The sequence below is a fragment of the Pipistrellus hanaki genome (assembly GCF_964339955.1).
Source record: "Pipistrellus hanaki genome assembly, chromosome: X".
In the NCBI taxonomy this organism is placed as follows: Eukaryota; Metazoa; Chordata; class Mammalia; order Chiroptera; family Vespertilionidae; genus Pipistrellus; species Pipistrellus hanaki.
Genome location: NC_140524.1, coordinates 12,824,416 through 13,050,189, shown reverse-complemented (window position 1 = coordinate 13,050,189; position 225,774 = coordinate 12,824,416). Strand labels below are relative to the sequence as shown.

General features: G+C 43.1%; 3 protein-coding genes across 13 annotated transcripts; 2 read left to right on the top strand and 1 right to left on the bottom strand.

The window, feature by feature from the left end:
• The first annotated feature begins 11,322 nt into the window (after positions 1 to 11,322).
• Positions 11,323 to 74,140, top strand: MTMR1 (myotubularin related protein 1). 7 transcript variants are annotated; one of them, XM_084871196.1, is made up of 18 exons: positions 11,355 to 11,629; positions 19,193 to 19,298; positions 32,771 to 32,794; positions 33,337 to 33,363; positions 34,900 to 34,950; positions 38,303 to 38,378; positions 41,175 to 41,269; positions 41,644 to 41,751; positions 43,710 to 43,811; positions 44,124 to 44,207; positions 45,635 to 45,784; positions 46,818 to 47,006; positions 57,865 to 58,050; positions 58,491 to 58,697; positions 61,247 to 61,339; positions 69,136 to 69,249; positions 70,638 to 70,814; positions 71,782 to 74,140. In XM_084871196.1, exons 1-18 carry the CDS (start codon positions 11,487 to 11,489, stop codon positions 71,941 to 71,943), a joined length of 2,094 nt encoding a protein of 697 aa, XP_084727322.1. In that variant the 5' UTR covers positions 11,355 to 11,486; the 3' UTR covers positions 71,944 to 74,140. The 7 variants fall into 7 exon arrangements, with proteins under 7 accessions (XP_084727328.1, XP_084727324.1, XP_084727322.1 ...); XM_084871198.1 differs by lacking the exon at positions 34,900 to 34,950 and having other exon boundaries at positions 11,333 to 11,629; XM_084871197.1 differs by lacking the exon at positions 33,337 to 33,363.
• A 1,181-nt stretch (positions 74,141 to 75,321) lies between these two features.
• Positions 75,322 to 154,435, bottom strand: CD99L2 (CD99 molecule like 2). 2 transcript variants are annotated; one of them, XM_084871214.1, is made up of 11 exons: positions 154,155 to 154,426; positions 110,025 to 110,084; positions 104,884 to 104,952; positions 103,212 to 103,290; positions 96,826 to 96,890; positions 96,629 to 96,712; positions 93,828 to 93,893; positions 85,989 to 86,027; positions 85,364 to 85,483; positions 79,415 to 79,480; positions 75,322 to 78,135 (listed from the first exon to the last, which is right to left on the bottom strand). In XM_084871214.1, exons 1-11 carry the CDS (start codon positions 154,219 to 154,221, stop codon positions 78,071 to 78,073), a joined length of 780 nt encoding a protein of 259 aa, XP_084727340.1. In that variant the 5' UTR covers positions 154,222 to 154,426; the 3' UTR covers positions 75,322 to 78,070. The 2 variants fall into 2 exon arrangements, with proteins under 2 accessions (XP_084727340.1, XP_084727341.1); XM_084871215.1 differs by lacking the exons at positions 75,322 to 78,135; positions 79,415 to 79,480 and adding an exon at positions 81,100 to 81,149 and having other exon boundaries at positions 154,155 to 154,435.
• A 56,135-nt stretch (positions 154,436 to 210,570) lies between these two features.
• HMGB3 (high mobility group box 3) lies at positions 210,571 to 217,643 on the top strand. 4 transcript variants are annotated; one of them, XM_084870813.1, is made up of 5 exons: positions 210,571 to 210,690; positions 212,946 to 213,100; positions 213,449 to 213,588; positions 214,043 to 214,217; positions 214,670 to 217,643. In XM_084870813.1, exons 2-5 carry the CDS (start codon positions 212,951 to 212,953, stop codon positions 214,817 to 214,819), a joined length of 615 nt encoding a protein of 204 aa, XP_084726939.1. In that variant the 5' UTR covers positions 210,571 to 210,690; positions 212,946 to 212,950; the 3' UTR covers positions 214,820 to 217,643. The 4 variants fall into 4 exon arrangements, with proteins under 4 accessions (XP_084726939.1, XP_084726938.1, XP_084726940.1 ...); XM_084870812.1 differs by having other exon boundaries at positions 210,677 to 210,935; XM_084870814.1 differs by lacking the exon at positions 210,571 to 210,690 and adding an exon at positions 211,181 to 211,321.
• Positions 217,644 to 225,774: the final 8,131 nt, after the last annotated feature.

Here is a 225,774-nt window from a genome sequence, read left to right as displayed (position 1 = left end):
AGAATAACTTTATGTTGTTCAAGCCACTGAGTTTGTGGTAATTTGTTATATCAGCAATAGGAAACTAATGCACTGGGGACAGATAATTTGAGGGAGTCCATGCCTGATTAACCCAATTTTCTTATACGCACACACCCAATATCAGAGGGCTGTAAGATATTTCAAATTAGCCTGAAGCAGAGAAAAGGGAAGAAATAAAAACAACCCTGAGAAATGGTAATTAATAGCGAGCTTTCTGGCGTATAGTTCAAATTCATTTCACCTCAGCAGGTCAAAAAGTCCTCAGGCACCAGTCTTGTGGCGCCCCCAGGTGCTTGCTTTCATTCTAGAGTTCTACGGTTTCTCACAAATAATTTTGCTCAGGGTAACAAACAGCAAAGACAGAAAGCCCTCAGTGAAAACGAATAGAAACAACAGACAGCAGGAAAAGACTTGTAAGACTTCAAATTATTGAGATTATCAGATACATGCAGTGGTGTGCTGAGTTGACTCATACAGACTCAAGAAAGCCAAGCATCTCTCTCCAACTTCGTATTTATCAGTGATTTCAAGATAGTAGTTTGAAATTGGCCAAGGTGGGAGTTTTTATACCACAGAAATCAGAACATTTTATAAACCAGGGCTTTTTTTCTTCAGAGAGCTGATGATTAAAACTTTACCAGCATACCACTGAATGTAGGTTGTAAAATTATCATTCATATTATCTTTAAAGAAATAAAATTTAGCCAAAACCGGTTTGGCTCAGTGGATAGAGCGTCGGCCTGCGGACTAAAAGGCCCCAGGTTCAATTCCGGTCAAGGGCATGTACCTCAGTTGCGGGCACATCCCCAGTGGGAGGTGTGCAGGAGACAACTGGTCGATGTTTCTCTCTCATCGACATTTCTAACTCTCTATCCCTCTCAATTCCTCTCTGTATAAAATATATTAAAATAATAAAATAAAATAAAAATAAAAATAAAAGCTTTAAAAATATGCTGAAAAGAATTTTTTTAAAAAGAAAAGAAATAAAATTTAGGAGGCCTTGGGTTTAGCAATGAAGTTTTATATACAACATTGAAAACATTACCCATGAAAGAAAGAAATGGACAAAAAGGACCACATAAAAGTTAAAAACTTCTGCTCTGTGAAACACACTGCTAGCAGAAGGAAAAAACAAGCCACACACAGGGAGAAAATATTTGGAAAACACATAGCTGATGAAGGACTGTTGTCCAAAATATACAAAGAACTCAAAACTCAACAATAACAAAGCAAAGCACCAATTAAAAAGTGGACAAAAGATGTGATTTTAAGGAACATATACGGATGACATTTAAGGTCCCTCCATGTATTTTCATGTAAGCATATGAAAAGATGTTCAACATTATATGTGGTTGGGGAATTGCAAATTAAAATGAGACAACACTACACACCTATTAGTGTGGCTAAAATCCAGACAACACAAAACAGTAATGAGGATGTGGAGAAATAGGAATTCTCATTCATTGCTGGTGGAAATACAGAATGATATAGCATTTTGAAAGACAGTTTGGCACTCCCCAAAACTAAACATACCATCCAGTGAAAGTGCTCCTTGGTATTTTCCCAAAGGGATTAAAAAGTTATGTCCACACTAAAACCTGCACATGGATGTTTATAGCAGCTTTATTGATAATTTCCACAGCTTGGGAGCAACCATGATGTCCTTCAGTAAGTAAATGAATAAATATACTGTGACCTATCCAGAGAATGGAATATTCTTCAGTGATAAAAAGAAATGAGCTATCAAGCCATTAAAATACATGGAGGGACCTTAATTGCACATTGCCAACGTGATATGCTATATACTGTATGATTTTAATTATTTGTCATAAGACAGAAAAAAGATCTGTAGTTGCCAGGGGTTGTGGGGAGGGAGGGATGAATAGGCAGAGCACAGAGGAATTTTAGGGCAGTGAAAATACTCTATGATATAACAATGATAAATACATGTCATTACACATGTGTTAAAACCCATAGAATGTACAAACCAAAGAATGAACACTAATATACCAGTAAATGACATATTTCACTTAATAATGTGTCACTATAGGCTTATCTATTGTAACTGGTTTACTGCACTAATACAAGGCGTTGATGATAAGGGAGACTGAAGGACCGTGAGAGGGTATATAGGAACTCTATATTTTCCACTTGATTTTTCTAAAACCCTAAAACTGCTCCAAAACAACAATAACAAAGAAAGTATATTATTTTTTAAAGGCACCCCAGGTAATGTTGTTCAGCTAGTCCAGCACCAAGTATTTAGAAACTACTGTTTTAAGCAATATGTACATTTTGGTCAAAATATGTCCTTAAATGGATGCAATTAAAACAATTCATCACTGACTATAAAGTCTGCTTCCCTTGAAAGGTGTTTTTGTTGTATTGAGAATTTGGACAACTGCATGCTTAAAATATAGGGCTTTCTTTCTTTGCCTCTACACCTGTAGGAGCAGAGCCTGATGGGATCTTGTGGGAGGAATTCGATCATGAAATGGGATGTAGATTGAAAATAGGATAAACTTGAGTACCTTAGTGTCCTCCAACATAGCAAGCCCATGAGTCTCTGCATTGGTTTTCCATTGATTGCTTTTCAGTTCCAAATCCACCCGTCTTTAACTGTTCAGTGATGATGGAGGTGGGCTTTGTAAATATTTCCCCCTTACAAACTATTAATCCTTGTCAGCAGAGAGTGCTAGAGAGATACTGGAAGAGAAAGGGGTTTCCTTCCTGGTCTGGTATGTCTTGCTTGCTAGCCTGCAAAGCACAGCTTTCTCCGGTGCTTGGCTCAGGAGCTGGAGGAGTCTTCTGTGCTAGGCTTCTAACTGCATTCACTATGTCTTTTACTTTCTGTATTCTGATGCTTTGATATCTGGTGCCTTGCTGACTCTGGAGGACAGCCCCTCTCAGGGTAAACCAGTTCCTAGCAATAGTAAATAACTTACCAGTGAGCACTCTTTACAAATGCAAACCAAACAATCCAGGGCCCTTAGCCCCAGCCACCTCTCTTATTGGCTTTCACACTCCAGGCCACTCTTCACCTATCCTAATCACCTTAGGGCGAGGCAGCTAGGGACAGCTCATATGTACCCCCCTCCCCCAGACACAAACACACACACCCTGCTGAAATTACTCAAACTAGCTAATCCTAAACTTGCTAGCCCAACTTCGCCCATCCTTTTCCTCAGAAACCGCATTACTGGTTTAGGGCAGTGAAAATACTCTATGATATAACAATGGTAAAAACATGTCATTGTATATTTGTTAAAACCCATACAACAGGGGTGTGAGGGCATGCGTGGGGGGGAGGATGGGGAGGGTAATGGGGGAATAAGGACACATATGTAACACCTTTATCAATAAAGAAATTTTAAAAAACAAAGAATGAACACTAATATACCAGTTCCACTAATATACCAAGAGCCCACAGTTCCCTCCCCTCACCCTGGTACTTTTAATATATTTTATTGATTTTTTACAGAGAGGAAGAGAGAGGGATGAAGAGTTAGAAACATCGATGAGAGAGAATCATTGATCAGCTGCCTCTTGCACACCCTTTACTGGGGATGTGCCCGCAACCAAGGTACATGCCCTTGACCAGAATTGAACCTGGGACCTTTCAGTCCGCAGGCCAATGCTCTATCCACTGAGCCAAACCAATTTCAGCAACCCTGGTACTTTTAAATGTGGCCCCCAATGATATGGCATGTCCCCTCTTGGGAATCTGTGAGTTTAACAAACAACCTTTTCAGTAGTAATTGCCTCTTTACTTACTAGTAAAACTCTTGTTATTCCAATCCCATTAGTGTTCCTCTTATTACTATTCCCCTATCCAAATGACCTGGTGGTTTCTGTCTTTTGATTGGACTCTGACTGATATATCTACTAAGTCCCATAATCATTTTATCAATATATCAACTTTTCTTCAGGGAGTGTTTGAGAGGGGGAAGTTGTGGTTTTCATCAATGCTTTACAATATAGACCAAGGGTCTATTTCCGGAATGTCACACAAAGCAAAAAGGAGCTGAACAAAAGTATAGAACTTAAATTAGAAACCTTCCCAAACTGATTACACACCATGATAAGATGATTCATATCTCTATCCTAGAAGTGAGTTTGAGCAGTATAGAGAATTATTACCTTTATAAGAAAAAACAAGTCTGTAGCTTTAAGTTTTACTCTTATATATATAACTGGAGGCCCGATGCACAAAATTTGTGCAAGGGGCTTGGCCCTGGCGACTGTGGCAGCTTGCCTCAGCCCTCGCAGCCCTGGAAGGTCATCCAGAAGGACATCTGGAAAGTTGTTCCGCTGTCTGGTTAATTAGCATATTATCCTTTTATTATTATAGATATCCAAAATCATTTTTTTAAAAAGAATTTCAAGCAAATTACAAAAATTAAAACAAGATAAAAATAAACTAGTTAATCAGGGAAACTGGAAGACAAAAGTAGGGACAATAGATGAGCTTATTAGAATTTATGCTTCAAACCGAAACCAGTTTGGCTCAGTGGATAGAGCGTCGGCCTGCGGACTGAAGGGTCCCGGGTTCAATTCCGGTCAAGGGCATGTACCTTGGTTGCAGGCACATGCCCAGTAGGGGGTGTGCAAGAGGTAGCTGATCGATGATTCTTCTCTCATCGATGTTTATAACTCTCTATCCCTCTCCCTTCCTCTCTGTAAAATAATCAATAAAATATATTTTTTTTAAAAAGAATTTATGCTTCAAGATTCTATATACTCACAAGAAGTTTGACTCATATTTGTCTCTGAAGTATTCAGTAAAGCACAGATGACATGATTGGTTTCTAATTCATTGTAGCTTTAAGATAAAGATTAAGCCCTAATATTTGACAAAGGAGGCAAGAGCATATGGTGGAGTCAAGACAGTCTCTCAATAAATGAAGCTGAGAAAATTGGTCAGATACATGCAAAAAAAAAAAAAAAGAAACTAGGTCACCAACTTATAACATACACAAAAATAAACTTAAAATGGTTAAACTACTTAACTGTAAGATGGGAAACCATAAAAATCTTAGAAAACTCCATAGACAGCAAAATATCAGACATGTCTTGTAGCAATAGCTTAACTGATACAGCTCCTAGGGCAATAGAAACTAAGGAGAAAATAAACAAATGGGAGTACATCAAAATAAAAGGCTTCTGCACAGCAAAAGAAACCATCAACAAAACAAGAAAGCCCAATTCATGGGTGAACATATCTGTCAATGTTATCTCCGATAAGGGTTTAATCTCCAATAGTTACAGGGAACTCATACAACTTAACAAAAGGAAGATAAACAATACCATCAAAAAATGGGCAAAGGACCTAAATAGACACTTTTTTTTTAAATTAAAGTATTACATGTGTACATATCTTCCTATTTCCCCCCACCCCACAGTATCTTGCATCCATTGGTTATGCTTATATGCATGCATACAAGTCCTTAAGTTGATCTCTTAAACACCCCCTTCTCCAACCTTCTCGCTGTAATTTGACAGTCAACTCGATGCTTTACTGCCTCAGTATCTATCTTTTTGTTCATCAGGTTATAATGTTCTTTATTATCCATAAATGAGTGAGGTCATGTGGTATTTTTCTTTCATTGACTGGCTTATTTCACTTAGCATAATGCTCTCTAGTTCCATCCATACTGCTGCAAATGGTGAGAATTCCTTCTTTTTTATGGCAGCATAGTATTCCATTGTGTAGATGTACCATAGTTTTCTTATCCAGTCATCTTACCATTTGCAACAACATGGATGGAGATGGAGAACATTATGTTAAATGAAATAAGCCAAGCAGAGAAAGATAAATATCACATGATCTCACTTATTTGTGGAAAATAATGAACAACATAAACTGATGGGAAAAAATAGATCCAGAGACAGAAAACATCAATCAGAACATCAAACTTCAGGAAAGATAGGGGACAATGGGGGTAAGGGAGAGAGCTCAACCAAAGGACTTATATGCATGCATATGAGCCTAATCAATGGACACAGACAACAGGGGGGTGGGGCATGAGTGAGGGTTGGGGGGTAATGGGGAAATAAGGACACATATGTAAAATAATAATAATAATAATTTTAAAAATTAAAAATTAAAAAAAAATTGTGAGGTAACCAGAAACCCAAGAATGCCTGAGAATGCCATGCTAGCAGTCATCAGCTGTATGGTAATATTACCTGGGACAAATGGGGAAGTGTTTTGAACTTATGTTCCCGACCCTTCATGGTAAGAGCCAGTACTTGGGCTTATCCCCCACCTAATGTAATCACCAATAATACCAAACACCTTGGTCATTCAGGAGGATCATGGGTGGGGCAAGGAAGTATAATTACAGAGGGGTCTTCACCCAGCTTCCCTTTTGTATGACACAAAATCAAGCCACTGCTCCTTTGTGTATAAAATTAAAGAGATGTTTCTGGCTTGTGTGGACACCAAAGGAAGGGACTATCACTTGCTCCTGGGAGAGGTGCAGAAAATGTAACTAAGATCTTATCTATACAAAAAGAAATCGACAGCCAGTTTGAAATGGAATTGCCATGGCCTAGAGCAAAGAATATCCTTTCATGATATTATTCTACAATGTCATTATAATTTTTCCCAGATTTGTGTTACCCCCATTACCTATAATAGTACCTCACATCCTTGGGAACCAATACAAAATCATTTTTTTTTTTTTTGGTGCTTGGAGACAAAGGTAACACATCTCTTATATTTTAGAATTACAACAGCATAATATACAATTATCCCAAACAAACTTACAAACTAACTCTTTGAATGTCTGGCAGCTATTTAAAAAGGACAGGAAAGGATCTAATCCCCTCCATTACTAATAGCCTACATTTGCATCATGCTTACACATACTAAGCATTGTACTAAGTAATTTATATATATTAAAATTAATCTACGTAATTGCCATAACAAGCCTATGATTAGGTGTATATCATCATCATCACCACCATCATCATCTCCTTTGCAAAGGAGGAAACTAAGCACAGAGAATTTACTTGCCCAAAGTTGTCTAGGTGCTGGTAGAGGATCCAGTTTCAACCCAAATTACTGTGGCTGAAAGTATGTGTTCAGGTGTACTTTACTCTGGTGCCTCATCAAAGGTCTTGGAATCCTGTTAAAGTAAAGCATTTTATAACATCTTTCTTGTATTTAAATAAACATATCTCCTCAGTGTTTACTGTCTATAAATTTTTCCACTCCTCAGTGTTTACTGTCTATAAATTTCAGCCCCTGATTACACCAAGCTATTTCAGATTTGGGAAGAGAAATGGGTAATACTTATATAACAGTTGGTATTTTAACTTATATTTGAATATGGACACCTTTAGCATTCGAAAAATTCATAACACTCAAAACAGATTGCTAAAACCCTCCACTGAAGGTCAAAAGTAGTTCACCTTTGGCACCCTTAGGTCTGGAAACCATCTCCGCCTAGCACCTAACTGTGCTAGCATCTGGCTGCCATAGGTGGTAAAGAAATTGCATGCTTTTCTCCCCACTTGGTTGAGCCCCATGGTATAATGTTTAGAATGAAAAAAATTCCCCCAAATTCTGCACAATAAACAGGTCAATGGAATGCTTAAACATTTGCCCAGGAAGCTGGAAGTATATGTATAAAGTCGTTGCTTGGCAACTATGTTACTCCCCTGGTGAGGCTGATGGTGGGGGCAGAATCTTGTGCGATTTTTTTGTTGTTGTTGTTGGTGGTTTTTTGTTTTGTTTTGTTTTGTCTCTTAATCCTTACCGGAGGGTATTTTTCATTGATTTTTTTTTTAGAGAGAGTGGAAGGGAGAGACAGAGAAACATCAATGTGAGAGAGACACATCAGTTGGTTGTCTGCGGCGTGTACCCTGACCAGGACCAGGGATTGAGCCTGCAACCAAGGTATATGCCCTTGACCAGAATCAAACCCAGACCCTTCAGTCTATAGGCCGACACTTTATGCACTGAACCAAACTGACTAGAGCTGTTTTGGTTTTGTTTTCATTTTATTGGTCCATGCAATTCAAAAGTCTGGGAATAACTGGTTTGAACTTTGTGTCTCCTTTCTTCCCCTGTGTAATGGCTAATTATATGTATCAACTTGACTGGGCCATGGGATGTCCAGATGTCTTGTTATATTATTTCTGGGTGTGTCGGTGAGGACATTTGCAAGAGATTAGCATTCGAATCAGTTAATCTGTAGACTGAGTAAAGTCAATGTCCCTCCCCAGAATGAGGGGCCTCATCCAATCCACTGAAGTCCTGAATAAAACAAAAAAGTAGAGGAAGGTGGAATTTTCTTTCTGCCTGACTGTTGAGTCAAGACATCCATCTTCTGCCCTTAGTACTCCTTGTTCTCAGACCTTCAGACCCAGACTAGGGTCTACCTTCAAAATACAGCGCTGGCTTTGCTGAATCTGGCCTCCATATCAAGTGAGCCAATTTTGTATAATAAATCTCATTGCAGTCATGCTTTGCATAATGACGTTTCAGTAAATAATGGACTGCCTATACAAAGGTGGATACATAACATTAAAATGGAGCTGAAAAATTCCTATCACTTAGTGACATCATAGCCACTGTAACACCACAGTGCAATGCATTCTTCATGTGTTTGTGGTGATATTGGTGTAAACACACCTACTGAGCTGCCACTCACATAAAAGTATAGCACGTACAATTATACGCAGTACAGAATACTTCATCATAAAAATAAATGACTGTGGTGCTGGTTTATGTATTTACCGTGCTATACTTTTTATCATCATTTTAGAGTGTGCTCTTTCTACTTATAAGTTTGTTGTGAAACACTATGTAATGTTACACCAGCAGCAGCCTCATACATCTTGGGCTTACTTCCTCACTTGATTGCATCGTTTTTTCTTGTGTTTGATTTGATCTCATGTTGTTTTGTACACATAACATGCTGTACAGGTTTGTACCTAACAGCAAGACCATATAGCCTAGGTGTGTAGAGGCTATATCATCTGGGTTTGTGTAGTGTACTCTATGATGTTTTTCACAACAAAGAAATCGCCTAGCTATGCAATTCTCAGAATCTACACCCATCCTTGAGTGGCTCATGACTATAGAGACAGATATAGAAACAGAGATGACAGAGATAGAGTGATAGATTCTGTTTCTCTGGAGAAGTTAATAACCCTCCCAGACATTTCTTAACCCTTACCTCCAGCTCCAATTGTCCCCTGAAAGTGTTCTTATCAATGTCCACACCACCTCCACGTTGCTGATTCTAGGACTCACTTCTCTGCCCTATTTTACCATATGTCTCAGCACCACCTGAAACTGAGCCATTCCTTTTTAAAACTATCTACTTTTTTGACCCTCAGGTCCCCTTTACCCTGGCTCTTGTACTTGTCTCCGGCATTGTTTCAGACTCTTCCAAAGCACCTCTCCTCTCACCTGCCTCTTAAGTGCTAGTGTCCTAGTATCTCACCAGTGCAGGCCTGACAATTCATTCCTCACCTTGCCTCCTACCACACAGGGGGATATATGTCCCCTTAAGTGATTCCTGGAAAGGCAGTGTGGTCAACCCAACAATCCTGATATGGGTTGAGACACTTGTGTGTTGAAAGGCAATTCTCCACGACTATCTCAGGTTTCTTCATGTTCCTGGACTTCTTAGTGAATGAATTTATAACCAAGTTAAGATGTTGGTATAAGGAGACATTCACCGATAGAAGGTCCAAGGTCAAGGTTCTGGCAAGGTTTTACGAGAGCCCTGGTGAGAGCCTTCTTCCTGCCTTGCAGACAGCTTCCTTCTCACTGTGTCCTCACATGGTCTTTCCTCCATGCCTGCACATGGAGAGAGTGAAACCAATCTCTCCGGTGTCTCTTTTTATGAAGGCACTTATCCCATCAGACCAAGGGACCCCTCCTAATGAGCTAATCATCAGCTAAAGGCCTCATCTCCAATTATCATTAATCGAGGGTTAGAGCTTCAACATTTGAGGAGAGATACAAACATTCAGTCTACAATAGTGGGGTAAACATTTGACTTACAATTTTGGAAAAACAGAACCTTGCAGAAGGCAGGTCTACAGTGTGCCTAGAGATCTCTCCTTCCTTCCTTGCATGCTTCCTCCTCCTGTTGCCCTTTCTCCCGGCTTTCCTCCTCTTGTGTGCAATATGGCTGCTGGGGCTCCAGCAATCACATGTTAAGATTCAGTTTGAAGTTATTAAGCTGGTAAGGCAAGATGGGTCAGTGGGAAGCGGGAACTTCATGGTCTGCCTTTCACCTGGATCGTAAAGTCTGCTTTCCATACCAAGGGCAATCATAGGCAAAGGGGCCTAGCCATGATTTCCAAGAAAACCAGAGGTGAACCCAGATTGGTTTGGCTCGGTGGATGGAGCATTGGCCTGCGGACTGAAGGGTCCCAGGTTCGATTCCAGTCAAGGGCATGTGCCTTGGTTGCGGGCACATCCACAGTGGGGCGGGGGGTGGGGGGGGTGGGGGGTGGGGGGGGGTGGGGGCGCGGGTACGGGAGGCAGCTGATCAATGTTTCTCTCTCATGGATGTTTCTAGCACTCTATACCTATCCCTTCATCTCTGTGGAAAATCAATAAAAATATATTTAAAAAAAAAAAAAAAAAAGAGAGGTGAGTTGATGAGGGCTGAGAAGTTGAATATGTGAACCCTAGCGAAACGGGCAGGAACTTAAGTCTAGTCCAGGATCAGATACTGGCTTGATTTTCATAGCACTAATTTAACCAACATTATTTCAATGTCATTCTTAATATAAACCAAGGGAGGAAATTCCGAGGGCGGCGTTAGAACACTTGGTTGCCCTCCAGATGGCGGGGGAGGGGGGGGCGCGGTTGTGGGAGGGAGGGAGAAAAGGGGGTGGCATAGAATTGCTAAAACGTATGGAATTCCTCCCGCTTGGAGATGTCATGACTAGGGACTCTCAGGGGCCTGAGCTTCCGCGCCCCCAAACTTTCCTCGTAACAAAGTGCTTGGCTAAAAGTGGGAAGAAAAAGTAAAAGAAAAGAAATGACTTTCAATCCTTTAATTCCTCTGAACTTTAAAAAAACAAAAACAAAAACGCTGCATCTCAATAATCAATCTGGTAGTTCCCTGAGCAAAGCACGTTCTGTACCATCCCTTGGTAGACTGCTCCCCCAAATGGCTTGGGTCGTGTCGCAGTCTCTCCAGCCTCTGCCCCCAGTTCCGGTTTCCCGGGCGAGAGCCTAGGTGGGCGTGGGCGGGTGCGAGGGGCGACCGGACGCCTGGCCGCCGGCGCCTCGCCCCCTGGGAATCCCCCACCCCCACTCCCCCGCGCGCGCACGGGCTTGTGGGTAACGCGGGGCCGCCAGGTGACAGCTAATGGCGGCGACCGCCTAAGCCGGCCGGCGGCAGTTAGGGCCTCGGGAGCGCGGCAGAACCTTCAGATCCCAATCGCGGCTTCCCTGATCGCGGTGGCGGCGGTCCGGGCGCACCATGGAGAGGCAGGCGGCGGCGGCGGCGGGCAGCGAGGGCGCCGGGGGGCCGGGCCCGGGGTCGGCTGTGGGCTGGAGACCCCCTCGGGTCGCGGGGGCCCCGCCCGCCGGCTCCCGGCAGCCCAGCGTGGAGACCCTGGACAGGTAAGTGGGGCCTGGCCCGCCGAGGCCTCCGTACCCCGATTCTCTAGGGCCCCTCATAAGCCGGAGGTCCTCATGGGTCGGAGGTCGGAGTGCAGCGTCCCCCTCCTTGGCTCCCTACTCGGCCCATCTCAACATCCCGGACCCCTCACCTGGCTCACTTCCGCCTTGCTAGCAGAAGTTCCCCTGAGGGGCTTGGCAGCTGTCAAACCATTGCCAGTGCCACCTCTTCCTGTGCCCCAACCACAAATCACTGGTAGGATATTTCCCCGGGCTCTCCTCTCCTAGAGTGACCTTGCCTCCTGTGGTTTGAAGACCACCACATATCAGCCGCCCCATGCTTGGGGTCTTTGATGTTGGGATTTAGAGTGGGTGGAACCCAGCAGGTGTGAAGCTGGTTCACATGGGGGCAAAGACACCCTGATTTGAAAAATTGGGATGGAACACGTCCAGACTGCTCCTGATGCAGAACACGCAATCGTTTACTTTCAGTTCTCTACCCTCTGAATCTACTGCTTATTACCCAGTCTCAGAACTAAGATCCATCAGTTACAAGCATAAACTGACCATGTCCAACTGGGAGGGCCATCCTGATGCCCCCGAGGCAACGGGTGGGTATGCCACCTCCAGAATATCCAGTATGCCCACATCTTGGCCATTTCACTTGACACCAGAGTGCAGTTAGGCAAGAGAGACAGCTCCATCAGGTTCAAATGTTTATTCTTGCCTGGCTTAGTCACACTACTGAGCTGTGCTTTGGGAAATTTCCAAAAACATGGGAAAAACAAGGAACACTCCCTTTGTCTCTACCCCAGTGTAATTACAGTGTATTTTAGTAAGTTAATCGCCCAAGTGGTCAGCTTCACTGAAAACTAAACACAGCTAAGACAGTACTTGGAATGGTCAGAATTTTCCCCTCATTGCGGATGCTCTGTAATGTCTGAGGGCTTGGAGAGTCAGAGAATAATTGCTCTCTTACCGTGGAGAAGACAAACCAGCAGTTTAAGTTGAATGTAAGTGCTAAGGTAGGGTGAAACATGCAAACATTCTAGATGGTGATCATTTGAGAAGCTTTTAAAGAACTCCATGGGGCCGAAACCAGTTTGCTCAGTGGATAGCGCATCAGCCTGCAGACTGAAAGGTCCCAGGTTCGATTCCAGTCAAGGGCATGTACCTTGGTTGTGGGCACATCCGCAGTGGGAGGTGTGCAGGAGGCAGCTGATGGATGTTTCTCTCTCATCGATGTTTCTAACTATCTCTCTCCCTTTCTCTCTGTAAAAAATTAAAAAAATAATAATAAAATAATAAAAACTCCATGGCAAGGCCCCCCTCCTGAGGCTTCTGATTCAGGATGTTTGGGGGAGGCCCAGAAGTTAGTAGTTTCTAAAAGGTCATAGCCTAAACTGCCATCTACCACATTGTGGGTACACAGAAGTGGTTACTTGGTTTATTTGTTAGTGGTGGGGGGATTGGCAATTATGGGCAGTAAGTAAGCAAGGGCCTTCTGAGGAAGCTGAGATTTGAACTTAGAGGTAAAGAATGGGAAGTTAGCCAGGGGAAAGGGTGGGAATGGCTTCGAGCCATTGGAGTGGAATGTGTAGAGCCATTGGAGTGGAATGTGCAGTCTTGTAGGTGGTACTGGATGTGGGGAACTGGTAAGGGAAAAGACTGGCGGGATGGCAGGAGCCAGATCTTGAAGGGACCTGTGTGCCTTCCCAGGGCATTTGCCTTTATCCTCTGGGCCAGTGCTTCTCAGGGCATGGTTCTGTATAACCTGTCACAGAATCACCTCCAGTGCTTGATTTAAATGCATATTCTTGGGTCTCACCCTAAATCTAGTCTGGAATTCTGCATTTTATTTTATTTTATTTTATTTTATATATATTTTATTGATTTTTTACGGAGAGGAAGGGAGATGGATAGAGAGAAACACCAATGAGAGAGAAACATCGACCAGCTGCCTTCTGTACACCCTCCACTGGGGGTGTGCCCGCAACCAATGTACATGCCCTTGCCCGGAATCGAACCTGGGACCCTGCAGACCACAGACCGACGCTCTATCCATTGAGCCAAACCGGTTTCGGCTGGAATTCTGCATTTTTAACAGCCACTTGGTACTACGTGTAGGGTGGACCACATGACCTCTTTTGCCCAGGATGGTACTGGCTTACTAGTTGGGCCAGTGTAATTATTAATAGTGTTCTCCTTCAACTCAGAGTAGTGATTTGGTTTGGAAAGGGGAAATATATGGTCACTCTATTGCAGGGACCACAAAAGGGTTTTCATCAAGTGAACTACAGGATGGGACTGGCATTTGAGAATGGACTGGAAGCAGGTAGTCTTATTGATCAGATTATGGAAATGCTAATCACTCATTCATTTCTTCTGCAAATGCACGTGCCTTCTCTCTGTGAGGCATTATGTTGGGCTGAGGGTATAGCAGGAAACAGACACAAATACTTGCCCTCAAGGAGTGTATGTTTGGTGGGAGAAAGACAAAAATCCCAGTGAAATGTGTTCTCTGCAGATGATGATGATTAGTGCTCGAGGAGAAAAGTAAGTTGGGAAAGGGATGGAAATTATTGGGGATATGCACTTGGGAAGTGGCTGGAATTTTATTTAGGGTGGTCACAGAAAGCCTACCTGAGAAAGTGACATTTGAATAATGTTCCTAAAGAAGAGAGGGATCCAGTCATACAGATATCTGGGACGACTGCATTCTAGGCAGAAGCCTGTGCACCCTTGGGTGGGACTGTGATAAAAGTGTTCAAGGGTTGGCAAGGAGACCAGTGTCACTAGCCGGCAGGGAGCTAGGGAGAGAGCAATAGGGGACAACGGGCAGAGAGGTCACAGGGGCAGATGGTGGAGAGTCATGGGGAGCCATTGCAGGTCTTGGAGCAGAGGAATGATATAATCTATTTAGATTTCGGTAAGATCTCCATGACTGCAGTGTGGACAACAGATCAAAAGGGGTAAGGGTTGAAGCAGAGAGACTAGCAAGTAGGAGGCTACTGCAGTCATCCAGGTGAGAGAGGATGATGGCTTAGACTGGAACAGTGAGGGGTGGAGGATGGAGAAGTGGTTAGATTTTGGATATAATTTGAAGAAAATTTCCAGGGAAGAGCCAATAGGGTTTGCTGATTATTGGTTGTTGGGTAAGATAGAAGAAGAATCCAGGACAATCCTGAGGTTTCTGGCTTGTAGGAAGTGGTGTTGCTGAGATGGAGAAGTAAGCCTCTAAGTGAAACAGTTTTAGGAGACTGGCAGGCTCTAGCTCTGTACTATCAGTTATGAGATGCCAGTTGTCCTGGAGGCAGTTGGTTTATATGATCCTGTAGATCAGAGGTGGTGTCTGGGCTGCGGACCTCAATTTGGGAGTTTAAGCATAGAGACTGGGCTTACATTCACGAGGCAGGAGGAGACCACAGAAGAAGGATGGGTGTCTGAGAAGGGAAACTGGAATAGCAATCAAGCAAGGTGCATTCTTGTGATATCAGGTGTGAGAGTGAAGTGAGGGGTGGACTCCATTGTAAATCCCAGCTTTTAGGCCAGGGGTCCTCAAACTTTTTAAAGTGGGGGCCAGATCACAGTCCCTCAGAGAGCTGGAGGGCCGGACTATATGAACTACTAATTCCTACTGTAACACCTCGGCTGCGCTCACTGCCCAAAAAACCTGGCGTGCCGGATCAGACTCCTATGCGGTCTGCATGTGGCCCGCGGGCCGTAGTTTGAAGACCCCTGTTTTAGGCCTTAGGGGCCTGGGTAACTGGCTGTGCTTTCCTCTAATTTAGAAAACATGGAGCTGATGATGGTTCAGAAAGTTTGAGTTGGCAGGGTCTCTGGGATTGATTAGTGATGTCTCCTAGGATTATGGGCATCCACACCCAGGTTGGAGAAACGAGGCTGGGAGGTGCCAAGTGATTGTTGATGCCAGGCATGTGGAGGGAAACTTCACAGACTAAAGAGAAGGAGTTGGGGAGGGGAGATATGGCTTCCTTTCTCAGGTTTGTCATTCACAGTTCTGATTCACACTCTTCAGAGGGACCATGAGAGTGAAACCTGGCTCTCCAGCCGTGGTTCAGCCCCACTCGGTGAACTGTGGGACCCTCTTCTGTCTTCTGAATACTGTACTTCTCTTCATGATGTCAACTTTGTGGTCCTGCAAGAGGATGTGGCTTGCTCAAGGTCACGGAGCTAGCAGATGACAAAAACAGCACTTGGATCCAGACCTCCTCTCTACCCTCCCACTAAACCACACTGTTTGTAACTTTGTTGGCCAGGACGCTTTTGGATGCAGGTGATGAAAAATACAAACCATTCTAGCTTAAGCCAAAGAACAAACTGTCTTGGTGCACATCACTGCTGCAGATAAACGGCCACAGCATGTTTGGCACCAGAGTTTCAAATAGTGTTATCAGCACACCCCCACCCCCTCCATCTGTTGAATTTTTCTTGTCTTAGTCTTTATCTCTGGGTTCCTCTAAGTGGTGAGGGTGGGGAGTGGCCTTCAGTGGACTGGGGTAGATACAACCCAGGGTCTAAGAGAAAAGCTTCAATTGGCCCAGCCTGGGTCACTTCCCTACAAGTGGGGGCAGGAGGAACAAGAGGTCACTCTTCTTCTCCCTCCCCCACAGAAGCCTATGAAGTTGAGGGGTTGTTCCCCACAGTAGAGAGAAGTGCCCTTATCAGAAGAATGGGGAAAGAATGCTGGGTAGATGGTAACAACAGATCACCCATGGTGGGTACACAGGCAGGTTTCCGTTAGATTTGCAATCAGGGGTAGATGCTGACAGGAAAAGGGGCTACATAATAAGAAAAGTATGCTATAACTGGGCAATAAAGGTGACTTAGCCTTTCAAAAGGAAACTAAAATCCCTCCCCTTTCCTTCCTTCTTCCTCTTAGACATTGTGGTAAATGAATTCTTAACATATAGGAATGTCCGCCCATTTAGCGCATGTTTTTACTTATATTTTCAGTCCCACAGATAACCACTGAGCATCTTCGTCAGATTACAATTTAGATCACTAGTAGAGAACACCAAATATCTTTGTTTTACTACTTATTTTAAATACTGCCTAGGTAATCCAGGTTTTTCTATTCTTCCATATATGAATGTATATTTAGTTAGAGATGAGATTTTTAAAGGTCTTGAACATTGTTTACAATGAAAGCTACCTGCAAGGTAAATGTTTTGCCCCTTTTCTTGATTTCTTCAGTGCTTTGACCAGTTGAGAGAAAAATCTGTCCCCTAGGGGCAGTTTTTAATTCCCCCTTTGCTTAGTTTGTTTATGAGGTCCTTGAGGTCAGGAGTACACAGCCCTAAACACTTACCAGCCATGTGACCTTGGTCAAACACTGGAACCTCAGTTTTCTCATCTGTAAGATGGGTCACTTTTAGGCTAGGGTGAGGCTGTGGTTAGAAATGTGTTGAATATTTTAGAGCACCATACAATCACCATTTTCATTGCAATGTGGTGTTCTCATGTAGGCAGTGGCTGGCATCTGTGGTACTGGCCTCTGTTTTGCCCTCCAGCTCAGTGAGTTGGCCACTACTGGTTTTGCCATATTCTGCCAGAACAGCCCTAATGGAGCTGAAGGCAGGCCTGCCACTTTCTTACCAGGCCTGTCCCCTCTGCGCCTCAATTATCTCATCTCAGAAACAAGTTGGCTATTTTCTGTTCTGTCGTCTTATTCCATGGTTGTGAGGCTCTGATATAATAAGGACTGTAAGAGCCTTTTGTAAGTCATCAAAGCCCTTGCAGAAGTCTAAGAAAGCATTATTACTAGACACAGACATCATTTTTCTATTTTGTTCTTTTAAAAATCATAATCAACGTTGCTACAGTAAGAGTTACTTTGATTTATTCAAAATTACATTTTCTAGATTTGACACTACCAATATAAAATCGATTGAATGTTTTAAAAGCATATGCTTTAAGATAAATATTTCACTTTAGAATTAATTTCCTGTATACATCACATTAAGAATATCCATCCTATATACAGGGGTTGGCAAAATAATACAATAATTAACCAGTAATAATACAAGAATAAACTTTTGCATACTTACAACTATAAACTTATGTTTGCCCACCCCTGTAATTGTAAGAGTAAAATTCCATTAAATGACAGGGAATAACTTGCTTAGAATCTTAAAAATAAATTTTCAATTCATTTAAAATCAGCCTGAAAACTAACTTACTTCCTAGTTATTAGTCAGTATTTCAGTTCTTAAAGTAAATGTAAACGTAACCAAATAGTGTAATAAAAGTTCATCTGAAATAAATAAATAAATAAATATATATATATATATATATATATATATATATATATATATATATATGCACACACACACACACACACACACACACTGAGTGGCCAGATTATTATGATCTCTGAATGCATAGTAACATAGTAATCTGGCCACTAGGTGTACATCCCATATAATAAAAGGCTAATATGCAAATTGTCCCCTTGACCAGGAATTCAACCAGCAGGCAGGCCCGCCAACCACCCCATGTTCCCTCCCCCTGGCCAGGCTGGCTGGACCCCACCCATGCATGAATTTATGCACCGGGCCTCTAGTGTGTGTGTGTATATATATATATATATATATATATATATATACACACACTTAGTGACCAGATTATTATGCATTCAGAGATCATATATACTAGAGGCCTGGTGCACAAAATTTGTGCACAGGGGTCCCTCAGCTCAACCTGCACCCTCTCAATCCAGGAGCTCTCAGGGGATGTCCTACTGATTGCTCAGGCCCACTCCCATGGTTCTCTGCTCTCTGCCGGGCCTGGGGGTTTCACTACAGCCATGGAGATGAAGCCCCCATGCCCTGCTGTCTGCTCTCTACCTGCCGCCGCCATGGGAAGGAAGCCCCAATGCCTGCAGTGTGCTCTGTCTGCCAGGCCTGGGGGCTTCCCCGACACTGACACACTAAGGAAGTCCCCATGCCCTGTTGTCCTGGCTCTATCTGCAGGGCCTGGGCGTGTTCCCACTGCCACCTTGCTAAGGAAGCCCCCAAGCCCTGCTGTCTGGGTTCTGTCTGTCAGGCCTGGGGCTTCACAGTCATCACCCTGTGAAAGAAGCCCACAAGTCCTGCTGTCTGGGCTCTGTCTGCTGTGTCTGGGGGCAGATCCAGCTTTGCCGCTTGGTCCGCATGAATCCCCATGGGGCTGACGGGCCCAGATGCTGCAGCACCAGTGGAGCAGGAAAGCTGGATCCACCCCCTCGGGTGGACAGGCCCAGACACTCCAGCAGCAGGGCTGAGGGGACTGGGTGCCACCATCTTGTGGCTATGGGGGCCACCATTTTGTCACGGAGTGATGGTTAATTTGCATATTACTCTTTTATTAGATAGAATATATATATGCGTGCGTGCGTGCATGCGTGTGCGCGCACACACACACACACACACACTGAGTGGCCAGATTATCAGGCGTTAAGAGATCATAATAATCTGGCCACTCAGTGTATATCCCCAGTCAGTGCTCATTTTTCTCACCAAGAACTTATGTTTTAAAATATTTTAATTACACTATTTCTTTTAGTCCCACAGGATCACATGTTGAATGGTGTAAACAGCTTATTGCTGCTACAATTTCTAGTCAGATTTCAGGTTCAGTGACAACAGAAAATGTATCCAGAGATTATAAGGTAAGCAGCATTGAGTTCTTAATTCATTTTCAGTATGCTAAGTAGCCAAGAAGCTTTGCAATTTTAAATCAAGTGAGACTTTGGTCCCTTGTTGCTGGATGGCCATTTGCTTGTTGCAAGGCCGAAAGGTTCTCTGTTGTTAGATGTGAACTTTAGAAGAGAAACTTTACCAGGATCTAGTATATGTGGTAATAATTTTGTAATTGAGAGGAAAAGATATCTTTATAGTATAATCATTATTTTAAAACTCCAGTTATTTTTATGATTCAATATACATTATATTATATGTTACTTTTTACCTTATTATAATAAATACCTATATCTTTTGTTAATATTCTAAATTTCAGAAAATGTCTGATGTACAGTACTTTTTTACAGTTTGTTTCAGCATTAACATGTGATAATATAATGTAAAAAAATTTCTAAAATCTCAAGAATATTTTTATGGGCAGCCTGATGTTTTAGTCCTTATTAAATTAAGAAATATCTTGTTTATTTTTAAAGTTGGATTTCCTACTTATTCTAAAGTTAACAGTGATAAGTTTCTTGTCAGTAGAGAGAGGCTGGGGTTCTTTTACTTAACACTGCTTCTTAGCAGATGCTCAATAAATATTTGTTGAATCAATTAATAAATAAAACACTTGAGTATTCCATCTTTTAGGTTGAAGATTAACTTGGTTTTAATGTAAAAACCTATTAACAGGTACATTAAACGAAACTGTGTTTACATTTCAGGTTGTAATGTTTGCTTGATTTGAGATTTCTGTTTATTATAGTAATTTTGCCTGGTAGTAAGAGATAATTGATTTTCATAAGTATTTGCAAATTACATTTAGTATTCCAGAATATCCACAATCAATAGTCTCACAAAGTCATGGTCCTTGCCAGGCATCAAATCTTACAAACAATTCAAGAACTACAATAAAGACTCTTAATTCATTCCTAATAGCCGCTCCTTGTTTAAGGACACTGGACTCAGTTCCTCTTCAGCTCATAACTTAAGTGCAAAGACTGGCTCAAGAAGCCATGTCATTGAAATTTGGCTGTCATGCTGTACTTGCTTCATACAAGCTGTCAAATGCTTTTGATGACACCTACTGAAGGAAAGCATTGGTTGTGGATTGGTAGAAATTGGATAATCTGGATGACAGTGTACTCCTTAATAAGTTTCCCTGCTATTTTATTTTTGTGTTTACTCACGTAGTAGCAGCTGGGACTCCTGGTCCTCAAAACCTGGCTGGGCTCTCTAGCTGGTTTGGCTCATTGGATAGAGCATCGGCCTGTGGACTGAAAGGTCTCGAGTTCAATTCCGGTCAAGCGCGCATGCCTGTGTTGCGGGCTTGATCCCCAGTGTGGGGTATGCAGGAGGCAGTGGATCAATGATTCTCTCTCATCATTGATGTTTCTATTTCTATCTCTCTCTTCCTCTCTCTTCCTCTCTGAAATCAATAAAAAAAATACATATATTAAAAGAAACCCCAGCTGGGCAAATATGCCATCTCCAGGTGGGAAAAACATCTGCTGTATAGCTGGTGCTTGAGTGGCTGGTCACTGAGCAGTTACTGGTAGCCCTATTGCCTCCACTTTAGCTGAGTAAGTGCCATGCTGAGTGGAGAGGCTCAAGGACCCATGTTAGTAGAGAATAGCTCTTAGTCCTTGGAGTGATTCAGTACTGACAATTAATGAATTAACTGTAATGTTTTCATTTGGTTGAATATTTGTTAGTGCTGTGTGGGTTCTATAAAAGATTGAATGTTGATTGTGTACATAGCTTTCTAACCTCTTTATTAATAGATCAGACTGAGTCTGTACTTTAACCTAAAGCAACTGTTTTGTTTTTTTTAAATTTTAGTCTATTAACAAATTTTGTGTAGCATAATTGGCTCATATCGGAATGGTTTAACAGATGGCATTCAGAAAAAAAACTAAGGCTTTTCTATATTTTGTAAATTTAATTTTAAGTATCTACATCAGATCATGGCTAAAGTCTTTGATGAATTATTGTAAAAAAGTATGACTAATCATTGTCTTTGTTATATTTGCCCTGTAGTCAAATATACAAAGTTGCTGTTAAAGTTATTATTTGGGAGTTATATTTTTTTCAAGGAGCAAGTTATTTTTTAATAATACATATTTTTATTCTAAACCACAAGGATAATTTTACATGCTACTTATAAAGTAGTTCTTAAAATCAGAGTAACCAAGATAGGCTACCTTTGAGACACCTCTGGCCTGGGAGCCATTGTTTGGGGTTTTCCCTAAAGGTCCTGATAGAACTCCTTTTAAAAAAAATCCTCACATGAGCATATTTTTTTCATTGATTTTTTTAGAGAGAGTGGAAGGGGGAGAGAGAGAGAGAGTGAGAAACATCGATATGAGAGAGGCACATGGATTACCTCCCGCAAGTGCCTCTGGGATGCTGGACCAGATCCTGCAACAAAGGTACATACCCTTGACTGGAATGGAACCCAAGACCCTTCAGTCTGAGGGCCAACACTCTATCCACTGAGCCAAACCAGATAGGGCCAGATACAATTCTTTGAGAATTCAATTTGTAGTCATCAATCAGTAATATTTTAAATTGTCTATTTTACAAGTATCTTATTTAAAATACTCAAACTTTGGGTGGTGGGCACATGGTGCAATATACAGATCTTGTAAAGTAGAAATCCACACATGAAAACTATATGTTCATGTTGACCAACGTCACCCCAATCAATTTTAATAAAAAAATAAAATACACACTCAATTTTGAGATTAATTTATTATAGGCAAAATTCAAGGTTTGTAATTAAATGGGAGCAAGTGTTTGTATGGAACAGAGCACTTGTATCTTTATTTGAAGCTAGAGGCCCAGCACATGAAATTTGTGCACTTGTGGGGGGGGGCATCCCTCAGCCTGACCTGTACCCTCTTGAAGTCTGGGAGTGGGCCTAAGCCATCAGTCGGACATCCTTAGCACTGCTGCGGAGGCGGGAGAGGCTCCCACCACAGTCGCTATGCTCCTTAACTGTGAGCCTGGCTTCTGGCTGAGTGGAGCTCCCCCTGTGGGAGTGCACTGGCTCACTGACCACCAGGGGGCAGCTCCTGCATTGAGCATCTGTCCCCTGTCCAGTCGATTTGCATATTAGTCTTTTATTATATAGGATGCTGATTGTCTTCTGAGTGGTAGGCTGCTGGAGTGGTTCCATATCCTCATCAACCTCCTAGCATGTACAGGGTTCTGTGGTTTTGACATATGACCCATTTAAGCCTTAAAATAACCCAGTAAGTTCACTTTTATTTTCATCGTCATTTAACAGATGAGGAAACCAAGCATCGCAGAAGTCACGTGACTTGCTTAGTATCACACAGTCGGAACTGGGATTTGAACTCAAGATGGTATTAAGCTCTATCTAATGTTTTGCTAGTACAACTTGATAAAAAAAAAAAAAAAGAAAGAAAGAAAGAAAAAAGAACTAAGATTTGAACCCAAGTCATCCTATTGAAGAGCTAGAATGAGTTTTAAAATCTGTCCTACCCCTCTGCCCACTGTTTTTCAAAATGTGGCCCTTGGGTCTTCTCACATCAGTACTCAGTGGGGTGCTTGCAAAAATGCACCTTCCTGCCAAAACCGGTTCGGCTCAATGGATAGAGCATCGGCCTGTGGACTGAAAGGTCCTGGGTTCGATTCCGGTCAAGGGCATGTACCTTGGTTGAAGGCACATCCCCAGTAGTGGGTGTGCAATAGGCAGCTGATCGATGATTCTCTTTCATCGATGTTTCTAACCTTCTATCCCTCTCTCTTCCTCTCTGTAAAAAAATCAATAAAATATGTATTTTTTAAAATGCACCTTCCTTGGACCCCATCCTACTCTGTGAGTCAGAATATCTGAAGGCAGGGCAGGTAACCCAGTGTGGTTAATATCTATTGAAATTAGTGATGGGACCATACATTTTTGGTACGTGTCCACAAATCTGAATAATTAGCAACCCATGATAGATTTCGGAGATGATTGCTTTATTATTAACTCGTATCATAAATTGACATCTCAGGATCAGATCACCCAAAATGTGGCAAGAAACTCACTGGTTTCACATGAGATGAGTTTAGATGGTATGTCCGTGGACATTTTTAACAGTTACACAATTATTTTAATGAGTTTAGTAAAACCAGCACATCACACTTGCAGTTTAATGGATGTTATTTCTTAGAGCTAGGCAAAATATGAAAAAGGAGTGGATTTAAAGGCCATATAAAGGTAAATACTAATATTAGTACAGGCACTATACCAATACAGCAAACCAACTTGTGCAGGCAATATATGAAATGACAGAAGTTTGAGATACATTGTCGCAGATGAAAGAGTAGATAACCTTTATGGTGAATTTGTAAATCAACTAAATTAATAAATGTTTGCTTTAATACCAAGTCATCTGAATATCTGACTAATAATTAACACTCCTAGAATAAATATAATAAAATGTTTTGTTTTGTTTTCCCTTCCCCTCTACTACTCAATTGCTTTCATTTTTACTGGGCTAAAAGAGTAAAATTCTCTCTTGAATTTGTTAATAAATTTAAGAACAAGATCAGAATATAATGTTCCATAGATTAGATGAAATAATATAGTTAAGAATTGTTTAGGAACTATTAAAAGTGACACAGTTGATCAGTTTCCATTGCTGGGAAAGTAGAACTAGGCCAAGAAGGAACATGATGGAATAGGACAAACAGTACTGATTGGCTTTGTGAACTTGTATAACCATGACTATTAGTTTCCTTATCTGTAAGGATAGAAGAGTTTGGATTAGATTGTAAGTCTCTAAACTCCTTTCTTTGTAGAATATTCTTCAATTCTATTTTGTCCGAAAAAGATTTGATTCTGGCTGGCCTTCAGGAAATTAGGACATTATAATTTTAATGTTATCATTCTCCTTCCTCTGGTTCCATCATCGTCATTATCATAATCAAATCTATATACTTCTCCTGTTTTCCTCCCCCGATCCATACACACACAGTAGCTAGATCTTTAAACATTCTGAAGAAGATAATGGAGAGGTACTAAGTTTAATCATTTAACAAATTAGTACAGTGATTAAATTCTGGATGCTCAACACAAATTTCCTGAAGGGCTTTGGAGAGAAGTGTATGGGGAAGGCTTAATTATGCTTGAACTAAGTTAATATTTTTTTAATATATATTTTATTGATTTTGTACAGAGAGGAAGGGAGAGAGAGAGAGCTAGAAACATCAATGAGAGAGAGTCATCGATCAGCTGCCTCTTGCACACCCCCTACTGGGGATATGCCCGCAGCCAAGGTACATGCCCTTGACCGGAATCGAACCCGGGACCCTTCAGTCCCCAAGCTGACGCTCTATCCACTGAGCCAAACCGGTGTCGGCTTAAGTTAATATTTCTTAAATGGAGTACTATTTATGAAAAGGGAGGCTTAAGCTTGATCTTCCAGAATCCATGGCTGTAATCCGTTGTTGATAGCTTGACCTCAGGATCTATTTATTAAATCTGAGTTTGGAAACACAAATGTCTACATGAGATAGTTAAGCTGTACAGATATAGGAGGGGGCTGTGGAGAACTGGAGAGTACAGCAACTCCCCCTAGAATAATTAAATTAGAAAAAACTCTGCTGCCTATCTGAGCAGCAGGCATCTAATTTGTAACCACTCTAATAAAAAAGTGCTATCCTGTCTCCCAGGGTTACACCGTAGGGAATAATTATTGCTTAGAAATATCAGGATTTGGGCTTTTGCTTCTAGAAAGATGGAGCAGATATACTTTTTCTTATTTTTTATTAACTTGTTCTAATTCTTCATGCTAAGGACAACTAGAAACCCTGGACATAATCTGTAAAATAAACATAAGAATTCTATGAAAGGGAGAGAGAAGAGGCAGGTACTTCAGAACCCAAGGAATGACAGGGTGGTAAAATAAATTCCTGGGTTTTGTTTTTGTCACATACTGTTATGTCCCAGACTTATTGCTGAAGAAGCCAGCAACCCCAAAATGCCAACAGGCACAGACAACAAAAGCCTACTCTGTTACCAAAGGACCATGAAAGGGGCAGCCTAACAAAAAGGAAACTCTTAGACACTAACCACTGTACTCCAGCCAAACCACAGAAAAAGTTTCGGCCCCACACCCACCCTCCCCTTCTGCTGGAGCGGTGTCAGAGAAAGCCAGCTCAAACAGCAGGTTTAAATGCTCAAAATGTCTAGATTTTTATTTAAAAAATCACTCATTAGCCCTGGCCAGTTTTCCTTAGTGGTTAGAGTGTTGGTCCTCAGACCAAAGGGTCACAGGCTCTTTTTTAAATATATTTTTATTGATTTCAGAGAGGGAGAGAGAGAAACATTAATGATGAGAATCATTGACCAGCTGCCTCCTGCACGCCCCCTGCTGGGGATCAAACCCTTGTCTGCAATTGAACCCAGGACCCTTCAGTCTGCAGGCCGATGCTCTATCCACTGAGCCAAACCAGCTAGGGGAGGTTGCAGGTTCTATTACAGGTTTGATCCCTGGCCTCTGTCAGGGCACATGTGGGAGGCAACCAGTTGATAAGTCTCTCTCACATAGATGTTCCTCCCTCCCTCCCTCCCTCCCTCCCTCCCTTTCTTTTTTCCTTCCTCCCTCTTCTGCTTCCTCCTCCGTTGTTTTCACTCTAAAAATCAATGGAAAAATATCCTTGGGTGAGGATTAAAAAAGAATCTTATGCCAAGAATCAGAAAGATCTTAAACTGAATTTTAAAAAAAGAGAATAGATGCTAAAACCGAGATGACAGATATTAGAATGATGTAAAAAAGGTTTGAAAGAAGCCATCATAAAATTGTTTCAATAAGCAATTACAAATATACTTGAAATCATGAAAATAGAATGTCACAGATAAGAAATGGAAAAGTTTAAACAAATATATATGAGATAAAGGACAACCAAATGGAAATTTTAAAACTGAAAAAATATGATAACTGAATTAAAAAAAAAAAACTCAATGGATGAGTTCAATAGCAGAATAGAGAAGACAGAGAGAATAGAATTACACTGAATAAACAAACAAACAAACAAACAAACATCACTTCTGCCCTAGCTGGAGTATCAGCCGGCAGACTGAAGGGTCTAGGATTTGGTTCTGGTCAAGGGCATGTACCTTGGTCGCAGGCTCCCGACCTTGGTTGGGCGCATACAAGAGGCAACCAATCCACGTATCTCTCACATCAGTGTTTCTGTCTGTCCCTCTCCCTTCCTCTCTCTAAAAATCAATGGAAAAATATCCTCAAGTGAGAATTAAAAAACAAACACAATAAAAAAGCCAAATCTCACACACACACACACACACACACACACACACAAAACAAAACAAAACAAAACAAAACAAAATGAAACAAAACAAAATGAAACAAAACAAAATGAAACAAAACAAAAACAGCACTCCCAAAAGGTCACGGACTGTATGTTTTCATTTATATACTTTATGTTTTCATTTATATAGCAGTCCTGAAATGACAAAATTATAGAAATGGAGAGTAGATTAGTGGTTAACAGGGGCTAGGGAAGGGCAGGGAAAAAGTGGATGTGGCTATAAAAAACAACTTTGGGGTCTTGTAGTGATTAAATTGTTCTGTGTCTTGACTGTGTTAGTGTCAGTATTCTGCTTCTCATATGGCAATATAGTTTTGTTATATACTCCCATTGGGGAAATCAGATGACATAGTACATGGAATCTCTCTGTATTGCATGTAAAATATATTTTGATTAATATTTCTGAAAACTCATGATATATCAAAAGTATGATTTAAATGAAACATATAGTTATGCTATGATATGTAAAAACAAATACAAGAGAAGTGTATTGTAATTGCGGAGCTCAAATCACTTCTATAAATGTGATGTAAGGCACCTGTTATTTTCAAGGGCTGGGCTGCATGGAATTCATAGTAGGGGAAAGGGACACCAAAAAACATAGTACAAATTGGACCGTAGTGAGCATTTAAAGGACAAATAAACAAGGTGTGGTGGGAGGAGAAGAGGGGGCAGAGCATGGCATTCTGGGCATTAAGCCTGAGGGCCTTTATCAGCCTCCTCCGGAAGGTTTAGGTGGGGCTTTTTCTAGGTTAAGAGCATGGATGCTCAAACCAGCCAACTTGGGTTTGAATTCCCCACTCTGCTTTGCTGACTCTGTCACCTTGGGTAAGTTACTTCACCTCTTGCTGCCTTGGTTTCCTCATTTGTCATATAGGGATAATAGTAAAATCTTCTTTCCCAGTGGCTGGGAGGGTTGAGATAACACCTAAAACATTTACCACAGCACCTGGAATTGAGTGGATCTTGTTAATATTTGTACAAAATCCACTCAATTTATACCCTTGGCTGGGTTTGAAAATGTTCTGAACTGACTTTCACGCTGTTGAGAATTTAAGGGTGTCAACTACCGGTACCTAAAGAAGAATTCAAACAGAAGCTGAATTGATATAGACCATAATAATTGCTCAAAACTGACTTGAAGGGCTTGGCTCAGGTGTGAGGCCACAGTGGGCCCTGGATAATATACACTCTCCCAAAGGCAGCCCTGAACAACTTTGACCTTTCCTTTGGGGCAGAGTCCATGTGGGCAAATTCTTCATGGGACCAGGAGACCAGGCTGCACCCTATAGGCAGGCTGGCACACAAAGCCCAGAGCGGCAAAGGGAAGCACAGTAGCTCTTTTTCCCAAATCCACTCAGAGCAAGTGATCATCCCGAGCCCTTACAAATCTTGCCTCACTGTCTGGCAGTGAGGCAAGATTTGACTTCAGAGTTCATTCTTTGAGGAGTGCCCCAAAGAAAGACTTGAATGGAACCTGAGGGCAGAGGAAGAGAGTTTTATGCCCAAAACAAACTTTCAATACAAATTTAAATTTAGGGGATTCTCTGGGAAATAATTCACTGTTTCTCTCCCAGCTACTCACATTGCATACCTAGAATACTTCTGACACCAGATGTGCGTGTTTCCCCCTCACCAACCAATTCTCCAACACCAGCTGGGAGTCCTCCAATTCAATTAAATTCTGACTCTAATGGGAGTTAATGCAGAACCCAGAGGTTAATGGCTCAGTCTCATGAGACTGTCCCCCATTTCAGATGCCAAAGCAAATAGTGGGTGTCCAGTTTCCCCAAAACTTCTGCCAGACTTGGCTACAAGTTAGGGGCTCCCACGACCCCCTGTTGGATTTGATAATTTGCTAGACCAGCTCACAGAATTCAGGGAAACACTGAACATTTACCAGTTTCTTTAAGAACACAGATAAACAGCCAGATGAAGAGATATAATGACGAGGTCTGGGAAGGTCTCAAGTTCAGGAGCTTCTGCCCCTCTGGAGTTAGGGGCAATTGAACCACCCTCCAAGCATGTGTTCAATCCAGAAGCACTCTGAATTCCACACTTAAATTCCAGGTAGTCTGCTTTGTTAAATAGACTAAGATCATTAACTTTTTTGTACCTTCTTGTAAGTGCTTGGCATGTGTAGGAGGTGAGAGAGGGGATGTGAGGCAGGTCAAAATAGTTGTGGTGCAAGTTGGGTAGGTTGAGACCCATCTATATATATAAAAGCCTAAGCAACCAATACGATCGGATGACTGGATAACCGGCCAACCAGCCGGTAGCTATGATGTGTACTGACCATCAGGGGGCAGATGCTCAATGCAGGAGCCGCCCCTTGGTGGTCAATGGGCTCCCACAGCCAACCTCCCTTGGCTGGCCAACCTCCCATGGTCCCTCCCCCGGACAGCCAGCCTGATTGGGACTTGGCTTGATGGCCTCAATCAACCCTGATCACTGGCCAGGCCAAAGGACCCCACCCATGCAGGAATTCGTGCACTAGGCCTCTAATCAACTATAAAAGGTTGCCTAAATACGGTAGTACTTATGCTAACAACTGCTTCCTGAGTACTTATCCACCCACGTATAATTGTGTTACCCAATTTAACCCTCCCAACAACCTGCAAGGGAAGTGTGCCCAGCATCACTGATTTAGAGAAGAAGAGACTAAAACTCCCAGGGCTTGTGTTGCTCATCAGGGGTCTGTCTGGCAGTGACGCAAGATTTGACTTCAGAGTTCATTCTTCTAACCACTATGCTGGTTTGCATCCAGAAGATTTGGTTGGGAAGATGTTTTCTGAAGTATTTCCATGAGGATTAGACACGTAACTCCTGTGGTTTTAGAGCTCGTCAGGTCCTTGCAGTCATTCTGGAGACTCCTCTTCTTTTGTATGTGTAGAGACTGGGACCAAGTACAGACATTAAGAGGCTATAAGTAGGACCCAGGCCTCCTAACTTAAAACCACTGCTCTCTTCTCCAGCTTCAGTCAGAATCCAGTTCAAGGGAAAAAAAAAAAAAAAAGAATTAATCTCTCTGTGTACCTGAAATGGATTATTTCAGAGGAAATGTAAACTAAACCAGAGAGAAACACTTGGGTATTAATTTATAGACTTTCGGGAGACTTTCTTGGTCTTCTACCAAGAATACCAAGGATTTCATTACAGTCAGTAAAGAATTATATGAGTGTAGGCCCGCCAGGTGTGGCTCAGTGGTTGAGTATGGCTCTGTGAACCAGGAGGTCATGGTTTGATTCCCAGTCGGGGCACATGCCAGGATTGGGGCCTCGATCCCCAGTGTGGGATGTGCATTAGGCAGCCAATCAATGATTCTCTCTCATAATTGATCTATCTATCTCCTCCTCTCCCTTTCTCTCTGAGATCAATAAAAAATATATATTTAAAAGAAAAGAATTATGTGAGTGTAAAAGCACGTATCATCCTACCCTTTTCCAGGCTTTTGAGTTAGTCTCTCCTTCCAATACAAAAGGCTTATTGATAATGGTATATGTCCTATATATAAGGAAGGAAGGCTCAGTTACACTACTTGTGAATACTGCTTTGTTATTTTCAGTTGTTGGTATCACATTATAGAGAAAGTGTCAGAAATATTGTATTTACAGAACAAATGTGAAAATAATGGCTTGCTAGAGCAGAGGTTTGGAGGTAGAAAGGGGAAGCGAGGGAAGTGATAGTGGTGTTGATTTTTACATGAACCCTAAAAGGTTGATTGTATGCTTGAAGACTATAGTTTAAATGTGTTAATTATAGTGACGCCATCCTAAGGCAGTGTAGCAGACCACCTGGGTTTAAGTACTTGCTCTGCCACCTTGAACTTGGCCGATTATTTAACCTTGACTTGGTTTTCTCACCAAAACTGGAGCCAATAGTTTTTATCTCACAAGGTTGTTCTGAGAATAAAATAAGTTATACATACAAAGTGCTTAGAAGAGTGTCTGGCACCTAAAAATCATATCGTGAGTATTTTAACTTTTTATTGAATGTTGGTGTGGTATTGGTTAGTAAAAGTATATAGGTTTAAAGTGTACCATCGTATAATACATCATCTGTGTACTGTATTGTGTTTTCACCACTCTAAGTCAAGTCTCCTTCCCTCACCATTATTTATCCTCCTATTACCCCATGAGTCTCTTCAAACTCTCCCCGTGAGTTTTTTTATGATGCAACTTTGCTTAAGGAAGACAATAAAAGAACTAAAAATCAATTTTTCAGTAATCAGAGATTAGGAAGACGGAGATAGTAGTTTGAGAAAGCTTATTTCCTCATCTTTTAAAATGGGATGAAACTAGCTACTGTTTAAGGTAAAGAAATCTAGAAGTTGAGGTGTGACCATATTTATAGTTATGGAGGCGATCCTCAGAATTAAAAATAGGTCCAGTTAAACATGGTTATCACTGAGGAATGAAGCTCAGGGAGTGGAGACTTTCTATTTTGAGTTTTATTGCCATATATGTCCCATTTTGATTTTTTATTAACACAAGTATGCATATTTATACTAACTATTACATTGTCATTAACAAATGATAAACTTTTCATATTTAGCACATACAATTTATTAAGTTTAGATAGGTATACACTTATGAAATGGTTACCACAATTAAGAAGATAAACATATATATAACCTCCTCTCCCCTTAAAAAAAAAAAAGCCAGGTTTAAGCTTCTTAGTCTAAATAGTCTAAGTTTATGAACTTATGGGCCTAAATAAATCTCTTTGTGCTACAACATCACATAATTCAGAAAACTTTTTTTTACTTCAAGTGTATTTTCATTTAATGATGATACAGAGATGAAATATTCATGTGCTTATCTATCCTGAGGAAAATCTATACAGCTAATAAGAACCTCTGGTGATTTTTTAAAAGTATCTGTTTTCCATAGAACATCCAGTGGTTAGATGATCAGAAATCAGACTTTGGAATGGGGAATACATGATTCAGGTCTTCCTCAGACAATTACCACTATTCACTTTTCTCTTCTTTTTAAATATATCTTACTGATTTTTTTTACAGAGAGGAAGAGAGAGGGATAGAGAGTTAGAAACATCGATGAGAGAGAAACATCGATCAGCTGCCTCCCGCACACTCACTACTGGAGATGTACCTGCAACTAGGTACATGCCCTTGACCAGAATCGAACCTGGTATCCTTCAGTCTGCAGGCCGCCACTCTATTCACTGAGCCAAATCGGTTTCGGCACCACTATTCACCTTTCAAAAGTTTCTTTTCATTCTCTGTATTGTTTTCTCTGTCCTAGGCTTCCCGAATGCATATGCTGCATGTTCAAGTAGTATTCATAGGCTACTGGTACAGGAAGAACATTGCTGAAATTAGTGTCCTTAATCAATAAAGCTTGGCTTCCCCTTGCAGGGGCAGCAGCCGGGGCCTCCCCTCCCGTTCTCTGGCCCTCCCAGACCAGCCAGCTACCTCTACCTCTTCCCCCCTGGAGCTGTCCTTATCCAGGCAGTGGGGCCTGGGGTTTAAGAGAGGCATTTTTCTCTTGGTGGGGCAGCCACATCCAGGAGTCAAATTCTGAAGTCCCAAGTGCAAGTTGGAAATATAATTTCTACAGAAACCAGGTTATGATTTGTGGTTATCTAAGTGTCATGATACCATTAACACTGTAGCTGAGCTATGCGCTGGGTCAAATGTGGGAACTTTTGTGGGTTTGGGGTTTGGTTTTATTTCTGTGGGCTGGTTTGGGATGAGAACTGCCCTTTTACATAATTGTTTGTATGGGGTGAATGTATTCAGTATTCCAAACAGACCCACAAATGAACTTTACAAACACTGCCTGTTCACAATGGCTTGTAATAGCACTTGACAGAAGGGGTTTGTGTTTAAAATAATGTTGTTTGTCTTAGCCTAAGGGCAATAAGTTTCTTCAAACCATAGACTCGCCTGAAAATTATAGGACAAATGTGTTAAGATTGATTTGATGTTGAATGAAACTTTTAAAGGGCAAATGTGTTAGGATCGATCTGCTTGGTTTTATGTACAGAATTATGATATTTATTAGGGAATGGGCTGGCGAACTTAATGACATTTTGTACAGGTCAATAGTAATGTGTTTATGATGATGATGTTCTGTATTTTAACTAACAGGTTTTCAGGAGGCCTGATATAAGGGTAAGGATGTTTGGCAGATGGGCCTCCTACTTGTGTGTCTCTATGCTTTATTGAACAGTCTATTTAGTGTTCTTTGCCTTCTCACTGGTTTTTATGAGTCACTCCAATCAATTTGCTCTGCTGTGTCATAGCTTTCAGTGTTCACTGGAAACGCTTTATTTGTTAAAATGGTTTTATGTGTAATAATAACCAATGTGTATGAGGGCCGGATGCTAAAATTGTTGCCAGTGTGAAATACTGACTTTTGTTGTGTTACATGAATTCTGACCAAATGGATCTTTGTGGCAGGGGCTTAGAAGGCGGAGTCCTCTTTTAACCTTGTTTAGCATGTAATTCATGCTAAAGAATTTAGCAACAACAACAAAATTGTTAGTTGTCCGCCCTATCTAAGTAAGATTTTAAGTCACTTTCATGTCTGCATGCTGAATCCCAAAAGCAGAAGTGCTAATCCTAAGGATAAGTTTAGCAAACACAGATATAACTATTACATCTAGTGGGTTATAGCTTATATTTCTTCATGATTTTCCTTCCCTTTATTTCAGAGTATTCATAAAGCAAGACAAAGATTGGTAATGTGCATGCATGTAAGCCTGGGTATTAGACGTTGAAAACTAACCTATTTCCATTAAACGAAAACAATGTGGATTTTGATAGAATAATTTTGGGACTTCAGTTTAAAATTCTTAATTTTGTTGAAGCCAATAAGTATTATAGTACAAAAGTAAGCAGATTACATCAAATTCTTATGATTCTAGTTGGTTTATCTTTGTTGAATTTTGTTTTCACCATGTTTTCTTTCATTGTGAGAATCATTGTCTTTCAGTGATTCACATTGTTAAATATTAGTGCGTGCTTTACACTTGCATGGACTTTGAAATGCTGTGTGGTTTTTGTTGTTGTCTAGCCATTCATTGTTCCGTTTTTAAATTTTTTGTCAAAGAATGATTCAATTCTCTTTGTATTTAAAAATGGAAAGTTAAAAAAAAAAACTGGCTGCATTTAAAAAAATCACTTTTCTTTGAAGGGTAGCAGTACCAATTGTGTACTAAATTCCGTTTGATATGAAGTATAGAATTGTATTAAGTGACAATTCTACTTTATTGACAAAAATGAAAGATGAGAAATAGTAAATTCTTTTTAAATCTCTGTTACTTCTTCACTGATTGCATTTCAAAGAAATATAGTCATTGGAACCAGTTTCATGAAGGAAAAATATATATCTATGCTAAGTTTTAATATTTTCAGCCTTAGAGACTTGATACAAAAAAAGGTATTATAATTTTGTCATTTTAAGTATTCTGATTTTTATACCATCTGCTGAACTAAATGTCCAATTTTTAAAGTTTCAAAAACTGATTCTATGAAACATTAAATTAAGAATAGTATACCTTAAAGGGATTGGAAAAAATTTAAGTAAAAATATGTGATCTCTCAGCTGTTTCTTTGAAGCATGTTGATACTGTAATTAGAAATTTTTAATATAGCATTGATTCATAATTCACAATATTTAGTAATAAGCAATAAGTACCAGATTATATGTATATTTCTAGCATGTGATACGTGCATGAGCATGTTTGTGGAAGTTTTGGTAATACAAGTGGAGTTGATTGCTGGACAATATAATAATTCTTGAGAATATATGAATACTTACTGTGTTTAAAATACATGTCTATGAATTGCCTTTGTATTTTGGCTGGAATTTGCCCTTTACTTGGTTTCTGTGGTGTTCTTTATTTTCCTTGAGCATATCACCTCTCTGCTGTTTTGTTCTTTGACTGTACGCTATAGTGCATATTGCTTGATTTTAAAAAGACAGTACATTCCTTGAAATCCATGATGTTTGTTTGCTTTTCATTTTTCTACCCCAACACAAATATAGAATAGATACTCCATTTAGGCTGAAGATGCTATAGATGGCGTACACATTATTTCCTTACCTCCAAGGGGTGAAATGTTGTGATTTACAAAGCCATGAAAGGTGTGTCGACTTGTACATGCTTACTGTCTCTTTAAAAAAAGAAGTTCTGTGCTTTCACCTGTCTGTTTGCACGTGTTTCTCTTTCTCCTCTTTGCTTTTTCTTGTCCATGCACCTGGTGCTGTGCAGGAGATTCAGGAAGAACACAATGGCTACCCTTCTGAAGCTGAAGCTGATCAGGTGGCAAGTTATACATGTTCATCTGTTTGTAGCTACAGAGTGTGTATTTAGAAGCCATTTCATACTAGATTTCTAGACGATAAGCAGATGTTTTTACCACTACAGTAGTGCCCTCCTGCCCAAGTTTGGTAGATTCCATGCTGACATCATTTGCAAAAATTGGTTTATCCAACATCTTGTCAACGAGAAACTTGTTCATCCATAGTTCTTGGTTTTCCCACATAGGGTTATTGATGTGCTCATGAGCCTCAGTCATAACAGGATTCTGATGGGCCTTTACAGAGACTTAGAGGGGACAGATGCATATGCTAAGCATGCTCCTTGAGGGTGCAGACTTTGCTCTCTTCAAATGTGCATGGTCCGTGCCCAGCATGGTATCTTGTACCAGGGAGCTGGTGGGCCTTCAGCTGGACCTTCAGGGTCTCCGGAACAGGATTTGGGTGAGATCATCAGAGGAAATTCCTCAACTGGGCAACACTGGCAGTAAAGGCACCAAGAGGAACGGGTGTGTTCATGAAATCAAATTTTGTTCCCAAGAATCTGTTCTTTGATTATGCTGTACATGGGTTGGATAAATCAAGGGTCAAATTATGTCTTGTGCAACTTAGTAGTTGCAACAAAAGCTTAATGTAGCCCAAGTATGAGTCCCATTTCCTAACATCAGCTTGGTAAACTGTACTCACCAAACAATGAGCCTTTAAAAACTATTCTCCTTGAATTCCTATCCTGAAGTGAAATGTGCTTCCTGTACAAAATAAACATTTTATGGGGAAGTCTGCAGCAGCAGGATCATTTATTTTATTCTGACAGTTGCTTTCTCATTACTTAAAGAGCATGTCCCAGATTTAATTATTAGTGAGAGGTTTGTCTCACCAACACAGTTATGCTTCATATAAATGCACAGGTGTTTTAAGCCAAATTCAACATGGCTTTCAGAAGAAAAGGGAAATGTTTGATCTTTAACCTCTATCTTGAGAGCCTTGTATATTCTCAAAATGGTCCCAATCACTGCTGTCTCCCATCCACAACATTTTGCTAGGTAGTCCAGGGTTGAGGATTTGAAAGTGTTTGATGTGGCTCCACATAAGGCTCCAGTAAGCCACATTTCCCCCATCCTTTCCAGATATGGTTAGATATAGTTAATTAGAACAGCTTGCTTTAGTAAATATTGTATATTTCAAAATAACCTATCCTCATTTATTTTAAAATATAAGTTAAGGAATTAAAGTCTATATAATATATATAAGATAATATTTAGCCGTTAATATAAGCTTTAACAGTTTAATATTTGAAGTAATACAAAACTCGAATATTGATTAAAATGGCTTTCTTACATTGTAACTATATTATAAAATTATCCTCTAGTTCAAGCAATAAATTAAAGAAGGTGACTTTCAAATAAGGCTTCTGTTAAGGATTTGTGATTTCTTATTGTTTATAAAATTAGACATTTAAAAATATAAGTATTGGTTTATGTATTAGTGTGTAAAAGATATATTCTAAATCAGGTGTGGATATTAAAATGAATCCAAAAACACTTTCTCATGTCCTCTTTAGTAATTCTTTAAGTCCCTAAAATTTTGGGCTAAATAGTGTCTTAAAAACCAATCTGGACTAAAAATTCAAATGAAATTAAGTTGTTTGGAGGTAATCTATATTGTTTTAATCATGTACTTGATAAGGAGGAGGATGGACTTTGTTATTTTGTGCCCTCCCCATAGAACGGACATATCCAGACCAACATTTAGCATTGAATTTGCTCTTTATGTCTTCACCTATTCCTTTTCTTTAATTTCAAAATTTTGATGAAACTACTATGTATAGAGTTTTTAAATTGAGTCCCTTTAATAAATCATAATGAAATACTCATAGCTATGAAACATAGTTACTTTTAACTTTCAATAATTTTTACTAGAATTAAAAAGTTATCAAGTTTTAATGTTTTACTTCACAAAATTATGCTGAAAGCTTGGTATTGTCCAGTCCGTTTTCCTCTGAACACTAGTGGCCTCCTAAGATTAATATATTTTTGAAGAAAGCAGCTCAGGACCAAATAGGTATGGGAAATGCAGCATACTCTAGCGCCCTCTTGCGGATTTGACATACATTAACATGCTAAAGACATTTCACACACACAGTTTGTTTTCTTTAATCCTGCATTTCCTAAACTTTTCATACAAAAAAAACCCAAAAAACCTATTCACAACTCTTGGGAATTTAATGCTCTGTGAAACACAGCTTGGGGGTTTCTAGGGTTTTGAACATCTTATTCTTATTCGTGAGATGTCAAGGAGAAAGTTACCAGTTTCCTTGGCAGCATTGCAGGGGGTGGCAGTACCTTGGAATAGGCCCAGAGTTCGGGTTCTGGTCCCCAGCTTTATAGTTCGAGAGCACCATTTTCTCAAGTTCCCTGAGTTCCCTGGCACTATCCAACCAAACTCACAAGAGACTGACTACTGGACTTCCGTGCCAATCTGGAGAACTGTGGACATGTACCCACATTTATACCCAGGCATCTTGTAATAGTCATCTATCCAATAAATCCTTTTCTTAGTATTGTAACCAGGAAACACAGTACCTCACTAGCAATTTGCTTGGTGAGCACAAGGGTGAATTGACTTTGACGAAGCCTGATTAGTCTGTTCCACAGTTTTGATTTACATACTCTTATCTGCCATATGAGGGCATACTTTCTCGTGGTCTGGATGGTACATACACTAACAAGCTGCTGAACTTTGTACACTAAGTGGCCAGATTATTACACATTCACACACACATATACACTGAGTGGCCAGATTATTATGCGTCCAGAGATTATAATAATCTGGCCACTCAGTGTGCATACACATGGGTAGCTGGCTGCAGTACAAAAGCCGAGAGTTTTCCTTAGTAATATCACTGCCCTGAGACACCTCCCTGACTACTTTAGACTTCAGGGTTTTCCACATTATCTCATAAGCTGGGCCATTTCTACAACTAGCTAAGCACCTACATTTAATTTTGATTTTATTTGAATTCGTTTCATGCTCAGAAGATAACTTTTTTTTAAACTTTATTCCAATTTTTGGAGGCACCTTATAATAGCTGTCTGTATTGATTACCGTATGTATCTGTTATGTCAAGCCATTTCTGTGTTAATGCTTTCTGTGAACTTTAAATATGTGTAATAATTTGCTAGACTATGCAGCATGGTGTCCTGTGATGCTAAGCTTTGAAGCTGTCTTGTAAGGGGAGGGAGCATACATTCTGCACGCCTCTGTAGCTTTGTAGCGAGAGCACAGAACACCACTCTTAGTCCCACATATACAGATGGGAAGTGAGATTTACTCCTGTTTGCTTTTTTCCCCCCTAGGCTCTAAGAGATGGGAATAAGCTGGCACAGATGGAAGAAGCACCGCTTTTTCCAGGAGAATCCATCAAGGCCATTGGTAAGTTTAATGTGTACACTTCGCTTATAGGGATCCATAAAGTGACATGGCACTTTCCTTGGGAGCACAGGTGATGTAAATGCTCAAGATCGCTGAAACCGGTTTGGCTCAGTGGTAGAGCGTCGGTCTGCGGACTGAAAGGTCCCGGGTTCGATTCCGGTCAAGGGCATGTACGTTGGTAGCGGGCACATCCCCGGTGGGGGGTGTGCAGGAGGCGACTGGTTGATATTTCTCTCTCATCAACGTTTCTGGCTCTCTATCTCTCTCCCTTCCTCTCTGTAAAAAATCAATAAAATATATATATTTTTTAAAATGCTCAAGATCAGTCAGACCACTTTCTTTAGAGGACAGATGGACTAGATCTTTTCAATCTCATTAATGTCCTTATGACCTTACGAGATATTATAGAAGACTATAGAGAATCACTTTAAACTCTGATTCAGTATTCGTTGGCATTACTAACAGAAGAGCACCCCACCCTTTCCTGATGAACTGAAGGCTGATTAGACTTGCTATGTCAGTTCATTGCTTTGTTGGAATCCTTCACTATAAGGAAAATTTATCAAGAAAATACAATTTTGTCGGGACCGGTTTGGCTCAGTGGATAGAGCGTCGGCCTGCGGACTGAAAGGTCCGGGTTCAATTCCAGTCAAGGGCATGTACCTTGGTTGCGGGCACATCCCCAGTAGGGGGTGTGCAAGAGGCAGCTGGTCGATTTTCTCTCTCATCGATGTTTCTAATTCTCTGTCCCTCTCAATTCCTCTCTGTGTAAAATCAATAAAAAAGAAAAAAGAAAAAAAAGAAATGAGACTAATCATTAAAGAAAATACAATTTTAGTGCAAGAAAAAGGCATATGTTGCCATTCTGGATTGTAAGGGCAATGGCCTAAGGCTATCACATCCCCCCCCCCCCCCCCCACTGTGGACTAGCAGGCATTTCAGCAGATAGTCCACTGTGCCAGGGGTGGATGAGAGGACAGCTGGGTGTGACCTTTTCACCTCATAAGAGCTGGATTTGGATAGGACAGTCTGCTTTGCTAGGCTGAGTATTGCCTTCTTCCCTCATGGCTCCCTTCCAAAGATGTGTTGTGTGCTCAGTCTCGGAGTATGGTCATCTTGTATCAACAAGTTCTGAGTAAATGGACTCTCCTACCACGACCTGCAAACAGCCACCCCACTAAATATCCTCTTCTGTGGTTCTGCACGCTGCCAATCCTGTCCTTGGTTTTGGCATTCTTTCTCTCTTTGGCTTCTGGTACTTCATTCACTCATGATAGTCCTCTGGCCTCTCTGGCTGCTATTTCCCTGAGAATTCTTCTAGCCCCGCCTCCAAGCTGCTTTGGGAATGATCTGTTTAAAATGCAGAGCTAATTATGTCATGCCTCTGCTTCTTTTCCTGACAGCAGACTACACAGATTTAAAGTGAACATGAAGAGTTTTGACACATTATACACCTGGGAAACCATCGTCACATTCAAGATAATGAACATATCCTTCATCTCTCAGCAGTTTCCGTAGGCTTCCTTATATAAATCCTCGCTCCCATGGCTTCTCCCCATTCCCAAGCACTATGGTCTACATTATATTTTCTAAAGTTTTTTGGAAATATAATTATTAAGTATATTCTCCTTCTTATTTAGCTTCTACTCAGCATCATTTATTCATACTGTGATAGGAGCTAACAGTTATTCCTTTTTATTGCTAAATAGTATTCCATTGGATGGATGCACCACAGTTTGCTTATCCCTTTATCTATTGATGGACATTTGGGTTGTTTCTACATGGTTGGCTATTACCAATAAAGCTGCTGTGAACATTTACAAACAAGTCTTCTCTTACCTCATGTCCTATCAGCCTCATGTACTCTTTGATCCAGCAACTGACTGCTCTTTCTTTTCTCCTTCCCTCTTCTCTCCCCACCCACCCCCCGCTTCCTTGCCAACTTAAGTTTATCCTTTTCTGAGCTCTCATCACATAGTGTCCACATGATTGTGATAGCATTTATCAGGCCATAGTATTGTATAATGGTCATTTTATGTGTAGTGTTGCTCAGATGCCACTGGCTGCTTGCGGGCAGGAACTAGAACCCCAACAATAGAAGCCACTCGGTACATAATAAGTTATAGAAAACTTTAATGGAAGTGTTTGTCTGGATGACAACTTTTGTACCTTTAATTGATCCAGTTGGACTCATCTGTAGCTATGTACATTCCTGTCATTCCAATGGAATGATGCTTTGGGAAAATCGTGTAGTGTGGTATCTTTGTGATAGGCATGAGGTTCTTAACACACATAGGAATCAATACGCTGTTGATACCATGTTAAACATGCTGATGTTGATATTTTAAATATGAAAATAAAAGTCTATATGAAAGCTATAAGGAATTTGAAGCAAAGAGTTATTTTTTCCAGTCCATTGATCTGGTTTGGTTTTTGTCATCTGTAAAGCAGTTGCTTTTAGGAAGTGGCATTAGTGGCTAGTTTTTAGCTTTAGTTTTCATTAGCAGTAATTTATTAACTGGCAGCCCACTGTCTTCAGAGTTTAATTAATATGTTTTGATGTGATTAATTTATCACTTAGAGAAAGAAGTTAACCACCTGGAAAAAAATGACAAAATGTAGCTTATTATGAAGCTCTTCACTTAAAACCTCATTATGTACCAAAATAGAATTTTGTTCAACAGAAAGGAATTTTATTAGAAGACTATCCATGTTCATTTAAAGTAATAAAAAATTCATAAATTATTGAAGCACAAGTCTATGGCAGTAGTTGCTACTTTGAGTTTTTCCTTTCAGTGAAAGATGTCATGTATATCTGCCCATTTATGGGAGCTGTGAGTGGAACGCTGACTGTGACGGACTTTAAGATGTACTTCAAAAATGTAGAGAGGGTGAGTTTTTAAAAGTGTGTTTTATTTAAAAAAAAAAAAACACTTCAGAAGCGAGTAAACAATAAAGAAGAAAGGAAGAAGTGCCCTGATATCCCATCACTCTGAGAGAACCAGGTGAGTTTTAAGATGTGCGCATTGACAACCAGATTTTGTATCTTGAGAAAAAGGCGTTAAAGTAGTAGCACTTATACCCGGAGGGGAAGTTTGTCATCTCAACATCTTTAGAAAACATGTTATAAATCTGACTTCAGTTTTTAACTGGGACAAAGAGGAAATGTGCAGTAAACAAATAAGTTTTAAGCCAGGGAAGACTTAAAATATGAAAACTCTGTTGGCTGACACTAATAGGCATCCATTTTAATTTGTAAACTCAGGACCCACATTTTATCCTGGACGTTCCCCTGGGAGTGATCAGCAGAGTTGAGAAGATTGGAGCACAGAGCCATGGGGACAATTCTTGTGGTATAGAGATAGTGTGCAAGGTATGGTACCAACACTAGTATGACTGCAAGAGGCAGTCAGCTGGGAACTTTTTCTGACACAATTTTTCTGTTCTTTGGACAGTCACAGTAGTTTGTACTGTTAGTAACTCAAATGTTTTAGGACAGAAACCTCTTTAAATCTTGTATCAACCAATTCATACCTTTATGTAAGCCATTGAAGTAAACCTCTTCTTTTCTATTAAAGTATTCTAATTAGCATGGACCTGTTATCTACATGCTGATATTATTTGTTACATTTCAGAGAAATCAAGCGGAAAGCAGAGATCCATATTTTCCCAGTTTGTTGTTTTAAGACTTATCTTCAGAACAATGGATGGTCAAAGACTTCTTAAAGGGGCAATAGTACAGTGAACACCAAGCAATGTGGGACTTAAGGGCACCAACTGCCTGCACAGTCGAAAATCCTCATATAACTTTTAAAAATATATATGTTTTTATTGATTTTTAGAGAGAGAAGAAGGGAGAGGGAGAGGGAGAGGGAGGGAGAGAGGGAGAGAGGGAGAGAGGGAGAGAGGGAGAGAGGGAGAGAGGGAGAGAGGGAGAGAGAGAGAGAGAGAGAGAGAGAGAGAGAGAGAGAGAGAAACATTAATGATGAGAATCATCTATTGGCTGCTTCCTGCACGCCCTCTACTGGGAATGGAGCCTGCAACCCAGGCATGTGCCCTGACTGGGATTCGAACAGTGACCTCCTGGTTCATAGGTTGATACTCAACCACTGAGCCAGGCTTGCCAGACAGTAAGTCTCTCTTCACCCAGCATTGCAGGCACCCACTCTTAGCAGTTTCCACAGATACCCTCTGCACGTAAGATGTATGTATAATCTTTGAAAACATTCTGCCCTTCCCATTCCCCCTTAACAACATATCTCAGAGCTCCTCGACATCAATACATAGCGAGCTGTGTCTTGTTTTTAACAGCTCTCTAGTATTCCATTACATTGTAGTCAGCCTCTATTGACAGACATTTAGGTTATTTCCATATCACAACAATAACTTCCTCATTTCCAAATTTACCTCATATTTGTTTGTGGCCATAATTATTTTTGAATTTCAAATAATGTTAAAAAATAGTGATATTTTTGTGTTTACCAGCAGTGGTTTTAGAAGATTAAGGGTGGGGGCGCTGCTCAAACCAGTCCTGGGAAGAAATTGCCTCAGCTGGGCCACCTCACAGGAATTGTTCCTCCCCACCTTCACTTGAGCTTTTGGGCAGCACTTTGCACGGTGGGGCATTTTAAGAAACTGATCTTAAGAAAGAGCACTATCATTTTTGTAAGGAAGTCACTGAGGGCAATAGTCTCTCTATGACAGAGTCCTTGCTCTGAGTCCTGGGAAGGAACCTCTGTCAAATTTCTATTTTATGGAGGGTGCAAGATCTATAATTGATTCTTTCAATAGTTTAAAGCTTACTATTGATTGTGTGTCTCATATCTTTAGGAAGTAAATGCACAGGTCTTGATGTACTAACTTTGTTCTTGATTCCATCTGAAGAATTTTTTTTCACCATCACATGTCCTCTGTTCCAGTTTTCTCACTTAATTTTTACACTGGGCCTGACCTGTGTGGCTCAGTGGTTGAGTGTTGCCCCATGAACCAGGCGATCACAGTTTGATTCCCACTCAGGGCATATGCCCAGGTTTTGGGCTCGATCCTCAGTAGGAGGCATGCAGGAGGCAGCCAATGGATGGTTCTTTCTCATCATTGATGTTTCTATCTCTTTCTCTCCCTTCCTCTCTCTGAAGTTAATAAAAACATATTTTTAAAAAAGGAAAAAAATCTTGTTGGAGGTGTTTTTGTTAATTGCCTTTTGTTAGTTGGATCAAGATAAAGTATAACATGAGAAATGAACAGAAATATTTTATTTATCTCATAGCATGGTTCTGACTAATCGGTACTCAATACACATTGAATAAATGAGCTTTGCTAATTGTTTAACAGGATATGAGAAACTTGCGACTTGCTTATAAACAAGAAGAACAGAGTAAACTAGGAATATTTGAAAACCTCAGTAAACATGCATTTCCTCTTTCCAATGGGCAGGTAAGTACACTAAAATAAACCTTTTTGCACACCTCTGTGGGGGTCCAAAATTTCATGCTTAATTATTCCCTTTTTCAGAGGTTGCCTTTATCTGTTTTCTCTCTGTTGAAACTAATATTGGAATATTTAAAATTCAGTAGTTCTGTGACATGATAAGAAAGCTGTATATTTGGAGCTTCAACATTTGCAAATTAAAAGAGGAATCTTAATACATTCAGCTTATAACTGAATGAAAAGCTTTAATAATGGATATATGACATAGCAAAGAAATGCTGACATGTATTTTGTGTGTGTGTTTTTTTTAATATCCAGACACTCTTTGCATTTAACTATAAAGAAAAATTTCCAGTTAATGGATGGAAAGTTTATGATCCAGTGGCTGAATATAAAAGACAGGTAAAGTATGTTGCTTATCAAAACTAAAAATAGGTTAAACATCTTTTTCTCTTCTAAAAGGTTAGAAATGCTGTGGAAAAGAAACCTTTTGAAACAAACTGTATATAGACATAATTTACCTAGCTTGTAGGTTCTTCATCTTTGTGATGTCCTGTTCCCCCTGTGGCATACCTTTGACTATGCCACATCCCTTTTCCAGAGACAAGTGGAGTACAAGAACTGGGGTTTAAAAAGAAAATTGACCAGATGGTTTTTATTAGATACTAGAGGCCTAGTACATGAAATAGGTGCACAAAATTCATGCATAGGGTGGGGAGGATCCTCTCATCCTAGCCTGCACTCTTTCACAATCCGGGACCCCTTGGGGGATGTCTGACTTCACTGTGGGATCAGGCCTAAACAGGCAGTCGGACATCCTTCTCACAATCCGGGACTACTGGCTCCTAACTGCTCACCTGCCTGCCTGCCTGATCACCCCTAACCATTCACCTGTCTGCCTGACTACTCCTAACCACTCCTGCCTGTTTGCCTGATTGCCCCTAACTGCTTTACCTGCCTTGTTGCCCCTAACTGATCGCCTGCCTACCTGCCTGATCACTTCTAACCACTCTGCCTGCCTGATCATTCCTAACCACTTGCCTGCCTGCCTGATCGCCCCTAACCACTTGCATGCCCACCTGATCATTCCTAACCTCTTGCCTGCCTTCCTGATCACCCCTAACCACTCACCTGCCTGCCTGATCACCCCTAACCGCCTCTGCCTCAGCCCCCGCTGCCACGGTTTCATCTGGAAGGACATCCAGAATGATGTCCGGAAAATCGTTCAGCTGTCTGATCTAATTAGCATTTTATACTTTCATTATTATAGATTCTCATAATGAATTGATGAGTAAGGATTAAAACCAATGGTTTAAATTATATTTTAAATGTATGACATGACTATATCACTCTGTTATGGTATTTCTCTACCAGTAACTAGTGCATTGTCAGTTTCAAGATGTTCCAAGAAGATTATTTCATGATATTTAATCTTTGTCTCCACTTTGTATTTGGTATGGTGATATGTATTACTTACTTTAGACATTGGTAAGAAATTTCTGTCTCCAAAGGACTTTCACAAGTATTTTTTAAGACAACACTATGCTCATTCTTTATAAAAACACTACAAGAAATGTATAGGACTGGGATTCTAGTATATAATTTTCATTTTTTTAGCATGCTTGGAAATTCTTATGCTTCATTACATTTTAAATGGGTAAGCAGTGGGTCATATTAGATAAATATATATTTAAACTTTTAATTAGCACTGAACAAATTATGAACAGATTTTAGCACAAAATAAGAAATGGATATGGTTCATGCTTAGTACTTTTCAAAAGTGTAAAAGTATGCTTTCCCCTTCTTCTTTCTTCTTTAACACCCTACAGGGCTTGCCAAATGAGAGTTGGAAAATAGCCAAAGTAAACAGTAATTATGAGCTCTGTGACACTTACCCTGCCATCATTGTTGTGCCAACTAATGTAAAAGATGATGACCTTGCAAAAGTAGCAGCCTTTCGAGCAAAAGGCAGAGTCCCTGTAAGTAATAAACATTGTCATTTAGGTATAAACATATTGTATTAGATCTAATATGGGAAGAGAATAGAAAAAAATCTAGTGAACCAAATGCAAAGTAGAAAAATAAGTCTAAAAACCTGAACACATCTTTGATTCTCAGGAACTACCTAATTATGTTTGCTGACTGCCTCATATGACTTCACATTACTAAGTACAAGGGTAATTTCAGTTTAGCTCACAAAATGTAGAACATATAACAAAAGATAGTAAGAAAGAGTTAGCATGCTACTGCTTTAATGGTTTGTGTCTCTGGTTTCATCATTTCATTTCAGAGAAATACACTCTTTCTTGGATGCTGAGTGTAAGGCTGCAGCTGCATGGGAGGGACACCATTATGAAAAGAAACAGGAGTCAGCAGGGGATGAGTTTTTTAAATAGCTTTATTGAGGATTAATTGATATACAAACACATGGCACATGTTTAATGTATAAAATGTGATGAGTTTAGACATATGCATACCCCCATGATACTGTCACCACAACCCAGGAGGGAGTGAACATTTTTGAGCCTAGACTTTGCAGTCTGATACAATCCTGATTCTCTTGGCCACAGGAGGAAAACAAGAGGTTTGGGGATATAGCTTTAGATTTTATGAGAGACTGTATATTCACTTTGTCCTTATCTTGCCACATATATCATTGTTGAGATTCAAAGCTGTTTTTCAATTAGGAGATAAAATAAAACTGGTCAATCAAATAGGAATGGGGCTTGATGTTAGTAACCTTTTCACTTAGTTTCTGCTTTTCTTAGAATCATAGAAGTTTAGATGGGGAAGGGGATTTTTTATAGCTCATCTAGTCAGACTTCTCTTATCCTGACCCAAACATTGCATCTCATAGCCACTATTGTTGCTGTGATTTGCCTGACCTCTCCACTTTGAGGAAAATATACAGAAGAAGCTGTGCTTGAGAAGAGAACTTGTTTTTACTACGTGGTATTTAGATAACATACTGTTTTAGGAACTGTACTCATATTTGTTACTTACACACGCTAGGTGTTGTCGTGGATTCATCCAGAAAGTCAGGCAACAATCACTCGGTGCAGCCAGCCACTTGTGGGTCCCAGTGATAAACGCTGCAAAGAAGATGAAAAATACTTGCAGACAATAATGGATGCTAATGCACAATCTCACAAACTTATCATCTTTGATGCCCGACAAATCAGTGTCGCCGATACCAACAAGGTACATTCTTGATGACATTGCAGAACCAGTAGGTCTTGTCTCATGTACTGTCTGTAAATTGTTATGCAGTTCAAATAGCCATTGACTTCCTCCCCACCTGAAGGTGTAATCTTTCCAAATAGCCCATAGCTTTCCCTCCCTGTGGATGTCTCATGTGAGTTGGGATCTTGTCTCTCTTATTGTTCTCCCACAATCCTGTCTGCTGAGTTAATTAAGCAAAGACCCAGAAAGAGAATTACCACCAAAAGAAATAAGTATCTTAATGAAATGATTGTAAGGCCCTTGGAAGTCCCTTTAATCTTGGAAATATGGTAATTGCTTGACTAATTCATGTCTGGTCTGAAGGCCTATTAGAATGGAGTCAAATATGGGAAACTAGGGAAATACACTGAGTGGCCAGATTATGATCTCTGAACCCATAATAATCTGGCCACTCAGTGTATATCCTATATAATAAAAGGCTAATATACAAATTGTCCCCTCAACCAGGAGTTTGACCAGCAGGCAGGCCAGCCAACCACCCATGTCCCCTCACCCTGGCCAGGCTGGCCGGACCCCACCCATGCACGAATTCATGCACCAGGCCTCTAATATAAACACACACATACACACACACACACACACACACACACACACACTGAGTGGCCAGATTATTATGTGTTCAGAAATGATAATAAACTGGCCACTCAGTATATAAAAGTTTCCATATATCACATGGAGCAGTATCATCTGCAGACCACTCCATTTAATTCCCAATAGCTGAAGGGGACAGGATCCTTCAATAGCTATGACATCAAGCCTCCAGTACCCATTATCCAAATAGAAAAGGCTCTGACCTGAGTCATTTCTACTTCCCATGGTTGACTTTCCGGCAATGTGTTACTACAGATAGGTATTTGGCAGTCAGAGGGCTTGGCCCCTTCCACAAATAATTTCAGGTATCAGGAAGGTGGTGATAGCCCTTACCATCTCATGTCATTTTGGCAACAAACATGTAATAAGCACTTACTAGGAGGAAATACCACAACAGACCAGGCGAGGCGCTGTTTACCGGTATCAATTCATTATGCTGGGGGAACCAGGAGAGGGAATGGCCAGGCCTGATTGTGAAGCTGGGCAAGGCATCATGAAGGAGGCACCATTTGAGCTGACTTTGGATGGTTAACGGGAGGAGACAAGCAGGGCATTCTAGAGAACACATGTACCTACTCAACCATATGCCAGAGCATGCCATTCACAAGAGTGGCAAGAAGGAAGATGTCTGAGAGCACGGTAATGACCCCTCATGTTCTCCTCAGCAGTGCTTAGGGAGGTCTTTGTTTCTTTGGGCAACTTGAACCTCTTCTTTCCTCCGTGATTATTTTGTTGACTACAACCTCCAAAAAACCACCCTCCTATCTCCCCCCATCTCACTCTGGAGAGAAGCCATTACCTTCTACTTCAAGGAGCAAATGAGCCATCAGATACTCCATTTTCCTTAAGCACTGGAGTGCCTTCTATGGGCTAGGCATTTGCTAGGTATCGGGAGAGACACGCTGAACAAGTAGTTGCAGCAACTGCCACGTGGTTATCCTTGGAGGTATGGAGGAACATGAAATATGCTCCGAGAGAGCATAGAAGGAAACTGGTTATTTGCTATATGACTTCATCTTTCTGCACCATGATCGCCTAGTCTCTAAAGAGGCAGTGACAGTAAACCTGCTTCTTGGAGTGGATGTAAGACAACTGTAAAGAGCCTAGGATATTATCCATCCCTGTGAGAAAGCATTCGGTTCAATTTAGCTGTCATTGTTACTGACCTCAGGGTGTAACTGCTCCATTCTCTTAACTTTTATGACATTCACACCCTGGATTTCTGTCTCCAGCCTGCCTGGGTTGGTCTTCTTCACTGGTTCCTCTTCCTCTTCCCGACCTGCAAATGGCAATGCTCCTCGAACTCACCCTGGGATCCTCTTTTCAACTTTGTGCAGTCTCCTCCTATGCCAGTGGTTCTCAACCTTTCTAATGCCGCTACCCTTTAATACAATTCCTCATTTTGTGGTGACCGCCCACCATAAAATTATTTTCGTTGCTACTTCATAACTGTAAGTGTGCTACTGTTATGAATCATAATGTAAATATCTGTGTTTTCCAATGGTCTCAGATGGTTGAGAACCGCTGCTGTAGAGCCTAAGACCATCGGAAAACACAGATATTTACATTACGATTCATAACAGCAGCAAAATTTAAAACTCTATATGCTGAGTTTCATACCTAAGACAGAGCACTAAGTTAAGTATACAATTTTACCTATATGTTCCCCAAAATTCTAGTTTAGCACTTCTTAGTTGGGATTCAGGAATCTGTATTTTAACAACTCCACCAGGTGACTCTCATCATGAGAGAAGTTTGGGAAACACTGATGTAGAGCCCTGAGCCATTTACCTCACCTCTTCATAAGCCTCAGATTCCTCTTCTATGAAATGGGAGATAACAGTACCTCGTGTAGAGGGCTGTGTAAGGATTAAAATTAAGTGAGAAGAATGCATGTAAAGGACTCAGCACCATGCAGGGTACATCCTCAGAACTCGGTACATGATGTTGATAAGCTCACTGCCTCAGGTGTCTGGCCTGGGGAGTGATGAGTGGTGTCGGCTACTGAGATGGGAAAGACTGCAAGAGGAACAGGGTGGGCATGGAGATGAGCAGTACCTGAGTTTCCTGAGGCAGCTGTACAAATTACCACACACTTGGCACCTTAACACAAATTTATTCCCTCATGGTTTTGGAGGCCAGAAGTCTGAAATCTGTTAGGGTTGTGCTCCCTTAAAAGGGCTTCAGGGGATCATCTTTCCTTGCTACTTTCAGATCCTGCTGGCTGTTCTGTGCATGTAGCCACAGCACACCAGTCTCTGCCTCTGTGTTTTCACATGGCCTTCTGCCCTGTGTCTGTGTCCTCTCCTCCTTTCTTCTAAGGATACTTAACTTGTGATGACATTTACGGCCCACCCAAGATAATCCAGGATTTCTCCTCATCCCAAGATCCTTAACCTAATCACATCTGCAAATACCCCCTTTTCACAAAAAGGTCATGCTCACAGTTGCCAGGGATTTAATGTGCATACCTTAGTCAGTTCCTCTTGCTACCCACATCTGGTGGATCATTAACCCTTGTCAGTCTTCCTGTGTCTCTGACTTCCTGTCACCACTGGAATACTCTCTCAAATACATAAAACACAAGATGAAAGCTGTATTCACAGAGGCGATCCTCTAAACATCCAACAGAGCAAGGGTAGTTCATTGTGTTTCATCCAGTATGGAAAAGATAGAATCAGGACACCATGGAAGAGGTTGTTTCAGCTCTGGCTGATATAACATATCAGCATATATATATATATATATATATATATATATATATATGCCCAAGCGACTGAACAACTGGTTGACCAGTCACTATGAAGCTCACTGTCCACCAGGAGACAGATGCTCCACGCACAGGATCGGGCTCCCTCCTATCTGGATCAGGCTTTCGGGGATTGGGTTCCTTCCTGTCTGGATTGGGCCTGCAGGGATTGGGCTGAAACGAGCTATCTGACATCCCCCAAGGGGTCCCAGACTTTGAGAAGGCCCAGGCCCCGCTGAAGGACCCCACTGGTGCACAAATTCATGCACTAGGCCTCTAGTAAACAATAAATATTTACTTCTCACAATTTTGGAGGCTGGAATTCCAGAATCAGGGTGCCAGCAGATCCTGTGTATGGTGAAGACCTATTTCCTGGCTTCTAGATAGCCGCCTTCTTGCTGTGTCCTCACACATCTGAGAGCAGAAAGAGGCCAGCTCTCTGGTGTCTTCTATAAGTAAGGTGACCAGACGTCCCGCTTTTGGCGGGACAGTCCCGATTTCTAAATTTGTCCCGTGTCCTGCGGCGTTTTTAAAAAGACAAGCCAGTCAATGAAAGAGAGACACCACATGATCTCACTTATTTATGGATGATAAAGAACATTATAAACTGAAGAACCAAAAGATAGATATAGAGACAGTAAAGCAACAAGCAGACTGTCAAATTACAGCGGGGAGGTTGGGGAGATCAGGGGGAGATAAGATCAACCGAAGGACTTGTATACATGCATACAAGTACAACCAATGGACACAAAACTCTAGGGAGGGAGGGTATGTACGGGAGGGGGGGGGCATTGGTATATGTACAAAAATAATAATTTAATAAAAAAATATATTTGAAAAAAAGTCCCGATTTTTGGAAAAAAATAGCCACATGGCCGCCGAAAACTGTATATTCCCTTCCCTTTCTCCCGCTGTTCCCTAGGTTGTCGTGCATTCTTTTAAAAAATCGGGACTTTTTAAAAATGCCATGGGACACGGGACAAATTGTTAGAAATCGGGACTGTCTCGCCAAAAACAGGACGTCTGGTCGCCTTACCTATAAGGGTTCTAATCTACCCTCAACACCTAATCCCCTCCCAAAGGCCCCACCTCCTAATACCATCACTTTGTGGGGTGGGATTTCAACATAAGAATTTTTCAGGGACAGAATCATGCAGTCCATCATGAATAGTGTGGATTTCTGAGTCTGGGCACATAGGAATCCTGCCCTGGCAGTTTATCCCTTTGACCCTTAGGAGTTGACTGCCCTCACCTGGGAGCCCTCCCTGCTACTGAGGATTGGCATGCTAATGGGTGGAGAGTGTGGCACCCCTTCAACAGCACTGAATAGCTGTTTGAAATCGAGGAAATCTGAGTACAACCTTCAGCTGGCTGCCGGTATTCAGGTTTCCTATTCCCAAAAGTGTTGGTATGGCCCTATCTCGGCTGCTATCAGCTTATTCTTGCAGACTTGGGGGCTGGTCTGTAACAGTGCCCCAGTGTCACTAGCTCCTATTCAGAGCCCTGCTTGCCCCCATAGAAAGAGGTCTGGCCAGCAAGTTATTGTCTTCCAGAACTCTCTTCTGACACTCTCTCCCTGTTCCAGCTGGGAGTATAGGTAGAGGCGCTTCTCACCCTCTTTCCTCTTCTTCTGTCTCAAGACCTCCAGCTGTCTGTCTTCTGTGTCCTGGCTTGGAATGGGTAATCACACTCTTTTTCTTTTATAATCCCATGTCTTATTTTTAATTTTAAATATATGTTTATTGATTTCAGAGAGGAAGGGAGGGGAGAGAGCTAGAAACATCAATGATGAGAGAGAATCATGGATCAGCTGCCTCGTGCATACCCCCAACTGGGGATGGAGGCCACAACCCCCGAATGTGCCCTTGACGGGAATTGAATCTGGGACCCTTCAGTCTGCAGGCCAACGCTCTTTCCACTGATCCAAACCCGCTAGGTTTTGGCTATAACCCCATTTTCTGATTGTCATTTGCCTCATTTGGATCTTTAGTAATTAGCTTCCAGGCAACAAACTGCCTTGCTATACATCATCTTGTTTAAAACCAGCTTTTGGCAAGAGCTCCATGATGATGTGCTTGATAAGCATGAGGCCCCACCCAACCCTTCCTAGAGCCTCTTCCTCAGTGCTCCCTCAGGGAAGGGCTCTGCCTGGCCCATGGCTGGTGAGGTGCTGGTGAGGCAATACTATATTAGTGCTTGAGTAACTTTGGGGGATGTTGGACAGGCACCAAGCTTTGTATGGATTAGCTTTAAGATATTTTATTTTATTTTATTTTATTAACTAGATGCCCATGCACTGGAGGGCAGGGTCCCTCAGCCCAGCCTGCCCCTCTCACAGTCCGGGAGCCCTCGGGTGGGAGACAACTGGGAGATTAGGGGAAGGTGACACCCACATCACACCTCTGCTGCTGCCACTGCCAGCAGTACAGGCCTTAGCCAGCCCTGGTTACCTGAGCCTTGGGCGGCTTTGGGCGCCTGGGCAGCTGCCATCTGAGGCTTGCCTGTACCTCAGGTTGGCCCTGGGCAGCTGGGGGGCTGAGGGCGTGGCAGTCAATTAGCATATTCCTTCTTTATTAGATAGGATATACTTAGCAGTTAATCCCCACAGTGACCCTTTGAGATTTTTACAGGTAAGAAATCTGAGGTGGCATTTGGGTGGCAGAACTGGGATTACAAGCCCACAGAGGTACCCAGGGACCATCTGTTGGCATAATGGGGCTCTGGGGGCCTCTGTTCTGGAAAGGTGTGACTGATGTCTAGAGTTCTGTAGTTGTTGGGTGGGGCAGACTCAGCTTTTGCTGCTATACCTGTGGTGGATAAGCACGCACTCCCAGGGGCTGCTAAAGGGGCACCCGCAGTGCGTTTGCCAGCAAGGCACATTGAAGCACTCTGAAGGGCCCTGGCACTGAAGCCACGTTATTGAGGCATCTGTGGGGAGGTATCCAGGATGAGTGAATTCAGAACATCTAATGCTGAGGGGGTGGCGGTGGAGAGGAGTGCGTCCCTGTTTGTCCAATATCGCACCTAGCAAGAGCTCCCAGCGGCTCCCAGGAGTGCCCTGTGGATAGATGGGCTCAGGGCACTTGCCCGTTGGAAATGCACCACTGTGGAGGTGTGTTTGCCTGTGCAGAGCTCTGACACACTCTGCAGGCCCTGGCACTGAAGTTTTACAGCTGAGTTGTCCCTGTAGGCAGTTATTCAGGAAGAAGTTCAGAATTTCTACTCTAGGACAGCGCGCCCTTGTCTGTACAAAATCACATCCAGTGGGGCTCCCAGCACTACTTATGGAATGGTGTGACCTGGATGCGGATGCGGATGCGGATGCGGATGAGGATGCTCCCGCTGGAAATGCAAGAATGCGGCATCAGGAGTTCTGCTGCTGGGGAGGGGGAAGTCACATTTACTGCTGCTGAGCGTTGCACCTTTGGAGGTGGAAGTTCCAGGATCCTTGGGTCTGTGGGTGGGGCAGCAGGATTTGGGCTGGAGTGGCTGCTGGGTTGCAGGCAGTTCCAAGGCCTGTCTGGTTGGTGGTGCTAATGAGTTCCTAACAAAGGCCATTCTCCCCTTCAAGATGGTGTGGGCTCCATGCCCGAGTCCTGCGGTCCGGGGGGTACCCGCAGCCGTGGTAGTCTCTCCCTGTCCAAGAGAGCCTGGTCTTACAGGTTTATATTTTTTATGAAAAGCATAATTATGCCACAGAAGCAGGTCTGGGCTCTAACCTGCTTTGTCCATATTGGTGTTCAAACAGTGTTCTAATGAAGTTTAAGTGTCCCATATAAATCTGTAGAATAACTTGAAGTATAAGCTTGCATCCAAATATACAAAAATTATTTTCTTTTTCTGTCAATCATGTTTGTCACTTACGGACTTAACAGATCCTCAGCAACTGTTCCTACATCCAGAAGACCAGGCTTTCAGCCTCATACATAGCCTCTGGTCTTCCCCAGAACAGCTTTCTGAATTCTCAGATGCAAACTCCCCTCTCAGTCCTTAGCCTCTTGTGCCAGTGTACACAGGCCACTCCACAGCTTGTCCTCAATGCATGGACCCCCAGACCCCTCATTTCCTCCTGTTTCTCTCGGCTCTTGGAATATCTACGTGATCCTGCCCAGCCTGGGCTCCTTAGGCTATCTAGTCCAATGTCTTCTGACCCGCGCATCTTGGCTCATTAGCCCACCAGCACTCTTGCCTGACCCAGTTCACTTCTCCTGCCTGCCTTTCTCTTGCCCACAACCGGGTCTGCTGCGTGTTCTAGGAGGATAAGAGGCTCACCATGTGCAGGTTGGCACCACTCCAGATTTTTACTCTCCAGATTGGGCCCTCATTGCTGCTGGGAAGGTTTCCCCCCTCAACCACCCTGTAGACTCCCTAGGAGCAGTTTCAGCCTCTTAATGACTCTTGTCTAATGTAGGACCCAGCTCTATCCCCTTCATCCTCAACAGCTGACCTTCCTTCTCCAAAGAGGGCAAACCAATCCTCAGACAGGAACTCCAACTGCTCCTGCCACCACACCTGGGAACTAGCTTGTTTTGCTGTCTTTGGCAGCCTCTTGCCTCCTGATATTGTGGAAAGGGTGGCCCCCTCCTTGTATCCTGCCATTAGCCGCCAGCCTCTCCACCTGCTCAACCATTCCTTTTCTTGCTCTGGGATCTTTGACCTTTCCCCTCCACTGACTCCTTTCCCTGAAGTCATTTTCATTTACATAGATAAGCCCTCCCTGGAATCATCATCACTGTCTCTTTCCAGCTAACTCCTCCTGCCCTTTTACAACACTTGATACCCCTCAGTGCTCACTGCCACTCTCTCACCCCTTAAGCTATGTGAACCTAGCCCCCATCCCCATCTCTATCCAAGCTGTTCTTGGTAAAGTACCCAAGTGTTTTCTTGTCACAAAATCCAATGTGCAATTTTTTTTTTTAGTTCTTTTCCTTGTTTTCGTGAGCTTTTTAAAAAATATATATATATTTTATTGATTTTTTACAGAGAGTTAGAAACATCAATGAGAGAGAATCATCGATCAACTGCCTGCTGCACATCCCTTACTGGGGATGAGCCCGCAACCAAGGTACATGCCCTTGACCGGAATCGAGCAGTCCGCAGGCTGACGCTCTATCCACTGAGCCAAACCGGTTTTGGCTTTGTGAGCTTTTGACATGATTAAGTACTTTCTCCTTTTCAAAATACTTTTCCTTTTTTTCTCTTTTCCTTCAACCTCTGGCTGATCTTCTCTTGCTTTATATTCCTTAAATGTTGGCCTTACTCAGGTTCCTGGTCTTTACTTCTCTCTTCACATTACATGCGGTCCTTGAGCACCATGTGCCAGACCTTTATCCTCCACTATAATCCACATGTCCTCGGCTTCATATTGATATGCACAGCTCAGACCTCTCTTCTCAGCTTCAGACCCGTGTATCCCGAATCCTGTAGGCCTCTCCAATTGAATTCCTCACAGGCATTTTGTATTCACTATACTCAAAGCCAAACACTGTTTTCTTCTAATAGTGTATGGGATGCCACATGCCGCTCTTTGGCCCCTTGAGTATGGCTCTTCCACAAAATACCACGGCCTGGGTATTTTGAAGAAGTGGTGTTACAAGAAGTTTAAAAAATTTGGCTCCCAAAAGAAATTTCAATCCACTTATGGGCATTTGGGTTGTACTGTTGATATTTGGCTCTGTTGACTGATGAGTTTGCCGACCGCTGTATCCCAGTAAATAATACCACCATCTCTCAGGCTACCCAGTTCAAAATTATAGGCATCAGTGTCACCTCTTGTGCTGCCCAGTTCCATTGCCCCAATCAGCACCTTGTCCTGCTTCTTAAATATATCAACTCAGGTGCATGTCTCTGTCCTGGTGCCTCTACCATGATTCCTTCAGCCGGGTGATCACCAGTCTCTGAGCTGGTCCACCTGCACAAGGCCCCCCGCCCCCCCGTGCAGTCCCTTCTGTCCCTATGTAGCCAGTGATGATTCTACAGTGCAAGTCTGATCCAGAACCTGACCACTCTGGCCTCCTCTCTTCCTGCTCTCATCACTGCCTGGCATCTTTAACATAGAATATAATGTTTTCAAGATTCATTCATGTTGTAGCATGGGACAGTACTTAATTCCTTTGTATAGCTGAAAAGTGTTCCATTACATAGTTAGACCACAATTTGTTTATCCCTTCATCCATTGATGGGCATTTGGGTTGTTTTCACCTTTGGCTATTATGAATAGTGCTGATGTGATCATTCATGTACAAGTTTTTGTTTAAATACCTGTTTTCAATCCTGTGGGACTGGGATTGCTGTGTCATATGGTGATTCTATATTTAACCTTTTGAGGAGCCACCAAAAATTTCCCCCAAAAAACTGTGTAATTTTAATTCCCAACAGCAATGTATTAGGATTTCAACTTCTCTACATTCTCATCACAGATGTGCTTTAAAAAGTTAGATCATATTTTGTTATGAGATTACCAAGGGGTGAACCATATTCCCCTTTTTTGTTACAATTTTAGTTTACTAAAATTACTTAAATAAATATCATTGTTAGAGATTTACAAACAATTTTATTTTTATTAATTTTGTGGTTCTATAACTTTTTATGTTCAGATAGATGGCATTAACAGAACTTTTTACACCTAATTTCCCTTGAGTAAGATCCATTTCTTAATGGGTTAAAAACTTACAATGGGTGATAAGATTATTTTGGGTGAATTGTATCTCTATTAAAAAAAAAAAAAAAAAAGTTGCCCTAACCAGTTTGGCTCAGTGGATAGAGTGTCAGCCTGCAGACTGAAGGATCCTAGGTTCGATTCCGGTCAAGGGCATGTACCTTGGTTGCAGGCACATCCCCAATTGAAGGTGTGTATGAGGCAGTTGATCGGTGTTTCTCTCTCATCAATGTTTCTAACTATCCTTTTCCCTTCCTCTATGTAAAAAATCAATAAAATATATATTTTTTAAAAAGTCAAAATCCTAACCCCTGGTGCCTGTGAATGTGGCCTTATTTCAAAAAAGGGTCTTTGCAAATGTAATCAAGTTATGATGAGGTCATTTTGGATTAGGGTGATCCCTGTTCCAATCTGACTGATGTCCATAAGAGAAAGGACACAAACACAGGAAAAGGACTTGTGATGAAGGGCAAAAATTGGAGTAATGTGTCATAAGAATACCTGGGACCACCAGAAGCTGGAGGAGGCAAAGAAGGATCCCCCCCCCAAGAGGGTTCTGGGGGAGCATGGACCTGCCAATATCTTGATTTTGGACTTCCCTACTTCCAGCACTGTGAGAGAAGACATTGCTGTTGTTTTAAGCCACTCAGTTTGTGGTGCTTTGTTGCAGTGGCCACAGAAAAGTCATACGAAAGATGTAGCAAGTTTATACTAAACAGATGAGTTTGTTGCTTCTTTAAATGGTCTCTATTTGGTAATACTAGAGAGGACGAAAGTTAACTCAGATGAAGTGATGTCTTTCTTTTGTCTTTTCACAGGCAAAGGGTGGAGGATATGAAAGTGAAAGTGCTTACCCAAATGCGGAACTTGTCTTCTTGGAGATCCACAACATTCATGTGATGAGAGAGTCACTACGTAAATTAAAAGAGATTGTGTACCCTTCCATTGATGAGACTCGGTGGCTATCCAACGTGGATGGGACACATTGGCTGGAGTATATCAGGGTAAAGAGGGCCAGTCCCTTACATGCTTTCTGGATAGGATTTCTCTGTGTTGGTGCCATAAATCTGTATCCAAGTGGTTTCTCAACGTTGCAAATTAGCACATCTTTGCTGTGTGCTTGGGCTTCCTTAGTTTCTATGAGAAGCATTCAGACTTTGGTCTTCTTTGGGGGGCTTCTGTGATATAATAAAAAGAGATAGTGCTTACCTTACATCAGGTCTTTTAAGTACATTTTGGCTGTTATAGGAAAGGACCCTAGTTACTGCTATAGTTTTTCTTAAATTTCCCCCTCCCGTAATACTATTAATATTTTCTAGTGATTTTCAATTCCTTGCATTCTTGTTTGGCTTATTGATCTGAACTTACAATGTTCTCCCCAGAATTATTTTTGTTATAATACAAATTATATGTTGCTTGTTCTAATGTGCTTTCTTTTCTGAAGATGCTTCTTGCCGGGGCAGTGAGAATTGCTGATAAAATAGAATCTGGGAAAACCTCTGTGGTGGTGCGTTGCAGTGATGGTTGGGACAGAACAGCCCAGCTAACATCTCTGGCTATGCTGATGCTGGACAGTTATTACCGTACCATTAAAGGATTTGAGATTCTCATAGAAAAGGAGTGGATAAGTTTTGGACATAAATTTGCACTGGTAAGTTGAGATAGGTTCATGCTTCAACTGTTTTGCTCCATTATTTGCATGTGTGTATCACAGAACATATACGTACACACATGTACATGTGCATAGGCTTTCTGCTCTGTATCATACCTGAATTGCCATAATATAATACTGTGGACCCTCAGCATTGTACATTCCTGTAGGGCATTCTTTTTTTTTTTTTTAAACATAGATATAACCTTTCTTTTTTGTCAGTCCTCAACCAAGGATATTTTCCCTTTGATTTTTAGAGAGTGAAAGAGAGCGGGAAAGACAGAGAGAGAAACATCCATGTGAGAGAGACACATTGATTGGTTTCCTCCTGTACACACCCTGACCAGGGCCAGGGATCAAGCCTGCAACTGAGGTATGTGCCCTTGACTGGGAATTAAACCTGTAACCCTTCAATCTGTGAGCTGACGCTCTATCCACTGAGCCAAACTGGCTAGGGAAGTATGGCTTTTTAAAATAAAAGTTGAGCCTGGCTGGTATGGTTCAGTGGTTGAACATCAAGCTATGAACTAGGAGGTAACTGTTTGATTCCCAGTCAGGGCACATGCCCGGGTTGTGGGCTTATGCCCAGTGTGGGACATGCAAGGAGGCAGCCGATCAATGATTCTCTCTCATCACTGATGTTTCTCTCTCTCCCTCTCTCTCTCTCTCTCTCTCTCTCTCTCTCTCTCTCTCTCTCTCTCTCTCTCTCTCTCTCTCTCTCTCTCTCTCCCCTCTCTTCCTCTCTGAAATCAATAAAAATATATTTAATAAATAAATAAATAAATGTTGAGTTAAACTCATATAACATAGAATTAACCATTTACTATATAGAGTTTAGGCCCTGGCCACTCCCCAGTGTGAATACCTCAGAGTCTTTCTATAGCCTATGTAGGGGTGTCGAACTCAATCAGAGAAGGGGCCAAAATCTAAAATCCAGCCTAAATCGCGGGCCGAATGGTTTACTGAACAGTCATAAACTGACAATGTCATAAACTGACAGCGGAGTGCAGTGATGACAGCGCGGTGCGGGCCACATGGCAAGGCCTGGCGGGCTGGATTTGGCCCGCGGGCCTTGTGTTTGACACATGTGGCTTATAGGATTGTGGGCAAACTCCTCAGCGCAGCATTCAAGGCACTTGGTGATCTGGCCTTAGTCCACCTTGCCAGCCTCATTTTGCCTCCCTTCCTGTGCTTCATCCTCTGAACCTCAGTTGTGCCCAGCTAATAATGGCACCCTGATGCCCCCATTGCTTCTGATATATTGTCCCCCTGGCAAGCCAGGTAGCAGGCATCTTCCTGTCCTCCAAGGTTTATCTCAAATGAGACCTTCTCCATGACTGACTTAGATGGTTTTCCCTCCTCGTTCCCTCATCTACTCCATATTAAGATGGCCACTTGCTCCTTTTGGCCTTGGAACACTTTATTGCCCTTATTATTTATAGGTCTTTCTCCCATGACTAGACCATAAATGAATTAATCATCAAGCATGGTGCTCTGTCTCATTTGTCTTTGTACCCCAGATGCCTAACCAAGGTCCCGGACTCTACCAGATACCATGAAAATGCCTGAAATCCCGAGGGCCAGGCAAGATGTGTTACAGACATCATAGGAGTTCAGTGAATGTCTGTCAGAAGAAAGAATCTCACTTTTGATCTGGCTTATTTTCAATGGTTTTTATCAGTCCTATTTATGTGATTGAAATTACCTTTTACTTTTTGTATGAATCTATTAATATCTTCTAAAATATCAAACACTCTGAAAGACAATTATAGCTATCAATTATATCTCAACTGAAAAAAATTAATACAACATTGGACTCCTAGAACAAGGACCTTAGCCATTACTATTTCAAGAGTGAGATTTTTGGGGTTCTCTGAGTCATAGAGAATTTCTTAAAAATTGTATATTGTTAATGATTATTTTCATTCTCAGACTTTCCTGACATTTCTGAACAATAGAAAAAATGTGTTTCTTCTCACTTGTGGAGAAAATGGCAATCATAATGTGCTTTATGAGCTGCTAATTGGTAGTCTCAGGGTGACACTGTGCACTTGGTGTGGTGGCTGGGAGTGACCCCATCATTTGGACTGAAAAATGCTGGCTCTTTGCTTATAACTCTTGATCCCAACTGTATGAAAGAAACATTATAAAACAATCAACATGTAAAATTATAGTACACTGAATTTTTTTTTTCCTAAGACTAATGAAAGCGAGTTCAATTCAGTGAACATTTTTGAGTACCTATTATGTACCAGTAATTCTGTTAGGTCTTGAGACATACGAGTGAGACATGATTCTTTTTTTTCTTTTAATCTTTATTGTTGAAAGTATTATATACTCCCCCCCCCCCCCCAATTAATCTCCTCTAGCCTGCTCCACCCCATTGTTTGTTTCCACGGGTTATGCATATATGCCTACAAGTTCATTGATTGATCTCTTCCCATCCACCCTCCCTAGCCTTCCCTCTGAAGAGACATTATTCTTGTCACCAGGCAATTTTGAGAGAACCATGCGTACATTAAAACACTTAACCTCTTGCTTCTTTACAGAGAGTGGGCCATGGCAATGACAACCATGCAGATGCTGACCGGTCTCCAATATTTCTTCAGTTTATTGATTGTGTTTGGCAAATGACAAGACAGGTGAGAGATTTAAAAAACATTTTTAACCTACACAGTCTGTTTCAAACATTTCTTAGAGTTGAAGAGGAAACTTTCATGTTCATTCAAAATGAAGATGTGTGTACAATATTAATTCATTTTGATTCTAATTTATTTAGTTTTTTTTAGAAATATAAGCAGAAAATTAGAAACAACTTCTCAACAAAAGTTACTTTTCTTGTGCAAGTGTTTTTTGTCAGCATCCCGTCACCCAGCCTTGCAAACCAAGGCCCTACTCCTCAGCCATTCTACTACTCTTGCTCCCTTTCTTTCTGTCAGTGCAAGGAAACACAGTCCTCTGCTGGGTCGGAAATGTAATGTGTTAGAAATGGGGATCGGACCAAAGGCCAGCAAAGGGGATTGACCAGGGAATCCAGGAGTCTCCATACCCTTCCCCCAGGCCACAGCCCCTCTAACCCCAAGGTCACTGAGGGAAATGACTATTCAAGAACCAATGGCAGATAGAAAGCTGCAGAATATTTTGTCATCTCCTGGTGCTCAGTTCCAAAATCCCAATACACAGGGCCCTGGTAAGCAAGAAGCCCATACACGATACACAGGGCCCTGGTAAGCAAGAAGCCCATACATGGACCACCTTTCCCTAAGCCAGTTGAGCCTGTGGGGGCTTTAATTCAAAGCAGACCATGAGGTATGTACTATTTTTCCCCCCTCATCTCCAACATTCAAACCCGAGTTTGAGGATTTACCATCATGATAGGAGACTGTGCCGTGGAAATGGACCTAGAATCAGAAAGAGACAGAGCCAGAGCTAGTCAGAGAGATAAAGACAGAAACATAGTGAGAGACAGAGAGAGGATGGCAGAGGGGCAGAGAGAGACAGGGACAGAGAAAGAGAGGGGCAGGGAAAAAGAAGAGCCAGAGAGACAGTGTGGTAGAGAGAAGCAGAGAATGGGGCAAGGAGAGAGAGCCAGAAAGAGGTGGAGTAAGAGAGGTATGGGGGAGGTGTAGAGACTGACGGTGGGGGCCAGAAAGAGGCAGAAAGAGGTAGAGAGGGGTGACAGAGGGGCAGAAAGGCAGATATGGGGGGTGGAGATGTACAGAAAGAGGTAGTGGGGGAGACAGAGAAGGGGGTAGGAGAGGGGAAAGGGCAGGTAGGAGAGAGGAGTGGTAGAGTGAGGAGTATAGGAAAGAGAGGAAAGGTCAGGAAAGAGAGGGGGACATAACAGGAGCAGGGACAGGGACAGAAAGGCAGAGCGGGACAAGGACAGAGAGAGGGAAGCAGAGAAAGGGGAAAGAGAGGGGTGTTAGAGTGAGGAGTATAGGAAAGAGAGGGGCAAAGAGGAAAGGTCAGGAGAGAGAGGGGGACATAACAAGAGCAGGGACAGATACAGAGAAAGGCAGAGTGGGGCAAGGACAGAGAAAGGGAAGCAGAGAGAAATTGGAAAGAGAGGTAGAGAGTGGTAGAAAGAGCCAGAGGGGAAGGGAGAGACAGGCAGAAATAGGCAGAGAGTGGCAGAAAGTGCCAGAGAGGTTAGGGAAGGGTAGAGAAAGAGAGACAGAGAGGGGTGCAAGGATACAAGGAGGGGGCAAAAAGAGCAGGAAAAGGAGTAGGAGGCAGAGTGGAGTAGGAGAGGCCACAGAGAGGAGTGTAGGAAAGAGAGGGGATGAGAAAGAAAGGGAAGAGAGAAGGGGCAGGGGAGAGAAGGGACACAAGAGATGGCAAAGAGAGTAGGTAGGGGAAAAAAGGCAAAGAAGGAAGCAGAGAGTGGGGTGGGGGCCTGGGAAGGGAGTAGAGAGAGAGGGAAGCAGAAAGGGACAGGGAGATAGAAAGGCTTAGAGCTAGAGAGGAAATGTAAAGAGAGAGGGAGGGGGCAGGGTTAGAGAAAGAGAATCAGAGATAGGGAGAAGAGGTGGGGAGAGGGGGAGAGGCAAGGAGAGAGGTTGGGAACAGGCAGAGGATTCTTCCCTAGACCAGTGCAGCTCAGACTTAATGGAAACACAGAAATCCCCTCTGCTTTATAGTAAAACTAGAGGCTTGGTGCATGAATTCATGCATGGTGGGGTCCCTCTGGGTAGCCTGCTGGGATTGGGCCAAAACTTGCAGTCCAGTGCTACCTGGAGCTCCTACCTGCTGCTCCAGCTCATCCTGGCCCCACCGTGCCCAGCGTGGGCTCATGCCCAATCACTCCCCATCACCATGAGCCCTGTGTCTGGTGCCCTCTCAAGGGGAGTGGCCTGCTGGATATGGCTGAAACCCGGCTCTCGGACATCCCCCAAGGGGTCCCGGATTTTGAGAGGGCACAGGCCAGACTGAGGGATCCTACTGGAGCATGATGGGCTGGGGAGGAACTGTGGGAGGGCTCCAGGGTGTGCCCAGCCAATCTCACTCAGTCCCAATGGGCAGGACCCCATCAGCAAGCTAACCTAACAGTTGGAGCATCTGCCCCCTGGTGGTCAGTGAACATTATAGCGACTGGTTGACCAGTGACTGTCTGCCCCCTGGTGGTTAGTGCATGTCATAGCAAGTGGTTGAGCAACCTTAGCATATCATTAGCATATTATGCTTTGATTATTCAGTTGTTCTGCTGTTTGGTCTATTTGCATATTACCCTTTTATTATAAAGGATATAGATTCTGATTTGTGAGTCTGGGGATGAGCCTGAGAATCTGCATTTCTAACAAGCACCTAACAAGTCATGCTGCTGGTCCACAGATCACACTTGGTGTAGCAAGGATCTAGAGAGCATAGACATACCTTCAGAAATAAAGTAAAAAAGGGGCAGCAGATCAGAGCAACCAAAGTAAATTCTCAGAATCCTTGGGCCTCTCTTGGAACTTAGTTTTACTTTTAGACCAGGGAGCTGATTGGGCTCAACAGTCATCTGAGTGCCAGGTCACCGCTGACTGAAAGCAGTCAATTAGAAAATTGTGGTGGTAAAAGGAGTGTTCTCACAGGCAGGCACCCTGCTATGAGTGACAGACAGGTAATAGCAAACTCGTACTCAGAAGGCTGGCCAAAAGTCTCACTGTTTTGTGTGCCATGCACTTCTTGCTGTTCATGTTGATACCAAGCCAGTACAAAAATTAAATGTTGATTACATTCAGGTTAAGAAAAGGAAGTATGAAATCCATCTTAGAAAAAAATGTATAAAAAGGTTGAACACAGCCCAGCTGGCATGGCTCAGTGGTTGAGCATTGACCTATGAACCAAGAGGTCATGGTTTGATCCTGGTCAAGGCACATGCCTGAGTTCTGGGCTTCATCCCCAGTGGGGAGTGTGCAGGATGTAGCTTATCAATGATTTTCTCTCATTATTGATGTTTCTATCTCCCTCCTTCTCCTTTCCTCTCTAAAATCAATAAAAATATATTTTAAAAAATTGAACACAAAAAATAATTCTGATGCTTCTGACGGGATAAGCACCACTTCATGGATATGAAGTAGCTTATTCCTCCCAAATATCTAGGTAAATGTGTGTCTGTTATTAACATCCTCAATCTGACTATCACTTGTCATGTTGATTAGTGCCTATTTTATGTCTAATCTGCATCATTTTTGTACTGCTTGTTTTTAAGAAAGAAAATAAGGCGTTTGGATTAGAAAATTTCAGATGCCTTTCACAGCTCTAAGACTTGGTCCATGAAATGTGCATAATTATTTTTAAATGATATTGTTAGTGCATTAGATGTAGAAACATAAATGATTAGTCTTTATCAATTAAGGCACAAGTGAATGGATGTAGATTGTTAGAAAAGATGTGTTAATAAGATTAACTTATTTTTAGGTTGTCTATTGCTAAATCAAGTAAGTTAATGCAGTGTAAAGCTGTCAGAAAACTCAGAATAAAATTAACTAACCTCCTTGCACAAATTGATATAAAATGAGATAAAGGGAAAAGTAATTGAGGGATTCTTTAGAAAAGAGTCTCAAAGACATCCTACAATATCCAGACTTTAACAGACTCTACCTTTTTTGATAAGTTTAAGTTGTTATTTTTGTCCCTCAGGGAGTGCAAAATTTTATTATGGATTTCAGTGGAGTGTTTAAGACCACACTTTTTAGGTAAATGGCATAGTTTCCAGGAAAAGAGGCCAAAACAAATTATTGCTACTTACCCTAATGAAATGTTTTCTGAGTTGAATTTAATGCCACAATGCCCTTTGAATGAGAATAGCAGTTGAGGTGAGTAGATGGAGCCTTTGCATTCCAGTGTCTTGAGTGCTGATGGACTTGGGCTGAGTGCCACCCCATTGTCACCTTTCATAACTGGTGCCCACTAGGTCAGAATAAGGCTCAGAATCAGTGGTTGTAGAATGCACCTAACTGAGCTCCCAGATCTAATAAAGATTCATAAGATTAAAAAATCCTATATAATAAAAGCATAATATGCAAATCAACCAAATGGCAGAATGGTCGGTCGCTATGATGGGCACTGATACCAGGGTGCAGATGCTCAATGCAGGAGCTGCCCCCGTGGAGGTCAGTGTGCTCCCACAGAGGGAGTACTGCTCAGCCAGAAGTCGGGCTAACGGCTGGTAAGCTCAGAGTCGGTGGAGGGAGCCTCTCCCGCCTCCACTGCAGGCAGGTGGTAAGGAGTGAGGGGTCATGGACTGCCAGAGGGTGCTGGTTGGGCTGAGGGGACCCCCCCCCCCCGTGCACGAATTTCATGCACTGAGCCTCTAGTATGTCAATAAAAGTCTCGCTGTCCTGTTAGTAAACATATTTTTAAATGTTTGAAAAGAAAATAGATTTTTCCATTCCTATCCTTGATTTAATAAAGCTTCAATATGCACAAATGTTATATATTTGCTTAAAATTAAGCTTCATCGTTCTAATAATTTGTGAATAGGGCATAACTAAGATGCATAGCAAAAGACTGGGAAAGTGGACATATAATACACTTGGCCTTTTAAAAGCCATTTGAAATGTAAGGCCATTGTCAGAGTTTAAGGGGCAATCTTAAAGACTCTAGGAAAAGATTAACCAATAGCTATTTTTTAACATGTCAGCCAGATTTAGTTGATCATTATTTTAGTTAATCTTAGAACAAGAATGTTAACAGGAAAAACCACCACAGCTCCCAGAAGTTTCTGAATAAGTGGTATTCTCATGGGGCTTTTTAGAACAGAATTGTGTGTTTAAGAGCAATCCTTAAGATGGAGAGAAGCTGACCTTAATCCAAGGTAGCTGAGCAGAACTAGTTAAATTGGAGATTGGAATATCCTGGTGAGGAAAATAATTTCAGTTGGAGTTTGGACAGTCCTGACTAAACTAAAAAATAAACTTATCTATCAGTGACCCTGGTTGTCACTCTAGAGATGACAAGATTAGTCATGATAATGTGCTAACATCACTCTGAGTGGGGAATAGTCTTTACACTGACAAAACATGCTGGGTAGTTGTATTTGGTTCTGCTCTAATTGGCTTGTTTCATTGAGTAGATGATTAATATTTTACTATGTTTTTTTGTGTGTGTTTTTGTTGTTCTTTTTTAAATTTTTATTGGGATTACATTAGCTAACATAAACATATAGGTTACATGTGTGGATTACTAATTTACAAATCCTGTATACACTGAGTGGCCAGATTATTATGATCTCTGAACCCATAATAATCTGGCCACTCAGTGTATATTCTATATAATAAAGGGCTAATATGCAAATTGTCCCCTCCACCAGGAGTTCGACCAGCAGGCAGGCCAGCCAACCGCCATGTCCCCTCCCCCTGGCCATGCTGGCTAGACCCCACCCATGCACGAATTCATGCACTGGGCCTCTCTCTATATATACATATACTGAGTGGCCAGATTATTATGCATTTAGAGATCATAATAATCTGGCCACTCAGTGTATAGAACCATGAGCCCACCCTCCAAAGTCAAATCTTCTGTCCCCTCATATTAGGACCCACTTTTCCCCCTCAACTCCCTCCCTCTGGCAACCACCACACTGCTATTTGTGTTCATAAGTTTCAGTTTTATATTCCACATACGTGTGAGGTCATATAGTTCTTAGCTTTTTCTGTATGACTTACTTCACTTTGCATAATGTTCTCAAGGTCCATCCATGTTTTGTAAGTGATGCTATTTCATCCTTTCTTTTGGCCGTGTAGTACTCCATTGTGTATATATACGACATATTTTTTATCCAGTCCTCTATCATAGGGCACTTTTTAAAAAAATATTTTTATTGATTTTTTTACAGAGAGGAAGAGACAGGGATAGAGAGTTAGAAACATCAATGAGAGAGAACCATCGACCAGCTGCCTCCTGCACACCCCCAACTGGGGATGTGCCCGAAACCAAGGTACATGCCCTTGACTGGAATCGAACCTAGAACTTTTCAGTCCGCAGGCCAACGCTCTATCCACTGAGCCAAACTGGTTTTGGCGGGCACTTTGTTTTAAAATTAGAATTCTGGCACAGGGTAGGACCCGGGCCCTTCAGTACATGCCTGTTACTAGAATCATTATTATCATTTCCAGATTTCCTTCTCATGGCTACTAAATGCCAGCTACTGGCTAGAACCTCCTAGCAAAGGAAAAGTCTTTGTTAGAATTCTCCAAATCCCATTAAGAATTAGCTAAAACAGCCCTAGCTGGCTTGGGTCAGTGAGCGTCAGCCTGGGTCCAGGTTCAATTCTGGTTGAGGGCACATGCCCAAGTTGGGTTGAGGGCTTGATCCCCAGTTGGGGGCGTGCAGGAGGCAGCCAATCAATGATTCTCTCTCATCCTTGATCTTTCTCTGTTTCCCTCTCCCTTTCTCTCTGAAATCAATAAAAAATATATTGAAAAAGGAAAAAAATTAGCTAAAGTAACCGTTGAGGTAATTTTCTTCCTCATTCTGTTAATATGGTGAATTTCACTAACTAATTGTTTTGTAACATTATTGATTTTCGAGTGTTAAACCAACCTTTCCTCCCTGAGATCAACTCCACATGTATTGCTACCCTTTTTATGTATTGCCAGGTTCAATTTGCTTATATATTGGTAAGTATTTTTTTGGGGGGGGAGGGAGTTGTTCAATGAGTTTTCTCTATGGGAAGGTTTTAAATTATGAGTTGTTTCTTTAATACAAATAGACTTTCTATTTTTCCTGAGTCACTTCTGATATATGCTGTGCCTGTAATCCCCACCCCCCACTCTTCTCCATGGCCCAGAATGTACCTCCATGTAGAAACCTGGGACAATAGTAGGGCTCACCTCCCTGTTTCCTTTCTGTTGGGGGACACAGCCCCATGGTATCTATTGCTAATTTCTGAAAACAGATGTTTCATATATCTTGTCCAACTTTCTAGTTGTTTCTGGCAGAAGGATGAATATGAACTTCTACCATCATGGAGATATGGGAGAGCCATGAGCTTTTTTTTTTTTTTTTTTTTTTTTTTAGAATTTTAATTAAATTTTAGAGAGAGGGGAAGGGAGGGGGAAGAGAATCATGTATGTGAGAATGCACTATTGATCAGCTACCTCCTGCATACCCCCTCCCCACCCCCCGCTCCCCGGGGATTGAGCCCACAACTCAGGCATGTGCTCTGAACCAGGAATTGAACCAGCAACCCATTGGTGCATGGAAGGATGCCCAACCAACTGAGCCACACCGGCCAGGGCTCCATAAGCTTTTTAGGCATTGGTACAATTTTTGTTGCTTCCAGTTCAGCCAGATCTATAAGCTTGGAACTATAGATGGTTATGTGGGCTCCATCTTCCTTTGAAGCTTTACCTATATTCCAAGTTGTGTCAGCTGTCTTTTCACAAAAATATTGGTACCACTCTGTCTTAGACATTGAACTTTAACCTTATTTCTCTCTCCATTTAAGTTTCCTTCAGCGTTTGAATTTAATGAGCTATTCTTGATTACAATCTTGGATCACCTTTATAGCTGTCTCTTTGGGACTTTCTTGTGCAATAGTGAACAGCAGCGGCTCAAAGAGGTAAGTGCACTATATCCTGTCCATCGCTTTCCAAGTTGCGCAAATGCCTTTCCCATTACGTACCACTATAAAAGGGGGACTGAATGCAGAGGGACCTAGGTCTAGCCTTTTTTTTTTTTTTTTTTTTTATCAAAATGTACTCTAAAAAAACAGCTCTCTTGAGATATAAATTCACCTTTTAAGTGTACAGTTCAGTGGTTTTTAATATAAGGAGTGTGCAATCATCACCATTTTTCATAAAATTTTTGTCACCTAAAAGAAAGTCTATACCCATTAGTAATCACTTCCCATCAGTGTATAGTAAGGGTCCAATTTCATTTTTTTACATGTGGTTATCTAGTTATCCCATCACCATTTGTTGAGAAGACCATCATTTTCTTGGCACTCTTATTGAAAATCAGTTGACTGCAAATGTGAGGGTTTGTTTCTGTATTCTTTTCTATTCTACTGATCCACATTTATATCCATCCTATGCACCACCACCTGTATTGATTACTATAGTTTTGTAATAAGTTTTGTAATTGACAAATGTGAGACCTCCCAATTTGTTCTTTTTCAAAATTGTTTTGGCTATTTGGAGTCCCTTCAATTATGCTGGTGTTTCTCTTATAAATATAAAATATGAAAAGGTCCTAATTAAATTTTCTGAGTCTGGACAGCTTGTGAGAAAGTCAGCTGTCTTGGGAAGAGCAGAATGGTAGAAAATACTCTTGGCCTCACCATTTTCTTTTGATTTTGTCACTGTGCTTGATCCATGTTTAATGTTTACCTGCTCCACTAGGATATTCTCATTCAGATGAGCAATGTAAATGATGATAGCATTTCTAAACATGAGCAGTGTAAATGGTTATAACATTTCTAAACCATGTACCGCAAAATCAGGTGGAAGGGAGATATAATTTAATGATATATTGACTTCTCTATATAAGGCTTCTCCATCCTGCAACCCTGGTGTGTTTTGTACAAGATAGTCATGGTTTTCCAATGAAAAGAACCTTATCTGTAAATTCTACCCAGTCATTAATATTAGGAGTCAAAAAACAAACTGCAAACCAGAATTAAAAATGTATTTGCTATGGATGAGCCCCATCATTCCGTGGTTGTTAGAAAGTTCTCATTCTGACTTCATACAGATGCAATTGCCAGATGTTAACTAACTCAGCATTCCATTTTTCCAGGACAGTAATCAGTGTGTGTTTTCATGTCATCCTTAGCATGATGTGATGCATGACAGAGGGATGGGTGTGGGGCTTAGTAAATTGAATTCAAATAAGAATTTGAATTCAATTCATTTGTTATGCAAGTCCTTTTCTTTATGTAATACAAATTCTTGAGGATCTAAAGAAAAGCTGAATTTATCTCAATATATTCCTGTTTTTGTTTTTCAGGATATACATACAAAGACTATATCCTTATGGTCTTATATCAATAGTCAGCTCGATGAATTTTCTAACCCCTTCTTTGTGAATTATGAAAACCACGTCTTATATCCTGTTGCCAGTATGAGTCATTTGGAATTATGGGTAAACTATTACGTGCGATGGAATCCACGAATGAGGCCTCAGGTATCTTTTTGTTTTTCTTCTTTTCAAAAGAGCACGTCTTTCTGCCACCCTAAGGGTAACAGCCTGGCCTTGTCCTCAAGGCCCTGTGTGGTCTGACCCCAGCCTGCCTCTCCTGCTCACCTCTCACCAGGTCCTGCTGCCCCTCCCCTCCAGCATTCCAGAACCTTCCAAGTATTAGAAGCATGTGCTGTCCCTTCTACCTGGAGCACTTTTCCCTCACCCTTTTCACATACATGCTTGCTTCATCCCACAGGGAGCAGTGTGAAGAGCACATGCTCTGGGGGTGGGGGGTGCTTTTGGACACTCCACTCCTACCAGGCCTGTTTATTTCATCATTTATCTCCACCAAAGAGTGAACTGTCCAATCATGGAGCCAATGATGATGAGCCATTAGAGGGCGTTAAGTGGTTGTGCCTAGCTGTATGGAAGGAAGGAGGGAGGGAAGAGCCAATGTCCCCAGGGGACTCGCCTCTGCTGGCAATGCCCTCTCCAGGGGCTTCTGCTAGCTCCCGTTCCAATAGATGAAAATGAATAAAACTTCAAGTTGTAGAAAGTGCTGGTTTAACAGAAGCATTTTTAGTCAGTAGAGCTATTTATAAAATTGTAAAAATTCAGAGGTAATGGAGGTATGTGTGCGTGCGAGGGGCACAAGCCAGTAGCATTTTACGACCAGTGAGTGTCCTTCTCCCAGTCGGTACCTGTGGCCTTGCCTGATGCCCAGGTTGAGGTTTCACTCGAGCCTGCTCGTGTTCTCTGGGAATTTGGCCAAGCTGGCAGGAGAGCACAGGGTGACAAAAGCATCCCTACAGGGTTAGTTGGAGCCTCCGGCTCCTGTGTCGGGAGTCCCTGTAACTTGGCATGAGAACACATGGGCATCTTGGTTGTGAACTCATCCTGCAGTGAGAAGCATCTGCATGCTGAAAGTGCCCTTGAGTGGCTAACGCAGCAATGTTCTGCTTTCCCCCAGATGCCAATTCACCAAAATCTCAAGGAGCTGCTGGCTGTGAGGGCGGAGCTGCAGAAGAGGGTGGAGGACCTGCAGCGGGAGGTGGCCACTCGAGCCTCATCCCCATCTGAGCGGGGTTCCTCGCCTTCCCACTCAGTCACACCCGTGCACACCTCAGTCTGATGCTGCAGAGACGATGGTTCCGGTGAGTCCAGCCACCGAGGCCATCCTGCAGCTCCACTGCTCTCCCCGGTGACTCAGGCAAGGGTCCTGCCACCTGTTCCAGCTACAGATTGTGATCTTGTCTTTTAGTATTAGGTCCACCGCCTTCCACATCTGGACGGCACTTCCAACCAGCAACCTGTGTGTGGCTAAGTGCCAGCTCCCAGTGTCATCTATAATTTTTTGTTTTCTGAACATCCCATTTCCCTCCTGTTGGGTTTCTCGGGGTGGCTGTCTGTCCCATTGACCCTGTGACCAGCCCAGGCGCTTGGGAGAAGCCATAGTGAATGGAACACAGTGCTTCGGTTCAAGAAAGTCTCATATCCTTTCTTTCCTTCATTAAAACAAACACCATTTACTTAGAGACCATGTTGCCAGCCCCGGGCTTCTTTCAGCTCCTCACTACAACTTGACTGTTTTAAAGTTAACTATTTTGGGGGGGGAAATAGACCATTGCCCTCTGTTCTAGAGTTCTTGCAAGGGGGCCCCTGTACCAATTACTGTTGTGTACATGTAAGGTATTTTTTAAAAAGATAAATATGCATTTATTTTCCTATGTCCTTTTTTATGTTTTTTACCAGTCACTCCAGGAGGTATCTGCTAACTGGACTGTGTGAGAAATTCTTTTCAAAAACAGCTCATGATAACTTTTATGTGGTACATTTGACACGTGACTTGAATACAATCGTTTAAAAGGCCCCGTGTCTAGCCTCACCCAACTTTGGTACTTGCCCCCTGAGGTAGCCTAGGCCACCGATGGCAATAGCAGCAGTTTCCCTTGGGAGAGGACTCCGGCAGCTCTGCGCTGGCCTCCCTGTGGGCTCCTTCACAGAGCTATCCACAGCTCCTGGCCTGTCTGACCTTGCAGCCTCCTGCTTTTGAGTCCACTCTCACCTGTTCCCTGCCTGTCTGAAGATCACTTTCATTCAGTCTATTCCTATGACTTCATGTCAGTATTTTAAAGCAACCACCGAGCTGTGGCTTCAGTTGCCAAAAGCAGAACATGCACTTCCCTGGGTTTTCTCATCACAAAGCCAACCTTGTCCGGCCAGGCCTCTCCTCCCAGTTTTGAGCCTTCCCTCCTGACTTTGGCACTCTGTCAGCGTGGGTAGGAACTAATTTACCATCAGCTGGTCCATCCACTAGAGCTAGAGCTGAGTCCCTCTGTGCGGTGTCACAGAATCTTGCACCCGCCCCAGCAGGTCACACCCTCCCCCTGCCCTGCCCATTTTTTGCCAGTCACTGGAACCCCCATCACTGCGGGAATTAAGCTTGCCTTTGGAGACAGGGCGCCTCAGAAGCCCATAGGGTTAGTGCTGAGTACAACTGCATTGGAATATCTAGTTTGTTTAATTGATGCACAGTCTTACATATTGACCTTATTTTTGAAAATATATTCTTAAACAAAGATTTTTTTTACAAATAGTTAAGAGAGATGTTTTTTCAACTTGGAGCTTTCTGATTCTTAAAGAAAATTATCTGGTACTCATAAAGGTATCAGAAGTACTTCTTCAAAGTGATTTGATTACCTAAAATGAATTCTCCATTTTTATCAGCTGGGGATTTGTTTCTAAATCACAGTTCAATTTATATTAGCTTTTGATTTATGCTCCCAACATATCTGAAAGCTTATTTACAAATGGATAAACTGGATTATTCATTGATACTCTGATTTTTTTTCTAAATGGAGACATTCCCTTTTTTTGTTCCCTAGAAATATCCTTAACTCCCCAGCTGCACTAAGACTATTAAACTTGGTGGGGACTGGATGAGGCTTCTGACAGAACCAGAGTAGCAGAGTGGGCTTAGTCTTGCCCAGGTCAGCTAGCGTGGTGCTGGGTATTGTGTGGGCCTAGCCTGGGCTGCCACACCTTCCTCTGCATGCGGGACCCTAGGAGGAGCCCTAGAAACTCCCCTTGGATTTGAAAGCAGCAATCGAGATCATTCTCCTTGATATGTTCCTAGCACAAAACTATTTCTAAAATAATTTGAAGTATAGTTTTGTTACCTAAGCAGTTCTTTTTTTTTTTTCGGTTTTATTTAAGTGTACTAGAATGTAAAACCTTTACGGTGCAGATTTTTAAAAACTGGTACAGTATCGTATTTGCCTCACCTGATGCACTATATTACAATCTGTAATTAAAATGATAATATCTTTGCTCTGTGGTTTCTTTTTTTCAAGTGTTTTGGTAGATTTTTCCCCTTGGGGAAAATTAGCAATGGTAAACAGTCAATCCATGTTATTTTATGATGTGCCTTTCAATAATTGAATTCATTTACTAAGTCATAAATGCAATTTATCTGAAGTCCTCATGATTTGGCTGAAATGGGTAAGTACTGTGATTTAGAAATCTGAAATGCCCCTTGACCTTAACCTTGAAAAAGATGTTATTGACACAGGAAAGGACTGGAGACACCTGAGAACCAGGTGCAGCTCTGAGGAGGCAGGGCTGTCTTTCCAGGCCATGAGTCCTTCACCCTAAAACTGGGTGCACTTCTAAGAAGCGCACATAAGGAATGCTGGCCTTCTGCGGGGTGGGGGGGGGAGTTGTAAGGGCTTGGATGAAACCATGGTACCCCTGAGGCCTACCCTTCTTAAAAAGTCCTGGGTTCCTGTCCCTTTCCACAGAGCAGTCACTGGAGCTGTAGTTCTCAGCAGTGACAGCTGAGTAGCAAGGCTAGGAGGGCCACTGTGTGAGACCCCAGTTGGCCATGCAGAACCCCTGCACTGAAAAGTCACTCGGTGGGTTTGGGTTTGAAGACTTAGTGCTGTTTTACTACCAGAACAAAAATGTCACCCACCTCAATGTGGAAGTCCTCCCAGTGCCCACCGCATCTTGCTCACGCTGAAATGTCAAGTTGTCTTTTCCGTTTGTAAGCCAAGCTGTGGGGTCGTGACAAGAGCACACTTTATCCCAAGCAGGCCATTCCACACGCAGCAGCAATGAGTGATGGGGTGCAGGGCCCCCCTACCTGCTCAGTTTGTCTGGCTGAAACCACTGCACAGACCTCACAGCCACCCTCCATGCTGCCTTTTGTTGAAGAAGGCAAAGCAGTGGGCTTGGGAGTCAAGAGTCTGGGGCCTGCCTCTGCCCTCCCGCCCACCCCTTACCCCCCACGCACCCTGGAACATCAGGCAAGTCACTGGATAGCTCCAGGCCTTAGCTCCTTATACCCTGAGGGGGGCCAGCCCCTGGAAGCCCCAACCTACCCCTCTCCTTCCAGAGAAATACCTTTGGCTGGGGAGGGTGTGGGGGAGGTCGGCTCCATATCATAATGAAGGAAAAAACAGCATCATCTGACAAAGGAAGGGCCTTAAACACCATCACAATGCAATAATCTCTTAGGTTCCATTTTATTTCATGCAAAGACGAGACAGTTTACAATTCACACTTAAATACAAGCACATAAAAAGTACTGGGGCCTCGATCAGTCTCTATTTCTTCTTCCTCCGAGAACTGGTACTAATGCCCAAGCCAAGTAGCCAAGGCAGTGGACTGGCACTGTTCTGTGGGTCTGACCTGAGAGGGTATTCCACCCCACGAAGCTGCCATGTCTCCTTCCTCCACGGGCTCAGTTATTGACACTGAGCCAGCTCTCCTCCCCCGCTCCCCCCAACCTGCCCACCACGTTAAGCTGATAAGGACTGGCTCCTTTCAACTGGCCCTTCTAATTCACTCACTGTGTCTCGCTTATCACCTCAGAGAGGCCTACACCAGCCAATGCAACTTGCAGATAATCACAAAGTTACAAAAGCCCTGTAGGCTTCTGCAGGTATCAGTACTCCCCCTGGGATGACAGCTCGACAAATGGGTGGCTGAGTGACTTTCCAGGCTTGGCCAGCCACTAGCAGAGAGTCTGAGCACGCCTTCTACAGAAGGCACCCAGAGAGCTAGGAAGGAACAAAATGGGTTTGGCAACTGAAGTCAGTGCTGCTCAGAATGTGGCTTTACTGAGTGTGTTTACTTCTCAGCCCAGATGGAGTAGTGCAGGCTCTTTGCCATCGCAAGCCTCAGGTTAAAGCTAAGGGGAGAAACCCAACAGTGCTAATTCCGGTACCAATCCTCACCATGCCAGGGGCCACACAGGCTACATCGCTCCTCATCCTACTTGCTGCTGTGGCTGACTTCTCTATACATGTGCACAGTTCCCGGTGGCAGGTAGAGAAGTATTTAATCGCACGCAAACGCGGGCCCTATGTTTCCCCTTTAAAGGCCTCAGGAGGGCCTTGGTGCCCAGCCATCCTAACGCAATCCCTCTCTGACTCCTGTCCTTAGGACACTGGCTGTCCCTGGGTCCTGAGGTCAACCTATCTATGTAGCAACAAGCCACAGGTGCAAAATTCTTCATAGCTGCCTCCAGCCCAGCACTGGCCAGGGTTCAGGCCATTAGCTCTTGTCATCATTGGGATGGAGAAGCCAAGCAAAGTTGACAACAATCTGGCTAGTAAGGGCTGGGAGGTGTTAGAAACGGGCATACCTTGCAAGGAATGCCTCCCCTGCTCAATCTCTTGGAACCTGGAGAGGCCACATTTTCCTTCTTCCAATGTCCTATGCTCCATACCCCATCAAAGACACACACTCCTGGCTGAATGGGAGGTACCCCGACACAGAAGGCATTTTAGGACCCACAGGCCTACGTTGGGAATGGATCTGAAGGGCAGCACTGAGCCACACAATCCAACCGAACTGATTACCATTACACAACGGAGTATGTTTTTAAAACAAGTGCATAAATGAACACATAGGGCATCCATTAGATAACCTATGGGGTCCGTTCAGGTTTCAACTGTTTCTTTAAGTTGGAGTTGGCTCTCAGCTCAGCAGACAAGGAGCTAACGTAGAGCCTGGGAGACTGGTGGGGCCTCCCGTGCAGGGCAGAGGCACATGAACTTGTGTACATAGGAGCCCACCTTCCTGCTGACCTTCATTATGCTTTCAGGGAGTGACTTTTGACACTCCCAACTCATAATCAGTAGACGGTGACTCCACATTCTAGCTCAGCTTCTAACAGCAGAGTTCCCAGAAACAGGCCAAAAAGAACATTCCAGGAAGTCAGCTCTGCTCCAGCCCAAACAAGATAGTGCCAGGTCAAGTGAGGAGCCAGTCCCCAGGTTCTGGTGTTTCCCACAGTGAGCAGGCCCCCAGTGCTCATCATCAGCAGGCCAGGCAGTATATCTATAAACTTGCCAAGGCAGGCATATGTCGTTAAACCAAGCAAACATCCTTTCTCTCCCCTTCCCTCCCCTTTCCCTCAAATATATTTCTAAGCAAACAACAAGCATGCTTCTGGCTTTGATACTCATTCTTGATGTCTAGCTTTTGCTACCAAAAAAGGACACAAGAGGGAGGGGGATAAATGCATTTCTAGTATATAAATGATTCCTAAAAACTAATCATGTCAGCCTGGAGACCACGTCCAATCCCCTGTGGAATCAGAAGGGAATTAGACCTTAGAGTCACAGCTTCTACTTGTCTAGAAAATTCCTAAACTCTGAGGGCAGGGCTAGCATGCCATGCATTTTTGCAATTAAATAAATGTAAAACATAAAGCTCTCTGGAAGCCCAGCAGCAGGTGTCAAATTGGAATTGGAAAGGACAGAAATGACCCCCCCGTACCTGGTGTTCACTGGTTTGTTCCTTGCAGGGTCTCTAAGCACCGTGTGTGTTAGCTGTGTTAGTTCTCTGAGGTCACACCAGGGCTGCCTTTTGGCAGAAACCCGCCAGTGAGTCAGTGTAATAACTCAGGAATCACACTACCCTGTGGTCTATCTTGTCTGCTTGGCCTCTCTCAGCTTGGTCCCCCTCCCCAGCTCAGTGAGGCCTGGGACTGTCTAGTTTTGGGGAGGAGGTGACCCAGCAGCTCCCAAGGCTGGATTTCAGGGTACCTTTGGCAGGGAGGGCACCCCACCCTGTCTGCAGGGCAGAGAAACCAATCTCACAAACACCAAGAGCTCATCCAAAAAAAACTTAGAACAACGAGAAGCCAATGATATCAAAGGAACAGGACAGCAGCTGAGGGTCCTAATGAAAGAAGGATCTTGGTCCTCAGTGGCAGGACCACTGTGAGCGGCTGCTGCAAGGGATCCTCAGATCCGAGGCGGCTGGGGCTGCGGTGGCTCTGCGGACTGTGGTGGCCGTTCTGAGTATTTCACTGGGAAGAGAAGATGCCCATTAGAAGGGATGCATGTCCATGCTGCACAGAAGGCACAAATACACAAGCGAGCTCCTGCTGGGGACAGTGAGCTGGTTCCCTGTCTGTCCTGTCCAGGGGCTGGGGCAGCACAGCCCCGCCTGGCCAAACTCCCCTCTAGTGTAAGGTGACCAGATGTCCCGCTTTTGACGGGACAGTCCCGATTTTTAACAATTTGTCCTGTGTCCCACAGCGATTTAAAAAAATCGGGACTTTTTTAAAGACGCCTCAGGACAAATTTCATCCTAAGCAAGTACTCATCCTAAGCAAGGGCGTGGGGCACCCTGTGCACCCCCACTGCTGCTGCCCGCTAATATAGCCACAAGATGCCTACTCAGCCCCTACTGAGGAAAACAGCCTTTCCTGACCACCCCACTCGAATTCTGGAGCCATAGGTGGTATCTACCCTGAGAAGTTGACCCCTCCAGGCCAGTAGACCTTAAGCAGCCTCCATTGCTGGTGGCTCCTGCACCCAGAACGGGCTTCATGACCATCAAAGAGCCAGGGAGGGAGGGAGGGAAGGAGGGACGGAGGGAGGAAAGGAGAGAGGGAAGGAGGGAAAGAGGGGGGGGAAGGAAGGGTGGAGGGAGAAAGGGATGAAAAGAGGGAGAAAGGGGGAGGGGGAAAGGAAGGGTGGAGGGAGAAAGAGAGGAAAAGAGGGAGAAAGGGAGAGGAGTGAAGGACGGGTGGAGGGAGAGAGGAAAAGAGGGAGAAAGGGAGAGGGGGGAGGAAGGGTGGAGGGAGAGAGGAAAAGAGGGAGAAAGGGAGGAAGGGAGGGAGGGAGGGAGGAAGGGAGGGAGGGAGGGAGGAAGGTTCCCATAATAGGGTCCTTGTTTTAACAAAGTTCCCTCTTGCCTTTGGCAATTTTCAAATTAAAAGTTTATGTGTCTAGGGTAAAATATCCCCCAGGACTCTATCAGAATTTGTCCGGAGTCATCTATTTTCATTGCAGCGAGTACATGGGCCAAGGGCTCATGCTCAGATAACTCAGGAGCACAGACCAAGCCCCAATAGTGCACTGAAGTTCTTAACACAGCACCAGCTGTCCCTCGCTGTGGTCCCACTCTCCCTGGTGGCCATCTGATCAGGGGCTGAGTGCAGGGACCTCTGGGGCACTGCAGCCCTTGTTCCACCCGGATATTCTAGAAACAGACACCTCTGCACTTCCTGCTTCCCTAGCACAGTGCTGGGTTCACCAACTAGGGGACCTTTGGCAAGGGACACTGACCAAAGTCTTTACCTTGAGGTTCTTCACACACAACAGCTTCCAGGTTCTCTCCCTTCACGTAGTCTGCATTGAGACCCTCTGCAAAGGGCAAAGGGCAGAGTTAATGACTGAACCAAAGGGTCTCCCACCATGATCAAGCACTCCCAACCAAGTCCTCCAACTCCCTTCAGACTCAGACCCCGCACCCTGAGCCACCTGAATGTCATTTGGGCAGAGTGGCTGGCTGGGAGTGTGCTGCCTGCCCAATTCTCATCATCATCCTCAGAAATAATATAACGTGGCAAAGGCCCCTAACAAACCCCATCCGCATAGGGCAGGTGGCACCGCATGTAGATTGTGGGCCAGACAGCAGCTCCGCTCAGCAGAGGGGGCACCAAATAGCAGGGCTCAGTGTCACCCGTGGGTCCATATGCTGGGCCAGGGGCCAGGGAGGCAGAGAGGGAGCCAAGCATTGCATGAGTAACTGATGGATGCTGAGCAGAGAGGGGCAGATAGCTGAGTGGAGCTCACTTTGGAGATGCCTGCAAAGCCTCCGGCTGGTGAATAGCCTTCCCGGCAACACCAGCATGGAGAGGCCAACCAGCTCCTCTACCCTGCCTTAGCGCGTACAGGTGCTAGGACCCAGTAACAGCTGCTCTGGTCTAGTTACTTGGGCTTTCTCCCGCCCACTTCCAAGAGGGACAAAGCATCCTCTGCATGCCAGTGCTCTGGCCACCGAGCAGTACCATGCTGGACACTCAGGACTCGGAGTGGACCCCACCTCTGCTGCTGCTTGGGGAGAGTCAAGAGCCCCTGTCTTATTCTTAGATGGGCAAGAGACTGGAAATCTCATCAGAGCTCTGGGCCTGTGGGAACACTGGGTCATGGTTACAACCAACCAACCAAATGAGTAGGCGCCAGTGTACGTCATTCCACCTACGGGGCTGCATTCAGGCTCTTTGCCTAGAAAAGTATGTCTGGCCGAAACCGGTTTGGCTCAGTGGATAGAGTGAAGGGTCCCGGGTTCGATTCCGGTCGAGGGCATGTACCTTGGTTACAGGCACATCTCCAGTAGGGGGTGTGCAGGAGGCGGCTGATCGATGTCTCTCTCCCATCGATGTTTCTAGCTCTCTATCCCTCTCCCTTCCTCTCTGTAAAAAATCAATATATTAAAAAAAAATAGAAAAAAGAAAGAAAAGTATGTCTGTATGCCCTGATGCTTGCTGGGCTCAAGGCGACACCAGATGGGTCTAGTAAAAATGTGGGTGTCTGTCAGCAGGTGTGGCTGGCCCCCATATGGGACAGAGGTTAGGTGATGGAGCTGGGGGAAGCTATCCCAAGCTAATGGGGGGGGATGGGAGAGGCCTTGACTTCTGATCACTGTCCAGCTGCTTTCCTGGCATATGCACTGGACTGGCTTTTACCTGTGTGCAGTCATCTGGTTGCTCCTCAGGAATGACCACCAGGGGGCATCTGAATCCCACACACGACCTTCACCACCACCCACACATCCCTGAACCCAGCCTAGGGACAGAAAGTCTGGCAGGTGGCACCCTCCCACGTGTATCAGGGAAAGCTAAAGATGGTGTGGTTGCAGCCAAGTTGGAGAGTGCCAAGGAAGAGGATGGGGTGGAGAGCGGTGAGGAGGAGCAAGAGCAGCGGGATGAGGGGAGGACGGAGGGGGCGGTGACAATGAGGCATTGAGGCCAAAGCTGAAGAGAAAAATGAGTACGTCAAAGTACATTGTTACCTTGACCTTCTGCTGCATCTGAAGGCAAGACACAAAACTTAGGACCTGCAGCAAGAACTCAGCCCCCGGTAACAAAGCACACGGGCTTCCGGTGAAACACGCTGGCCCTTGGCACTGAAGGCAGAGACGGGAAGCAAAGGGTTCCCACAACCTGAGCCCTTGTGATGGCAGAAAAGGCTGGAAGCCCCTAAGGGCCACAGCGGGGAGAGACCCTTCTAGTAGCCACGCACCACCCCTAGGGGGGTTTCCTGGTGCACCCAGTGCAGAGCAGCTTCTGCTCTGCCTTTTCTGACCTCTGCACAGTGGGAGTTGAGGCCACCCTGGGCAGGAATTCCCAGCCCCCAGCTTCACAGTGGGATTAGCCACTCCCACATCCATGGGATTCTTCCTGATTCCCCCACAATGTAGGTACCAGGTATCACAAGACGCACATACAGTCTTCCCACAGGCTGACAGTTCGGAGTGAATGGGGCAGCAGTCACAGATGCAGAAACAAACCACCAAGCCCAATCCTGCCCCATGATCTCCATACCAGTCAGCAGGGGGCACTGTGGGCACATTCAGGAGATGCATCTGGTCAGGGCCCTCAGGCTGAGAGAGTAAGAAGGCTTCCTGGGAAGGGAGCCCAGGCCCAAAGAATGAGAGAAGCTAAGTGAGGAGAGGGGACAGCAAGAGAGGGTGCTGGAGGCCCCAGGGCACACTCAAGGAAGTGAATATGGCTGAGGTGAAAATCTTATGGGGCCAGGGCTGCGAGGGTGGGGAGGGGAACGAAAGGGCAGGGTTGTAGTTTGAGGGAAACAAACTACAGAATGACAAGCAGTGAGGAACATGGGAGGTCCTGGCAGAGCTGGTCCTGTGCATTTTTAAGCATGTCCCTCTGGCTGCTCCACACAGTGTGAAGTGCGGGGAACATGGGGACAGGCAGGAGGCTGATGGAACCATCCAGATAGAGGACTAGGAGACCTGGCCCTAGAAAGGCATGGGCCATGGTGGTGGTGTGACCCCAGAGCAGGGGGCACAAGCCCCAAGATTGGTAAACCACAGATGTGGCATGAGGAGACAGGAGGATCCAAGAGGACTGGTGGAATATGTGAGAGGGGGAAGGGGCACAGGGACAGGGTGGAGACAACTTAAAAACTCTGAAGAGAAATTTGGTAGTACAGGGAGTGGATACAGAAGCAAAAGAGGTCCTTTTCAAAACTGGGGGATACTTCACACTTGATTTTTTTTCTGTGTAAATTGGGGGTGATGTTAGCACTTGAATAGGTGTCAAATAAAGGGATTCAGGACAGGGTAGGTTAAACAATGATAATGATATCATTAATAGATTGAAGGGGGGGAAATGGGACCAAAGACACAGGTGGAGGGACCATTCATAAAGGAGCCAGTGTGTGAGATCTGATCTGAAGCCTGTGGCAGGGAAGGAAGCCTCCCCTTAGACTGAAGTGGAGGCGCTGGGGAGAGGCCTATTGGTTCCCACGCAGGGATCTGTGAGGCCAATGAGTTCCATGAACTTCTTCAGAGCCATCATTAGCTCTAACAGCCCATTTGTTTCTCTCGCCTATGCCACCCTGCCAGCAGGCTCACCCCCACTACCTGGCCCAACAATAACCTCACCTCAGGGTTGCCCTCCAGAAAGGTCACATCCATGTCCTCCAGCTTTGTTGCTACAAAACTTTCAGCTGTCATTCACACTCCCTCTTTTGGGTTTATTCTTTCCCAAATCTATACTAATACAAGGGTAATATGCTAATTAGGGAAGACATCTTCCCGGACATCCATCTGGACATCCATTCAGACAAAGCTGCGAGGCCCAGGGTTCACAGCAGCTTGAGCCCCAGTGGCTGCGAGGCCTGGAGCTCAGGCCTCACATATGCCACGGCCAGCAGTGGCAGCAGCAGCGGGGTGATGGGGTTGGCGCCTTCCCCTGATCAGTCTAGTCGCCTCCCGCAGAGGGAGGCCAAACTACAGCTTAGGCCCGCTCCCCATGGACATCCCCTGAGGGCTCCCAGACTGTGATGGAGGGGGCGGGCAGGCCAGGCTGAGGGACCCACCTAGTGCATGAATTTTCATGCACTGGGCTTCTAGTATCATATAAGTTGCTCAGTTCTATATACCAAGTCCTTCATGTGTTCACATTTTATTTGCCTTCCCTGATAATCCAATTTGCAAAACCTCAGATCTGTTTTATGTGAAAATAATGTATTCTCATTTCACCTTAGTACCCCCACAGAGACAAACACATACAATCTAGACATCTCTTTTTTGGTTTGGAAATCAACTTTTTTTCTCCTCCCTCTTTCTACCTACTGGCTCCCCTTCTGGATTCACGGCTTCCCATCTGGAGTAAGTTCCTACAAGGTCTGTCTGTGCCTTTGTTTCAACTATGAGATGAGGGTGTACATCATTTCTAACCAATGGGGCTGTGGGAGGTCTTACTATTCGGGTAATGATGTTGTACTGGAGTGAATGGTGGCCCCCAAAAAGTTATATCCTGGAACCTGTAAATGTGACCTTATTTGGATAAGAGTCTTTGCAGAAGTGATCAAGTTAAGGATCTCGAAATGAGATCATGCTGGATTATTCAGGTGGACCCTACAATTAATGACAAGTGTCTGTATAAGAGACAAAATAGGAGAGACAGACACAGAGGGAAAGGCCATGTGAGGACAGAGGCAGAGACTGAAGTGATACAGGTTTCTATCATGGGACATATAGGGTCACCAGTACCTGGAAGAAGCAAGAAAGGATCCTTTCCTAGAGCTCCCAGAAGGAACCAACCCTGCTGACACCTTAATCTTGGACTTCTGGCCTCCAGAACTGGCAGAGAATATATTTCTATTGTTGTAAGGCAGTCCATTTCTTTTATTTTGCGCTGGGACAAAGGAAAGCTCTAAGGACAATCCAGTCTCCAGGTCTGCACTCCTTCTGATTCTTCCTGTTCACGCCACTGTACAGCCAAGCTCCGCAATCCCTGGGGAGTTGACAGTATCTCAAGCAGGGAGACCATGAATAGTTGTGCACAGGGATGTGAATAATGCCCCCAGAGTACTGTGCGCAGTCTGTGTAGCTGTATGCTGTGGCCCTGGTCAAGAATGTTGTGTAAAAGAAGTAAATATGATGGCCGGATGAAAAAGTAGTTGGAGATTTCAGCAATATCCTCACTCAAATCATTCTGGGACTCGGGTTAATTTTTCTGGGGAGCTCAGCTCCCAACTAGAATTAAGGGCTGAGTTCTAGAGCAAGAGTAAGAGAAGCCTCATAGGGGATAATCCTAAGCTTCAGGAAAGAGGAAATCTACCGCTGAGTCAGATACTGTCCCTTGAACTAAAAATTACCAGTCTTAGAGACATACTCTCAGCAAACAGTGACACATCAATGCTTTGCTTACAAAACCAAGTGTGGTTTTTCTGCCTCCCGCCCCAACAGCATTGCCACAGGGCTTCTGGTATGGGATACCTGACAGCTTCCAAGATAGAATTCCATTTGTACCACATCTTTAGAAAACCATGCCCTAAAGCAGATGCATCCTAGCTTTCACAAATCTAGTACGTAAAGGAAGGGGCAAAACTACATCTAGTTTCTCTCTCGCATTCCTACATTAAAACAATTCACAATTCCACGTATTTTAAGATGTTCTGGCTCACAAGGGAAGGAGCAGGGACACCAGGGCAGTGACTTCTTGGGATCTGAAAGGAAGGGAAAAGTTGCCAGAATGAATGGTCCCCAGAGACTGCTGCCTTCTGCTCTGGAGAAAAATGACAGCATGAGAGGAAGCTGTTGACCCCAGAGCCTCTGAAGCTCCCAAATTCCTTTGGGTGAAATCTGAGGCCATACAGAAATCCCAGGGTCTCTCCTGTTCTATGACAAAGAAACATCACAATGGCCACTGGGCTCTGCCCTCACAGCAATCTGGCTTCTAGAAACTGGAACCCTGGAAGACCGAGGTCAATGTGTCCAGCCCTATCCTCTCTTCTAGGCTGGTTTACACTTTAGTTTGGCCTAGACCTGTCCTCAAGCATTTCCAAAACTGCACCTCCCTCGCCCCTCCCCCAAGAAGTCTTCTCTGGAGTTGCTCTCAGGCAGGCTGTGGAATAGACCAGAATCTCAACTTGCTCATGACTCTTCCCCTTTCCCTCAAAAGGCCTTAACCATTCGTTCATGTCCAGGAGTGGGGGGAAAGCAATTGCTGCGGGCACAGCCACAAGTGGCTACAAGGCAGATCCACTTACGCTGGATTCGGAAGCAGAACTTCTTCTGCTGGTAGGAGATGTAGCTGGTGACGGCGCCAATCAAGGCCATGGCCAGGGCACTGGCCACACCGGCAATGGTGCCAGTCTCTGGTGACATTCCTGGGGAAAGATGAGGTTGGGAGAAATAAGAAGACTCGGGGTTGAGCTAAAAGTAACTAACACAAGGATCAGCTCAGACACTGACCTAAGTTTGTCCTATTGCTCAGGACTTCCGAGCCAGTTTTGAGAGACCCAGCCATTTGTATCAGAGGGGTTCAAATGACATGGTGCCCCCTTGGACTTGCCGAATGCTTCTCATTTTCTGTAAGGATTTCTATTTTGAGAAGCCTAAAAGGTGGACATGGAAACGGTGCAGTCCCTATTGAACTCAGTTCCACTTAGGTCTCTGGGTCTCACACCAGCGAGCTTCCCATGGGACCATCTCCCTGGAGATCCATGCTTTCATGATTCATTCCTTTAAATGACTCTGTCCCTCTGCTGTTGGCCTCACCATTCTTTAGCGGAAACAATGAGGGAAAGGTCTGGTAGGCCAACTCGTGAGGAGAGTGGGCCAGCACTATGTCTCCTTGTGGTTTCCAACAGAAATCTTAGGACTCAAACTCACCGGCTTCCGAGTCGTCATTGGTGCCATACCGGCCATCACCTGGAGAAAGGATGAGAGCACAGTGTCTGCTGTGAGTCTATGACCATCCAGCTCGGGGTTAAGAGAGACAGCCGCTTTCCAACTCCCTGACCCTTCTGATTACCCCCTTGCACAGGCTCCAGGCAGTAAATCCCCCAAAGGAAGCAATACTCACAAAGCCCAGGATTCCAGGTAGGAATTTTTATTTTCAAAATGATAGCAACTATGCATTGAGCATTTGTGATATCCTAGATCCTAATGCACAGTACTCCATTGAATTTCCTTGCAATCGAGTGGGGCAGATCACCTCACACCCCCATCTTACAGAAGAGAGAGCAGAAGCTTAAGGACTTGCCAACAGGTGGCTGGGCTGGGTCCATGTCAGGTGAGCCTGACTCTGAATGACAGCAGTATGTGTGTCCCATTTATCTACTATGGTAAGAGTATTTATTCTTTATCTGAAACTTATATAAAACTTTGTGTGTTTTTTTAAAAAGATGAAATGCTAGCATAAATATTCATACTCCCACCAGCCAGTGAGATTTACGATTAATATTTCAATGTACTTTCTTCCTGTGCCTAGTACTTTATCTGCTTTTCTTCAAATCCACATGTTTCTGTTCATGTAACTTAAGTATGTACACAGCATCCTTGCAAGATGCTACAGGATTAAATCATAAGAGTTTTTAAGGGCTTCCACGTCCAGCTTGGCATAGATTTGGAGTTGTTTACAAATGCAGGTTGACAATCCCTTACCCAGAATTTTGAAATTCAAAGAAAAATAGTTTCTGAAATATCACAGAGATGGAGATGAGATTAGTGGCTGAAAGGAGTTATTGAGGATAGCGAGGGGCACTGTCTGTGATTATAAAAGGAAAACAGGCAGGATCCTTGTGGTGGCACAGCTGTCCTTTATCTTGACTGGTGGTAGTCGCAGGAATCTATACATGGGGTAAAGTTTCATAAAACACACACACACACACACTCTCTCTCTCTCTCTCTCTCTCTCTCTCTCTCTCTCTCTCTCTCTCTCCCCCCCCCCCCAGTCCAGCAGCTCCCTGCCAAGCAAGGGGTGCCATTTCAAGACATTAATTAGCTCTGAGCACTCCTTTCATGTCGTCCTCTGCTTCTCAGGGCATAACACTCATTAATGGAGGGAGACTGTTCACAAAGCCGAGTCCTTAGGGGAAATGGCCCTGGGATGTTGGAGGCAATGAACTCTGACATTTCCCTCACCAATCAAAGAATCAGGGGGAATGTGGGTTCCTGGATCGTAACAAATGTCCACCCTCTGGGAAGGGATGTTGGTACTGGGGGAGGCTGTGGGTGTGTGGGAGCGGGGTTGATATGGGAACTCTCTGTACATTCTGCTCAATTTTGCTGTGAACCTAAGAGTGCTCTAAAAAATAAAGTTGAAAAGAGTCTTGTGGGAGAAAATGAGGTTTGTTATGTTCCCACCTGGGGCTGAACCCTTGGATTAAATGCATTTTATAAAGAGCCATGGTTGGATCTGAATGGCTATTTACAAAACAAGGAACACTGGCATTTTCCAAACCACAATAGGGCTTCGTCAATGGCCTTCCTCCGCTGTGCTGGAGAGGCAAGCCCCCACATAGGCGTCCTCTGCTGACATGTCACCAGTTTTCCAGACAGATCTGAGCAATTCCACCTGTTCTTTCACCTTGATGTGGAATGAAGCTGAGCGTTCACAAGTCTCTCCTTCCTTGTTAATGACATAGTCATGCAGATTCATAGCAACTTGAACCTCACAGTCTGTATGATGGCTGAGTTAAGAGGGTGTTACATGAAATGTAAACAGGACTGCCTCTGGCTATTGTTCATCCAGATGCAGACAGAGAGACCTGGTATTCTCCCAGGCTGTCAAAAAGACTCAAAATCTCAACACATCTCTACAAATCCCTCACTATCTGACAATCTGTGACTGTATGGAAGCATTACCCTAAGATTACAAAAAAAAAAAGTTATTCCCCCCCCTCAAAAAAAGTGATCCCATCCTATGATCTCATTACTCAGACGGGCATGTGAGCTAGAAACACTATGAGGTTAAACAAACAATTGGAAAAAATGGGGCCAAAACCGGTTTGGCTCAGTGGATAGAGCGTCAGTCTGCAGACTGAAGGGTCCCAGGTTGATTCCGGGCAAGGGCATGTACCTTAGTTGCGGGCACATCCCCAGTAGGGGGTGTGCAAGAGGCAGCTGATCGATGATTCTCTCTCATCGATGTTTCTAACTCTCTATCCCTCTCTCTTCCTCTCTGTAAAAAATCAATAAAATATATATTTTTTAAAATGGGCATTTAAGATTCTTCCATCCCTTCTAGTTGCATGATCCTGAATTAAAGTCAGCCACACAGACCTGCCATTGTAGTTAGCCAAGCCAGTGTCATGGCTTTGATCCTCGTTTGGCAACAGAACTCTATTTCCTCTGAGCACAGAATGAACCCAGTTCCTTTATGAAATGCATGCCGTACAAAAGATAGTATTGGGACAACTGATGAACCACCGGCATAAAATAAATTTATCTAATCCAATACCTTCCACGGAAATTCCCAATAAATACAAAACAGATGAAGCCATAAAAGCACAACAAAAAAATGTAGGACAACATTTATATTGTCTTGGGGCAAGGGCCGAGTTTCCAAACATGACCCTAAATCCAGATACTTAAAAAGGAAAATATATCAAAAGTAAAAACTTTAGTACGAAAAGCACAAGCAACAACAACAACAACAACAAAAAAGGATAAATTGGACTTCATCAAAATCAAAACCGTCTGTGCTTTAAAGGATTTCACCAAAACAATGGAAAGACAAACCCACAAATTGGAGAAAACATTTGCAAATTGTGTATCTAATAAGGGACTGGCACTGACAATATATGAAGAACTCCTACAACTTGATAATAAAAAGGCAAATAACTAGATTTTAAGATATACAAAGGATGCAAATAGACATTTCTTCACAGACACACAAATGGCCAATAAGCACATGAAAATATGTTCAACATCATTAGTCATTAGGGAAATGCAAATTAAACCTACAATGAGAGATTTGATTTACACACATTAGGATGTCTATAATAAAAAAAAATGTAGCTAAGTATTGGTTAGGATGTGAAGAAATTGGAACCCTCAGATATTGATGGGAATGTAAAATTGTCTAGTTGCTATGGAAAACAGAGAAAAAGCAATGTAAGGTCTCTCTTGAAGGATGGATGGCTTAGCACTCTCGTGGGAATGAGTAGGAATTCATCTGTAAAAGAAAGGCTTTTAAGATAAACAGAATGTGAAGGCCCAAAGATATGCACTACTTGCTCATATGTATGTTTGGAAATAAAAGGAACCTGGTGGTCCAGGGCTGAAAGATAGGGCAGCAGGCTAAGGGGCTTCAATGTATCTTGTAAGCAGGGGAGAGTCATTAAAGGGAATTTTGTTTGCTGCTTTAAAAAAGTTTTATAACGTTCAAAAGAGTTGAAAACACTGTAGAGTGAGCACTCATATACCCAATATCTGGATTCTATAATGAACACTTTGCATTATTTGCTTTATCATTGTCCATCTACCCCTTTCTTATTTTTGTGATGCATTTCAGAGTTGCAAATATCAATTCACTGACCTCTAAACATATTTAGAGTTCCCCGTTTGCTTATGATTCCTTTGAAAGGTAAAGTTTACATATACAAATCTTACATGTACCATTTGATAAGTCTTGGTAGATGAATACTTACAAAATCCATATCCCCACTAAAATACACAATGTTACCATCACCCCCGGAAAGTTCTCTCATGTCCCTGTTCAATCACTCCCTGTCCGTATCACAGCCCTAGCAGCCATGAATCTCATCTCTAACATAACACATTAGTTTGCAAGTATTAGTACTTCATATGTTTGGGCTCATTGAGTATGTACTCTTTTTATCCCCCTTTGGATTCTTTCACTTAGCATAATGTTTTTACATTTATCCATGCTTTTATGTGTTCCAGTAATTTATTTCATCATATGAGTGTGTATTATAAATTATCCACTGATTCCCCTATTGATACTTAGGCTACTCCCAGTTTTTTACTTTTATTTGGCTATTATAAATAAAGCTGCCATGAACATTTTTTACAAGTATTTTTTTAGACATAAGCTCTCATTTCTCTTGAATATATGTGAAATTGTAGGGTCAATGCATAGTCTATGTTCAGTGTTTTTTTGTTGTTGTTGTTGTTGTTGTTCAGTTTTATAACAACGTATGAGTTTCAGTTGCTCCACATCCAGACTGACATTTGATATTGTCTGTCCAATTTTAGCCATTCTTGTGGATGTGTTGTGATATCTTTCATGGTTTTAATTTGCATTTCATTAATGAAAATTGACTTTGAACATCTTCATATAACTTCCTTTGTGAAGTTCTGCTCAAACCATATGCTCATTTTTTAGCTGGGCTATCTTTTCATTATTATACAATAGTTTTGTTTGTTTTTATTGATTTTTTTTATAGAGAGGAAGGGAGAGGGATATAGAGAAACATCAATGAGAGAAAAACATTGATCAGCTCCTCCTGCACACCTCCCACTGGGGATTTGCCCACAAACAAGGTACATGCCCTTGACCAGAATCAAACCTGGGACCTTTCAGTCCACAGGCTGACGCTCTAGCCACTGAGCAAAACTGGTCAGGCTATAGAATAGTTTTAAGCAGAGGTCTGACAAGATCACTTTCATGTTCCTGATGATTCTCTCTGGCCACTGCATGGAGGAAAAACTATATCCAGGAGACCAGTTAAGAGGTTAAGGTAATGACCCAAGCAGAGATGACATGAATCTGGACTTGAGGGGAGGCAAAGAGAAAGAATATTCCAATTTCAAAAGATACTAAAAGGGAAGATTTCTTGCATGATGGAATGAATAGATCATCTCCTCAAAAAGCAACTCTTACCGTGGATAATCAAAGACAGCCATTTTAGGGAACAGTGAGAACAGCTGGAGTCTGTGGCCTTTTTGCGCAGGCTTACTCACATTTCCCATTTCCCCAGACTAGTTCAACTGAGGTTGAATGAACAGGCCATAAAAACCAGAGACTGCACTGCAGCTGCTAAAGGGGACCCACGTGACTTGCAGCATTGTCAGTTAATGTGGCAGTCTCAGTAGCAAGAGAATAGAGAGAGCCAGCAGCTCCTTTAGCCTGAGCAAGCCACGAACCAGGGATTTCATGGGAACGTGGGAGGTGAGATGAGAGATGTAACCTGTTGGCAAGACTGTCACTGTCACCTACAGGCAAGGGGGTTCCTATAAGGCCAGCAGAAATGTTTTCTCAAGAAAAAATATATAACAAATAACATTTCAGAATTACACTCCAAAACTATAGTTGAATCTATGTGCCTAAGAACCAAGGTTGCATGAATTATAATTCTTTTTAGGCTGAAGATCATCATGTATTTAAATGTGATGTTTTTATCTTCACTCATGGCATTAGCATGTTGGCACAGAGGAGAGTGGTATCTGCGAAGTGCATCATGTGCTTATCAAAATGTTCCAGTTTCACACTTGTATTTTTTGCTAGGACCCCTTTCATCTTCCTTTACGGACATCCATAATGACAGAGGGTAAAACTTGAGCTAACAACTGATTATTCTTTATAAGACAAGTTCAAATATGAGCCTAATTAAAGAATTTCCTAACACTTCCTCATTGCTAAAGCATGTGCTTTTAATAGGGAATAAAATCATTCAGACTTTTATTCATGTGCATTGGTACATACACTACTACTGCCCTCATCTCCCCATCTGGAAATACCATTTGTCACCCAGGAGTAATTGGCTCATTTGCTGGGTTTGCCCTTTAAATGTTCCATGTTCTCCTGACACCTGCAAGTTTCATTTAGAGGCCTTTAGAGCTTTTTACTCAAGATGACACTGCCTGGAAATGTTTTGAAGGACAAATTTGACTACAGTATCCTTTGATCAGAATAAAACACTCTTTCCATATGAAAAGTACACAGTTCCTGCAAGAAAGGAGCAAATGCTAGTACCACCGCCAGGACTGCAGGGAGGGTTAACCAAATATACTCATAACTTCTTACACACATAACTGTAACAACGCACCATCACAGCAAGTTACAACCACAAACTGCTACAACCATAGCTTACCATCAGAACAGGTTACAACCATATGTAACAATCACAAATTACAAACATAACCTATTGTGTAATGGCTAACATTCTCTCCATATTAGGATCAAATCTTGACATATCCTATATAATAAAAGCCCAGCAAGTGAATGGCAGAATATCCAGTGGACCAGTCGCTATGACACACACTGGCCACCAGGGGCTTCCTCCTGGTGGTCAGTGCATTACCACAGTGGGAGCGCCACTCAGCTAACCGGGATGAGTGGCTGCTCCCGCTGCAAACCCTAAACCAACAGGCAGGAACCTGGGCTGCGATTGTCACCTTCTGGCCCCAGGTTCCTCCCCAACGCCCCCTGCCACCTCCTCTAGATGCCCACAGGCTATGCAGCACCAACACAGGCTCACAGAGCTGATCCCAGAGGCTGGAAGGCAGGTTAATGGCCGCTTCAGGACTGAGGACTACTTCGCTGCCTCTCAGTGCTATTGTCCCTGGGCCAGGCCCCAACCAGGTCCCCTGGAGAGGTGAGTGCTCTGGCTCCATGGAAGATGTTAGACTAGGAAGCAGCCACTCAGAGGGCAGATCAGTGGGCTGCCCCTGCAGGCCATGTCTCCCCCACCAGTGCACAAATCCCGTGCAGTGGGCCTCTAGTATTATGATAAAAGTTTTGTATCACTGGTGTTTTGGGCAATTAAAAATAACTGGCTTTGGGAGAGGATGTGACTATGAAGGTTTAGCATGAGGGAGTTTCCTTGTGATGGAAGAATTCTGCATTTTGAATATAGATTGTGTGCATGGTTACTACAATCTACACTTGTGATAAAATGAGGTAGACCTACATGCACACTTGTGCACACACACAAACACACACGAGTGCATATAAAATCTAATAAAATTTAAACAAGGTTGATGCTTGACTTAATAACAGTATTATACTAATATCAGATTCCTGGTTTTGACAATGTACTATGGTTATGTAAGATAGGGGAATCTAGGTGATAGATACACAGCTTTTTTTTTTTTTCTTGTGGGCATTAGACTATGTCAAAATAAAAAGATATTTTAAAAGCTGTTTGACTTGCCTGGCCAATGTTGCTCAGTGGTTGAGCATCAAACCCATACACCAAGTGGTTTGATTCCCAGTCAGGACACATGCCCAAGTTGCAGGCAAAATCCCCAGTAGGGGCTAGCAGAAGGCAACTGATTAATGTTTCTCTCTCCTTGATGTTTCTATCTTTCTATCCCTCTTCTCTCTCTAAAAAATCAATAAATATATTTATTTTATTTTATTTTTTAAAAGATGTTTGGCTTGCTATGGGTATCTTTAAAAAATGTTTGTCACAGTGATTTTTGCTTCTCCCATCCCAAAAGTGACAGGGGCTGGGGACTTCCCAATGAGTCCTATAACCCTCAGTTACTGTAATTGGTGATGCCTTGACAAATGGCTTCTTCTAATGTAGAGACAATAACCCATGCAGGACCCTGGCTTTAGGAACATCAGAGAAAATGTGTGACTTTTCCAAATTGGCTTATAAACTCTCCTCCTTGAGCTGCAAAGTTCGCATCATTCCAAGTGAGCCCCAAGTTGCAAGGGCGGGTGTCTGGGAACTAACTCTGACTTCCCAGAAGTTAATCATGTAATCACATTGTACATGAGAATAAGGTGTTTGGCCAGATCAATGTCCCTACCTCTACCCTTGTCGGGTTGGTAGCCACCACCCCCTAATACGTCTTCGAGATCCTTGTCTGAAAAACCTGGAGGGGAAAAAAATAGATACATCAATGCCAAAAATACATTTTTCAGTGACAAGAAACTTATATAAGTTAATGTTGCCCAACATCCCCAGACAATGATTGCCACTTAATGTTCTTGATCAATGTGGTAGGCAAAATTCTAAGATGGCCCCCAAGATTCCCTCCCACTAGTATACCCACCCTATATAATATCCCATTACTTTGAGTGCCAGCAGGACCATGAATGGGATGGCTATTGCCCCCGTGATTAGGTTATATTACATTACGAAAGTGAAGGGATTTAGCAGATGTAATTAAGGCACCAAATGAGTATGGCTTTGTATTCATCAAACAGGAGATTATCCTGGAAAGGCCTGACTTAATCAGATGAGACCTTTAAAACAGTGTTGAGACCTTCTCTGAACTCAGATAGTAGAAACAACACAGTTAGTCATCCTCTTCCACTCTACCCCTCTCTGTCTCTGTACGGTCTTTCTCATACTGGTCCTGGAGAAGCAAAGGTCCATTAGTTCTACAATTGCAAGGAAATGTACTCAGTCAACAACTACATGACCTTGGAAGAGAACACAATCCCAGATGAGACCACAGATTTGGTCAACATCTTAACTGAAGCTGTATGAAGCCCTAAATAGGAAACTTAGCTTAGCTGTTCCTGAACTCCCCAACAAAGGAAATTGAGATAATAAACGGGTGTCCTATTAACTCACTAAGTTTGGGATCATTTGTTATGCAGCAATAGAAAACTATTACTAGGAAACAGAGTAATTAATTTTATTGTAGCTCAACCACTAAGTACACATTGCTTTAATATTTTATGTAATGAAGTGAAAGTATGCTTAAAGCAGTTCTGTTGTACTCCAAAACGTTATAGTTGATTCATAAAAGCACCTGCGTGATTGGTTCAGTCCTGAGTTGTTTTAGCTGCTTTGTGTCATGGAAGACAACTTTCACATGAAAGACTGAATGATGGGCAAACTATGATTGTGGCAGCTTAATTATTTGGCTGATGATTTCTTTAAAAAATGAATAAAATAGGCTGTCACTTAAAACCCCTGGAGGTATTTGTTGTCAATGACAAGATTTCAAATAAGAATTAAAATTTCAAAAAATTTTACCACTGTGAACATAATAGCTTCCCTCTATTTAAAGTTTTTTTGTTTTGTTTTTTTTTCTGCCCTAGCTGGTTTGGCTTAGTAGATAGAGCATCAGCCTGTGGACTGAAAAGTCTCTGGTTCGATTGCAATCAAGGGCACATGCCTGGGTTATGGGCTAGTAGGGGTCATGTAGGAGGCAGCCAATCAATGATTCTCATCTTTGATATTTCTATCTCTTTCTCCCCTCTCCCTTCATCTCTGAAATCAATAAAAATATTTTTTAAAAAGACTTTTTCTGATGAGATGGGTGGTAATATCAACAAAAGTGAATTTAGCCCTAACCAGTTTGGCTCAGTGGATAGAGCATTGACCTGCAGACTGAAGGGTCCCAGGTTTGATTCCGATCAAGGGCATGTACCTTGATTGCGGGCACACCTCCAGTAGGGGATGTGCAGGAGGCAGCTGATCGATGCTTCTCTCTCAGTGATGTTTCTAACTCTCTGTAAAAAAAAATCAATAAAATATATATATTTTTAAAGTGAATTTAGGGAATTTCTATCTCTTTCTCCCCTTTCCCTTCATCTCTGAAATCAGTAAAAATATATTTTTTAAAAGATTTTTTCTGATGAGATGGGTGGTAATATAAACAAAAGTGAATTTATATATTTTTAAAGTGAATTTAGGGAATTGCATAATGAAACTTGGCATTATTTGAAAGATCAAAGGATCTCGGGGCAATAATATTTTCCAAATGACCAAATCACAATATACATAATCAAGAATGCGGTTTAACTCAACTATGGGAAGTTCACTGATACAATTTTATATTCCACACTAGATGCCCAGTGCATGAAATTCGTGCATGGGTAGGGTCCCTAGGCCTGCCCAGTGATCAGGGCCAACCAAAGCCTTCCTTCATTCCATGCTGCCCCCTGGTGGTTAGCACATGTCATAGTGAGCAATCAAACACCCAGTCTCCCAGTTGAACTCCTGAAGGGACACTTTGCATATTAGCCTTTTATATGTAGAGATTGCACTTAACCTGAAAGAAGTAACCCCTGGTTGAGTTTTAAGTTTTTAGTGTCTTATCCAAGGATGTCCACTGTGATCTGAAAAGTCTATTAAAATATTCCTCCCTTTCCCAGCTGCATATCTATATGAGGCCAGATTCCCTCCATATACTTCAACCATTATAACATGTAACAATTGAATCCGGAACCAGCAGTGAGACTCTAGCACTTCCACTAAGATAGCCATTATATCAATTTGCAAAAATTCTTCTCACTAAAGTTCTGTTTTGTTTTGCCAAGCATGGTTATTTCACATGATACTATGCTATTTGTGTTATTATTATGCCTGGACTTATTGCTGTTTATTTTTCATTAATACTTTTTTTTCCAGTTTTAAGTTAGAAGATGAGATATTGGCAGATATGACCCACATAACCAAAAAACCTTGAGATCCTCAATAATTTGGGTGGTCCAAAAAGTTTGAGAACAATGTTTTAGGGTTTCCTGTGCCTGGAAATGCCACCAGCTCTGCCAGGCCAGGAGTGGCTCTGTGGGCTATAGTAGTGAATGAGCTACAACTCGACCAGTGAGCTACAGTGCTGGCCAGTGCTTTCAATTAGCTACAACTTACCTCCTCCTCCAGCACTCGGCTTCCTACGGCCATCATTTCGATCATTTCGATCATCCAAGGCATCAGCCAAGTCAAAATCATCAACTTCATAAGAGAGAAAATTAATTGGTTAAATGACAGGTAGCTCACTTGGACACTACCCCAGAGGGAGCTCCACGGGGTCTTTCCTCATTGCCCTCTTTAGAGTAGTATGTTACCTGCAGGCTTTGCTGGAGCTCTGGTTGTTCCAGGCCTCTTGGTTGTGGTAGTGACATGGTTCCATCTCTCTAAAAGAGGGAGGGGGACAGCAAGAAGAGCACATTTAGTAACAAAATATAGCAGCCACTTCATGGCTCAGGGAAGTCACATCATGAGTAGCGTACCCTGGTCTTGGTCCTTGAGGCTCCTCGTAGGCCTCTGAGAATCACTTAAGGAAGGATGACAAGGAGATGTAGGAGGTTTAAATGAGACAAGTTCTGCTCACATTTCTTCAGAGGATGGGTGGTGAGGTGGATGTTGTCCCACATGTGACCTACAGACCTCCAATAGTTTTCACATTTTTTTTGCAGAGATATTAAAAACCACCCTAAAATTCATATGGAATCTAAAAAGACCCAAAATAGCCAAAACAAACTTGAAAAACAATATAAGTTGAAGGATTCACACTTTCTTAATTTTAAAACTTACTAGAAAGCTATAATAATCAAAAGAGTGTGGAACTGGCATAAGAACAGACATATAGACCAATGGAGTACCCAGAAATAAACTCTCAAATGGTCAATAGATCCTTGAAAAGGTTCCAAGAAACTGGATATACAAAAATGAAGTTTGAACCTTACCTTACACCATATATAAAAATTAATTCAAAATTTATCAAAGACCTAAACACAAGAGCTAAAACTATATAACTCTTAGAAAAAATATAGGGGGAAACCTTCATGATATTGGATTTGGTGATAATTTCTTGGTTATGACACCAAAAGCACAGGTAAACTGATAGATAAATTTGCCTGGATCAACATGTGAAAACTTTTGTACAAAAGACACTATCAAGAGAGTAAAAAGACAATCCACAGAATAAGAGAATATATTTGTAAATCACATATCCAATAAGAGATTAAAATCCAGACTATATAAAGAATCCTACAACTCAACAATAAAAAACCAGTGATATCTTAAAATGGGCAAAGGGGTTGAATAGACATGTCTACAAAGAAGATACAAAAATGAGCAATAAACATATGTAAACATGCTTAGCATTGCTAGACACTAAAAAAATGCAAATTAAATCCATAATGAGATACGACTTCACACTCATTAGGATAACAATTATCAAAAGAAAAAAAAACAGCACGTGTTGGAGAGGATGTGAATAAATTGAAACCCTGGTACATTGCTGGTGGGAATGTCAAATGGTGCTGCTGTTGTGGAAAAGAGTTTGGTAGTTCCTCAAAAGATTAAACATTGGTGATGTTTAAAAAGTACTAGGAATGTACTTAATGCCAATGAATCATACACAAATAGTTAAAATGGTACATTTTGTTATGTAAGTTTACTACAATAAAAACACAATTCAATGCCCTAGTTGGTTTGACTCAGTGGATAGAGCATCAGCCTGCAGACCGAAGAGTCCTGGGTTCAATTCTGGTCAAGGGCACAAGCCAGGGTTGCGAGATCGATCCCCAGTGGAGGGTGTGCAGGAGACGGCCAATCAATGATTCTCTCTCATCATTGATATTTCTATCTCCCTCTCCCTACCCCTCTGAAATCAATAAAAATACATTAATAAACCACAAAAACACCACAATTCAACCGAGGTGAAACACATAATCTGAAGATTCCTATAACCATTAATGAAACTGAATTTTTAAATTTAAAACTTCCCAAAAGTTAATTTCCAGGTTTTTATGGTTTCACTGCTGAATTCTACCAAACACTTAAAGAGGAATTAACACTAATTTCACACAACCTCTTCCAGAAAACAGAGGAAGACTAATTCCCAACTCATTTTGTGAACCTGGTAACAAACAGAAAAAGAGCATATTCAAAATTTACAGATCAATATTTCTTATGAATTCATACATAAAAATCTTCAACAAAATACTAGCAAACTGAATAGAATATATAAAAAGAATTACACAACATGAACAAATGGCATTTATTCTAGTTATGCAAGTCTGGACCTATATTTAAAACCAATATATGTCACCATATCAGCAGGCTAAAAAAGGAAAATTATCTATATATACACTGAGTGGCCAGATTATTAAGATCTCTGAATGCATAATAATCTGGACACTCAGTGTATATCCTATATAATAAAAGGCTAATATGCAAATTGTCCCCTCGACTAGGAGTTTGACCAGCAGGCAGGCTGGCCAACCACCCATGTCCCCTCCCCCTGGCCAGGCTGGCCGGACCTCACCCCTGCACGAATTCATGCACTGGACCTCTAATACACACACACACACACACACACACACACACACACACACACACTCTGAGTGGCCAGATTATTATGCGTTCAGAGATCATAATAATCTGGCCACTCAGTGTATACATAAGGCTAAGTGTCTGTCTGTCAGACCATAGCTATGATGCGCACTGACCAGCAAGGGGCAGATGCTCAATGCAGGAGCTGCCATGATGCACACTGGTCATTTAAAAATAAACAGCACCATGGACCTGACACCAACAAACCAATACTCAGCTTCCTCCAAGTGGGACACAGGCCCTGCCATCATCCCAGAGTGAAACCCCACCATGTTTCTATCTCTCTCTCCCTTATCCTTCCTCTCTAAAATCAATAAAAACTATTTTTTTTAAATTGCATAAGAGGGAAAACATCCACACATCCACATGAATACAAGTAAAATTGGAAAAACTTGAATAAGATCACTAGACTATATCAATGACAATCTCCTGGCTGTGATATTATAATTTTACAGGATATAGGGAAACTGGGTATAGGATGTACAGGATCTCTCTGTAGTATTTCTTACACTTCCATGTGAATTTACAATTACCTCAAAAGAAAAAGCCAATTTAAAACTAAAGATTTAGCCCAGATGACATGGCTCAGTGGTTGAGTATCAACCTATGAACCAGGAGGTCACAATTCTATTCCCAGTTTGAGCCTGCAACCCAGGCATGTGCCTTATCCCCAGTAGGAGGTGTGCAGGAGGTAGCCAATCAGTGATTCTCTCATTACTGATGTTTCTATATCTCTCTTTCTTCCTCTCTGAAATCAATAAAAACATATAACTAATAGATTGATTTGAGCATCAAGGTCGTTTTTATACCCCAAATAAAAATTCTGATGCATAAATGACTGGTCTTTATAGGAATGTCTATTATCAATCTGGAAAAAAATAAGGAGCAAATCATGTAGTCCAGACTTAGGGGAACATAGCAGTAAGTAGGAACATCTAGAAATGAAGTGGTATACACAAGGAACGTTTTCAGACAGTTGAAGCTTCTTCCTTCCTGATCCCAATGGTTTGTACAACACTGAAACTCTTCTAGAGAGGGTATCTTTCTAGAGCAAGTAACACAATTCTCTATTTGAAATGAGTATATAAAACACCACCTTTCTAGAGAGCCTGGGGTCACTTTTTTTCTAAGATCACACTGTGCTTACTTCATAAAGACGAGTCCCTTTTTCAGCTTCCTAGATTGTTGGAGCTAATCTTCCAGGACTAGGAAAACTGCAAAGCAGACTGGTAACATACTAGAAGTCAAAGGTGATATTTTTGGCTTCGAGGTGCTGCAACAATTTTCTGGGGGCAGGTTGACCTGTGGCTGAGTAGCGGCCTTTGCCAGGGCTTCTTCAGCCAGGGTGCATCACTTGACCTTAAACTCACCTTTGGGGTCATCATTACCCTGCCTGTGCAAGCACTTCCAATGACAGCGTGAAGCAGAGGAAAAAGTCCTCCAGGTAAAGCCAGAATCTCTGGGCTCCAGTCCAGCTGCATTGTTAGCTTGCAGCAGGATGTTGGACAAGTTCCTCTCATCTGAACAATGACGGGAGGACATATTCATTAAGGTGTTCCCGGGTTATGTCAACTAGAGTTCTTCTTCATTAATAAATATGGCTTTAATTTTTTAAAAGCTGAAATTTATTAAAAAGGGAATATATGCTCAATATAAAAAAAAAATTCAGCCGAGACCAGTTTGGCTCAGTGGATAGAGCGTCGGTCTGCAGACTGAAGGGTCCCAGGTTCGATTCTGGGTAAGAGCATGCACCTTGGTTGCGGGCACATCCCCAGTGGGGGGTGTGCAAGAGGCAGCTGGTTGATGATTCTCTCTCATCGATGTTTTTAACTCTCTATCCCTCTCTCTTCCTCTCTGTAAAAAATCAATTTATATATATATATATATATATATATATATATATATATATATATATATATCTCCAATGGTATAGAATGGCAAGAAAGAAAATATAAAAGTCAGTCACAAATCTCTCTCCAGGAGTGACTACCATGAATCTTTTCAGATCTGCACGCATGCCCGTGTGCATGTTTGCATGTTCACATACACTTATATTTGATAAGAACTTGATTCATACTACATATATCCTGTTCTGTGACTTGCTTTTTTCATGTCAGTTCTAGAGATCTACCATATTTTTTTGTAATGGCTGCAGAGTATGAATGGTTTGGAATTTATGAATTTAACCCTGAGATTTGAGAGTATTTAATTCTTTAAATATTTTAATTGACTTTTAGAGAGAGACGAAGGGAAAAGGATAGAGAGATAGAAACATCAATGAGATCAGTTGCCTCCTGCAGATGCCCTCCTGTAACCTGGGCCTGTGCCCTGACCAGGAATCAAACTGGTGACCTCTTGGTTCCTGGGTTGATGCTCAACCACTGAGTAACACCGGCCTGGTGAAAGTAACTTTAGATTGATACAAAACACAAGAAAGCTGCAAAAGCTATTCCAACTGTATCTCTATACACATGCTTAAGTGCACCTAGAGGGAAAATTCTTTGAAGTAGAACTGCTCATTCAAAGTCTTTGTCAAATTGCTCTCCTAAAAGTTTAACTAATTTATATGATTATCACAAAAGTGAAATTATAAAAGTGTAACTTAATACACAGAAGACATATAAAATTGACCTTCCTGCCCCAACTCCACAAATATATGCTCATTGCACATTAATATTGAAGAGCTCAGTGATTTGAAGGAAAACATATGAATGCTACATAAATATGTAATCTTCTCAGAAAGTTCTTAAAAGTTTGTTCCATGGACCTCTGGGGTCCATGAGGTCATAATTATTTTCATAATCAGCCTCAGATATTCTTTGTCCTTTTTATAGGGTTGATATTTGCACAATGATATAAAAGCAATGGCGAGTAAACCTGGCCCTAGAATGAACTAAGGCAGTATCACCAAAGAGTACAAGGAATCATTAGATTCTTCACTATACAATAGCAGTTGAAAGAGAATGCCAGTGTCACTTAATGCCCTATGGTAAGTAGAACTCTTACATAGTTGTCAAGACTCCTGCCCTGTTGGTTGGTATACACACTCCATATAATACCAGCCCTTTGAGGACGAGAGGGACCATTTCACTCCCATAATCAGGTAACATATGGCAGAGGTGAAGGAATTTTGCATGCTGAATTAAGATGCCCAATCAGTATGAGTAAATTACTCAAAATGGAGAATATTGTGCATGATTTAATCAGATGAGCCCTGGAAAAGAGAGTTTAGGCCTTCCCTGGACTGACATTACAGGACTCTGATTTTCTTGCTGACCTTGAAGAAGTAGATACAAATTCTATAACTGCACAGAAATGAATTCTGACAACAATCCTGAAAGTGTAACTATATTACTTAACATGGGAAAAGGAACTTTGCTGATGTGATTAAGCTAAGGACCTTGAGATGGGGAGATTATCCTGGATTCTCTAAGTAGACCCAATGTAATTATAAAAGCATGTTAAGGGAAAGAGATTGAGGCAAAAGAGTCAGAGAAGGAGATGTGATGATGGAAGCAGGGATGGGAGTGAGAGAGAAATTTAAAGGTGCTATACTACTGACTTTAAAGATGGAGGAAGCAGCTACATACCAAGAAATGTAGGTGGCATCTAGAATCAGGAAAAGACAAGGAAACAGATTTCTCCCTAAAACCCCCAAAAGGAATGCAGACCTGTCAGTACCTTCATTTTATCCCAGTGGAACCCAGATCATATTTTTGACCTCTAGAACTGTAAGATACTAAATGTGTGTTTTAAAAAATATATGCTTTTATTAATTTGACTTCACTTTTTTTGTTTTTGTTTAATTCTCACCTGAGGGTGTTTCTTCCATTGATTTTTAGAGTGGAAAGGAGAGGGAGAGACACACACTTGGGCTAGGATGAAGATGGTAGATATTGACAGATGTGACCCACATAAGCAAAAACCCTTGAGATCCTCAATAATTTGGGGGGTCCAAAAAGTTTGAGAACACTGTTTTAGGGTTCTCCTGTGCCTTGAAGTGCCCCCAGCTCTGCCAGGCCAGGAGTGGCTCTGTGGGCTGTAGTAGTGAATGAGCTACAACTTGACCAGTAAGCTACAGTGCTGGCTAGTGCTTTCAACCAGCTACAACTTATCTCCTCCTCCTGCACTTGGCTTCCTGCGGCCATCATCACGATCACCGAAAGCATCAGCCAAGTCGAAATCATCACCTTCAATGGGCACCAAAACATAAAGAAACAGCCAACCAATTAACAACTGGGTGTAAGATTCCAAAAAGACAAAACTACACCCACGAGGTCAGTTAATCAATGGATTAAGACAAAAAAAAACAACTTAAATTGGGTTCTAAATCCTTCTACAGATTTCAATAATGGAAACACCAGCAGCCTGGAGCAAGTTACTGCTTTCTGCCTTTGAATTATATTAACACTAGAGGCCCAGTGCACGAACTCATGCACCAGTGGGGTTGCTCGGCCTGGCCTGTGAGATTGGGCCAAAACTGACTCTCCAACATCCCCTGAGAGGTCCCAGATTGTGAGAGGGCAGAGGGCAGGCTGAGGGACCCCAACAGTAAATGATCAGGGCCAGGGAGCGATGCAGGAGGTTGGCCAGCTGGGGAGGGACCAGAGGAGGGCTCCAGGGCATGTCCAGTCCATCTCACTCAGTCCTGATTGGCCAAACCCCAGAAGCAAAGTAACCTACCAGTTGGATCATCTGACCCCTCATGGTCAGTGCATGTCATAGTGACTGGCTGACTGGTTGACTGGCTGAACCCTGGTGGTCAGTACATGTCATAGTGAGAGGCTGAGGGGCCTTAGCATATCATTAGTATATTACGTCTTGATTTGGTTGAATGGCCAACCAGTTGACCAGAAGACCAGACACTTAGCATATTAGGTTTTTACTACAATATATAGGAGGATTTTCTACTTTTTATATTTCTATATATGCTTTCCTTAGGCCAGCAGTCAGACCACAACATAATCACTGATTATAGATATTAACCCAATATTCAAACACCAGCTGCATAGAGGGCATAAACTGGACAATCAAGAGGGAGACTTCATAGTCATACACAAACACACGCACAAACTACCCTTTTGAGGGTGCAAAGTGAAGACACGAGGGCAAATTATAAAGCAGCAGTAAATCTCTCCTGTTTCAAGACTGTCTCTTTAGAAGAAAGGTAACCCTACTTCAAGGAACATGGTAATATGCTCCTAAATACTAGTAACAAGTTTCCAGATGGAAGCAATAATTGCACCTCCCACCCCCACTGCTAAGTTTGTCTTTATATCAGTGAAGATGTCCAAAGAGTAAGATGGCCCATCTGGACAAGGTTAAAACAACTTCAGGAAAAAGTCACAAATTAAATTCAAGTTCCAAAATCCTTTACTGAAAATGACACTGCAAAATAAATGTAATCCAAAATGTTCCAACTGTCTAAGAAACCATTTGACGTGTGCGTGCGTGTGTGTGTGTGTGTGTGTGGTGGGGGTCATAAACCTATACAATTACATCTGCCCTGATTTTAGAATGTGAAATGGTTGATAGGGGAAGAAAATCCAAATGGGTTTTTCTCTTGAAATTTTCCCAAGCAAAACTTTTCATAAAAAATAAAGTCACATTGATTTGACCAGCTATATCCTCTATTAAGTTAAATTCAATGTTCAGATAATGGTCTTCGTTGGCATTGCATATACAGGGTTTAAAACCATGGGTAGTTCACCTGGAGACTATACTACCCCAGAGGGAGCTCCACGGGGTCTTTCCTCATTGCCCTCTTTAGAGTAGTATGTTACCTGCAGGCTTTGCCGGAGCTCTGGTCGTTCCAGGTCTCTTGGTTGTGGTAGTGACATGGTCCCATCTCTCTAAATGAGGGAGGAGGACAGCAAGAAGAGCACATTTAGTAACAAAATATAGCAGCCACTTCATGGCTCAGAGAAGTCACATCATGAGTAGCATACTCTGGTCTTGGTCCTTGAAGCCCCCCGTAGGCCTCTGAGAATCACTTAGAGAAGGATGACAAGGAGATGTAGGAGGTTTAAATGAGACAAGTTCTGCTCACAATTCTTCAGAGGATGGGTGGTGAGGTGGATGTTGTCCCACATGCAACTTGTAACTAATGGAGCTGGGGCTTCCTCCCAGATCTGCTAGAGGTGACCACATGGTCCAGTGAATTCAGAATTGGAGCATGGCCCTTGTGAGCTTTAAGCCTTGGTTTACACCTCTATCAACCTGGAAGCATATCCACAGACACTACTGCCCATAGATGGATGGAAGTTATGTTCCCTGTAGAGTATGGGAGTGTCTTATAAACTTAAAGTGGTTATAACACCAAGGAAATATTTTACATCAGTGTGGCAACTGCTGCCAATATTAGGTCTATGGGCTTAACCGTATTCCTTTAAATTGTGAAATTCTTTCATATTAATATGTTTTCCAATAGTTTCTTTTCTTAAACATCAAGACTATGCTATAACTGTTACAACTATTGGAAGTAGTAGGGAGAAAGAAAATTTGAGTAATGGGAAAGCAGAGATGAAACAGTTTTAGGTTTATATACAGCAATCACTCAATAATTATTGACTATTCAGGAAAAAAATAGAAATTAATTTAAAGTAAAAGGATAGATACAGCTATAGAATGCAAATAGCAATCATAAGAGAGCTGGAGTAATGATATCAGATAAAAGAGACTTTAAGACAAACATTATTATAGGAGTCAATGAGTGACATTTTATAATGATGAAAGGATGAAGCCAGCAGGAAGAAATACAATTTCAAACATATATGGCCCGACTGAGAGAAACCAAGATGGCGGCATAGGTAAACATCTGAACTTGCTACCATGCACAACCACTTCAAAACTGCAACTAAAAGACAAAATGGACATCATCCAGAACCACAGGAAGGGTGGCTAAGTAGAAATTCTACAACTAGAAGGAAAGAGAAAAGCACACTGAGACTCAGAGGAGCTGCAGAAGTAAAGTCCAAAGGTACAGAGGCGTGTGCACGTGCATAGAAAGGGCTGGAAACTGAGTATGTGGCTGGCTTTTTCAATCTGCAGAGAGACACAAGCTCCTGACTGCTCTGAACTCCAGTTCTGGGCGAGATTCTGGGAACCCAGACTCATACGGGGAGAAACTGGATTGTCTGGCAGCAGGTGGAACTCGAGGGCAGCTTTCTCTCAGAGGTGCTTGCAGAAATTATCAAGGTACACTGAGACCTGGGGGCCTCTTAGGGTAGGGCTGATGGGAAGCCATTGCTGTTTGCTCCGCCCTGAGACTCTGCCCCATCCAAGCTGTGCGCACAGGCTTTTGCATATGAATGGCCTGGTCCTTTGAAATCTAAAATTACCTAACAAACTGCAGCTGAGTTAGAGAGACCCAGAACATCCAAAAGAAGGCCCAAGGCCCCACAGCAGCTTGCATTGCTTCACAGATGGGCCTCATCTGGGCACCTCCAAAACCCAAACAAACAAGAGGAATCTGTAAATCTCTCCATAGTTCCTGCTGGGTGGCTTCAGACAGAGGCTAAATTAGCACCTCCTTGTAGATCGAAGAGCCAGTGTACCCAGGGGTCAGAGTAGGACCATCCAGATTACCACTCCTTAGATCCATAAGGGACACACTCAGGGGGCAGACTCAGTGAGCACCAAAGCCCCACTGAAACAAGTCTTGCCTCACAAGGGTGTCTCCAGCACAGAAGTTCTCCCATTGTAGACACAGCTGATACTCAAAGCCAATTGGCCTGGAGGTCAATTCTTCCCAGTGATACCAACAATAATCAAGACTTAACTACAATAAGACTATGAACGCAGCCCACATAGGGGTGCACAAAGAGTGTCCACCTCAGGTAACTGGGCTGAGCCACTGGGCTCTGCTAGAACACCTAGCACACAAAGCCACTCTATCAACTCAGGGAAGCAGCCAAAATGCAGAGATAAAGAAACAGATCACAAATGAAAGAAATGGAGGAAAGCAAACTACTGGATATAGAGTTCAAAACCATGGTTATAAGGTTATAAAAGAATTTTCTAGAAAAGTACAATAAATTTAGTGAGACACTCAGGGATATGAAAAAGGACTAACTCGAAATTAAGCATACAATGACTGTAACTAAAAATAATATACAGAGAAATAAAATGGTGAAAGAATAGACAGATGGGTGCTGAGCCTTTTCTTAGAGGAGAAAGAAAGAAGAGCTGAGGGTTGTACAGGGAGTATTTCCTGGCAAGTTAAGGGAAAATTGTGCTCCAGGTGAAGGTGGGGTACTCCTGGACAGGTTTCCCCTGACCAGGCAGCCCCCACTGCTCCTGAGTCCTCTACCGGAGTTGCGGGCTTCAAAGCAGAGTCCGTGTCACCTTGAAGGGGAAAGTGTATCTTGTTGGAGGCTTGAAAAGCTACAACTGCGGCAACCACCGAACAGCTGCAACCACCAGAACACCGGGCCCAATTGGCGCAAACAAGCGGATTCGGAGGAGCTCTGCACCCCACCACAGAAAGGTCACATTTCAGCTGGGATAAGGTGAAGTCTCTGATCCGGGCAGAAGAGAGAAACATGTGCTTTGCAGGAGGTTGAGGACCAGGGAAGTCTGTGCCCAGAAAAATTCGTGGCTGCTGGGGCTGGCATGATCCATGAATGTGGAAGGGGGTCCTCAGAGATGCTAGCAGAGGAGATCTCTAAGAAGCAGCCCATTTTGTTCTGATTCAAAAGGAGTCCTAAAAGTGTACTGGCTGCTTAGACCCAAGGGGGAAAGGAGGACTGCACAGACTTGCCTGCAGCCCCATTGTTTGACACTTGGGCTTTTTCCTCTTCAAATCCTTGCTTCTGATTGCTAAGCCCAATACAAAGGATCACCCAGTTGGGGACACTCTGGGAGACTGCAGGAGAAAGTTGTTTTTCTTGAACCTGAGGATCGGAGCAGGGAGTGACCATCAGAGGACCAGTTCTGAGGCAGCCCACTCCCACAAACCAGTACTGAGTGCTACAAGGAAAGAAGGCTCTAACCACAGGCTAGAGAGGCCATACAGAACTGGAAGTCAATCCAAAAACACTGCCACCCAGGGGCTGAATCACAAATTGACTCTTCTGTAATAAAAAATAAAGGAAGTTTCCCATGGCCACCAATATTTTTGTTGGGATTTATTTATCTTCTATAATTGAAACTTTGTAGCCTTGAGCACAGGCCAGGGCCAGTCAGGGCGGGCGGGAAGCTTAACTTCCTCCATTGCTGGGGCAACCCAAGCCTCCTGCTTGCTTCAGCTCTGTGGCTGGCTGCCATCTTGGTTGGGTTAATTTGTATATTTGCTCCTGATTGGCTGGTGGGTGTGGCTTGTGGGCATAGCAGAGTGATGGTTAATTTGCATGTTTCTCTTTTATTAGTGTAGCTAATACTCCAACTTAGTATAATCAGGGAAATGTATAATAAGCAATAAGATATTTTGTCCACCATATTGGTAAAAATGTCTTTGACTGGTAAAATCTGGTGGTGATGTGAGGCTGGGATAAAAGGTACTATCATAGCAGTATTAATGGGAGTACATAATGGTAAATTCATTTTGGAAATAATTTGGCAAAATCTGTTAAAATGTAAAATACATATACCTTTCGGCCTTGTAATTCCACTGTACTTGGGCACAAAGGATATGGACAAGAAATGTTCACTGAAGCCCTATTTGCAATTGTGCAGAACAGAAACAAACCCAATGTCCATCAGTAACAAAATGGCCATGGCCATAGCCACATCACTGGAATGCTAGTTCCATGAAGTACAGGTTTGTGTCTGAGATATAGGTATATGAATAATGCAGTAGGTTGAATGGTAGCCCTCAAAATATATAGCCAAGACATGATCCAAAGAACCCAGGAATAGGACCTCATTTGTAGAAAGGATCTTTGCAGATGTAATTAAGTTAAAGTTCTGGAAATGATACCACTCAGGATCACCCAGGTGAGATCTGAATCCAACAAAAAGTGTGCTTATAAGAAACAGAAAAGGAAAAGACACACACAAATGAGAAGGCTGTGTGAAGATGGAGGCAGTGATTGGAATGCCACAGTGGCAGACCAAGGAACACCAAGGATTGCTACCACCACCAGAATCTGGAAGAGGCAAGAACCTCCCCTTGAACCTTAGGAAGGAGCATGGTCCTGTTAATACCTTTATTTTGGATGTCTGGCCTCCAGAATTCTGAGAGAATGAATTTCTGTGGTTTTAAGCCACCTGGTTTGTAGTACTTTTTATGGCAGCCCTAGGAAACTAATACAAATAAATATATTCACTTGGGTCTTTTGATACATATTATTAACTAAAAAAACAAATTATGAAATAAGATGCATATAACTAAATTAAAAAGCCCTACAGATGTTATGTAAAACAAACAAACAATAAAAACAAACTATGTGTATAGATGTGAATAATGACATAGAATACTAATCAGCAGTTCCTTCTTGAAATGGGAGTGGGTTTTAGCAGGATGGGGAGGGGTCAAGGAAAATCTCAGCTTTACTTTCTAAGCATTCACACATGTTTTTAAATGTAAAGACAAGCTGATAACAAAGTTTACCATTTGAGAGATTATATGCAGACACCATCATAAGTTAAGACATTATTTTTTTTAATCAAAAAGGAGAAACAAATCCCTTATTCACTTCAAAGTACCTTATTCTGAGCATGGAGGCCACTGCTTGATGGCATGTTATACCAGTATAGGCTATGACTACAGCTGGAGAAAATGCTATATCAATTATAACATATAAGAAACAAAGAATTTTACATATTCAGATTTTCATTTGAATAATATAATTTATGATACCCATATTTTATCCAATCAAGTGCAATACAAGCCACCCACCTTTCTTGAGTATGTATTCCAAGTGGATGGTACATATTAATTGCTATTGTTTGCTTTTAACAGATTATTTAATTTACTACTCACCCTTTACTGAGGAAGTTTCCGGCAATGCATCACTCAGATCAAAATCAAAGTCTGCGGATCCTAAAAAATAAAAATAAAAATTTTAAATTTTAACTATCTTTGCATGAAACAACATAATACTAAAATGCTCTCTAGTAATGGTCATTTCTCTTTAGTGTCATGAAGATAATGCCACAAAAGATCAGTTGAAGCCTCCCAAAGATATAATGAATTGATATCCTTCCACAAACAACTTATCCACACACACACAAAAAAAAATCTTTCAGTCCATTAGAAGCTGGAAGGCTCAACTGTATAGAACATAAAGTACAATCTTACAAAAATATTTCTACATGTTATGTATGACTTTTGCAACAGGTAATAATGAAGCCCAAAGCTCCACTGAAAATGGACTGAGATCTTTCACCTCATCCCAAGTTTCACAAAGGCTACTCTGCATTTTGTCAATTCAGGGTACCCCATGGCCCTAGCACCTACATCTAGATTAGTAGCTCTAACCAATCACACATAACTGAAAAGACTCTGGGGAAAAGCTTTCCACAAAGAATCTTCTACTCCATCTGCCCAATGCTGCTTGTTTTGGATTTTGACAGCTATCATTCCCTTGAGATCGGCATGTACTAGTTTCCCATGAGAGTATATACATTATCAAGTCTCAAGCAAACATCTATGCATTCCCACTGGAACTGAATAAGTAAATGAATGGTGGATTGTAGAAGCTAGGTTTCTCACTGTTGGAGTGTCAGATAATCAAGATTAACACAGACAATGATGAGTAATATTGATAGTGTATATACCCTGGATATGATATGATGATAAGGGCGCTATAGTACGTATGTGGCCTTCCTCTGAAAAACACATGACCTAAGTATAATTATGAGAAAAACATCAGACAAATTCCAATTGAAGGAATCCTACAAAATACTTGACCAGTATTCCTCAAAACTATCAAGATCATCAAAAACAAAGAAAGTCTAAGAAACTGGAACAGCCTAAAGAGTCTAAGGAGATATAATTATGGAAAGTCAAGTGGTACCCTAGATTGGATCCTGAAACAGAAAAAGGACTTTAGATAAAAACTAAGGAAATCTGAATGAAATATGAACTTTAGTTTATAATAGTGTATCAATATTGGTTCATTAATTGTGACAAATGTGCCATATTTTTATATGTTTTTATTAATTTAGAGAGACAGAAATGAAAATAGGGAGGGTAGGAAAGGAGGGGAAAAGACATACACATAGAAACATTAATGTGAGAGAGAAATATAGGTCAGTTACCTCCTACATGCATCCCGACTGGGGGTCAAACCTGTAACCTTGATATGTTCCCTGACTGGGAATTGAACTGGCGACCTTTTGGTGCATGGGGCAACACTCAACCAACTAAGCCACACTGGCAAGGGCTCAAATGTACTATATTAATAATAGGGGAAACTAGGTATGGAGCATATTGGAACTTTCTGTACTAGCTTTGCATTGTAAATCTAACACTGTTCTAAAAATAAAGTGTATTTTAATATCTATTTCCTATAGCAAAAATTAAGGGTAACCATGATCTGTAACCTCAACTCTTTCCAAAAAATAAACATGTAAGTTCAACAATAACTTAAAATCAATCAGAAAAAGTCACTAAATGGAAAAAAGAAGCAAGAAACATATTTATCCAAGACCATAGATTATATAACACTAAGAGTGAACCCTAATGTAAATTATAGACTCTGGGTGATAATGATGTGTCAATATAGATTAATCAATTATAATTAATGTACCACTCTGGTGGGGGTTGTAAATAATGGAGGATGCAGTCACCCATACATTATTTAATGTATTTAACTGTTAAATGCATTACCCACCAATAATAAAATAGACCTTTATGAAAACTGAAAAAAATGGAGGAGACTGTACATGTATGAGGGCGGAAGATATATGAGAAAACCCCATGCCTTCTGCTCAATATTGCTGTGAACCTAAAACTGCTTTAAAAAATAAAATATATTGAAAAAAGGATGGCAAAAGCCTATGTAATGGCATGGGAGATGGCTCCAAGATAGAGTATTAAATATATAAAACAAGGTGCAGAGAGTTTTTTCATTTATCTATATGCATATCCATAAACATTTTCTAGAAAATTTGGTAACAGTAGTTATGTCTAGAGAATGAAAAACTAGAGGTCAGGAAGAAGGAGCATTTTACTATTAATTTAAACCCTTCTCTGCTTTTTTTGTTTTTAATAATGTACATGTAATTTCTCTTATGATGATGATGATAATGGTAATTTAAAAGCTCTGTATCAACCCTCCAAAATCATAAGCCTTTCATCCTACAGGGTCTTCCTTTAAAACTCTATTCTTGCTTTCTAACTCCAGAATTGGAAGAATCGGTTCTTCCAAATAACATCTTGCACGGGTAATATTTTTAGCCGCAGCCATCCCACTACTGTTTACTGACACATTCTGTTATATATCATCAAGTACAGAGTTAGGAACAATATAACACAGTTTTGCAGTATTTCTTAATCCCTCATTGACCTTGGATTCAATAGACCCAAACCATCTGTGGACAAAACCATTCAATCTCAATCTATACATCCTGAGCTCTTAAGGCTACTTCAGAGCCTACCACCAAGCATAGCTGCTAAAATCAAGATGGGAACAAATATTTGTATGAAAAATACCACATCTCAAATGATCTAAAGTAGGGTTGTATTCCATACCTCTTCTATGCAATCTGTAACTAAACAACTCAGTTTGGGTGCAGGCAGACAAGTACTCTCCCACTTTATTTTTTTTATTTTATTTTAATATTTCTTTTATTTTTTCCTATTTTTTATTTCTTTATTGATTAAGGTATCACATATTTGTCCTCATCCCCCCATTCCCATCCCAAACCCCTCCCCACATATGCCCCCACCCCCCTGTTGTCAGTGACCACTGGTTAGGCTTATATGCATGCACATAAGTCCTTTGGTTGATCTCTCCCCCTTTCCCCCCACCCTCCCCTACCTTCCCTCTGAGGTTTGACAGTCTGATCGATGCTTCTCTGTCTCCGGGTCACTTTAACAATGCTGATTCACCATTTGGCACCAGGCACACATTAGAAATCAAATTATTCATCGTAGGCTCAATTTACAAGCCCCAAATCACTGTGTATCTGGGGGATCAGTGTTCAAGTATTGGGCAGAAAAGTTACCTCATTCAGTCCACTCTCCCTCCAGGTAGCACATCCATGCCATTCCCGCCCCACCCCCACCCCTCCACCCCCCGCAAGCACATATTCCCCAACCTCTAAGAGACCTCATGATATTTTTGCTGCTGTCAATAAAGTCTTGCTTGCTTTTCTAAAAGAAAAAGTTACCTCATTCCACTGCAGAGGGTCACAAAAATTTGTTTTAATGGAAAAAGTATGTAGTGGACTGGTCACACCTGTATGAAAACATCCTTTCATAGAGCAGAACTTTTGGAAATATTACACAGAGTCTTGTTTATGTCCTTGAGAAGATCCATTTAGTAAGAAAAATGCTGCTTCTACCCACAGATAGCCCAGCAGCCTGTGTCTGTCCTAAAGTAGATCTTGTCTCTTGGGGAGGGAACACAAACTTGACCTCACCTTGCAACCTGACCTACCATGACTGGGGTGGAAAGCAAAAGGAGCGTTTTCACAAGAGCTGTAAAACAAGGCACAGCAGGCAATTGTTAGAGAATTCCACCAGGAACTGGCAGGACCCAGCACCTGTCTTGATTGAAATGTCTGATCCACGAGAGCTCCCATGTGACGTGCCCCTTAAGCAATCTTTCATTTGGATTTTATTTAATTAGCCACTCTCGCCTCCTTTCTCCTGCCTGTCCCACTTAGTTTTTCCTGAAAGCTTGACCCTTGCAGGTATGTATCTATGTTCATTCTCTCTCTAGCCCTGTCCTGTCCATCACGGGAACCACTAGCCACATGTGGCTGTTTAAATTAAAACTAATGAAAATCCAATAAAAATGTTAAGATTCAGTTCCCGAGTCACACTAGCCACATTCCAAGTGCTCCATAGCCACATGGGGCTGGTGGCTACTGTGTTCGAAGGCGTTGACAGAGAATATTTCCATCACCCTGGAAAGTTCCACTGGAGTGTGCTGCCTTAGACAGTGAGCTTCTTGAAGCAGAGACTAGGACTTGGTCATCTCTATGCCTATGCACAGGCCCAGAAGCAAGGAGGTACTCCCTGTTCATTGTGATTATCCAAAGGGTGTCTCCATACTGTGAGAATATCTTCGAGCTTTTCCCCACAGACTCACCAGTAGATAGTACATGATATTACTTTGTGACAAACCCATTTGGATTTCATGCCAAGAGCAAACTCATCTTTGCAGAGGAACATGTCTGCTCTCTGCTGATGGATTAAGAACTGCAGAGATAATGGACCTCTGGCTGCTGAGGATTTCGGAGTTAGTCACAACTCAGCCATGGAGATGGGTGCCTCTCAAGTGTCCAATTACATCTATTCCCCTGCTCTCTAAGGATGGTTTCTCATCTCCCATTTTCCTTTGTACATATGAGAAACTTTCTATTTTTTTTTCTTTTTGGAAAGGGTCCAGTACAAATCCTAAAAGCTCACATAAACTGCTTTTGTTTTCAAATTTTAAAATCTTGGCCCTTTTCTGTGGATGAATAAGAATGCAAGGGACACCCGAGACTGGCAAATCATTGATATGACATCTCCGGATTTTCCATTTGTCTGTCTAAATGGAGCTTCCATAAATATGTTATACTTAAAATTTGTCCAATGCAGGGAGGACCCACTAGAAGGTGGGCCAGAATCAAATTCCTACCTGAGGGGTCAAATTGTGATACATTTAGCAGGACTATGGCGTACACCCATAATCACTTGGGTTCAGAAAATAAGACTAGCCTGGCTGGTGTGGCTCAGTGGTTGAGCATTGACCTACAAACCAGAGGTTATGGTTGGATTCCCGTTTAGGGCACATGCCTGGGTTGTGGGCTCAATCCCCATTAGGGGGCGTGCAAGAGGCAGCAGATCAATGATTCTCTCTCATCATGGATCTCTCTCTCTCTCTCCCTCTCCCTCTCTAAAATCAATAAAAATATATTTTTAAAAAATAAGACTAAAATAAGCCCTAAAAGACTGAAACTGAAGAAGGAGGGGTGAGGGGCATAGCTTTATTTAATCTGGACTGAGCAATGGGAGAAAGATGCCCCACCTTCATACAATAAAGACCTCACCTGATGGGGCAGCTTGTAAAAGCCATGTGTTCCCCCTGCCCTGTAGCAGGGGGCCAATAAGGCCATCTATATATATATAAAAGCCCAGCAACAGAAACAATGGAATGACCAGAATGACCATTTGCTATGACATGCACTGCAGCAACCAACCAGCCTGATCCAAGCCCTGATCAACCGCCCCCTATCAGCCCCCAACACCCCAATCAGGGGCAGGGCTGTCCACCAACTGCCCTTGACCTCTCCCCGCACTGGCCCAGCCCAATGGGCCCCCATCAGGGCAGGCCTGTAGGACCTCACCCATGCACGGATTCATGCACCGGGCCTCTAGTGAGTAATAAAAGGAAAACCTGCAGATCAGAAAAACAGCATCATACCTCTGTGCTGCAGGAAGCCTCTGCCTGCCATGGAAACATTCCTGAACACTGCTAGTGGGAAATCTATGCAACAAACTTATTGGCATGCATGGTCAATTTTACAAATGTCTTTGGTAAAAATAACTTCTCTCCCTTAACACAAACAAGTAGGTCTCCCACCTGGTGCTAGAGAGGGTGGGAGCAAACCAAAAACGCTCAATTATGCTAGTCCCTGATTTCCCTGAAAGTTTGCGCTGTTTTAAATTAACTCTTGTTGTTTCAATCTAGATTTGAACACATTTGTCTTGCTAAATGTATGCTTTTACACCTCCAAGCATGCTGAGTAATTAATATCCTCTAGGTTAGCGAAGCACTGCAGCTTTGTAAGGGAACATGAAAATGGCTTTCCTCTTATTCTGATTACTAAATGGATATAGCTATTGCCACCTGAGCTCCCACTAGTTTCATGAATAAATTTAAAGCACCACAGAGAGGACAGTAATGATGCAAAGGCTGTCGTTCACCAGAATCCAGGGATCAGCATTTCAGTCCAAAACAGCCACCACCATTAATACACCTGCAGTGTCTAACCCAGGCGCTTGATGACAGGTATTATTCACAGGACACACTGCACTCCAGTTACCTGCTACTTAAAGGAAAACTTGGTAAACAAGAGAAGGATTTAGATTCAGGTGCCATTGCTAAAAGCATTTTTACAGATTCCTAGGAAGTATCTATGTGTCTCCTACATACATTTAAAGGTGGGAGGGCAATTTTAAAAACATTTTTAAAATAAATTGCATAAGTCACCTCACTAACTAAAAGATCAGTTTTATTCTTTCTTTCCACACAGCTGTTCAGAGAAAATCCCAAAGGTGCTCGGAAGAATTTTATAGTTTTAATTCTTGCATTTAAAATCTATGATCCATTTTGAGTTAATTTTGTGTATGGCATGAGGTAGGGATCCAAATCCTTTATATATATATATATATATATATATATATATATATATATATATATATATATATATATATAATCTCCAGTTGTCTCTGAACTATTTGTTGAAAAAGACTGTTTTTTTCCCCTCATTGAACTATCTTGGCACCTTTGTCAAAATTTGACTGATCATAAATTTGAGGGTTTATTTCTTGACACTCAATTCAATTCCATTGATCTATATGATTATCCTTGTGTGAGTACTAGCCAGTCCTGAATTCTGCTGTATTGTAATAAGTTTTCACACTGGGGAGTGTGAGTCCACCAATTTCATTCTTGTTTTTCAAAACTTAGCTATTATGGGTCCCTTGAAGCTCCATATAAATTTTAGGATCTGCCTGTCAATTTCCCCAAAAGCAACAGGTGGGATTTTGGCTGAGTTTGCCTTAAATCTGTAGATCAATTTGGGAAGTGTTATCCCATCTATTTTTAAACATGCTAAAATCTCTCGCACTTTAAACTAGAAAATTGATTTTTTTTTTTTTACTGTACAAATGGACACTACCTTCTCTCTCCTCTTCATAACCAAACTTATAAAATGGCCAGTTTTTACTCAATGCCTTCATTCTTATCCCTTCCAATCACTCCTTCATACCTCAAAGCCACCTCATACTCTGCATGTCCAAAACCAAATACCTGCACTTGCCCCACCAAACTAGACCCTGACCTGGGCTCCTCATCTGTTTCACTCCCACCCATTGTCCAAGTCAGAAAACTGCGCATCATCCTAGATATATCTCCCACACTCCATAGCCACATCGTCATCAAGAACTGTCCAGTCTATGCAGAAACCGGTTTGGCTCAGTGGATAGAGCGTCAGTCTGGGGACTAAAAGGTCCCAGGTTCAATTCCGGTCAAGGGCATATACGTTGGTTGTGGGCACATCCCCAGTAGGAGGTGTGCAAGAGGCAGCTGATCAATGATTCTCTCTCATCGATGTTTCTAACTCTCCACCCCTCTCTCTTCCTCTCTGTAAAAAATCAATAAAATATACTTAAAAAAAAGAAAAAGAAAAAGAACTGTCCAGTCTACCTTCACAACATGCCCTTGGTCCACCCACGTATCCACATCTCCACTGCAGCCATTATCTCTTGCCTGGACAACTACAAGACCCATCCACCTGGTCATTCTAAGTCTTCTCCCCACCATATCCTACTCTCCACACAGTAGGCAGGGAGATACCCCTTTTCTTTTTTTAAACAAACATCACAACACATCATTTCCCTGCTCAAAGACCTCCTCACTACACTGAATATAAACTCCACATGCCTGCAAAGCCCAGCCTAACCTGGCTCCTGCCTACCTCTCTCTGTAAGTCTCTCTTATACTATGCCTCTCAATGTGTTATGTAGATTTTTAAATTTGTTTTCAAATAATGTATGTGCACTCTGGGAATCTTACAAGATGTGAAAAAATAAGAAATAAAATATTAGCAAGTGATTATCATATAGATGAATCTTGAGGACATTATGCTAAGTGAAATAAGCCAATCACAAAAAACAAATAATGTATGATTCCATTTATGCGAAGTCTAGAGTAATCAAATTCATAGAGACAGAAAGTAAATTCGTTGTTTTCAAGAGCGAGGGGAGAGGGATTGTGGGGAGTTAGTGTTTAATGGGTACAGAGTTCCAGTTTTGCAAGATGAAAAACTTCTGGAAATCGGTTGCACAACAATGTGAATGTGGTTGCACAACAATGTGAATATACTTAACTTCTGAACTGTACACTCGTGTAAAATAGTAAACATTAGGTTTTGTGCTTTCTATCACAATTTTTTTTTTGCTTTCCCCTCCCCCCCCTCAATTAAAAAATTAACAAACCACAGCAAGTTATGATTCTTTTTTAAAAGAACACTATTTATAATCCTTACCCAGGGATATTTTTCCTTTTTTTTTTTTTTTTTTTTTTTTTTTTTTTTTTTTTTTTAAGAGAGAATGGAAGAGAGAGGAAAAGACAGAAAGAAACATCAATATGAGAGAAGTACATCAATTGGTTGCCTCCTGCAGAAGCCGGGACCTTGCCGCCTGCCGCCAGCCTCAGGAGCAGCCTGCGACCAAGGTATGTGCCCTTGGCTGGAATCAAACACACAACCCTTGGGTCCGCAGGCCAATGCTCTATCCACTGAGCAAAACCGGCTGGGGCAAGCTATGATTCTTAAAAACAAACTTCACAAAAGCAAGGTCAACTTTCTCAGGACTTATTAACTGGGCAGAACTTTAAATGTAAGCTAATTAACTATTCCTCAGAATATAGAAAACTCAAAATGTGTAACTCAGGTTTTCAGCCATGAAGGACGGGCTGACCAAACTTAGGAACCTCTTCTCTCAGAATCAATTGAGTTGGGGGCCCTGGAAGGTGCTTTTGAAATTCATTCATTGAAAGAAGCAGGTTGTTGGAAACTTCTTTTTTTGTGTGTTGACCCCAAACTGACACTGATCCTCTGGCACGACAACAATTAAGTCCATCCCCGGTTGCCCATGACAGACACCTGAATTCTGTGCTGAGGGTCACCAGTCACCAGCACCAGATCTCATCTCCCTGCCACATGTCTCACTTCTTTCTCAACCCCTTTCTCCCTTTGACTTGAACTACTTTTCTCCATGAACCTGTCCATATGTGTCATATCTGCAAGAAATACCTTCCTCCAATTCTCTTCCCTGATATATCCAATGACAGACACCCTTTGGCACTTGCATGACACTCTGTAAACACTGAGTAAGCAGCCTTGAAGCTGTGTGTAAAACAGAAAAAGCCAGTCTGTGGGTATAAATACACTCTGTTTCATAACCTCCTTCTAGGGCTAGCTTATCATTAAAGTAGGCCATCAATCTAACTCATCCTTTAACACAAATCCTCAAAAGGAGTGAGACTCCCTCCTCAGTTTTCACCTCTGTAGAAAAAGGAAGATTGGTGTGTTAGGCTGTATAGCAACTTTAAGGAACATATCCAGGCCTGTGTCTGCTTGATTTAGTCAAATAAGTCCTTGAATCAGCCAGTTCTTTGAGGGAATATAAATCAAGTAATGTATTTAATACCATACAAAATGAAATCATAGCTATTCAGCTGACCTTTCCCCTTTTCACCACTCTACTTGTCTCTGTACACAAGCCAATGGTAAGTGATGCTAAGGATACAATGACAATTTTTTAAAATCTATTAGAAATTACAAGCATCCTGTAAGTCTCCATTGTTGAACATTCCCGCTCTGTTTGGAGAGGGAAGCTGGAAGGGCCCCAAGAAAGCTTCCTGTGTGTCATGGAGCAGAATCCAACTTGTCTATTTGTTAAGCTTCTTTTCAGCCCAAAGGTGTCCCTTAAAACATGAACCAAGCCAGGCTCAGCAGTGGACACGCTCAACATTAAGAACCTCAGCAACTCATCAGACCATATGTATCTCCCAGTTGATGCTGACATGGATCCCAGAGTTAGCAGAAACATCGTTTGTATCCCTAGACATGCACCTAACAACAAATGATGCAACAAAGGCTACTCATTGAATTTTCTTGGCATCTTTGACAAACACAGAAACAAATTCAGCAAGCTGAATTCTAACTTCTCTTCATAACTACCTTATCCACAGAGAGGTGTCTAGGAGGAAACCTTTGGAGCAGCGGTCACCAGTCGGTGGTCTGTGGACCACTGGTGGTCTGTGAGGTCCAAAGGGTTGGCGACTGCTGGTCTAGGAGATCTTAGGCTGAGATTTGTGTCTCTTCTCCTCCACGGCACCTGAAGCAAGGCCAGGTGTGGCATGGATCCACTAGGCACTTAGCACATTTGTTCAATGAAGTCGCCTAGCCCAGTATTTTTTAGGAACATGAAAACCTACAAAAAGGAGACTTTTCTCATTTGTGGGAGGAAAAGAAACGAATGACTAATACACACACAACATCAATAATCTAAGGATAATGACTGGTATCTTGAGTGACAGAAGCCAGGCGAAAATGAAACAGTATATGCTGCATAATCCCATTTCTTAAAAATGCTAGAAAATGTAAGCTAATCTTTAGTGAGAGAAAGATCAGTGCTGTCTGTGGATGGGGATAAGGGCAGAGAGGTATTTCTTAGGGGCACAAGGAAACATCTAGGGCTGATGAAGACAGTCATTATCTTGATTCTAGTGATGGTTTCACAGATGTATACATATGACAGAACAGATCAAACCATACACTTTGAATGTGTGCACTTTATTGTACGTCCATTATACCTCAATAAAGCTAATAAAATATACACCCATTGGGGGAGGACATAAATGCCAAAATCCTTATAATAGCCTCTGAGGGCCCACAGATGTACTACCCACCTCACCAACCTCCTCGAGGTGTTTTCATAAAGTCTGGAATAATATATAACAAAATATTAATAGTAGTTCTCCAGAGAAGATGCCTGTTTTCTTCTTTATTTTCTCAGAATCTGTTAATTTCACATTTAAAAAACAAAACTATTTTAAAAAATTAAAAAAAAACAAAAAACTGCCAAGACCGGTTTGGCTCAGTGGATAGAGCGTCGGCCTACAGACTGAAAGGTCCTGGGTTCGATTCTGGTCAAGGGCATGTACCTTGGTTGCAGGCACATCCCTGGTAAGGGGTGTGCAGGAGGCAGCTGATCAATGATTCTCTCTCATTGATGTTACTAACTCTCTATCCCTCTCTCTTCCTCTTTGTAAAAAATTCAATCAATAAAATAAAATAATAAAAAAAATATAGATATATATATAGATATATAGATATATATAGATATATAAAACAACAACAATGTAATGTAACACAAACTAACCCAGCGTTTTTCAACCGCTGTTCCGCGGCACACTAGTGTGCCGCGAGATGTTGCCTGGTGTTGCCGTAGGTGCAGACAAGACAAGAATTTTATAATTTTTCACTATTTTGTTTACTTAATATTTCATAATAAAGTAATTATAAAATACTTTCTTTGTGTTTATTTGATTCCTATTCAAGAGAATTACTTTATATATAGTCAATATAGGCACAGAGTTAAATTTTTTAACATTTTCTAATGGTGGTGTGCCTCATGATTTTTTTCATGAAACAAGTGTGCCTTTGCCCAAAAAAGGTTGAAAAACACTGAACTAACCAATACCAGCTGTGGTAGGCAGAATCCCACAAGAAGTTCCCATCCTACCCTGGAAACCTGTGAATATGTTACCTTATATGGCAAAAGGGACTTGGCATATGTGCTTAAGTTAAAGCTATTGAGATGAGAAGATGATCTTGGATTATCTGAGTGAACTCCAGCTAATCACAAGGGTCCCTATAAGTAAAAGAGGGAAAAGGGAGGGTACACAAGGCAATGTGATTGGAAAAAGAGGCCAAGGGCCAAGGAATGTAAACAACCTTTAGATGCTGGAAAAGGCAAGGAAACAGATTCTTCCTACAGCCTCCAGAAAGAACACATGTAAAACAAATAAATAAACAAACACACAGCCCTGTTAACACCTTGATTTTATCCCAGTGAGATCTGTGTCAGACTCCCAACCTCCATAAATATATAGCTGGAACCGGTTTGGCTCAGTGGATAGAGCGTCGGCCTGCGGACTGAAAGGTCCCAGGTTCGATTCCGGCCTGTGGACTGAAAGGTCCCAGGTTCGATTCCAGCCTGTGGACTGAAAGGTCCCAGCTTTGATTCCGATCAAGGGCATGTACCTTGATTGCGGGCACATCCCCAGTAGGGGGTGTGCAAGAGGCAGCTGATGGATGATTCTCTCTCATCGATGTTTCTAACTCTCTATCCCTCTCTTCCTCCCTGTAAAAACTCAATAAAATATGGGTTTTTTTTTTAAAGAAAATATATATGTGTTGCTTTAGGCCTCTAAGTTTGTGATCATTTGTTCCAGCAGCAATAGACCTACCTTCCTTTCTTCCATGTAAGAAAAACTTTGCTGAGCAACACATTATCCCAGACCTGGAGAAAGCAAGAACAATGCATTCCCTGCCCTGGAGAAGTCACCAGAAATGCTACTGTTTGAAAGAGGCTGAGTGCCCACCTTTGCTTTTAACAGGTTGGCAGTATTCATTTAGAAATCTTTCCATATCCTATTCTGCTAAGCCTGTAATGTCACCCTTTCAACAAGCAATTACTCTATTTTTAAAAAGAAGAGTCCTATGTACAATTATGGATTTTCTAATTGGGTAATATGACTGACAAAGGCTTTAATTATGGTCCATAATTCACACCTAGTATATTATCAGACCTTTGCTATAAGTTGGCACTTGTGAACGTTACACCATTGTTCTGTCATTTGTGCAGTTTTCTCCAATTATTGTACTTGCAGGGCAAGGTGACAAATGATGGTGGTCTAACTACCAGAGCCTTTATTTACCTGAGAAAAGCATATTTTGGTAATTCAAATCCAGAACACAAAATGCATGTTCACTCAGAACATGTGAATTTGACCTTGGTTGGAAACAGGGTCTTTGCAGATGTAATGAAATGAAAATGAGGTCATACAGCCCCTAATCCAATGACTGGTATTCTTATTACGAGAAATTTGGACACAGACCCAGGGAAGAACTCCATATGAAGATAGAGGCAGAGATTAACGTGTTACAGATGCAAGCCAAAGAACACCTCTTGACACAAAATACTTTCATGAAAATGTGTCCACAATCCCTATGTATCTCAGAGTTATTGAAGCATCCCAGCACTTGGCACACAGTAGGTGCTTAGTATTGGTTGGTGTCTCTTGACTCCAAAGCTCATTACATAATGTGCTATGTGGCCATCTGCAGTTTAACTTCTTTATCCCTCTATTTCACCATCTCTTAAGTCAGGACAATAGTCCACACAGAATACATGTTTGGATATAAAAATTAGACAGCATATGCAGAAGTACTTGAAAAGTAAAGGGTCTCTGACACACAAAGTATATTAAAATTGTATCATTCCATCCATACTGGCAGGTGATTCCACTGGCCTACCACTGTGCATCCTTGCCAAGTCCAACTCCCAACCTCTCTGCTGATGGGGAAGACAGGCAGTCTTCCCTTTGTGCCTTGTTCCTATAGCCAGAAGGCTGAAGAAGAAGCTGGTACCAGGCACTATACTAGGTGTTCTACATGATCCCCCAGAATGCTCTCATAAATACCTCTGCCAAGTGGGACTTACTCTGGTCCTTACTGGGGAGTGACCAGACTGAGAGAGGTAGATTTGCAACCCTGAGGTGAAAGGGTACACCCTAGAATGACTAGAGGCTCTTGCTGTCTCACCCATTGCCTACTGCTTCTATCAGAGCTAAAAGCAAGCATTCTCCTTTCCTTCTCCAGACTAGGTTCCCCCAAATCATCACCCATCATCATCATCTGAGTAAGTGGAACTACCAGTTACTGCCACTCAGGCTGAAAATTTGGACATTATGTTTCCCTTGAGTTTTCCTTCTCCTCACCACCCACATCCAAATCATCAATGAAGGCAGTCAATTCAACTGAAAAATATTAAGTCCAACCATTTCTTTTTAAAAAATATTTTTCTATTGATTTCAGAGGAAGGGAGAGGGAAGAGATAGAAACATTTATAAGAAAAAAAAAATCTACCAGCTGGCTCCTGCACACTCCCTACTGAGGATTGAGCCCAAAACCCAGGCAGGTGCCCTAACCACGAATCAAACCCACAACCTTTGGTGCATGGGATGACACTCAACCAACTGAGCCACACAAGTCCAGCTATTTCTTTCATGCCCACTTTCACCACCCTAGTCCTTTAACTAAGGTGTACACACCTTGCTCTATAGTTAATTTCCACTTTGTTTTCTGATACCTATATTAATTCTATTGTCTTCTTTGTGTGTGTTGTAATCTCTTCTCCAGCAGGTTTCTTCTGGATCTTCCCAAGTTGTTCTAATGATCCAATAAAAAATACCCTTTAGAATGCCCTGAATTTCTACCAGTACCAGGACAGCCAATCAGGACATGGCATGTGCTCTTGTCACTGTCACTAGCCTAGACCTCTGCTGAGGTCCTCTTTGCCTTCCTCAATAAAGAGCTATTTTATAACCTTTGCACTAAAGACCGAGGGAAATAATCAGACTCCTTCTTTGAAAAAATGTATTTTAAAATGACTATCCATATAAGTAAGTCGATTTAAAAAAGAAAAACCTTTCAAATATATTTCTATCTTGGCCTTTGGGAAAAGGGCGGGGGAGAGAGAGAAGAGAAGGCTGACTGAAAAGGTTGTTCTCATTCCCAGTGCTGGTGAGGCATTTGATTTCCTAAGTATTAATCAAAATCACTCTTGATTATAGCAAAAACAACCTTTGCTGTAATTTTATTGCAATTAACTGGAATACATGGTAACTCTGAGCAATCTTCCTCTTGAGATTAAAGAAGAGCCTGCCAGGAAACATATGAATAAAGGTTTAAGATCAAAATTTGCATAATTAGGTTTCTTCCTTACTCTACCCACCCCCTACTGCCAGCTTCTTTAGCTATGAGACATTCTGTTGAAAGGAGATGTTTCAAGTCGGCAGGCCTACAACCTGGGCTGACACCCTGTGCTTCCCTCCCAGGCAGAATATTTCTTGCTAAAAGCATGTTTATGTTTCTTCAACCCATCCCTGATAGACGAACAGACAGTGAAAGGCTGTTAGGGAGGAGAAAAAGTGGACACATTGCAGAGTACGGAGATTCTGAGCCATACTCGTACTTTCAGAGGCAGCAGCAAAAGAGCAGCAGCAATGCATTCTAGAATTTGCTTCCTGGCAGTTTAGCATCATGCAAATGTGTCCATCCTGCTCTACAGATTTATCATATTCTATTCACAAAAAGATAACCTAAGCCAGTGGTCGGCAAACTGCGGCTTGTGAGCCACATGCGGCTCTTTGGCCCCTTGAGTATGGCTCTTCCACAAAATACCACATGTGGGCGTGCACATACAGTGCGATTGAAACTTCATGGCCCGTGGACAGAAGTCAGTTTTCGGCTCTCAAAAGAAATTTCAATCGTTGTATATTTGGCTCTGTTGACTAATGAGTTTGCCAACCACTGACCTAAGCAATACATCAAACCCCCAAAGTATAGATTATGTGTATGAAACATTTTAATGCCTGGTCACAATGGATGTCCTTGTCATATAGTCACCCAGCCCAGGCACTGCTGCCAGCAGAAAGACCCACCTACTCCTCTAACTGGGGCAAGGACAGCCAGAACCACTGTCTCACCCCACTTCACTCCCTTCCTACCAGCCTTAGAGTCCCTAACCCTCCAGGGAGAGACTGTATTGCTCTGGGGAGAAGAAAAAGCTTCAGGCAGTTATTTTCCTGAAGATGTGACAAGCGAGACCATGCAAACACATACTCCAGAGAGAGAGAAATGTAAGAAGTGATGGTACCAGTTGCACATGACATGCAGGCTGGGAGCTGAGTATTCCCCGGAGTGAGTGAAACAATTCCTACCACTCATCTTCCACCTCCGTCTCAGACAGACCTTTTCCATTCAATCCCGCCCATGAAAAAAAAATCTTTAACATTTAAAATTGTGTAAAATGTCAATAGTCCCATTTCCCTTTAAATAAGTTAGTCTTGGACATGTAATCAAGTTTAGGCCGAAATGTTAATATTCCTTTATTGGAAAGTGTAGAGAAAACAGAAGTCACTGATTTTATTCTTTGCTGCTTTGAAAACAAGCGCAGAAAAGTGGAAGAAAACAAGACATGAGAACAGTTGGTCTTTTTTTTTTTTTTTTTTTTTTTACAGAGACCTTCAAGATAAAATGTCACACTAGAGACTACTCAGATAACTAAAAATCTGCCCTGACTTCCTGTTCCAGATGGTGGACCAAGCATATTTACACCCCTGTCTCTGAAAACCACTGGGAGGTATAAGAAAAGGAGCGCATGAGTGCATTCAAAATAGCACCAGGAGCAGGAAGGGGTGGGGAAGAGATGAACTTCAGAAAAACAAAGGTGGGTGACATCAGAATAAAAGATAAAGTCGGAGAAGCTGAATGTCAGCAAATATTGGAGAAGACGTGGGAGAACTGGACCTCTCACACACCGTTGGTGAAAGTGGAAAATGGTACAATGATTTTGGAAAACTCTACCAGTTTCTTAAAAAATTAAACATATCCTGTCCTAGCCGGTTTGTCCTAGTTGGGTTGGCTCAGTGGATAGAGCATCAGCTTGTGGACTGAAGAGTCCGGGTTTGATTTCGGTCAAGGGCAAGTACCTCAGTTGCAGGCTTGATCCCTGGCTCTGGTTGGGGCACGGGCAGGAGGCAACCAATCAATGTGTCTCTCTCACATCCATGTTTCTCTCCCCTCTCTTCCACTCTCTAAAAAAAATCAATGAAAAATATATCCTCCAGTGAGGATTAACAACAACAACAAAAGTTAAACCTATCCATACCCCATGAATTAGCAATTCTACTTGTAGGTCTCCACCCAAGAGAAATGAAGACATATGTTCACAAATAACCTTGTACACAAATGTTCATAGCAGCTTGATTTTTAATAGTGCAAAACTGGAAACAACCCAAATGTCAGTGAACAGAAGAATGGATAAACTGATATATCCATATAATGGAGAATTGCTCAGCAATTTAAAGGAACTGCTGATATAAGCTATAACATGAATGAAACTTGAATGCATCATACTGCATGAAAAAGCCAGACACACAAGAGTAAACATGGTATGGTTTATTTTTATGAAATTCTAGAAGAGATAAACCTATCTTATATTGTAAAAATCAGATCAGTGGTTGCACGGGGGAGGGGGAGGTTGGAACGTGATAGAAGGAAAATATCTGTGGGGATAAAAATGGTCTGTTTTGATATGCATTCAAAGTTAGCCTTTACCTGTATGTAAATTTAAAAAGATATTTAGCAAATGTACTACAATTAAGTAAATAAAAACATTTTAAATAATACTAAAGAACCTAAAAGAAGACCTGAACAATTGAATACTAAGTTGTGAATAGGAAGCTACAATGTCATAAAGATGTCAATTCTCCGTAATTTCGAAATATGACATATTTCCCATAAAAAGGGAACTAACAAGAAAAAATGTGGAAAGGAACCAGACTCAGGAGCAGATCATCTGTCCAGAAGGAGGTGTGCGGGGTAGGTGGGAAAACCCCTCCTCTACTCAGTGTCAGGGGAGGCAGATGGTGGGAGATGGAAGGCGGAAGAGCCTAGGAACTGTGTGCAGACCTGGTGCTCCACATGGCCTCCTGCACAGCCCCCTCACTGCAGAGAAGCTAGAAATCTCTCTAAAGCAGTGGTTCTCAACCTTCCTAATTCCGTGACCCTTTAATACAGTTCCTCATGTTGTGGTGACCCCCAACCATAAAATTATTTTCATGGCTACTTCATAACTGCAAGTTTGCTACTGTTATGAATCATAATGTAAATATCTGTGTTTTCCGGTGGTCTTAGATGACCCTGTGAAAGGGTCGTTCGACCCCCAAAGGGGTCGTGACCCACAGGTTGAGAAACACTGCTCTCTTGCCGAAACTGGTTTGGCTCAGTGGATAGAGCGTCAGCCTGCAGACTGAAGAGTCCTGGGTTCGATTCCTGTCAAGGGCATATACCTTGGTTGCGGGCACATCCCCAGTAGGGGGTGTGCAGAAGGCAGCTGGTCAATATTTCTCTCTCATGGATGTGTCTAACTCTCTATCCCTCTCTCTTCCTCTCTGTAAAAAAAAAAATCAATAAAAAATATTTTTAAAAAGAGAGAGAGAAACGCTGCTCTAAAGAAACTGAGCAAGCTGGCAAGGAGGAGCTGGCAGCTGAGCAGTCCTGGGACCTAGAAGGGGATACATTCAGGCCAGCCCTAGCCTATTCACTAGCTCTCTCACCATCCACAGCCCCAATATGAAGCCTTCCCATCCTCCCAGATTGCAGCCAGCCTCCCAGCCCAGGAAGAGGAAATCCCAGCTGGGTTTCCACTCAAGCATACAAGCAGACAGAGAATCGCCAGACGCAGGGAAACCAGCAACCTCCATTCATTCATCCAACAAATAGCTACTGATCAGCATGGCAAGGTGCCCATCTCTGATTTCAGCCCTAGGAAACATCCATGAACAAGGTAGCTCCAAGTGATGCCTCACAGAGCAGCATTCTAGTGGGAGTGGTCTAGCCATACAATGAAAGAGGATTTGGCCATGAAAAGGAATGATGTTCTGTCACATGCTACATACAATCTGAATGAGCGTTGAAAACCTTTTGCTGAAAGAAGTCTTACACAAAAGAGCACATGCTGCATGATTCCATATACTATATGATACATCAAGGATACGTAAGTGCATAGAGACAGAAAGCTGATTAGTGGTTGCCAAGGGCTGGAAGGAAGAGGAGAATGTAGGCTGAATACTTAATCGGTACAAGGTTTCCTTTTGGGGTGATGAAATGTCTTAGAACTAGACAGAGGGGATGGGCACACAACTTTGTGAATGTCCTCCATGCCACTCTTTAAAAGGGTGAATTTCATGTTATTGTGAATTTTATCTCAAAAATGTTAAGCCACAGAAAAAGGAAACTACATTTCAAGAGGATATATTCACAGGGAAGCCAGTGTAAAGGTGATCTGAGTCAGAGACTCCAGGGAGCCGGGCTGGATTCTGGCTGCCCCAGCTCCTACTCCCGTCTAGAACCAGGGCTGGCTTGCATAATAGGAAGTGGGAGGGAGAATGGGAATTAAGCAGTGCCCGGGGTGTGAAGAGGAAGAGAGATAGGGCAGATGTCTTTACCCACTATAAATATACCTGGCTCCTAACCAGGGTCTGAGCCTGACTGCCCAAATATAACACAGGGTGTACTTCCAGGGCCTGATATGATTTGCTTAAACACAACAAAAGTGTTCTGACCCTGCTACATGTGATTCAAATTTCTACACATCCAAATTACTTTCAGTGACCCTAGGGGCTTTCAGTTAAAGGAAATCCTTAGTGAATGCTTTTCATAGGCTTATGGAACCAGAAAGTTCACACAGAACTAGTAGTCACCAAACATTGAAGACCTAACACTGTGGTAGGCAAACTCAATTGTCAACAGAGCCAGATATCAACAGTACAATGATTGAAATTTCTTTTGAGAGCCAAATTTTTTAAACATAAACTTCTAACGCCACTTCTTCAAAATAGACTCGCCCAGGCCGTGGTATTTTGTGGAAGAGCCACACTCAAGGGGCCAAAGAGCTGCATATGGCTCGTGAGCCGCAGTTTGCTGACCATGGACCTAGCAGATCCCAGAGACTGGGGAAGAGAGAAAGATGAAAACAAACTAACAAACAAAAACAACAACAAAAAAAAACACAGTTCTTAACCTCAGTCCAGTGGTGGAGGCATTTAAACAATTGGGGTAATGATAGCTTCATGTGCCAGATGCTGTGCATCTTGGCAGTCCATCATTAGCTCTGCCTGGCAGGCTTTAAGGAGTGGGTGGCAAGCTGGGATAAGTTTAGGAAGGTGAGCAGACATACTCTGGGAGGAAAGGGAGAAGACCTTGGCACAAAGGAAACCTCCTGAGTCAAGCCTTAGAGCAGGGGTGGGGAATGTCCAGCCTTTGAAATCATTTGGCCTGGCCCTGGCAAGGCATTAGGGAAGAGTTAATTAAATGTTTGACCAAATAGCCGAAACCGGTTTGGCTCAGTGGATAGAGTGTCCCGGGTTCGATTTTGGTCAAGGGCTTGTAGGTTGATTGTGGGCACATCCCCAGTGGGAGGTGTACAAGAGGCAGCTGATCAATGATTCTCTCTCATCGATGTTTCTAACTCTCTATCCCTCTCTCTTCCTCTCTGTAAAAAAGCAATAAAAATATATTTTTAAAATAAATAAATGCACAAATAAATAAATAATGTTTGACCAAATATAGCAGGCTAATTTTTAAGTGGATAATTTTGTATGGCCCTCGAGTGATATTATCAATATCCAAATGGCCCTTGGTAGAAAAAAGGTTCCTCACCTCTGCTTTAGAGATACAGTAGCCCATCCGCCATTCTCAGAGAGCAAGGAGGGAGAAATTAGGAGGGCTAGAACCAAGTATGTGGCAGGGAATGGCCAGAGAAGGCAGATGAAAAAGGTCATGTTGGGTAAGGGTAGTGAGGATAGTTAAGAAGAGATGCAGGTGTGAGAGGAGTATGAGGATGACCTAAACATGTCCCTTGGCATGTGGGCTAGAATGGTGATACCACCCACCAAGCTGGGGAGCATAAAAGAAGAGGCAGGCTTGGGGGAGAAATGCCATGTCCAAGCAGACTTGAAAACTCATCCTTCTGAGTTTTTAAAAATTGCTTTTTTTATTAAGTACTAGAGGCCTAGTGCATGAAATTAATGCACAAGTAGAGTCCCTAGGCCTGGCTGATGATCAGGGCTAATCAGGTTCCCCACCTCCTTGCCTTCCCATCTCCTCCTTCCCTTGCTCTCTCAGCACCCCGCCACCACTGCTGGTCACCCACCATGTTCCACCCCCTGGTGGTCTGCACACGTCATAGCAAGCGATCAAACTCCCAGTCTCCTGGTCGAATATTAGCCTTTTATTATATAGGATAGTTGGTATTCAGGTGTGCAACATAATGATGCGATTCGACATTTATATAGCTATGATGTCATCCCCACAAGTCTAATAACCATCAGTTGCCTTGCCATAAAAGTCCTAGAAGAAAACAAAAGCAATAAACTCTTTGACAGAGGTCATAGTGATATATTTTTGGATATCTCCTCTGACAAAAGTAATAAAAGCAAAAATAGATAACTGAGACATTAAACTAAAAAAAAAAAAAAATCCGCACAGTGAAGTAAAATGAATGGGAGAAGATATTTGCAAATGATATATCCAATAAGGAGTTAATATCCAAACTATGTAAGCAACTCATACAACCAAACATAAAAAAAACACACACACACAAAAAAAAACACCTGGCCTGACAGGTGTGGCTCAATGGTGGAATGTTGACCCATAAACCAGAAGGTCATGGTTCAATTCCCAGTCAGGGCACATGCTCAGGTTGTGGGCTCAGTCCCCAATATGGGGGATGCAGGAGGCAGCTAATTAATGATTTTCTCTCATCATGGATTTTAAAAAAATATATTTTATTGATTTTTTTACAGAGAGAAAGGGAAAGAGATAGAAACATCGATGAAAGAGAAACATCAATCAGCTGCCTTCTGCACACCTCCTACTGGGAATGTGCCCGCAACCAAGGTACATGCCCTTGACTGGAATCGAACCTGGGACCCTTCAGTCCGCAGGCTGATGCTCTATCCACTGAACCAGACCAGTTAGGGCTCATCGTTGATATTTTTATATCTCTCTACCTCTCCCTTTCTCTCTGAGATCAATAAAAATATTAAAATAAATAATTAATTTTAAAATATTTGAGTGAAAAATTGAACAGGGGACCAGAACAGACATTTCTTCAAAGAACCTCCAGATGGCGAATACACATATGAAAAGATGTTCAACTTCACTAATCATCAGAGAAATGCAAATCAAAACCTCAATGAGATACCACCACACACTGGTGAGAATGGCTATCATCAATAAACAACAAACAAGTATTGGCAAGGATGTGGAGAAAAGGAAGCCCTCATGCACTGTTGATGAGACTATAAATTGGTATAGCCACTGCGGAAAGCATTATGGAGTTACCTTAAAAACAAAACTATTGTACCATAGGACCCAGCAATCCCACTTCTAGGTATTTATCCAAAGAAATAAAAAATACTAATTTGAAATGATATATTCACCCCTAGATCACTACAGCATGATTTACAATAGAACTTATCTTTCTGACCCCTCCACAGCATGTGACACCTTCCTTGAAACACTTTATCTTGAATCTGGGCGACTCTTCCTCCTCAGGCTCTTGTCCTCTTCTCATTCTCCTTCACTGATCCTACTCTGACTCTCCCCTCCCATTTAATTTTGGTGTTCCCCAGATAGCTCATGTTCACCCTCTCCCAGAGTGATCCTACCTGTTCCCATAATTTCAGGGTTTTTAAAATATACTTGAGAAAGGAAAGAAAGATAGAAACATCAATGATGCGAATCATTGATCAGCTGCCTCCTGCACACCCCCTACTGGGGATCAAGTCTGCAACCTGGGCATGTATCCTTGACCAGAATCAATCCTGGGACCCTTCAGTCCATGGGCCGACATTCTATCCACTGAGCCAAACCAGCTAGAGCCCATAATTTCAGTTCTTATTGCCCCATCCCAAATCTAAATCCTCAACACAAAGTGGCTCTGAGCTCTGGACCCAGGGCCTCCTGTCACACACCTCTCTGATCTATCAGTCTGAGATCTATTGAAATGCTTCAGTGTTTATTGCCAGCTCTTCCTTCCCTTGGCTTCCCCTTTTCTGAATCATTATTTTTGAATCATCCCTTGCTTGGCTCTTTTGTATTATTAACTAGATGTCTCCCGCAGGGTTCCTGAGTGACACACAGCTTCCAAACCATTACAATTTTAAATTGAAATTTTTATCAAGATAATTACAGATTCACATAGAGTGGTAAGAAATAATACAAGGAGATCCTTTTTATACCTACCCAATTTCCTGCAGAGGTCATAATATGCAAAATTATAGTGTATGATCACAATCAAGATATTGACATTGATACAATCTACCTACCCATCTCATTCAGATTTCCCCAGTTTTATTTGCATTCATTTGTGTGCATTTATTAAGTACTATACAATTTTATGACATGTGTAGATTTATGTAACCAGCACCGCAGTCAAGATAAAGAACGGTTCCATTGGCACAAGGATCCTTCGTGCTGCTTTTCTATAAGCATACCTACCTGTCTCCCATTTTACATGACCCTAACACGTGATAACCACTAATCTGCTCTCCATCTCTATAATGATGTTATTTCAAGAATGTCTTAGAAATGGAACCATGCAGTATGTATTTTTTTGAGTCTGGCTTCTTTCACACAACATAATGTATCTGAGATTCATCCAGCTTATTGTATCAACAGTTTGCTCCATTTTATTGCTGAGTAGTTCCATGGGGAGGATGTACCATAGGCTGTTAATCCATTCACTCATTGAAGAACATGTGGGCTGATTCTGGTGTTTGGTAATTAGAGATAAAATTGCCATCAACATTTGCAGATAGGAAGCTTTACATATTTCAGAGTGCCTTTGTGTTATCTCCCCTCAAAGCTATATAGAGGTATTGCCCTGATGGCTTCTGACATTAACTCCTGTCATGAAAAAGGGTGAAGTAAACCTAGCTTCTTTTCCTCTGGTAAGTGATTTGATCATTCTGCCTAGACTTCTTAAAAAAAAAAATTAACACCAGCCCAGCCAGTGTGACTTATGGCTGAGCATCCAACTAAGAGATAATATCAATAGTTTGATTCATTGTCAGGGCACATGCATGGGTTGCAGGCTGGACCCCCAGTGGGGGTTGTGCAGGAGGCAGCTGATCAATGATTCTCTCCCATCCTTGATGTTTCTATATCTCTCTCCCTCTCCCTTCCTCTCTGAAATTAACAAAAATATATTTTTTTCATTTTTTATTAAGATATTATATATGTACATATCTTACCAATTCGCCCACTCCCATACATGCCCTCCTTCCCCAGAGTTTTGCATCCATTGGTTATGCTTATAACAAAAATATATTTTTAAAAATGATCACCAGAAGAGATAAATCATCTACTTGGAATATTATGTCATTCCTTAATTCCTGTTCAATAATAGGTGTGTGACTTTGCCTAGTCATTTGAAATCTGAACATTAATTTTCTCATCTGAGAAATGAAGATAACCATATCTGCTTCACCTCGACCACCCTTGAGTATTAAAGGGAAATCACATATCTGAAAACAGAGGGAAAGAAACATGCCACCACATGGAATTTATGAAATCACTATTTAATTCAGACCTCTCCCTTAAGTAAGTTGGTTCTCTTATAATTCATTACTGGGAAATTAGCAAGGCTTTTACTGCACAATGTCTGAAATCCCAAGTGAATAGAGCAGCTGTGAGCAAACCCCAACAGACATCTATCAGTGTAGTAATAAAAAAAGGCAAGAGGCACATTCAAGCAATTCTGGGAGTATCTCTATTCTGCTATGAGGCAGGACAATGGGGTAGTTGGTAGTGACAGCTCCAAAAACAGACTGCCTGGGTCAAATCCTTGCTCTGCCACTTCCTAACTGGGTGACTTTGGATAAGTTACTGAAATTCCCTGTACACCAGTTTACACTATTATTATCTCCATTGGTAAAATGGAGATAATAATAGAATAAAAAGGATAAAATGTGAATGGATGTGAGAGTGATATTTAACCATCCTTGGAGAGATGCTATGTAGATTAAATAAGTAAATTTAAGTCCAGCATTTAGCTAAGTGTTTGGCACATAGTAAGTGCTCAATCAATATTAATCAATATTGTTTGCTTTGCTACTAAATCTTAGTCCAGGTGAAATGGACATCAGGGATCCTCTTCAAGAAAATTTGAGGATGGAATTCAACCTCTATCATTTGGATTCTTTCAGAGCTTGATATAATCCTAAGCTCTTCCTTCAGCAGCTAATTTAGGTAAGAAATATAACAGGAAGGCTCCAGTTAGATGTAATGGTCTGACTTTGGCCAAATTGGTCAAACTTGCTACCGAGTCTCAGAACAGAATGGAGTTTTATTGCTAAATCCAGCAAAGCTTTCTTATTTGAGCTGTCTATAGTTTTTCATGGACAGTCCCCCAAATTCCCTGGTAAACTTACTCTGGAAAGTGTGCTTATCCCTCCCTCTTCTCTGAAACACACTCTGAACCATCTGGTAACCACTGACATTCTATGCCAGGATCTGGGAATGTTTGAAATAGTGTTTGTTTATCCATTTCCCTTCCCATCCTTGGTGCTAAATGAAACAGAATAGAGCTTTTGAGTGACTTGATAATGTTCCTGGAATACCTTATGCCTGCTCCTGCAACCATTGGTCACCAATTAGATTGATCTAAATGATTCTAGAAGGTGACTTTTAGCTCTTCCCCCAGTTCACTGTTTTACTGACTCCTGCCTTGGTCTTTTTGCTTCCATTCTGGTCCTTTGAAGGCCCACCCCTGCCAAGTGTCCAAAGTTACTTTCCTTAAACCAGTGGTCAGCAAACTCATTAGTCAACAGAGCCAAATATCAATAGTACAACGAATGAAATTTCTTTTGAGAGCCAATTTTTTTAAACTTAAACTTCTTATAATGCCACTTCTTCAAATAGACTTACCCAGGCCATGGCATTTTGTGGAAGAGCCACACTCAAGGGGCCAAAGAGTCGCATGTGGCTCACAAGCCGCATTTTGCAGACCACAGCCTTAAGCCAAATAAAGCGTTAAAAATGATTCATGGGTCCCAGTGATCTCACTTCTAGACATACCGGTATATCATAAGAAATCAGAAATACCAATCAGAACATATGCACCCCCATGTTCATACCAGCACAATTTACAATAGATAAGAACTAGAAATAGCACAATTGCCTATCAACAGATGAGTGGATAAAAAAGCTGTGCTACAGGAGGACTGAAGATGGCTGCCAAAGTGAGTGAGAGAATGAAAGGAGAGTGTGTGGACCTATGGGGAATGTATATTTGTGGGTGAGGGACAGCTAATATACTCCAAGGTATTGTTGGGGACTGCTGGACCAAGCTCCCCTGACTGAGCAGCCTCCACTGCTACTGAAATATCTCCAAGAGAGACTGGCTCTGCCACGGAGACTGTGCCATCTTGAAGGGGAGAGTGGCTGTGATCAGAAGCCTAAACATCGTGGGACGCTACAACCACAACACCCAGGGACCAGCTGCGAACCCAGGAACACCAGCAGCTGTGAACCCGTTTCTCATGCCCCCCCCCCCAGACTACATTTTCAATGTTTTCTCCATCCATGTCGTAGGGCCATCAAATGTTCCCTAAGTCCATACCCTAAGAAACTGGAAACACCAATCAGAAAGGATATATGCACCCCTATGTTCATAGCAGCACAATTTACAATAAGATTTGGAAACAGCCTAGGTGCCCATCAGCAGATGACAGAAAACTATGATATATCTACAGAATGGAATACTATGCTGTCATAAAAAAGAAAGAATTCTTACCATTTGCAGCAACCTGGATGGAACTGGACAGCATTATGCTAAGTGAAATAAACCAGGCAGTGAAAAAAAAAATACCATATGACCTCACTCATTTATGGATAATAAAGAACATTAAAACCTGATGAATAAAAAAATTGACACAGAGGCAGAGAAGCATCAAACAGACTGTCAAATTACAGTGGGAAAGCTGGGGAGTGTTGGGGTGGGTTAAAAGATCAACCAAAGGACTTGTATGCATGCATATAAGCATAACCAATGGACACAAGACACTGGGGCGGTGGGGTGAGGGCATGTGCTGGAGGAAGGTCAATGGGGGAGGAGGGAGAAGGAGACATATGTACTATTATTTGCAATACTTTAAACAACAAAAAATTTTAAAAAGCTGTGGTACATGTACACAAAGGAATACTATACAACTGTAAAAAATGAAATCTTATCATGTATAACAGCATGGGTGGACTTGGAGACTATTATGCTAAGCAAAATAAACCAGTCAAAGAAAGATAAGTATCACATGATCACACTCATATGTGTAACCTAATGAACAAAATAAACTGATGAACAAAATAGATTTAGTGACATAGAAGCATGGGACAGACTGTGGAACCTCAGAGGGAAGGTGGGGGAGATCAACCAAAGAACTTGTATGCATATTTGCATAACCCATGGTTACAGACAAAAGGTTGTTGAAGGCCTGGGGCAGGGTGGGAGGAGAGAAGGACAGGCTAGAAGGGATCAATGAGGGGAAAAGGGGACACATGTAATATTTTCAATAAAGATTTTTTAAATTTTAATTTAAAAAACAACAAAGAAAACATTATGCCACTAAAAGATGCCAGGTACAAAATACCACATATTTTATGACTCCATTGATATAAATAGCAGAAAAGTTGTTCCTGGGAGAGGGGTCTGCTAGGGTTTCCTTTGGGGTTGAAAAAAAAGTGCCAAAATTCACTGAAGTCGTTCAACTCTGAATATACTAAAAACCAATGAATTGTACTCTTTAAGTAGGTGAATTGTGTAACATCTGAAAATGGAACTGTTTTGACATATGGGAGGGGAAATGAAATCAACCTGCCATACAAAGGCTTCTGTAGTTCAGAGGTAGCAGATATAAAGGTCCCATCTGTGACCATGCGCAAGTCCCTTTATGACTTTCTGCTTGCTTCTTCCTCTAGAGAAAATATTGGGGCCCTCTAAGAAACTCACCTTCACTGTCCAAGAACCCTCCCTTCACTTTTAAGGCTGCAGCCCCTTTCCTTGAGACGATAATCTTATGACTTCTAGCACATTGCTTCCTAGTCATGGAATGAGGTAAAGCTGCTTGGCAGTGGCTGGGTTCTCTCTCTCTCACTATCCTAAGTCTGCCTGTCCTCTGCTGGCATCTGTGGCCTGGATCCACTTCATATCCTAACCTTGGCCCCTTCACCTCCTTTCTCATCCCCAACATCCTTCACTCATCTCACTTAGCTAAAGGCAACTCCATCTCCACTCTGGACAAGAAAGTGTGCCATGTTGGAAATCTCACTCTCTGGCCTGGCGCTATCTTCCCAATTCTGGCCAGATCTCCTGCCCCAGCAGATTTGCAGAACCTGCCAGACAGCCCTTTGCCATCCCTTCATATTTTTCCTTAGGGGTTTTCAACTGACTCCTTCTCTCTTCCCACCTGCAATAGTCCCAAGTCAGTCATGGCAGAGACTCAAGCCAGCATCGACCATCCCTGTCACAACATTCTGCCCTCTCCCACCAATCCACAACTTTGACAGGAGGACCCACTCTCTAGCCACGCTAGACTGAGAGCTCTTTGAAACAAGGCCAGTGTCTGAGTCACTTCCTTTGGCTCAGCACTACACAGGGTGCCTGGCACTCAAACAGCATTTAATTACTGCTTGAAATAAACTGACTATGCCAAGTGATCCCGCCACCTGCCCTGCTGCATTCTAGGGTGGCGTCACTTTGCAGTAGCAGGCCTCACATCCCTGAGCTGACTAGCATTAGCACAACTACCAGTTCAAAATGTTTGACTTGAGACAGGCCTTCGGGGTACCTTGGAGATCCATATTTCCATAAACAGCTCCCTTTGTTCCCTGGCATTACTTCTTCCAACCTTAACTCTCAGCCAGCTCCCAGCACTCTCAGCACAAGACCTGCCTCCCCATCCATAGAAAAGGCTGAGGACATCAAACAGGACCACTCCATGTGCATATGGGATAATAACAGTAACATTAGTTGGCATGCATCTAATGCCTATTAAGTAAGATTCAGAACTCCTCCCTCCCACCTCCCCCAGCCACCCTATAATTAGATACCATTATCCTCAGCTAAATATTATGTACAAAGATACTTACTGAAATATACTTTATAACAGTAAAGACCTGGAGTCCACACAATAGCCATCAAAAATCATATATTCAAAATCGTTTTAATTATTTAAGAAAATACTCAAATAAGATTAAATACCTAAATAGGATAAAGATATATATCAATTTGTGTTTCTAGTAATGGCAGAATAGATGGCATGGACCAACCTTCCAATGAAAAACAACTAGAATGTTTTATTTTAAAAACATCCCATTAAAAGGATGGAAGACCTGACAAGATGGTATAAAACTGATCATGGAAAAACAAAACCTAAGAGACAGCATAAAGTCTACAAATGTAGAAGCCAACAAATCTGAAGGCATTTGCCAAGCTGGACAAACTTGGCCTTTCATTTCAGCCCCCTTCCAAGGCAGGCAAAGGGACTGAAGTTAGGCCTATGGCCACCTAAATTGAAGACTAATAGAATGCCTTCTCATATTAAACTGGGACCCCAAAGGGCTACACTCATGGTGTAACGGTGACTCAGAAACGAGCTTGCTTCTCCCCCATTCAACCTTCAGAGCAGAGCATGGAAGGCCTCTTGGTGCTGGGGAAACACGGGGAAAAGGTTAGGAACTTATTTCAGATGGTCCCAGGCCAATAACATCCCAAGGCACCTGACAAAAATCAAAGACAAATCTCCCCTGGAAGAAAGCACACATACCCTAGACTTCAAAGAAGCCCTACGAATATATTTTAAGAACAATGAGCAGTACACAGTCAAAAATAACCAAGCACAAGAGGAAAGAAAGCATCATGAGTGAGAACCATAGACAAATAACAGGAAAATGAGCTAAGACTTGACCAGGCAATTCATAAACAAAGAAATCAATTTGGAAAATAAACATATGGAAAGATGCTCAACCTCATTAGTAACAAAAGACATGCAAATGAAACCATCCTATATAATAAGAGTAATATGCAAATTGACCCTAATGGCAGAACGACAAGTTGCTATGATGTGCACTGACCACTAGGGGGCAGATGCTCAATGTGGGAGCTGCTCTCTGGTGGTTAGCTTCCACAGGAGGAGTGCCACTCAGCCAGAAGCCAGCTCATGGCTGGTCAGCACAGTGGCAGTAGCGGGAGACTCTCCTGCCTCCGTGGCAGCACTAAGGCTGTCCAACTAATGGCGTAGGCCCGCTCCAGGGCTGCCAGAGGGATGTCTGACTGCCAACTTAGGCCTAATCCCAGGAAGTGGGCCTAAACTTTCAGTCTGACATCCCTCAAGGTGTCCTGGATTGCGAGAGGCACAGGTCGGACTGAGGGAGGCTCCCCCACCCCCTGCAAGTGCACATGCACTGGGCCTCTAGTAATAGTATAAAATTACACACTTATCAACAGCTAAAATTATAGTAAAGTCTACTAATACCAAGTGTTGGTGAGGCTTTGGCACAACAGAAAGTTTTATACAATCTTTATAGGAATATAAAGAGGTACAGCCACTTTAGAATACAGTGTGGCATCACCTGTTAAGATTGAAGTTACAAACTACATAATCCATAAACTCCACTCCTAGGTAGAGCCCTAGATAGAACCACAATATTCAAACTTTTTGGTATTAGGACTCTATATACTCAAAAATTTAAGAATCTCAAAAGAGCTTTTGTTATGCGGGTTATATCCATTATATTTCTCACATTAGAAATTAAAACTGAGGCCCAGCCAAGATAGCTCAGTGGTTGAGCATTGACCTATGAACCAGGAGGTCACAGTTCAGTTCCCAGTCAGGGCACATGCCCGGATTATGACTCAATCCCCAATAGCAGGTGTGCAGGAAGCAGCAGATCAATGATTCTCATCATTAATATCTCTCTCTCTCTTTCTCTCTTTCTCTCTCTCTCTCTCTCCCTCCCTCCCTCCCTCTCTGTTCCTCTCTGAAATCAATAAAAATATTTTTTTTTAAGAAATTAAAACTGACAAAATTTTAAAGACAGGAAAATACAGCACATATTCTATTAAGCATCAGAACAATAATATTACATGTCACATCAACTCTGGAAAACATTGTACACTCTTGAGAACAGTGCAAAAGGCAATTGACATTTCAGTGTCATTATGAAAATAGTTAAGCCTTGAAGTCTCAGAGGCCCTTCAAGGGTCCTCAAATCACAGTTTAAGAACCAGTGCCCTAGAGAAACTTATGCATATCTGTATAACCATATTTGTCTGAAACAGTCAAAAGGAGAAAACTACCCAAATGCCCATCAATAAAAGAATGAATTAAGAAAAAAAGTGTTTATTCAAACAGTGGAATAATGCATAGCAATCAAAATTAATGAAGCACAAACACACACAACAAATCATAATCTTATGGGCTGTTTTTTTTTGTTGTTTTTTTTTTTTGGCGGGGGGAGACAAAACATAAAGCCTGTATACAGTGTAATTTGATTTCTAAGACAGGCCAAACTAAACTATAGGTGGTAAAGCAAGAAAATGTCTGCATAGAAGTGAAACTAGTAGTCAACTCTGAGGGGATAGGGGGCTGTAATAAGGAGGGGCAAACGAGTTCTACTTGGGTATTTGTCAACATTCTATTTCTCACCCTGATTGGTGATAACAGATTTTCACTTTACACTTATTCATTAAAGGCCTTGCACACTTTTCACAAAAAGGGGAAAAGCTATATATTGATACCAATAATGTAAAATATATATTTCTGCAGAGAAATAAAATATTGAAATACTGTATTCCAATATGTTAACAATGGTCAACCCTGGGTTATGGGGCTTGCATTTTCTCTACACTTTTCCATATTTGCAAGTTTACTGCAAAGAGCACATATTACTCTTCTGGTCATGTAAACATCTAGTACTGTCAGATTTTATTATAATTTTAGCCTACTGGAGGGTATGTAATTTTATTTTATCGTTTAATTTGAATCTCTCTAATTACTAATGAAGTTGAGAATCTTTTTATGTTTGTTGTCCAATTTGACTTCTTCTTGTAGGAATTGCCTGGTCAAGCCTTCGGCTCAGTTTTCTGTTTATTCTTTTCCACCAGTTCTCAGAAAATCATAAAACATACTTAAAAAGACAAGGCCACCATCTAAAATTGAGACTAATAAGGTCCAACACAAAATAAATGGGGTAGCCATCTCTGAAAATGTAGGCAGAACATAACTCTCTAAAGAGATTAGTGATGTGCCTGATCTAACTAGGATGAGCTCAAAGCTCACCAAGGAGCCTAGGGTATACTGTAAGTTGACCAGACTTCCCGCTTTGGGCGGGACAGTCTCAATTTTTAACAATTTGTCCCACGGCGTTTTTAAAAAAGTCCCGATTTTTGGAAAGACTAGAGTAAGGTGACCAGACGCCCCACTTTTGGCGGGACAGTCCCGATTTTTAACTCGGGATGCGGGACAGATAGTTAAAAATCGGGACTGTCCCGCCAAAAGCGGCACGTCTGGTGACGTCTGGTCACCTTATACCTAGAGTCAAAGGGAGCTGTTACCAATCCACAAAGATTGGCTATGATCTGATTTACTCCACAAAGCTCAGGGTGGTAAATCCTCCAGATGCTTCTTCATCACCCAAGGGGCTTCACCACCCCTTGTTGGTCTCCCTTAACTCTGCCCATATCTTGTAAATAGCCTTTTGCTTAGACATTCAATTACTAGGTTTGAGGATGCCATTCATTTCCTGGAGAGTCCCTGACTGCGCCAGGTTTTGTTCTAGATACTGGTCACCAAGCAGACAAAAACAAAATCCCTGCCCTCATGGAGCCCAAAGTCAGGTGCTGGAGACGGACAGTAAACAAACAGGTGGGCCTATAATATCAGCAGATAAGGGCAAGCTGGTGATGGAAGGGTATTTACAGTACAATTTCAGGTACAGGGCTTAGGGGTGGCCTCTCCAAGGTGGGGGTATTTGGGAGGAAGTAAGAGTAAGGACAGACACCTCCCTGAAAGAAGAACTAGCCAGAGGAGAGGGCAAACAAAAGGTCCCAAAGAGGAGGAGCACTTAGTACATGGGAAGTCTGGCAAGCCAGTCCTGGGCAGGGGTGGAAGCTGAGGTCAGGGCACCAGCTGAGGTCTATTCTGTTGGGACTTGTAGGCCATGGTAAGGGTTTGGGTTCTATTTTCATTACAACTGGAAGCCACTGGAGGGTTCTAAGCAGAGGGACAGTGTGACTTATGTCTCTAAGATTGTCTGGCTGCTATATGGAGATAACTGTAGGGGCAGGAGTGGACTCTGAGACACCCGTGGGGAAGACACTGCAAGGGCTCCAATGAGAGGGAATGGTGGTCCAGATAAGGGAGGGAGCCAGCGAGGAGGTGAAAAGAGGTAGGAGTCTGGATGATTCTGAGTGTACTCACATGTGATCTAGTGAGAGATCAGTTGTGGGGCAAAAAGAAAAGGCAACCCTGGAGGAGTGGCCAGAGCTACCAGCAGAATGGGGCTTCCGGTTACTCAGGTGGGAAGAGGGGGTTTGAAGGGAGCAAGCAGAAACTCAGGTTTGCACAGAGTCCTTTTGAGATGCCTATTAGCAGGAGTGATAGATCCTCCCTTCCTCCAGTTGATGGACAGACGTAAACCCCACCTGTGGCCAGACATTCCTGAGCTCTGAACCACCAATCAGCACCTGCCAAATACCCTAAGTCCCCATCCCTAAGTCCCTAGGTCCCTAATCACCAATCAGCGTGTGCTGAGTGCCCTAAACCTCGTCCCCTATCTTTAAAGGTGCTTGTACCCCTGGCGCTCGCTCTCTTCCGCCCCTCTCTCTGGAAGCAGCTGGCAGGGGTACTCTTCCCTCCAATAAAGCCTGTGTACTGCCATCCCAGTCTCTGACTACCTTCTCTATATTTAGTTTATCAAGGAGTAATAGTCAAAACAATTTAGCATGTTGTGCAGGGCATGAACCCTTTGGTTGCTGGGCTTCGGGGAGGTCCGGGGACCCTGGGGTAAGAGCCAGGATTCGGATGTTGGGTGGGAATAAGTGAACCTGAAGGATTTCAACAGCCTACCCCAGCAGGGCATGAGAAAACCAAGTGGAGATATTGGGTGTAGGTGCCTGGAGGTCAAGACAGAGCAGGTCTGGGGATAAAAACTAAGATTCACAGGCATTTAAAGCCATGAGGCTGGTGGAAGCCATCCAGTGCAGGGAAAGAAGCCTGTAGAGGAGGAAGCTGACCAGAAACTAAGCCCCAGGCACTGCCACCAGTCCTGAGGTCAGGGAGGGAAGAAAGGCAACAATGACTAGTAAAGTGTGGCTTCCCTGAAGCTAAAGAGAGAAAATGCTTCCAGGGGGAGGGTGTGATCAGAGGTGTCAGATGACCGGATTTAGCAACACAGAAGACATCACTGGCCATGGCAAGGAGCAGTTTCATGGGAGATGTGGGAAGCAAAGTGTTGGGTGGGAATTAATGAGAGTCCCAAACAAGGTGACCAGACGTCCCGCTTTTTAACAATTTGTCTCCGCGTCCCACGGCGTTTTAAAAAAGTCCTGAATCTTTCCAAAAATTGGGACGTCTGGTCACCTTATCCAAACTACAACTCCACATGGTATATTGTATTTGACAAATAAAAGATGAAAACATGGTTTTTTGTTGGCTTCTTTTTATGTACCACTTTGGATTCCTGGTTTTTTGGTGGTTGTTTTTTTTTTTTTTTTTTTTTTTAAGCTGGATAGCCAAATGAACTGTAAAAAACTCTGCAGGAAGCCAAGAGGATATGTAAGCCACTCAATTAGAGTTGCTCTTGGGGCAATTCCTCCGGAGCTCATTCAAACTCTGAGCCCAGCTCACTAATTTAGCTGGCACTTTGGTTCTGGCCAAGCAAACGCCGTAAACATCGGCCCTTGGATTCTCATTAGAACCAAAGAAGCAGGTGGCCCCCTTTGCATTCTAGTCCCCTCTAGGGAGCCTAACTTGGGTAATACCTTGACAACACACAGTCTGTTTGCATTAGTAATTAATTGCCTGCTTGGACAATTCTGTGAGGCCAACAAAGCAGAGATCAGATAAGTCCACTGTTGACAGCAAATGGTGGGGCCGCGCTGGAATGCAGGCCCTGTGTTAATTCCCTCACCCTAGGCCAGCTAAGGCAGCAAAAAAATAAATAAAAAGAAGAATGCCAAAATGAGCCCCGTCTGTGCCTTGGCACTGTTTTGGTCGTAATGAGTTCTGCACTGCAACAATGCTTCCTGCTGAGGATACCGCCTCTAATTTAGAAAATAATCCCAAATAGAATAATCCCAAATAAAGCCACCTCACGATGCCAGCCAGATGTCTCCTTTAAACAGATGTTCACTGAGCAGGGGCATTCCTCTCAGTGGGAGTCAACTAAAGCATTCTTTTACTTCAGTTTTCAAAGTGATTTTGTTTGTTTTATTTTATTTTATTTGTGTGTGTGGTTATTGATCCTCACCTGAAGATATTTTTTTCCTTTGATTTTTTAGAGAAGGGGCAGGGAGATAGAGAGAAACATTGATGTGAGAAAGACATCCATTGGTTGCCTCCCAGACATGCCCTAACCAGGGATCAAGACTCCAACTGTGGTACATGCCCTTGACTGTAATTGAACCTGACACCCTTCAGTCCCTGGGCCAATGCTCTAACCACTGAGAAACCCAGCTAGGGCAACTGTTTGTTTTAAAGCTGCAGAACCCTCTGACATCTTCTGAGAATCCTTAGGAAGAAAACTAATAAAAACAGAACTCAAAACTGGTTGAAGCTGGAGTGGAGGTCCAAGCCATTGACCCTTGCTCTGTTCCTCTGCCCCGACCTGTCTCCAGAGAGCAGTCATCTGGCAGCAAAGGGGCAGGCCCAGCCTCAACAAATAAGAAATCCTGTCTGCCCTAGCCAGTTGGCAGCTCAGTGGGTTAGAGCTTTATCCTGTTACACCAAGGTTACAAGTAATGTTCCTCCCCAAAACTGTTCAAAAACACCCTCTGTCTGCTGGCCTTAGACTGTTTCCTGCTTCATGAGCAGCCATCAGGACTGGGTATGGGAGAAGGGCCTCTTGGGAAGACAGCCAGTGGCCCCCACTGCAGGCCTACAAAACGGGATGCAGCCGAAACCAGTTTGGCTCAGTGGATAGGGCGTCAGCTTGCAGGCTCAAGGGTCCCAGGTTCGATTCCGGTCAAGGGCATATACCTTGGTTGCAGGCATATCCCCAGTGGGGAGGGTGCAAGAGGCAGCTGATCGATGTTTCTCTCTCATCGATGTTTCTGTCTATCCCTCTCTCTTCCTCTCTAAAAAAACCAATAAAATATATTTAAAAACAAACAAACAAAAAAACAGGATGCACTCTGAAACAGAGGCAGGCCCCAATCTCCTTGTGAAGTAGTTTAAAATCAAAGCCAAGCTTGTGCAGCTGGTGTTGCTCAGTGGTTGAACATCAACTTATAAACCAGAGGGTCATGGTTCAATTCCCAGTCAGGGCACATACCCAGGTTTTGGGTTTGATCCCCAGTGGAGGGTGTGAAGAGGCAGCTGATCAGTGATTCTCTCATCATTGATCTCTCTCTCTCTCTCTCTCTCTCTCTCTCTCTCTCTCTCTCTCCCTCTTCCTCTCTGAAATCAATTAAAATTAAAAAAAAATCAAAGCCAAGCTAAAGAAATCAGGCTGCCTTCCAGAGCCCTTTGAGGTTTATTGCTGCACCAAAATCATCACTGCCACCCAATTTTATGCACATTTGCCTTAAAATTCTAAACTCAGAGAGTATTGTTGATGGATTTAAATTGGCAAAATTAAAACAATGTAAAGAAACATCACAAGCTAGTTTTGTGTTTTTGTGTTTTGTTTTGTTTTTCCAAAGAATGAAGAGGACACTAATATCTACTTCTCAGCTTCTCTGTTAGTTTCCTCTTGTTGCTATAATAAAATACAACACACTTAGGGGTTTGAAACACTTTTATCTTACCGTTTTGGAGGTCAGAAGTCCAATAAGGTCTCACTGGGCTAAATTCAAGGTATGTGCAGGGCTGCATTTTTCTGGAAGCTCTAGGAGTCTGTTCCCTTGCCTCCTCCAGCTTCTGGAGGCTGTATGTGCTTTCCTTACCTCAAAGACTCTTCCATTTTCAGAGCCAGCAAAGGCCAGCTGAATCTTTCTTGCATAGCATCACTCTGATCCTGACTCTACTTCCTCCCTCTTCCATATTTAAAGAACCCTGTTCTTTAATTGGCCATGATAACACAGGATGAATTACCTTAGTTCCATCTGCTACCTTAATTCCCCTTTACCAGTGGTCGGCCAACTCATTAGTCAACAGAGCCAAATATCAACAGTACAACGACTGAAATTTCTTTTGAGAGCCAAATTTTTTAAACTTAAACTTCTTCTAATGCCACTTCTTCAAAATAGGCTCTCCCAGGCTGTGGTATTTTGTGGAAGAGCCACACTCAAGGGGCCAAAGAGTCGCACGTGGCTCCCGAGCCGCAATTTGCCGACCACTGGCCTAACCAATGGACACAGACAACAGGGATTGAGGGCATGAGTGGGGGGCAATGGGGGAATAAGGACACATATGTAAGACCTTAATCAATAAAGAAAAATGTTAAAAATGATGAGGGGATAGAGGTGTGACAGTGAGGAAGAAGCCAAAATCCAAAACAAATGAGACTTCAAGGCAAACAGTCCCCAGACCGTTTCAGTCTAATGCAATGACTATCTGGGGTGAATAATAGTAATGCTGAGCCATCCAGAAAAGGGAAGACTCCCCTCCTCTGCCCAGGATGTTTCTTTTCAGGGGAAATTCCAGAACTCAGACAAGTGGGTTAAGCATTTCTCGCCAACCCTGTGGCCCATATGGCTCTTACCCAACAGCTCAAGCCAGCCCAGAGAGTTTCTGCCTCCATTCAAGCCTGGCATCTCAGTGTAACTGGCCCTTGGAGCCCACTCTGCTCTGTTTTCTCCCCTCCCAAACCAAGTCCAAAGACTCTTGAAGACCAATTCAAACTCAGGGGTTACATGCTCCACCTCCTTCATTTGTTCTAATGGATTAATTAATGTTTTAATGGAAATGTAATTCATATTCCATACAACTCACCCTTTCAAAGTGTATAATTCAGTGGTTCTTAGTACATTCACGAGGTTGTGCAACAATCACCTCTTTCCAGTTCTAGAATATTTCCATCACTCCATCAGAAAACCCTGTACCTGTTAAGCAGTTACTCCCCATTTCCCTCCCTACCTGCCAACCAGTGATATACTTTCTATCACTATGGATTTGCCAACTCTGGACATCCTATATAAGAAAAGCCTAATGTGCAAATTATCCCCTCAGGCAGTCATTGGACTGGCAGACTAGGAGTTCGACCACTCACTATGACGTGCACTGACCACCAGGGGGTCAGTATGGAACATGACAGGCATTGGAGATGCGCTGCGACCTCTCGCTGGCTACGTGGGGGCGGGAGTGATAGGACAGAGGTGCGGTGAGAATGCAGGATGCCCGCACTCACTCTCACTCCTCCTGCTACTTGCCCCCCTCCCAGACGCCAGGGCTTGCATGCTGGGGAAGCCCCCAGCACTCAGGTGCCAGGTGCCCACAAGGAGCCCACCTCGCACTTGTGCAGCCTCTTCTGGGTGAGCCAAGCCACAGCCGCTGGGACCGCAGGGGTTGGTCAGTCTCCCCATGGGTTCGTGCAGGAGCCAGTCTGCTAGGGTGGCCAGGAGAGAGCGCACTGCCTGCCTGGCTTTCGTGCAGTACTGCTGGGCAGCCCAAAGGCCCACATTGTGCCCTGGTCTGTGGCATCCAGCCACGCTCACCACATCTCTGTGTGGGGACTCAGGCGCTGTGACTCAGGCAAAGGGGGGCACACAGGGTCCAGAGGTCAGCTGGGGCCTGCCATTCCATTCCAGGCCAGGCCTAGGGACCGTAGCCATGCACACATTTTATGCACTGGGCCTCTAGTTTTATATCCTCTAGTTTTATATAAGTGGGACCATACAACATGTGGGGTTTTGTGTCTGGTTTCTTTCACTTAGCATAATTACTTCAATGTTGGCACTGTGTATTTTTCAATTGTGGCTTGGAAGGTCTTAGGCAATGAGAATAATTACTAACATAAAGCTCACCTGGAGCCAGGCGCTCTGCTAAGCACTGCACTCATGTAGTAATAACAGCAATCCCATGTGATAGATGGTGTGGTTATCCCCATTTTTCAGATGAGAAAATCAAAATACCAAGCAGTTAAATGATTGCCCCAGGGTGTAGTAGCACTGGACAGGATTGCCCCAAAGCCTGCACTCTCCCTGCCAGCCGGGCTACCTCTCTTTAAGGGAGCAGGCTCTCTCACAACACTTATTCTCGCCCACTTCTCACATTTCTATGACCTACCTCCATGGTCGGCAAACTGCGGCTCAAGAGCCACATGCAACTCTTTGACCCCTTGAGTGTGGCTCTTCCACAAAATACCAGGGCCTGGGTGAGTCTATTTTGAAGAAGTGACATTAGAAGAAGTTTAAATTTAAAAAATGTGGCTCTCACAAGAAATTTCAGTTGTTGTACTGTTGATATTTGGTTCTGTCGACTAATGAGTTTGCCGACTACTGACCTACCTCAATCCTGTAAGTGTCTGCATTCATGCCCTCTGCTTTGGTGATTCAGGATAAACCTGCATTCATGTCCTAAACCTCACCGGATCACATATTTTTCATCTGAGATATGGGTTACCCACTCAGTTAATTTCAAGGCTGTAGGCAACCGTTCCTTATAGACCTCAAGAGACAGAGGAGTCACCATGCCAACCTTTCTGGGCTGTTATGATGAGGAGATGTGTGTGAGGCACTGAGGGCCTGGAGTGTGGAAGGCATTGGGGAAACAGAGCCCTCATTATGATTACTACCCACATGTACCACTGAGCTGCTTCTCTCCACTGCTCAAAAAAACAGCCTCCCATTTCTGTAGGTGCTCACAGGCTACAGACCTGTCCTCAGAGCTTTCTGAACTAGTAAAATACACAGTGCACTAAAAACCCATCTATAATTAGAAGATGGATGATTTCTTAACCACCATTTTAAACTCCTTGGATCCTAAAGTCTGTCTCAACTTGCCAGCATCTGGAGGGATTTCACAAATCATGCTTCAAGCCCTAACCAGTTTGGCTCATTGTATAGAGCGTCAGCCTGCGGACTGAAGGGTCCCAGGTTCGATTCCAGTCAAGGGCATGTACCTTGGTTGTGGGCACATCCTCAGTGCGGGACGTACAGGAGGCAGCTGGTCAATGTTTCTCTCTCTTCGATGTTTCTAGCTCTCTACCCCTTGCCTTTCCTCTCTGTAAAAAATCAATAAAATATATAAATATATATATTTTTAAAAATCATGCTTCAAGGTTGTGTGCACTTTCTGAGGCCAACTAGACTTTCTCAGTCACACCTCACTGCTGAGGATGAGGACCAGAATAAAGTGGACTCTTGGGCAACCCCACCCAATCTACCACTCTGGGGCTCTAGGAAACACAGCCACTCTAAAACTAACTGCCCACATATCTCGAAAAAAAAAAAAAAAAAAAAAGCCACCAATGCAAAACCCATAATTATTATTGTATTTTGCACAAAAGATCTAGAAACCTGGATCCCTACCTTGAAGCAAAAGCTTCTTCTGGTTCAGCTTTCTTACTTAAAATAAAAAGGGCCTTGGCCAGTGTGGCTCAGTTGGTTGGGCATGGTCCTTGCACGAAAAGGTTGCAGGTTCGATTCCCGATCAGAGCACATGCCCAGATTACAGGCTCAATCCCTGGTAAGGGTTGTGCAGGAGGCAGCCAATCTCAATCTCTCTCTCCCTCTCTCTCTCTCTCTCTCTCTCTCTCTCTCTCTCTCCACTCCTTCCTCTCTCTCTAAAAATCAATTAAAATATATTTTAAAAATAAATAAAATGTAAAAAGCTCACTGGGTAGAAGCCCTGGCTCTCTCTCTTTTAAGCTATTTGACCAGGTGTCCCTCAATTGGAAGGACCAGCAAAATTGTTGGGGCAATTAAAACGAATAAGTGTGAAGTGCCTAGCACACAGCAAGCACCCTGGAGATGGTAGCTGGTACAGCGCTGCAGATCTGAGAATGATACATGCCTGGTCCCCTCCACAAATCTTTGTGAGTTGTTGGGCACTATCCAGATAAGCAAACTGGCTAAGGTTCAGAGTACTTTACCAAGGCCACTTGGCCAGTAAGCTGTAGGAGGGCAGCTTCCAAGAGTAAGGGCATATACACTGAGTGGCCAGATTATTATGACCTCTGAACACATAATAATTTGGCCACTCAGTGTATATCCTATATAATAAAAGGCTAATATGCAAATTGTCCCCTTAACCAAGAGTTCAACCAGCAGGCAGACCAGCCAACTGCCCATGTCCCCTCCCACTGGCCAGGCTGGCCAACAGACCTCACCCATGCACTGGACCTCAGAGAGAGAGAGAGAGAGAGAGAGAGAGAGAGAGAGAGAGAGTGAGAGAGAGAGGCCAGATTATTATGCATTTAATCTGGCCACTCAGTGTATAGTGCTTGAAAGCAAGGACTGTGGAATCAGCAATCAGACAAGCCTGGATGAAATCTTAGCTTTGCCACATGAGGGAAGTTATTCGCCTCCATTTACTCATCTGTAAAATGGTTTCACTGGTCCTGGCAGGTGTGGCTCAGTAGAGTGTCGGCCCACACACCAAAGTGTTTCGGATTCACTACTGGTCAAGGATTCGTACCTGGGTTGCAAGTTCGATCCCCAGCCCCGGTCAGGGCGCATGCAGGAGGTAACTGATGTGTCTCTAACATCACATTGATGTTTCTTCTCTCTCTCTCTCTCTCTCTCTCTCTCTCTCTCTCTCTCTCTCTCTCTCTCTCCTCTCTCACTCCCTTTCTCCCTCTCTCCCTCATTCCCACTCTCTCTGAAAAAAAACATGGAAAAAATATCCTTGACTGCTGAACGAAGTGGATCCAGAGACTCGAAGCATGGAACATAGTGCAGAATCTCAAAGGGAACATGGGGGACGGTGAGTGGGTTGGAGGTAATCAACCAAAGATCATATATACATATATGAATAACCCATGGACACAGACAATAGGGTGCTGAAGGCCTGGGGTAGGGTAGGGGCAGGCTGGAGGGGGTCAATGGGGGGAAAAGGGGGACATATGTAATACTCTGTTTTGTTTTGTTTTTTAATATATTTTATTGATATTTTACAGAGAGGAAGGGAGAGAGAGAGAGTTAGAAACATCAATGAGAGAGAAACATCGATCAGCTGCCTCCTGCACACCCCCTACAGGGGATGTGCTCGCAACCAAGGTACATGCCCTTGACCGGAATCGAACCTGGGACCTTTCAGTCCGCAGGCCGACGCTCTATACACTGAGCCAAACTGGTTTCGGAACATATGTAATACTTTCAACAGTAAAGAATCATTTTTAAAAATATCCTCAATAGAGGATTAAATAAAAGAATACATTTTTAAAAAATGTATTGATTTCAAAGAGGAAGAGAGAGGGAGAGAGATAGAAGTATCAATGATGAGAATCATTGATCGTCTGCCTCCTACACATCCCTTGCTGGGGATCGAGTCCACAACCCGGACATGTGCCCTGACTGGGAATCGAACCATGACCTCCTGATTCATGGGTTGATGCTCAACCACTGAGCCATGCTGACTGGGCCACAAAAAATGTTTTTAATGGTTTTACCATTTCGCGGTTTCCTCCACCACCTCCTAAATCACCTAGTGTAACATGTGATGGTGAAAAACTGAGACTTGATCATTTACATTCCTCACCTTCTCAATGTACGTAGCATGTTGAAAACTCTCAGAAGATAGCCTTTCAAAGATTACCATTTTTCTAACTTTTGTTGTGCTTCCACACTCAAATTTTCCACATCATCAGATACAAGTCAATTAAGTGACTATACTTTTTCCCACAAATGAATTATACACAAACTTAAATTTTTAACCTAAAAAAGAAATAGAAAACTCCGCAGCCCTGTAATTTTGTTTTTCTTCAAGGCACTAACAATATGCCATATGGACTGTCATGTTGGTCATTGTTTTAACCCCCCACCAGAGTATCAGCTCCATGAGGACAGTCCAGTTCTGTTCAAGGCACTACCAGTGTCTAAAACAGAACCTGGCGCCTTTGTCCCATGTTGTACCAACTCCAGAATTGCCCAGATGAGAAACATTTCTGCGTCTTTTGCAAAACTATTTTGTCTAGCACCGTCTACTGTTTCCCAGTGCTCCTTATGCGTAACATAAATCCCACAAGAAGTCAGTACGAGGACAAACTTATTTTTGCTCAGCTCATTTGGTTTTCATTCGTTGAATTTGCCTTGGTTGTCAGGAAGCTCGGAGCACAATTCTGTACTCAACTGCAGTGTTTTTTTTAATGTGGGGATGGGATATAAATAATTATGAGGAGATTCTGCCAGTACCAGTGTGAGACCCTATTTTTAACCACAGACAACTTATTCTAAGACGCTTCTCAAACTTGAGTGCAAATTACCCGGGGATCTAGATAAAATGAAGAATCTGACTCCTAGATCAGAGGCAGGGGGCTCCAGATGCTGCATTCCTAACAAGTCCCAGGTGATGGAGAGCGGCCCTGGACCACACTTTGAAGAGCCAGGATCTAAGAAACTTCCTGCCTTGATTTGGCAGGATTTCTCTCTCCCCATCTTTGGCAAAATATCATTAATGGTTCCAAAACTGGGGAGGTCACCAGAGGCACCTGGGGAGCTGGGTAGACCTACACAGTCTCTGCAGAGATCCTGAAAAGTGGGGTAGGAATGCGCCCCAGAAGCTCTCCAGGTGTTTTCTGTGCAGGTGGCCTAGAAACACATTTTGGGGAGCCCCGCTGGAGGGAAAGAAGTGCTCTCTTCAAGGTTTCCCAAAGGCACTCTCCTGAGGACAGCTGCTGTCACCAGTGGTGACACCTAGTTCAGGATCCTAAGGGGTGCTCTCCTGCTGTTTCCAGCCCAGCACCAGAAGGGGTCCCGCTGCCTCCCTTCCGGCCACGTGGACGGCAGCAGGGTTCAGCCCCCCGTGGGCTTGGGGTTCGCGCTCCCGCCCCCGCCCCGCCGCCAACTGTGTCCGGCGCAGGCCCTTTGGGGCGGGCACCGGGCCGCTCATGCGCACTGCCGGGCCACAAGGGCGTCGAGCCCCCGCCCCACGGGCCCCGGGGGGTGGGGTGGGGGTGGTCCCCGCGTGCACCCTGCTCGCCTTACCTCTCTGGACCAGTGTGTCCAAGGAGAAAGCGAGGCAGATGAGGAACGCCGAGCGCCAGGCCACCATAACTGGGAGCGGACAGAGGGGACCCAGAGGAGGACACTTTGCGCGAGAGCACCCGAGGAGTAGGTCCAGATGGAGAGGGGAGAGGGGAGGAGCAGCAGGGGGAGGAGCCTCGCCGACACCGCAGGACCCGCCCAGAGCCGGAGCGTGCTGCGCGCTCCCGGTGCTGACAGGGGCGCGCACGAGCGCGGACGCGGTGTGCGCGCCCTGCTTGGGTGCGGGGGCAGGAGGAGGGGATCGGAGGGGGGGTGTAGGGTTTGCGTCAGAGGCGCGAGCTGCCGGGGGAGCCCGCAGTTTCGGGGGCGGGGCTGGTGCGCCAGGGGCGGATCCAGAGGACACCCGGCAGGGGAGGTTGTCTGGGTTGGGTGAGGGGCCAGCATCCGCGAGCTGCCCGCAGGCCCTTCCCATCCGGGTCCTGGAGATGGAGGTCTCCGAGGTGGACCCTGCGGGCCCGGAGCAGGGAGTCCACAGCAGGGAAGGAGCCAGGGGCCCGGAAATGACACGCAGTGCGCCAGACTCCGGGCCCTAGCGGGACCCAGGGCGGTGACCCTTGGACAGGGTTCTACCCCTTCTGACCTTGGTGTCCCCAGGGTAAAAGGCTCTTCCCTAGAAGTTGCAGGATGGCACCCTCGCTTTGGCCTCAGTCGTTGTGGCCGAGCTTAGTTTTTAGGAGCCGCTGGCTGCCCGCCCACTGGCTGATGCCTGCAGGAAACGAGTGGAACCCCGTCCCGAGATTAACAAAAAGGGCTGTTTTGGTGTCTGGCGGCGGTTGGCAAACAGCAATACGTCTGGAGGAAACTAGCCCGAGGTCGGGGCGCCAGGGCAGGCCAGAGGGAAGGGGTGGGGGTGGATTAAACTGGAGCGCCGCGGGCCCAGGGGACTAGGGGTTAGGACTTTGATGAATGCGCCGAAAGCGTCCTATCTGCAGAGCCGCTCTGGAAACGTGCTCAAGAGTAGACAAACGCGCTGCAGTCCTTTCCCATGAGCCCCTGCAAACTAAGTCCTTGTCCTGGACCTGGCAAAATCAGACTCTGGCACTGCCCTGAAGAGTCACATGCCCATTCCAGCCTTGGACGTGAACGCCCTCAAGAAGGGCTCCAGCTGTAGCCAGCTTTCGAGGACAAAGAAAAAGCAGCACCACTGTCCTGAGGGGCAGAGCAGGGGCAGCGAGCCTGTCCCTACCATTGTTGGACATGGGCTGCGTTTGGCCACATCGTCCTTAAAGGGCAGCTGCTACCACGTTCACCCAGTGTCCCTTCGCAGACTTCCTGTGCCCCACACCTCCAGGCCCACCTCTCCAAAGACCACTCCCCCCCCCCCCCCACACACACACACACCAGTGTCTTCCATCAATCACCCTCTGTGCCATAGTGAGGGTTAAGGGTCAGAGGGTGAAATGGAACCTGTGACTTCCATCCATTGTCCTGAATCCTGGGGCTTGAAAAATAAATCCTCAGGAGTAAGTGGTTGTTTGGATTTTCAGGGCAGTGCTTACATATTCTGTGTCACTATCAGCAGAAATAGCTATTATGGAACACATATTACATGCATGGTATATTCTAGGTATTTTGCCCTTATTTTTTATTCCTCACAATTTCATGTAACACCTCAATGATTAATGAGGGGAAAGAAGCAAAATGGAGGTTCCTTGAGGTTGAGGAGTAAATCAGCTCCAGTTCCTTAGTGTCCATTGGCACAAAGGGATCACTAGGAAGCCCCGTGGGTGAATGACTAAGAACATGTGCTTTGGAGTCAGGCAGAAATGAAATCCTGGCTGGACTCAATAAGGTTGTGTTAAGGGTTAATTGAAGTAGTGAAAAGTCGGTGGCCTACACTGAGGAGGTGAGGAAAATGCAGCCTCTGGGTTGAGGCCATCTCAGTCAACATGCCCTGGACTGTCACGCCCGCCAGGAGCTCTAACTGATACATGTGTAATGCAGACACCTGAATCCCGCTGGCAGAACACTGGTGATGCTGTAATACACAGGAAAACTATCTTCTAGCTCAGGGGTAATTAGCCCACCTGTCCCTCTGCATGGCCTGCAGTCTAAGAGTGTTTTGTATTTTTAAATGTTTGGGGGGGAAAAAGTCAAAAGAAGATTATTTTGTGACGTGGGAGAGTTAGTTATATGAAATTCAAATGTCAGGGCCCATGAAGTTTGTGGGCACATAGCCACACCCATTCTTTTCTGTATTGTTGATGGCTATCTCTGTGCTGGCACAGCAGAGTTCAGTTATTGTGACGGGGATCATGGAGCCCACAAAGCCTAAAATAGTTACCACCTAGCCTTTTACAGAGAAGTTTGCTGGCCTCTGTTCTAGCAGCTTGGACTCTGACAAGGATGAATATTTTTAAAATATTTTTATTGAATGTTTTAGAGAGAGAGGAGAGGAGAGGAAAAGAGAAACATGGATATGATCAATTGGTTGTCTCCTGCACACCTCCTGCCGGGTATCTAGCCTACAACCCCGACATGTGCCCTGACTGGGAATCAAACTGGCAACCTTCTGGTGCACAAGGAGAATGCCTAACCATTATACCACACCAGCCAGGGGTGACAAGGATGGATATTAACAGATGATGGTCCTAGACCTAAACAGTGTGCTCCACAAGAACACAGGATGACACAGAAATAAGAATCAATAGAAAAGGGTAATATTGCCCAGCTGGTGTAGGTCAGTGGTTGAGTGTCGGCCTATGAACCAGGAGGTCACGATTCAGGTTTGGGGCACGTGCCTGGATTGCAGGCTCAATCCCCAGTGTGAGATGTGAGGGAAGTAGCCAATCAATAATTCTCTCTTATCAGGTAGCCAATCAATAATTCTCTCTTATCATTGATGTTTCTATCTCTCTCTCCCTTTCCTCTCTGAAATCAATAAAAATATTTTTTAAATAAAAGGGTAATGTTTACCATGTGCCTAAAGACACCTACTCAAAAAAAAAAAGTAATTAATCAAAATATTGAAAATGTCTGAGTTCAGTTATCCTACCAGTTAACTCTCCCTATGTACTTAGTAAAATGGCTCATCTGGGCCCAGGCTAGTCTCTAAGTCTCATGTAAATTAGGTTAGTGGGAGTCCGAAAAGGCTGATGACATCTAGGTCCTGAGTCTGCCAAGCTGAGGACCAGCCCAGAATTTGATAATTCTGTCAGTCAGATAATCCTGCTGAATTGAAATAGAATATGGAGTTGATTTACAAACAGGAAATTCTACACTTAGAAACTCTCATTCTGTGTCTGCCCCTGGACACACACACACACACACACACACACACACACACACACTCCCCACTGCCCCTGAACATGGGAGCTGGGGCCAACTCCTGGCCCAGCTGGCCTTTGTCTCCACCCTCTTGCAACTCCTTACACTTTCCTGAACTTCTCACATCCTGAAAATTGTCACCAATTGGAAAACCATTTGGCCTGACAAGCTCCTCTCCTTAAAAGCCCTATTTTCCTCAGCTCTGACAGAGAAGGATGCCATAGACAAATGGCCATCAGGGGAGTTGAGTCTGAGAGGACGAGAGGCACAGATGGAGCTGGGAGGACTTCTGAGGGTTGGCCTGGTATTCCACCATTTCCCAACCTCTGCCCCCACCCTCATTACACACCATAGTCTTGGGAAAAGTTCTCTAAATTCCAAAACAGCTCTATCTCACTATCACTAGTGCAGAGTTCCAGTCTAGATCACAAATGCCACAGACCCTTCCTTGCAAAGTCCCCCAACGGGGCCTCCTTCACCCATGGTCAAAATCACTCCCACCAGTGGTGAGGGCCTGGGGTGGAGTACTGGGATGGGTGAAGGTGGTTGATGGGGAAAAAGTGGGGGGGGAATATGTAATACTTTCAATCATAAAGGTTTAAAAGTAAAATAAAGACAAAATCACTAGTAGCATCGGCCCACCAGGCCACTGGAAAAGCCTTGCCACTGCTGCCCCCGCCACCACCACTGTGGAGTGGAAGGAGCCACTAGAGTGCACCACTGTCCATGTCAAGAGTGCCACTCCCATTGATCCTTGGGGGGCCAGAATGGAGAAAGAGGGCAGCGACAAAGGCTTATGGGACCCAAGGCAGCTTAGTCTGTGCTCATGATCTCAACAGCCCTTCCATCTGCTTCCTCTTTTCTGGCACAGCCTTTAGTTAATCCCTCTTAACCAAACTAGTTTGTGGGGCCCCACACCATAGGGGTGGGAAAAGGAGCAACGCCTCCCCTACCTCCTGAACTCCCCACTGTGCAGGCCAATTAAGAGACAAAGACTTCATGCATTTCAGTGGGAATTACAGAGGCTAGCTAGCGGAGGGGAGGGGGAGCACCAAGTGCTACAACAGTTCCCCCAAATGCCTGACATCACACATCAGGTCTTTACCAGTCCCAGGCTAAAGGAGAAAAATGAGGTTGTTGTTGCAAGTTTTTCCCCATAAAGCTAGAGGACTGACCTTTATTCTGAAATCATAGGCTTTTTGGTATACAAAAGTCCTTTATTTCATGAAAAGATGGCAGTGTTTTCTTTAATGTGCTTACTTTGCAAAATAGGAAGTTGGCAGCCCTACCCATCCTCAAATTTAAAAAAGAAAGAAGAAAAGAAGGAAGGAAAGAAAGAAAGAAAGAAAGAAAGAAAGAAAGAAAGAAGCCTGCTTGCTATTAAAATTCACAAGTCTGGGAATCACTGCCTATACCAGCATATTCAGCCCACTCAGGACCCTGAAACAGGACCTTTTTTTTTTTTTTTTAACACACCACACCCCATATGTAAACAAAAGCTCTGAAAATGGATTCTAAAACAATATTTCCTTTCATAGTTTTTAATTGTAAGCAAATGATCTCTCAGTCTTCTAGGCCTCTCCACAGAGTTCTTGGATTTTATGATAAGGCAAGGTCAGGCAGAGCCTTGAATGCCATGCTAATGAGCAAAGATTTGATTCTGAGAACAAAGGGAAGCCACTCCAGGGTTTTAACCGTTAAACAGCAGAGTGGCTATAGGAGTGGCTTCTGGCATCATCTATGGAAGAGGCTGGGATCTGTGGGGCTGAAGAGAAGAGGTTTTTTTTAGATTCAGAGTACATATGTGGTAGAGGAAGCAATGTCCATGAAAGAAGGGGATAGGTATGTGGGTCTGGACCAATTTTCAGGACAGGGAGGAAAGCTAGTCCCATGTGCCCTGTGGGGAGAAGACAGATGACAGGCAATTATAATCCATGTGATACAGGCAATTAGAGAGAGGAACACAGGGCACTGTGGGGTCCATCCCGGTTGGATGACAAGGGTTGAGCTGATTTAAGGAAAAGTAATAATTCACCATGGAGATAGGTGTGTGGCAGGGGAGGGGGGTGTGTGGAAAACCAATGAAGCAAAGGCCCAGAAATGAGAAAGCTCAGAACATATGGAATATGAGTCAGCTGTATCCGGGTCATGTAGGACTCACTTAGCAAGGGAAGTTTGGACTCTATCCAAAGGCAACTGGGAACCTTGAAGAGTTTTCAGTGAGGCCAGGGTGAGACTGCAGAGTGACAAGATCAGATTGACATTTTATAGATCCATTTCTCATATATATAATTGATTTCAGAGAGGAAGCGAAGGGGGGGGGGCGAGAGAGAGAGAGAGAGAGAGAGAGAGAGAGAGAGAGAGAGAGAGAGAACATCAATGATGAGAGAGCATCATTGATTGGCTGCCTCTTGCACATCCCTTACTGGGGACCAAGCCCACAACCCGGGCATATGCCCTGACTGGGAATCAAACCGTGACCTCCTGGTTCATAGACCACGCCGGCTGGGCTCATGGACCATTTCTTTACTGAGACTCAGGGGTCTCTTGTACAAAATCCAGCATCTCCCTTAGAAAATGCTGCTCTAGGTGACGGAGCCATTGAAGAATAAAAAGCTGGGGAAAGTAGAGAGGGGATCTTGATGAGGCATAGAGTCAGGGGGAAGAGTGAGGAGGCTGGGACAAGAGTTCCAGGAGTGCTTAGCCAGGCTTAGGCAGAGCAGGGAGCTGGGATGTAGAATCCCAGGCCCTGCTGGATGCCAGGGGACAACCCAGTGTGACTGGTCAGGAGCTGAAGCTTCACAGAAAGAGGTGACTTTGATCTCTCTGGAAGTCACCTCTTCAGAATCCTGCTTCCCCAGTCACACCTGTTGCAACTTCGTGTCATAAAATTGCTCAACCCTCGCCCCCTCAAAGAGATCTTTTGACCAGAATATTTTTTAATCCAGTGCCACGGATTCCCATTAGATGCTAATCATCTCATCCTTTTTATTTCTGTTAGAATTCCCGTTTGGGGGTTTCAGTTCTTTTCTCTTCATTTTATTTTATTTTTAAATTTAAATTCTATATTGTTGAATTACATATGTCTCTTTTTTTCCCCCATTGACCTCTCCCTGGCTGCTCCCGCCCCCACTTGAGTTTTTTTCTTAATACACCAAGGACCATACAACAGGGATGATAATGGCAATGGTGGTCATAGTGACAAGAATACCAAGGAAAAGAAGACTGATACAAAATGCCAGTGGGTCAGGACTTGGTTTCAAGGCTCATTATCATGAGGAGTCCTCTTCGCTGGAAATCTAAATGCAGAACACCCACCCATCTTCTGGAAGCCTCTGTGCCAAGTCAAGCAGGGCAAAACCTCATACCTGCATGTTTTCCTAATGCAAGAGACTGTTCGGTACATTTCTTTCTAGTGCTCAGTCGAGTTAATATGAAATTTGCATAAGCACTTGGCAAGAAATAATTTATGTCTCTGTAATACTTCTGAGGCAGCATTTTCCACTCTGAATCCGGACCTCTGCAGGAATAGGACTTAACATTTGCCTACCAAATGTGAAGATGTAGGAACTTATTTAACTTATGTAGTGAAGTCTACCTGAAGCATTTGGGAGACACAACCCACAGAAACCAATATTTGGCCTCTTTCTGTCTTTTCCTGTAGTGGAGCAGTCCAAGAAACCCCTCAGAAGAAGTTACAGGACACAAATGTGGAAAGCAGCATCCGATTAATAGTAACTGTTGTGTTCAGATTACCTCCTGCTGGTTTTCTTTTTTTTTTTTAATATATTTTATTGATTTTGTACAGAGAGGAAGGGAGAGAGATAGAGAGCTAGAAACATCGATGAGATAGAGTCATCGATCAGTTGCCTCCTGCACACCCCCCACTGGGGATATGCCCGCAACCAAGGTACATGCCCTTGACCGGAATCGAACCCGGGTCCCTTCAGTCTCCAAGCCGACGCTCTATCCATTGAGCTAAACCAGTCCCGGCTCCTGCTGGTTTTCAATGGGCATTGCCACTTCTTTGGGGCACCAAATACATCAAACATCCTCCTACACACAGACAGACACATGCCCACACACACACACACACACACACACACACACACCCATAGGGTACTGGTGGTTGTGAATTTGGATATTACAGTAGCCAAATACCAGTCCATCCAACAAGACCATTCTATTCCATTAACTCCTATGCAAATGTCAAACCTCTGTTTGACTGCAGACTTTTATCCCCAGGCATAGGTAACCTGAGGTAGAGAAAATCGGAGCAGTATGGATCTGCCATTGACTTTGTAAATTTGAACAAAACTTGAGTACCGTGTATTAAATACCTAGCAATTAAACTCCTTCAAGACTTCTCAAAACACTCCCCTCTTTCCATGCCCACTAAGGATACCCCAACACAAGTGACCACCTGAGACTACTGCAAGAAAATGGACCATCTTAACTGGGATCCTTACTTCCCTTTCTCTGTCTACTCTTCACACTAGAGGGTTATGAAAATGTTCAGTCAGATCACAGCCTTGCCCTGCTCAAGCTTCTTCCCATTGTTCCTGAGACCTGGTGTCAACTCCTGAGCTCAGCATCCAAGACCTTGCAGGACTTGGCCTCAGATGACATCTTCAACCATCTCCTTCCCACCACTCCTGGGCCCCAGCATCCATCCTCACTGGAGCACTTGCTGGGCCCTAAGCCTCTGTGCTTCTTCCTTTCACTGTGTTTTTCTCACACTGTACCTTCTGCCAGGTTCTTTCTTCTCACTCTAAGTCTCTCCCTGGCCCATCTCATTCATACCCACATAAAGATCACACCCACCTTTACCTCTCCAGCCATGCTTCTTCTGTGAAACTAGATATCTACATTCAAATGGCTGTTCTGCATTGTCTTATGGCTTTTTCAGAGGCATTGCAATGTCCAAAACAGAACTATCCATCCTTGTCACCCTGCCACCCCCCTCCCACATGATCCCCACAAGTAAATGACACCACGGATTTCCCAGTTGCTAGGGCCACAAACCTAGGAGACAGCCTTGACTCCTCTCCTGGTCTAATCCACTTCATTATCAAGTATAAAAAAAAAAACAACTCTGCCTTCTAAACAGCCTTGGATGGATCTGGCTGGTTTGGCTCAGTTGGTTGAGTGTTGTCCTGTGCACTGAAAGACTAAGACTGGTCAGGGCACATGCCCAGTTTGCAGGCTTGATCCACCGCTAGTCTGGGATACATATGGGAGGCAGCTAATGAATGTTTCTCTCTCTCTCTCTCTCTCTCTCTCTCTCTCTCTCTCTCTCTCTCTCTCTCTCTCAAATCAATAAAAACATATTTTTAAACAGCCTTGAATGTAGGCACCCATCTCTGCCCTGAATAACTGTGTTGCTCCCTCCAGCGCATTCTCCACCCAGCAGCCAGAGGGAGCCTCTTAAAAATAAATCAGATCATGTTGTTCCCTTGCTTAAAATCCATAAATCTCATGTTAAAGACTCTTCATCTCACTTAGAGCAAATCCAAATGCCTGACTAAATGACCTTCCTTCTCTTTTCCACCTGGCTGGCTTTGGTTTATCCCCCAGGCCTTACTAGAACACACTGCCCTCCCTATCCCCCCCACCCCCACCCCGCAGCCACAAAAGGGTGAGAGGCCCATCTACTCCTGTGATCTCTGTGCTTGACTCTCCCTTAGAACTGGGCCTGCTACTTTGAAAATTGTTGTCTCCTCTCACTGATCTCCTGGTTCTCAGCCCTGGTGACATGATAGAAGCTTTTTTTAAAAATTGTTATAAATTGAGATAAAATTCATATAACATAAAACTCACCTCCCCCTTTTTCCCCCCAGAGAGAGTGGAAAGGAGGGGAGAGACAGAGAAAGAGAAAGAGAAACAATCATCGATTGGTTGGCAAGATACATGCCCTTGACTAGAATTGAACCCACAACAATTCAGCCCATAGGCTGATGCTCTAGCCACTGAGGCAAACTGGCTCAGTGGTTGTGCAGCAACCTCTGAACCAGGAGGTCACAGTTAGATTCCTGGTCAGGGCACATGTTTGGGTTGCGGGGCTCGATCCCCAGTGAGGGGCGTGCAAGAGGCAGCCAGTCCATGATTCTCTCTCATCATTGATATTTCTATCTTTTTCTCTCCCTTCCTCTTTGAAATCAATAAAAATATATATTTTTTTAAAGAACTGAATGAAAGTACCTCACTCAGGGATCTCCTCACTGTGTCTTCTGAGACTTTCTTCTTGCCGTCACCACTGTGTTTTCCCTGGTTCCAATAGTCCCCATCTCACATCAGGATAATTGGACCAGATACTCCCTGGTCCCATTGCCTCCAGCACTGCACCCATGAACCCATGCTCTATAGGCAGTTGGGTGGCTCTCCTGAAACAGATTTCCTCCTTTGACTTCTGAGCTTTCGAATGGCAACTTGTCTTCAAGCTCCTGAACATGGGATTCCAGGCACTCCCATCTTCTGACCCTAAGGCTCAGACCCTGACATAACTCCTATGACTCTGATACTGCACTGTGGCACATTTGTTTGGTTTGTTTGTTTGTTTTTAATCCTCACCCAAGGATATTTTCCCATTGATTTTTAGAATGAAAGAGAGAAACATTGATGTGAGAGAAACACATTGATCGGTTGCCCCTTACAGGAGCCCCGACCAGGACCCAGGTGGGGAGGAGCCTGCAAGGGACCTTTTAGTCCGCAGGCCAACACTCTATCCACTGAACCAAACCGGCTAGGACTGGCACACGTTGTTTATTTACAAAACGAAATGGGAATATGGATATCTCTAGGTTCAGTCCAGGCCATCCCCTTTCCTAGAATGTCTGACCACTCACAACTAATCCTGAAAGATTCACCTCCTCTGCAAGCACTGTCTCCTCAGCACTCCTCCCACCTGGGGCTTTGTCCCAGTATGAAGCCAATAAATACTCTCTAAAGAAAGCAATAGGCCACAATGAGATCCCACTTCATTCCCACTAGGGAGGCTATAACACAAAAGGCAGATAAAGTGTTGGTGGGGATATGGATTAATTTAAATCCTCAAAGATTGCAGCTGTGAACATTGTCTTTGTTCAAACTGCTACAACAGTGTCATAGACTGGGTGTCTTGCAAAAATACATTAACACATGCCCTAGCCAGTTTGGCTCAGTGGATAGAGCATTGACCTGTGAACTGAAAGGTCCCAGGTTAGATTCCGGTCAAGGGCACATGCCCAGGTTGTGGGCTCGATCCCCAGTGGGGGAATTGCAGGAGGCAGCCGATCCATGATTCTCTCTCATCATGGATGTTTCTATCTCTCTATCCCTCTTCCTTCCTCTCATCATGGATGTTTCTATCTCTCTATCCCTCTTCCTTCCTCTCTGAAATCAATAAAAATATTTTTTAAAAAATATATATTAACACACATAGAAAGTACACAAAATAGTAGGTGGGATGGGAAGGAAGCACAATAGGGAAATCATCTGGGTTTTGTATACTTCCTGAATCACAACAGAAATATTTTTACATATTTTTTCCTTATACCCTCTCAAAAAGCCTTGTTCTGCTGTACAAGGAGAGAAGGTGACAATCCTCCTATCTCTTGGTCAGCCCACAATTTCAGGATGCATACTCTGTTCTGGCTACTAGTAACCTCTCTGAGAGGCATTAACAAGCTAGACTTGTTCTAGGAACAAGCGATCAGGATGTCAAAGGGAACTCAGGATTTTCATACAAGGAATAATCTTGGGAAGTGTTTAGGCAAGAGAAAAAGATGACTTTAAAGGGTTAAAGGGGGAAGGGTGATGGAGAATCCTGCAGGGTATTTATGGGGGATTTGAACTGTTGTGAGTGGCCACAATTTGTGGAAACAAAGATGAATGGGACAAGTTATGGGATGATGGGACTTTCTAAGAGGCAGAACAACCTCAAGATGGAAGAGCTGGCTGGTATCTTGGGGATGCTTAGGCCTGGTTCTCCAGTCCTTCTTTGATGTTCCTTTCATCTTGGAGACCTTATGACACACTGACCTCCCCCACCAGGTTTTTGCCAGGACAATAATGAAAGGCTGGTTTCCAAAACTGTTAGAGCAAAGCAAACAGAGGGTTTGGCAGGTCCTCTGTTTAGTCTAAGCCCAATTTGAGACACACCTTTGAGGCTTTGCCACATCCTGCCTGTGGCCAAGTTGAATGGACAGATTTTTCTTTCCACCTTTCCATTCTTACCCTGTGATGCTGAGCTGAGAAACTGAGGCTGTGAGAGACCTTCTGCCAGGAGCTTTTGTATTTAGAAGCAAGATGAATGGATGAATAGAAAAAGCACTTTGGGGAGGGAGGGCATGTATGGAAGTGGAGGGACAATGGTAAGATATGTACACATATAATACCTTAAAAAAATAGGAAAAGCAAACATATTAGAAAAAAAATCTTAGGATTCTATCTAGATCAAGGCCAGTGTCTAGCCACTGAATTGGGGCCCTGCACATCCTTTCTAAAGTACACAATGCCCTTTCATCTCTTAAAAACAAAATTTAAAAATGTTTAAGTGTGATCCATGCCTTTACAGAGTTCTTCATTGAGATGGATGATGAAACGTGATACATGGGAGGCTTTCGCAGCTCAGCCCAATAGTGCAGAAAGCTCCCTTCCTTCAATATTATTTGGTTCAGCAGCCCCCTAATATAAAAATGAAGAAACTAAGGCCCAAAGAGGGAAGGCCACTTGTCCAAGGTCACACAGCATCAATGATGTAAAACAGGCCTCCTGCCTTCCTATGGAGTTGGTGGTGGTGCAGCTTCCTGGACCGTGGCTGTTTGTGTCAGATTCTTCTGCCAAGTTCTAATCAAGCAGAGTGGTTTTTAACCACCAGCAGGGTTTTCACTTGTAAACCACAGGAGGGACCAGCTATTGGACCCAACACAGGGATAACTTGACTCTCTCCAATGGAGCCCAGCATTTGAAGGGGTGATAATTGTTGATTTAAATGTTAGTAAGTTAATGCTTGTAATTTGCAAGCATTAATTTACAGGTGATCCTGCTTCTCTTAGTGCCATTTCTTGTGGGCTCTTTGGAAGTGCAAACAGCATTACCCTTACTAGAGGATTGGTGCTTGTTTTCAGTTTGGCTTGCCATCTGGTAAGAGAAGAAGAGAGGTTTGGAGAGTGTTCCGAGACTAATTCTGCTGTGCCCATTGATGAGTCTATCCTGTGCAGTGTTCCATTTGCAGTCCATGAATCAAGTGCTATTCATGGGCACAGAACAGAACAGACCAACCCAAATCATTTAGCTTGCTTGACAGTCTCTCAATCCCACTCCCCCCTTTAAATGCATAAGCTCAAAGCATGTCTCAAAGGCAAATATTGTACAAATTAAGAAATTGTCACAGAGTGTACTTGAAAAGAATTCAACTGATGTCAAACTACCCTGACCTGTAGGTGGCATGTCTTCAAAGAGATTCACTTGAATGGATTTAAGTTGAGGACCAGGCATTAACAAAATAGCTGTTTGTGCACTACATGTGGACACATTTTCACCATATAAGACATCTGTGGAGCAGCACTTTCACACATCGATTTTAGATTTTGGCCTAAGTGGTCTGAAGGCAAAAACCTCTAGTCTAAAGTGATGATTAGAAGATTTTTTAAAAAAAATACCCCCTACATACATCAAAATCTGTTTAGGAGGTCATTTCATGGTTCAGGAGGGGAGCTGAAATTCAAATTGTGAATTTAAAAAAATATTTTTATTGATTTCAGAGAGAGAAAGACATCAATGATGGGAAAGAATCATTTATCGGCTGCTTAGGGGATCGAGCCTGCAACCTGGACATGTGCCATGACCGGGGATTGAACTCACACCTCCTGATTCATAGGTCGACACTCAACCAATAAGCCATGCCAACTGCATATATGAAGGCTGGAAAGTGCCATGATACATCAGCAAAGAAAAGCAGGTAGTCTACAGACAAGAATCAGGGAATGTGGATCTATAGTCAACTCCAGATCCACAAGGTGGCTGCTCCCTCTCCACCTGAGAGCATGGGAATTGGGGTCATTGTGACACAGACTAGCAGAAAGAGAAGCTCTTAGGGGATCTGGAGCCTTTCTCATTGCCATTTAAAGGTAAAGGTTTAGGTTGGTCAATGGAAATTGCAAATCCACAGGCAGACATTTGCTACCTCCATTCCTATGGGAGGCTGACCTACAAAGATATCTGAATCCTAATTCTGAGAACCCGTGAATGTTACCTTATATGGCAAAACAGATGTTGTAGATGTGATTTAGTTAAGGATCCTGAGATGGGGAGATTATCTTGTTTTTCTTTTCTTTCTTTCTTTTTTTTGGGAAGATTATCTTGGATTATCCATCTGGGCTCTAAATATAATCACAAATGTCCTCATAAGAGGGGGGCCGAGGATCATTGCCCACAGAGGCAATGTGACCACTGAATCAAGATGCTTTGCTGCTAGCTTTGAAGATGGAAGTAGGGCCCATGATCCAAGAAACACAGGGAATGCAGTTATAGATGCTGGAAAAGACAAGCAAACAGATTTCCCCTTAAAGCTTCCTCAGGGAGGGTAGCCCAGCCCACATGTTTGCTTTATCCCAGTGAAACTGATTTTGGACCTCTGACTTGCAGAAATGTAAGAGAATAAAGATATGTTGTTTGAAGCCTCTGATATGGTGGTAACTTGTTACAGCAGCCAAAGGAAACGGATACAACTCGCCTGATGTAATATGCTTTTGAGAAGTTACTGTAGTCACAGAAGTTTGGGCTAAAAAACAAGGCATTCAGTATGCATTTGCTCCTTGCCACGGACAGTTTAAACTGGCCTAAGTTCCTTTATGTGTATTGCCCTGGCTGTTCTGGAACTTGCTGGCATATTCCATAGAATAACAGGAGACATAGTGGAGGGCCACACTCTTAAATCTTAGCAGAGCAGCTTCTTAGTGCACAGGATCAGATTCCTTTAGCCAGGGATTCTGGGTGAAGCCATTCCTGCCCAACTCTGCCCAGCTATCTGACAGTGCCATCTGCTCTACCTGTCAGGGCACAATATGGTCAAATAAGTATCATTCTTAATTTTTAAAATATATTTTATTTATTTTTTACAGAGAGGAAGGGAGAGAGATAGAGAGTTAGAAACATCGATGAGAGAGAAACATCAATCAGCTGCCTCCTGCACACCTTCCACTGGGGATGTGCCCACAACCAAGGTACATGTCCTTGACCATAATCGAACCCGGGACCTTTCAGTCCACAGGCCGAAGCTCTATCCACTGAGCCAAACCGGTTTCTGCCTTAATTTTTTTTAAATGTAGTTTTTTATTGATTCGAGAGAGATAGAAACATCAATGATAGAGAATCATTGATCAGCTGCCTCCTGTACACTCCCTAATGGGAACTGAGCCTGCAACCTGGGCTTGTGCCCTAACCAGGAATCCAACTGTGACCTCCTGGCTGGTAGGTTGATGCTCAACCACCGAGCCATGCTGGCTTGACAGGAGTATTATTCTTCCACTGTCTTAACAAACCTCCTCTTTAGGGTCTCCTTCAAGAAATGAACTCTTGGCTTATATTAGCAATCATCAGACTTTTATGAGTTTCTACGTTGTGCTTCCAACTATGTTTGGCTTCAAGTCTGAACTTTATTTGCTTATTCATTCACCAAACATTCACCAAGGGTCATGCTCCCTCTTAATGCTGTAAGAAACCATCTGTCGCAGGCCTCTCTCCTAGTTTCTAGTTTTCCTTGGTTTATAGAAGCATCACTCCAATCTCTGCCTCTGTTTTCATATGTCCTTCAAGGATACTGGTTGTTGGATTTAAGGCCCACTCTAATCCAGTGTGAACTCATCTTAACATGATTACATCTGCAAAGACCCTGTTTCCAAATTAGGTCACATTCACAGGTACCAAGGATTAGGACTTCAACATATCCTTTTGGGGGACATGATTCAGCCCATAATATCTTCCAAACAGTCTTGCAATTTCTTTACTTTGAGGCAAAGTTGACTGTTCCTCCCATTCAGTGTCCACCATATTCCTTTTTTCCCCCTGCTAGCTAGAACATTGGGATAAGAAGCAGCCACCTCCAGGGCCTGGATATTCAAGATCAGTGAGCAAGCTCAAAGAATAAATACGTATAGTTCCAGACATCATAGAATAATTACTCTCCTGGCTCACTTCAGTCAATCTGGCCTAGCTGGGAGGGCCTATCCTCTGTCCCAAACTTGGATCAAGTAAAACCTGTACACTAGTGTTTATAGCAGTATTATTTATAATAGCCAGAAGGCAGAAACAACCTAAATGCCCATCAACAGAAGAATGGATAAGCAAACTGTGTTATATCCATATGGTAGAAATATTATTTGGCAAAAACAAACAAACAAACAAACAAAAAAAGAAATGAAGTACTGTTACATACCATAAAATGAATGAACCTTGAAAACTTCATGCTAAGTGAAAGAAGCCAGACATAAAAGATCACATACATATAGTGTAATGCTATTCATATAAAAGTCCATAATAGGAAAATCTATAGAGACAGAAAGTATATTAGTCAGTTCTTAGAGATGGGGAGATGGGGTTGAGGTAAAGGGCAGTCACAGCTAAAAGGTACAAACAAGGTTTCTTTTTCGAATTGATGAAAATGCTCTAAAATTAACTATGGTGATCATTGCATGTACTAAAAACCTTTGCAGTTTACACTTTAAATAGGTCAATTATGTGATGTGTGAATTGTATCCCCATAGAGCTATTTAAAAACATGCTATAATTTCTTGCTATCTATCTATCTATCTATCTATCTATCTATCTATCTATCTATTTCCCATCTCAGCTACCTTGACATTGCATGGTTGCTTTATTTAATTAATTTTGGTTTACCCCACCTATAATTTTTAAGAAATATATTTATTTTATTTTTTATTTCTTTTTATATTTTTATTGGATTTATTTGGGGGTGACATTTGTTAACAAAATTATATAGGTGTCAAGTGTACAATTCTATAGTACATCATCTGTATATTGTATTGTGTGTTTGCCACCCTCCCTTTACCCTCTTCTGCCTTTCCTACCCCCTCTTTTCCTCTGGTAATCACCATACTATTGTCTGTGTCTATGAGGTGTGTTGTTTTTTTCTGGCCATTTCTCATAACAATATTTTTTTCTGATATATCTCCACAGGTATGGTAAACAAAAGAAAAATAAACAAAAACAAATGGGGCTATATCAAACTAAAGAGCTTCTGCACAGCAAAGGAACCATCAACAAAATGAAAAGACAACCCACTGGATAGGAGAACATACTCGCCAATGATTCATCTGATAAGAACTTAATATCCAAAATTTACAAACTTATAGTACAAAATTATAAAACTCAACACCAAAAAAACAATCCAATTAAAAAATGGGCAAAGAACCTCAGTAGACACTTCTCCAAAGAGGACACACAGATGACCAATAGACAAATGAAAAGATGATTAATGTCACTTATCATCAGAGAGATGCAAATTAAAACCACAATGAGATATCACCTCACACCTGTCAGAATGGCAACTGTCAATAAATCAACAAACAAGTGCTGGTGAGGATGCAGAGAAAAGGGAACCCTGGTGCACTGTTGCTGGGAATGCAGACTGGGTGCAGCCACTATGGAAAATAATATAAAGTTTCCTCAAAAAATTAAAAATTAAACTGCCTTTTGACTCAGTGATCCCACTTCTGGGAATATATCCCAAAACACTGATTCAAAAGAATATATGTTCCTCTATATTAATTGCAGTCTTATTTACAATAGCTAAGTTCTGGAAACAGCCCAAGTGCCCATCAGTAGATAAGTGGATAAAAAAGCTGTGGTACATTTACACATGGAATACTATGCAGTAGTAAAAAAGAAGGATATCTTATCCTTTGAGACAGCATGGAGGAACCTAGAGAATATTATACTAAGCAAAATAAGCCAGAAAGACAAGTATCACATAATCTCATTCATATCTGGATTCTAATGAACAAAATAAACTGATGAACAAAAGAGATCCAGAGACATAGAAGCATGGAACAAACTGTCGAATCTCAGACAGAAGGCAGGGATGGGTAGGTGGGAAGAGATTAACCAAAGAACTTGTATGCATACTAGAGGCTCAGTACATGAAATTCGTGCATGGATAGGGTTCCAACGCTGGCCAGTGGGGCTGATCAGGTTCCCCGCCTCCCAGCCTCCCTGCCTCCTCCTTCTCTCACTCCCTCAGCACCCTGCCACCACAGCTGCTGGTTGGCTGCCATGTTCTTCGCTGCCCCCTGGTGGTAAGTGCATGTCATAGAGACTGATCGAACTCCCGGTCTCCTGGTCAAACTCCCAAGGGGATAATTTGCATATTAGCCTTTTATTATATAGGATATGCATAACCATGGACACAGACAATAATGCAGTGAAGGCCTAGGACAGGGGGTAGGTGAGGCCTACAAGGGGTCAATGGGGGAAAAAGGGGGACCACTTTCAACAAAAAAGATTTTAAAAATTAAATAAAATAAATCAAAAGCCACAGGTGACACTGGCTACTGGACAGGCCATTTTAAAAAAATTATGGCTCATTTATACAAGGGAATACTACTCGGCTGTACCCCACCCACATTTTAAAATTATCACTTGGGTTCAGTTGACATGCAACAAGGAAATCTATGTTTGCTGAATAACCTGTACTTAGTTTTTGAAGATAATTGATGTTTACCCCACTCTGTTCTGTTCTATAGTATTAAGGCTAGCCTGCAGCTTGGTGAATGTTTTAGTTTCCTATTGCTGCTGTAGCACCTTACTACAAACTTAGTTATTTCAAATGACACAAATGTGTTAACTTATAGTTATGAGTATCAGAGTGCAAGAGGGCATTCTGTAAAGTTGCTGTCATACAGGGTGTGGAATGCAAATGCAAATGTGCAGTACACCAGATTTGGGGCCTACAGTGCTCCAGCAATAACATAACCCACGCAGGTGGAATTGTATGACCCCGCAAGAAATTGGGCTCCCTCCTCTCTGCTTTTGGGGTCATCATCCGAGAACCACTGCTACCAAATCACTGCAGCTCAGCAGCTCCTATATGGAGAGTCTGACCCCTGGTGGTCAGTGCACATCATAGCAACTGGTCGGACAGACAACACATTAGCCTTTTATATACTGGTATGTAGATGATTTGTTTGTTTGTTTAGTATAGTTTTATTGATTTCAGAGAAAGGAAGGGAGAGGGAGAGAGAGATAGAAACATCAATGATGAGAGATAATCATTGATTGCCTACCTCCTGCACACCTACTGGGGATTGAGCCCAAAACCTGGGCATGTGCCTTGACTGGGAATTGAACCGGCGACCCATTGGTGCATGGAAAGACATTCAACCAACTGAGCCACACTGGCCACCGCATCTGCTGATTCTTATTTGTTTCATTTTAAGGCAGGCATCAAGACAGAATATAAATAACATAGGATTTGTGTCAAAAGACATGAACTGGAGTTCATGGAGTGGACCTGTTGACTATATGACCTTCAGCCAGCCACCTCCCTTCCAGAGAAAGTCTCTTTGTTTGTAAATGGGAGATGGTTAAAAATTCCTGTGCTCAGTTCCTCCCTCCAGAGGGTGAGGGTCTGGTGACAGGCTCCCCAGACCCTGCTGAAAGAGTCTTACTCTTTCCCCCACAAAGCTTCTTGATCAAGTTATAGCAGAACAAGCACTGACTGCACTTCACCTTCAGAAACTGAAAATGAAATAGCAACCTTAACAAATGAGACTTTGAGCCAGACAGAATATAAATCAAACCTGTCATTTTTGCCATTAACTTAAAATGGATAAAAGACTTAAATATGAGAGCTACAACTATAAAAGTATAAGATCCTTAGCAGAAAACATAGAGGTAAATTATCATGACCTTGGCAATGGTTTTCTAGGCATGACACCAAAAGCACAAGCTAACAAAGAAAAAAATAGGTAAATTGAACTTCATCAAAATTAAAAGTTCTTTTCAAAAAATGCATCCTTGCAAGGATATATCCTGGTGAGGATACTTCCTTGCCATTATATTGTTTCAATATACCTGAATAAAAATGGCATGGACATCTAACCGGTGGCTCAATGGTTAGAACATCAGCCCGTGCACTGAAGGGTCATGGGTTCCATTCCCGGTCAAGGACATGTACCTTGCAGGTTCGATCCTGCCCCAACTCTCTCCCTTCCATTCTCTCTAAAAAAAAAAAAAAAAAGTGGAAAAAATACCCTTGGGTAAGGATTTAAAAAAGAGAGAGAAAGTCCATGGGTGTGGTACTGGCATAACACCTGTATGACAATAGATCAATGCAATATAGATGTGAGTTCAGAAATAAACTCACTTTATGACTAATTGATTTTCTATAATTGTGCCCTAACAATTCAGTTGGGCAAGAAATAGTATTTTCAATAAATGGTGCCGGGGAATCTGAATATTCACATGAAAAAGACTGAATTTGCACTCCTACTTCTCAGCATATATGAAAATTAATTCAAAATGGAAAACTCTTAGAAGAAGACATAGTTGTCAATCTGTATGACCTTGGATTAGGCAATGGTTTCTTAGATATGACACCTAAATCAAAGTGATCAAAGAAAAAGTAGATAAATTAAACTCAATCAAAATTTAAAATCATTGTGCTTCTAAGGACACTATAAAGAAATTGACAGATTGTACCCCTCCTATATTGCTGAATGTAAAATGAAAACGTAAAATGATGCAGCCATGGTGGAAAACAGGTTGGCACTTTCTAAAAAATGATTAAACATAGAATTAACATATGACCTTCTGGGCTGGTGTTGCTCAGTGGTTAAGCATCAACCTATGAACCAGGAGATCACAGTTTGATTCCCTGTCAGGGCACATGCCCAGGTTGCAGGTTCAATTGCCAGTGTGAGGTGTGCAGGAGACAGCTGATCAATGATTATCTCCCATCATTGATGTTTCTATCTTTCTCTTCCTCTCCCTTTCTGTATGAAATCAATAAAAATGTATTAAAAGTAATTAACATATGACCCAACAATTCTACATTTTTTTGTATCTAAGAGAATTGAAAACTAGTATTCAAATACCTTGTATATGAATGTTCATTACAGCACTATTCACAATAGCCAAAAGATGGAAACAACCTAAAGATCCATCCAACAGATGAATGGATAAACAAATTGTGCTATAGCCATTCAATGAAATATTTTTCATCCTTCAAAAGGAATGTAGTAGTGATTAATGCTACAGCATAGATGAATTGTGAAAATATCATGCTAAATGAAAGAAGCCAATCACAAAAGACCATGTATTGCATGACTCTATTTATATACAATGTCAAGAATAGGCAGATTTAAAATAAAAATTAGATTAGTGATTGTCAGTATCTGGGGAAGGAGGAAATGAGGAGTGACTGCTTACTGGTTATGGAAGTCCATTTGGGTGTGATGAAAATATTCTGGAATTACAAATTGGTGATGGTTGCACAACCCTATGAATACACTAAAAAACAATGAATTGTCCACTTTAAAAGGGACATGTGAATGTCTTGGTATGTGAATTCTAGCTCAGTAAAAGTAAATTGTTCAAGCAGCACTGATTGTGTGTGGTTGAATGACATGGGCTTTAAAGTCAGGGAGATTTGGGTTCAAGTCCTAAATCCCTTCCTTCCTAGCTGAACATTCTTTGTCTGTTTGATGAGCCTCTCTGTGCCTTGGTTACTTTATTGGTCAAGTGAATCTGAACATAGCCTCCTTGGGCTGTTGTGAGGATTGCATATATAACTTAAATATAGGTATTGTTGTTCTAATTGCGGTTGTGGTGGTCATTCTTTTTCTCATCTTGAACAAGAAGAGACTCAAGAGGAGCTGGTACCTGTCTTCAAATCTCTTCAGGGCTATAAAGGAGAAAGGAATTAAATTTTCTTCCTGAGACCTAAGCAGTAAAAATAGGAGCCATAAGAAGATATTGGGAAGAATTTTCTACAGGATTTTATCCAGGGCTGCCTTGGTAGGTAGTGAGGAGAGGGTCACTATAAGTGTGTAAGCAGATGAGTCTCTGACAGAGTTTGAGCCACACACAGGGGTCTAAGCTTCCAACCTTGAGAAGCTTGGGTTTTATATATTACCCAAGTGATGACTATGGGGAGGCTGCCAATGTCCTCCATGGTACTCTCATGAGCTGGAGAAAGGCCAATTGGCTCTGTAAAGGAGGAGAACACAGGAAGTTAGCAATAAATTAACATAATGGCAGTCCCTTCAAGAAATGGGCTCTGCAATCCTGAGAAAGAAGAACAAAGTAGGTGGGATCTCAATACCAGATATCAAGCTGTATTTACAAAGCCACTGTTCTCAAAACAGCGTGGTACTGGCACAAGAACAGACATATAGATCAAAGGAATGTAATAGAGAACCCAGAAATCGATCCAAAGCACTATGCCCAATTAATATTTGACAAAGGAGGCTTGAACATACAATGGAGTCAAGACAGTTTCTTCAATAAATGATGTTGGGAAAATGGGACAGATACATGCAAAAAAAAAATTAAAGTAGATCACCAACATACACCGTACACTAAAATAAACTCAAATGGATAAAGGACTTAAACATAAAATAGGAAACCATAAAAATCCTAGAGGAATCCATAGGCAGAGAAATCTCAGACATATGACAAAGCAATTTCTTCACTGATACTGCTCCTAGGGCAATGGAAGCTAAGAGAAAATAAACAAATGGGACTACATCAAAATAAAAAGCTTCTGCACAGAAAGAAACCAAGATGGCAGCATAGGTAAACACCTACACTGCTACCTCACAAAACAATTTCAAAACTGCAACTGGAAGACAGAGCGGGCACTGTCCAGAACCACCAGAAAGCTGGTTGAGTGGAAATTCTACAACTAGAAGGAAAGATAAAAGGACACTGAGACTCAGAGAAGCAGTGGAGACAGAGTTGAAGAGACCCACATGCACACAGGGAAAGGGCAGGCAGCTGAATAAGCTACTCGCTTATTTGCTCATGGCTATCTTTCTCATTCAGGAGGGAAACAAAACCTCCTGACTGCACTGAACTCCAGTTCCCGTACCCAGACTCATTCGGGGAGAAACTGGACTGTTTGGCAGTGGGCAAAACTTGAGAGCAGTCTTCTCTCAGAGGTGTGTGCAGCCATTGCCAAAGGACACTGAGACACAGGGTCCTCTTAGGGCTGGTCTGACAGGAAACCAAGGCTGTCTGCTCCACCCTGAGACTCCACCCCATCCAAGCAGAGCACAGAAGCTCTCCCAGCGAAGACACAGCTGAACCTCACAGCCAATTGGCCTGGAGGTCAACTCCCCCTAGTGATACTAACAACAATCTAGGCTTAACTACAACAAGACTGCACACACAGCCCACAAAGGGGCACACCAAGAGTGTCCACCTCAGGTAACTGGGGAGGCTGAGCCACTTGGCCCTGATAGGACACCTAGCACACAAAACCACTCCATCAACTCAGGGAAGCAGCTAAAATTCGGAGACAAAGAGGCAGGTCACAAATGAAGGAAATGGAGGAATGAAAATGACTGGATATAGAGTTCAAAACCACAGTTATAAGTTTTTCAAGAATTTCCTAGAAAAGGCTGATAAATTTAACAAGACCCTCAAGGATATGAAAAAGGATCAACTAGAAATTAACCATACACTGACTGAAATAAAAAATATTATACAGAGACCTAAAAGCAGACTAGAGGATCACAAGAAACAAGTCAAAGATTTGAAATACAAAGAAGCAAAAAACACTTCTTTGGAAAAGAAAAAAGAAAAAAAGAATCCAAAAATATGAACATAGTGTAAGGAGCCGCTGGGACAACTTCAAGCATACCAACATCCGAATTATGGGGGTGCCAGAAGAAGAGAGAGATAACAAGATATTGAAAACCTATTTGAAGAAATAGTGACTGAAAACTTCCCCCACCTGCTGAAAGAAATAGATTTACAAGTCCAGGAAGCGCACAGAACCCCAACAAAAAGAATCCAAAGAGGACCACATCAAGACACATCATAATTAAAATGCCAAGAGCAAAAGACAAAGAGAGAATATTAAAAGCATCAAGAGAAAAACAGTTAGTTACCTACAAGGGAGCACCCATATGATTGTCAGCTGATTTCTCAACAGAAACTGCAGGCCAGATGGGAATGGCAAGAAATATTTAAAGTGATAAATAGCAAGAACCTACAAGCAAGATTACTCTACCCAGCAAAGCTATCATTCAAAATTGAAGGTCAGATAAAGAGCTTCACAGATATGAAAAACCTAAAGGAGTTCATCAGCGCCAAACCAGTATTATATGAAATGCTGAAAGGTATTCTTTAAGAAGAGGAAAAAGAGCCGAAACCTAAAAAGTCAATAATATATATTTAAAAAAAAAAAAAAGAAGAGGAAGAAGAAAAAGATAAAAATTATGAACAACAAATATGTATCTATCAATAAATGAATCTAAAAACCAAGGGAATAAAAAATCTGATGAACAGTATTAACTGGTGAATATAATAGAATCAGGGGCATAGAAAGAGAGTGGACTGACAATTCTCTGGGAGAAAGGAGTCAGGGGTTTTGGGAAGAGATTGGACAAAAAGTGTACACCTATGGATGAGGGCAGTGAGGAGGAAGGTAAGGGCAGAGGGTGGGGTAGGAACCTGGTGGAGGGGAGATATGGGGGGGAAAAGAGAAACAATTGTAATAATCTGAACGATAAAAATTTATTACATTTTTTAAAAGAAGAAAAAAATTTAAAAAATAAAGAGATTTGTTAAGAAAGCAAAGGAAACCATAAACAAAACAACAAGAAAGCCCACTGCATGGGAGGACACATTTGCCAATGTTATCTCCAATAAGTGTTTAATCTCAAATATATACAATAAGGGTTTAATCTCAAATCCCATACAACTTAAAAAAAAAAAGAGGAAGATAAACAACCCAATCAAAAACTGGGCAACAGCCGGGACCGGTTTGGCTCAGTGTATGGAGAGCGTCGGCCTGCGGACTGAAAGGTCCCAGGTTCGATTCCAGTCAAGGGCATGTACCTGAGTTGTGGGCATATCCCCAGTAGGGGGTGTGCAAGAGGCAGCTGGTCGATGTTTCTCTCTCATCGCCGTTTCTAGCTCTCTATATCTCTCCCTTCCTCTGTAAAAAATAAATAAAATATATTTTAAAAAAACAAACAAAAAACAAACAAACAAACGAAAACCCAAAACTGGGCAACAGACCTAAATAGATACTTTTCAAAAGAAGACAGAAGGAAGGCCAATAGACATATGAAAACATGCCCAAAGTCACTAATCATCCAAGGAATGCAACTCAAAACGACAATGCAGTACCATCTCACACTTGTCAGAATGGCTATCATCAACAAATCAACAAACAACAAGTGCTGGTGAGGATGCGGAGAAAAAGGAACCCTCATGCACTACTGGTGGGAATGCAGACTGGTGCAGCCACTGTGGAGAACAGTATGGAGTTTCCTCAAAACACTAAAAATGGAACTCCCATTTGACCCAGTGATCCTACTTCTAGGAATATACCCCAAGAAATTAGAAACACCAATTAGAAAGGATATATGCACCCCTATGCTCATAGCAGCATAATTCATTATAGCTAAGATTTGGAAACAGCTTAAGTGCCCATCAGCAGATGAGTGGATTATAAAACTGTGCTACCTATATACAATGAAATACTATGCTGTGGTAAAAAAAAAAAAAGAAAGAGTTCTGATCATTTGCAACAGCATGGATGGAACTGGTGAGCATTATGCTAAGTGAAATAAGCCAGTCAGAGAAAGATAAACATCACATGATCTCACTCATTTGTGGAATATAATGAACAATATAAACTGATGAACAAAAACAGATCCAGAGACAGAGAAACATTGATCAGACCGTCAAACCTCAGAGGGAAGGTAGGGGAGGGTGGGGTAAGGGGGAGAGATCAACCAAAGGACTTGTATGCATGCATATAAGCCTAACCAATGGACACAGACACCAGGGAAGTGAGGGCATGAGTGGTGGGGGGATGGGGAGGTGATGGAGGGATAAGAACACATATGTAGTACCTTATTCAATAAATTTAAAAAAAGAAGGGGGTTCTGTAAGTAGATAGAGGCTATGCATGAGCAAATATACATGTGCACTTCTTTTCTGGGGTGCAAACAAAACAGGCACCCTCCAGCTTCCTTCTCTCTTTTTTTTGGGCAGCAGCCCCAGGAAGGATAGTGGGGTGGGAGTGAGAAGAGTGTGGGGAATGAAGTGACAAAGAAGGGTAAGTATCTATGGAGACAGGGAGAGAATGGGACTGTTCCACACTCAATGGAGGAGGGCAGTCCCTTTCACACCGCACCTTTTTCTTTTTCTTTTTTCCTCCACACCCTACCTTTTAATGCTCCTAAAACAATAATAGGGTTATGACCTCTTCCTTCTTTGGCCACCCTCCTCTCCATATCCCCAAATCCTGATCTTCAGCCAGCGGGCAATTTTCCTTTTGAAAGGCTGGTGATTAAAACCCACATATTTCATTCATATGAAAATTCAGACTAGGGAAATCTATAAAGACAAAAAATAGATGAGTGCTTGCCAGGGGCTGGCTGGATGGAGAGGCATAGGGACAATAGCTAAAGGGTACAGGGTTTCTTTTTGGGGTGACAGAATGTTCTAAAAATGAGTGTGGTGATGGTTGGGCAACCTTGTGAATATACCAAAAAAATCATTTAATTTGCTCTAGCTGGTTTGGCTCAGTAGAAGAGTGTTGACCTGCGGACTAGTGCCCAGGTTACAGAATCAATCCCCAGGAGGGGGAATGCAGGAGGCAGCTGACCAGTGATTCTCTCTCATCATTGATGTTTCTCTCTCTCCCTCTACAAAATCAATAATATATATATATATATATATATATATATATATATATATATATATATATATATATATAATTGTATACCTTAAATGGGTGAATTGTATGGTATGTGACTTATATGTCAATAAAGTTATTTTTTAATAAAGGCAATCATTGTGCAATCCTTCATTTAGCTGACCTATCTCTTTTAAATTTCCAAAAACAAACAAACAAATCAGAAGAGCATGTGCTGTGGATCTGTCTGCACTCAGCCTGTATCAGCATCATTATTGGACCTATTGTCACTGGTTCTGGGTGCTGCATCTTCGGGCTGGGCACCTCATTGTGATTGCAGATGGCTGGCCAAATGCACTTTGTATATGCCGCAATGAGAACTATCTGGAAGACATTTAATATAGTGACTCACCGGGTCATGCTTGGAAAATTAAATCAAATTGGCTTGGCATCAAGCCAAGAAATACTCTCTGAAGAGGCTGTAAACATAAGGTAATGAATGGATCAAGTTGAAGGAGAAATAGAGGGAAAGCTGCAGGGGGGTGGCTCAGCCACACAGCACCCAAGGCAGCTAGTTGGAGGGGGCTGATGTGGTGGCTGGCACTCTCTATGCTTGGTTGGGCTTGGGGACTCATGCTCATTCTTCTCCCCACTCTGGAATCACTGGTACCTGGTCCATTCCTTCTGGCAACACCAATCCCTGTCACCCCAGATATGGTTGGCAGCCCAGACACTTCTGTGTGTACCTTATCTCCCTCTCTATTGCAAGCTCCTTAAGGGCGGAGAGGGGGAAGCTTTAGACAAATGACAACTTGTGGGGTCCACCATAGCATCTGCCCAGGGAGGCCCTGGTAGGCTGCCAGGGACCCCACCTTTTTAAACCCACTCCTCAGAAATAAAAAAAAAAAGAGCCGAAACCGGTTTGATTCAGCGGTAGAGCGTCGGTCTGCGGACTGAGGGGTCCCAGGTTCCATTGCAGTCAAGGGCATGTACGTTGGTTGCGGGCACATCCCCGGTAGGGGGTGTGCAAGAGGCAGTTGGTCGATGTTTCTCTCTCATCGACGTTTCAAGCTCTCTATTTCTCTCCCTTCCTCTCTGTAAAAATCAATAATATATATATATATATCAAGAAAAAAGAAAAAAGAAAAAAAAAACACTCCTCAGTGGACAAAAATATTAATAAAAGCCTTCATTCCAATAGTTAGTGCTGGAAAAATATAGGTTTCTTTGTGGGCTTTACAAAGAAATAGTATAATGTCTTTGAGGATTTTTTTATAGATGTATTGAGGTTTAATATAGATACTATAAATTGTAGCTGTACAATTCAGTGGTTTTTAGGAAATTTGTAGTTGTGTAAACATGACCATAATCACTTTTTAGAACATTTCCATCACCAAATATGTCTTTTAAACCCTGCATTGCCCCCCATATTCTGATGCACTCAGAGTTGCAAAATGTCCCTTTATCCCCCTTCCTGGCCCTGGGAAGTGAAAGCTCCGTGACCTGAAGGCCAGCCACCTGGGTTCTCAGCCCAGCTCTGCCACTGGGCAGTTATGAGAACTTGAGCAAGGCTTTCCCCCTCTCCAGGTATGCTTTTCTCTCCTGTAAAGTGCCAGAGTTGGGACTGGGGAGGAGACCCACCAATTCTGTGGAGGCCTTCAGCTCTGGCACTATGATTGTATCTCTGCCCTCGCAGAAGGGCATGGCGAAGGTCCATGGATGGGGAGCTCTGAGACCCTGCGGGTGTACAGCCTATCACTGGAGCCTGCTGGCACCTGCACAAGTGGGAACAGGGGTATGGAAGGCTTCAGATGCTTCTTGGACAAAGTGCTTGGGTCTGGAACTCCTTTCTCAGGCATTAAAATCATCCCACCCTGACCCCTCAGGTAAATATACCATCCTTGTGGCTGGAATTGTGACCAATCTTGAGCAAACAGAATGGAATGTGAGCATCCATAGGTACCCTGATTCCCTCAGAAGGTCCCTCAGAAGGCCTCATACATTTGTCATGCTCCTCCAGACTACACTGTCCTGGATGAGTGAATTCAAACAAATATTTCCCATGTACCTACTAGGGTTCAGGTGATGAGACCCTGCAGGGATGTGGATGTGTGGAGGATAGTCAGGCCTTGGAGTAGCCCACACTGCCCACAGTAGAGGAGATGGAATAGACATGTTTTTTTTTATGGCTGTTGTAATCAATAGGCACAGGCTACTGGCTTAAAACAGAGCATGTTTAGTATCTTATAGTTCTGGAGGTCAGATGTCCAAAATGGATTTCACTGGACTAAAGTCAAAGTGTCAGTATGGCTGCATTCCTTTTGGAAGCTCTAAAGGAGAATTCATACCTTTGCCTTTCCAGCCTTTTCCGGGTAATGTAAAGATGCTCACATACATTCCTTGTCTTATGGCTGCATCACTCCAACCTCTGCTTTAGTCCTCACATCTCATTCTCTGATTCTGACCTTCCTGCCTTCCTCTTGTAAGGACCCTTGTCATTACATTGGGCTCACTGAAATTGTCCAGGATAATTTTCCCATCTCAAGATCCTTAACTTGCCCCCCAGTGTGGTTCAGTGATTGAGTGTCAGCCTATGAAACAGGAAGTCACCGTTCAATTCCCTGTTAGGGCACATGCCCGAGCTGCGGGCTCCATCCCCAATGAGGGGCATACAGGAGGCAGCCAATTGATGATTCTCATTATTGATGTTTCTATCTCTCTCCCCCTCTCTTATATAAATATATATATATATATATATATATATATATATATATATATATATATATATATTTTAAAATCCTTAACTTAATCACTGAATCCTTAAGTTTCTGTTTCCATGTAAGATAAGATAGCCAAAGGTTTCTGGAATTAAGACACAGACATCACTGGAAGACAATATTATGTTCCATCTACAAGGCCTCAGTTGAATTCTTGCTATAATTCATAACTATCATTTTTTTAATTTTGATACTCATATTGTCCCAGACTTGGTCTGTGAGAATCTTTTCAAACTAGCTTCTGGGTCCTTTCAGGATGTTCCCTTCATTCTCTGAGCACATCCTCCCCTTCTTGGAAGTACAAAATGTTCAAGACTCATCTGTCAACTTCACTGACCCAGGAAATTAACCATTTCTCCAAGGAACCCTGGTTTGTTTATTTAGAAACCAAGGTCTGGGGACCAGGTGTGCTCATTGCTACTTGGTTTTCATTGCTTCTAGGCTCTCTCCGTGGACAGAGCAAAGGAATATATGTGTGTATAATTACATGCACATATGCACACATGTACCAGCACACACACCTGTGTCTATGTATCAAAAATTGTGATATACCAATTCCTGCCACTCAAATCCAACAACCCAGAGTTTATTATTACTCTCCACTATGCTACTAGTATATTTGCACTTCCTTCTTCCAATAGCAAGAAAGCTGGTATTTATTATCCTCAAGATATTTACTTATTTTCCCAATTCCCCCTTGTGGTACTAATCTTCTGGTCACAAAGACCATCTCAGCTGTGGCTCCACCTACCCTACCTGTTGTACCTGCTGAAGCACAGAGCTCTGCATTGCACAACACTGCAACACTACCGCTCAACTTGACATCAACCTGCTCTGAGACCAACCTGCTTCCTCCCTTCACTCTCTTCCCCTCACTCAGGCAATCAGAGTGGCAGGTAGAAATCTGTGCCTCTTTGAGAAGAGCACTGTGAGAGGCTAGAGCTTAAAAATAGGCTGGAAGCATGAGACATGGGGCAGGTCTTCTCAAACTGGGGCTCAAAGAGCCCCAGGGGCAGCTGCTGACTGTAAGGGTTGGAGGATACATAGGGGGTGAGAGTAGGGAATGGAAGGTGGATAGCTCTGTAGGAGTAAGGAACTTAGATGGGGACTGGTCCTATGGCCTACATGGGGCAATAAAAAGTGTGAACTGGAGTGAGCAGATCAAATTTGCGTTTTATTCAGAGGCTCTTACTGTCCTATGAGTATGTGAGAGAAGGGTTGAGCAAATAGGAAGCGGGATAAGATTGGAGGCAGAGACCAGTTAGGAAGTTCTTGCAGGAGGCCAGGGAGGGGTAATGGAAGTAGGGATGAAGGCAGTCACAGTGGCAGTGCCAGTGCCAGTACCCTCTCTGTCCTGTCTTGGTCATCTGAATGGTAAAGGCCTCAAGCAAAGATTGGGAGATTGAGAAGGAAATGATTCAGGAAGGAGAGTGAGGGCTGAGGAAGGAGAAGGGAGGCAGAGGGAGGAGGAAGGGAAGGGGGGATTTCTTTTGATTGGGAGGGGACAGTGAGATCTCAAAATGAAGCCTCTCTACCAGGCAGATGAAGGTAGAGGTGGCAGAGGAGGCACTCTACAAGGATAACTCTTCAAGGCCACATAAGGAGTGAACTCTTTTAGAGAAGTGTGGGGTCCAAGGCCAAGACCCGAGTATTGAGATGGTTGAAATTGTGGGAGCACGGGGCAAACAAAGAAAACCAGAGTAAGAAGGAGGGGAGACAGGAGAGAGTATGTCATTCAGGGTCTCACCATGGCTGAACTGGATTCTCTGTTGGAGCCCAGACCAGAAATCTCCTAGGAATGAAGGAGTTTGTCCGAGTCCTTCTCTAATGGCCCTTGTCCTTAAACTCCAACAAACATTCCAATCACCCTCGAGACAGTCCAGCAGGAAGATCCCTGCCCTCACCTACCTGAAGGAAGGCCCTTTCATATTCAAGCCTGTGGATTCTACTTTTTTTTAAACTCTGTCTTCTCCAGACAGGCCACCATTATTTGCAGGAGGATCTGAAGCTTCAGACATCACCGAAGATTTGCATGTAAATCCAGTCTTAAGCCCATTCCCCTCATTGACAGTTTCAGAGGGGGTTATCTTCCTTTAGCATCACTCAGGCCCCAGTGACACTCAACACCTTAGCTTTAAGCTTCTCTGATCTCCTGCCTCGTTGTTGGGGAGAAAAATGGTCTCTTTATAGCACCTCTGAACTACCCCCCTGGAGCTGCTGGCAGATCCAGATCAGCTGAAATCCTTCTGTTGTGGGGGGGAAATCCTAGTGGTGACTGTTTGCATATTCTAGTTTTCCCTGGAATTGATTATTGATGACACTGCTTTGCCCTAATTCTTGCCCAGGCAGAGACAAGGAGATGAGGACAAGCCCAGAAATGATGTAATAGTATAGATGGACAACAAAATGGACAACAAAGTCATGTCACCCAGTAGTACAAGTGATACCCTGTGATAAGCCCTGACCCAGCCTGGTACTCCTTGGCACCTTGGTATATTCTTTCTACCCATCTCTTGCCCTGTCTAAAGCCCGGAGTCCACCACTAACTCCTCCTCTATCTTCACCCTCTAAAAAGGTCCAAAACTCACCTAGAGGTCACTTCCCTGGGCTGCTCATGAGAGCAGAGGCGAGAGCAGGCTGTAGGGTGAGTAGGGTGAGGACCACAGAGCCCAGTTCTCTTGCTACCACTTGTGTGGAACTGTTTCCTATTACTCATCAGAAGCACACATTGGGAGGGGGGGGGGCAATGTTAAAATATGTACACAGATAATAATTTAATAATAATAAAAAAAGCACACAAACATGTCTTCCAGCAAGCAGGTGATCCTAGGCCTTGGGAAAGAAGCAGGAGCAGGCTGGGCAGACAGAGAAAACTCTCACTGTGCCTGTCCTAAAGCCAGTCATAATTATTGCCAATTCAATTCAATCCACATGTCCTGGCTGGCCTCCTGTGAGAGGCCCCGGGCAAGCATTGAGGGAGTACAAGGTAAAGCAGCAGCTCTGGCTGCTGACCTTAGTTTGCTCAAGTTTGCAAGAGGCCAAGAAGGGCACCCAACCTGGGGTTTAAAGCTCACAGGTCCACTGTGTGGCACAGGTATACTTTGCATGTGTTTGAAAGTCATACTCACTGCTGCGTAGCAGAGGCTAGCCACCTGCTGTCACTATAAATCCTTCTCTCTCAGCACTTACCTCACTCACACCCTCACTCACATATGCACACACTCCCTCAGTATACCATCTCACTCGCATACACACACTCCTACACCAACACACTCTCACACTTATACATGTGTCCTACAAACATACACTCATGCTGCACATACAAACCCACATACATTCATAAATCTCACATACATAAATCCCCTATATACACACACCCACATACATCCACACAGCCACACTCTCATTCTCACACACTCTTACACAGCGACACACACTTACAGACTCTCATTCTCATACATATGCCATCACACACACACCTCCTCACACATGCTCACAACCGCATACACATGCACCTCCATGTAATCCCTCACATGTATTCTGCCATATACCTTCCAACACACTTATTCCAGTCACTTATGGCCAGGCCCGCTGTGTGTCTTTGTGAGCTGAGGAAGCCAGCAGATCCATAGATCTCCGGGTAGAGTGTGGTTTTCACATAGGCATGAAAAGGGAAGGTTGGTCCCTAAGTTGAAAGGAAAACAGGAAAGAGTTCTTTTTACTTTATTTGAACACCTGGAGTGCTTTTCAAAAATACACATTCCTGCAGAAACCCGTTTGGCTCAGTGGATAGAGCATCAGCCTGTGGACTGAAGGGTCCCAGGTTCTATTCTGGTCGGGAGCACATACCTTGGTTGTGAGCACTATCCCCAGTTTGTGATGAGCAGGAGGCAGCTGATCTGCGTTTATCTCTCATCGAAGTTTCTAACTCTCTATCCCTCTCCCTTCCTCTCTGTAAAAAAATCAATAAAATATATTTTTAAAAATACACATTCCTTGGAGAAAAACCAAGTCAGCACAGTGTCCCAGAAGCCTGAGAGGCTAGATTTCAGGACACAGCCCATGCTCATGCTAGCGGGATAGCGACAGAGCCCTAAGACTGGGGAAAACTGGTTAAGGGGCTTCTTAGGGGCCAGGATAAGGGTGGGGTAGGATGGGGGGGAGGGTGGGCAGGGGCTAGAGGTGTGGCAGGAGTTTGAGGAAGTGGAGACACAGCTGCTGAGCTGGGAGGGGGTGGTCGGGGGTGTGGTGGGGGGAATGAGATAATGGGGTTCAAGCGAGAGCTTTGGTCAGGGCCCTGGGACTTGAATGATGTAATTTCAGCTGGCTCCTGTGCTGGCAGTGCCCCCATTATTGTTGGGGGTTTGGATCATGTTCTGAGGGCCCAAAGGCCCTGCTGGCCTGACAGTTTGTTGGAAGAGGAGCTGTCAGGAGCCAGCCAGCAGAAAATCTGGCTGAAGCAGCTCTAGGGAAGCCAGAGAAGACACTGGAACCATCACTACCATTGAAATGACAGATCCCTGTCTCTATGGGGAAGAAAGCCCCAAATGGTTGGGGTTCAACAAATGTGCTGGGATGCAAAAAAAGGGAGAGAGAGAGAGAGAGAGAGAGAGAGAGAGAGAGAGAGAGAGAGAGAGAGAGAGAGAAAGAGAGAGAGAGAGAGGAGAACAGAAAAGGGAGATGGGAGAGGGGAGAAAGGGGAGAGAGGGGAGAGGGGAGAATGTGAAAGTAAGAGGAAACAGTAATCACTCACAATGACCACAAAAAGAAAATTCAAAAGCAAATCCATTTTCTTACAGATATTATCTTCTCTAAGTTAATAAAAATTGTTTTACCATAAACTGTATTAAAAAAAAAAAAGTAGAAAATCTTCAAGTAACTAAAGATAATGCTCCAAGGCCATTTTCACAGCTTTTTGTTTGTTTGTTTGCTTGCTTGCTTTAAATGCCACTACAGCCAAATTAACACACATTTGACCAAATATTTCCAAAACAGTCCAGCAACACACAATGGAGTTTTCCATTCAGTATCTTAAGCACAAAAAAATAGACTACGTTTACAGTAGTTAAGGTGATCACATTTTAAACAAAAGCAATTAAAAAAACGGGGGGAGAGGGGGACACATAAAAATGTTGTCCATGCTACTCCCATAGACCTTATTTGTAAGTACAAGACTGGAAAACTAACTTTGTGCAAAATGCTCTGGGCCCCTTGTGCTGCTGACCACACTGCACGCTGGGCTTCAGCCTCTACCAAGACCACATAGTCTACTAATCCCCTCCCCAAGTCAATCAAGGAAGTCCAGACCTTTCAGCCCGGGGCTTTCTCAGTCCATAGGATCTTTTCATGAGTCGCGGGAGGGGGTGGGAGGTGGGCTAGGGAGAGCGGGTAAGGAAGAAGAGGAGAAAAAGAAAGAGGGAGCAAAAAAAAAAAAAAAAATGAATGACTTATTGTCAATTTGTGCAGTAGTTATTCTAAAGATGCCCAACCGGGTATAAATGTGTACACCTAAACTTGGAGCTGGCATGGGTTTTGTGCAATCAGACGTTTGTTATAAATGCACACTGCACATGCAAATCTTTAAGTCGTTTGTAAACATTTATATTTTTCTTGTTATGTACTAGTAACAAAGTTATCCATTTGCAGCTTAAGTTTGTTCAGCTTAACAGTTTCAACTTAAAAACAGTGGGAAAGTCGATTTAAATGATATAAAATCAAAACAAAAACAGTGCATTTACGTTCTTCATAACACCAGGTTATTTTCTGAATGGTGCTATTGTTTTCTAAGAAAAATAAATAATTTTAAACTCACTCATTTAAAGTTATACGATGCGCCAAAACTGGTTTGGCTCAGTGGATTAGAGCGTCAGAAAGCCCCAGGTTCGATTCTGGTCAAGGGCATGTAACCTTGGTTGTGGGCACATCCCCAATAAGGAAGGGGTGTGCAAGAGGCAGCTGATTGATGATTCTCTCTCATGGATGTTTCTAACTCTCTATCCCTCTCTCTTCCTCTCTGTAAAAAAAATCAATAAAATATATTTAAAAAAAATAAAGTTATACAATGCAAACAAAGACAAAAATATATACCCTCCTTTTTTTTTTTTTTTCCTTCCATTCCCTACTCCAGTGTTTTTCAACCTTTTTTGGGCAAAGGCACACTTGTTTCATGAAAAAAATCATGAGGCACACCACCATTAGAAAATGTTAAAAAATTTAACTCTGTGCCTATATTGACTATATATAAAGTAATTCTCTTGAATAGGAATCAAATAAACACAAAGAAAGTATTTTATAATTACTTTATTATGAAATATTAAACAAAATAGTGAAAAATTATAAAATTCTTTTCTTGTCTGCACCTACGGCACACCAGGCAACATCTCGCGGCACACTAGTGTGCCGCGGAACAGCGGTTGAAAAACGCTGCCCTACTCTACTCCTGGCCCTGCCCAGTTAGAGGAGGAGGCTGGACCTTAGTCTTCAGTCTTTCTTAGAGAGACAGGGGAGGGGAGAATGTGGTGGGGGTAGGTAGTGGCAGGGAGTTGCCTGTTTCCACCTCAGGAAGCCTGGTGTTAGCTGTGGGGTGGAACAGGTGAGTAGGGGTGAAATTCCAGGTAGGGGCCTGTTTATACCTCCTTGCCCACCGCTTTCACTCCCCTCCTACATATACCCTTTGGCCTCAGTACTGCTCTGGGGTGCCCAAGAAAGGAAGGAATGGGTGACTGCAAGGCTGCCGTGTCACATGGATGTTTTCTAGGTACTTCCTGGCTTCTTTCTGCTAGACCAGCCATGATGATGGTGACGCTGATGGAAAACACTATTGAGTGACTGCCATGAATCACCTTGGCCATTTAAAAGCCAATCCCCACACTGTGGAAAGGAATGTGTATGTCCTGGGTGAGTCCTTTTGGGCTATGTACTAGTGTATGTGAAGAAATGAAAAGAGCGCTGAGCCGAAACCAGTTTGGCTCAATGGGAGAGCATCGGTCTGCAGACTGGAAGGTCCCAAGTTTGATTCTGGTCAAGGGCACTTACATTGGTTGCAGGCACATCCCCAGTAGGGGGCGTGCAGGAGGCAGCTGGTCAATGTTTCTCTCTCATCGATGTTTCTAGCTCTCTATCCCTCTCCCTTCTTCTCTATAAAAAAAATCAATAAAATATATTAAAATAAAAATTAAAAAATAAAGAAAAAAGCACTGAGCTGTCAGTCTGGACTTGGCCATTGGTGTGACCGTGATCAAGTCACCCACTTTGGATCTCATTTTCCTCCTCTGTGAAATTCATTGGCCTGGTGACTCCTGGGGTTACTTTGAGTACTAGCGCTCAGGTGAGTAGAAGCCACTGTCTCCTCCTCTTTAGACTTCCTATTATTGGTTGGTCAACTGCAAGATTGTGTGTGGCCTCTGAACCCACTCACTGGCCTTCCCTGTACAATCCCTGGGCCAACATTGTCCAATTCACCTGGAACCTTATCAGAAATGCAAATATTTGCACACCCCCCCCCCCCACTCTAATTCAGAAACTTTGGCGGTGGGCCCAAGAATTGGGCACATTCAAGAAGCAACCTATGAATGCATGAATAAGTGGAGCAACAAATCTTTCTCTTCCTCTCTTTCTCTCCCCTTTCCTCTTTCTATCTCTAATATCAATAAATAAATAAAAAATTAAAAAGAATCTGGCTTTGAACCAGCCCTCTGGGAGATTCTAATATGCACTGATGTGTGACAACCACTGTGTCAGACCGTTTGTATTAGTGGAAGGAACAGGGTAGCAGTTCATGCCAAAGGGTGGGTAATGCACATATCTCTGTGGGTTGACATTCCATTGACACACAGAGAGCACAATAGTCCCTGACCAGTGCTCCCCCTGTTGGCAGCCTTGCTTTAGATAGGTTTGATTGTAGCAAAATTAAGGATTTCTTTCCATGAAGGACACCACAGATAGTTAGCAACAGGCAACAAATATTTGCTGTTTAAACTGACAAGGGATTAATGGAGAAAATATATAAGAAAACTCTGCAAACCAACAAGAGAAAGACCCAACAGGAAAATGAGCAAAGCATATGAATAGGCAATCCCCAGAAGGAGAAACCCAAAAGGCTAGCAAGTAAGTATGTGAAGAGACACTCAGATTCGTTAGTAATCAAAGAAATGCAAATTAAAACAATGAGATAGGATGCACACATGTCAGATTGGCAAAAAGTAGCTACATGATGCCAAGTGTTGGCTTGGCTAAGGAGAATGGGAACCATTGTGTGTGCTAGTACTGGTGGGAATCCAGCTAGATTGATGCAGCTGCTTTGGAAAACCACCTGAAAACATCTGGGCAAAACAACTGTACATGTACACACTAACCTAACAACCCCTCTCCTGGGTATGCCCCCAAGAAATTATCCTGCTGGCATACAAAGGGGCTACTACTTTCCTGTGGCTGCTGTATCAAATTACTATGAACTTGGTTTAAAACAACAGAAATGTATTCTCCCATAATTCTGTAGGCCAAAAGTCCAAAATCAGTATCACTGGGCTGAGTTAGGCTGTCAGCAGAGCCCACACCTTCCCACAGCTCTAGGAGAAGATCCTTCTTTATCTCTTCCAGTTTCTGATAGCTCGAATTGTTGTTTGGCTTGTGGATATATCACTCAAATCTTCAAGGCCAGCATATTCACTTCTCTCTCTGTTCTATTTTTAAATTGCCTTCTGTGTTAGCGTGCATGCATGCTTGGATGTGTGTGTGTGTGTCCCTTACCTCCCTTTAATATATTGAGATATATATATATATATATATATATATATATATATATATATATATGTGTGTGTGTGTGTGTGTGTGTGTGTGTGTGTGTGTGTGTGTGTGTGTCTGTATGTACTGGTTGAATAGTGTCTCCACAAAATTCATGTTCCCCCAGAATATCGGAATGTGACCTTATTAGAAAATAATGTATTAGAAGGGACCCTTAATCCAATGACTAGTGCCCTTATAAAAGGCAGGGAGGAGTTGTCTGTTTCATCCCAGGAAGCCTGGTGTCAGCTGTGAGGTGGGGGAAGGATACATGAGGACATAAGGGAGAAGGTTATGTGAGGATGGAGACAGAGATTGGAGTGATGCAGCCACAGCTAAAGAGCACCAGAAGCTGGAAGCAGTGAGGAAGGATTCTCTCCTAGAGCCTTTGGAGAGAGTATGCCCTGCTGACAGCTTGATTTTGGACTTCTGGCCTCCAGGACCATGAAAAAGTTAATTTTTCTTGTTTTTAGCCACCTAGTGTGTGGTACTTTGTTATAGCAGCCCCAGGAAACTCATACAACATGTGATTGCACTTCAGGCCCACCTTGGTAATCCAGGATAATCTCCCCATCTCAAAATCCTTCACTTAATTAATCTGCAAAGTCTTTTTTTCTTTCTTTTTTTGTTATGTAGATTTTTTAAAATATATATATTTTATTGATTTTTTTACAGAGAGGAAGAGAGAGGGATAGAGAGTTAGAAACATCGATGAGAGAGAATCATCGATCAGCTGCCTCTTGCACACCCACTACTGGGGATGTGCCCACGACCAAGGTACATGCCCTTGGCCAGAATCGAACCCGGGACCTTTCAGTCCACAGGCCGGACGCTCTATCCACTGAGCCAAGCTGTTTTCAGCTGCAAAGTCTTTTTCCATACAAGATAGCATGCATACATTCCAGGCATTAGGAGCTGATATCATTTGGCACCATTATTCAGCCTGCTACAGAGATCCACACAAAAAGTTCATCATGCATTGCTTGTGCTAACAGAGGATCAGAGGCAGCTAAGCTGTCTACCACTAGGGAAAAGGGGCAGTAACTGAGTGGTTACAAACAACCCACTTAAGAACAAATGGCAGCACATGCAAGTAACATACTAGTACATAGGGCTGAGTGGAAAAACACCCAGGAAGAAACTGAAGAAGTTCTCAAGGACAATACCACTTGTGTTTATTGAAAACACACATACAAACACTCTACCTCGACACATCTGCCAGAGCGCGCACTCAAGTGTTTGCTACTGAGGGGAGGAGAATTGTAGTGGAAAACAGGACTTATGAGGATGGCATGGATATATGGATTGATCCAGCCAGAAATGGACTTGACACACCAATGATGGTAATGTCATGAATTGAGGAGTGTCATCACTCAAAGGCCAAAATAAACAAAGTGAAAGAAAAAAAATCCCAGATGGGTTATTTCCAGTGAAGGCAGTCTTACTCTAGAAGTGCCTAGGCATTTTTATTTATTTATTGTTTGTTTGTTTTTTGTTAACACTCACCCAAGGATATATTTCCCCCACTGATGTTTAGAGAGACTGGAAGGGAGGAGGAGAGACACACAGAGAGAAACATCAATGTGTCTGATCGGTTGCCTCCCCCAGGTGCCCCAACTGGGCCCTGGGATTGAGTCTGTAGCTGAGGTACATGATCAGAATCAAACACCCAACCTTTCAATCCGTAGGCCGATGCTCTAACCACTGAGTCAAACCGGCAAGGGTGCTTTGGTGTGTTTTGCATAGAGATATACTGTCCCATTAGCTGCAATGGTAGTGTGTGGCAGCCAGTGAGAATCTCTTCCTGCCCATCTTTCTCTTCCCTTTGGGAAGGGAGAAACCATGTGGTCTCCAGAGTGGAGGAAGGATACTCTCCTTAGCAACACCAAGGAACAAAGAAAGCCACGTGAATGCCATTTGCTGTCGCCTGACAGTTGTTTTCCATCTGCTGTACTGAATTTCCCCTTCTAGTAGCCTTGAGCAGGCAGTTGATATTGTTGACTCACCCATTGGTCTTGGTTCAGACCTTCCATGGTTTTTGTTCATTCTTGGAACACAGCCTGCCTCTCTTTTCTCAGACACAATACTTCTCTCAATGCCACTAATCAAGTAACAGGAGTGCAAAATAAAATGAAGCCAGTGGCCCTGGAAATAGTTATATAAATCATCGTGGATTCCAAATCATTTTGGTAAATAGTCAATAATTTTAACCCTTAGGGAGAGGAGTTGGATCTTGTTTGCTTATTTCCTGTTGGGCTCATTTTAGTTCCTTCCAAAGTTCCCTTTGAGAAATGCCATCCTTCTTGACGATGCTTGGAAGGAAAGAGAACTCGTCTTTAATGTTTTGTCTGATAGTACCAAGGCCAGAGGGAAACGGGGGAGTAATATTTTATTGTAACCTTTTCTATATCCCCCACAAAGGCCTTTTTAGCAGACTTGACCTTCAATATTTTTGAATCTAATAACAACAAGAAAAATCTGATTGTGACATTCAGCTATGTTCTTGTCCAGGCTCTCTTTGATCCACTTGAGGATTCATATTTTCAGGTACATCAACAGCTGCTTAATTTTGCGATTTATTCCTATCCACTTCCTTATTCCTACTGTATAGGCATACCCAGGAGACAGCATTTCCAAACACAGGTGAGGAATCAAGCAGTGGGTTTTCATCTCCTAAGATGCTGTAGCAGCCTGCTCGATGTCTGTGCTCTTTGTGAACAAATGTTTCATTTGAGCTTTGCCACATTGACACAATTGGCAGTCCTTTTTCAAAACAGAGACTGGTGATAAAAACAAAGTTCTTTTAGAGACTCCACTGTATTCTTAGATGTTTGTTTGGGAGACAGAGGTTTAGTCCAACCAGGAAAGGGAAGATGAGAGAACAGCAAAGGTGGCTTGCCTTGTTTCCTCCTCACAAATATTCTTTGCCTGCAGGCCAAAAGGGGCCCTTCAGCCAATTGCTAAGTCCCACAAAGCTTCAGTTTACCCATCTATATAGTGATGTTTTTGGAACTGATTGCATGTTTTCACACTCCGTTGGTGGAATGTTCTTGAAGGTGTGTCAGGAGCCATCATGGAGATAGGAAGAGACCCCCCTTTTCAGTCATTGCCCCTCTATTTTCATCTGTTGTCTTGATAGGCTGCAGCATATGAATTTTTATTTGAAAAGTCATCAATTTTGCTCGTAAAAATGTGCGGGAATCATTGGACTAGATGAACTGTAAGAGCCCTGTACTAGTTTCCTGGGGCTGCCATAACAAATTACATGAATTGAGCAGTTTAAAACAATGGATTTTTTTTTTTCTATTCTGGTACCAACGGCCAGAAGTCTGAAATCAATATCACTGGGCTGAAATAAAGGTGCTGTAGGGAAAAATTTATTCCTTGTCTTTTCCAGCCTCTGGTGGTTGCTGGCATTCCTTGGCCTGTAGCCAAATCACTCCAATCTTCAAGACCTGCATTTTCAACTCTCTATCTGCTATATCTCACATCACCTTCCCCTCTGTGTGCCTAATCTTCTTCTGCTTCTCTTTTATAATGGTACATGTGATTGCATTATGGCCCATTCAGATAATCCAGAATAACCTCCCCATCTCAATATTTTAACCTTTATCACATCTGCATCTACACAGACACTTTTTTGCCATACAAGTTAATATTCAAAGATTCTGGTAATTAGAACATAGATATCTATTGAGATCAATTTGCAGCCTATCATAGGCCTTTTCAACAATAAGATTCTAGGATTTTCTTCCCCCACACACTCCAATTTCCAACTTAGAAGCTTTTTCTACATTTCCATGCCTTAAATATTCTACAAGTAAAGCATTGTTTTGTTTTATATATTTTTATTGATTTCAAAAAGGGAGGGAGAGGGAGAGAGAGATAAAAACATTAATGATGAGAGAATCATCAATTGGCCTCCTCCTGCACACCCCCCGCTGAGGATTGAGCATGTGATCTAACCAGGAATCGCACTGTGCCCTCCTGGTTCATAGGTTGATGCTCAACCACTGAGCCATACCAGCTGGGCTACAGCATTGATTTTACATTCAACCCAGAAATACGTAACCCAAACTTTATCCCTTCATCATGAAACAGTGTAGGTTTGTGAGCTCCTCTCTGACCCGTGATCTTTTTCTTTCTATAAAAATCTAGTAAGTTGGTTTTGGTTGACCTTGCTGCCCAGAAGATACTGTGTGCCATGCATAGCCTCCAGGCAATGTAAAGAGAAGCACCAGTGCTGACCTCAGGGCACAAGTTAGGACTACAGTCTCTTCTCCTACGTTGGTGTCTTTCCTTTGCTCTGTGATCTGGAAGTATCTGTCTGCTCTCTGACAACTAGGAAAATACCTCCAGGGCCTCACAGCAGTAACTTTGAGGAGCTATTTAAAAACTATTTTGTGGCAAGAATAATTTTTTTCCTCTTATATTCTTTTTTTTTCTGATCAGAAAAGTAATTCCTGTTTAGTGTCCAAAAGTACAATATTTCAGTATAAAAATCTCCTATAATTCCTCCTTTCCAGTACATTCACATTTCTATGTGTCCAGACCCAGGCTAAATGCACTCCATACTTTATCCCCTACAATCTTCACAATTACCCTGTGAGGTGGCTATCATCAGACTCATTTTACCTATGAGAAAACTAAGGCATAGAGAGATTCAGCAACCAGCTCGTAGGACTAGGATAGTATATATGGAGTTATGACTTGAACCCAGGTACTCCTTACTTCAAAGCTCGTGCTCTTGACCTCTGCACCCACCACACATTTTCAGTACAACATTGTATTCAGAATTCTCAAAACAGTATGACTTTGTGCTCACGAGAACATCTCCCCACTAGGATACATTATGTGTGTGTGTTTGTGTGTGTGTGTGTGAATCCTCAGCCAAATATATTTTCCCATTGATTTTTAGATAGAGTGGAAAGAAGAGCGACAGACACACAGAGAGAAACATTGATGTGAGAAAGACACATAAATTAGTTGCCTCCTGGACCAGGGCCAGGGATAGAGCCCGCAACCTAGATATGCACCCTTGACTGAAATTGAACCTGAGACCCTTCAGTCCCTGGGCCAACACTCTAACCACTGAACCAATCAGCTGGGGCTAGGATGCATTATTGCAAGAAGTGTCTCTTTGACAGGATTGATTTATATTCAGTGAAACTCAAAACTTTATTCTGTGAGGCTGTTCTGAGTTTCTGGATGGGAAGTTTCTGGAGAGGGAGTTTGGTTGCTGGGGTACTCATCTAGCCACAAGTTTATCAAGATGCTTGGGGGAATCGCTTCTCTGCCTTTTGGCTAAGATCAAGTGTAGTAAGATGCTTGGGGAAGACCTAGTAGGTTTGGCTCAGTGGATAGAGCATCAGCCTGCAGACTGAAGGGTCCCAGGTTTGATTCCAGTTTGGGGTACATACCCTGGTTGCAGGCTTGATTCCCAGCCCTAGTTAGGGCTAGTGCAGGAGGTAACCAATGGAAGTGTCTCTCTCTGTCTCTCACTCTCCCTTCCACACTCTCTCTCTAAAAAAGAAGAAGCAGAAACAGCAGAAAAAGAAGCTTGGGGAAAGCAAGATCCCATCAGCAGGGCCTGAGGAGTGTCTCTCTCCCCAACTCCACCCTTTTGGAGGGGTCATGGCATGGTATATTCCAAAGGCCAATTCACATACTCAGGACAACAGGAATGATGCCACCATAAAGAGTGGATTTGCTGGAGTATGGGACAGGTAGGGTGATGGGAGGTTACACACTCCTCTCAGCCTTAAATTTACTAGTTTGCCATCTATATTAATTTACTTTTCCAATAAGATATGTTCATTCTTTTCCCTTGATGCAGTCAAAACATACCCACTTCCATTTCTAAAGCGCTGGAAGCTTTCCAGTCCCCATTTTGGTGGCAGAGAGAGGAAGTGTTGTGAAGTGGACAGAGCTCAGGATAGTGGAGCAGAGTCATCTGGTTCCAGACTGAGCTCTGCCCCTGATACCAATATGACCTTGAGCCAGTTCTTTTTTTATATAATATATTTTATTGATTTTTTACAGAGAGGAGGGAGAGGGATAGAGAGTTAGAAACATCAGTGAGAGAGAAACATTGATCAACTGCCTCCGGCACACTAGTTACTGGGAATGTGCCTGCAACCAAGGTACATGCCCTTGACCAGAATTGAACCTGGGAACTTTCAGTCCACAGGCCAATGCTTTACCCATTGAGCCAAACCAGTTAGGACTTGAGCCAGTTCTTAGTCCTCTCTGGAACTCAGTTTCCCATATAGAACAGGGAAAGTTCTGCTCGGCTGGAGTGGCTCAGTGGTTGAGCATTAATCTATGAACTAGGAGGTCATAGTTCAATTCCTGGTCAAGGCACATGCCTGGGTGATGGGCTCTATCCCCAGTGTGGGGCATTCGGGAGGAAAACAATCAATGATTCTCTCTTATCACTGATGTTTCTATCTCTCTCTCCCTCTCCCTTTCTCTCTGAAACCAATAAAAATTTATTTTATAAAAAAGGAAAGGTTCACACTAAATTCTAATGATTCTTTTACCTATATAGTTCTATGATTTATAAAGTGTTAATACTCTAGCATGCTAAGAGGTGATTTAGAAACCCATCACAAATATTTAAATTAACTAGCAACATATGCTAAGTTCATCACATAATCACAAGCAAGATCATGGAAAGATCTAGAAGAGAGAAGGTGACACAGCATAATTTGGTACTCTCTTCTCTCTAGATCTCCCCAACTAAGGGTTCCCTAAGCTGGATTTCTGTGTGATCCCCAGCTTATCATCATCATTATCATCACCCAGTTCTTAAGATGAAAGGCAGGAAGCTAGCTAGTGGGAGGAATTTCCCAGAGGCCACCTCCACAGCAACAGCAATAGCAACCATAGCAGCAGCAAGGCCACTGTGGATATTTGTCTTTCTTCTCACCCTTTTTTAAAAAATAGACTCTAGGTTTCTGCATTTATTACCAAACAATGCCAGCCCTCATGTCTCAACACTGTCAAGCCAATTTGATCCAGTTCAAGCTTTACTCTGAGGGACTAAACATTTGCAAGGTGGTAAGCAGTTTACTAGAGGTTAGGGGAGATAGTTCTGACCCTGGGACTCTCCGGGTCTAGTAGAGGAGCCACGCAGGTACAGAAGCAACTGGAACACCCAGGTCGTTCTGAGTCGTAAGGATAGTGTGAGCAGTGCAGGATCTTTGTATGAGATTGGGGGTAAGAGGTATGCACTAAAGTCCTTCATGGCATCTCAGGAACCTGGCTGAATCTGGATCTTAAAAGATATTTCTGTGGCTTTATTTCAAGGTTATGGAGAGTCATGAAAGGATTTTAAACCAAGCAGTGACAAAAAAGAAATGTACATTTATAAAAGACCCCTTGGGTTGCTGGTGTTGAGAGCAGATGATATGAGAGGGCCAAGCAGGGAGACCAGTTGTACAGGGGAGAGAGGATCATAGCTCAGTAGAGAGAGGTGGGAAGAAGCAGCTGTATTTGGGAGATATTCAGGAAACCAAATAGATAGGATTTGGGAGCATGATGGATATGGGAGATGGGAGAGAGAGGGAAACTAGGCAGGATGCTGGAGGGATGGTGCTTCCACACTGAGGTACATATGAAGGAGGGGCTGAAGTTGGGGAGCTTGTTTTGGGACTCACTATAGTGAGATCCTAGAAGATCACTTATCAGCTGACTTGAGCAATTGCCCATAGGCCCTTGCCTTTCTCTCTGTGGTTTTCTGCAACAGAAGAGTCCTGGATGGTCATTGACACAGGAAATGCCCTCCATGAATCTGCCCTCTCCTTGTTTGTTTGCCCACTGCAAACAACTGGCAGTGAGGCCTGTTCAAAAGACTGAGAGGCAGGAATCTCAATTCTGTCCAGATGGTCTGGTGTCCTTGAGCAAAACAGTTGTTTTCTCTGGGCTTCAGTTTTTCCAAAATATGCACAAATATCTCATAGGACCTCTGTGTGTGTGTGTGTGTGTGTGTGTGTGTGTGTGTGTAATGTGTAGGTTAGATTGTAGAAATGCAAGCACCTTGTGAATTCTTAAGGAACAACATGCAAAGTGGCATTATTATTATCATTATCATCCTGTTATCTGCCCTATCTTGGGCCATTTGTACTTTATGTTTACAGTTCCTCACCTTTATATTTTTATCTGATTTTTCTTTTCTCTGATAACCAGTGGATCATGCAGGTCAGGTACAAATATATCCAGAAGTAAATGGAAAGTCGAGAGGATAATGTAGATAAATCATGATTTTTAAAAAAGGCTTTTCCTTGAAATATCTCAAGACAGGCTGAACTGTGAGTCACGACACATTTAAAAAGTTGTCCTGCCCTAGCTGGTTTGGCTCAGTGGGTAGAGCATCAGCCTGTGGACTGAAAGGTCCCATGTTTGATTCCAACCAAGGGCACATGCCTGGATTGCAGGCTTGATTCCCAATAGGGGGCATGCAGGAGGCAGCCGATCAATGATTCTCTCTCATCATTGATGCTTCTATCTCTCTATCCCTCTCCTTCCTGCCTAAAATCAATAAAAATAAATATTAAAAAAAGTTGTCCAGTATCATTTGAAAAGATTTACAAATAAAGGAGATCAAACATACATTTTCCACTTCACTGCAAGACCATAGAACCAGAGCCTCTTCATCCATTCATTCATTCAGCAAATATTTACTGGGCATATTAGAGTGTGCCTTCTTCCAGGCATCTGGGAAACATCGAGGGGCTTGTGTTCCAGTGATTATTAGTGTGAGAAAGGCCCTGGAGATCATCTGGTATCTAGTTCAAACTTCTGATTGTATAGAAGGGGAAACCAAGGACTAGCAAGGCTTGGGATTTGTCCAGGATTTGTCGAGGCCCCTACCAGCTGAGGAAGAACAGAGAGCAGAGCCCCCTGTGATCCTAGGCTGTGGGTCCTGCTATGTTACCTGTGTTGGTTCGGATTTGAAAACACAGAGCTATTTGCCCAATACTTCATGAAGCAAACACTCTGTGCCAGGCCTTAGGCTGGACCTCATGAAAGTTAAATCATTGTAAGATAAATGGTGCTCAGTCCTTGCTCTAGAGAATCTGTCAATTCACCTGGCAATTACAGTCCATGAACTAAGTGCCCCTCTCTAGGGTTCTGCTCTGGTTGTCTCCTCCTCCCCATACAGGACACAGTACACAAGACAAGGTACCCAAGACTTAGACCCCACTGGATGTTTATGGAATAAATGTGTGTTGAGGTACAGCTAGTATGGAAGTGGGTACATGCCTTCTGATGTACTAATGGTCCTGCTGGTCTTAATATTATAGCTCAGATCCCAGACAACCCAGAGAGAGAGAATCACTAGGGAAAATGCAATTCCCAACAGGGTCAACTATTTCTGAGTTGTGGACAAATACAGTTCAGGCTTTGTCACCGATGTTTAGATTGTCCTTCAACTGCTGCTCTTCGGAGCTGTCTGAAGCAACAAGAATGAAATGGAAGGGGGCCATTAGGAACAGTGAAGCTTTTTAAAAATATATATTTTATTGATTTTTCACAGAGAGGAAGAGAGAGGGACAGAGAATTAGAAACATTGATGAGAGAGAAACATCAATCAGCCGCCTCTTGCACACCCCCTACTGGGGACGTGCCCGCAACCAAGGTACATGCTCTTGACCAGAATCAAACCTGGGGCTCTTCAGTTCACATGCTGACGCTCCATCCACTGTGCCAAACCAGTCTTGGCAACAGTGAAGCTTTTTTTTGTGGGTTTTTTTTTTAATAGTTTTTTATTGATTTGAGAAAGAGAGAGAGAGAGAGAGAGAGAGAGAGAGAGAGAGAGAGAGAGAGAGAGATTGATTGGTTGTCGCCTGTATGCACCGGACCAGGGATCAAACCCAAAACCTGGGTATGTGTGCTGACCAGGAATCAAACCAGTAACCAGTGCATGGGATGACTATTGAGCCACACCTGCCAGGGCAGAATAGTGAACACTTTGTGAATGCTAATTTTGTGTCAGGCATTGTGCTAAGTACTTCATATATTCTCCACAAGAATTTATGAAATGGGTACTATCACTAGTCTCATTTCACAAATGAAGAAACTGACAGAGTGGTGGATTTTCTTGCCCAGGTTACACAGCTTGTAAGTGGTGGATCCCAGGCTCCAACCTTGGCAGAGTGGCTCCTACTTTTCCCACATACCCAAACTAAAATACTATTAAGAGCTGTTTGGCCAAAACCGGTTTGGCTTAGTGGATAGAGCGTCAGCCTGTAGACTGAAGGGTCCCAGTTTCGATTTCGGTCAAGGGCATGTACTTTGGTTGCGGGCACATCCCTGGTTCGGGTGTGCAGGAAGCAGCTGGTCGATGTTTCTCTCTCATCGATGTTTCTAGCTCTCTGTCCCTCTCACTTCCTTTCTGTGAAAAATCAATAAAATATATTTAAAAGAAAAAAGAAGAAAAAAGAGCTGTTTGGACTTTGGAGCTCTCCATGCAAGCCATAGCCCTAGTATGTGCCACAAATGTGTTATAGGATAATAAAAAGCTAGGAAAATTCCAGAATAAGCAGAGTAGGGAAACTAAGACATAGTTAAGCAGCAGTTTGCAGCCACCTACCCTGTTTCCCCGAAAATAAGACAGTGTCTTATATTAATTTTTTCTCCCAAAGTTGAGCTAGATCTTATTTTCAGGGGATGTCTTATCTTTCCATGCACTAGGTCTTATTTTCGGGGAAACACGGTAGTAAATCCTATCTTCCCTAAACCAAAGATAATCTTGGAGTGGGCCAGAAAGGGTTAAGAGGGAAAAAAGGGACATCTGTAATACTTTCAACAATAAAGATAAACAAATTTTCAAAAAAAAAAAAAAAAAAAAGAGTACGGTAAATAGTGTGCACTTCCCCTCCCCAACCAGAGGGTAAATAGCTTAAATCACCCTAATCAGGGAGACAGATAACAGAAATCCAATTAGTACCATTTGCCAACCGCACCCAAGGACAGACAAATTAAGAGAACATATCTGACTTTGGTACATCAGCATAAAGCTGATGAATATTCTATTGATCCTCCCCTAAGACCTCCCCTAAACACCCAGCCGTTAAAATCCCTGAAAAGGAAGGTTGCAGAGCACTCTTCTTCCATGGAGTACACTCTGTCATTCCCTTCCCTATCTTTGCCCCACAGAAACGTATCTCCTAAATTCCAAGGGACCTCATGAGGCTTGCAACTAGGGGAGCAATAGGCAGTGGAAGTTTGTCCTGGGCTAACCCCCTGAACCTATCTCCAAGGCCCCCTTTTCTCTGACTTCCTAGTGAGCCAAAGCAGCCCAGTCTAGACTCTCCTGTTGCTCCTTCTATGCCATTCCTTGTTCCACTGTCATAGTGTGTTTTTGCTTCGGTCAATAAATTCTTGCTTGTTTCTCTACATTTTGTCTCTTGATTGAAATCTTTCTTTCAAGAACACAAGAACTGAAGTCTCATTGTCTCACTGATAACAAATGCACTACAGGACTCTAGTGCTCAGAAATCAAGAATGAGAACTCACCCTCCCTCTGGTTCCCCAGTGCTGCTCTGAGGCACCAGGCAGCCAAAGGGAAGTGCCCTCACCCTTCTCTAAGAGTGAGATAAATCCATAGTGACTCCTTTTCTTGGTTGAACTAAGTCCCTTGTGGAATTGGCATTTGTCTTCTAATTTTCTCATTACTCCACCCCCATCTGAGAGAGGGCTGATGACTCTTTTTAAGAGGGTGTGCCACACCTAGCCTCCAATAACACAGGCATGCCTTTACTTTTTCAGGCCTTTATTTGTTCACCTAGTATTTCTCAGTGTCTCCTAGGTGCCAAGCCTGTGCCAGTTGGGCAGAAGCCCAGTTGAGATAGAGGTTTAACAAGCAATAATTCAGACAGTGGCCGAATGAGGGCTGTGAGAAGTGCCCCAAGGGAGACCAGATGGAGACAGGAAAGTGTGGATGGGGGACCTCAGGAATGTCTTATAATAGTGCTGAAGTGGGCAGAGGGCCACCTGTCAGTTTTTAAAAATGTATATGATTTTATTGATTTTTTAGAGATAGAGGAAGGAAGAGGGATAGAAACATCAATGTAAGAGAGAAATATCAATAAGCTGCCTCCTGCATGCCCCCTACTGGGGATCGAGTCCACAACCCTGGGCATGTGCCCTGGTTGGAAATCAAACCGGTGACCTCCTGGTTCATGGGTTGATGCTCAACTGCTGAGTCACACTGGTTAGGCTGTCAGTTCTGCTTTTATTTTTATTTTTTTTTGGGGGGGGGGGAGGAGTGGGAGTGTGTAAAGATAGGAGAATCATTCCCTTTGTGAAGCTCCAGTGACAAACCTAAGAATAGTAATGCCCTAAGGGACTCCAGTGACCAGCTCCTGTTCTCCCTTTCCAAGATGGGAAACTAGGGCCCAGAAAGAGTGAGGAACATTTTAAAAATAGGAACTCCAGTTCCATGTTAGAGAGTGTGCATCTTGAGCTCCTGCTTTCCCCACCACAAGAATCCCTTTGGTTCAGGTGAAGAAAAACACCTTGTACTTTCCCCCTAAGACGGTGGAGCTGGACCATTAGATGCTCAATGAGTCAGAGCAAGGCTGACATCAGGGACAGACACAGAAGGGCCTGGTAAGCCACAGGGGTCAGAGGGCGGGGGAGATGATGAGAAGGAGGGTCCCCAGATGAAGTAGTATAGAGCAGGTAACCCAGCGGTACCCTGAAGTCTTTTTCTTTTTAATTAAATCTATTGAGGTAACATTGGTTAATAATGTACAAGTTTCAGTTGTACAATTCTGTTAAAATATGTTTTTATTAATTTTTAGAGAGAGGAAGGGAGAGGAATTGAGAGAAACAAACATCAATGAGAGAGAAACACATTGATTGAATGCCTTTTGCCTATTGGAGTTTGAGCCTATAACCCTGGGCATGTGCTCTGACTGGGAATTGAATAGTGACCTTAGTTCATGGGTTAATGCTCAACCACTGAGCCACACCAGCTGAGCCAGGTGTACAATTCTATAATACAACATCTATACATTCCATTATGTGCTCACCACCCATAGTCTAGTTTCCCTCTATCACCATGCACCTTATCCTCTCTATCTTCCCCCCACTCCCTTCCCCTTTGTTGACCACAATACTGTTGTCTGTGACTGTGAGTTTGTTTTATTTGTTCCTCTGTTGTTGTTTTTTTGTTTTATCTGCACATATGAGTGAAATAATATGGTTCTTGTAGTTTTCTGTCTGAATTATTTCTTGAAGGCCTGACAGGGCAAGGCTGTTCCTGGAATGGGATGGGGAGCAGTGAAGGAGACCCCACTGCAGTGTGTCACCTCCCTTCTGCTCCTTTCTTCCCCAAATGAACTCCCATGACCTGGTGCCTAGGAGGGCAAGGTCCTTCATTTCATCTCCTTCTTCCCCACAGGACCTTGCCCAAATGGTGTCCTAGGCCCTAGATGGGCTGGTATTGGTCAAGACTGTGTTCCCACAAGCAGCAGGGTGGGGAATAACTCCCAGGAAGCCATTTGGTTGCTGATCCGTTTCCTTTCCTCAGTCAATAGAAAATCCTCAACCTGTGGGCCTTGTAGCTCTGATTCTGAGGCCTGGTTGTGCCCTCCCCTCTCCAGCGTCCTCTGGTGGGGCCTTGTCATTACCCCACCCTCTTCTAGGACCAGAGCTTCCAAGACAGGCACATGGTGGAGGGTCCTATGCCTAGAGGTGCCCTTTGGGCTCTGGCCCCCTTAGCCTGACCTGTGGCCATGCTGACGAGAGAGAGGCTGAGCAGAGACTGAGCAAAGGTTCCCTGTGAGCCTTTATGGAGTGTGGCTCTTCTCAACCTGGACTCCCTTTTTCTCAATGGCGCTGGCTGCCCCTGCCAGCTCGCCAGTGACCTTCATACCCACAGTGAAGCTGAGCTATTAAATAGAACAAGTGTGACACTAATGGTCAAGAGACCATGCTTCCAGCCTTGGCTTAGCCACTGACTCCCATGTCAAGAGGAGGCTGGGCTGGAGGATCTGACTTTTCTTCCAAAGGGCGGCTTCAGACCCTGAATAGATCACCTAGGTGTGAGTGAGGCAAGGGCCCTAGGAAGGCCAAGAAGCTAGACTCCCTATCTGTGAGGATCTGAATTTACAAAGGCTTCTAGATCCCTTCTGAAAGGGTGTGTGTGTGCTTCATTGTAAGACCTTCACAGCAATTTCCCTTAACATATTTTAAATGATTCAACAATCTGGCCTCCCTTTGCCCCCATATTCACCGGGCTGCATTTTCATTGATCTTCAAGGAGACTCCCTGATTTGGGCCTTGAGGATGTCATCTTTAAGTACTGGGCACCCAAGTGGAGACCTGGGGAAAGGATGGGTGTGGGTGTGGGTGTGGGTGTGGATATGTGTGTGTGTGTGTGGGGGGGTATAGAGAACCAAGACTTCAGGGTTTTTTTTTGTTTGTTTGTTTGTTTTCTTTATTTTTCTTTTGTTTTCTAATGTTTTCAAAATATTTTGTTATTTATTTTAGAGAGAGAGGAAGGGAGAGGGATAGGGAGATAGAAACATTAATGAGAGAGAAATATAGATCAGCTGCCTCCTGCACGTTCCATATTGGGGCTCAAATCCACAACCTGGGCATGTGCCCGGACCAGGAATAAAACTGTGACTTCTTAGTTCATAGGTTGATGCTCAACCATTGAGCCATGCTGGCCAGGCCAAATACTTCATTTTTTGTTGAATGAGGAGAATCCTTTTTATCTTTTGAAGAGTCTTGAACTAGTAAGAACCAAAAACCCCTTTAAATAATATTTGTCATTCTTTGTTCTATTTCTTATTTAATTTCATATATATATATATATATATATATATATACATATATACATATATATACATATATACATATATACATATATACATATATATACATATATATATATATATATATATATATATATATATTGATTTCAGAGAGGAAGAGAGAGAGAGAGAGAGAGAGAGATTAGAAACATCAATGATGAGAGAGAATCATTGATTGGCTGCCTCTTACACGCCCCCTGCTGGGGGTCAAGCCCCAAACCCAGGCATGAGCCTTGACTGGAATCAAACCAGGGACCCTTCAGTCCACAAACTGACACTCTATCCATTGAGCCAAACCAGGTAGGGCCCTATTGAATTTCAATGTTTTCCTAATCTCTTCAGGTAGCCAAGCAGCTTACAGGGTTCTAGTTCGAGTTTCCCCTGTGTGATGGGCTTGGCCTGGGATTGGGCCTCACAGGTAAATGGTGTGATTAAAGTACTTTCCAGGGAGGACTAGGGCAGAGGTCCAGAGTCTTTACCAGTTGAAACTACCCCAAAGCCATCATTGGACACTGAGCTTTGCTACAGACAGAGGAGGCAGCCTGCCTTAGGGCCCCTGAGTCCAGAACTTGCCCAGGCACCCCTGACTTTCAGTCACTTTTTTTCACTTTCCATATTGGCCTTTAGCCCTTCCCCAGGTGGCCTTTTACTGGTGATACCCTGACCAGCTTCACTCATACTCTCCCTCACAAGTAGACTGGACAGGGGCTGGGGTGGGTAAGGTGGGTGAAATCACCTTTGAAGCTGGAAGAGATGAAGTGACATGGCAGAAGGTACATCAGGAATCAGAGCCCAAAGTCACTGCCTTGCCCCTGCCTTGTAGCCCCACCCCTACTTCACTTAATCTCTCCTCTGTTATGTATTAGTAGGCATTTAATATATGTACATGGAATTGAATTATGAATTTCTCTTGAGGTAGGAACCTGCTAGGCCGCAGATTTTGCTTATTTGTGCTGCCACACACAAGCGGCACCGAGGTGAAAACCAGGCTGTGAGGAGCCTTCCAACCCAGGCTCATGCGAAAGGGATGGTTTTGCTCAGTGGTTAGAGTGCTTGCCTGCAGACTGAAGGGTCTCAGGTTCGATTCCATTCATGGTCACAAGCCCAGGTTGCAGGCTCAATCTCCAGTGTGGGGTGTACAGGAGGCAGCTGATTATTGATGTTTCTACCTCTCTCTCCCTCTGCCCTTCCTCTCTGAAATCAATAAAAATATATTTTTTAAAAAGGGATGGAGGAATCATAGAGATTGGGCCTGAAGAAGACATGGAGATTTGGGGTGACATGTGTTTGCAGGGGGCAGGAGTAGGGAACCACAGCCACCATTTTCAGGTCTAGGACACGCCCACTCAGTGATGTCATAATCACACTCTGTGAAGTTCTGATGACGGCAACCACAGCTTTGAGCTTCAGGTCTAGTGCTTCAGCTTGAAGGAAGGAGGAGCTTTCTCAGGAGGAGCAGAGATGGAAATCGTCCCTTCGAACAAGAGAAAACCTTTCGTCCTTCGAAGTATGTACCCATGGGTAGGGCTGTGGCAGTGGGTGGGGAAGAATGGGCTTTGAGGGGGGTTTCTGGATACCACTTACTATGCGGTCTCTTCTGCCTGGGAGATACCCTTATTCCCTGGGTCGGCCTTCTCTCTGCCTCTGGGAATGTTGTGTGTGTGCCTGGTGTGAATGTGAACATACATGCTGCCGTGACCCTCACCATCCACTCAGGGGCCTACCAAATAGTGCCTGGTGGGCTCTGAAGCTGACAACTCTGGTTCTTCCACTTTGGTGCCTGACAACTGGTAAGTACAGCCTCCCAGCATGGCCAGGATGCTGGGCAGTGGCTGGGTCCCACCTGAGACCTCAATTTGTGTCTCTAGCTCAGGAAAGCCTAACAACACGGAGGCGAGGGCACTGTGGCAGAGGGAAGGTGTTGGTCAGATCATAGGTGGAGACCCTGCTCTCCTTTGGGAAGGGCAGAGACAAAGGTGGAGGGAAGAGGCCCGGGCAGGTTAGACCTTGGGGACCTGGTAGTAGAAGAAGCTGGAGCTATCTGGCTGGAGGGAAAAAAAGGCCTGTTTTGCCAGAAAATCTCTGAAGGGTGAGGGGTGGGATTGTGTGTAGGGTGGTGACTCCAAGGTTCAGAGATTGCTCAAGATGGAAAAGACAGCCCATAAGGTAGGTGGCAAGCTCTCTGTGAGTGAAGATATGTGAGCAGAAGGTAGGTAACCATTAAGGTAGGTACCATTAGGACCTTAAGACATCCACATTCCCAAGAGCCTGTGAATCGGGTATTTAGGAAAGTGACTTCATTCCTGTGGGCTCTGATCAAAGCAGCACTATCTTTGGCTTCTGGTCTCCGTTGGGTCCCTAATGATGGAAGCCTAGTGGTTCCAGCTTGCCCAGGAGGCTCAGAGGAGTTGGCAAGAACTGGGTGGGGATGGGGAGGCAGTTGCCTTAGGGGGTCAATTCCCTCAAACACCTCAAACTCAGCCAGTTTCTGGAAACAGCATTTGGAAAACTCATAATCTGATCTCATTTCTAACTATGGGAATTATAGATAGCTGGTTATCTTGGTGGTTCAAAGCGTTTGGGAACAGCAACTTAGAACTCAGGATGTGCCTCTTCTACATTTCAACCCATAAAATGTGCACCTTTTCCTCACCCCTTCCTTCATGCATTCTTTCTTTCAGGAAGCTCAAAGAGGAGAAGGCCCTCCAATGTTTTTCAATAGGGCTGACACTAGCATGTGTAGTGGGACATTTCTTTCTTTTGGATGACTCTGTCCAGTGCAGGACATTTATCACTCCTTCCCATCCCCTCCTCTTATCAAATTCCAGCAACAACTCCCAGTCATGGGCATTTTCAAACATCCCTTAGAGGCGACACTGCCTCCCCACCACACATACACTTTGTAAACCATTGCCCGAATCCCCTAAAAGGTGTGACTTGCTCAAGGCCATACCACTAGCCAGGGGCAACGCTGAGGAGGCCAATTCAAGTCAAATCCCATTTGTACATTCCAAGAACTTTAATTCTTCACCAGGGGGTGTGGGTCGGGAGAGCAGAAGGAACGTGAGCCGGAACTGAGGCAGGGAAGAAGTGATTCCCTAAGCACAGAACTACTAGTACAATTTCTCACGATTTCTCTGCTTTTGCCAAACTCCGTTTTCCGCCTCTAGCCCACCTAGCCCTCTCTTTCCGCAACTGCAAGCACAAACAGATTTTTCTGGCAATTAGTGCAAAGAGCCTGGTGGAGCAGGATCCACAGGAGCGGAGTCGTGTCCCCTTTTTATGGGGGAGGGAGGGAGGAGCGGACGGGGACAGCGGGATCCCAGTACTGAAACCCCGAGGTCTTGCCAGGGGAACAGCTGCCTCCCACTTTCATCAAGGAGAGAGCTGCGGGCAAGACCCCGGCCGCGGAGCCGCGACAAGACTGGGCAGAGGTGGAGGACCCTCAACCTTTGCCGTTTGCCCCGGAGGTTCTCGGGGGCTGGGGGCTAGCTGGGGGCCAGGAGTGGGAGGCGGGGGCGCCCAGGTCGCAGCGCGGCGGGAGCAGAGGGCCGCGCAGCAGGACCCGACCTTGCCATCTCGCGTCAGAGGCCAAGGCCGAGGAGAGTAGCGGGGCCAACTCCCCAAAGTCCTTTGAAGTCGCAGCTCAGGTCGAGGAGGGGGCTCTGGGGGGAGTGGGAAAGCTCTGTTTTGCCTCTGCAGCCGGCGCCGGCGGGTAGTTCTGTTTGAATGAATGATCCCAGAGGCCATGCCCAATGGGCGCCCGCGCCTGTTTAATATGCATGAGGCCCGCAGCCAATGGCCGGGCAAGGAGGCTGTTTTAAACGGCGGAGCCCGCTGGCCAATCAGGCGGCTCTCGTGGAGGCAGCTAGCGCGAGGCTGGGGAGCTCGGAGCCTCGCGTCGTGCCCTGCGCTGCCCAGACTAGCGAACAATACAGGTACGTTTCCTCCGCCCGCTCGCGCCCGCCGCCGCCGCCTCCTCCACCGCCACCAGCGCCGCCACCGCCGCCGCCGCCACCGCCGCCGCCACCGCCACCGCCACCGCAGCGCCCGCACAAGTTTCCAGCTCCTGCAGCCGCCAGCGCGTCCCGCTGCCACCGCCTCCTGCCTCTCATCCCCGCGCCCTTCCCGCCCCCTCCACCTTCCTTCTACCTAGGTGCCTGGGAAGGAAGAAGCGATTCAGGTGTTTCAACTTTCCGGGGCTTCGTTCCGAGCTCCCCGCGGTCTGCGCGGGGCTCCCTGCCCGGAGCCCACCCGGGGGCCGCGCCGCGGGGCTCGGGCCCCCTGAAGCCAGATGTTGGGGCAGCTGCGGCGGCGGAGGCGGCGCGCACCAGGGCGGCTGCGGGCTCCGGTGGCGTGGGTCCCCGGCGCCTGGGGGCGGCATCGGGAAGGGGGGGGGCAGGATTCTCCCAGGCCCGGAACGATCGCCGCGGGTTCCGGGCAGCTGGTGCCCGCGGGGGGCTGCGGCGTGAGCAAACTTCGCTGTTGGGGCTCCGCCGGGCACCGTGCGGGCCCGAGGATTGCACTGCTGCTTCTGCATTAACATGGCCGTCTCGGGAGCGCACGGAGGTCCGGGAGGGGGGGGGGGGAGGCGGGCCGGCCGCCCCCGCGCTTCGCCTGCCCGTGGGGCACCAGCGCAGCCACCGCCGCCGCCGCTAACATGGCTGGCGCGTGATGGGCCCTGGCAAGGGGTGGACGGGCGGGCTGGGCGGGCGGCGGGGCTCCCGGGCGGGCTCCGGCCTTGGTCCTTGCGCCCGCGGCCAGGGTCTGGTGGCGTGAAGGGCCGGGGGCGCTGCCGCGGGCCCCATCGCTGGCGAACGTCATGGCTGCACGGGCGCCTTTGTTATCCCGAGGAATGCGCCCCGCGCCGGCGAGGGGGGGGGGGGTCCGGCCCCCGCAGCCCCGCGCCCCCGGGCGCTCAGGGCGGGGCGGGGCGGGGTGGGGGCCGGCGAGCGGGCGGCGGCTGCGGTGGCGGGGCCCGGACCGCTTTGTTCGCCACCGACGCCTGTGCCCGCTGCTGGCGGATCAGCCATTTTAGCAAAGCCGGGCTCCAGGCGAGGCGGTCGCCACCATCACTGCGGCCGCTGCCGGCCAGGCTCGGTGCCTCCGGAGCGCGGCTGCCATCGCCGTCCCCGGCCTGGCGCCTCCCTCGGGGGAGGCAACGGTGGATTTCAGGGGCACTTTCTTTCATCAGGAAGCTTTTGACAAAATGGAAGGTGAATTATGGGTGTCCAGGTGACCCAGCACTGGCCGAGTGTGGCTGCCCACTGCCGGCCGCAGGCTCCCCTGTGTTCTGTTCTGCGCCACAGGCACAGCCACCATGGGCCCTAATGCAGCCCCTGAGTCCGTCCCCGCAAAGGGGAGTGCTTTGGTTTTACATGATGACCTTGGGTGTGGGAAAAGGAAAAGATGGCGGGAAGCTGGGGGGGTGGGAAAGGGACTATGACACGCCACAGCTGCATTTTTATTTGGAAACTTTCTCCCAAGTATTTCTGGCTGGACATGCATTCTGCTTTACCGATGAGCAAGGCTTAGCTCTTTTTGTATCCCCTGCCCCTTTAGATGATGACGGAGAGACAGATTTGAACTAATAGGCCAGGGGTATCAGCTCGCTCCTTGTATAACCGTTCTTGTAAAGGCCATTTTTATAAGTCACAATGCAGCCAAAATACTGAAATGTAAAAATTTTCCTTATTTACAGTTCCGCCTTGATCTTGGGTTGAGCAGCACTGACAGTATTTTCGTTTCAAACATGGGATTAACACAGATGACCAGCTAGCTTTAAGTCATTGGTTTCAAGCCTCTATCATCAGCCTGCATCACCTACAAATGTATCCTCCCCACGGTGGTTGCAGTTTTCCAAAACATAGTGTCTCTGAATCTGAATGTAGAGCTGAGCCACCCGCCTTGGGTCTGTTCCATTTGGAGAACTTGATCTACTCTTGGAGAAGTAACTCGGAAACCTGTGCACTTCATGCTGGTCAAAAGTTAAATGACAAGTGACAGTGAGGCTGATATCCTTCCCAGTCTGTCTGTGGTTGCCAGTGGCATCTGGCTTTTTTTTTTTTTGGGGGGGGGGTGGTGGAATCCTAAGAGCAGCAGTAATTTTAATTTTACCCTGCCTTTGTTACATTTTGTAGTTCTGTTCATTGGATTTGTTTTTCTTTGTTTCTCTTTCTTTCATCCATCACAGTCAGGATGGCTAAAGGTGATCCCAAGAAGCCAAAGGGCAAGATGTCTGCTTACGCCTTCTTTGTGCAGACATGCAGAGAGGAACATAAGAAGAAAAACCCAGAAGTTCCTGTCAATTTTGCAGAATTTTCTAAGAAGTGCTCTGAAAGGTGGAAGGTATTTTTGCTTTGTATCCTTCAAGCTAGGCTGAGTTGGATTTGATACTTTGGTGTTATTTACCTTTACAGTAGCCCCAGGTGGCTGTTTTCGTCCTCGTTACTTAGATACATTTTACTTGTTTTTAGGGTTTTGTATGTGTGCTCTTATTGTTTAAGTTTCTACTAGGGGGGTTAACCCACAGCTTTGTTTTCCTCCCCCCTGCCACACACAAAAAGACTCTACAAGGGTTTAAGGCTTTCATCCCCTTTTGCAAGTGGTTATGGCAGCTGCCGCTTTAATTATAGGATAACCGAACAGGTATGTATTCACTGCATTGAGGAATTTATCAGGTCCTGTTCTTTGCAGACAATGTCGGCCAAAGAGAAATCTAAGTTTGATGAGATGGCAAAGGCAGATAAAGTACGCTATGATCGGGAAATGAAGGATTACGGACCAGCTAAGGGAGGCAAGAAGAAGAAGGACCCGAATGCCCCCAAAAGGCCACCGTAAGTGACTGTAGGATTCAGGGCAACCATGAAGGGCTTTCCTTCTGCTTGAAAGATTTTTTAAAAATATATATATATACACCTAAAAATGTCAGGATACCTCTAAAATATTCTGTACTTTGAGCCTGATGTGTTGGTGAGCTGTGCGTGCTTGGTAGTTGCCTGTTGACCTTTCCACTGGAAAGAAGGCAGCTGCTTTGGGGTGTCAGGATCCGTAGGTACCTTCTCTACCCCTTGCCCAGTAACTGAGAGACTGAGAAACCACTATATATTGCTAAATAAAGCAGCTTAAACATTCTATAACCTTCAACTTTGAGACGCTGTATATGGTATCCCACATTTCTTCACTCTTGGGAGGAGTGATAGGAAGTGTGTGGGTTCAGGAACATGGGATTTTGAAGGGAGCTCACTTTTGGAAGATTCTCATCTACCTGGTATCATTTCCTCCCCCAAGGTCTGGATTTTTCCTTTTCTGCTCCGAATTCCGCCCCAAGATTAAATCCACAAACCCTGGGATTTCTATTGGCGATGTGGCAAAGAAGCTGGGCGAGATGTGGAATAACCTAAGTGACAGCGAAAAGCAGCCTTACAACAACAAGGCTGCCAAACTGAAGGAGAAGTATGAGAAGGTGAGGTGGGCCAGAGTGCGTGCGCTCTGGCCTGTGAGAAAGCTGCCCCGGATGTGACGGTTTGTGGGGTGGAAGGCTGCTTTGCTGGTCCCATGGGGGCCCATCTCCACTCAAGATCAGCTATGTGTGCCGATGTTCTGGTTTCTGATCTTTTATTTTGGAGAACTTCAGACAGGCTTAAAATATGGGATAACATGGGATGCCACTGGAATAGGATTTGATAGCACTCTAACATGACTTAAAGGCTACTTGATCACCCATTACCTTTTACATTTGAATGGCTGAGAACCAGATATGTATCAGGAAACAAATACTTCAAGTAGCAGCCCTGTACTGTGTTTTAAATTGCAGCTTGCTTATTCTGAGGCAGGGACAGCATGTTTTCACCCTGTGTTCAAATAGCTGCAGGAGAGCTTGTCTTCTCATTTGGAATGTGTCCCTGTTCTTTCTAGGATGTCGCCGACTATAAGTCCAAAGGCAAGTTCGATGGTGCAAAGGGTCCCGCTAAAGTTGCCCGGAAAAAGGTGGAAGAAGAAGATGAAGAGGAGGAGGAGGAAGAGGAGGAAGAAGAAGAAGAGGAGGAGGAGGAGGAGGATGAATAAAAAAACTGTTTATCTGTCTCCTTGTGAATACCTTAGTGTAGGGGAGCGCCGTAATTGACACAGCTTATTTGAGAGGTGTCTGTTGCCCTCAGTAGGATTAATTACACAATTGGATCATGATCATATGTAGTCTCTCAAAGTGCTCTAGCAATTGTCAGTGGTTTACATGAAGTGGCCATGGGTGTCTAGGGCACCCAGAAACTGTATCAAAGTTGTACATATTTCCAAACATTTTTAAAAATGACAAGGCTCTCGTGTTCTCCTCACTCTGTGCACTTTGCTGTTTTGGTGTAACAAGGCATTTACAGATGTTTCTGGCATTTTTTTTTTTTTTAATCTGTAAGGTGGTGTTACCTCTTTGGTTATTGGCTAGAAATCCTGAGTTCTCAACTGTACATATCTATAGTTTGTAAAAAACAAACAACCAAGACAAGCTCTTGATGCTCTTTGCTTGGCGTTGAGGCTGTGAGGAAGATGCCTTTTGGAGGGGCTGTAGCTCAGGGCGTGCACTGTGAGGCTGGACCTGTGGACACTGCAGTGGGCATCCATTTAGCTTCAGGTTGTCTTGTTTTTGTATATAGTGATATAGCATCCTGCCATTCTTAGCTGTGGAAAAAGGGGGGTCAGCTGGCATGAGAAGTCTTTGGATCGTTTTTTAGTTGTGTGGTAGTTTTAAACTTTGCTTTAAAACAAGCTACAACTCTTCATTGTCAACAAGGTGAAGAGTCCCTGCATCAGTGAAAGTTCAAGAACCCTTCTGTACTACACACACATTTGCAACGTTTTGTTAATTTTTGTATGTTTAGAATGCTGAAATGTTTTTGAAGTTAAATAAAAACAGTATTACGTTTTTTAAGCTGTTCTCTATTCTAACCCTCTAAATTTCTGACTCCTAGCAGTCTTAATGGTGAAGCAACCCACTCCGCTGTATTTGATGACTAGCCTCCCTGTAAATCTGGTAACTTAGGACGAGTTGAAGAGAGCTACCTGAAGTTACTGCATGATTTCGTTTGAATGGCATCAAGATGAAGTCTGAGCTATTGAATGTAGGAGCTAAGATAACTTGACCCAGGCAAGGTTGAGCAGCCTTTAGAGGTGCAGGAAAGTGGGTGTTTAGGGTTGAGGCTGACTACTACCTATGAGGTTTAAAAACTGCCTCTTGCCTCACCCCTTACATTGTGAGGCCAAATTAATTATTAAACAGCAAAAATATCTTCTGAGGGGGGTGTATCAAACATTCAGGTTCCATTCCCTGCCTACTCCCCCCCCCCCCCATCCTCTGGAAATTTGTTCTCAACAATTGAGGTCTTAAACTGCCACTTCTCTTTTTGGTCCCCAGTGATGGTGGGGAGCAGTATCAATACCTCCCCCCTGTAACTTTAAGAAGTTTTATACCCAAAGGATGTTTGCTGGATCTGTTGGCAGGCTGTGTTGGGGCACCTGATGAAATCGGTTGTTTTAAGCACTAAATGCATCAGATGGAAAGTAGAATGGCCTACACGGTGATGAGCTCATTCATTGGAAACAAGGATTGTTGTTCAATTTTCTTGAAGCTTGGTTTGTGTTTCAGTGATGATTTCATGGCGGATGGTGTGTATTTTATCCAAGTTGGGATGAGGGATGATGGCCACAGTGGCAAAATGGTGATACTAAATAGAAGTATGTTGCGGGCTGATGTGTACATGCATCTTACCTGTTGGCAGTAATGAGGGGTGCTGTGTTATGGGTGAGCGTTGCTAATGCCTAGCATTGACACTCATATGTATGTTTGAGGCTGGGAAGCACTCTGGGGTGTTTTTTAATGACATGTTTTCATGCTTACTCAGGAGCGAGCAGCTTTTTTTCTTAAAATTGACTATTTGGAACATTGCATGTCTGCAGAGAGTGTCCTCCCCACCCTGTCAGGTTCTGGGTGTGTACAAGTTGTAATGATCTCCGGCCTGATCACTGATCTATATTTATCGCCATTCCTTCTCATGTCAGAACTGTTTGTCCTAACTGTGTTTTTCCAGTTCTAGAAAATGACCACTAAGTAAAAATCTCTAGGTCCTGAGCTTTGCCTGGAGGTACTTGTTCCAGATTGCCCCTCCTGCTTCAGCCATGCCCTTGTTACTTTCCTCCAGCCATCACTTGGCATTGTGGTCTTAAGCTGCTGCTGCCCCAACACAATGCCATGCTAAGGTTAAGAGAGCTGTGGGCAACCTCGTCACATGCGAAAGAGCTCAACTTGGCACCAAGAAGAGATTTCTGCTAAGGGGGGCGCCTCTATCTGGTTGTAAATAGACATGGCAACTATGGAAGGGGATGGCTTTCTTTTGTGCTTCCACAGTAACTAAACAGAAGTAGGGAAGCTGGTAAGTGATCTTTGATTAAGCAGATATTTCATTCTAAAGGAACTTAAGGCCACTTAGTTCACTCGCTGCTTGCAGCAAGACTACTGTTCACCCTATCAAAAGATTGCTTGTCTTGATGGAGTGATGCTCTCTAGTCCCTCTTGAGGTGTGACAAGTGGCATGGTGTCATCGCCTAAGGCTTTGGTTTTGTTTTATTTCAGGGCCCACAGTAGGTGCTCTTGCAATGCCAACGTGTGTGTGTGTGTTTTTAATCTAAAGGACAGTACCTGCTTTCTCTAACCGCTTCTCTCTTGCAATCCCCTCACCCTGTTCTTGAATGGTGTTTTATCCTTTGGAAAGAATATGGCTGTGATGTAGCAACTATTGTCTATGTCTCCTGTGTGTCTCTTCTTGTCACAAATGTATTTGGGGACATTAGATGCGTTCATTTTCTGTAATAAAGTTTCTTAATCAGTCATCCCCAAAAGTAATCAGTGAGCTGTCTGCAATCTGTTTGACATACTGCATCTCTGTATTTTGGGTTGATTATAATCAAGGTTTTAGTACAAGCTTTGCTGTAACCACATATCCAAACTAACATTTAATGGAAATATAACACCAAGAAGGGCAAGTGTTAGGGACTCCAAAGCCCCTTGATCAATACTTCAGACAGAGGGGTAGAGGAGGACTTTGGCTCTGGAGCTCTATGCCAGGATAACTGCAATTTGCAGGATGCCAAAGGAGCTGTGTACTTGAAATCAGCCAGCCCTGCCAACCAGGGCTTCCTAAGGCCAAGGGTTGGGGCTTATTTGGCTGACAGAGCCAGCTCAACAAGGAGTTTTGGATGAGAGGGCCCTAGGGTCTTCTTGTTGTTCGTGGGCCCTGGCTTAGTTTCCTGTGGGGCCCAGGGCTACTTGGGAAGGAATTACTGATGGGCCAATTTGGCAGCTGCAGACTTCCCTTCCTGCTTCAAACAAAGCGAACCCTCACTGTGTTTTTTATCTTGAGCATCCTTCTAAGATTTTAACTTTTAAAAAGAAGCTGGGCACCATATTCATAAAGGGGGAAAAACCCACACGACCTCAATGGGTATATAAAAAGCATTTGATTAAATCCAGTACCCTTTCATGATAAAAACATTCAGAAAACAGACTGGATGGGAACTTAACCTGATACAGAGCACTAAGAAAAACCCACAGCTAATAATAATGAAAGATAAAGCTTTCCCCCTAAATTCAGGACCAAGACAAGGATGCCTGCTTGTGCCACTTCTATTCATCATTGTACTAGAAGTTCTAGCCAGGGTAATTAGGCAAGAAAAACTAAAAGCATTCAGACCTGGCCAGACAGCTCAGTTGGCTAGAGTGTCGTCCAATATGCCAAGGTTGAGAGTTTGATTCCCAGTCAGGGTATATGCAAGAATCAACCAATAAATGCATAAGTAAATGGAACAACAAATGATGGAGGACTCAGACTTCTCAATTTCAAATTTACTACAAAGCTCTAATAATCAACACAGTGTGGTACTAGCTTAAAGACAGAATATGCCCAGCTGGCATGGCTCTGATTGAGCATAAACCTATGAACCAGGAGGTAACTGATTCCCCATCAGAGTACATGTCCAGGTTGTGGGTTTGATCCCCAGTGTGGGGTGGGCAGGAGGCAACCAATGAATTATTTTCATCGTTATTTCTGTCTCTCTCTCCCTTTCTGGAATCAATATATTTAAAAGATAAAAACAGAACAGACAGACCAATGGAATAAAATTGAGAGTTCAGAAATAATATGGCCAATTAATTTTCAATAAGGGTACCAATATCATTCAATTGGGGAAAGAATAGTATTTTAAACAAACAGTATTCACATACAAAGGAATGAATTTCAACCCCTACCTCACACCACATACAAAAATTTAATTAAAAATGGATTAAAGGTCCAAATGTAAGAGCTAAAACTATAAAACTCTTAATAGAAAACATAGGTGAAAACCTTTGTGAACTTGATTTGGCAATGGTTTCTTAGGATTTCAAAAGCGCAAAGCAACTGAAGAAAACAGATAAAAGAAGAAAACATTAGATAAATCTAATTTTAAAAATATTTTGTGCTTCAAGCATTAACATCAGGAAAGTAGAAAGAAAATCTAATGTGAGAAAATATTTGCAAATCACATCTCATAAGAACTATATATAAGGAATTATTACAACTCAAAGATAAAAATTAAAAAAGTTTAAAATGTGCAAAAGATCTAAATAGACATTTCTCCAAAAAAAGTTTACCAATAAGCACTTCAAAAATTCTCTGCATCATTAGCCATCAGGAAAATACAAATCAAAACCATAAAGTGATACCACTTCACTTCCACTAGCATGGCTTTCCTATATAATAAAAGCCTAATATGCTAAGTGTCTGGTTGGTCAACCAAGCAAAGCCTAATATGCTAATGATATGCTAAGGCTGCTCAACCACTCACTATGACATGCACTGACCACCAGGGGGTAGATATTCCCAACAGGTAGGTTAGCTTGCTGCTGGGGTCCAGCCAATTGGGACTAAGCGAGATGGGTCAGGCATGCCCTGAAGCCCTCCTGTGGTCCCTCCCTGGCTGGCCAACCTCCCGTGTCCCTTCCTGGTCCCAATTGTGCACCAGTGGGGTCCCTTGGGTTGGCCTGCACACTCTCTCAATCCAGGACACCTGGGAGGATGTCGGATTGCTAGTTTCAGCTCGATACTGCAGGCTAGGCCAAGGAACCCTACTGGTGCACTAATTTGTGCACTGGGCCTCTAACCTATATAATAAAAGCCTAAGTGACCATTACAGTAGAATGACCAGAACAACCAGTTGCTATTATGTGCACTGGCCACCAGGGGGCAAACGCTCAGTGCAGGAGGAGTACTGCTCAGCCAGAAGCTGGGCTCACAGCTGGTGAGAGCAGCTGCCACAGTGGAAACCTCTCCCGACTCTGCAACAGCAGGTGCAGCGGGCCAGGATTAGCATGAGCAACACTTGGCCTCAATTTGGACTCCTCCCTAGCCACCTGCCGCTTGACTCACTGCTACATGCCCCAAGGGGCCCTAGACTGTGAGAGGATGCAAGCCAGGCTGAGGGACCTTCCAGTGCACAAATTTTGTGCACTGGGCCTCTAGTAATAATATAAAAAAGGGAAAGAAAAAAAAACAACAACTAGTAGTGGTAGGGATGTTGAGCAACTAGAATCCTTGTACAATTCTGGTGGGAATATAAAATAATGCAGTCTCTGGGGAAAATAGTACAGTCCCTCAAGTTAAACATAGAATATGAACAAAACTATGACCCAACGATTCCACTCTTAATATATAACTAAATAATTGAAAAGAAGTATTCAAACAAATCTTGTACATGAATGTTGCTAGAAGCATTATTCATAAAAATTAAAAAGAAATAACCCAAAAGTCCATCAAGTGACGAATGGATAAAGTATTATCTATCCATTCAACGCAATATTATTGAGCTGTGAAAAGGAAGGAAGAGTTGATACATCCTACCACACAGATGAACCTTGAAAACATGCTAAGGGAAAGAATCCAGTTTAAAAAGTATTCATGTGGTATAATTTCATTTATATGAAATGTCCAGAATAGGCAAATCTATAGAGACAATAAGTAGATTAGTGTCTGCCTAGACTGGCGGTTGGTGGGGGAAAATGGAGAGCGACTGTTAATGGGTATGATGAGGTTTCTTTTTGGGAAAATGAAAGTTATAAAATTAGGTGATGGTCATACAACTCTGTGAATATAGTAAAAAGTGAATACTTCAAATGGTTGAATCTTATGGAATGTGAATTATATTTCAGTAAAGCTTTTGAAAATAAATGGTGGGAAAAGTCCTGTGTATAGGGAAATGTTGAAACTCAGAAAGAGAATATTCAATTGATGGGCCAAGGTCCCTCCCTGGTCAGAGAGAGGGAATGGGCCTAGAGCAAACTTGAAGGAATTGGCCTTTTATAGAAGGGAAGACACTTGAGTGATCAGTAGTAAGTGATGGAGTGCCCAGCTGGCAATTTTATTTTCTTGTGCAGTTTATGAGGGTAGCATAGAGGAAGGGTGGAGTTTAAATCTAGCTAGTGTTGTGCAATTATGTAGGAGAGTGGGTTTTGAGGTGACAGTAGTCAGTACAGTTACATGCTCCTGAAAGTTCTGGTGATGCAGTGATGGAAAAGTGTTTTTGCACTTGATAGCAAGGGAAGCCTGGTTAGCCTTTTTTTTCTTTTTTAAAATAATCTTTATTGTTGAAAGTATTACAGATGTCCCTCCCCTACACCCACATTGACCCCTTTCACCCTGCACCTGCCCCTCCCAGGCCTTCACCACACTATTGTTTGTGTCCATGGGCTATGTATATATACATGTAAGTTTGCTACTTAATCTTTTCCCATCCCCAGCCTCACCTTCCTTCTGGTTGGCCTTCTGACAGCTGGTTCAGGGGGATGGAGACCTGATTCTTGTGTGAGGGATTTGGGAGAGTAGATCTGGGGGAAGATAAATAGGGTAAAGGAGCAGAATTAGAGTGAGTTTGTTTGTTGTTGCTCTTATTTTTTTTTTAAATATATATTTTATTGATTTTGTACAGAGAGGAAGGGAGAGAGATAGAGAGTTAGAAACATCGATGAGAGAGAGTCATCGCTCAGCTGCCTCTTGCACACCCCCTACCCGCAACCAAGGTACATGCCCGCAACCAAGGTACATGCCCTTGACCGGAATCGAACCCGGGACCCTTCAGTCCCAAAGCCGACTCTCTATCCATTGAGCCAAACCAGTTTCGGCTGTTGTTGCTCTTATTTTTAAGATAAGAGAAGCATGATGAGTTATGATCCATGATGACACTACCTGTATATCAATAGACTAGGCCTCTCTACTGAACTCCAGACGTATAGATCCAATTGTCTTTTTTTCTCCTGCTTCTACCATATAATTTCTTTTTTTGTAAATGTATTGATTGACTGGAGAGAGAGAGAGAGAGAGAGAGAGAGAGAGAGAGAGAGAGAGAGAGAGAGAGATGGGTTTGTTGTTCCACTTATTTATGCATTCATTGGTTGGTTCCCAACTTAATTACAAGACATTTTGGGGATGTGCTCATTCTGGGTGCCCAGGAAGAGAATGAAATGGATTTGTGAACACATAGCATTTCCTCTGCCATCCAGGGAGATGGGATAGGGTGGTTACAGGAGTCTATTTGGATGAGAGATGCTGATGGCTTATATAAGAATGGTGGTGATGAGGGTAAGAAAGAGTGTGGGATTCAAGAGATACTTAGGATTGATGGGATTCGGTGCGGGGTTGGAGGTGAGGGATGAGGAAGAGGGAGGAGTTAAGAATGAGTCTATTTCTCTCATTTCAGAAAGATAGACTCCTGAGGAGAAGCATGTTTGAGAGGATATCATCTCAAGTGTTGAGAAAGGTAACAGATTCAGGTTTATATTTCCTCAAAAGGGAAAGTTTGTAACTTGGAAACACATACCACTCATGTTGTCTAAGTCTTTCCCTCTCAGGACTAGTCTGGAATTTGCATTTTTTAAAAAATATATTTTATTGATTTTTTACAGAGAGAAAGAGAGAGGGACAGAGAATTAGAAACATCAATGAGAGAGAATCATCGATCAGCTGCCTCCTGCACACCCCCTACTGGGGATGTGCCTAAGCTCTATCCACTGAGCCAAACCGGTTTCGGCTGGAATTTGCATTTTTGAGGCTTGTTTTTCTTTTTTCTTTTTTTTTTCCCCATTGGTTTCCCTCCAAGGAAATCTCCAGCTCTGACATCCTGGTAGACTCTGTCTGCTATGGTATGATCTTACCAGAGTGTCAGAGCCAGAAATTACTCAGGAGGGAAACCAAATCCCTTGGGCTAGAAGGGGGTTTCCCCTTTCCACATTTACACTTCCAAATATGTTTCTAAACTGGAAACATTTGAAAAAAAGCTCAAAGAACCTTCCTATCATTGGCCTCAGGCCACAGTTGTTTTTTCAATACACATAGAGAATACGAGATGCACATTTTCCTGGGTTGTGTATTTTGTTCTATGCCCGTGGTGGGTTTTTGTTTTTAAAGTCTTTTGGAAGCATGTCAGTGGTGATACTGTGGCAATGTTGATTGCAGCATTTGACAGCTCCCATTGCAAGATGTGTAGAACATATGATGCTTTTGTCCTCTGTCCAAACACTCTATCGTGTACATGAAAAAAGGGCTGGTATTTCAGCGATGAAACATTAACAGACGGCTGAAATATGTCACTTAAAAATATTGGGCTAGCCATGATTTTTAAAATCTTTTTGTACTGGAACTGCTCTTAAGTTCTATATCAAAAAACTCTCTTCTGCATTTATTTAATTTATCAAATAAAAGCAGCTGATGAGAAGCATAATTCTCAAAGTTTCTACCTGGATTTAGTGATTGCAGAGCATCCTCAGAATAAGAGGCCTGGAATATAGGAAGAGTACAATATGAATTCCCCATTCTGGTGCTGCTCACTCCCTCTCCACTCCAGGAATGAGAAGGTCTGGGTTCTAGAGGGGCTAAGTGATTGTCTTAGGTTACATAGATAGTTGGTGGTGGAGCTAAGATTCAAATTGTTGTCTGTTGACTACAAAGTCTTTACTATTACTCACCCTCCCTTCAGACAATATATACTATGTAACTAATATCTCACTAGAAACTGAGGATATGGAAATCATGGCACTATACAACATTATCTTGGCGCTCGAGTTAAGTTGTTCATAGACTGCTGCACAATTAAGTAATTTAAATATAGTAATTGTGCTAATAGAAGTCAGAAGATATGCAGGGAGAAAGGAAGCAGAGCAAGTTATGCATTGCCCAATTAGAAAAGTTTTCCTGGAGGAGGAGATTCTTGAGCTATTTGTTAAAGGCGGAGGAGTAGCTGAATGAAGAAGGATGGGAAGAGGGACTAGCACATACAAAAGCACAGAAAGGAGAAGCAGCATGGTGTATACTGGGAAATTGCAAGCAGTTTTTTTTTTTTATTGTTTAAAGTATTACATGTCTCCTTTTTCCCCAATTGACCATCCGCCCCGGCCACTCCCACCCTTGAGGGCAAGCCCTCACTGCCCCAGTGTCTGTGTCCATTGGTTATACTAATATGCGTGCATACAAGTCCTTTGGTTGCTCTCTACCCCCCTCCTCTGCCATTTGTCTCTGGATCCATTTTTATTCATCAGTTTATGTTGATCATTACACTGAGTGGCCAGATTATTATGATCTCTGAAAGCATAATAATCTGGCCATTATATATATTAGAGGCCCAGTGCATGAATTTGTGCATGGGTGGTATCCAGCCAGCCTGGCCAGAGGGAGGGGACATGGGTGGATGGCCAGCTTACCTGCTGGTTGAACTCCTGGTCGAGGGGACAATTTGCATATTAGCTTTTATTATATAGGATATACACTGAGTGGCCAGATTATGATGTGTTCAGAGATCATAATAATCTGACCACTCAGTGTATATATCCCACATATGACTGAGATCATGTGATATTTATCTTTCTCTGACTGGCTTATTTCACTTAGCATAATGCTCTCCAGTTCCATCCATGCTGTTGAAAATGCTAAAAGTTTCTTCTTCTTCTTCTTCTTCTTCTTCTTTTTTTTTTTAAAAAAATATATTTTATTGATTTTGTACAGAGAGGAAGGGAGAGAGATAGAGAGTTAGAAACATTGGTGAGAGAGAGTCATCGATTACCTGCCTCTTGCACACCCCCTACTGGGGATGTGCCCGCAACCAAGGTACATGCCCTTGACCAGAATCGAACCTGGGACCCTTCAGTCCCCAAGCAGACGCTCTATCCATTGAGCCAAACTGGTCTCGGCAGTTTCTTCTTTTTTATAGCAGCATAGTATTCCATCGTGTAGATGTACTACAGTTTCCTAATTGCAAGCAGTTTTTTTAATAGGAGGTGCATTAGTTATTTATTGCTGCATAAAAATTGTCCCAAACTCCAGTGGCTTAAAATATAACAAAAATTATCTCACAGCTCTTTGGGTCAGGAATCCAGACCTTTTAGCTGGATTCTCTGGTTTAAGATCTCAGCCAGGGTTATTTCATGTCTTGTGTGGAGGAGAATCACTTCCAAGCTCATTCACGTGGTCATAGGTAGTGTTTAGTTTCTGGCTGTCTATTGGTAGTTTCTGGTCACATGGGCCTCTCCATAGGGCAGCTCACAACTTGGCAACTTCATTCAGAGAGAGGAAGAGAGAAGAGAAAGAGTGTGAGTGAGAAAGATGGAAGTCACAGTTTCTTTAGAACCTAATGTCAGAAGTGAAATCCTATCACCTCTACCATATTCTACTCATTAGAAACAAGTTACCTGGCCCAGCCCTAAGTGGGGATCATTGGAAATTCTGAAAATTTCAAGCCTGAAAATTTCAGATACATTTAATTTATAAAAAGGTACAGTTGTATATCAATCTTATAAGGCTTTTTTTCACATTAAATTAAATCACAAAGACTCATGCATATTGTTTGTGTTGCTTGAGTTCATTATGACTGCTGTATTCCATTGTATATGTATACCATAAATTGTTTATTTTCTCCCATGGATGGGCATTTGAGTTGCTTCAGGCTGATGTCATGTG

Excerpts from the sequence above, each read along its gene's own strand:
- MTMR1 (XM_084871196.1), top strand. The coding sequence starts at position 11,487 with ATGGAGAGGCAGGCGGCGGCGGCGGCGGGCAGCGAGGGCGCCGGGGGG. Across the intron at positions 43,812-44,123 it reads TTCCTCTTTCCAATGGGCAG|ACACTCTTTGCATTTAACTA; the intron begins GTAAGTACACTA and ends TTTAATATCCAG. Across the intron at positions 45,785-46,817 it reads GAGCAAAAGGCAGAGTCCCT|GTGTTGTCGTGGATTCATCC; the intron begins GTAAGTAATAAA and ends TACACACGCTAG.
- CD99L2 (XM_084871214.1), bottom strand. The coding sequence starts at position 154,221 with ATGGTGGCCTGGCGCTCGGCGTTCCTCATCTGCCTCGCTTTCTCCTTG. Across the intron at positions 96,891-103,211 it reads AGTGCAGGAGGAGGAGATAA|ATGGAACCATGTCACTACCA; the intron begins GTTGTAGCTGGT and ends TCTTTTAGAGAG. Across the intron at positions 86,028-93,827 it reads CCAACCCGACAAGGGTAGAG|GTGATGGCCGGTATGGCACC; the intron begins GTAGGGACATTG and ends TCCTTTCTCCAG.
- HMGB3 (XM_084870814.1), top strand. The coding sequence starts at position 211,297 with ATGGCCGTCTCGGGAGCGCACGGAG. Across the intron at positions 211,322-212,945 it reads CGTCTCGGGAGCGCACGGAG|TCAGGATGGCTAAAGGTGAT; the intron begins GTCCGGGAGGGG and ends CATCCATCACAG. Across the intron at positions 213,589-214,042 it reads AATGCCCCCAAAAGGCCACC|GTCTGGATTTTTCCTTTTCT; the intron begins GTAAGTGACTGT and ends TCCTCCCCCAAG.